This window comes from Centruroides vittatus, unplaced genomic scaffold, assembly GCF_030686945.1.
Source record: "Centruroides vittatus isolate TY-2023 unplaced genomic scaffold, ASM3068694v2 contig_549, whole genome shotgun sequence".
In the NCBI taxonomy this organism is placed as follows: Eukaryota; Metazoa; Arthropoda; class Arachnida; order Scorpiones; family Buthidae; genus Centruroides; species Centruroides vittatus.
In genome coordinates this window covers 4,728,821-4,997,695 of record NW_027122325.1, presented here as the reverse complement: position 1 = coordinate 4,997,695, position 268,875 = coordinate 4,728,821, and the positions used below count along the sequence as shown (strand labels likewise).

General features: G+C 31.5%; 5 protein-coding genes and 1 non-coding gene across 10 annotated transcripts; 4 read left to right on the top strand and 2 right to left on the bottom strand.

Annotated features, from left to right (window-relative positions):
• Positions 1-5,644: 5,644 nt before the first annotated feature.
• Positions 5,645-5,718, top strand: TRNAN-GUU (transfer RNA asparagine (anticodon GUU)). The gene has a single exon. It is a non-coding gene; the product is annotated as a tRNA-Asn (tRNA).
• Positions 5,719-30,059: 24,341 nt separating this feature from the next.
• On the top strand, positions 30,060-31,790 carry LOC136978614 (general transcription factor II-I repeat domain-containing protein 2A-like). Its single transcript, XM_067274354.1, has 2 exons — positions 30,060-30,455; positions 31,716-31,790. The coding sequence occupies exons 1-2, from the start codon at positions 30,060-30,062 to the stop codon at positions 31,788-31,790; spliced, it is 471 nt and encodes a 156-aa protein (XP_067130455.1).
• A 350-nt stretch (positions 31,791-32,140) lies between these two features.
• On the top strand, positions 32,141-33,750 carry LOC136978613 (craniofacial development protein 2-like). Its single transcript, XM_067274353.1, has 2 exons — positions 32,141-33,123; positions 33,165-33,750. Exons 1-2 carry the CDS (start codon positions 32,141-32,143, stop codon positions 33,748-33,750), a joined length of 1,569 nt encoding a protein of 522 aa, XP_067130454.1.
• Positions 33,751-55,043: 21,293 nt separating this feature from the next.
• On the bottom strand, positions 55,044-182,210 carry LOC136978733 (thrombospondin type-1 domain-containing protein 7A-like). Of its 3 annotated transcripts, XM_067274529.1 has the most exons (28): positions 182,031-182,210; positions 162,547-162,610; positions 139,318-139,454; positions 139,073-139,250; positions 138,424-138,975; positions 136,606-136,854; positions 114,469-114,587; positions 107,189-107,350; positions 101,743-101,948; positions 101,470-101,665; positions 101,161-101,353; positions 97,144-97,259; positions 95,304-95,525; positions 92,993-93,202; positions 92,666-92,896; positions 92,419-92,594; positions 91,641-91,759; positions 91,416-91,569; positions 91,064-91,324; positions 90,864-90,981; positions 86,278-86,423; positions 86,037-86,195; positions 85,865-85,964; positions 78,112-78,210; positions 59,120-59,200; positions 57,603-57,785; positions 55,521-55,611; positions 55,044-55,446 (listed from the first exon to the last, which is right to left on the bottom strand). In XM_067274529.1, the coding sequence occupies exons 3-28, from the start codon at positions 139,439-139,441 to the stop codon at positions 55,338-55,340; spliced, it is 4,554 nt and encodes a 1,517-aa protein (XP_067130630.1). In that variant the 5' UTR covers positions 139,442-139,454; positions 162,547-162,610; positions 182,031-182,210; the 3' UTR covers positions 55,044-55,337. The 3 variants fall into 3 exon arrangements, with proteins under 3 accessions (XP_067130630.1, XP_067130629.1, XP_067130628.1); XM_067274528.1 differs by lacking the exon at positions 162,547-162,610; XM_067274527.1 differs by lacking the exons at positions 162,547-162,610; positions 182,031-182,210 and adding an exon at positions 152,041-152,116.
• Positions 182,211-188,112: 5,902 nt separating this feature from the next.
• LOC136978730 (cyclin-dependent kinase 4-like) lies at positions 188,113-207,821 on the top strand. 3 transcript variants are annotated; one of them, XM_067274522.1, is made up of 8 exons: positions 188,113-188,497; positions 194,097-194,441; positions 204,706-204,847; positions 204,935-205,102; positions 205,170-205,279; positions 205,360-205,410; positions 205,522-205,657; positions 205,736-207,821. In XM_067274522.1, exons 2-8 carry the CDS (start codon positions 194,140-194,142, stop codon positions 205,904-205,906), a joined length of 1,080 nt encoding a protein of 359 aa, XP_067130623.1. In that variant the 5' UTR covers positions 188,113-188,497; positions 194,097-194,139; the 3' UTR covers positions 205,907-207,821. The 3 variants fall into 3 exon arrangements, with proteins under 3 accessions (XP_067130623.1, XP_067130624.1, XP_067130625.1); XM_067274523.1 differs by lacking the exon at positions 188,113-188,497 and adding an exon at positions 191,361-191,497; XM_067274524.1 differs by lacking the exon at positions 188,113-188,497 and adding an exon at positions 193,717-193,970.
• A 442-nt stretch (positions 207,822-208,263) lies between these two features.
• Positions 208,264-268,478, bottom strand: MetRS (methionyl-tRNA synthetase 1). The gene is made up of 22 exons (XM_067274503.1): positions 268,326-268,478; positions 264,292-264,382; positions 263,639-263,720; positions 260,025-260,159; positions 259,763-259,841; positions 258,157-258,272; positions 248,580-248,675; positions 246,112-246,206; positions 241,322-241,438; positions 241,023-241,226; positions 233,790-233,879; positions 226,270-226,456; positions 223,880-224,050; positions 223,541-223,754; positions 223,337-223,470; positions 221,323-221,402; positions 219,216-219,347; positions 209,730-209,834; positions 209,446-209,629; positions 209,274-209,363; positions 209,087-209,191; positions 208,264-208,498 (listed from the first exon to the last, which is right to left on the bottom strand). The coding sequence occupies exons 1-22, from the start codon at positions 268,435-268,437 to the stop codon at positions 208,334-208,336; spliced, it is 2,784 nt and encodes a 927-aa protein (XP_067130604.1). The 5' UTR covers positions 268,438-268,478; the 3' UTR covers positions 208,264-208,333.
• Between the last annotated feature and the right edge of the window lie 397 nt (positions 268,479-268,875).

Sequence of the window (268,875 nt, the reverse complement as noted above, 5' to 3'; positions counted from 1 at the left end):
CAAAGAAAACAATATTACAATATCTTAATAAAAAAGCAATATATAATAATAATAATAATAAATTTTATATTATAATTAGAAATTAGTAACAAACAAGCATAATTATTCACGAATGTAATATTTTAATTTATAAATCAACTTACACAATTTACGAAAAAAACGTGTAACATTTGTCAAGTTTGATCATTATGAAACCAATAGAAATAATTCACAGATAAATTTAAATTTTGATTTGCGTTCATTAACTTTTCCCACAAATCAGAATGATTCGGTTCATTTTACTTAATGATATTTAATACGCAAAGAAAATAATATACTTTTAATTTGAATAAATTAATTTTTATATAAGTTGCAGCCATTTTTTTCTGTTTAGCATTTGAATTGGATGTGCTGTTTTTCCAAAACAAACAACAGTTCTAACAAAATCGATAGAAAACGCAAATAGCACAAGAAAGATTTTTGGCCATCACGCATTGTTTGCATTCTATCTTTTAAATGATTTCGATTGAAACATCATTTTAAAACCGATCAACGGTAATTAAAGGATCTTATAAATCCTAGGCCACTTAATCGATTTCGTCGAGATAGCAATCTTTCAAAATTAAACATTTAGCGAACAATTATAGCTCATACATTTTACATAAATAATAAAATATATCGAAAAGCGCTTTTTATTTTATAATGGGTTCTAAAACATTTAAATATTTTATAAAACGCGAAAACAGTTAGTAGTTAATTGGATCATATTTTCGAAAATATAATCGATATTGATATTCGATATATGCTTTGTTTGTCGATATTATTGGACTATGATCAATACTCCTTCCTTAAATTTGATTTAATCGAGTTATTTTAACATATAAAAAATGATCATTCGAATTGTTTTGCAAGGAAATTGCCAAGTTTAAATTTTTAGAACTTTTTTAAAACAAACTAATTCGATAATTATAATTTTTAATAATAATAATAATTTGCCAAAACTGAATTTCTAATCATTTAATTATAAGAAAGTACTGTTTACTAGTCTTTATGTAATGAAAGAGTTATTCATCATTTTATTATAAAATTATAATTTTAATTCTGAATATATCCTTTTAAACTCAATTTTATTGTTTATTCAAAAACTTTTTTATATATAATTTTGAAGAATTTAATAATTTATTTTTATTTTTCTGAAATCTTTAAATATATTAAATACATTTTGAAGTATTTGGAAATTTTATATAAATTTCATTCGAATATTAGAAAATTTTGGTGCTCAATCAAATAAAATTTTTCAATTTTAGATAATTCTTAAAATTTCAAAACTTAAAAAAGAAAAAATAATAATAATTCTACGATTATATTTCTTTTCTTTTTAGTATCATAATTAAGTGAAGAGTCAAATTCTAGATATAAAAGCGTATCGATTTACATAATTTCAAGTATATAGTCTGATCTATATCGTATGATCCCCCCCTATAGAGTAATATAGGATAAAATAATATAAATATTATTTCGATTCGAATTTTAGAGTATAATTTATTAGAAAATACCTTTCTATTTGACTGCGATTTTCAAATTTTAGAATTTAGAAACAACTTTTTACGGTTTGAAAAAAAGAAAAGAAAAATAATAAAACTACATAGTTGAGTTTTTTACTTATTCCAGTATACAGTGAATTTTATTGTTCTTCATTTTTTGGAATGGAGCCATAAATAAAAATGCCATGTAATAAATTTGAATGGACGTATAAGGTGAATAGTTGTGTTCTCTTAAAATATTGAAATCAAGAGAAACTATTCTCACGAGAAATAGTTTCTTCTGATTTCAATAAATATAATAATTTAGTTTCCATGTAGTGACGCATTAATCTGTTATATATATATAAGAATACATATAACTTTTTAAAAATTATATGTATTCGATAATATTAAATAAATATATTTAAATAAAAATAAATATTAATAGTGAATTATTACGTATGTTTCCTGCATTTATTACTAATGAGGAAAATATAGTTTATCATTTTTAATATCTTATTATAGAAACTTTAATTACAATTTCGTATTTTCTATACGAAATAACGAATATTAATATATATTTGTTAATTGTATAATTTTCAGAGATTTTTAAAAGTTAATGTAAAATGATATTCGTTAAATTTAATTATTTTTAAAATATTATTTTCATTATTTTTATTAAAAATGATTATCTTATTGTAGAAATGAATCGTATTAAACAAATAATTATAATTACTTTAAATATGAAAGTAATTATATTTGAACTTTATTAATTATTAGTTGAATTAAAAATTTTAAATTAGAAAAATATATTTTTTGAAGAGTATTTTAAAAATATTTAGTAATGCATTAATAACAACCTCTCTCTTTCTCTCGCTCTTTTTTTTTGTGTGTGTGTTTTTTTTTTCCATTACTTTCTCAACTTTAATATTATTATTAAAATATTGAAATGTATTCAGTAAGAATTGTGATTAATCATAAATATTCGATTTTAAGCTATTATTCAACACGTAAATCGTAGGCAAAGTATTTAAAATAGTTTATAAATTCTCATTTTCGAGCCAACCGACTGGAGATAAGTACCATTTAGTTGAAATAATAAATCGTTTAAGAATTGTAATTCGTATATATTTAATTCTCTTCGAACTGATTTTTTAATACAGTAAGTCATAAATTAATAGTAGCCGCTTAACTTTTAACTGAAAGGTTAGCAATTCGTTTTTCCAAAAATCTGATAGAAATCGCAAAAAGAAAAAAAAAAAAATTTAATGAATTCAAGAAATTCGTTATTTAGAGGGAAAAAAATGTTTGCCGTGTCTAAAATAAATAATTCCTTTTCATCTTAATATATTAAATTCTTTCATCTAATAACTCATTTTATAAAATAGATTGTAGAAAATTCGAATATAAAATGACCAATAGAAATCGTCTCTCCGATTACGAAAATTATATTTGAAGAAGTAATTTTAACATTAAACATATCTTTATATTCAATTGTATATAAATTACATATATAAATTTTTAAATAGTTAAATCCTGTAATTTATAATTCTCATATTAGTTTATTGTTTGAAAACAAATACAATACATAATAATACAATATATATAAAAAGAACAAAGATTGTTCTTTTATAGATCTAATTATAGTATTGAATACATACTAAAAGAATTTTAATAGGGGAAAAAAATCTAGTTTTATCATTAAATCAATGAATTGATCACCTTCTAGCTTTAATGTAAAAAGTTCTGCTTTCGCAAAGAGTATTAGAAAGGTACGAAAACGAAAATAAAATTTAAAAGAATATTTTCGCTATCGTTTTATATTAATATTTCAAATGAATTTAAATCTGTTTAAACGAAGTAAATATATATTTTTTATAAATAATTTTTTTTTTTTACTTTAGAAAAGAAGAATTAAATATTTAAGTTTCAAAAAGCTGGTTACACTTTTAATAGAATATATACTAAAAAAATATTAAGTTTATTCAAACTGTACGTGTTTTAAGTTTAAACCATAAAAATACAAAAGCTATTTTAATTTCCTTCAAATTTACAGATCTTTAAGTTTGTCCTCTTGAACCCTTTTTTGTTCATAGTCTTCAAGCGGAAACAAAATGCTATTCTTTGCACAAATATTTCTAATTTAATTGATAAAGTTTCGAAACTATCTGTATACTTCTTGAGCTGTATTTAATATTTAATGTACGAGAAAACAATTGTATCTATGTACATAAAATTTCTTGATGAACACAACTTCCTACGGGAGTGGATATAGAGCTTAGAACGATCAGGAAAATTATCTGGATGAAACATTCTGTTGAAGTGACGACTCATTCACATATAGACCTAGTAGTCCACAAGGTATTATTCTAGAATCCAAATTTCCCAATTGTCTCTATTTAACACTATGGAGAAGTAGCCTAAATTAATTTCTGTTGTAAAATATTTCAAGATCTGTTTTAATTCTCTAAATTTTTACCATAGAAAAAATAATTTTCGTTTAATCGTTACATTTGTATTAAATCTGCAAAAATAATTATTAATTTTTGTATTAGTTCCATATTTGGTGATTACAAACGTATTTGAATTATTGGCTGTTTTAATAATACTTTTCAATGTGTTCAGACTAATTATTTTATCTCATTTTAAGAACTTTGTGTTTAAAGGACTTCTTACGCGTTATGACGGCATTTATTTACACATATATAAATAATACTGTAGTTTTACATTTTTTAAAAAACAAGTTTAGTAAATTTATATGCAAGCTAATATTAAATTGACTTGAAATAAAAATATTTCAAGTCTGTATAAGTAAAATATATAAATTACGAAATTTAAACGAGGAAAAGGAAATGATTTCAAGAAATCTTTTCTGAAGTCAAAATTAGATTTTTATCAGTTATAAATTACAGAAAAGATTAATAAATTTAACAAAACGAGTTTAAATATCGTTCAACTTTTTTGAAATATTTAATAAATACTTAGAAGTTTTCCTGTTAACTATGTTAAAAATTGCAATATAACAATAAATTTAAAAATTATTCCTATATAACCTAATTCAATTAAAGCTTCCTTACACAATATGAATATGAATTATTATAAATATTAAATTGATATAATACATATAAATTTGTATAAGTGATTTATTAGAATCGATTACATATTATTATTATTTACTTTATCTTTAAAAAATATAACGAAAAATGCTAAAACAGTTGAAACTATTTAATTGACTTCTACCTAATTTTTATCTTAAAGCGCCATTTCGTAACTTATAGGCTGTTTAATCAATAAGACGAAATCTTCAGTCTTAAAACATATCGGTTAATTATGAAATTTATACTCTCTTATTGTTGTTAATTTAGCATAAGTTTCATAATTGGGAGATAATTACTGATTTTATTATAAAAACGAAGAAAAGTGAATTTTTTATTTTTATTTTTTTTTTTAATTTTAGACAAGCTAAAAGTCATAGAAAAGTAGAATGATATACAACAACAGTTTAAAAATTATTAAGTGTTTTAGATTTTTAAACATGTAATTAAATTCAATAGTTTATATAACTGAAAAGTACAACACGTTTAGCAAATTAAATATCAAAAGACTGTGCTGCCATCTGTTATTTAAATGTAATAGAGCTAAAATGTTTTGCCGCCATCTGTTGTTCAAAAATGTAACTACTGACTTTCAAATCATAAAACTAGTTTGCTTATATATTTTAAAAGTGTAAGTTTTCGTTTTAAAACTTAAAGTCGAAGACTTTTGAATTTTAATATGATTTATATTATTTATAATTAAATTTAATAATTACAAAATGCATAAATTTTTAATACAAACACATTTTTAGCGTTTCGAATAATTTTAATTGACTTTTTTAATGTATTTTACATTTCTAATTTGTAAATATTTTTATACAAACTTTAATTTTAACATATAATAATTTTTTTTTACTGTTAAACGAAAATACAAAAGTGCGCTTGAAGTAAAAGAATACAGAAGTATAAGATACATTTAGACAATATGCAAATTAAGTATTATATATATATAGTTATCAGAATCAATGAAGGCGTTTACGAAACAATACTTTAAAAAAATGAATTATGTAATTTACATATATTTAACAAAGGATGTTTTGTGCATCTGCCTCCGTGGCGCAATCGGTTAGCGCGTTCGGCTGTTAACCGAAAGGTTGGTGGTTCGATCCCACCCGGGGACGAAGATTTTTTGTTGGTTTTAGGTAATTATTTTGACTTTTTGTGTTACACTTACCTTTATGAATGTCGTCGGAACCTTTTCAACATTTATTTTGCTGGTTTTATTGCTCCGTTGTCGATATTTCACCAACTTCTGATTTTGGTCGACCGTTACAACGACCTTGGACCGGCGCCATTTCACTACGAAACGACCGTTACAGCGACCTTTGGACCGGGACCTTTCGTTACTAAACACGAATATAGTCATTTTATTTCTGACTCTCTTCAGGTGAGCGATCTTTATTACTCTTGCAATGGATTCCCCGATGTCGTCCCCTACATCTACAAGGGAAAACCATGCTTTGGTCTACTCTACGGTTGACGACGAACCCCAATTAGCGACCGTTATAAATGGCACCCGCCATGTTGATCCGTCCGAAACGGGCATCGGAAGTGTCGTCTCGACCACCGATCTCACCTCAGCGACTACACGCCGTAGCTCAAGAAGGAAGAATTGCACATCTTCGAAGTCGGCAATGGGAAATAGAAATAAAACCACAGTCACGAACTCCCCCCTTCCCAACCGAGAGTGAATAAACGCAGACAGCGAGGAAGGCCGAAGAAATCTACACTTCCTACCTCCGAGATCGACGACACTATCATCCCAGTGGTCCCGATTCCAACGGATGCAGCCATCTCCGATCCCGTCCATGTTCCAGAAGCGCCGATCAGTAGCTCCGACATCCAGGACTCTTTTCACTCCGACCACCCCTCCGTCAACAAACACACCTTACAGTGTGCTTTCAACAGGAACTCCGCGGTTTTCCCTTGTCTCGCAGCCGGTTGCAATAAGCTATTTTTCGGTTTACACTCTCTTATGTCACATTCGGGCATGGTACACAACTTACTTCTCAACCCTATCTGGTCCTGCAACACGTGCCAACTGTCTTTTAAAACTCGTTTAAAACTTCTTGACCACGAATTCTCCGCGCACCAAGTCGATTTTCCTTTCGCGGCCAACCCATTAACTCCCGATGAGTTACCGTTGGGCTCTCGGGCGGTGGATTATTTCGTTAGGAAAGGTGTCACCAAATTCCCCTGTATCTTCGGTTGCGAGATCGTCACCGACAGGAAGGACTCCCTCATAGGGCACACGCTTACGGTCCACGAAACTCTCCTAAGAGTAATTACCAAGTGTGATGCTTGTTGCTTTAGCACCATCGACAGCAATGAGTTCTCCAGTCACAAAGCCAAACGCTGCCCTATTTCTATTTCCGGTCCGCCGATTTCGATTGTTTCGTCGGATCGTCTAAAAGATCACCTTAAAGACGCTGTCGGTCTCGTCGGTTGGAATCTGGTTAACGTCAGGCACTTCCTCGAGCTCCGCGACCTCTACTTGGTTCCTGAGGCCATTGACAACGGCCTGGAAAGTTTGAGAGAGACGCCCGGTGCTAAAATCCCTTTCAAAAGAAGCAACATGGCAAGATGTCAAAAATCAATCCAAGCAGCCAACCAACATCCGATCGGTAGCCAAATTCTGGTCTCCAATGTTACCAATGTGCACAGGAAGGAACCGTCACCTCTGATCTCGGTACTCCCCCGTTACCTGCACCGCCGGTACAGGATGCCGACTCCCGCAACATCTGTGATGTTCCTGCAGCATCCACGGTTTCTCAGCCCCACCGTTTTACGGCTCCTCCTATTCCCACTCCGTCCAATCTAGCCAACGCTGCCTCTTCCTGCCCCGATTTGGCTGCTCCCGTTTCTCCTACTGTGATCCCTCCTCCATCGTCACCTACCGTCCCCGTTTCTCCATCCTCCAGTTCCACCCACCACAGCTCTCCCTCGCCGCCTAGGCCTCCTAGCGCCTCGGTTGTTCGGTCTCCCAACAACCAAATTTTGGCTCCCGCCCCAGTCTCCACCATTTGGTCCCCCATCCGCCCCCAAAACCCGTCTTCCCTCCATGGCGCTCCGGATTCCCGCTGGCAACTCCGCAATCCGATCATCAAATCCGCCGAGGAATGGGAAAAGGCTTGTTTCGACATCACTGAATTAACTAACGCTCATTCGGTCTGCGAAGATGACTCCTGGGAAGAGGTGGAGCGTAAAGATCACGCTCTCAGAGACTCGCTCTACACCTACATTTGGTCTCTAACACATCCCTCCAGCCAAACCGTTAGTTCTGTCTCCCATCTCAATACTACTCGCTCGGGTTCTACCCCGCAGGTCAACTGTTCTAGGGAGGTGAATCCGGTTCAACAAGAAATCATGGACATCAATGCTCGCTTAAATGAACGGAACCTAACCTTTAGGCAAAGAGGCGACCTTCTGAGAAGACGCAGGAAACTCCTCTCGGACCGCTCGGCCTCCTTTTGGCGTCGTAAATTCAACTTTAGGCCGAAGCAGGTATTCGAGGAGCTGATCGCCGGGTCCACATCTCCTCGTTGTCTCCTATCTTTGTCCAACATAGAAGTGGCGTTCCGTGAAAGGTACTCCCGGGAAACCGGCGGTAACACGCAATCTGAGGAATCTATTAGTGATGGCCATGTTCAGTTACGTCCCCCTTCTCTCGAAGACATCGACCACGTACTTAAGAAAACTCATGGTAGTTCCAGCGCAGGTTACGACGGCATCCCTTATGCCATCTGGAAACGCTTCCCCGCACTTAAATCGTGGTTACTTAATCTTTTCGCAAGATGCTGGAGAGAGAAAAGGATTCCAGATGCCTGGAAAACCTCTAAAACTATTCTGTTATATAAAAAAGGGGACCTTAACTCTATTAACAACTGGAGACCCATTACCATTCAACTGACAATAGCCAAACTCTATTCTTCCTGCATTGCCCGCAGCATCAGGGAATGCTGTTTACAAAATAACATCATCTCCAGTAATCAGAAGGGGTTTATGCCGACTCCCGGCTGCATCCAACACGACTTCATGATCCACTCCGCCATCCGCAAAGCGAAAAGATGTAAATCATCCGTTTTCATTTGCTCTTATGACTTTCAGGATGCGTTCGGCTCCATCGACCACTCCTTGATCCGGAAGTCATTGAGCAATCTAGGCTTCGACCAGGACTCTACCGACATTATCATGAGCCTATATGGTGACATCAACTTCTGGGTAGAAACCCCTGTGGGTAAGACCCGTCTCATTTCTCAACATCGTGGAGTTAAGCAGGGTGATCCGTCCTCTCCACTCGTCTTTAATCTGGTGTTGGAGCACTTGTCGAGATCTCTAAACAAGCTACCGAAGACGAGCCAAGGGGTCAACCACCTTCTGTATGCCGACGACCTTACTATCATCTCGGAAACACCCCAACACTTTACGCAACTGCACGACTCGGTCATCAACTTCACCACCACTTCGGGTCTCTCCCTCAATAGCAACAAATGCAAGCTTCTCGCCTGTAAAGGCACAAAGAACTCTAACCAAGGTTGGCTTTCCAGTCGGGATCTTGACATCTCCCTGAAAGTCGGCCACCACACCATCAAACCGATCCCCTCCAAAGACTCTTTCCGTTATCTCGGCAATAAACTGGGTAAACTGAGGAACGGTATATGGTCCTCCTTTTGGGAGCTTCTTAACGATACTAAGGCTCTGCTAAGCAAAACTGCGTCCAGCCCTCTGCTGGTGCACCAAAAACATCACCTTTTGCGCACGTTCATCTGTCCTCGTTGGGAGTATTACATCCGGTTGAACGGTCTAGGCATCTCCTACGCCAAAAAACTCGGAGAAGCGCTTAGAGATGCCGTCCGGAAATACGTCGGCCTTCCCAAGCAGACCGCCCGTGCAGCCTTCCACTCCCTCCCAGTAGATGGTGGCCTCAACATCCCTGACCCCTGGACTTGGTGCTGTGCAACTCAGATTTCCCATATCACTGATCTACTTAATTGCGACGACGTGACAGTCCGCAACGCCATCCGTCAAGAAATTCTCCTTCTCATAAAAACTAGGTACCGTCCTTCTCCCGATGCCTCCATCGATGAAGATAGCTCGATACTCGACTATCTAAATAGTCGAATCGAGCATAGGAAGAGAGCAAACTTCATCGATTGCTCCGACCCGACCGCAATGATTCCGAGGTACATCCGGGATGCTAACGTGCGGATTAACATTCAGGATGGTCACTTCGTCATTACCCATTCTAGTGGCACGGTCCTCCGTAACCGTTACCGTAGCTCCATATCCAAACAAATTAAATCTTTATTGAAATCGCGTATGGCTGACGACTGGTGTAGCAGTGAGAAAGGCCAAGGGAAAGCTATGGCTACGTGTAGGAACAGCGTCTCGAACACATGGATCAACGCTCCCTCACTTTCGAAAGGCACTTACGCCTTCGCCATGAAAGCCCGTCTTGATCTTCTTCCCACCAAAACTAATTTATTTCGTTGGAGGAAATCTCCCACCAGCCTCTGCCCCCATTGTGGCGATCGCGAAACTATTCACCATATTCTCTCCAAGTGTCACCGCTATATGCCTCTCAGGCGCGAGCTACACGACAAAATTCTGGCTCGCATAAGCAAAACGGTACACTACAACAACAATGGCCCTGGCGTCACGGTTTCTATCGACAAGTCGATAGACGAGCTGGGTAACGATAACTTACGCCCCGATATTGTTATACGCGACGAGACGGAGAAAAAGATCACCATCATCGATCTGGCCATCACGAGCCAATACGGGAAAGAATGCCTCAACGCCTCCCGCCGGAATAAAATCGATAAATACCGTCACATAGGGGAATTCTTCGCCGCGAGAGGATACCGGGTTGTCAACGACGCAATTGTGTTTGGCTCTTTGGGAGGGACCGACTCCCGTAACACAGAGCTTTTTAAACTCTGTGGCTCCCCCGTTAAATATTCGGTGAAAATGCATAATTTCATTATAGCAGACATCATTAAATTCGCTCATAAAATATGGGGACAAAGATGCGGCCCTCGGCTTACCCCTGTCATCGGGTAACCTCTATCTGTAACTATCGGTGTCCGTATTCGTTTCTGTGTACTGGTGCTCTGTATTGTGGTAATAACAATTTCCTGTATTTTATTGCATCCGCATACGTTCCAGCTTTTGTCCCGCTGGTCCGACTGTCTTATCTTTTTGTATACTACCTTTGTACACATCTACGCTACCGTAACAATATGTAACCTACTTAATCTTAATCTGTTATTGTTACCCGCTCTACCTTGTATTGTCCCTGAGGCACCATCCTCTGGACAAGTTATATACATGCTGTCTTTGTACTAATTATCTATTATAACATATATGCATGGTTTTGTTATTTTGTACAGTTTAAATGAAAATAAATATGGTTCGAGCCCACCCGGGGGCGAAGATTTTTTTACTGTTTTTTGTTGGTTCTATTTATTCATTTTGATTTTTTGTGTTACACTTACCTTTATGAATGTCGTCGGAACTTTTTCAACATTTATTTTGCTGGTTATATTGCTCCGTTGTCGATATTTCACCAACTTCTTATTTTGGATGACTGTTACAACGACCTTAGACGCCATTTCTCTACGAAACGACCGTTACAGTGACCTTCGAACCGGCACCCTTTCACTACGGACCACGATTCCAGTCATTTTATCGCCTGACAAAATCAGAGATAAATCTATTACTCTTGCAATGGATTCCCCGGTGTCGTCTCCTACATCTATAAGGGAAAAGCATTCTTTGGTCTTCTCTACGGTTGGCGACGAACCCCAACCAGCGACCGTTATAAATGGCACACGCCACGTTGATCCGTCCGCAACGGGCCCCGTGAATGTCGTCTCAACCACAGATCTCACCTCAGCTCCTACACGCCGTAGTTCAAGAAGGACGAATTGCGCATCATCGAAGTCGGCAAAGGCAATTAGAAATAAAACTACAGTTACGAACTCTCTTCCCTCTCTACTGACCGTGAATAATCGTAGACAGCGAGGAAGGCCGAAGAAAACTGCACTCTCTACCTCCGAGATCGACGACTCTATCATCCCGGAAGTTCCGATTCCTACGGATGTAGTCACCTCCGATCCCGTTCGAGCCCCAGAAGCTCCGATCAGGAACTCCACCATCCAGGACTCTCTTCACACCGACCGCCCTTCCGTTAACAAACACACCTTAGAGTGTGCCTTCAACAGGAATTCTGCGGTATTCCTTTGTCTCGCAGCCGATTGTAATAAGGTATTTTTTGGCTTACTCTCTCTCATGTCGCATTCGGGCATGGTCCATAACTTAATTCTCAACCCTCTCTGGACTTGCAACACATGCCAAATCTCTTTTAAAACCCGTTTAAAACTTCTGGACTACGAATTTTCCGCGCACCAAATCGATTTTCCTTTACGGCAAACCCAATAACTCCCGATGAGTTACCGATGGGTTTTCGAGCGGTAGATTATTTCGTTAGAAATGGTGTCACCAAATTCCCGTCTCTTCGGTTGCGAAATCGTCACCGACAGGAAGGACTTCCTCATCGCTTACGGTTCACGAAACTCTTCTAAGAATAATTACTAAGTGTAATGCTTGTAGCTTTAACACCATCGACAGCAATGAATTCTCTAGCCATAAAGCCAAACGCTGTCCTATAGCTATCCCTGGTCCGCCAAATTCGGCCCTAACTTCGGATCGCCTAAAAGATCATCTTAAGGACGCAGTCGGTCTCGTCGGTTGGAATTTAATTAACGTCAGACACTTCCTCGAACTCAGCGATCTGCACTTGGTCCCCGAAGCCATTAACAACGGCCTGAAGTGCTTAAGAGAGACGTCTGGTGCAAACATCCCTTCCAAAAGAAGCAATATGGCAAGATGCCAAAAATCTATCCAAGCCGCCAACAACCATCCGATTGGCAGCCAGATCCTAATCTCCAATGCTACCAATGTGTTACATGGTGGATCCGTCACCACACAGCTCGATTCGGCTCCGATTCCTGCACCCCCGGTCCAGGATGCCGACTCGCGCCACGTTTGTGCTGTTGCTACAGCTACCACTGGGTCGCAGCTCCCACGCTTCACGGATTCTTCTCCAGCGTTGACTCCATACATACACATTCTTTATTTAGGTACAAAAGTACATTTCTCGGCCCCGCGTATGCATTACCGAGAGGTTTGTGAAATATTAAATAGAATAACAGTGGGTACATTGAATATATATATATACAATTAAAGTAAAAGAATAAATGTGTGTTAGTAGGATAAGTACATAAGTATATGTAAGAACAATATAGTATTTGTAATAATACAATTTATAGTGTTTAAATGAATAAATTAAACGAAAAAAAAGGCAGCCGAATTGCCACAGGTGTGGGCTCATGGAAGCAGCATAACATATGTGTGAAGGTTTCAAATAGCTGTATAACTTAGCCCAGGTAATTATAGTTGCTGAAAACTGTAGGAACATCCGTGGCAGTCATAGTTTTATTCAGCAATTAAAATGTCAAAATGTTTGTCTGTAGGAAAAAAGCAGATATCCAAAATGGAGAATGCCTGATGAGTGGTCTACAGGTGATCCAGTATGTCTTATGGTTTAAAACACTTTGCCTTTGACAAGGCACACTCTCAGACGATGTAGAGTTCACGCACTAAGGGACGACCTAAAAGCAGCACCTCTCAATGCACAACTGAAGCATACATAAACACATTGGTTTCCACGAAAAAACTGAAATTTCAAACTACAATTAGAAACACGTCGAATACATCAGGGCACGTTGATTACTTGAAACACGCTGAACACTAAAATATCGAGGCACACAGAAAACCCATTCCACAAATTTAGGAGCTTGCCGAAACATATTTGAAGCACACTTGACCCATTGAAAACACCACAATGATATGTTGAGACAGACTCAAGCACATTGAACTGATTTAAACACTGAAACACTAAGCACTAAGCCTATTAGGCACACTAATGCACACGAAGCACATTAAAACACTTATGAACATACTGAAGACACATTGGAGGACGTTGAGGCACTTAAGTGGTAAATTAATAAAACTAAAACTCTAGAATTCGTTGAAAGATATTATAGACACGTTGATCACACTAAACACGCCAAGCGCGTTGAAGGACATTGATGAACACTGTGAGGCACCACTGTAAAAAAGTAAAAAAAAAGGTCGGTTTGCTTCCGGGTTCTTTCATTTCCGGTTGTTTCCTGGTGGGCTCTAACCCAGAAAACAGCATAATTACAGTTAGATAAGCGTATTAATTGTCTAATCTCCTCAGCAATTGGGTGCAATTTAGTACTGTTTATAATATTAAGTGCTGACAGAGAATCCGTATATATATATGTATATAAGCATTGTCATATGAATCCTTAGTCCAGTTTATCGCCACTTTAATAGCAAGCATTTCTGCTTGAAAAACCGTGCAGCAAGTGTCTAATCTAAATTGTCTGATTATAAATTTCATCATTATTAATATGGTTGGATGCAGCTTTGTTGCATATATCATTTATTCTCGAACCATCGGTAAAAATTTGAATGTCGGTTTTTTGAACATTATTATCGTCACAATATACTAAGATATCTGGGTTGGTTGTATCGTAAAATGGAAATGCCCATTCGACTTCATCATATGTTATATTTCGGAAGTTTGTTTGAATCGTATTTCCCCATTTCACTTGCTGTAATTTACATCGCTGAATAACAAACATATCGATTGGTGGCCTTCTAGCTATCACTTGGAGGCTTTGGTTATTCGCAGTGCGGTAGGCTTTAGTAAGTAGGAGTAGGGCACGTCTCTGTGACGATATTAACTTTCGTTTTGTATGAACTTTACTAGTAGCCCATCCCCAAGTCCCACATGCATATGTGACGATGGGGATGTAAATAGCATCATAGATAATAGCCATTGCGTCGGTGGAAAAGCCCCAATTTTTCCTCGCTACCCGTGCGAAAGCTTGAAAAATAAGACCGGTGCGGTTTGTAATAAATTCGATGTGTTTGTCCCAGCTTAGTCGAAAATCTATAAATACTCCCAGATATTTCAATTTTTTTTCCACTTTGATGACATTTCCGTTCATTACGAGATGAGGTGGTCGCCGGTATAGTTTTTAACAAACCAAGAGGCAGTAATCTATTTCCTTTGTTTTGGTGGGGTTGAAATGGAGTTTATGCTCTATCCCTCCGTTGTATACATTTTGAAATCAAAAGATTGCCTTTGTTCTCTAAATCCGCTCTTGAGCGACCACCAATCAACATCATAACATCGTCCGCATAAGCAGTAGAGTGGTCCTGTCCAAAGTCTTCTCTAAGGAAGCAGTCAAAGGTTATGTTCCAAAGTAAGGGTCCGCATACTGACCCCTGAGGGCATCCTTTGGAAACTGATTTTCTTACATAATGCTGTCCATATTGTAGAACAGCCGCTCTATTTCGTAGGTAATTTTGAATAAGTTGGAAGATATTGCGTGGACATTTAAATCTTTCGCAGTTGGAGTTTGGTGAGCGGCCACCATGCGCTATCAAAAGCTTTGGTTATGTCTAAACTAATTCCAAGGACATATTTATTATTCTCAAGTAAACATTTTAATTTTTTAACCATATCCTCTACTGCGTCCTCCGCCGATCTTTGCGGAAAAAAACCAAATTGGATGTTACTGAGGCATTTATTTCTTTCAACAAACCAGGAAGGTCTATTTGTGATTAACCTTTCAAGTATTTTGCCAAGCATTGACAGCAATGAAATAGGCCTTGCTTCGTCAGGGGACCCCGACTTTGGTACCGGTACGACTCTCGCAATCTTCCAGGCAGATGGAAAGAAAGATTGCGTGTTGGATGCATGTATTGTAAAGTACTATTTTAATTTCCGACTATTATCGACTCTACCGTGTGCCGGAAACAACCGTTAACCTACCGGGTACTTTACTCGGATTCGCGTTAGCGTGCCAGGCCTGTACTTTAAGCGTGCACCGAATTAAATAATGACAAGATTTGTCAACAACAAAAGTAAAGATTTAATTAGTCGTCTAGTAATAACTATATACAATTATTTAGTAAAAAAAGCAAACAATAATTTATTCAATGAAATTCAACAAAATCAACCCGACAATACTCAATTCAAATCTATGTCTAACTTAACTCTATTCCCCTGGAAATCCGACAAAACCAAAAGTTTAACTTATAACAATAATTCTTATAAACTAGAAATCCTAATCGTCACCTCAATATACTCGGAACCTATTTCCTCAAACTTTCAAGACTTTCTCTGACTGTCGATCCACAATTCGAATCACTTAAAAATCACCTTGGAACTATTCGATCCTATCGGACACCGCTCTCGTTTACTGCTACGAAGCTCACCAAGCTCGTTGCTATCCGGAATTCCCCTCTCCGTCTTGACTTGAGATTCGGGATTTATAGTATGAGGTGACGTCACAAGTCTGAATGCGATCACTCCCCTCATTTACATACTTAATGCTAACAAGAACTTTTTTCGTTGTCTGGCAGCCTATTTTCCGACAATTACTCACTAACCTTTTACATTATTTATTTTTACAATTTTTCCGGGACGTTTTTATTACTTAAGGTCTAGCGAGTTTATCTCGTGCTTGTGGGGTCTCCCCCCCTCTTTCTCGGTGCGGACTTATTCTTTGCCGCTCGGGAAGCGCAAATGTGCGCGAGTCCTATGGCGCTTTTCTTTCGTCAGTGAGTTGGGTTTTATTTCTTCTCTTTTTAAATACTTAAGGTGATGGGTGAGGAAACCTTCGTCCTAACAAAACATAAGCCCCAAACCAAAAATAGAATAATAAGCAAAATAAAAGTAAAATAAAAATAACGCTCGGACTTGGTTCCTTACAGTATTATAGAGTCGAACAAAGTGCCGTGGTATAAGAAACCATAATTTTTTCGCAATATCAGCTGTGATGTTATCTAGGCCAGGGGCCTTACCCTTTTTTAAATTGCAAAAAGCTTGGCTTATTTCTTCCTATAGAAAACGGCGGCATATTTTCTGTGCCATCTATTAGATCCGCTTCTGTATGGATATGCCTTTGCAGGTTCGTATCATTCTCTGGATCATCCGGCAATACGTCTCCAACTGGGAGGTCAAGGTTTGAATTAATGTCTTTGGTTCATTTTCAGTGCCCGTGGGAGCTTTAATGATTTTAGTTTGCCTTAGTTTGTTTGTACACATTTTGGTTATGTAGCCCCACGGCTTTTTAGAAGTTTCTGTACAAAAATCTTTCCAGCTATTTATCTTTTCTTTCTTAATGGCCTGTTTGTACATCCATTGGTTTGTGAGATAATTATTTTTACGTATTCTGCGCATTTGATCGTCTCTGCACCTTTGGTACATTTTTCTGAGTCGTCGTCGTTGTTTTTCGAAGGTTTTCGAGTTCTGCAGTCCACCATGAAACTTGTCTTTTTTGGGGTATCTTTTTCGGGATATATAGGTCACAAGCATTTGTTATTGTATTAATGTTATTATCTATTTGTTGACAGGTTTCATTGCGATTTTCTGAATATTGACTTATCAGGTGTGTCTCCAAATAATCTTTCATCTCCAACCAATTCGCACGGTTAAGAGCGTATTTTAATGGTAGAACATACACTGGATCTTGAGCATCATCTGAGTTTGAGAAATCAAAAGTAATTAAAGCATGTTCCGTAAGGCTGTCGTCAGTCAGAACTCTCCAGTTAGAAATTTTAGTGTAAGTACTATTGCATCCCACAGCAACATCAATCCAACTCTCACCTCTATGTGAAGTGAATGTTGGCGGAGAGAGTGGATTGTTAATAATTAGAAGATCATTGTGTGTAAAAAACTCCTCCAGTAAGCTGCCACGACCATCAAAAACATCACCGCCCCAAGCCGGTGAGTGTGCATTCATATCACCAGCGATCAAGATGTGTGTACCCCTAAATGCATCAACAATTCTCTGAAGTCTATTAATAAAATCCGCAGAATCAGCGTGACCAGGGATATATACGTTCACCACAATAAGTCTAACCTCATTTATATTAATCTCAACAGTAATTATATACTGATTACTAAACTCAGTGTGGTGCATGATAGATATGTAGATATTTGGGACTAGAATTATAGCCCATGGGTACAAATCAGTCCCTCGAAGTATAGGACAGGTGGTAGGAAGGCACTTAGGTGTGTTCCTGAGACAATATGGTTCCTGGACCAACACTATATCATAATCACTTATATTTTTACTTAAAAGGGAAGTTGCAGCTATGCTTCTTCCTACGTTAATCTGCAGAAAACGCATTTTATAAAAGTTATTTCTTTCCATATTCTGTTCGTGAAATAATATACTTTTTAATACGTTGCTTTATGGGGCACGAACTATCCCGAGCATTGTGTTGGTGATTATGTAGATTGTCTCGTTTACAGTGATAGCATATAGGCTCTTTATTCCGGTTTGGGCAATCGTTGTAAAGATGGTTTTCCGTACAATGACTACAAATGATTTCAGAGTATGTACAATCACGTGCCGAATGATTATATCCACAACATTTAAAGCACTGCAGAATCTGATAAAAATCTACAACTCTGCAGCGCGACCATTCAACATTAATCTTCTCCATTACCAAGAGGAGCTTTCTAACGTATGGTGATGTTTCTGCTACCCAGTTTTTATAGGTGTAGGTCTTTTTCCCCAAAGCAAATTTGATTCTAAATTGGTTCATGAAGTCTTCCTCTGTGATGTTTTCGTAAATTGTATGGTTCTGTTGATATATTAACTTTGGGAGTTCTTCCTTCATTATATCAGTGTGAACTGAGTAGACAGCAACATGTGGCCATCTCTTTTTTGGACGACGTGTTACCAGCTCAGGTATCTGGTCTTCTATGGTTTTTTCTAAAATTGCTGCCTCCCTATTGGTTTCCAGTTCGATAGCTAGTCCCCCGCCTCTAATTTTCCTGATTTTGTCTATGCCGATGTGTATGTTGGAGGGCTTGATCTTAATATTCATAATTTTCCTGACGACTTCACTGTTATTATTGTCTTTTTCTCTACTATAAACAAGTATTACTTCTTTTGTAGAATTTATTCTAGAATTATTGCCAGTTCCCATGTTTCTACCGGTCTTCACAATTGAACTGTATAATGGTGATGAAGGAATGCATTCCAATGCTTTGTCTTCAATTTTGTTCAATGCTTCAAGAACAGCTTTTTGAATATCATTATAACCTTCAGTAGGGGTAAATTGGGCTGTTTTATTCTGAATTTCACCAAGTTTGTCAAGAGTAGTTTTCTGGGCCTCAGCAAAATCTTCAACAGTAACATAAGTTGTTGTTTTGTTTTCAATTTTATCTAATTTTTCCAAGATTACTTTCTGGGTTGTAAAAATCCCCTCAAAATTAAAGTTTTGCAGTAAATCCTCTTTCTTAGCTAGAGTGGTAAATTTGTTATCGAGTATTTCTGGTAGTTCGATATTGCGAAGACTAGTTTCAGCTAAAGCAATTACTTTAGTGAATTGATCAGTGATATAGGCCCTATTGTAAATGCGCAGCAGTAGGGGAGAGCGGGGCTAAAAGTTCCCGGGGTAAGTTGTTCCGATTGAAATAGCTCCACAAGGAAAAAAATATATATATAATTAGTAAATATGTCATGAAATCGAACGTTTCTGCGCACCGACGGCAGCTATCTTAATCAGGCCAGTGACGTCCGGTACATTGGAAAGAGAGCCTGTACGTCGCTGATCCACATAAGTAAATATTTTCGTGTTTGATATTTTTGGTATATCTGGCGAATTTAAATAATTAGCGATTAGTTGTTTGGTATTTTTATTCAAAAATATATCGAGTATCTTGATATACTACGCTAAAACTGTATATGTCTCGTAACCTAATCTAGTAGCTGCTGTTTTGAACCCATGTGCTATCGGGGCTAGATGTTCCCTTCTTTCGGGAAATGTTGTGACCTTGAAACAACTTGCACCAGTTCATCTGTACCGGTAATGCAGTAAAAATAATGTTTTTTTCCTTTTGCAGTATGAGGACTTATATTCGAAAAACAACACGGGGTTCTGTATCTCAGGAGTTGATGCAAAGAGCTGCAGATGCAGTTATTAAAGATGGTAAAAAAATAAAAACTGTTGCCAGAGAATTAGATATTTGTCATATGACGTTATATAGATTTGTAAAGAAGTTGAAATCTGGAGTAGAAAACGCTGCGATTGGCTACAAAAAAGTAAAATTGGTCTTTATTGAAGAACAGGAAAACAATTTAGCAGAGTATTTGTTAAATGTAAGCTTTACTGACGAAAGACAAATCTTGGATCAGCCAGGGTCATCAGGAGTTGTAAATTTGCCTGCAACTTCTGGTGTTATACAAGAACTTGGAAAGGATGTTCCTTTCTCCCCTTTTCTTTAAGTAAAAGTTATAAATGTTGAAACGTAAAAATGTTTTCTTTATAATAAATTTAAGAAAAACAACTAATTATTGATAAGATATTATTGATTAGTCTTTAAATACATACTTAGTTAAATAAATTATTGTTTTTTTTACATATTACACCTTCCATAGATCTTGTAACAACTTGCCCCACCCTGTTAACAACTAGCCCCGAACCGGGGTAAGTTGTTACTTTCCGACTTTAGGTATTGTATTATTAATTATAAAAAAACTTACAAAAAATCAACCCCAAAAACTGTATTTATAGGAAAGTTAGATATATTACTAAATTTTAATCTCTTAATACTTATGCTAAAATTATGTTTCCTTAACAAAATATAAGGTTGATTAAAAAACGGAACTTGTAGCCCCGCTCTCCCCTACCTAGCTTCCCGTTTGTATTGCGAGAGATATATCTTTTAATTTCTTCTAAAATATCGTGAGCGTTTTTATGAAAAGTTCCTAAAGTTGTATTTTCCATGGTTGATTCCTTGTTATCAAATTTCATGGGTATACAACAATAATACTCAAACACCTAATTACTTGCTGAGCTTACTGATATCTTTAATTTCTAACGTTTTCAACCTAATTTTTATAGGTCATCCTCAGGAAAAATTTATTCCATTTTCACATTCGAATATATAAGCCTTCGAATGCTCGCTGACATTTAAAACGTTTCGAATCTTTAAAAATTTTTAAAGATTCGAAACGTTTTAAATGTCGCGAGCATTCGAAGGCTATATATTCGAATGTGAAAATGGAATACAGTGGTGCCTCATATAACGTACTTAATCCGTTCCAGGTGCACGTCCGTTAAGTGAAACGTCCGTTATACGAAACGCATTTTCCCATAGAAATACATGTTATAACATCTAATTCGTTCCGCAGCATAAAATAACCGTACTGTATCCGAAGTGTCTTTACGAATTTTTTTCGAAAGGTAGCCGGCATTCTAATTTTTTTCGTGGCTATTTTGAATGCTCTTTCAACAAATAATCCATTTTATGGTTAAATTTTACAATTGGGACTCTTCTTTTGCCTTTAAAAGCTCATATTTTAGAATTATAGATTTCTCCATCACGATACTATCGATAGTGCGAGCGCTGCCATCTTTCTTTCACCGTCGTTCCTAAATGCCTACAAACAGCAGCGCACTCCCGTAGTAGCGGAGACGCAGAGCTCCGCTACTACGTCTCCGGTTACGTTTGTTTAGTATGTTAGGAAAACACTAACGCATCCATGGAGCAGTCGCCAATTATGCTGGAAAGTCCGTTGTTCGCAGCCAGTTCGTTGCTCGAGTCACGTAACGGCCAAACAGAAAGTCCGTTGTTCGCAGCGTCCGTTATTCGAGGCGTACGTTATACGAGGCACCATTGTAAATTTTTCCTGAGGATGACCTATAAAAGTTAGGTTGAAAACGTTAGAAATTAAAGATATCAGTAAGCTCAGCAAGTAATTAGGTGTTTGAGTATTATTGTTGGTAATTCTGCTGAGGAAGTAAGGATTGTTTCATAGGTATAAGCAAATCCTTCATATAATAATAAAATTAGCTTAATAGCAGATATATATAGATTCTATAGGAGAGGCCAAGTCCAAAAATATATGACAAAAATATATGACACTATATACTTATAGCTAAAATTCGGCCAGAAAAAGTCCTCATTCGGTTTACACATTTATCAAACTAAGGTAAGTGACCGTAGTCATGGCAACCTTATAGATGATGAAGACGTTGAAAATAGAATATAATATTAGAATGCCCATAATTTAAAAAGTAATCAACGGATTTTAACCAAATTTTAAACACAGGTTGCTTAAGGTGTGTACTTAAAGAGGTTATAATATCAAAGAAAAATCTTCGACCGGAAGTCCACAAAACGCGTTCGATGACCGCCCGGAAGTCAATCGAAAAAAAGAGTTTCTAAGTTAAATATTGACCCCACAATTTAAAAGTTTGGTAAATTTTTATCTGATAAGAGGCCGAAAGCTCTGCTGCACCTAAATCTGGTTTACCGGTTACAACTTTTCCGGATAAACGATCATAGCCGTTATTAACGTTATAATTCAAAAATGTCTGAAAAATTTGGGCTTACTTGATGCAATTCTATACACCTAATCTTCCGATTACTCTTTATACATAAAATAACACAATGGTTAATGTATTCCCGCACTTACAAACCAAAATCTATAAGCACAACTTATCCACATACGACACGCAACGCAACTCGTCCCGTCCAGCAGGAAGAGGAGCGCTGACTCCGTCAAACCTTGACAACGCTGCCTCTTCCTGCTCCGTTTTGGCTGCTCACGTATCGCCTACTGTGATCCCTCCACCACCGTCACCGGCCGTCCCCGTTTCTCCTCCCTCCAGTGCCACCCACCACAGCTCCCCCTCGTCACCTAGACCTCATAACGCCTCAGTTGTTCAGTCTCTCAACAATCATTATAGGGGCTCCGCCACTCGGTCCCCCATCCGCCCCAGGACCCGTCTTCCCTCAACGGTGCTCCTGACTCCCGCTGGCAACTTCGCAATCCGATCCTCAAATCCGCCGAAGAATGGGAGACGGCTTGCTCTGCCATCACTGAGTTAACCAACGCTCATTCGATCTGCGAGGAAGACTCCTGGGAAGAGGTGGAGCGGAAGGATCTTGTTCTCAGAGACGCACTTTACAGCTACATTTGGTCCTTAACACATCCCGCCAGCCAAACCGTTAGTTCCATCTCCCGGCAGAATGTTACTCACTCGAGTCCTACTCCGCCGCTCAACGGTTCTAGGGATGTCAGTCCGGTTCAGCAAGAAATCATGGGCTGATCAACGCTCGCTTAAATCAACGGAACCTGACCTTTCGGCAGAGAGGCGACCTGCTGAGAAGACGCAGGAAACTCCTCTCGGACCGCTCGGCCTCATTCTGGCGCCGTAAATTCAACTTCAGGCCGAAGCAGGTATTCGAAGAGTTGATCGCCGGGTCCACGTCTCCTCGTTGCCTCCTTCCTTTGTCCAACATAGAAGAGGCGTTCCGTGAAAGGTACTCCCGGGAAATCGGAGGTAACACACAATCTGCGGAGTATATTAGCGATGGCCATGTTCGGTTGCGTCCCATTTCTCTCGAAGACATCGATCACGTCCTGAAGAAGACCCATGGAAGTTTCAGCGCTGAATACGACGGTATCCCTTACTCCATCTGGAAACGCTTTCCCGCACTTAAATCGTGGCTACTTAACCTCTTTGCTAGATACTGGAAAGAGAAAAGAATTCCGGAGGCCTGGAAAATCTCTAAAACCATTCTGTTATACATAAAAAGAGACCTTAACTCTATTAACAACTGGAGACCCATTACCATTCAATTGACAATAGCCAAACTTTATTCTGCCTGCATCGCCCACAGCATCAGGGAATGCTGTATACAAAATGACATCATCTCCAGTAATCTAAAGGGGTTTATGCCGACCCCCGGCTGTAGCCAACACGACTTCCTGATCCACTCCGCCATCCGAAAAGCAAAAAGATGTAGGTCATCTGTATATACTGTGTTTGCTCTTATGACTTCCAAGATGCGTTCGGTTCCATCGACTACTCACTGATCCGTAAGTCGTTAAGCAATCTAGGCTTCGACCATGAATCGACTGATATCATCATGAGTCTCTACAGTAACATTAACTTCTGGGTAGAAACCCGCTCATCCCTCAGAATCGGGGAGTTAAACAGGGAGATCCATCTTCTCCACTAGTCTTTAATCTGGTGTTGGAAAAAAGGCGAGAGCTCTAAACAAGCTACCGAAAACCAGCCAGGGGATCAACCACCTTCTGTACGCCGACGACCTCACCATCATCTCGGAAACACCTCAACACTTTACTCAGCTACACGATTCTGTTATCAGCTTTACCATCAATTCCGGGTCTCTCCCTGAATGTTCAGAAATACAAACTTCTCACCTGTAAAGGCACAAAAAATTCTAATAAAGGCATGCTCTCTAGTCGGGACCTGTACATCTGTCTAAAAGTCGGCAACTTCACCATCAGGCCTATCCCCTCCAAACACTCCGTTATCTCGGCAATAGTCTCGGTAAGCTGAGAAACGGTATCTGGGCCTCCTTTTGGGAACTGCTGAACGACACAGTCTCTTCTAAACAAAACTGCCTCCAGTTCTCTGCTGGTGCATCAAAAACACCACCTTCTCCGCACCTTTATCTGCCCTTGATGGGAATATCACATCCGGTTGAATGGTCTAGGCATATCCTATGCCAAAATCTTGGAGAGGCACTAAGAGACGCCGTTCGCAAATACGTCGGTCTTCCTAAACAGACCGCACGTGCTGTCTTCCACTCCTTCACCGAAGATGATGGCCTCAACATCCCCGACCCCTGGACATGGTGCTGTGCCACACAGATCTCTCACATCATCGACCTATTAAACAGCGACGACGTGACAGTCCGCAACGCCATCCATCAAGAAATTCTCCTGCTTATTAAATCCAGGTACCGCCCTTCCCCCAACGCCTGCATCGATGAAGACAGCTCAATGCTCGATTATCTAAATAGTCGCCTTGAACATAGGAGGAGAGCAAAATTCATCGATTGCGCCGATCCGTCAGCCATGGTTCCTAGATACATCCGGGATACTAACGTGTGCATTAATATTCGGGAAGGGCACTTTTGCATCACCCAGCCAGATGGCTCGGGCTTCCGTAACCACTATCGTAACTCTATCTGTAAACAACTAAAAACCCTGCTAAAATCTCGCATTGCAGACGATTGGTGTAACAGTGAGAAGGGCCAAGGGAAGGCTATGGCTACCTGCAGGAACAAGGTCTCGAACACCTGGCTCAACTCGCCCTCTCTTTCAAAAGGCACCTACGTAAAAGCCCGACTTGATCTTCCAACCAAAACCAACTTATTTCGATGGAAGAAATCTCCCACCAACCTTTGTCTCCACTGTGGTGAACGTGAAACCATTCATCATATTCTCTCGAAGTGTCACCACTATATGCCTCTCAGACGCGAGCTTCACGACAAAATTTTGGCTCGGATAAGCAAAACGGTACATTACAACAACAACGGCCCTGGCGTCACGCTTTCTATCGACAAGTCGATTGTCGAGCTGGGCGATGATAACCTACGCCTCGATATTGTTATACGTGACGAGACGGAGAAAAAATCACTATCATCGATCTGACCATTACAAGCCAATACGGGAAAGAATGTCTCAATGCCTCCCGCCGGAATAAAATTGGCAAATATCGTCACATAGGGAACCATTTTGCCGCGAAAGGCTACCGGGTTGCCAACGACACAATTGTTTATGGCTCCCTGGGAAGGACAGATTCTCGTAACACAGAGCTTTTTAAACTCTGTAATTCACCCCTTAAATATTCGATCAAAATGCATAAATTCATTATAACAGACATTCTTAAATTCGCTCATAAAATATGGGGACAAAGATGTGGCCCTCGGCTTGCCCCAGTCGTCCAGTAATCTCCCTCTGTGTTTAGCGGCGTCCGATAACCGCTATTGTGTGCGGGTGCTATGTATAATTGTAATATCAATATTCGTTTATTATTGCATCTATGTTTTTGTCTTATCTCTATGTCCCGCTAGTCCGCCGGTTTTATCTTTTGATACGCTTCTTTTGTACACGGCTTTACTAATGCTACCTGTGTAACAAGTAACCCACTTATTCCTAATCTATTGTTGTTACCCTACCTACTATTGTCATGTCCCTGAGGCACCATCCTCTGGACAAGTTTCATACATGCTGTCTTTATTTGTATTATCTATAGGCATGGTATTATTATTTTATTATTTTGTACAGTTTAAAAGAAAATAAATATGGTTCGAGTCCACCCGGGGGCGAAGTATTTTTTGCTGTTTTTTTAAGTAGTTCTAGCCCTTCATTTTGTCTTTTTGTGTCACATTTACCTCTATGAATGTCGCCGGAGCCTTTTCTAGCCTTTTTTGCTGTTTATATTGGTCCGTTGTCGATATATCACCAACTTCTGATTTGGGACGACCGTTACAACGACCTTGGTCCGGCGCCATGAAACTACGAGAAGACCTTACAGCGACCTTTGAACCGATGCCTTTCACTACGAACACGAATCCTATATTTTTCAGTGGCGTGCCGTCATTGGAAGCGATGGAATCGGCGCTTCCACCTTCCAATGACCTTCCCTTGTATTTTATAAAATATAAATTTTCATATTTTAACGTACAGCATTAATTAAAATAAATTTTTTATTATAACTGCATTATGTATATTTTACAAATTTCTATACTACATGTGAAAAAAACGATAAGATTGCTATTGTATATTCGAATAATTCGGTGGCGGAAGGAATGTCGAAACCGGGTCAGTTTCTAATCAGCCAGATTATATAGGCATTAGCGATTAGCACATGCGGTTTACAGAGCACCAACCTCACCCGGTTTAGCTAGTAGAAGCGACACACGCGTACGGAGTCCAACTTTATAACCCGGACCGGTTCTGAGCTGTTAGCCGTCTGCCTGTCAACTTCCAAGCAGCCAGATTATAGGCATTGGCGCATGCGCTTTACAGAGCACCAACGTCACGGTTTAGCTGGTAGAAGCGACACACGCGTAAAGAGTACGCGACTTTATATCCCGGAGCGGTTGTGGGCTGTTAGCCGCCTGCTAGATATTCGGCCACCCTCGCCCGATTATGTGAATCATGAGCAGACTAGATCAACGGCGGGCAACCCGCGGGCCAGCTACGGCTGGCGAAAAGTTTCTATCCGGCCCACGAGATCTTTAATAGATTATTAAATTGGAAAAATAACTATTAATTAATTATTTTTCCAATTCTTTGTAATTTTCGAAAACGATAAGAGAAATAAATGTAGTAATTAACTTTTTATTTATTTATTTCATATTTGCAGACTAAAAAAATTACGAGTCACAAGAAGGCGTCAATTAACTACTACGGCGCGGAAAAAAACGTAAAATTTATTCTGGCCCATGTTATAAAAAGGGTTGCCCACCCTAGACTAGATTTATAACAACCCAACCGATAGGAGTTTACTGGCACGTTTTTATGATAGTTCTGTATAGTTGACAGCAGTTTAAAAAAACTCCATTAAAATATTTGATATATTTATTCTGCGTTTATTCCGCTCTCCCATCTTATATTACTTACGGATTTCAATGTTAAATCGGTGATATTACGATTTAGTATGTCCCATCTGTAAGGGGATGCAGAAAAAACGTGTACAATTCTAGTAGTGTTAAAAAATTAACTGTTACTTTGGCAGCATCATTTACAACCAAATTTAATGAATGAGACGTACAATGGTACAAAAAAAAGCTCTAGAATTTATTTTCTTTAAATTTACGATTTATGTATCGGTTGTCATAAAAATTTCTTTCCACTTCTTTCCCAAGACTACAGATATTCAGGTACAAACTAACCGGTTTCGACTTATTTTTACTTAAGAAGTAGTTAAATAATTAAACGATTAGGGAATTAAAAACATAAATAAAACCCCGATGAAAGAGCCGAAATTTTACTTAAACAGAAGTTTAACTGAACCACTCTCTTGCCGAGTACAGTGGGGTCTGATCTCTTCGTAATATTAGATGTAATAAAGACAGAAATTTTGCAGTTCAATGAGAGTGACCGAAAAGTTGTAAATTTTGGAAATTTCCGTGAACACTCGGTCCTAAAACGAATTAGTTAGAAAACGAACGATGGACAATCTGTTAAGTTTAACATATTTAGATTTTTACAGCTACGGTGAGAAACGTTTAAAATCTACAACAACCCCGTCGCGTCCTTTGCTATAGACTAGTGATGCGACAAAAGTGGCATTTGACATTGACCGGTATCGGCACCCTCGGGATTTGGCACGCACCCACCTACCTAGACCGTCTCTGATTCCATTCATTAGCCACTCGTAGGGAGCTATTTCACTAACTTGTAAGTGGATTGTTTTAAGATTTAAAAAGTAAAGAAAATTTTGTTATTTTTATGTACGTTTCTTCACAAAGTTGTATTTAATTATAAGTTTCTCTAAAAGTATATTCGTACAATTGAAGAATTTTTTGTACTAGGCATGTATATTCGTCACACATTTTGTTTTACCAAGTAAGTTTTTTTTTAATAATTTTAATTTTAGCCCTTACATCGTGGCTAGTGATTCAAAAATTTATTTTAAAAAAGTTTTGGCTCAAGACCATATAATGAAAAAGAAAACATTATTAAAAGAGAAAGACCAATGCCTAAATTAAATATAAATACGTCAACAAAAAAATTTCGACATTTTGACGATAAAATTTATGACGAATGACGATTCTTTCGTAAAATTTGGAAATCAAAATAGAATAGAATTTAACATTAGTAGACAATATAAAATAAATGTTGAAAATTATAACAAGATAATTACGATTAATAGATATATCTAAATTAATAGATGTTATGTGTTTTTTCTCAAAGCGAGAATTGGCATTTAGAGGGCGTAGGGAATTTATTGAATCTATTAACGGAGGTAATTATATTGAACTTTCTTATTTATTAAGTACGTCAGATAATCTATTAAAAATACATTTAAAGAAGTATACGGTTTTTACTGGCTTATCGAACAAACGAATACGAACGGGCCCTGACGCGCAATTAATTGATTGCCCCTGTAAGTCGGCTTCTTACAGAAACACAGCTTCCCTATCATCAAATGTCACGGCACGCCACTGATATTTTTATTTCTGATTTTGCTCAGGTGAGTGGACTTTATCCCTCTTACAATGGATTCCGTCGTGTCCCTTACCCCTTATAAAAGACAACCATTCTTTGGTCTACTCTACGGTTGACGACGAATCCCAACCAGCGACCGTTACAAATGGCGCCGCCATGTTGATCCGTCCGAAACGTGCATCGGAACTGTCGCCTCGACCACAGCTCCCATCTCAGCCCCTACACGCCGTAGTTCAAGAAGGAAGAATTGCACATCATCGAAGTCGGCAAGGGGAAATGGAATTAAAGCTACAGCTACGAACTCTCTCCCTTCCCTACCGAGCGTGAATAAACGTAGACAGCGAGGAAGGCCGAGGTAATCTGCACATCCTAACTCCAAAGTCGACGACTCCATCACCCCTGTGGTCCCGATTCCTACGAATGCAGCCACCTCCGATCCCATTCAAGCCCCAGAAGCTCCATTTAAAAACTCCGCCATCCAGGACTCTTCGCACACCGATCACCCACCCGTAAACAAACACGCCTTAGAGCACGGATGAGCAACACGCGGCCCGTTAAACATGTTTATGCGGCCCGCCAAGCATTTCTAAAATTGAATTTATTTTATCGACTTTCTCCCATCAATATATTGTTATAAAATTAATTATAATAAAATGGTAGTACATACTAAACCGAAACAATTTTTTGTGACGAGTTACTCACTTGTCGGCGACTTGTTTAAACATGCAATACGAACGCGCCGCGTTTGTGCTTGTTTGTGTTTGCTTCTGCCACACGATCAGTCAGACTGGTAAGCTGTTAACTAGCAATTTTAGCAATTCTTGTGTTTCTTGAAAGGCGTGAGTGCAATATTATTGTCAAAAAGGTAATATTAGAGTTGTTGTTATTCAAAATTAAGTTTCCCTACAAATTTTTTTAATTTTCAAATTTTTAATCCATAATAGCATGTCGGAAAAGCAAACATTTTTTGTTTGCTTTTCCGGCATTTCCAAGAAAAGTGTTGCGGATGAGCACAGGCATTTCCAAGAAAAGTGGAAATTTGATTATTTTTTCACTTTCGTCAAAGATAAAGCTGTATGCTTAATATGCTCAGAGACTGTGTCGACATTAAAAGAATATAACATAAAAAGGCATTACGATACAAAACATGAACAACAATATAAAAACTTAACAGGACAACTCCGGAGAGATAAGTTTAATCAAATGGAAAAAAACTTGGGAAATCAAAGGCTATTTTTAAAAATCAAGCTATTTTATCAAATACGGCAGTAAAGACTAGTTTTGTTGTCAGTCAAATACTGGCAAAAAAATGAAACCCTTTGTGGATGGAGATGATGATAAAAGAATGTCTGACTGCTGTTGCAGAAATAGCATTTCCTGATAAAATAAATATTATTTCAAACATTAGTTTATCAAGATTCACCGTTACAAGGAGAATTGAAGACTTGTCCGAGAACGTAGCAACAACGCTTCGTGAACGCATTGCAAAATTCGAATACTGTTCTTTGGCACTTGATGAGAGTTGCGATATTAGCGATACAGCACAACTGGCTATATTTATACATGGTATTGACACCAAATTTATTATTACCGAAGAATTGTGTTCACTAATTCCAATGCAAGGTACTACAACCGGCAAAGACCTGTACGATGAACTAAAGTCTGTGTTGGAAAATTTTTCAATTTCATTAGAAAATATTATTGGTATATCGACAGATGGAGCACGAGTAATGTCAAGCATGGAGGTAGGAATATCGGGAAGGCTATTTCAAGACATTAAGAAGGTCACAGGAAGGGAAATATTCGTTAACCACTGCATAATTCATCAGGAAAATTTGTGTGCGAAAAGATTGAGTTTGCCAAATGTCACAGTACCAATAATTAAACTAATCAATTTTATAAAGTCGCGCGCGTTAAATCACCGTGAATTTAAAGAATTCCCGAAAGATTTAGAAACTAAATATGGCGACGTGGTTTTTAATACCGAAGTACGTTGGCTTAGTAGAGGTGCAATGCTAAAAAGAGTATACAACTTAAAAAGCGAAATACAATTGTTCTTGGATATGAAGGGATATGACTTTCCTCATTTTGGTAATAAAGAACGGATGTGCGATTTTGGGTTTCTTATCGACATGACTCAGCATCTGAATGATCTTAATGTGGAACTTCAAGGCAAAGGACAGTTTATTCACAATTTGTATGATAAAATTCAGGGTTTTGAGCACAAATTAAAATTGTGGAAACAGCATCTTTTGCAGAATAATGTGTCTCACTTTCCACATTTGAAAAAAGAAAACGTTACTACTTCTCAAAAATACGCACAATATATAGACATTTTAATCAACGAATTTCAATTACGATTCCAAATGTTCAAAGCTGAGAAGACAGCAATTTACATGAAAATATTTTCCTCGCAATTTAATATCGATGTGGATACAGTTCCCGAAGACTTTCAAATGGAAGTGATTGACATGCAGAATAATACCGATTTAAAAAATGTATTTTTCTCAGTAAACATCAAAAATTTTTATAAATCTTATGCGAGCCCTGAGAAATTTCCTCTTTTGAAGAAAAATGCAAAGCAAATGATGTCTCTGTTCGGAAGTACGTATGTTTGCGAACAATTATTCTCAACCATGAAATTAATCAAAAATGACCACCGATCAAGACTGAGTGATGCACGATTAGAAAGCTGCGTACGTGTAGCTATCTCATCAATTCCGGCTGATATTGATCAGCTTGTATCGAAAAAACAGTGCCAAATTTCTCATTAAAAATTTCAAGTAAATTCGTTTTTCTGTTCTTTTATTGTTTGTTTTTATTTTGCATTAAAATTTGTATATGAAATCTTTACTTTTTTTTAAATTTTATATTTTTTTATTCTAATGTTTATTATAAATAAAGTTTTGTAAATTATTAATAAGTGTTACTTTATGTGCGGCCCGCCAAAAAATTTTAAAATTTAAATTGGCCCGTTGATTAAAAAGGTTGCTCACCCCTGCCTTAGAGTGTGCCTTCAACAGGAATTCCTCGGTATTCCCTTGTCTCGCAGCCGATTGTAATAAGGTATTTTTTGGTTTACACTCTCTTATGTCTCACACGGGCATGATCCATAACTTACATCTCAACCCACTCTGGTCTTGCAACACATGCCAACTCTCTTTTAAAACCCTTCTGGCTCTCTCGTGAGACGATGCCTTAACGTGGCGAGAGAGTTTGCGTACGTCTGGGAAACTGAAAGCTATGCCGTCGGGAGCTATACACTCCCAGAAGGTCACCCATGGCGGAAAGATTTCAGTGGAGACGTCAGACGAAACCCGTTTCAAAAGGTCCACACACGACCTTTTCAACTAAATTGTGATCCAAGAAAGCAACGGGAAACTACTTGGATTATTCTTCCCTTGAAAACTTGATGATAGCAAGCAAAATAAACCACGGTCCTGAGTCTCGGCGTCCCTTAAATGGGACAGGGGTGCTAAGAATCTCCGAGCTTGCGTCGAAGAATTCTCCAAAAATAGCTACATGGAACGTCAGAAGCCTACTAAAAGCAGGGAAACTAGCCAACGTTTTACAAGAAATAAAGCGCATCAACATACTCGGTCTAAGTGAAACCAAATGGCCTGGAACAAAGAAGTTTACATCAAAAGACCACCACGTCTTCTGTTCCGGAGGAGAAGAGAACACCAAGCAGATGTACGGTGTCGCTTTCGCTGTCCACAAACAACTGGCGAACAAAGTCACCAGTTTCACCCCAATATCGGAACTAATCGCATTACTACAGTTAGCAGGCAATAAGATCAACCTGAACTTGCTCCAGGTCTACGCACCAACAGCGGACAAAGACGATCAAGAAATTGAATTGTTCTATGACCAGCTAAGCAACACTTTAAAGCCGTTAAAGAAGCACGACATTACAGTCATCCTTGGTGACTTTAATGCCAAAGTCGACCAAGGAAAGCTACAAAACATAGTCGGAGAACATGGCTTGGGGACACGGAATGAACGGGGCGACAGACTAATCCAGTTTTGCCAAGAAGCAAAATGTAGCATTGCCAACACTTGGTTCAAACTACCACCTCGACGACTGTACACCTGGACCTCGCCACAAGACTCTGACAACAATATCGTCAGGAACCAAATTAACTACATCTTAATCAACACCAGATATAAGTCAAGTGTCCTCAAGGCAAAAACATACCCTGGAGCTGATATATCATCAGACCACAACCCAGTAACAGCAACACTACGCCTTAAACTACGATCAGCAAAACGCACAAGCACAACAAAAAGAATCGATCTGGAAAAGCTGAAGAACAACACCATCAGGCAACAATTACAGCTTCATCTCAACACTACAATCCAATCGATCGAAGCAGCAACAACAAACGTGCAAGCGTTTAGGCGTTCACTTAAACAGTGCATCAATGAAACAACAGAAACCCTGCTAGGACATCAGGCACCGAAAAAGAAACAACGATGGATGACCCAGCACATTCTAGATCTAATGGACGAGCGGAGAACATTCAAAAGCAACAACAACCAGGAAAAATACAAAGAAATACAACAAAAGATCAAACAAGAAAGGCGAAGGAAAAATGGATGGAAGAGCAGTGTGCAGAAATCGAAGACCTAATCAAGAAAAATGATAACTTTAACTTGCACAAGAAGCTCAAAGAAGTTAGAAGCTTCTACAAACTGGCTCCTATCCCAAGCTTATATACGGACAACAACCAACCTATATTAAGCAAACGAGATGAACTCGACACCTGGAAGAACTATATATGCAATCTGTTTGGCACCAACAGAAAACCAGCAGAAACGCAACAACAAGTGCAGGAAGACAATCTCCACATACTAACGTCTGAAGTGGAACATGCCATCCGAAGAGCAAAGTCAGGCAAGGCCTGTGGACCTGACCAGACTCACGTGGAACTGCTGAAGCAACTAGACTACATCATCATCCAGCAACTAACGAAATGGTTCAATCAAATCTACAACAACAACGTTATACCATCCGACTAGCTTCAATCAATCTTTGTGGCCCTACCAAAAAGAAGTGTACTTAAGTTTTATTGACTATGAGAAAGCCTTCGACTCAGTAGACCACGACATCCTAATTGACCAACTGAGAAAACTTGGGCTTGAAAACAACGATATCAACTCTATCGCAACTCTCTACTGGAATCAAGCAGCTTGGCTCCGCTATGATAACGACCTGATATCAATACAAGAAGGCGTCCGTCAAGGCTGCCCATTATCTCCCATTCTTTTCAACATCTATTCGGAAATGATTTTTGACCAAACACTGGCCGACAAGAACATTGGCATAAAAGTTAAACTTAAGATATGCCGACGACACAGCACTAATAACAGATTCCAAACAAGATTTACAGACCATCTTGAACGAAGTAGACACAGAAAGCCAAGCATGGGGGCTACGAATCAACAGAAAGAAAACAAAGGTGATGAAGGTCAGCAGGATTCCAAGCGAAATCACGATCAAATTAAAAAACGAAAAGTTGGAGCAAGTACACCGCTTCAAGTATCTCGGAGTACTCATCGATGACCAGCTGATGACCAGCATTGATGAGTACTCATTGATGACCAGCTTCAATTCTGCTTTTGTTTGCTCTGGCTTGTTCGATTCTTGCTCTTGATTTCGGCCACGAGGCCGAAATCAAGAGCAGAATCGAACAAGCCAGGCACACATTCACCAAATGGAAAACACTCCTTAACGACAGAAGCTTGAACATCATGCTCAAATTACGCATATTGAAATACTATATCTGGCCAATCCTGCTCTATGGTGTAGAAACATGGACTCTAACATCAGCCACTACAAAAAAGCTACAGGCCTTCGAAATGTGGCTCTACCGAAGAATGCTGAAAATCCCGTGGACGGCCAAAATAACCAACGCACAGGTCCTGCAGAACATGCACACGGACCGGGACTTGATCGGAACCATCATCAGCAGGAAATGCAAATACCTAGGCCACATCACTAGAAACCACCAAAAATACCATCTACTGCCACTCATCCTGAAGGGCAAGATTGAAGGCAAGAAACGACCAGGTAGACCGAAAATGGCCTGGCTAGACAACATCAACACCTGGCTTCACATGACAACAGCACAAATTCTACACACAGTGCAAGACAGAGAACTATATCAATATGAAGTCGCAAACGCCATTCGGCAGCATTAAAGAAGAAGAAAGCTTCTGGACCACGAATTCTCCGCGCACCAAATTGATTTCCCTTTTTCCGCTAACTCCCGATAACTCCCGAAGAGTTACCGATGGATTTTCGGGCGGTAGATTATTTCGTTAGGAAAGGTGTCACCAAATTCCCGTCTCTTCGGCTGCGAAATCGTCACCGACAGGAAGGACTCCCTCATCGGGCACACGCTTACGGTTCACGAAACTCTCCTAAGAATAATTACCAAGTGTGTTGCCTGTAGCTTTAACATCATCGACAGCAATGAATTCTCTAGCCATAAAGCCAAACGCTGTCCTATATCTATCCCCGGCCCGCCGAATTCGATCCTATCTTCGGATCGTCTAAAAGATTCGACTGAAAGATTGGAAAGTACGACTGTTCCAATCGCTAACTGAGACTGTATTCTAAGTTGTAGCATGTCTCACGATAAAAGGAAATGCACGTATTTTCTAGAGGACAAACAATAAAATATTAACGGTTCCCATATTGGACGGATGCATAGTTTCCTAAATTGGACTAACAGTGAATTTAGAGATGGGACGTTAAGGTACTTATCACTATAACTATTTGAATGCATCTGTATTCGCAGATATATATGAACCAAAGAAGTATAAAAAATAAGACGAATCCAAATATGGAAAGCAGTTTAATCCAACCTGGACCGAGTTGGCATATGTCAGTGAGCTGTACTGAAATTAATTTCAACCAACGCACGCAGCAACCTGCATCACCTAAAACATTTCATGTCTCTTCTTTCAAACTCCAACAGTTAACAAAAGCTTTGGAAATATTGTCTCTACCCATAAATGTGGAGCAAGAAAAGGTACTCAAACAACAAAGTTGTAAACGCGCAATTCTCACAAGCTCACCATACAAGACAAGTCTGGAAAAAGAAAGATTTCTCTCATAGGCCTAGGTCTACAGCAAAGAGTGGTTCTGCAATCTCAACATAAACGCACGAAAAGATAACTGAACAGGAAGGCCGGATGGCCTAGCAGTCAAAAGCTCATATAAACCTACCGCTCTGGGGATCCGGATTCAAATCCGGACGGGTTGATAAATCCCGGGGAATTTTCGGGAGGGGATGATTCGTCCGAATATGTCAGGCCCCGTCCCTCATCACCCGGTCGCCGCATTGTGGACCTGGCTAAACCCATAATGGGCTTGCTAAAAGAAGGTCCTTTTAGTGCCCACAGAATAGAGTTTAAAAAATGATGATCGTGATGTTAAATATAAAAATGAAATGTCTTGATTTGCAAATTATGCAAAAAAATGTTGGACCAAAAAGCATAATCCAATGTATGAAGTGCAAGGATTGGGTGCATAAAATATATCCGAAAATGAGACCAGAACAAAAATGTTTTACTGTGCTGAATGTAAACATGCTGCTAAAACGGCAAAGGAAAAAATTTTTAATATAAATATTAGTGTTTATAATTTTCATTCACTTACTCAGTGGTCCATATTATGATCAAGGTGGTTCATATTTTAATACAAATCTGTCCAATATAAGTAACTATCTTTTGAAAATGATTTTTTACTCAAAATATTTGTAACAAAAAAATCTGTATTCCACTTTTATTGTTAATAAAGATTCGCTTGTTAATATGGCAAAAAGACCGATTTCATAACCCAATTAGTCACGCCATAAATTGAACCCAAATTTAGGTGGTCCAATAGTAGCGAATTTCCCCTACATATCTCTCAGACGCGATCTTCACGACAAAATTCTGAATTGTAACATCAAGGCGATCCACTACAACAATAAAGACCTTGGTTTCTTGTGTCAGGTTCTTATATTTATTTCTCAGTGGAGAAATAAATATAAGAACTCTGAGATGACAATCTACATCCTGATATCGTAATACGAGATGAGACAGGGGAAAAGATATCAATCTTCGATCTGGCAATATGGATGGCGATTAAGAGCCAATATAGTAATGAATGTGTAAACAACGCATGAAAGTCTAAAATTGATAAATACCAGCGTAAATGGATCTTTTAGTATCGAGAGGCTACAGCGTAGTCAATGACGCAATAATATTCGGTTCCATGGGGAATGACACCCGGAATGCCAAGTTATTCCAAACTTTGTGGCTCTCCTAAATATTCGGAAAAGATGAATAAATTTATCACACCCGATATACTTAAATTCGTCGACAAAGTATGGGGACGAAAAGAAAGTTAATGATTTATAAAATATAAAAGGATTAATTAACATTTGAACATAAATTCGTTTATTTTTCCACTGAATGACTGAATCTGCGAGAGAGTCCAACGTTTACAAATTGTAGACTTAAGTACACGAGTAGGCTGGTTATTTTCCCGTCAGGCCAACCTAAATTGTACCCTAATTGAAAATGATCCATTGGTCAACATTTAGTACAAAAAATTTTGAAGTATTGCGATAAACATTGAGATATGCAAAAGTCCAACATAGACCCACCTGTGGGTGAAAGATATTCAAATTCCGCTGGAAAGTTACTCACGACCACCATTTGGTCTATATACAAATTCAGTTGATTTTCTGCCTGCACCATTTATCACGTGATATTTAGGATTTATAGATTGTACAACAACTGAGTTGTTAAATCTGGTCAGGAAATCAAGCACGAATTAAAGTCATCGTAATTAGTAATTCATTATATATGATCAAATAATACTCTAAAAGTTCTGAGAGCCTAACAAAAGTATAGGTTGTTTTATCTGCTGCGTTCATCTATATTAAGATCAGAAAAACATTTAAATTTCTAAAAATTTAGACCTACGTATTATAACTGAAATGAACTCTAGAAAACGATTAGTTTAAAACTGCAAAACTTCTCATTCGTGAATATCAATTCATGACCATGACCATGACCATGAATTAGTACGAATAGCATCTAAGGAATAGATGATCCAATTATTAAAAGTTGAATTTGTTAAATTTAGATTGTCATCTTGTTGACACTGAGTCTCAATACAACCAAATACAAGCAATCTCTGGTTATCAGGTAACCAGATCGAATACAACCATTTATCAGACAGACCGTAAACATTCTATGCCACAAACTTTTTACATGCATTCAAAACCCCATACGACTTACGTTTTTTCAGATAATTACGTGAAAAAGACAATCTCTCATCTAACTGTTCTGTAAAAAAATCTAGCAACGAGTTGCGTAACTTTCCGGCTTTTATAAGTTTTTATTTAAAATATAACATTTTTATTTGGGACAGCAAGAAAGTTGTCCAAATTTGGCACCGTAGTTTGTATATAAAGGGCATTGATGCTATTAAATTTTAGTTGTGAAAGGTCAAGGAGATAGATAGAGGGTGGTCACATGATATATCTCGGGAGAGGTCTTAATGAAGATTTTATTTGTCATTAGCATTTACAGTGTTTTATAAAATTTATCTCCGCCCTCAAAATTAAGACTTTATATATTTTTAATTATTATAAAATATATAAAGTTTTTATAACAAAACCTCATAACAGATGCCGCCACATACAATTTTAGTTAGTTATTTTGATTAATAATACAAATGTTATTTTTATAATAAAATCTCATAAAAGCCGGGAAAGTTACGCAGCTCGTTGCTAGATGTTTTGATTAAGAACAGAAAACGTAATTTTTTTAAAATTAATTATTGATAAAATATTATCTCAAAAATATTTTTTGCTTTCCGGTTTAACATTTTTAAATTAATTTAATAAATGCTTACGATGCAATCGAAAACCAGGAGCTAAATATATAGAAGGAATATGATTTCTCGGAAGAAAATGTGGTATTCTTTCTATTTTTCTAAAATTTACAAGAATTATATTTTGGCACCTAACATGAGACAGTTGTGTTACACAACATTATTATTCTTCTGTCTCCTTTCTACATTAATGGCGTCTTCTTCACTTAATTAGTCAGATTAAGATCCTTAATAAGCATTTGAACTTGGTATTTAATTTAGACGGAATTTATAGATTAAATATCATTAAGTTATTACATGTACTCCTCACTTTACGACTTATCTACTTAACGACCACTCGCACTTACGACCAATCGAGTTTCGATCTGCCATTCGGGGAATCCCTTTTCTCAGCTTGAGTGTCGATCAGTGGCGGATGGTGACATGCGCACTAAGCGTATTATAATTGTCTTATAATTACGGAAAAGTTGTGAATGTTTTTAGAATCTGTTTCCCGAATACTAATGTTAGAACAGGAACATATCGTGTGTCGATAATTACGAGACAACGGATCCCGAGTTATATCGAGATTTTCGGGAAAAGGGTACAAGTGTTGTATGTGGGTCCTAAGAATGTTTTCGGTGTGGCGATATCGACCATGAAATACGCGACTGTCCTATTAAATTGTGTCATCGATGTAAAAGTAGAAATCATTTAATTCGCGAATGTCCTGTCTGCTATAATTGTAAAAGAGAACATAGGAAAAATGAGAAATGCCCCCAACCTACATATTCGGATATTTTAAAGAGAGGACCTAGGAAAAGTAGTTTAGAACGAAAGAGAGAGAGAAGTATAGAAAGGCGAAGGAAGGAAAGAACAGAATCTATTAGTGAGAATAGAAATAGTGAGAATGAAGAGATAGACAGTATTAGGCAAGATGAAAATAAGATTGATAGTGTAAATGAGAATAGAGAGTGTGAAGAAGTGGAAATAGATAATGAAAAAATAGAATGTGTTGGAGTTCAGGGAAAGAAAAGGACTAAGGAAAGGAATAGAGACGAACAATACTACAAAGAAATAGGAGAAAAATTAGTTAAGCAGTTGAGATCAGGGACAGTGATAGAACAGGAGAAAGATCTTAAAGCGGAAAGAAAAGGGAAGCGTAAGAATAGTAGAGAAAGGGTTCAGCAGGAAACAACGAAAAAACATATTGTAGAGGGAACTTCGCAGTTAGGACCAGTTAAATACAGATTAGGTCATTGGAACAACAGGCAAATTTATCGACAAAGGGAATTTTGGCATTAAATAAAAGGCTCGCAGAATTTGCAGAACAATCGGGAATGCAGAGATCGCTATCAGCTGGAAACTTATATAATATAGATTATCGAATGACACAGATAAATAAAGATAATGGCTGAAAAACTATTACAGATTATATCCATTAATATTCGCGGCTTTAGAGATATTAAAAAGCAAATTTTTGTGCTCAATACAGTACTTACTCAGAATATAGATGTGCTAGCTGTACAAGACACAAATATACGTGATTTTTATGATTTGAGGGCGCTGAGAAAAGTTTTTGTAGAATTTAATATTTACGTATCTTTTGCCAATAGTCATAGTACTGGGGTACTGTTATTAATTAGAAAGTGGATTAAAATACAAGATTTTAGAACGGATACTGAAGGAAGGATAGTGGCAGTAGACTTTCAGATTGGTAATCGACCCTATCGTATTATTGCAATTTATGCATCGCCTCGCGTGTCCGAAAGGATCAAGAATTTTAGATTTTTGCGGATGCTTTTAGCTGTAATTAGGGATACCTTGGTTTTAGGGAATTTTAATAATGTTTAAATTTAGATAACAACTTTAGATAAAAATCGGATGTTACATCCGGATAGCTCGCGTCGAGTTTTAAATAGTGTTATACAAGATTTTAACTTAGTAGATATTTATCGAAATACAAACCCGTGCCATTCAGGATATACTTGGTCGGGGAATGGCGTGAAGAAAAGATTGGATCGCATTTATGACTCAGGGTCTAATGGGAGATAAATGCTATTTATAGTATGCAATTGATTAGCAATGGTATGTTGATTAGTAATCATTAGATGGTTATATTGGAAATAGTTTCAGAAAAAGGTATAAATAGGAAACGGAACATTAAAATAACAAGAGATATTTTAAGTGATGAATCTTTTCAACGTAATATTAATGAGTTATTAACTATCACGGATATTTTTTGGGATCAATGGTCTTTAATTAAAAAGGAAATTCATAGATAGGTAGAATTAACTTGGAAAAGATTAAACAAACATAATTTTAATAAGTTTAAAATGTTACAAAGACAACTAAGTAATGGTATTATAGAGAATAGATTAGATTATGTTAAACGGATAAAAGAGGAAATGAGTAATGAACTGGATCTTAGAAATAGAGAGAGTTATATTCGATATAAAATGAATAAATATAAAATTAAACGTGAAGCAGAGAAAACTATTTTTGAAAAGAAAGGGAGAGAAAAAGAAAAGTTAAAGATAGAAAATTGTAATAGATAACAGGGAAATTATTAGGGAAAGTGAAATTATTAATGAATTTACTAATTATTATACTCATCTGTATAAGGATCCTGGTACTAATGATGATTTTTGGGAAGATTTTGCATAATATATTGTTCTTGTAAAAGATAGTAATAGTAGTATACTAAATAAAGAAATAACGATTAAGAGTGCGATCCAGGAACTTCATTCACGTAAGGCCCCAGGTTTAGATTGTATTTCGGCTGAGTTTTATAAATTTTTTAATGAACGTCTTTCATTTATACTTTTTAAATTATATAAATATACAAATTTTAGTGACGACTTTTGTCGCGGTAAGATGTTTTTAATTAATAAGATGAAGGGTACGAGTTTTAGTATGGGAGATTTTAGACCATTAACTCTTTTAAAGGTTGATTATAAGGTATATAGCTATATTATTGCGCATAGATTAGAGGCGATGTTTAGAAACGTAATAACGAGCACTCAGAGCGCTGGTGTGAAACATAGATGTATTCAAGATAACATAATGTTTTTAAACTTTATACAAGATTTGTACATTGAGAGGAAGGTTCCACTCTCCATCCCCTCAATTGATGTTCGGAAAGCGTTCGATACCGTAAATCGTAATATCTTGTGGAAAACTTTAGATCGCTATGGCCTCACTGATGACGAAATTAATCGTATTAAGTTACTCTACTATAAGCCTTGTACTGAGATAAATATTAATGGGAAGTCCTCAGATTTGGTGAATTGCGAAGCGGGTGTGAGACAAGGCTGCCCGTCTTCGATGGTGTTGTTCACTATTTATATAGATTTGATGTTAAAACGTATACAGGAGGATAGTCTGATAACCCCGATCTATATTCCAGGTCTTAGAGAGAAAGTCTGTTATGTAGCCCACGCAGACGATGTGAATTTTTTCGTAGTAGACAAACCTGCCTTAAACAGGATTTTTGAAGTGATTAACAGTTTCAGTTATTTAACAGGAATGACTGTTAATAATTCTAAATGTAAATTACATAATGTTTATGGCAATCTTGCTAGTGATATTGGGCAGGTGCAGACGGTGGACAATATTAAAATACTAGGAGTATGGTACGGCAAAGACGGTCAAAAATATAATTTGGATTTAATAGTAGAGAAAATTAAAGAGGCCATCGCTGAGTAGAGTATAAATTGGTTCTATCTTCCCGAAAGGGTTTTAATTGTTAATAAAATCATTATCGCGAAAATTTTATATATTTTATATATTACTAATTTGAAATCAGAGGATATAAAGATTATTGAGTGCTTGGTTTTTAATTATATTTGGCATACTTATGAACCGGTTAAGAGAAAAATTATGAAGAATGATTTTAATTTGGGAGGATGGGGAGTGAAGGATATAAAAGGACTCGAGTACTCGTTACAATTAAGTAATATGGTTAATAATTTAAAGAAACGTAATCATCCACTTACTTTTGTGATTGAACATATATTGGGGTCGATTAGTTGGAAATTTTCACCGATAAGAGGGACTCGACCTATATTAATAAATAATAATAAAAGCTATAAAAATTGGAGAAGATATTTACACTTAGCATTAGACAATAATGATTATATGTTAACTACCGATGATAAAATTAAACCGGTTTACTTTTACAAAATTATATATAAACTAGATGTGAATATGTTACATAACACTTATGATTGGAATCAAATTTGGAATAATGTAAAGTCCCTTCCAGCGGAATGGCTAGAGGTCACTTGGCGCATTATTAAAGGAGTTGTAATGACTAAAGAATTTTTATATGTTTGTTGTCGTATCTGCGATGATCGGTGCTCTCGATGTCATTGTACAGAGAGTATAATTCACGTCTTTTATGTGTGTCCTATTGCTGTGCAGGTGTGGTCTTGGGTACAGAAAATCTGTAAAATGAGATTAAATTGGATAAATGTTGCTTACCATATCGACTTTGTAACTAGATATCGTACTCATTATATGGTAAATTGGTTGATTGGCCTGGTAAAAAAGATCCTGTGGAAAGCTCGATGTATGCTTACTTTCGAAGGGAAGAAGTGGAATGCTTCATTGATTGTTCAAAAGATAAAAGATGCAATTGTAAAAATTGGTATTGATAGGGAATGTATGTTGGAGAGAGAATTTAATAGAAATTATACGGGGACAATTGATGTAATATGGAAGGAGATTAACGGAATAATTGTTTTTTGTGATGATTGGTAATGTTTTATGTATTTGATAAATTTATATATATATATATATATTTTTTGATGTTTTTATAATGTTTTTTATAATGTAAATATCAATTTGCTCCTGTTGTCATTCCCTATTCTTTAAATTGGTTTTAATGGTTGCTATACGACAGAACAGTATTGTGGTTGTTTGATGTTGTACGATAAGTGCATGTAATTGTGATCAACAAATGTTATTGATGTTTGTTTATTAATTTTGCTAGAATTTCTTCAATTATCGGGTTCCGTTTTGTGTTTCCATCTTCGATGAATATGATGCGTTTATTTCTACGATAAGATGTTGTTTATTTAATTTAATAATTGTTTATTTTATTTACTTGTGTTGTAATCAGTTTATACTCAACTATGTATTAATGTATTTGGGTGTTTTTTGGTTTTAATATTTTGTATTGGTTTATTGTATTTTCAAACTTTAAAATAAAGCGTACTATAATTGTCTTATAGTTCTATAATAGGCTAACAGCGTACTATAATAGTCTTTTAATGAATAAATTTGAAGTTTGTTGCATAATTTGTATAATTTTACAACGATCTTTATATTCCCGGCGCAAGCTTCTCGCTTATCGACTAATTTGCTTAGCGACGTAGTCGTCGGAACGGAACTCGGTCGTAAAGTGAAGAGTACCTGTATTGATATTAATCCCGATGTTAGTAATTCTATCCAATAAGAAAGACCACAATACTTCATTACCTGAAAGACATGTATACAGCACTTTTCGAGTTAGAAAGTCAGGTCTTCACGTGCTTTCCTCTTCTAATTTTCCTGTTACAATAAGCCTAACCAGGCCAAACGGTTAGTAAGTTCTATTTTATCGGATAAATTTGATAAAGAGGTTTCTTAATGATGAAAAGTTATTATCGTTTCAATATCTTGCTCTTTCTGAAGCAAAAAATAAGATTCTAAACGTTTCATCAAGGTTACTGGGAAAGTCGCCATGTGATCACCTTTTCGTTTCGTTTCGTCCCACGTTTTCGTTTTAGACGACTTCACCGGATAAGGTGGCGCTCCGATCGTTCAACAGGCGAGGTTGGCGAGAGTCGCGTAACACGTGTTCATTTTTAAAAGTTTTTTTTTGTGGTTTTCATTCAGTTAATTCATTTTTATTTTTTGTGTTTTTTTTATAATATACGATTGTTGGATTCAGCTTTAGATCGTATATTTTTAAAGGCACGCGACGAAAATCGGATGGTTTTTACGAAGAAGAGGCAAGTGAACATGGAATCGGTAGATTTCTTGGATAGACCTTCATTATATCTGTAACATGCTTTGTTTCTGGTTGCAAAAGCGGTTATAAAAGCAACGAGAGCGAAGAGAAGAGACATTTTTTATCAGACGAAAAAATTCTGGGAGTTCTGGAAAAGAAAATTTTCTAGAAAAGATAGGGAATTAAGTTGGAATTCTAACATCTTTGATGTACATTTTGAGGAAATACTCAGTAAAACTTTTTAAACATCGTATAAAGGGAAAACTAATGGAAAAAGAACGAGATAAATGTGTACCTCAACATCCAATGCGTATCCAACAATATTTTCCAATATCTTTCGACGGGCAATTACTAATAAGTAGTGATGTAACGAATATTCGGTTACTACCCAGTATTCGGCCTATTCGGCCTTTTTTTCGCTATTCGGCCGAATACCGAATACCTAAAAACAGGAGTAAGAAATAACAAAAACACAGTAAATTAATCATTTTGGTAACTTTTATTAATGCTGAACATTAAATTATAATTATTAAAGTTAATAAGAAATAGCATCTAACGCTAGTATTAAATTATTTCGTAATTAAATAGTATTAAAGCCTTTATCTAGCCCGATATCTTACGGCATTGATGGCGTATAGGTTACAATGTATCTGGCATTAGTGTTATTGTTTAGTTAATTATGTTATATTCGTATTCGCGTATATTTTAATATTTTTTACGATATTTTAAAATGATTTACGAAACGTTTTATTGAAACTTATCGTATTTAATGAAATAATTATTTATCTATTTCTAGAAGATGAGTAACTAATATATACTTTATTTTATATATAAAGCAAAGAATGAGCATTTCTCATTATATGCAAAAGATAACATTTGAAATCATGGCAATTTTAAAAATATTGACAAAAACAATAGCAACAAAATATCACAAAACTTCACAAATAGAAACCCCCAATAATATATTTGAACTGTTCCACAACTGGGGAGTAACTATATGTCCCCACTAAAGTATATCCTTAGGGTACTATTCAGTCTACAAATACGTAGTAAAAACAAAATTTTAGTGCTTAATTAAAGAGTTAAAAAGATCGATTGCAAATAAAATAACTTACAAGTTATAACTTACATCTAAATACCAACAACTGCCGAATCATATCGGGCTATTTACTGCTATTACATAAATTATTAACAAATTTGGCACTAGAGGTAGACGTTAGGCTCCATCTCATATTAAGTTTAATAATTATAATTTAATAAATTAATTTAAATAATTTAGACCTACTGGAAGAAGAAATCGTAGTGACAGCGGGCCAATAGAGAGCAGGGTGCGCGATCCTTGCCATAATGCGGTTTGCGCGCCAGTTTTCGTACGTGCGTTAATCAAGCCGAATATTCGGCCATTCGGCCACGCTCCTGGCCGAATATCTGGTATTCGGCCTGAGGCCGAATATACTATTCGTTACATCACTACTAATAAGTAATCGCTGTTGGAAATTGTTATTAGGTTTACTATTTAGTTTAGAACACCGAATTCTTCATACTTATTCTCTGCGACCCTGAAGAAAATACAGTAGTGAACCGAAAATCGGAATCAATTGGGGACTGGGGTTGATTCAGATTAGGGATTTGTTCCGATTACGGTTTATGTACGAAAAAATATATTAACCTGTCCGATGTTCAAATATTTCTCCGTTGCGTGTCGCTTCGTGTTGAATTTTCGTCGATTTTTAGCCCAACGAAAATTTTTATAATAATAATCGAGGCTATCGTATCGTTAAAAATTATTTCTGCATTTTGTACAAACAAAATAAATATATTGAAGAATATAAAAACATGAAAATTATACTTTAGAAGTAAATTTAGTATCAAAAACGTTCGATTCAGCACGACACAGTCCGAGTGAAAATCGTGCCGATTACCGGCGATTCCTATTACCGGGGTTCCGATTTACGAGTCTCTACTGTATACATTTCCATGAAATCTGGACGTCCCATTCTTCTGATTCGATCTCCTTGATACTTCATGATAAACATAACAATGACAGGCTAAAATAATCAAATTTATAATATGGTTTTAATTTTAACATTTATCCTTCTTATTTTTTGTCTGCGTAATTCCGGGCATATCTGCTTGTTACTAATAAAAACAAGTAATTACGAACTCTAATAAAAATATAAATTTTAAAAATATCTTTATAAATTTAAAATACTCAAAATTAATTTGATTATTCCTAAAAATTCGCCGAACATTTTCATTTAGTTCAAATTCAAATCTAGATAAAGAGTTCATTGTTAAGTGAAAAGCCGTATTCATAAACGTATAAAATGAAGAAGGCATTAGTAGTTCCGACCGGAACTGTCTCAACACTCTGTGTGGAACTGATCCAAGTAGTTCCGAAAGGAACTACTCTCCTCTACTAAAGGTTAGGTGACGGCCGGATGGCCGAGCGGTCAAGGTGGCAGCCTACCGTTCTGGGGGACCCGGGATCGAATCCGAACGGGTCGAATAATCCCCAGGAATTTTTCGGGGGTGGTCCGTTCGGATATGTCGGGCCCCGTCCCTCACCACCCGGTTGCCCCATTGTGGGCCTGGCCGAACCCATAATGGGCCTACTAAAAGAGGCCCTCTTAGTGCCCACAGGGCGGAAAGAGTTAAAAAAAAAACTAAAGGTTAGGTTAGGTTTTAGTCAATAGTAAGGCTGTTTGAGATTATAAAGGCGCAGTTATCGCAGCTGATTTTACGAAGACACAAGAAACAACGCAAATCGTCAAACGAAATTGCTCGAACTATACCAATCATGACGTAAATATAAAAATAAAGAAGTACGGGCAATGGCGTAGCTAGCATGGGTGACACCCGGTGCGGATATCGTAGTGTCACCCTTTTTAACTCTTTTATAAAACACTGTTGAATTGTAATATCTTCGCACTCGAGCAACTTGAACGCTATATTGAATATGCGATATCGCGACGTATGAGTTTAGATTTATAGAATAAATCACAGTAAGATTTTCAGCTGGTGCGAGCTCTCCTGGCGTCTCCTCATAGCGTAAAAACTGTCATGGGAGGCGAGCCGTTAACTTTTTTTTTTTAGGTATAGGCCTACACGGGTGACACCCGGAGCGGGCCACCCCCACCGCCCCCTCTAGCTAAGCCTATGAGTACGGGACATTTGAATACTCTGACATTTTTGCCGTAACAAAATGTAGAAAAACGGAACGTCTGGTCACCCTACCAATAAGTTTGAAGATGTTATCATGGAATACTCGAGTCTTTAAGATCTCACTTAAATGACTGAATTCTTTAGATTGTTTTTTGTTTTTTCTTTTAACAAATTGTAGAATTTTCGGAAATGTGGTTTACATGGTCCATGAAATCTTTCTCTTCTACATTGGATTCTCAGGTTTGCGTTTTATTACTAAGCGAAAAAGTTAAACATTCCAGGTAGATGTTTTGGAGGTTTATTGTTGTTTTAAAAACAGGAAATTGGAAAATCTGAATTCCATGATTACTTTTTCTGAACAGGGAAGATGCATTGATCATTCTTTTATGATTTTGGTATTTCGCTATTTGAACATGCTACAAAAAAAAAAAAAAAAAAAAAAACGATGATAGACGATTTGGTGACGATAGTCTATCAAAAACAAGAGTTTTCAGTGGTACAAGAGGATCAAAGAAGGCTGAGGACGCTTTGAAATTGAACCACGCTTTGGTAGACCAACTACTTCAATTGATGAATAACACGTCGTCTCGAAAATGTTGAACTTTTTCCAAAACCAACAACGGGTTCGAAAGGCCGAGGAAACACTTTCTCAAGACGAATCGTTCTTAAAACGCATCATTACGGGTGATGGATGAAACATGGATCTACGCTTTTGACATCGATACAGTTCAACAATCAAATGAATGGCACTCGAAAGATGAAGCAAGATCGAAAACACAACGCCAAAGTCAGTCAAAAATCAAGGTGACATTGCATGTTTTCGTCGATTGTGATGTTACCAGGGCCAGATTTACATAAGGGCATTTGAGGCCTGTGCCCAGGGTCCCCACAAAATAGGGGCCCCCACAAAACTAAAAAAAATTATGTTTAAACATAATTTTTTTTCTATTACCGCGACAGCCTAGTGTGGCCTAATCATGAGGGCAACAGGCAGAGAAAACCAAACCCGGGAAAAAACCTATGAAACATCGGAAAATTTCGGGAAAAAATTTCACATAGGTATTTTTCAGTTAAATTAAAATAATTAGTTTTACACAATAAAATATATGTATGTTTACAATAACCTTATTTTTAAATGAAATTTACAACTTCATAGTTGAAATCTAGTTGAAGGTACAGTATTTTGTGTAAATTTTCTAAATCATCAAATTTGCCTACTCTTAAAGGGGGGACCCCCACCGAATTTGTGCCCAGGGCCCCTGGATTGGTAAATCCGGCCCTGGATGTTACTCATCACGAGTTCCTTCCGAATGGCCAAACTGTATATTATTTGAGATTTTTGTGTCATTTGTGTGAAGCAATTCGTAGAAAACGATATGATTTGTGGAGAGAAAACTCATCGATTTTGCACCTGCTCCAAAGCTTTGTTATTCGTGAATTTTTGGCAAAAAATTCACGAATAACACAGAAATTCAACAAATACGGTTTCGCCAGCTCCATATTCACTCGATATGGCATCATGTAACTTTTTCCTGTTTCCAGGACTAAAATTTCCGCTCCGTGGTCACCGTTTTGTGTCGACTGATTCCATTAGACAAATTCTCTGAGCGTCCTGAAGTGATTTAACGAGAACGACTTTAAAGCATGTTTCAAAAATTTGAAAAATTGTTGGCATAAATGCATTGCAGTGAGAGATTACATTAAATGGGACGAATAAATTTTGATGAATAAATTCAAATCTTGCATTTTATTGACCCATTCCCGATGTTTTTTGACCACGGTGCAGCAGAGGACTTTTTATTGATAAGAGATACTAATGACAGAATTAGGAATAAAATGGATACCGATACCATTTAGAATGGTTTAAATGACGATTTTTTAAAATTACCGGATATGAAATGATAGAGATAAGAAATATTTATATTTGGTTAAAACATATGGTTTAATTAATTATTTATAATAGACGCTTTATATGCGGTTCTCCTGCAATTTGTACCTTTATTTCCGCTATGGGCACTTCTCCGATAGATTTGTTGTATCTGTTGTATCAGATTTAATGTCAATTTGCTGGATAATCCATCTAATTTCCGTGTTATATATATCTTTAATTCAAATCATCTTCCAATCTCAATAGTCTTTCAGAGTAAATTCTGAGTTAAATCGAAGGAAAGTATTCCTAGATTTGAAAAGTTTATTTGAAATTCGGCCAAAAAGGAGAAATATTTATCCACTGTGATAATTTATACTCACAGTAAATAATTTATGAATATCTCAATTCCGACAAATAAACAATGTAGATCTTTACACAAAGCTAAGAAAAATTGTTTTTGAAAAGCATCAATAAGCAGTTGGATTCTATTAGAAATTCAAGAGATTTTTTAAAACTGGTTAATAAATTTAGAGGTGATTTTTAGAAGAAAACTATTAACGTGATTTTATCCATCAATGGCTAAATTATTTAAAATACTGTATATCTTATTGTTCTTGACAGTCGCATGATTTCAAAAACATCAAGCAAAAAAAGAAACAAAATTACGTTTGTGCCTGCTGGTCTGTATATTGCTTTGTATCTCAGGATTCCAGGATCAAAAATTTTTAACTTTGGCAGGGATACTTTTATATAAAGATATAGATTCTATTACATGTTGGATATTACAAATTAAAAGGAGGTAAAATAGAAGGAGAGTCAGACGTAATGAAAATTTTACTTGTTATTGACATTTAAATTTAAAGTGATTTATAGTCTTTTGCTTTTTATTGTGTGCATTATACATGCATAAATACTTACAAATTTATATAATTACAGATTTCAAAAAAGTAAAGTAAAACATAACCAAATAATCAAATAGAAATACAGTAGAACGTCGTATCCGAAAAATCGTTTAACTGAAATCGACTTCAGACTACTAATTTCAGAAATAATGAAATTTTTACGTATTAACGATTGTTGAAGATCTAAGGACCCTAAGCTTCTAAGTATTCAGCTAACTCGTTATTATTTATTTCACTATTACGTATTATTATTTTGAATTCAAAGTTTCATCAAAGTTGAATTCAAAAGGGAAGTATGCCTCCCGGGATGACATTTTATGGAGAAACTGGCTCCTATTTAGGTGTTACAAACGTGAATAAAACTCGAAAAACCCCATGCGATTAGCCGTGAAAACGACTGGTCGCGTAGCAAAGTGTGAACCAATGACCAAAGGTGGTTTTAGCCACTCTGCTACTGATGGGCTCTCGTTGTAGATTGCAACAAAGGACTAGTGCTTGTTGGCGGATAAACCAAAAAAATTCATCCGTTATTTATTTTTATACAATAATTTATTGTTGTTTGACAATAAACCTAAAAGTTTGAACAAACAAGGAAATATTTTCAAAACCACTTCAACTTAAATGGTTTTATGACCACAACCATACATAAAATATCAATTTTGAAGTTATTCAAAATAGAAAAGAGAAATCACTCATATACACACATTCTCTAATATAAATGACAATAATAATTATAAGAAAAAAAGTTGTTTAAAAGTTTTCAGTACTTAACAGATGCATCTATCTAGTTCTTAAAGAATATTTCAGTAATACAAGTTTACACGTATTTATGTGGAAGGTGGTATCATTTCGCTCATTTTTTATAGCCATAAAATATCTGAATAAAAAATGACGTAATTTATTTCAGCAATAATTGTTATATATTATTTTCAGTTAAAAAATAATGTTTGATATCTGCAGAAAATAGCTTTTGTTCCAAAATTTAAGAGAAAAATTGTAAAAAATTCAATATGCATTTTTTACAGATGCTGCATATCAATTTGTCATTAACTTATATAATGACAAATTGATATGCAGCATCTGCAAAAAATGTATATTTCCTTGTTAGAATCTAAATTACAAATCGTGTGCACAAACTAAGTGATTTATTTATTTTACTATTCGATTTTACTCTATTAAAGAACATTCTAATGTTTCGAAGATAAATTTAACAGCGAATAGAAAATAATTTCTAAATATAATATGAAATGGAATTAAATTCATAAAATATTAACGTAATTGTATTATGATAAATATACACACTTAATCATACTAGCTGATGAAAATTAATTTTCATTACAGAAAACTTCATTAATTATAGCTATTCAAAATTTAAAAGTTAAGCTTGCTTGGCAAATTTTTATTGACTACTTGTTTATGAATACGAGGAAAAATATGATACATTGTTAGACGCAATCTGCTGTAATGCATATTGTAAATATTGTATCACATTATATTAATGAATTCTTTATTTTTACGGATATCAAAGAATATTTGATATTTGAATACAGAATGATTTAGGTCGTAACAAAGATAATTTCTAAAGTATTATTCATTTATAATCATTAGAATAAATCGAACGATTCTATATGTATTGAGTTACTAACCGTCCTTCATTGAACTGTATTGTGCTCGTCCTCATTTCATCAATAATATCATCCTTTCGAGTACAATTTTAATTCTTTTGTTTAATTTTACTTTATCTCTGAAATATTACAAGCGGATGACGTTTCAATATTTGATGTTATTATTCTAAAGTAGTATCATCATTCACTAGAGTAACAGAAAGACACTACTATCAGAGCCGGACAACCAAATTACATTTAAGGACGTAGAGTGCATTGCGCAACAGTGATAATAATTCTAACATTGAGCTTAAAACCCTATTTATCGTCTACTTAATGTTTTACGATTCACAGTTAATCAATAAATATTTGTAGCAAACTACTTTGTTATAAATGTCCTCCGTTGTACAATGTTCATATGTATAGTGTATTGTCCTTTTTGTACAAGAAAGTTGGCAACTTTTATATTTATATACAGCTTTAACATGTTTGCGGAAATATGTCATTATTCATTTTCAGTATTACGCTAATTCAAAGTAATTCGAATAATTTAATCCAAAAATAATTTTTCTTCTTCAAATTGTAATTGAGATAAAAGATATAGTTAGTTATATATATGTACTGTACAGTACGTAAAATTGACAGGGAAAAAATTGAATTGTAGTATAATAAGATACAAGTAACAGTATGTCTTTTTTAATTTTGCTTACTTGAAGTAAACTTCTCATTTTTGCGGTTAAAAATTAAACTTGACACGAAATAATATATTTTGAGTTGTGAAGTGTAACATTTTGTCTTCTATAATTAAATTTGTTTTTTATGTATTGTTGAGACATAAAATGACACTAAATTGACAAGTACTTTCGTTACTAAATAAGACTTCCACACATATATTGTTGATAAAACAATCATTTTTACACCTTTAGATTATTTAAAATGCAAAACTACTAATTATGATTAAGAGTAAAAATATATATATTATCAGTATTTAACCATTAATTATGATTAAGGGCATCGCATTTTAAATACAGTAATTTAAAAGTGTATAAATTATTATTTTATCACAAATGTTTTCTTTCTGTTTGTGTAGCCAGGAATACATTCTTGAAATAATAAAGTGCCCATTTACCTCGTACCTTGCAGCATTGGCACATATAATTATACAACGCGACGATTTCAACTTCAGACTGACTTTTACGTTCTAGTGCAAATGCTGATTTCATATTTAAGATCCATATTTCAAAATACTTTGTAATTAACAGATCCAAGTTACTGACAAAATTGTACTGTATAAATCAGCCTTTAGTCTTTTATATTAAATTTTCCTAATTATTCAATAGAAAGTAAACAAGATTAGTGAATGATAAAATTTAAATAATTTTTAATAAATTATATATTTACAAAATTATTTCCAATTTAAGTGTATATATAGTCTAATAAATATTGATATGTTTTAAATACAGTAAGGAAATCAGAATAAATTATCTCGAATTTTCGACTAAATACAAATTTATAAATTATCGAAAAATCTCTTTTATCTGTTTGAGATTACGAGAAAGTTTGATAAATTTTGCTGCTTCCTGTGTATATTTCTAATAATAATCTATTTAAAGCTCATTTAACTTACAAGTTTCATATAGTACATATGACGGGTTTACAAATTCATGGATTATCAGGCGCCAATAGAAAATACTTTCATGTGTAAACATGTACTGGTGCATCAACTTTTTAGCACTCCAGAAATGACTCCACGCTGCTGCCAGTATGTTACGCATGCGAACATGAACTTTCATGCCAGTCCATTTAGACGTGAAGATTTTGTTGTTGAAAGTTGTTTATTATTACCAGGTACGTATTGTTATTAGCCTACTATATAAGAGAATACAACGTGGTTGATATTTAGACACAGATTCTTTTTAAGTTAAAATAAAAATAAAGACTTTAATAACTGGACTTCAGGAGAGGTCATGAAATTGTTAGAAGCACGAAAAACATCTGTTTATGAACTGTTATGTCTGATGTTTATAAAAGGCGAGAAATCCGTGAGAACGCATATGTATAGTAGAAATTCAACATGTACTACAGCTAAGTTCACGAGACATTTTGTAATTTTAACGACAAAATACGAACGTTCCGATGCACGAGCACTTGATAAATGAAACTGTTTACAATTGTGTGTAAATAGTAACTGCTGGCTAGAGAAATGTTGCTAGCAAATCCATGTACTGTACGTTAAACCGGCTTACAAATAGAATTCAACTGCTATTTGATTTGAATCGAAGTTCATAAGTTTAAATTTTGTCATCCAGATTTAATGAAAATTAAAGGTTTTAAAACTGTTAAGGTTAACCTATTTCAAATTAATGAGGATTAATTTATGACTGCAATAAATCTATTGAAAAATACCAGTTTAATGTGTAGTCCATATTTATTTGTGTTGTTCACGAAATTATTTTCTTAATAGATTTTAATACTGTATAATCTAACGGAGTTAATACTATTCGAAATTCACTACATTAGCAGTTATAACTTGTGATTAAGAATCGTCTCTGGGCAAATTATCTATCGCGCAATTATTCAAATCTGGTTTGTTTCGGCAATTTATCCTATTTAATTCGAAACCGATTCAATTTAAAATGTCTAACTTAAATCAGCAACAGACTTTTCTCAATCTACAAACGAAAAATCTCATTAAAGTGAGATTAGTAATCTGTAAAATGGGTCTGTTTCGTGCAACGTTCTTCTAAAGATTTTTATTCTTTGCATTTGCATATAAATTAGAAAATAAATGAACTTTAGCAAATCAGTAAAAAAAAAAAAGATAGGAGGGAGAAAAACATTCGCTAAGACAGCACTAAACTCTGTAATAGCATCCTTTATCGGGAAGAAATCATAATTATTTTTCAATTAATTTCTTTTAATTTATTGGTACGAACAACACTGTACATATTTCTGGCTACTTGGCCTGACACGGTTCATTTTCTTCGTCGAAAAAACAACAAATGAAAATAATAGGATGGAGTGTTAAAACAATTTTTGGAACATTGCAATATGTCCAAATATTTTGGCATTTAACGATATTCGTTAATAGATTTAAATAAAATCGTCAGCAACTTCCGAACTTGGTGCTGTGACCTGCAGCTTTCCTTTTTTTTTTTTTATAATGTAGTTGTCGCTGGCACGATGAAACTCAACCATCGTAAGTACATCTTTTCTCGATTTCGGGTGGGTTATGTACGCGCCTTCTTACACCAGCCTGTCTTCTAATGTCCATAAGGCGTTGACGCAACGAAGAATGACTGGAATAAATCCATATTTTAATATTTAATTGATATGAACATTTAAACAAAATCAAATTACTAAATTTACTTACCACATCAGGTACATAGTGATAAAAACAAATATGACGAAGGCGATCCCAACAGTAATCATTGCGTACATCCAGATACTCTTTTGGCTATCGTCTGAATCAAAACGTTTATAAATGATCAATATTTATAAATATTTCAACACTTTAAAACGTACTTTATATATTTTTTTAAATAAAATATTATAACAAAAATTTTTCGTATGGTAATTTGTTGATTATTTAATGTGATAATGACAGACGCCTACGTACAAAACTTATAGAATTTAATTTGATAAGTATTATTGATAGCTATAGTGATTGATTATTTATTATTAAAACTTTTTTAACGAGATATTGCAAAGACAAAATTAACTCCAAGTTAAAAAAAAGCATGTTCTGAACAAAGTATTAATCTCAAGCAATTAATTTACTAATTAACTGCTTGAAATTAAAATTGTTTAAAAACATTCCGAAAGTAATCTAAGTATGACGAAGATCAAATGATTTTAAAAATTTATTTATAAAGGCCTATTGAAGTTGTCTCTATTAAATATTAATTTTTATGCGACATCGAAATTTAAACAATCTCCGAGTGGAATAAATTATAAATAATTTTATTAAATATTTTCTCTTCGGATAAAATTAATCCGAAAACGTGCGATACATTAAAAATATTTTTATATAGCGTATTTTATGTATAATTCAAAAAGTAAATTTTTTGAAATATTTAATAAGAAAAATATCTTATTTGTGATTAATTCATAATATTCTAAAATCAGAACTCAAATATAGCTGAATATCCATCTGAAATTTAAAGTTTGTTGCATTATAGATATCAAATTAATGAAGAGAAATATTATACAGTATTTATTAAAGTAATTTCGAAAGGTATGGCATAATATTTGGTTACTAATATTATCCAATTTGCATTTTAAATGTAAATAAGATGAAAAGCCTCAGGCCTTTAGCAACGAAAACAACACTAATTCATTATCTATCGTTTTCGAGACAGGAACAACCTGTCGTATTACGAATTTGATAAAATATACTGGACACTTTTCCATCGATTATTAGGAAGTTGAATCAAATATAACTTCCAGAAATATTAGGAGAAATACAGAGCCGGATTTGAGGCGATTGGAGCGATATGTGCCAATCGGGCCCCGCAGCACATCAAAATTTACATATTTAAAAATAGTACATGTTACAAAAATAAATATCTAGGTGTATTATTATTAAAAATATAACAACATATTCCAATATGTAAATTAAGCTGTTAATTTTATTTAAAGTTTGAGGGGCCCCGGAAAAAAATAATAATAAAAAATAAATTCAATCGGGCCTCGCACCAATTGGATTCGGCGCTGAAATATCATGTGAAATGATAATGTCAATATTTGATGTTTTTAATTTCAATTAAATTCTTCACGAATTTAGAAGAGTTAAATTTATTCCATTTGAATAGTTTCTATACTAGATAAACTGAATATTAATTACTTTACCATTTACATCATTAGTTTGTTAATATAAAGCCAAATTTAGCGGTAAAGTATAACTACCCGAATATAATTATTTATTTAAGTGGAAAAAAACTTTTAAATCATGTAATTATACGAGTAAAAACGTAAAACTACACAGAAAAATACCGAAGATTTATAAAATTGACAGCAATTTTGAAATAGAACGTTTATCAACTGAAACATTATTATATTCTTTATCGGTGAACTACATCAATTTCAGAATTCGTTATTGACACGGAGTGGTGCGAAACTGTCAACGAGAATTGATAAATTGAAACACCATCAACCTAGAAATAAATGTTTCCTATCAAGAGCCACTTGGTAGATTCTAATATACAAAAGAATGGTATCGCTGCAGGGATGGTCTAGGAAATGACAAATTAATCAGAAAAAATATTATACACCTACCAAAGATTAGGGGTGAAATATTATAGCCATTGAAAAATAGATGACCATAAAATGTCGAATTACGGAAACCATGTCGTATGTCAATCTGATAACCACGAATGCTCGAAACACGCAACTATAAATATGCTCCATACATTTATTGGCGAAATGTATAATTACAGATTAAAATATAACTCACCTGGAAAATATTTGAGCAAAATTTCTTCCGAATTAGTTTCGTTAGGATTCATAATTACACATTTGGTTTTCTTATTGTTATTAATATTGTTTCCACATTGGCATACACCCAGAGTAGTGTTGCAAATCGTGCCCGGTTCCTTGCAAGGAGGATGACAAGGTTTGGCCACGTGACGACAACCTCCTGAAAAGAACGAAAATGACTGGCTATTTAGATGATACGCTTGCGTATTATCACTCTAAGATTCTAGCAGACGACAACTGTATCTACCGCCACAATCCGAATTAAAGATCGTTATTAGCAAACTTTGCCGTAATGGAAGTGATTTCCGGCTCGATATTTACTCTGAATGTAAATTAAGCGGAAACGCCGATATTGACAGGTAAGTGATCGATGTAGATATTAAATTAACAATTTTTAACACAATTTAAAATAATAATAATCACCAGAAATTAAGCCAATTGAAATAATAATACGAATTTGTTCGTTTTTAATTACAAAAATGAGATTATTCGATATTTTAAAAATTTTTTTCGCGTTTCTAAATATATAATATTAATATTTGACGATTTTAAATAGTAAACGAAAACAAAATAGCGCATTGTTTAATCATTTGACTAAATAATTGTCTTTGAAATAGAATACAGCTTCCTGGAGTCCTTTCAAAATGATGAACCATCTAAAATTACTTTAACGATTTAACAGAAAAATACAATAAGGATGACATAACTCATACTCTAATAAATATCCAAATATATAATTTCTTAAAATGTATTACAGACTTAAATTCTAAAGTTACCTGGGATCTAATTAGTTAATATCACTAATAATACTGAAATGAAGCTATTAATAGACAAACATTTACAAAGAAACAAAAAGAATATAATATTGATTGATTTTAAAAAGGCATTAAATTAGTTAATTTTGTGAAAATACTGTTTTATTTTTCACAAAATAGCTAACAATATTTTCACTAAATCTGATTTATACTATATAATTTAATAATGAAATTAAATTATCAAATATAAATTTAATTTATATTTTATATGTTTTGTATATAAAATTTTAATTTAAAATTACATGACTTTTAGAATTAAGATTTCTTATATCATCATTGCATATTTTTCAGAATTATATATTATAAAAAATATAATTTAGAATTTTATAAATTTATTATAATTTTGATTTCAAGTCACTAACTATATTCAATTTTAAGTTTAAATAACTTTATTAAAACATTACTTAATTTAATAAATTTTAAAATTACTGGACTTCAATAAACTTAATTTCATTTAGAATGTCATCCAAAATTGACAATTTTGTATATTGTATTAATTTCTTCATTTTATTGAATATTCAAATTCTGGAATATTCAATTATCCTTAAAAAAAAAAAAAAAAAAAAAAAAAAAAAAAAAAAAAAAAAAAAAAAAAAAGTTGGACAAATTGAAATTTAAAAATTTTTAATTTTTCATCTTTGAAAAACTTAAATTTCATTAAAATAAAGACTAAGCTTACCAATTACGGTCAATCCATCTGACCTAAGACATTTTAAATCATTTCCTATCATTTTCCAACTAAATGAATAACAAGGGCCACCTTAAGCAAGAGAAAAACATTAGTTAGAATATTAGATTTTCTTTTTGAATTATTTTCAAACAACAATAAAATTATATTTCATTAATCAACATTTATTTTAAGAAAAAGTTTCAATAGTAAACATAATTTACATTCCATTGTATTTTGGTCTAAAAAATTTACTTTTATTATAAAAAAAAATTCTTAATCCCAAATTTTCTCTGATAAAATTCTTTCTTTAAAATTTGATTATAAAAACATTAAAAACAAGTCAATTACATCTATAGAAATATAAGCAATATAGAAATATTGGTAGCAAAACAAAAAAGAAATAAACCAAACAAGATAGAACATTTCAAATTTCTTTGGGAGGAAAAAAGCTTAAAATTAACCTTAATTTTTTTCTATTCATCTTTATTTTTTTAAGATCATCAGGAAAACACAAAGTCTAAGGCAGAATAATACTAATACAAATACAGTAGTTAAAAAAAAATTGATAATTTCTACATAAAATGTTTATTCTGCAACGTTTTGTTGTATTGAGCCATTTGTATAAATGTTAATAGTACAGTATCTGATTTCAATTTTATATTTTACCGATGATAGATGTGAAAAATTACTTAAGATTAAAAAAGGGTTTTATTATTTTTTTACAATAATGAAATGCTATTTTAAGTAATTTTTTTTATGTTCTTGATTTTCTTTCCATATTTTACATTTAGCAGGACTCCTGTTAACTGAGTATCAGTCTGCATACGGAAGCACTATTGTAAGAACGGTTTATAAAGGTCTATTTTTAATCTTACTGTACGTTATCACCCACGGTACACGGTGACAGAGCTATCTACACTACAGGATTTGTTGAGATTTGTTAAAATATATTTTTGTTATCAGAAGAAAAGGAGAAGACGAAAATGAAGAAGTTGAACAAAACAAAACAAAAAAACTAAAATTATTCATGAATCAACAAAATCTGTTTCACTTAAGTATAGTGAGAAATATTTAGAAGAAAATTTTACTGGTTATGTTATATGTTTGTTGTGTCCGTAAAATAAACGATTACTTGTTAACGTATATACTGTAATTAACTTTATTATAATAGAAACGTAACTGTGTGATAATACAACGTAACGTTGTGCCTCCAGGTCTAAGTGCTACTACAGCTAACGCACGACTGACCGAAGACAAAGAAACACGACAAAGGTCAGAGGTGCGGGGTCGCCTAACTAGGTCAAGGGGCAATTCGGTGTGGGTTATCCCCTAGAGGTTTACATACATAACAATCCTCCCACGCCAGGGCCGGATTTACCAATCCAGGGGCCATGGGCACAAATTCGGTGGGGCCCCCTTTAAGGGTAGGCAAATTTGATGATTTAGAAAATTTACACAAAATACTGTACCTTCAACTAGATTTCAACTATGAAGTTGTAAATTTCATTTAAAAATAAGGTTATTGTAAACATACATATATTTTATGTGTAAACTAATTATTTTAATTTAATTGAAAAATACCTATTTAAAATTTTTTCCCGAAATTTTCCGATGTTTCATAGGTTTTTTTCCCGGGTTTGGTTTTCTTTGCCTGTGGCTCTCGTGATTAGGCCACACTAGGCTGTCGCAGTAATAAGAAAAAAAAATTATGTTTAAACATAGTTTTGTGGGGCCCTTGGGCACCCAAAATGTCCCTATGTAAATCCGGCCCTGTCCCACGCTTAATAAAATGTTGTTTAAAATTTGTTCGTTTAAAGATTTAGGCGTTGTACTGGCCTTCGTATTCGCGTTGATCGTCGATTTGAGTTTGTAATCGTTCGGCTAGACTCTCCCTCCTCCTCTAGGAACTGTTCGGAAGTTGTTTTCGTCATTGTCTCCTTTTTGTTGGAAAAAGTCGTTACAGTTCCTTCGTCGTAGCTAATTGTGGTTGGATGTGGACTAGCACTAGCTGGGGATGAGTCTCTATTGTTTACTATGTCGTTACACCTGTCAATTTTCTTTTTGTTGAAGTCGAATCCTATCTGAGTAGGATTTGCCTGTTTGTTAATTTCACACAGGCGTAGTTGATAGTAACGCCTTTTTATTACGTATCCATCGCCGAGTTCAATTAAATAATGTACACGACCTAGTCGTTCAGCAACAATACCATATTTCCAAGGACCGGAAGTTGTGTCATTTCGGGATTGTACACGATTTCCCACACGATAAAATTTGTAGAATTTCGGTTGTTTCTTTGGGAAGCTTGTGCCTGGGGTTTGAGCAAATCTAATTTTGTTCTTATTGTATGTCCTAATAAATTCTTATTGTATGTCCTGGACTTTTCACGTTAGATAAGGGAGTCGCTCTATACCGGAATAGTAGTTCATGGAGCTTCTGATGTAGAGTACTACTTTCATACTTCATACATTTGAGGTGTGTTTTTAAGGTGTGACAGTATCTTTCAACCTGGCCATTTGTGGCTGGGTGTCTCGGTGCTATTAAGTATTGACGGATTCAGTTTCTCGAATAAAACTCTTGAAATTCTTGTGACTTAAAAGTACTTGCATTATCACTTACTAAAATCTCAGGCAGACCAAATCGACCAAAGACTTCAAGTATAAAATGAATTGTGATGGATGTGTCTGGTGCTTTCTTTGTATAGAATATTTCTGGCCACTGTGATTTGCCATCAACAACAATAAAGAAATAATGATTCATAAATGGTCCTTCATAATCGATGTGTATACGTTGCCAGTTTCCCATTTACGTATTGGGGCTTTTGTTGGGTTTTTCTTAATTCACAGCACTCTTTGCAACTTTTAACAATATTCTCGATATCAGAGTCAATATTACCCCAGTAACAGTAATTTCGGGCTAGGGGCTTCATTCGAACGATTCCTATGTGTGTAGAGCAGCGGTTCCCAAGCAGTAGTCCGCAAGAGCTAAAATATGGTCCGCGAAAGATTTAAAACTTTTATTCATTTTAAATTAATTTTCTCACATTGATACAAACTGAATTTAATTTTTACTAAAAATGTTATGTTTTCTATTGTAATAGTACTGTTAAAGCATGCTACTCTTGAGTTTAACGATTACTTATGTTAAAAGTTTTGATTAAAGTTTATTTTTAGATTGACACAGTTTATTTTTCTTAAACCTTGTGGTCCCTGCTAACAACAATGAAATCAAAATGGTCCCTGGTCAAAAACAGGTTGGGAACCGCTGGTGTAGAGTGTAGCTCTTGCAGAACTGCTGGCTGTAAACTTCTTGGGACGATTACGCGGTGTCCTCTAAACAGAATGCCGTTGTGTGTGGATATTTCTAGGTCGTTCATGTGGCCATTGACAATGTCGTTTTTGATCTGTGATAGTTTCTTATCAATTGATGATTCTCTTCGAATTTCCTTGGCGGTGATAGTTCCAGTTAAGATATGTTTAACAACAGTATCATGATAGGGAAAACTTGCTTAATTAGTACTTGCGTCTAATTCGTACTTCGCTTATATCTCGACTCCGGTAATAGCTATTAGTGCCTTTAGTGACAAAAAAAGTAAATAACAGTCGGCCATATTACCATATGACAGACAACACGCTGTTACGCTGCTTCCAACAAAAATATTGAAAAGGTAAGTTTTTTCAACTTTTTCTGTAATATTTTTGCACATTTCCTAAGAATGTTCTTCAAATTGGATCATGTATAAGTTTTTTAACTATCTGTGATGTATTAATGCGTATTTTTGTGATTTCATCTGTTGTGATGATATATGAGTATTTGTTGTCAATTTTTTTGGAGGCAAATGTAAAACTTGTTCGACTCTTGCGCCTATTTTGTACTCCAGGCAAGTTCTTAAAACGTACTGGTACGATTTAGGAAAACCATTTTAGATGAACGTCACAATAAGCTATTACCGATTCGTAAACTGTTATTTTTTTACTAAGTTGCTGATTTCAAAAATAACCGCAAAAGTTCAAAACAAATTAAAACTAAATTGTCTTTAATTTTAGAACAACATGTCAAAAAGAAAATATAATTCTTGGAGTAAAGAAAATATGGAAGAAGAGATTAAAAAATATAATGATGGTTTATAAGCTTTTTAAAATTTTGGCTCAAAAAGGGAACCACCAGGTTTGAGCTGTCACTAGTAGCGAACGTGGTATCTGCTGTATGAACGCCACATGCATCTGCTGTATGAACGCTGCTGGAGAATTCGTGCCACCCATGCTCATATGTAAACGTAAAAGAATGACAGATGACTTAAAGCGTGGAGGGCCACCGAATACGTTGTACAGTTGTTCAGAAATCGGATGGATTCTGAGTACATTATTTGTCGAATGGCTTAAACATTTTATAAAGTGTCTGAGACTGCAAACATCGCAAGACAGTCAAGTTCTTCTCATCTTAGACGGTCATTCGACGCACACGAAGAACATTGATGCCATTTATCTTGCAAGGGACTATGGAATAATCATGCTCTCTCTGCCAGCAAATACCACACATAAGTTGCGTTCTTGTTCTTATAGAAAGTCCTTATAAAAAAGAGCTCGAGAATAAAATAGAAGAATTCAAGAACAAAAACGTATCAAAGAATCTTGGTGCAAAGAAAAGTAAAACTAATAAAATATCACAAAAGGAGAATAAAAAAAAATAAGAAAAAAAAATGAAAATAACAGTTGGTACTGTAAATTATGCCAAGAAGATGTAAAAGAAAGTATGATCAAATGCAGACGATGTGAGATATGGGTATATGAACTTTGCGCAGGAACCAATAAAAAGCAACGGATTACAACTGCGACTGCCAAGAATTGGCAGTCTGGAATTGGCAAGAAATGACTGCCAAGAATTGGCGAAGACCATCAGCCGAATCTACACACGTATTAATACATTATTGATTAAGATTTTGATTCTTAAGATGCAAACCAATGATAGGATTTCAAAATACGATTTAAGAATATATCAGTACGATTTAAGATGAATGGTCCTAAATCGTACTTTTTTAGTGTTTTTTTAAATTGTTTATTTCTCAGAAGTTTATAAGATTTATGCTAAATTTGATTATGGTAGTAATAAAATATTTCTCAAATAAAAGTTACTTAAAATGAAAAATAATTTGTGTTTATTAATTTCGATAATATGATGGTTTTTCCTTAAGGGGTACGAATTAGGCAAGTTTCCCCTAAGTATCATCGTGGTCTTCTGTCAAGGGCTTCTTTCCTTGTTAAGGGTATAGGGTTCCATGACAGGTAATCGCATTTGTATGTTCAATCGACTTCCTATGTTTGATGGTATAATCGAAGTAGGAAAGGAAGTGCGCATAGATTAGCATTCTTGTAGCTGTCAAAACAGGTAGCTTCTTATCAGGATGTAGTATCGTCATCATGGGTTTATTGTCGACTATAAGAATAAATTTCTTTCCATAGATATAATCAAAAAATTTCTAACCTGCCCAGTACACAGCAGTAGCCTCTTTATCCAGCTGGCTATAGTTTCGTTTGGCAAGTGTGAGAGATCTGGAGGCAAATACTGTAGGCCGTTCTGTTCCATTTGGCATTTGGTGTGACAATGTTCCAGAGTCCAAATGGGCTGGCATCTGTTGCTAATGTTATTAGTAGTTTAGAGTTGAACGGAATTAGTACCCTAGCCCTGATAATCTCAGATTTTGCACGAATGAAAGCTGTTTCCTCCTCTGCTGTCCAACGGAATTGAGCGGTTTTCTTTAAGTGTTGATTCAATGGATATAAAATATCTGATGCATTCTTTATGAATCTGGAATTAACAAGTCTTAGAAATTGGTGTAATTCTTCCACATTTCTCGGGCAAGGCACATTCTGGATGGCTTTTATTTTGTCTGGAGACTTTTGGAGTCCTTCTGCACTAATTATATGTCCTAAATATTGTACTTTATCCCATCCTCGTCACCAGATTATAACACATTTTACAAGATTGAGATGACTGAAAAGAAAGCTGCAGAAGTTTGAATGGCCAAGCAGTTAAGATAACCTATTGCTCTGAGAACCAGGAAGAAATCTAAATGGGTCGAAAAACTCCAAAGAAATTTTTTGGGGTGGACCATCCCAAATATGTCAGGCTCCATCCCTCATCATCCAGCTACTTCATTGTGGGCCTGTGTGAACTCATGATTATTTGAGCTATTAACTGTTATTTGAGATCTTGTATCTGACTCTTGTCATGTGATCTTCATTTCTCTGACAAGGATCAAAATCATTCTTAAAATACAGTTTATGTTCCACAATGACTTAAACTAGAAAGCAATTTTACCCTGACTTGTGAGTCTACTAGTGGAAACTTAATTTTATGTTTTTTCTAGGCTTTAATCTTTATACCTGAAAACTTTTTCTGCTTCCTTGTACAAAAGATACAAAGAAGCAGCTTATAGTAAGATTTAGTAGGTTTTTTGATATATTTTAATTTATATGTTATACATACAGTTAAAGTTATATGAAATTATACTGCTAACATAATAAGTTGTATTATATATATTTACAGAAAATCACCTTTGGTAAAAACAAATCAAAATAAAAGCTCTAATGAAGGATTGCAGATTCAAAGCAGCAGAAAGGCAAAAAATGATTGTAATGATAGCACTCAAGGAGATAACTCAGAAATGACTACAAGACAGTTTTAATTAATGGTATAAATGTTGACAGAAGGTGTTTATTTTGCAGCTAGTCTTCTATAAATACTTTTAACATACTGTTAACATAATAAAAGTTATAAGTTTTATTTATTTGTGACTGTACCACATAAAAAGTACTAAAAATAATATATAGGGGAAAATAGGGTTATGCTGTGCACCTAAGAGAAAACTAAAATATTGATAACACACTCAAATTTATATAAATGTAAAAACTATTAATAAAATAAAAGTTTGAAGTGTTCTTTATAATTTGGTTTTATTTACTTTACATACAAATTATTTTAAAAACTTTTATTAATCAATTTCCAATGCTATCCATAGAGAGAAAATGCCTGACCATGTTGGGTATTACCATTCAATGGTTAGGCTTTGGCCCTTTAAATTTCACTTTAAAATTTACATATGACAATAGTCACATTTATAATTATGGTGTTTCTACATCTCTGCAAGTCTTTGTGTGACAATTTTTGCATTTTTGTCTGGTCTTACATTTTTGCTTTCTAACACATCTACTTCGTGATTTTCTGGAGTAGTTATTAAATTTGTGAATGTTTTATTGTCTACTCAATTTTTGCCATTTAGTATTGTTTGAAATATAAGAAATGGGTAAATATCACAAGCACTGGTTATTGGACTAGCTTATGTGAGCCTGATTACACTTCACCATTCTGATGCTTTCTTGTTGGCCTAACAGCATATTATAAATTAAACAAAAAGCAGAAATGGGAAGCTAAATATATATAGTTTATACATATAATGATTAAATCTAACAATTTAAAATAAAGTTATACATATCCTCAGTTGAAATTTTCAAAATTTTCTAAGTGATCACCTCAAAAACCACACACAAATGAAAGAAAGAAATTCTGCCGATGATGACCACCACATGACTATAGACTTATGATGACATTTGCTACCTGACCAACAATCAACATTCACAATTCCATTCCGTTTCGAGAAACCTAAGTGAGCAGGATTGCACTCTAAGCATCATTTCCAAACTTCCCCTAATATAGAATTGTCAATTAAGCCTTACAACAGAATTTTCTCAGATAATACAATTTTATTAAACAAATCGATTATATGTTAAATCATTCTGTGTTAGTCCCCCTTTTTCTCTTTTAATTTTTTACCAATTCCTTGGAAGTTGCCTTACTCTGTCTGCAGAATTACTTTTCAGGATATTGTTTTATCTATTTAAAAGCATAAATGATCTCATTTCTGACAGGGAACTATTTTCTATGTAGGGGTTCTTTGATCTTTGCAAGTGAATTAAAATTTCATGAGATCATATCAAGCACATAGGATATTTTTTTTGAATGTCCCTAACTTTGGTGAAAATATGACATCAAGCATTATTTGTCAGAATGATTGATTGATTGTGCAGCAGCTTAGGTTGCTTATGTCCTATAGCTGAATGAAGGCAATGTTCTAAATAATTTCCCATAATAATTAATATTACCTGCTTGCCCATTTAGTATACTACACGATATTATCATATGTCCATACCAGTAAAATCCAACAATCATCATAACTGATATTTCCAAATTCTAATCATCAGTGTCTCTTTCAGGAAACATTAATACTCTCCCAGAGGGTATTTTTCTTATCTGAGGAGGATGAAAAAATGCAATTGGATTGTCAATTTACATACATAAACATAAACAGAAACAATAATTCTTTGTGCTTTTATAAAATTTGTTTTAAGGTTATATGAGGGGATATTTTGCAATCTCTAGGGGAGAGTTACTACTCTTCTGGAGTCCCATGAAAGAAATCTAGCTATTGGAACTTCTTGGACAATACAAATCAAAATGTCTTCAATTGTTTGTTATTTAAGTTTTACTCCTTAAGAGTGGGTTCCAGTTTCATCTACAGTAAAAATTTGCTTAAGAAAAACATGTTATTTTTTCCAAATTATATATATTATATTATTATTATATATATATATATTATATATATTATATTATATTATATAGTATATATTCCAAATTAACAGAATAACATCTTTAAGCAGCAACATTTTCATGGTGTTTACTTAGTTGTACTTTGTCACATGCGAGTGTCCGTTAGACACCTGGTCTGGCTGCCGATAGATGGCGCTGAGCCTAGTCTACGGCACGTGGTAGCTTTCCTTTGTCTAGTTAGTTTGTGTTAGACCTCGTGCTAGAGCACATGTTATCTAAGTGTCTCTTTGTGATTCTCAATAAAGTTTAAGTATTCTGAGTAGTTTGACTGGACTTCTTTAAAGTGTTCAACGTAACCAAACGTTACATGGTGTCAGAATAAAACATTTTTGTGTTGATTGATCCGTCCGCAAGTTCTACTGCCCGATATCGAATCGTACGCCACCTTCTAATATGGATAGAGCACCACTAAAAGCCCCAGCAGAGTTAGTTGTGACCGATGGCAACATGTCTACCACGTGGAAACTGTGGAAACAGCGTTATGAATGGTTTGCGACGACCACACAGCTATCGTCGAAACCGCCGAATGTACAAGCAGCGGTCCACATGGCGGTCATTGGACAAGACGCAACGGTCATATTCAATACCTTTTCGCTTACGGAGGAAGAGAAAACGGATCCACTAGTAATCCTTCAAAAGTTTGATGCATATTTCGCTCCACAAGCAAATGAAACGTATACCCGCTGGTTGTTCAACAGGCACGTGCAGTCGGAAGGTGAGTCGTTCGACAAATTCTTGACCGACCTTAGAACCAAAATTCGGGAATGTAATTTCGGTATACAAGAGGACAGCCTCTTAAGAGACAAAATAGTGCAGGGCATACGCTCCGATACGATTAGAGAACAATTGCTCAGAGAACCTACTCTGACGCTGGATCGTGCTATTCAGATCTGTAGAGCCAGCGAATCAGCGTCCATTCAACTGAGGGAGATGCAACCGAGAATGGAATTCGTGAACAGTGACGTGAATTCGCTAAAATTCTCGAAAACGATCTCAGCAACTCCGGCAAATAATGCTGCAGAGCGTTTGTGTTGGTGATGCAGCATGTCGCATGAATATCAAAAGTGTCCAGCATTTAAGGTCCACTGCCGCCAGTGTTCAAAAAAGGGTCATTATGCTAGAAATTGTCAGTCTAGACGGCAAAAGTCGCAGAAGGCTTGTGAAGTGCAGCTCCCCAACGAGGCGGGCAGAGAACCCGAGTATGACTGTTTGTCTGTGTCCAAGTTGCTCCAAGACCAACCTACATGTCCGAGTGCTTCCCAATCATGGCGTGTTCCTGTCAGATTTTCTGGTGGAATTTCCGCGGTGTTCAAGTTGGACACTGGAGCAGATGGTGACGTCGTCCCATCTTCCTTAGTGCAATGCCTTAAGCTAAAAGTAATCCCTAGTGTCATATGTCGCATTCGTTCATTCAACCACACCTATACTCCTGTGCTAGGTGAATGTGTTGCTAGTTGTGTTGTGGAAGGTCATAGTGCGAGAATAAAGTTTATTGTTGTTGAAGGCGAATATTCTCCGTTGCTAGGCAAAGATACTTGTGAAAAGCTCAATCTCGTCCGCCGAATAGAAATAGTTGAACCGGAAGTTGCAGTGCCAGATAACATATTTAGAGGTATTGGCTGTATCACAGATTTCGTGTATGACATAGAATTAATAGACAATACCAGTTCTTCGGGTGCATCCGCCAAGAAATATTCCTTATGCAATTCGTGCTGAAGTCAAGAAGGAGCTGGACAATATGGTCAAGCTAAAAGTGCTCAAACCGGTCACCCACCCGACACTGGCAGTGAGTCCATTGGTGGTCGTACACAAAGAGGGCAGAATCCGCTTGTGCATGGATCCCTCAGATATTAATAAAGCCATCAAGAGGCACCATTTTCCACTCAAAACAGTGGAAGACATAGCTGCGCGCATAACGAATGCACACTACTTTACCCTGTTAGATGCCCGAAAGGGTTTTTGGCAACTGCCCGTTACCCCACGTACTGCTGACTTGCTAACAGTGAATACTCCATGGGGCCGCTACTCTTTTCAATGTGTGCCATTCGGCCTGGCATCGGCACCAGAGATTTTTCAGCAGGTAATGCAGAACATCATAAAGGGCTGCCAAAATACGGAGTGTTCTATGGAGGACATTTTGATCTGGGCAGACAATATACCAGATTTACGTAAATTCACTAACGAAGTACTATCCCGCCTGTACAAGCGGGGTGTCAGATTGAACCAAGAAAAATGTGCATTTGAGCAAACTTCAGTAAACTTTCTAGGTCATGTCTTCAGTGCTCAAGGTGTCCAGATCGACCCCAAAAAGGTTGAAGCTATCAACTGTTTGAAAGCCCCTACTAACATAACTGAGTTACAACGTTTTCTAGGAATGACTAATTATGTTTCTAAATTCATTCCAAACTATTCTTCGTTGACTGAACCCCTTCGTTCGCTACTTCAAAAAGGCGTAACCTGGACCTGGGACCATCAGCAACAGAATGCTCTTAACAGCTTGAAAACAGCATTGAAAAAAGCCCCACTGCTGGCATTCTATGATGTCAACAAAGCCGTAACGCTATCAGTGGATGCTAGCTCATATGCTGTGGGAGCAGTGCTGTTGCAGGAGGGACGCCCTATAGCTTATTCCACAAAGGCACTAACTGATGCTCAACAGAGATACCCACAGATCGAGAAGGAAGCATTCGCAATGAGGCACGGGTGTATAAAGTTCCATGACTACATCTATGGGAAGCAGTTAACGATTGAAACTGATCATAAGCCGTTAGAAAGCATTGCAAAAAAGTCCCTGAACACAGCACCACCTCGATTACAACGTCTGTTATTCAACGTTCTCCAATATGCACCTACAGTGGTATACAAGTGTGGCAGAGACATCCCCGTGGCCGATGCTCTAAGCTGGAACTGTGCAACAGTAATTTCCTGTGACCCGCTAATGATTTTATTGTTGCTGTGGATGTTCCACTGGTGGAATGTAAAATAGCTGACGTACGTCAAGCTATGGAGGTGGATACGAAACTACAGCAACTTATTACGATCATACAAGTCGGCTGGCCAGACTCGATCGATCAAATTCCAGTTGCCATCTGTGAATTTTGGACGTACAGAGACGAACTGTCAGTGTATGAAGGACTCATCTTCAAAGGAAAAAGACTCCTAGTGCCCTTAAAACTCCGTCCCGCTTATCTCCGGAAGTTGCACCTGGGCCACCCCGGGATTCAATTAATGCTCAATCGAGCTAGACAAATCATTTTTTGGCCTGGGATGACCCACGATATAGAGAACATTACTGCAGCTTGTCACATTTGCCAGGCCATGGCTCGTGCTCCTGATCGGGAATCTCTCCTCATGAAGCCCGTGCCACGGTATCCTTGGCAGCGTCTTGCCAGTAATTTGTTTGAGGTGGCAGGTGACACCTATGTACTAGTTGCCGACAGTTACTCGAGTTTCTTCGAATACGAAAAACTAAACCATCCCACCACATTAGCAGTTATAAACTTTTTAAAGCGTGTCTTTGCAGTGCATGGAATCCCGGACACCCTGGAATCTGACAATGGGCCTCAATACTCTTCACATCAGTTCCATCAATTCTGTTCACAATGGAAGATCATTCACGTGACGGCCTCTCCCAAATATCCTCAGTCCAACGGGCTGGCTGAGAGGTACGTACAAACTGCCAAATCCATCATCAAAAGATGTCATGCTGATGGAACAGATGAATCCCTAGCACTACTAAATTGGCGGAATCTACCACGCAGTGGTCTCGGTTCTCCTGCTCAGCGTTTGTTTGGGAGGCAGACGGCAACGTTATTCCCAATTCACCCGTCTGCAAGGTCAGTAGCTTTCAAAAATGTGTTCCCCAAACTACAATCCAATCGCACCTCGCAAGCACGACATCGTCGGCCTGTTGAACGTCCTTCATTGCCTGAGAAGTCATCAGTGAGAATCAAAACTGCTCATAGGCAATGGTCACCAGCAATAGTGGAAAAGCAACTTCCACAACCTCGTTCCTACTTAGTGCGTACAGCAGATAGTTCGTTGCTACGCCGTAATTCTTCAATGATAATGCCAACCAAGGCCCAGTTTCCACAGCACTTCCTGCACAGGGCTCTACTGCACGACCACCTGAAAGTGATACTCAGCTGGCCGACAGTGAATCCAAGAACAGCCAAGGCGTGGTTACGACGACTCGCTCCGGCAGAATTGTATGTCCTCCAAATAGGCTAAATTTGTAAACGAATTTGTTCAGTGTATTCGCGACCTAGCAAGGTCTAATGAAAAAAAAAAAAAAAAAAGGAAGATGTCACATGCGAGTGTCCGTTAGACACCTGGTCTGGCTGCCAATAGATGGCGCCGAGCCTAGTCTATGGCACGTGGTAGCTTTCCTTTGTCTAGTTAGTTCGTGTTAGACCTCGTGCTAGAGCACATGTTATCTAAGTGTCTCTTTGTGATTCTCAATAAAGTTTAAGTATTCCGAGTAGTTCGACTGGACTTCTTTAAAGTGTTCAACGTAACCAAACGTTACATACTTAATATAGCAGTTCAGTATAATTCAATGCTCCAAATGAATTTGGATGGAAGCATATTGTTACCATTGCATTTCAATTAAATGATGTGGAACCCAGCAAGATCCAATATTCCATATTTTCAAGTTATTTTCAATAATTGTGTAAGTTTTTTGTGATAATATCTTATTTATATAGAAAATTATTGCAGGATTCATCTATTAGTAACAATGATTCCAAAGGAGCAATTTAGGATTTTCTATTCACCATCGATTTCCAGACTTTGGCTGATCAAATATGTTGTAACTGTTTCTGAACTGTTTCACCCATTTTGCAACTGTTCTGTAAGGCAGTGCTTGATTTTCACATGCTTCCTGCAGTTCCTTAAAACAATCTTTGGCATTTTGAGTATGAGAAACGTAGATTTTTGATTTATTTATTACAATGTAGTATTCCTTACTCTATGCAATGTTTACAAGTTTGTTTTTGTTGTTGCTATGAAAACGTGTGTGTGTGTGTGTGTATCTCTGTGTAGGCTATGTTAGAACAAAACAAGTGAAATATAGGATGGAAAATTTCTTGTTACAAAATTCTGAGCAAGGATTATTAGCTTTTGACAGAGTCTGACTACAGTTGCAACCTGCATTTTCACAGTCAGTGTCATCGATGTATCGTTGCATCATAGATGATCAAGATAAGCGAAAACAACAGGAGAAGGCAAGATGACGGGTTCTGGAGCCTTATACACGCATCCAGGAAATGTTTAAGGCAACAAAACAATGTTATCCTCAGAGCTGACAAAAGCAAGTCCCTGGTACTAATGAAGAGATGCACATACGAGACTATGATGCAACGATATATCGATGACACTGACTGTGAAAACGCGAATGATGGATACCTCCAAAGGCTGCAGGCAAGGGTGAAGCGCTTTACAGTTGCAACCTTTGGAAACTGGCTTTACTGGCCAGCATGATGACATGGAGATAAATGAAAAGATGCACTTCTTTTTTCATGTTTTTGTAGAAAAGCATAAAAAAAAACATTGGCATGCTTTATAAATGCTTTAATTCTATTGTATTTAATACTAAACAGTATTCAGTAAATGATAAAATGAGCTGAACAAATATCAGCAACATCACAAGTTAAGCAATCTTTGAATTCATTTACTTGAAGCCTGGTTTTCCTTAACTGCACAATTATGTGAATATTTTCTTCAAAGAATCAGACAAATATCTAGATTGGCTCATCTTGAAAAAATCAATTGTTAACTCATATTGGCAACTGACTTAGCACAATCAAGTATTTTTACTTAGAATCATGAAAACTGTGTTTGAAAATTTAATGTACAACATTACCATCTGTAATTCTATCAAAGCCGAGCGACTCTCAGGGTCTTGTTATTTCATATACTCGGCTAACAAAAGTAATTTTATTATAGACTGCTATCCTCTGTCCAGTGTCATCCCATTTTTCACAAATGTCTATCATCCTGTGGTGTGGCAGTTATATTTGGAGAAATTGTTCCTGATGAACTCAATATACAGAACCTATCAGGCATTTCTGAGAGTTTTGCCTTGAACTAAATACATATCAGCAAATTCTTTCTACATACCTTACTTATGCTGAACATCAATCAACACTATATACAAACAAACAAAACTCCAAAATATATTATATACAGTGAAATGCTTCAATGGAAAAACACACAATTAAACTAAGGACATATATGGAACCAATAACTGGTGCGAACAATAAAAATAAACAATAAATAAACATTTTCTAACTCCTTCTGAGTTCTTTCTCAGGTTTGTATTTGTACTTGTTCTTCGAATGGTTATTACTTATATTCCAAAAAGCTTTTGGATGTTTCATAATTTGAACATGGATTCGAAGAACAAGTACAAATTCAAAAAATATAAAAGTTGTGTATGTGTATTTTCGTGTTTAAACGAGATTCAACTAAAGGTTAAACTGTGTTGTCAAGGAGAACCTGCCAGACCATCGACAAAGCCATTTCCTCCTTGAAATTAATGCATGATAAAGTGAAATTAGTTTTAAGTATCTCCATTTCCTCTGATCATTTGAGGCACACCATGTGGGGTATAGTAAAGATGAGTCTGGCCCAAGAGAAGTCTGCTATAATTTCAGGATCTGTGGTGTAAGTAGAAAGGACTATGTTAGTTCTAGCATGTTGGATGTCAGACCAATGCTCCTGCATCCTTGTTCCAAGGAGTGCTTAGTCAACCCAATGTACACAAGGTGACAAGGTCCCTCCCTATTGGAATGAACACGACCCTCTCTACTTACACCATAGATCCTGAAATTATAGCAGACTTCTCTTGGGCCAGACTCATCCTTACTATGCCCCACATGGTGTGCCTCAAATGATCAGAGGAAATGGAGATACTTAAAACTAATTTCACTTTATCATGCATTAATTTCAAGGAGGAAATGGCTTTGTCAATGGTCTGCCAGGTTCTCCTTGACAACACAGTTTAACCTTTAGTTGAATCTCGTTTAAACACGAAAATACACATACACAACTTTTATATTTTTTGAATTTGTACTTGTTCTTCGAATCCATATTCAAATGTTGGAACATCCAGAAGCTGTTTAGAATATATCTAATAACCATTGGAAAACCTGAGAAAGAACTCATAAGGAGTTAGAAAATGTTTATTTATTGTTTATTTTTATTTTTCGCACCAGTTATTGGTTCCATGTATGTTATTAACTTTATCCCAGTATGGTGTATTGTTATAAACTAAGAATATTGATAAGTACTTTTGAGATAACAATCATCTTCAGATTGAATTTTTGTTATTCTATTCTTCCAAAAACTAATCAACAAAACACAGCCTTTAACTGAAATGCATAACTTCTTTTAATATCTTTTTGCACTAATAATGTTTGCCATAATAGATTATTTAAAGCATAAAAACTATCCTAATCTATACAGTGATATTAAATAGTCTACTGCTATATCAACACTTTTTATTGATACAGCAGTATTAACATTTATTAAATCAACAGTCATGCTGCATAGAGTCAAAATTACCATTTGGCAATATATCTATAAAAATGATGATAAAAATCTTAGTCTGCTTATTTTGACATTCAGCATGAAATTGAATCACAAAATACACTTCAGAAAAAGCAGCAGAATGTCAAGCTCCTGTGGTATGGGAGTTCTGTGCACCACACATCTAGCAATTTCATGATGTCATGACAAGTTCAAGTGGGAAAGAAGAAATTCACATTGAGAACTGAAGGAAGTTTTTTGCATTTACAGATTGGGTATTTTTTCATCAATCAACAGAAAATTTGGGGAATATTTTGAGAAACATTTCTTTTCACTTTGATCTTTTTTCAGTAGACTAAAACATAAAAATTTTGACATGACAAAACATGTGAAATACAAGTATCCCTCGTACACACAGTTTCACTCTAACACAGTTTGAAAATTGGGGATATCCCCCCCATACAACACAACTTCCATTTTCTCTCTGACACAGTTTGGGAAATTGTAAGTTTGCCAATTTCTAGGGGGGGAATCATTAATCTTGTGATAAGATGGTCTAGGGTCGTTCGTGTGTGGGTGTGGCGGAGGAAACAAGGATGACAAGTGTCTCACAAAAAACCCGTTTATTTTATTTAAACACAAAACAACTCACACTATGCACAGTTCTTTACCAAGTGAACGTTCGAATGTTTTAGTGTCGATGACGTTTCCTATTGTTGCTCGAAAGTAGGCCCTGGGGCTGCAGCAGGTGAAGCAACTTGTCAGTTGGTGTTGGCGGACTTCACGATGAACACCTTGGCATACACGTTTTGTTTCTCTTGAAGCCTCTCAAAAAGTCCCCTCCCGTGTCCTTCAAAATTGACTTTCTCAATCTCCCTTTTTTCTATCTGATTGGTTTTACATCCCTCTTTCCCGCTTTCCGATTGGTCCCTCGTCTGTTCCTAAGTGAAAAACAACCTCTGTTCGAGTCACGAGAAAGATCCGCTTCAAACAATCTATTTGACACTATCCGTTTTCTCTGGATGGAAAGTGTTGACGGAACTTTGAAACTTGTGCTCATATTTTTCCCCATTGTTGTCTAGTCTGTGATGTTTTATAATTTTTAATGACCTGATGCGATGTTCCTTTTTCTCATTAGAAATTTTGAAAAGGGGAAAGGTCATGTTCTAATTATTTGTATACAAGCACCTTGTCAAAAATCCATCTCTACTGGAGGACACTCATTTACAATTTTTGCATTCTGTTTTACATAAATAACATTTTTTTTTGTTGCGGTTTCACATGACTAATCCGATCTTTGATTGGTTTTTAACAATGGAGGGTTTTTTTTTTCTAGTTTCGTTTTAACAATTTTCTAATATAAATGTTTAATGTCAACTCATTTTTGGGACCTCACAAAATCCTCCAAACAAAATTTCATAATTTTTAAGTGTAAACTCTGTTATTTGATTTTTTTTATTTAAGCAAGCATGTGTGATATCTCAAATTTGCCCATAGATTTTAAAATATTAAAATTTTCGATTTGTTTTATGCCTTTCATCAAGTTTCATCAAGTTAACAGTACTATCAGTTTTTATTAATTCTTTTTACTTCTGCATCCTTACGTTTTACATTTCTGTGTATATATTGTCTACTTGGGCCTTGTTTATTAAGAGGATTTATTATACTGGTAAAGTTTCTGATTAGCAAAGAAAGGAGATCTTAGTCAAAAGTCTATTTTGACTTTTGACTAAGATCTCCTTTCTTTGCTAATCAGAAACTTTACCAGTATAATAAATCCTCTTAATAAACAAGGCCCAAGTAGACAATATACACACAGAAATGATAGGAGAAGGAAGAAAAAAATTGTACTAACTTTCCTATCAACCAGGTGTCATTGTCATTGCTTTCAGATTTTAGCCTTTAAGACCCATTGTGTTTTGTTTTTATAGATAAACTTTACTAAATATGAAGATTAATTTAAACATTTTTAGATATGTGCTATTGAACTTTTTGTAGCAATCATAAAATGTGAACAAAATGTAGTATCTCAGTTCTCAAACAATTTGGTATTTGAACTGAATTTCTGGATCGAGTTGCATTTGTTCAGTCGAGTACCAAAAGTATTTTGGTACTCGACTGAACAAATGCAACTCGCTAGAACAAATTTTTGATAAATAATGTATTTTTATTTCATCATCCATAAAAATTGTTTATGATAAAAATATAAAATATGAAGACACTGATATTTCTGATCAAGATCAACAAAAAAGCCGAGATGACAACAATACTTTGTAAAAAGAAAATGCCCTAATTTAACTAAAATTAATATTAACGAATAATATAGTACCTTTAATTGTGATTGTTAACTAATTATTGATTGTTTTAATCAACATATTTCTCTTAGTAACAAAAAAGAATAGTATTCTTTTGCTAACTTCTGGAATGTAACCCTGTTTTGTATTAGTTCATTGTTTTGTATAGCACAGATTCACATAATACAGCACTTTTTTGGAATGTAACTATCATGTTATACAAGGGATACCTGTACTGTTTAAGTATTGTGATCAAATGTGTTACTCAGAATTATTCATTAAAAAATTATTCTATTTCAAAGTGACAACTTAACGTGTTGCTTTCCAGACTCCAAATTCATTCCAGGCTACCAACACCTGCATTAATTAGTAAGTAAAATTGGTGGTGATAAATAATTTGAAGTGGTAAAAAAAATTTAAACTGGCAAAATATTTGGCAATTTTTTAAAAAATTATCCAGAACAACCCATTAAATATATATAATACATAGTATATTGTATAAGTTTATTCAGTTACCCCAGCAAGGTCTTGATTCCCAAAATGTATCAGAACACTGTTCACTTTTATGATTTGATGGAAATAACTGGATTATTCTTGATCTTGTTTGATATCCCACTGAAAACAAAAAACTTATCAGATAAGCCTCAAAAATGTTACTAAAATAAATATATTAAAAATATTGTAAAATATTTTTCATCAAGAACATTTAAAGTATTATAAATTACAGCTACAATTATAACATTTTAGCTGTATTCTAAAATGTCATTTTTTATATGATAATATAACAAATGGTAAGATTGATATGGAAACAAGAAAATAAGCAAAAAGTTATTTTAAATCAAAAACAACAAAATTTTTAAATACATATACAAAACAAAATGAAATTATTATTGAATTAAGTAAAAGCAATTAAATATTAAATTTAAAAATATTAAATTTAAAAAAATTATTGAATCAATGAAAATAAATAAAATAAAACAAACAGTAATTATTATTAGAATTAAAAACAACAAACTTTTTAAAATATATTTAAACTAAAATAATTTATTTTCTATATCTAGTGGAAATTTTATTTTATTTAACTTTTATACACTTCAAGAATTTTCATTTCTGATTAATAATAATTCTTTTCAAAACAATTATTTAAAGCAATGGAATCAGATTATTTATCCAATTCTTACTTAATTATATTGTAGAAAAATACACAAAAAAAATCAATTTTTCTTTCTGTTCTGACTTACGGAGGGTAGGTAACTCCAAATTTCTAAAACATTATATCAATAATGAAATAAAAATTAAAGTTAAAAATAGTAAAAGCACCCCAATTGCAGAGAAACACTTTATTACACTTGTAGACTCCCTAAATGCATTTTTGCCATGAAAATTAGGCCTCCTCAGTAGGGTTACCAACATACAGTTCAAATTCAGACAATATTCCATTACAAATTTCCATCTATATATCTGACAAAAGTCTCCCAGCATTCAGCTGTCAACACACCCATATTCAAATTGTGGCACCCGTCGGCAAGGTGCCGATTCAAACCGATAGAGGGCGCATAGGCTGTATGAAGTCGGCTGGTAGACGTAGAGTCGTTCTGTATACCATTTCTGAGCAAGTGCTCCCGACATCTGGTTTAAACGTGGAGTGGAGCCCAAGCAGGACTGTAGGGAGGCTTTCTGTCCAACGGTTGTGATCACTGCATCGTAGGGCTTGTTTAAGTGTACGATAAAATCGCTCTACCAGCCCGTTTGATGATGGGTGATAGGGGGTAGTGCGGATTTGTTTAATTCCGAGGTGGGCAGTGAGTGACATGAAAAGCTGGGACTGAAACTGTCGCCCCTGGTCGGTTGTTATGATGGAAGGGACTCCAAAACGAGCTACCCATGTTGATATGAACGCCTTTGCCACAGTTTCTGCTGTTATGTCCGGGATTGGTGTGGCCTCCGGCTAACGTGTGAATCGGTCGACACATGTAAGGAGGTACACAAATCCTTCTGATGGGGGAGTGGTCCCACGATGTCCATGTGTACATGGTCAAATCGTTGTTTGGGTAGGTCGAACAGTTGCAATGGGCTTCGAATGTGGCGGTTGATTTTATTCCGCTGACAAGTGATACATGTTCTGCACCACTGATTGGTATCCTTGAGCATGGCTGGCCATACAAAGCGTTCCTGAATTAGTTTCCGGGTTGCACGAGTGCCTGGATGAGAGAGTTTGTGGACGGAGTCGAAGACTTCACGGCGAATGTTAATCGGGATGTATGGCCGTATTCTATTATTTGACGTGTCACACATGATTTGTAGTTCGGAATTGAGAGTGAGAGGTTGTAGCTGTAAGGAAGATTGTTGGGTAGATAGTAGTTTTTTAAGTTCTTCGTCGTTGTTTTGTTCCTGTGCTATTGCGGTGAAGTCTAAGGAGGAAGGTAACTGTATGTTGTTGATTCAAGAGAGAGTGTCAGCTACAGTGTTGTGAGCTCCATGGATATGTCTGATGTCGGTGCTGAATTGAGCGATGAAGTCAAGTTGTCGGAGTTGTCGAGGGGAACAGGATGTAGATTTCTTATTGAGGGCGAAGGTCAGTGGTCGATGGTCAGTCAGAATAGTGAATTGTCTTCCTTCGAGGTGATGCCGAAAGTGTTTGATGGATGAATATATGCCAAGGAGCTCTCTGTCATAAGTGCTGTATTTTCGTTCTGTGTCGGATAGCTTGCGAGAGAAGAAGGCAAGCGGTCGTGGGCCTTGGTCGGTATGGCATTGCAGGACGGATCCAATGGCAAGGTCCGATGCGTCGACCATTAAGGAAAGTTTGCTGTCACTCGGTTGGAATGCAAGCGTGGCCGCTTTTTCCAAGTCGGATTTGCACTTGTTGAATGCGGTTGTCATCCCTTCGGTCCACTGGATAGTGCGTTTGTCATTTTTTCTGCCGCTCTTCAAAACATCGTATAGGGGTGCTTGGATAGCTGCAGCATTTGGAAGAAAGCGACGGTAAAAATTTAACATTGCCACGAAACGTTGTAGTTCAGCAATTGTTCGTGGTCGTGGGAAATTTTTAATGGTCTGGACTTTCTCAGGTGAAGGTTGTATGCCAGCAGGGGTGATTAGGCATCCGAGAAAAGATACAGAAGTTTGGCCAAAGGTACATTTTGATGGGTTCAGGGTAAGCCCGTGTTCTTGCAGTCGTGTGAAAACTTGACGGAGATGTTGCAGATGTTCGTCCTTGTCTACAGATGCAACTAGGACGTCGTCAAAATATGGGACACAGAAGTTAAGTCCGCGTAGCACCTGGTGGATAAATTGTTGAAAGGTATGTCCCGCGTTTTGCAGTCCAAACGGCATGAATAGGTACTCGTATAATCCGAACGGCGTAGTTATGGCAGTCTTAGGTACGTCCGCTGGATTGACTGGTATCTGGTGGTATGCTCTTGCCAGATCTAGGGTGGAAAATATCTTCTTACCATGCAATAATTGCATACAGTCTTGTATGTGTGGCACAGGGTATCTATCAGGGTGTGTAGCTGCGTTGAGGCGGCGATAGTCCCCGCATGGCCGCCAGTCTCCATTTGGTTTTCTTACCATATGTAAGGGACTGGCCCATGCACTCTTTGATGGTTGGATGATCCCCTGTGCCATCATAAATTCGAACTCTTTGCGAGCAGCGAGGAGAGTGTCTGGAGATAGACGGCGTGGTTTGCTAAACACAGGTGGGCCCTGTGTTTCTATGTGATGGTAAACTTGAGCTCTTTGTTTTGGTTTGTCCAAACATGACAGGTTGGTGATATGAGGAAACTGGGCCAGTAGTTTGTGATACGGTGAGTCGCCGGACACAACTGTGATGTTGGTGAAGGTTGGTAGTTTTTTTGTTGTCATCTCTTTTGATGTAAGTTTGGTTGTGGCATCGATCAAACAATTATGTTTTACATCGACGAAGAGGTTATAGTGTTTCAAGAAATCGACGCCCAAGATGGGTTGCGCAACGTCGGCAATGATGAAGGGCCAGCAAAAGGCTCGGCGAAGGTTTAAGTTTATCGTGAGTAACTTGGTTCCGTAAGTTGCAATTTGGGTGCCGTTTGCTGCGTAGAGGGTGAGTTTTCCTGGTTGTACAGAATGGTTTGTGAATTTTTTTGGTATGACTGATATGTCCGCTCCTGTGTCGATCAGAAAGCGAAGTTGAGACAAAGGGTCGGCCATAAAGATTCTAACAACCTGGCATCTGCTCTCTGTGGCAAAGTTGGTGTGATAGAAGCATAAGCCACCTTCTGGTTCCCTGTAACGGCATCGCTCACGAGATGGGCTTCGTCTGTGTGAGCCTTGAGGGTTTCGGGAATTGTACCGCGGTTGATGTTGGTAGCGTGGTGCTCGCATCAGGGCAAAGAGTTCATTCACTTGCGATGCCAAGTCCTGTAGCTGTTTCTCGATCGGGTTGTCGATACAGAATTGCTCCCGTTGACTGGTTGGTGTGTGTCTGATGGTGTTAACTTCCTGTATTTTGTCAGCCATTGTGGCGAGTTGTTGTAGATTTTCAGTCGAGGCCGCCAGAATAGCCTGGATATTCTCCGGAAGTCTTTGGAGCCACAGCGATTTAAGTATATCTTCACTGAAGTGTCCGCTTGCAAGGTCACGCATCTTAGTTAGTAAGTGTGACGGGCGCTGGTCGCCCAATTCAAGTCCTTGTAATAGTGTTTGTAGTTTAGATGTTTGACTCTCTGCATATATGTTGATCAGTCTATTTTTTATGGTGTCGTACTTGTTACTTTCGGGAGGTTTGGTTACCAGGTCGTGCACCGATTCTAAAATATCCGACTCTAGTGTTGAGATTACGTAATAGTATTTGGTTGTATCGGCGGATATGTTAGCAATGGCAAACTGAGCTTCAAGTTGAGTGAACCAGAGAGAGGGTTTGCCCTTCCAAAATGAAGGTGGTTTGACTGCCACTCGAGAAATTTGCAAAACGCCGGCTGACTCCATTATATCGGTTAACGAAATTTTTCGAAAATAAAGGTATAGAATTGTCACTGACCTTATTGAATTACAAAAAATAGTTAAGTTTCGTTCTTCTACTCTTGTGGTTGTACGATGGAAATAGATTATCCTTGTGAGGCACGTGTCTTCTTTGTTCAGGTCACCAGTTATGGAGTTTAGTCACCGATGAAATTCGTTCGATGCGGATGAAGAAAATCCAGCCGGAATATCAATATCCTTTCCTTTATTTATGAATATGTACAGTAACGTATAATACAGTATAATTACAGTTTGGCGTCGACCGAGGTTGGAGTTGTTCGTGTCAATCGCCTGTTCAAGATGTCCGCTTTCGGTAGTCGCTGGTCAGGAAGTGCGTGACCAGTTCAAAGTTCACCTTTTCCTCTTTTTTCTGCGCCCTCTATCGGTTCGAATTGGCACCTTGCCAATGGGCGCCACAAAATTAACCATGTTATTTTGCATAATTATGGCAAAATGTTCTTTAACTTTTTCTTTTTACATTCTTTTCTTCCTTATAAACAATTTTTACATTATTAATGTTAATTTCACAATTATTAATACTACAATGATGAAAGATAGGAGAATTATTAGTTTTTAATCTTTCAGCTGCTAAATGTTCTGACAATCTGGTCTTCAGTTTTCTCTTAGTATCACCAATATAGAAACTTGGGATATTACATGTGCATTCGAGTCTGTAGACCACATCATCTTTTTGTAATGGGTCCTTTTTAATACCTCTTATAACTATCAGATTGGACAACCTATATAATAAAATTCTTCATCAAAATTTAATTAAAAACTGGCTCCAACTCAAAATAATAGGTCCAAAGTGAGTGAGTGGATAAACAACCTAGACAAGTTAGAACAAGCACAGCAAGTCTCAACTTGCTACTGGTATTAGACTTGCTGTGAGTGCCTGCTGCAAATGGATATGTTGTTAGCACGTGTTGGAAAAATGGCCAGCTTGAAACAGGAGCTGCATATCAACTCTGAAGTTTTTAATGAAATTGAAAAAACCTGCCACTGAATCTTTGCACCTGCTACATGAAGCATATGGAGGCGTATGCTTTTGCCATGCACGAGTTTGAATGGCACAGAAAATTTTCTGAGGGCTGAGAAAATGCGAACATTCTGGACAGCCCAGCAAGTCAAAAACCAAGGAAAATGTATGAGAAGTGGAACAAATTGTAAACCAATACTACTGCAAAGAAGTTCTGGAATCTTTGCAAGAAAGGGTCAGAAGAAAGCGACAATGCTTGTGGCAAAATGGTTTCATCCTCCATCAGGACAATGCACCAGCCCATTTTGTTCTGTCAGTGGAGCAGTTTTTGGCCAAGAAAGCAGTCACAATACTTGAACACCCACTGTACTTGCCTGACCTACCTCTGTGTGACTTTTACCTTTTCCCTAAAGTCAAGTCTGCTCTGAAAGAACACCATTTTGATTCGGTTTCTGCTGTCAAGAAAAAAACGACATAGCTTCTTCATAGCCTTACAGATAATGACCTGCAGCACTGTTATGATCAGTGGAAGTTGCGAATGCAGCACCATGTGGAAGCAGAAGGATCATACATTAAAAGGAAACACAACTAAAGTGAGTATACTACTCCAAGATTTGAAGTTCCAGCTACAGTCTCGTTATTTTCTAACCACTCCTCATAGATTCAAATAGTCTTTTTATTTTTATAGTATATTTGTAAAAATTGTGAGTTTTGTCTTGGTAAATTTAACTTCTTTATTATAAAAATTTTTTTAAATTAACAGTAGTTTATTTTAAATTTTAAACATTTTTATTAAAAATTATAGTGTGTTGTAGTAATCTTATTAAATTCAAAGAGTGTTGCCAATCCAAAAAGGTTGGGAAACACTACTCATAATAGTAACATTTAGGATTATAATTATTATTTACTTTTTTAGTTTATTTTTTTCACTAAAGAAATGATATTCTATTGACTGATGAAAATTAAAAAAATAGAAATTATGAATGTTATAGCAACAAGACTAAACTTAACAGTTATATCAGTAATATCACATATTTAATTAGGATATTTTAAAATCAAAATAATATAAAAAAGTACTTTGTTATATAATGTTGATCAAATTAAAAACCATTAAATATACACAGTGTGCCAAATAAGTAATGAGGCTGATTTTTTTTTCCATGAATACTTTCAAGAAATGCACCAAATGTGGTTATTATTTCACCAGCTAGATTGTGCTGAACACGCAGACGCTTCGATCATGTCGATGACTCAGCCAGTGCTTGCACAGCAGCCGTGAAAGTAACATTGTGCAAGTAGCAGCAGTCAAACATAGCATCATGGATCAAAGAGCTGCGATAAAATTTTAATGTAAATTAGGAAAAACAGCATCAGAACTTTACAAAGACATGCTACTTGTTTATGGGGATGATTGTCTAAGTCGTGCACAATTGTTCCACTGGTTTTCAGCATTTAACAATGGAAGAGAATCCTTAGAAGATGAACAAAAGAAAACAATTTATTTTTATAAGACAATAATATAGGCCGACAATATATAAGGACAACACAGTGTACATCAGTACTGACAGTGACCAGACAGTACTACTTAGGAGTCATACAATGTCTCTTTGCTCGCATGCATCGTGTCGGAACGCATCTGTTCCAAAGCAACAATTGGGTTTTTCTGCATGACAATGCACCGGCTCTCTGCACTACCCGTGAAACAATTTTTAGCATCAAAACAGATCTGTGTGCTCAAACACCCACCCTATTCGCCTGATTTGGCACCTGAAGACTTTTTTCTATTTCCAAAAATTAAATGTGCTTTAAAAGGAGAATGTTTCAGTGACATTGAGGACATCAAACGTACTGTGACCAACAGACTGAAGGAGGTACACAATCAGGACTTCCAGTGTTCTTTCAACAACTTGTGTGATCAATGTAAATGTTGTGTGGAAGGGCAAGGGAATTATTTTGAATCCATGTAACTGCAAAATTGAAATAAAGTTCTTAGTTTGGATGTAATGCTAGTTGTCTCATTACTTATTTGGCACAGTGTATACATTTTATTTTCAAACATTAAATTATATAATATTTATCTTATTACGGTGATTTGTAAAATTTCTTACATTTATTGAGTTTAATTTTATTATGAGTAGTATTTTGTTATATCTTTTGACTTTTTAATAAAATAATGTTATCTTTAAAAATACCTTTTAACAATTAAGAATTGAACATAAAGTACTAATCTCTTAATTAACTTTAAATCTATATAATCGTAAATTCAAATAATATATTAAAAAATTTGATTACCTATTTCAGCCGATGAACAATCTCTGTGACAATGACTCCAGAGACTCCAATCTGACATCTGACAATCTCCAGGACATGGAATATAACATTCTTCTGTCTCCTTAAATAATTTTCATTTTTCAATATTTTTTATCATTAACAAAATTACTTTATTTTTTCATATGTACAGTACCTTATGATCAAAACTTAAAGCCAACCAATTTAAGTCCACTTTTTTTGTTAATGGACTTGTCCAATTCACTAGAAAACAATATCTGTTTGAAACGGTCACATCATCTTGTCTTTTACATTGTACAGTTCGTGTCCTGATGCCATATCCACAGTCTGCACCCTATTAATATATTTTTATTTTAAAAATTTACTAAAATTCTAATTATTCATAAAACGATTCATAAAAATAATAGATAAAATACCTTTAATATACAGTCTGACCAGTTACTACTACTCCAATAATAACATGGATTAAATGGACATGGTTTATGTTGGATTAAAGGCTGCAAGCATGGTTGTCCTCTCTCACTTGGAGGTTGAATTACATGACGTGATCTTATCATTTGCTCTAATAAAAAAAAATAGCATTATTTTATTTTTTAAATTCTAATATAATTCATAAATTAGTTATTTTTAAATAAATATTTTTGCAATTAGTATATTAAATTATTATTTAATTCTTTAATAAAAATTCAAATCAATTGCAGACTTTAATTAAGATTTCATTAATGAAATAAGAAGCACACTATATTCGGAGCATTCTTATTTCATTTACAATCTCCAGTTTCTGTGATTCTTACATTGTATGATTTCATTTAAATATTAACTAGCTGCATGTATCCAGCAATGCTCAAGCTTTTGATAGGATGGGGATTGGTGAGGTTAAGTTGAGAGAGGGTGATAACAACAATGGTGTTAGTAACTGAAATATGCATTTATTGACCTCAGTATTTACAATAATGAAAGTGCAAAACACAAAAAAATTATTAGAGAAAGATAACATACACCACTGTCTATCAGCATTACATAAAATTATTTATTTTGCAAGTACTTTCAACAGTATATAACTGTCCTCTTCAGACAGAATCATTCATAGAAAACAAAACATTTGGATTCAAAAATAGAACTCAAATAGGAACGTACAAAAGCAGGAAGTACCTATGAATTTGCCTCTTTCAGCCATTTTAGCAGAGCTAGTCATAAGTGTTAAGGAATGTGAATTTTGTACTGTTATTCTCAAGTGCCAGGGGACGTCACATTGTCCTGCACTTTTTTTTGTACTGATTCTCTCCATGTTACAAACTAGCACAGAAGGCTTGTGCTGGTTGACTGTACTTTGTATTTGTTTGTTTAATTAAACATAGTTTATAGTCAAACAGTGTATCATTACACAATCTCTTCACTTTTAACAATGAGAAACCATAGAATTCAAAATTTTTAATTCCCTCTTACCATACATTATCCTGTTCTATATTTGAAATATATTCATGATATTCTACTAGCTAGAGAAGGCTCTGATAAAGAGTTACTAAATTTTATACAATCAGTGTTGGCTATTTTTCCCAAATATTTCATTTACTAAACAGGAAAAAAAAGATGCAAAGATCTCTTTTTGAATCTGCTCATACATAGATTGTCCAACGATATCTTATTTTCTGTATCATAAATTTGATGAACCTCCTTTCATCATTCCTTCTACAGCTTTTCAACCCTCCAAGTACAAAAATTCAGCTATTATAGTACTGATACACAGGGTAGCCATATAACAAACACGATGAAAGTTAAGTTAAAATTTGAGTATGTTTTTAACGTTTTTTGTAATTCATGGTATTCTTATATCCTTCCACTCAATCACCTGAAGATGATGAGCTTTCCCTTTTTAAATCGGCAGTTTGCAGTACTGGATATTCTTTGGCCACCTAGGCAATCAGGTCAAAAACATCCACTTTGTATCTTAAGGAATTGGTTTTTATAACACGCCATTCTGTATCTGGGTCTCCTATCGTTACATATTTGTTGAGTTTTCAAAAAATTTGGCTATATTTTGCCACTAGCACCCCAGCCCACATTGCATAGGATACTTTGTTATATTAGAGATGAAGTTACACTCTATGAAAAATCAAGGGTATATGCTAAACCCTTACAAAATCTACTAACTGGATCAAAACCAGTTAGTAGATTTTGTAAGGGAACTAATAGGGCTTAAGCTCTGGGTCCCCAAGTGTCAAGGGCCCATGAAAATTGAATTATCATCATAAATTTTTAATACTTGTTCATTTCATCGTAGAGTAAAAAATAGTTCATATTAATAATATGTATAATATTAATAATAATAATTAATAATGTATAATAATAATGATAATTTATAGTATTATTTGTTTTATTGTAATCAATGTAATGTAATTGGTCAGTTGGTCAGTAATTAAGCAATGTAAATATTTTTTTATTTCTTATGTCTTTTTATATAAGATATAAAATTTGTCATTCAACACCATTTCATAAATAAATAAATTTCAACTCTGATTTTGATGTTATTAAAAAATGAATTTTAAACCCCAATTTAAAGATTCTTAATCTAACAAAAAATGGGGACCCATTGAACTTCAATAAGACCTAAGCCCCAAAAAACCTAGATCTGCCCCTGGTCAAAACTATTATATATTGAAGCCACTACTAGAATGCTCTGCCTCTATCTTGCAGAACACCATGATAATGTTGTACATAACATATACAACACAGTTAGCTAAAAAAAAAAAAAAAAAGTGAGAGAGAGTAACTTTAAGCCGCTTTGGTCGCAAACTTCCTTTCTAAAATGCTATGATGATCAAAAAACATTATTCATATGGAAATCTCTTTACATTTCAATAATGTCACTGTGTAATTTGCCTGCGCTAGATATACCAGAACTGTGGACAGCGCTATTTAACTTCAAAAAGTTGTAAATCACATGGTTCATAATAAAACAAACACCTCACAGTGTCACCAGCACTGCTATAAATTTATTTTTAATTTTCTATTGGCTATTAATATGCCTCAAAACCAAATTTATCATAAGAAACACCACAAATGACTGTTTTAGCATTCACCTTAAAGTTATTTGTAGTCATTATGATAAGTTTGGTTTTGAGGCATATTAATGGCCAAAAGAAAATTAACATAGTTATCCAAACAAGAAATAATTTATACTTTAACAACTTTATACTTTTTACAAGAAGCAATTTAACATTTATTTTTGTTTATTTACTGTTTATTTTATTATTCATTATTTTAAATGGTTTTATTTTTAATGTCTTTTACATATAATTGTAGTTTCATAATATTGTATAATTTTGTAAATTGTATATATGTAATTTTAAATACCATGCATATGCAGGACAAATGATTTGTAAAAACATTAGTTCCTATCCAAGTTATATTTTTGAATTCAAGTGTTTTGTTCTCTATGAATGATTCTGTCTGAAGAGAACAATTATATACTGTCAAAAGTTCTTGCAAAATAAATAATTTTATGTAACACTTACATACAGTGGTGACATTTCTCTAATAGTGAAAACTGACATGTACAACTATTTAAGTTACAAAAAAATTGCTTGGGCTAAAGTTAACAAAGAATGGAAACCTGACATGTTTGTGACATGACATAGATATAACATGGTACTTTACTCAAATTGCTCTTCAGTGGCATCATCTACATCTGTGTTTTTCAATCACTGGTCTTTGGACCAGTGCCAGTCTGCAAAAAACTTTCACCAGTCCACAGAAAAATGTTTGATTGTACTGACATTGGTACAGTTAATTACAGGTGACATTTAAATAGTGATCTAGAATTATTGCATATACTTTGTTATATACAATAACTCTACATAAGCATAAATAAGAATAATTTACAGTCGCATACAATTACCAGTCCATGATTAGAAAAAAGTTAAAAAAAAAAAAATTGATCTACAGGATAAGAGCATTAATTTTAATACCTGAACTGTATTTTTAGTCCTAGCCATTTACTTGAACTAAGTTGGATGAACTGAAACCTTCTTTCAATTAATATATAATATAAAATAATTTTTATATACACACCTATCCCTCGTTTTACACGGTACTTTTTTTACACGTTTTCGCTTTTACACGGTTTAAAAAATAAATGTAGAAAATAAACTGGCTATGATCAAAAGGAACAATTTTTAACTGTAATCTACATCTATATTCCAATCCACCTTAATTATATGTTATAGTTGATATTTAGGATACTAGGTGACAGTTTTATTTCAATCCGTCAAATAGTAACCGATAAACCGAGATATAGGGTACTCCCCCATACGCACGAAGTTGCATTTATTGCACATAGTTTTAAACCAGAAAATTTTAATTTTTCATATTCATAAGTAACAAACGATTACATTATTTTTAATTACATTTTTTACATTACATTACATTACACAATTACATTACATTTTTATGAATCTTTCAGATTTTATTTGTTGTTCCTTTGTACTTTGTATTTAATTAATAAAAGAATATATTTTTTTGCCTTTCAATATTTTTGTTTGATTTATGTACCTTTAAAAAATTGAAAAAAATTCATAATTAATAAACAACGAAATTATGCGTTTTTTGCATACTTTTCGATTTACACGGTTTTACATTCAAAAAGATACAAATTCGATTTACACGTTTTTTTCAGGAACCTATCTACCGTGTAAATCGAGGGATAGGTGTATTTTTATTCTACATAAAACAAACAAATATGTATTTTAATGAAATGTACTTTCTATAATTGAAAATAATGCAACATTACAAAATATAAAAAAATTATTCATAATTATTTTCAATATTTTATAAAATGCTCTATAACATCTGTAAAGTATATTAATTTTAAATAATATCATATTTTTAAATTTCAGGACAAATTTACATTCAAATTTCAAGCTTTCTAAAAAAAAGTCTATTACTATAAAGATTTATTATGATTTTAACAAAATTCTGCATTTTAAAAGTTTTGACATCTTACTTTTTAAACCACATTGTTGACAGTCACGCTTATCCCATTCAGACCACTCTGATACTTCACAATCAATAGGACAATCTATATAACATGATTTTTCTATATTATCTGGTAGTTGAGCATTCTACAAGTATAAAGTATAAAATTGATAATTGATTTTTAAAACAATTTCTTATATATTTATATTTCAAAACATTTTATCTTACCTTAAAGCACTTTGAAATACTGGTAAAATGTCCATCATTCCGAACACATTGTATTGCTCTTCTTTGTTTTCCTTCACCACAGAATGCTCCTTCTGGTAAAACACATGAACTCCAATTCCCAACCTTCCATATATAATAAAAACAGTTTGTACCTAATAAACAATTTTCAGAATCTACTAAAGATGGACATGGTTTACCACTTTCAGAATTGTATCTTAATATTATTCTTTTCCTTGTGCGATTATATAAATTATTACATGTCTAAAATATTAAAAAAATATATATCTATATAAATATAAAAAACTTTCATAAAAGAGAAAAGTTCATTAATTTTTAAAATTAAATTTGTCACCTTATCACATTCAGACCATTCTGACCATTCAGATACAACACAATCTTTTGGACATGGTAAATAACACTCTCTTGAAACAGGTGGTTTAGGCACAGAATTACAGTTATTGATATCTACTTTTATGGGATTTGTTTCATCAATTGTTCTAACACAGCTAAAAAAAATTTACATAAATTTATTACATGATATTAGCTTTTTTATATTTGTTTTAATTAATATTCTCACTTAATTTCTCTCTTCTGTGTACCATTGCCACAAATTCCTGAAGTTGTACATTGCATCCAATTTCCAGCCAACCATGAATATGCAACACAAGAAACATTTTCTACTTTGGTTTCATTTTCCTAAAATTTTAAAACAAGTTGATAAATTTATTTGATGAAGGTTTAATACATAATGAATAGTTTTAAAATAATTTTAAAAAATCAAATATTTTTCAGAACATATTTAATTTGGAAGATTGATATTTATATATTACATAGCTTTTTAACTCTAAGCTCTGAAAACTCACCCCATCTCTGGTGCTAATGACTAAATTGTTTTATCCCTCAGGCTACAAGGGGAACTTGTGCGGCAAAACTAGTCTAACATTTTTTCAATTAGCCAACTTCGTTTTTAACAAACAAGATCGATTTCATGTATAGAGTTAAACATGAATGTGAGTGAATATTCTATTTTATTTAGTCATTGAAAATGATTATTGACTTAAAATTACTGTATTTTTTAAAACACAGATAACCCATGGATTATCTGTGTTTTAAAAAAAAATTGAAAGGGATACGGATTAAGCAATGGATGGGTTTTATGCTAATTTTGAAGTACAATTACAAATTAACATGTACGGAGGAATGACTGCTTCATAGGCACCATAGGTTATATGGTGAAGTGAAGTATATGATTTAATTTTTGTTCCAACAATTTTCTGCAGGTTATATGCATGAAAATATGGTATACAGTTTTATTAAAATTAATTTTTAAAAATATTAAATACTCAAATACTTACAATACCATTTTGTATGTTAATACATGGACGACCGAATTTATTAGCAGTATGAATAACTTTACGATGCCTATGCCTATATACACTTCCACAACTGGCATTGTTAACTGACCATGAAGACCAAGCTGTAACTTTGCAATCTCTAGGACATTCAACAACACACATATCTACTTCATATCCTAAATATAATTTAAAGCATTTGTGAATTTTCTCAAAATAATCAAATATATTCTAAATTATAATATCATACCCATTTGATGACAGTTTTTCATGTCAAATCCATCTGTTTGTCTGAACTTCTGTCCTGTACCACATTTACCAATAATTGATCTCCCATTTACTGTGATATTAGAATCATTTTCATCCACAATACATTCTTGCCAATGACTACTTACAGATGATAAATCCATTGGATATGGACAAGATTTTTCCTCTACGGTCGGAAACTGATTTTTACAATTTTCTATTGTATCATAGTCATCTATATATATTTATTTCAAAATGACATTTTTAGTATATAAATATATTATAATAAAAAATAATAATTAAAAAATGCACTATGAAATTTGTCATTTACCGGTTAAAAGTTGTCTAGTCCTATTTGTTTTAGATATACAAGCATTTTCGCAAAGTGACCATTCTGACCATTCAGATACAGCACAATTTTTATCACATGATACAAAACATCTTCGTGATCTTGAAGGTATTTGATCATCAAGAAAAAAATTAGAATTTATGCACATATCGGGTTCAACCCCTCTATTGTCTTCATGAATACATGTAACATCTGTTATTAAAAATAATTTTAAAAACTGATTTTTTCATATACAGTAATATTTATAAAATACACTTTTCATAATAAAATAGAAAATATTACAATGTTTATATATACAGAAGTGTTTCACTTGTAGCATTATCTCAATTTTATTGAAATTATTGGTTTAACATTAAAATCTATCAAAAAGTCAAATTTTCAAATCTTAAAATTATTACTATGACATCTACTAGCAAACTTCACTAAATACTTTCTGTAAGCTTGTTTTTTTTTGACAATGTTAATAAATATTCCTACTAAATATTTTTTCATTTTGACAGAACAATTTAATAGACTGCATCAAATGTTTTATTTTATTAAAAAGATAATATTTTTATTATCTTTTTTAATAGTTGTTTAAATCCTTAATTTGCATTAAAGTTTAAAGTACAGGTAGGCCTCCTACAACGCGGTACCTTTACAACGCAGTTTCGCTCAAATGCGATTGGAAAAACGCAGAAATTTTCTTACAATGCAGTACTTTTACAACGTGGTTTAGGGTATTTAGAAACAAATCATCTTTCACATAACAGAAAAATCGCAATGGATCACATAAGTGCAGTGGAACTTGATGAAACAAGTTCAGATCTTGAAATAAGGTCAGTCAAACATTCTCAAACAACTATAATAAGTGACGATGAGGACTGAATTTGTGAGCATAACATTATGTTTCTTTTTGATTTTGACTTGAAATCATAATCTTTTTAGTTTTTATATGATGTTGAATTTTATTTAAGCTTTTTATGTACATAAATTTAAAAAACGATGAAAATGTTACATTATAAAAGGCACTTTTTCTCTTTTTAGAACTGAATCCAGGTTTTTGTATTAAGTTGATGTCTCCTATAACACGATTTCCCACAATGCGTATTTTCAAAGAACGTATCTACCGCATTGTAGGAGGCCTACCTGTATGTTCTTTAGCAAAATTATCTCTACATGAAGACACAATTAAATTATTGATATAATTATACATACTGAGTTGTTATAGTTATTTTAATATAAGTAAATGAAAAAAATGTTCTTTATTTTTAAAAATTTGTTATTTATAAATTAACATCATTCATAATATTTACAAAATCTAGAATCATGACAGTCTTTATTTATGGAGTCAATTTAACTCTGGATTTTAGTTAAATGGAATCACAGATTGTCCAATGCAGTTTATTTTTTAAAATATTTTTATAGAATTTATTTGTAAAAGAATATAAAATACTTAATTTTTTCATATTATTTATGAGGAAAATACACTAAAATTAAAAATGTATTACACAAAAGTGAAATAATGTAAGAGAGTGAAATAATGTAATAATGTAAAAATAATCTCTCTTACATTATTTCACTTTCATTATAACAGAACAGCATAAATAGCATGATTAAAAATAACTGAAAAAATATCCTATTAAAAAATAACCAATAGGAACCAGTAAAATGCAACACAAAATGCAAATGATGTGCTTTTTAATTATAAGGCTTTTTGGATAAAAAGTTTTAATATCAAATATAAGAATAGTTACAGCAAAAGCATTCAATTACAGAAAAATCAACTTATATGTTCTATTAACTAATCACAGATATGTTCAAAAATTGTTATCAATTTTTTAATGTAATCTGAATTAACATGTACTAAAATATATAATTAATGTTATTTAACTTAAATTTTCAAAATATACATTTTTTTAAACTGTATTAACATGTTCTTTTAATATCAGAGCAATAAAACCAGAATTTCACTACTTATAACCATATTATTCTGTTTAATGTTATCATTTAATTATTATTATCAATATAAATAAGTCCTAAAGTGATTAAAATAAATGAATTCTATTTATTTATTTTATGGAAACAATTATTTTAATTTTTTTATTGAAGTAAAAGCAATAAAATTAAAAAATTAAAAAGATTAATTTGTTAGAAAAATTTCTTCAGAAACTACATGAAGTGAGAATTCTACCAGTAAATTATACTAAACTCTTCATTCTATCATTTCTTTGATTTATATTAGTATATAAAATCAATATTTCTGTTAAATACTATTGAATATTTTTATAAAAAAAGTATGAAAATTAATTACTTCTAATCTGGAAGCCTTTTCCACAATTTTTAACTTGAGGTAGTATGCATGAACTCCACTGTCCTATATCCCATTTATATGTTTTAGAAGAAAGTGACTTTTTACGGCATTGTATGCCATTCTTCTTCAAACAAGATCTTTCCTCTTTCATTACTGTTGAACAAAGTTTTCCACCAAATTTTGGTAATTCTAAAATATACCTTTGCCGATATTGGAATAAATCTGGAAAAAAGAAAATGTTTTTAATAAATTTTGCATCATTTAAATTTATATGTAAAAATGACAAAAAAATCTAGAAAGCTTAAACAAAGTTTAATGTTTTGAAATTAATTTTCTATGTCATACATACATAACATCTGTAAAAAATTTTTCTACACAAAACTACCACCATGATAATCATCAACTGAAATTCTATAAATTAAATATATCCATTTTTTCCTAAAAAGCAAGTAAGCCAGATCAAAAGTTCACCAGCAAAAGAAATTAGTGAGGCTTAAGGATTTTGAAACAAACCAGTAAGGATTAAGTACCTAAAAACAAAGTTAAAATGAAATAATATACAGTATAACGTATTAATTGTAATTTGGTAAGAAAACAAAACACACTTTAGTAAAGATGTTTTGGGAACAATAAAGAATACGAAACAAATATATTTATATTTTTATAAAATATATATTAATTAGCCTGTAATAAATTTTTGCCTGTCATAATTCAAATCTATAGAAAAGTAAGATGGAAGAGGCTTATATCATTTGTATCAATGGAGATAATGAATAAATCAATTTTTTGATGTTATTAATAACACTAGAAATTGATTTCTTCATTACATTCTATATATTAAAAATATTTTTATATTTATAAAATATTGACTGTTTTATAAATACTGATATTTTTATTCATGAATTTTAATGGAGAATAATGTGCATGTAAAATATTCGTAAAATTAAATTTACATATTTGTGAGTCCAAAAATACAAAATATGGCTATTAAATACAGGGACAAACGTAGGACAACAAGATCAACTTCTCCAGTAAGATTTTTTATGCTAAACAAAAGTTTTATTTTTTGAAAATAACGGAAAGTAATTATAAAAATATAAACAAGTTTTTTAAAATTTTACATTGTTTATATAGTTTGTTAAGTTATTAAAGCGATTCAACTTTTATACATTTATATTTATTGTATAATTTCATTATACAAATTTCAAACCATCCTAGAAATTTTTCCTTTAATTAAATAACAGGATTGATACAATTGCCTCATAATACTGATTTAAAAAATATAATATTTCAATTTTTATCCCTTCTGTCTTTATCTAAACATTGTTGCTTTCTCATCTGCCATTGTATGAAATAATGTTATAGCTTCTCTCTTTTGTCAAGACAGTAGAGCTGCCATTTTTTTTATGTCTATTAATGTGTAATTATATATTATAAATTTTACAAATACTTACATTATTAATTATATTAATTTTTTTGGAAAAATAATTTAAAATGATCAATTATATATTAAATTAATAGTTAGTGAAACAGTTAAAACTTTTATCTTTATTTTAATAAGCAGTTAAATTTTGTAAGAGTAGACAAAAATTTTAATTTTTATCATGAAATAAACATTAAGTTAACAAAACATGAGTAGTTAAATACATTAATTATAGAAATTCAATTAGCCAAAAAATTAAATATCTTTAATTCTATAAAATTTTTCAACTATATAAAAATATAAAAAATATAACTGTTTTTCTTTTATTTTAGATAATATAAGACAAAATATATTTTATATTATTATTATATTTAATGATTATTTTACATTTTAACATTTATTATAAATGTTACATACCTGTTTCACAATCATCGGAACATGTACTCCATTCAGAAAACTTAGTGACTGAACAATCAATTGGGCATGGTATTGTACATGCTCTTTTAACAGCAGGTTTAGAAATACCACTACATCTATAAATTATTTGAAATTATAAAGTTATTATTATTGAAAGCTTTTCTCTAATATGCTTTGATAATGATAAATATGTAGTGCATACATACACAATCACACACACACAGTTAATAAATTATCACCAACTATATACAGTATAGCATCAACTCTAAAACCCAATTTATTAGTTAACAACAATTTATTTCTGGATTAAACTGGGCTACTTTATGATATTTTCTAATCCTCTTCATTTAGTAAATAGATTCAATGTTTTCTTATGTTGTCCTTGACATTCAGAATTCTCTGTCCACACATAGATTCAATCCTTTTGAATTTATTCATCAGCAAACAAATTTCATTGAAGAATTGCATTTATAAAATTTTTTCTTTAATATTATTAAATTTCATTCCTTTAATGAAAAATATTACTTAGAAAATTTGCATTCATTCATCTTTTGGAATACTTATACTATTAACATATACTAAAGTTTTAATATAACATTTATTAATTTTGATTCTACTACTCACAGAAAACATATATTTCTTTAGACTATATATACAAACATGAGTCAAAGTCCATTAAGTCCTTTCACACGCTGTTTGAGGTAATAACAATTCCATCGGCAGAGTCAATCTTTTATTGTAGGCTACTCGTCCACCGTAAAATGTAAAAAAGTTAAAATAGTCCTCTAGCAATGGCACAACAGTAAAATTAATAATTACATTAAATAAAATTGCCAGGACGAATATGGATTCACAGAAAAAATATATTTCCTGGTAATTTTCTTGAATGTAATTATTAATTTTATTGTTGTGCCATTGCTAGAGGACTATTTTAACTTTTTTACATTTTACGGTGGACGAGTAGCCTACAATAAAAGATCAACTCTGCCGATGGAATTGTTATTACCTCAAACAGCGTGTGAAAGGACTGAATGGACTTTGACTCATGTTTGTATGTATAGTCTAAAGAAATATATTTTTTCTGTGAATCCATATTCATCCTGGCAATTTTATTTAATTGATTCTACTATGTTTAATGAATGAAATATTATTTAAACTATAAAATACAAATAAATTAGCATTTTCTTTGGGGGGCAATTTGTCAATTTCACACACATGCACAACTAGTTTAAATTGGACCAGACTCTAAACTTAGTTTCTATTAGTGTTGCTGCCACCTTTTCAAAATTGCTGACCTGGATGACAGGTCAGGTTTGTTCTAACGGAAGTCCCTGATGCATGCGCAATGTTATTTTACCATGCAAAGAATAATGTGCATGCCAGTTCTAAACCAGTTAGGGACTTGTGTAGGAGCAAATTAAATTAAAAGAAATGAAATAAGTTAGCTTTAAAGAACTAAGAAGCAAAAGAAAAAAAGTCAACAAGTTGCAACATACGTCAGCATAAGATGACAAATTAACTTTCGGTGAGAGTGTGCAGGCTTTCACTGTTAAAAGTAAAGATAAATTTATAAAAATATTTACTAGTACTTTGTTTCATCATAATTTCACAATTTCTACTACATCTGGGACAAAATTAATTGTTAACCCATACAATGAATTAAAAACCGGACTGACCAGATGAAAACCGGACGGGTGGCAGCACTAATCATAAATAATAGGAATCTGAGAAATTATAAAAATAATTGCAAGACAACTTAAATACTTATAATTATGTCATTAAGACATTGTTTGGAATTGACCTTATTTCACTAATATATTCTATAATAGTCACTAATATGCAGTGACTTTTGGAGACATCCTGTAAAACAGTCAATTTGAAAATGTTAATCTATGAAAACAAACAAACATAGATTTTCCTTAACCATCCCACACAAAATATTATTTTTAAATTTATTTTATTCTGTCATACTGGCATCATTGTTCTTTCTTGACTTTTCTTATATAGCAGCAATAAAGAAGCTGCAATTGTTACATGCACATGGAGTAGTTTCATTTAGTGATTTGAACTTGTTTTTAATATATTTTTTAAATTTTAATTTTTTTCAATTAGTAAATAACAATAAATAAGTGGATTTTTATTAATAATGATAAAGATTAATCAAATGAATAGCATTGACAGATCGACAAAAATGATCCTATCCTCTTAATAGATGAGGAAAATAATTAATCTATGTCCTGTGACAAAGATCATAAAACAAAAACTGTATGTATGAAATGCAAGCATAATATCTGTAATGAGCAAAGCATTATTATATGTAAATCTTTCTATAAAGATTAAAAGATTTTAAGCAAACTATAACATTCAAAAAATGCTATTTTATTTTTTTCCTTTTTTAGACATAAATACATTTTCATTCTTTGTTATTTGATTTTTGTGGGACAATTAATTGAATGAATGCTTTTTACTTGTTTTATATTAAATAGATTTTAAAAAATATTGCTAAAATTCTACAAATGGAAGAGTTAATTTTAAAAATTATTCAAGGAAATAAATGTGAAAGTTTTAAAAACTTTTTTATTTTGATAACTTAAAAATCATCATAAATAGAGAAACAGACAATATAATTGTCCTTCTCAGCTGCATCATTATTGCATTTGGACCACTGAAAATATGCATGTTTTTCAGTGGTCCAAACATTAGTGGATTGTAACATTAGGCAAGTGAGGATTTGACAGTAGAACTGGTGTGCACATTATTCTTTGCATGGTAAAATAACATTGTGCATGCATCAGGGACTTCCATTCGAACAAACCTGACCTGCCATCCGGGTCAGCAATTTTGAAAAGGTGGCAATACTAATAGAAACTAAGTTTAGAGTCTGGTCCAATTTAAACTAGTTGTGCATGTGTGTAAAATTGACAAACTGCCCCCCCAAAAAATGCTAATTTATTTGTATTTTATAGTTTAAATAATATTTCATTCACTAAACATAGTAGAATCAAAATTAATAAATGTTATATTAAAACTTTAGTATATGTTAATAGTATAAGTATTCCAAAAGACCATCTTTAGTTTTTTCTGTACTTAAACATTTCTATTTGTGGCCATATCACTTATCAAGCCAGTCCTATAAAACATTTTTTATCATTGCAACTTCAACCTTCAATGTTTATTCCTGGTTAATGAATATCTGTGAAAAAAAAGAATATAACAGTGATTCCTCAACCTCTTTACCCTGTGGTGTTGTTCCTAAAGACTACCTATTCTCTAAAATGAAAAAAATTGAAGGGTTGCAAGTTTCATCAGCAGAAGCAAGCCTATAAAAACATCATAAAAAAATAGCTTCTAGGACTGCTTTGTTATGTGTTATAGATTTGAAGTATGTAGCTAAAATAGGAGCATATCTTAAATGTGGTATGATGTAAGAATTTCCATATACTGTGTAACAAAACTTGCATCAAAATTCAGTTTATTTTTTACTTTACTACATATAAATTTTGGCCAGTCTTGTGTAGTGATAATTTTAACTAATTCTTTATTTCCATAAAAAGTGTCATTTCTAATGATCATTACATCGTTGTAATGCATTTTAACATTTATTACTAATGCAACAAAATCATAAAATTTTTATGTAAGTAAGAAATATTTTCATAGTACTGTCCTTTCAATAACTAAAACTCATTCTTCACCTTACTGGATGTTGCAATAGTAGCTTTCATAAAAATACAAATCAGATTTAATAAATCCATAAAAGTAATTTTTTTTCTACTTATATTTTTTTAATTTCTTAATATAAAATTTTTATAGTGAATTAGATGATTAAATTTATAATAATGAATATAAAACATTTCATATGAAGATTAAAAAAATTTTAATAATGAAAAATTCAAAATGTATAAAATTTAACATCTTAATATTTAACAATTTAATAATTCAGAGAATTTTTGCATAATTTTTTTGGAAAAATACAAACAAAAAATTAATCATGTTTAAATTATTAAAAAAAATCATTACTTTTTAATAGCTACATATATATCTTCTTTATCATATATGCATAAGACTTTCCGAACTTGTATGCCTTCACCACATGTTGCATTTCCAGTTATTCTGCATTCATTCCACGGAAGTGTTTTCCATTTAAACCCCTTACAGCTATCTTGATTACAAATATCCGTGTTGGAAAGAAATTGAGGACAGCGTTTGCCTCCTGTTATAAAAATTTTCAATTATTGTTACACTTCATTTCTAATAAATTTTTCAATATGCTAAATTAGAATATATTTTAAAATGTATTGTTTTGTCAGAACTAACATAGAAACTCACCAATTCCAGCATGAGCTAATATTGTTCTATTTTGGAAATATTCTCCACCAGCATGATTATCTGAACAAGAAACAGAACATTTTGACCATGGTGACCATTCAGATATAACACAATCTTCAGGACATGGCACATAACAAGTAGCAGTATCATGTGGAGGCAGAAGATGTAAAATACACATTGCTTCAACAGCTGATGACTGAAATAGATAAGTTTTAATAACATTTGAATTTAGAAATTTTATAAAAATAAAATATTTAATTTAATCATACTTACCCCATTTACTTTAATACATTGTCTTTCTCTTGTTTGAATACCTTCTCCACATGTTTGCTGTGAATGAAGTCTGCATGATCCCCATTCACCATATTTCCACATAACTAATTGTGATTTCTCACAGAGATCAACTTCATGTAAATGTGGACATTCTTTTCCATTTGATGTTGGTTCAACTAATATCTTTCTACTTCTCAATTTATATCCTATAAAACAAAATACATTAATTAGAAAGCTTAATTTATAAAGATTAGAATCATTGACAATTATTTCTTCTCTTTATTAAAATATATTGCTATTCTTCTAAGTATTAAAATATAAAATAGAATCAAAATCTGCTTTACTTAAAGTAAAAAATTTAATCATAAATATGAAACATAGAATTGGTTAAGAATATTATAATCATATAAAAAATAAGCAACAGATCCAGCCTAACTTGGCTACTTTTGGCTATACAGTTAATTATGTAAATTCAGATCGTCATAACCAGCAGAATATGCAAATGGTCAACAAACAACTGCGTAATAATGAGCCAGTACTAGACGAAAAGTGAGTTTTTTAGTTAACACCAGGTCCAAACGTTTATTGCTTTATGTCAAGATAAAACAACAATGAAGAAAAGAAAAAAGTTAGTAAAAAGAAGATTAAAGATCTATTGCGTTCGATTTTAAAAAAGTAAGATACCGAATATGTTTAATATACCGATATGTATAAAATAAGCCTGTATGTTTATATATTTTAAAAGAAATTTTACAATTTAATTAGCCGTACGTAGAACATTTACATTTGTTGCTGTAACTTTGAGGTCCAAATTGTGCTATGCACGCGCACCCTTGAGTTCGAGGAACTAACGGTACGTTTTAAATTAATTTTTGTGGTATCTGTTAGTGTGTGTTATATTACTTGAAATGTTGTATATTGTTTTATTAGTTGACTGAAGAGGGGCGAAATGCCCGAAACGAGTGAAATAAAATCTCGTCTCAACTAATAGAAGTGGACATTCTTTTCCATTTGATGTTGGTTCAACTAATATCTTTCTACTTCTCAATTTATATCCTATAAAACAAAATACATTAATTAGAAAGCTTAATTTATAAAGATTAGAATCATTGACAATTATTTCTTCTCTTTATTAAAATATATTGCTATTCTTCTAAGTATTAAAATATAAAATAGAATCAAAATCTGCTTTACTTAAAGTAAAAAATTTAATTAAATTGTAACATATCTTCTGACCACTGCTATGATCTAATGAAAGACAATATAATGAATTCTTTTTCAAAATAAAACAAAATATTTTTATTAACTAAATTAAAATTCAATCTCATTTCAACAAAAGAAAAAACCAATACTTATTTACATCTCAAGAATTCAACGAGCTTCAAGTAACAAATTATTATTTACAAGAAATCAAAAATGTTGAATATGGTTGTGAAACAGACTACTTACTGATAATATTTGATTTGTTTTGTGCACAATAAAAACATCTTAACACCCTAAACAAATATTTTTATTGTAAATATTATGAAAAAGTTTAAACACTTGAAATTTATTTTTATCTGAATTATTACTTCTGCTGCTCAAGTTCTCTAAATTCTATTCTTAGTGGAAAAAAATTTTGAACTTATTCACAATTCAGAAAATAGGTTAAGAAAATGAAATTATAAATATTTTCATAATCATAAATTATTCACTATATTATATTGTGGAAGTAGTATTCACAGTCTGATTAAAAAAGAAATATAGTATGCCAACAATATTTAGATCAGTTGTTCAATAGATTTATGCTTAACATATAGTTTATTATCCAAGGGCTGTTTTTTTTTCAACCTCCAATGGTCCATAAAACACCGACAAATGTAAATAACAAAATGAATTTATTACCAAAAGTTAGATACAAACATGGTTACTTTTTATAATCACCATGTGAAGATTCAGGCATTTGTTTATCTGTGGATGAGCTTTGAAATTTCCTCTTCATAGAATGTTGCCACCAATGCCTTAAGATAGCCTTAACGATGTTGTTTTGAAGATCATCATTAGTCTCAAATCTCTGCTTTTCTAGTCATGTTTTCAGTTCAGGAAAGAGGTGACTAAATTGCAGGGCTATATGCTGGGTGTTTAAAGGTGGTGAAGACTTCCACCTTTCAGACTTTCACCCAGCTTGAAACTTTTTAATGTGTGAAGACTTCCATCTCTTTCCTGAACTAAAAATGTGACTAGAAAGGCAGAGGTTTAAGACTAATGACCATCTTCAAAACAATGTCATTAAGCACATCTCAAGTCACTAGCAGCAACATTCTATTTAGAGAAGATTTCAAAACTTGTCCACAGATAAACAAATGATGCCGCAATCTTCATGGTGATTATGTCGAAAAGTAACTATGTTTGTACTTAACTTTTGGTAATAAATTCATTTTGTTATTTACATTTGTCTGTGTTTTATGGACCATCGGAGGTTGAAAAAAAAAAACAGTCCTTGTATTAAACATAAATCTAGATTAAACTAGACACAGTTTACATAAACTATGAGTATTTGTAAATAAGATAAATTGAACTGAACTTGAATGAAACAAAGCATATTAATGGAAAGCTTTTATCAAATATATGATTTTACATAACATCATTCTATAAAAACAATATATTTTTCAGAAAAGAAAATTCATTTATGTGCACAGCCAAAGATGCACTTGGATTGGAACTACACATTTTCCAACAAGATTTGGCACTATGTGACACATGTAGACATGCAGTGATGATATTCAGCGGGTTTGCACAGGTTCTGCCGAACCCGTTGGTAAAATTTTCAGTTTCTCGAACCTTGTTAAACACACGGAACATTTCTCAGTGGTTTTGTTTCTTTTAAAAAATATATTAAAATATACATATTATGTACTGTAACACTACTAAACTAGAGCCTTATACCCCGTTCACACCGAGCATTTCAATCTAGATTGTGAGCAAGGTCAGGGACTATGCCTTGGTGCAATCTCTCTCGACCGAAACGAGGTTTAATCACAATCGATTCAAGAGAGTTCTTGAAACTAGATCCAGTCATAAGAGAGATCCCACAATCTCACGCGCGCGAGATAATACAAGATGAATGTGGAACATGTGTCGGGCTATGGACAGTGAAATAAAAAGGATATTGTATATCAAGAGAAAGAATAATATCTGTCTATTATCAGCAGTGCCATTTGGGGTGAAAAATTTCTTTGCAAAAAAAAAAAATTAATATACTATTGTTACCTGGTCTTCGCCCAGGGCTCATTACATTCCAAATACGCCACTGATTATTAGATATATTGCAAGAAAAGGTATTGTATTTATTTCTAGCCAAAACTTCCATTTTGTTTGTCGGTGATTGTTAGGAAAAAATTTTCTGCTAGCAAACCCCTTTGTTAAATATTTCGAATATCACCACTGTAGACAGGTAAGTGTACATTACTGATGTAATGGTGTTCAATATCTTTAAAATATTGAACAATTATACACCTTTGCAAAGGATGTTCTTAAAACTGGAAATATAAGTGCTGCATTAAACAGGAAATTCACCAGATCTCAACCTAATTGAAAATATGGCATTTCATAGCTTTTGAAGTTCAAAAAGCATGGCTTTCAACAGAATGAGAGCTGAAAAAATTATTGTTCTTATATGGCACCATAACATTAGTTGTGATGTTATTTGAAGCCTGACTGACAGCATTCCAGGAAAAATTTGGGCAGCTGTTGGAACCAAAGCTGATGTCACAAATACTAATGAATATAATGGCTGTATTCAGCAGACTCAACAGTTGTAACCGAGCAGATCGGTAGCTGTTACATAGCAACCTGGATCTGCTGAACGATGAGTGATGTTGCATTGGAACAAAAAGCCTCATTGGTCAGTTTCAGGTAGCAATAGGTAGTGTAAATGAAAGACACTACCAAATGTGACATCAAAACACCAGACACGTTTCGAAAGAGTGCTACTGTAAAGGGTGTTCAGCAGAAAAATACTCAACAGTTCTGGAATGCAGCCAATATTCTGTTAATGTATTTGTATCCATTTTCATGAATATTTTGTCTAAATTTTTTTTGTTTATTAACTCTTCTTCAGGCATATTCTCAAAACAAATTTTCAAACATTGCATTATGCATATGAATAAACTGCAGTAAACCAAACTTTGCAAGTCTTATTTTTTTATTTATTATTACCTATCATTAATACATTATCTATATCATAGGTTACACCTACATTATTAATATTTTGCTGACTTTTATAAACTCAGCTGGCATGCAATACTTTAAAACATCAGTGTATATTCAGAACTATTTTTTAGCAGAATGTGTTGGTATGTCATACCACCAGAAAACATAAAACAATATCAATAGTAACAGCAGTTTCTCCGTAAGAAAAATTTTATATTTTCATGCAAGAAGTCTGCTGGTGATTGGCATGATAAAAATAAATAAATGAACTGAAATTACATGACTTCCAGCCCAGATTGGAAGTTTGTATATAGGGTCAGATGTAACAGGCATGTCAGCTCCTAAGCTTTCTATATCTAGTCTTGATTTTCATCTATCTAACTCCATACTCAAGATTAACAAATAATGAATAGACAGACAACACCGTAAATAAATGTACAGGTCTGCAATTTAAAAATTGCAGATGGGTCATATAAGAACAATAATTTTTTAAATGCTGTCTGTACATTCTTTTAAGATTCAGAATTACAATATTACCAAAAAAATTATTTAATTGCTAATGTTGGTTCACTTTATGCCATTCTCAAGCCTGCAAAAATAGAACAGAATAATATTTGATTCAAATATCAAATAAAAATTTTTTCAAAGGTTTTTTTTATGGTTATATTTTCACTTCTTGTCTATGTATTTGATGTGCATTATGTGGTTTTTCATGAGACAGGAAATTCAGACTGCCCCAGACAGCATAAAACCTAACTATACTACTAAATAATCCTCTTTAGTTTTAACAATCTAGAATCCACAATCCTCATTCTGTGTATATTAAAATTTGTTTATAATTTAATACATAGCTTATTCAAAATATTTAGTAAAAATTCTATCTCTTATTAAGCAATCAACTTAATAATTAATTTAATTATCGAATGAACAGCTAATTCTTTATCAGACTATTTAATAATTTAGTAGCCTGATAATGAATCTGCCTGTTCATTTGATATTTAAATTATTATGTTTATATTGAACAAATAGAATATACTTCTATATATTATACAAACTTATAGAAAAACTTATGCTATAAAATGAATAATTAATTTATTATATGTCTAAATTAAACAAATTATTCCTTTTTTAAATTGTACCAGTTATTTTTGTATTAAGCATATAATAAAATCAAAATAGTTAATAATAATTTAAAGATTATAAGCAAATTTAAAAATCATATTTAGATACCAGTATAAAATAAAGCATTTATTACCTTCCCCAGATATCTGAAAAAAATCTGTTTTATTATATGGTATGCAAGGACTCCATTGAGTCCACTGAGAAACTTCACAATCTTGTGGACATGGGATATGACATCTCTGAATTGTAGCAGGTTTAGATTCTTTACAAAACAGTGTTGAAACTGGTACATGATCTAAATGAAAAAATATCCATAATGAAAGAAAGCTTGTTTTATTATTGGTTATTTACATTCATAGCATTATTAGTTTATTATTACTATTATTTTGCAAATGTCAACTGATACTGGTTCCAAGTGCCAAACTGAAGTCAAGGTGTAGCAACCCAAGCAAGTGTTACATTAAGCTTCTGTGTTATTGGTAAATGTGTCAACATCTAGAAACTTCCTAGTAATGTGACATGTGTTCAATATTGCAGCTTTCTGTAATGTGATGTATATATTTTTATTAAGGTTTAATGTTTCTAGACTTTTGTGCAGTGTATTTGGTATAATATCAGTAGAAGAGAGGACAACAGGTACAATATGTACATATAAAACACATCTCAAAGCCCGATGAGTTAATGTAATAATCCAACAATCGCCTAAATATTTAGGCTGTAATATGGCTATAATCAAATAATTAAATACAAATTTGGTACTAGAGGTAAGAGATGGCACCTAACGCTTATCTCTAGTACCAAATTTATTTATATTTAATTATTTGATTATAGCCATATTACAGCCCAAATATTTAGGCAATCGTTGGATTATTATACAATATATACCTTATCCATCCTCCACATCTGTCTTATTTCTTGAGCAAGTGGAGTGTACTTGTTGATTTTTTCATTTTTTATGTTATGAGTGTTTGAAACAGAGATGTCTATTATATAAGCAATCATACTGCATTTGTCAATGAGAGTGATGGACTAAAGTTAAGATATAACTACAGTAAGCAAATGTTTTGTCTATGTGCTGTTTGGATCTTTATCTTTAAAAGTTTCCTGACTACTTAACATATATTTAGTACAGCAGCCTTCTGAAGTGTGATGTACAGTACATGCTATTGTGAAGTCCTAATATTTTGAGATTTTTGTGTTAAGTGGTGTGACACACGAGAAAAAAAGGATTACAGGGACAATATGTATCTCATCCATTCTCCATAGTCACTTTAATTCATCCTTGGGCAAGGTTCCAAGTATTTACTAATTTTTTCAGTGTATTTATTTTGAATGTTATGGATGTTTGGTACAGCTATATCTATGATATATATGATTTTATTTTGTTTTTCAATGAATGTGATGTCTGGTCTGTTGTGATGGACTACTTTGTGATTACAGGTTGGAATGTTGTTTTCTATGACCATCTGAGATGTATATTTGTAGCCTAGTTCCTGGGTATGTAATAGTATGTAATAGTTTTAATAGTTTGTATTTGTGTGCAAGCTTTTGATGTATTATTATTATTATTATTATATATGTTGCAAATGTCATGCTTTGCTAAGGTGATCAGACTTTAACATTGGTGAAGCAGGATAAAATTGGTGGAGGGGAGTGGTTGTCTTGTTGAAAAAAATTGTTCTAGAGTAACAAAATTTTATCATTGAAAAACACAAAAATTGTATTGTATTATATGTTTTTTAAATTTTGATATATGTAAAATTTACAAATATAATAAATATATATACTATTATAAATCTTTAAAAACCATTTATTCTTTAGCATATTTCTCAATTGAATAAATTTTTTTAGTAGATTGCTGTCGTTTAAAATGCCATGAAATTTTTTGCAAGAATTTGTTAAATTATATTTCACATATAATATGGCTTTCAAAGTCTAAACACTTAATTGTGATTTGTCAGATGTCCACACTTTATTTATGGTAAAAAAATGCATTCAGTTGCAGCAGTAGTTCCTGGTAAGTGCATATTCCACAATTTTTAATGCATTATTGTATGGAACATAGTTTGTTTCAAAATGATGAAATATTTCTAATCATTTGTTCTCTGTTGAGATTTTTGCTACCTATGACAAGTACCTATAACAGACTATATTTTAACAATTATTTTAATCCTTCTGTATTTCTTTCTAAATAATAATATTACTAACTTGTATTACTTTTCCTCTGAATTTGACTTGAGTGTCACTTTATTATTGTAATTTTTTTATTATATAATACTATCGTAACCAAAATGAACCCCAGCCCCACTGCTAGGAATAGAATGATACAAACCGATGTGCTTACTCTTGCTAGTCACTAGCTTTCTAAGGCAGCAACAGACAACAGTTCTGCGCCATATAACATGCAATAAACATTTTGTTCGTTGCATGTTACATGGCACAGAGCTGTTGTCTATTACATGTTACATGTTCGTTTGGATAGCCTGTGAACATGCACTGCTCCGTTGCTGTAGCTGCATTTTCTGTCAGTCTTCGCCACAAACACAAAGGGTTTTGTTGGCACAACATTTTTTATTTCTGATGTTCACACACACCTTGGTACTCATAAGTGTGATATAAAGTTATCTTTACAAATCTTAAACATAAGGCATAAGTTTATAACACATAATTGACAAAAACTTAATCTTTCCAAAACTCAGGACTTTTTTAAAACACTGTGGGACGCAAGACAAATTGTTAAAAATTGGGACTGTCCTGCCAAAAGTGGGATGTCTGGTCACCTTAGCTCAGCTGATACTGGGGCCAAATGCTATGCTGGACTGAAGTCAAGGCATTAGTTACCCAAACAACTGTAACATTAAGCTTTTGTGTTACTGGTGTATGTGTCCATGTTTAGAAACTTCCTAACAATGTGATGTGTATGTTTTTATTAAGTTTTTAGGTTTCTAGACTTTTGCATAGAGTATGTGGTATGACATTGGTGGAAGAGAGAACCATAGGCATAATAAAATTTGTATATTACTACATTATTCTCCACAGTTTCCTTAATTCTTAGGCAGGTGGAGTGTACTTGTTAATTTTTTAGATTGAGCATTTTTCATGTTATGAGAGTTAGTTTAGTTTCATTTTTCATGTTTGGAATAAAGATGTCTATTATATGAGCAATTACTTATTGTGACATTGTCCCAATGCCAAGTTGCAATTTTAATCATATTTTTAATGTATTTAATTTAAAATATATGCTCTCCATCTCAACTTATTAGCAATATCTTGCCCCTGTACATCATACTTTTCCTTTAACAATAGAGTTGTGCTGATCTCTATTAACTGCTTTCAGGTGAAAGTTTTGAATTGAAATAACATTCTGGTTTGCATCATAAGTTCACATAGAGTTAATCAGTACCTCCTGCCCCAAAGATCTGGTCTCTGATTTCATCTATCTAACTATTCTCAAGATTAAGGAAAGACAGACAGATGACAGTGGGGATTTATAGGTCTACAATTTTTTTCAAATTGCAGCCTAATAAGTGATATCTGGTTGCATTTGTCAATAAAAGTGACATCAGATCTGTTGTAATGAATTGTTTTATCTGTGATTATGACTATCATAGTATATTTTGTGTGTCATTATTTAATACTGACTGTGGAGTATATTTGTAGTATGGTACCTGAGTACACCGAATATAATACACCAAGAGCTTGCACACAAACAGTGTGCAAGCTCTTGATGTATTATATTTGCTGCTTGATTATGCCTACGTAAATAGTATGTTTGTACTAAGAGCTTGCAACCCTTGCAACTTATATGTTGTATTGTTTCTGACAGAATGTGGCATTTTATGCATGAGTCATTTGTGAATGATGTATCTTTCAAAATGTGTTTTCTGTAGTTTTAGTGTTTATTATTATTATTATTACATTTAGTATACAGGGTGGTCCATTTTAATCAATCCACTAGAATAACTAAAAATATGCATCTTACAAAAAGTCATTGAACCAAACATGTTAGACTTCAAGGGCAAGATACAGCTATTGATATTCATTGATGGTACTAATGTTGATGAAAATGGAAACTTCATTTTCTTAAATTTAACCTCCATTTTTTATTGCATATTATGCAAATAGTAGTGAGGTATGAACACCATTTAGAAGCAATTTATAAACAGATAGATAGACACAAAGACATGTGCATAACATACAAACCCAACCAAATGAACAATACTTAGAAATGGGATAAACCTTCTAAACACCAAGAGAGCCAAGGAATATAACAAAACTCATGCCACAATTGAAAAAATTTATATACTCACATAAAACACCAAATATAGGTTATGGAGGAAGTATACTATATTTTTGGTGTTAAATTTATTTACTTTGATCAACTGAATACATGCTAATACTTTCAACATTCCAAAAGGTCTTCCTGAGGCAAACAAAGAGTATACAAAGTTCAAATAGCAATTTAAAAAAATTTTTTTTATGTTGACAAAATACAATAACATGTTCAAAAAAGTTTTGATTAAAAATTAAAGCAAATATGGAAGATATTCACAACATGTATAAAATGTGGTTAAATAAAATAAATAAAATACAGTAAAGGATTAAGTAAAATAACATAAATGCAAAATAAGGGTAAAATAAAAATAAAAATCTAGATATCAAAATTTAATAACATAAAATTAAGGTTTTAAGTTAAGTGTTATCGATACATCAGGAAGTTTGAGTGGAAGACTGACAGGGTTTTAACCAGGGCTGTAAAATCAGAGTCAGAGTCATGGAGTTGGAGTCGGGAGGAATTTCTGGCCAGAGGAGTCGGAGTTGGAAAAGTGTGTCGACTCTGATTCCAGGATTTTAAATTTAATTTAGTTTTTTTTTATTTAAATGAAAGAAAATTTATTTTACATTTATTAACATTTTTGTATTTTGTTATAATTCACTTATTTTAAATACAAAATGCAGCAATTTAATTTAAATATGTAGTTTTCTTTGTAGTATTTGTGTTTAGTAGTAAAAATATTTTTAATTTTATAAAAAGAGAGAATCCCAAAAAGAACATCTAACCATAGACAATATGACATTTAGTTGACGGCCTAGCAGTTAAGGTGGCAGCCTGCCACTCTGGGGACCCAAGATTGATCTGGATGGGTTGAAAATTCCTAGAAATTTTTCAGGGGTGAATCGACTGGATATGTCGGCCTCCGTCTCTCACAACCTAGCTGCCCCATTGTGGGCCTGGCCGAACCCATAATGGGCTTGCTAAAAGAGGCCCTCTTAGTACCCACAGGATTGAAAAACGTTTAAAAAAATATGACATTTAGCACTACAGAATCCTTCAAATACTTAGGGACTGACAAAAACAGAAACAATGACATCAAGAAGGAGATAGGTACTCGCTTGCTATAGCGAAACAATATCTGCTTCAGGCTCACAAACATGGTAAAAAGCAGACTCCTTAGTAAAAGGACGAAGCTAACTTTATATAAGTTGCTGATTAGACCTGTGATTCTGTATGGAAGTGAAACATGCCCAATGATAAAGCAGAATGAACTAAAACTACAGAGATTTGAAAACAAAATACAAAAATTTTCAGACCTGTGAAAGACTATGACGATAATGGTGTCGTGGTCAATCGAGAACCGATATGGAGGAGAACAAACCAGGAACTGCAGACAACCTATGACAAGCCCATGATCACACATATGATTAAGGCCAGCAGATTACAGTGGTTGGGCCATGTCGTAAGGCTTCCTATAATGGCAACAGCTTTGCAAAGACTCCACTATGGAAGGAAAGGGATGAGACCAAGAGGCCATCCCAGAAAAAAATGGATAGATGAGGTCACTGAAAAACCTCAAGAACATCTTGTTTGGTCTATAGCCTGCCTTTGCCAATTTTCAATTGGCAAAGGCAGGCTATAGACCAAACAAGATGGAGAAGAATTCTGACTGTGGATAAGGACCTCCAAGGCCCATAATGCCAGATGAAGTAGAAGTTAAATTATTTTGATCCAATAAAATTTGAATCATTCTTTTATTATCCCTGCTGTAAGTACTCCATTTTTCTGAATGAGCCTGATTAATTGATCAGAGTATATATTTTTCTTTTCTGAACAAGTGGATGAAATAGCTAGATCACACACTTTGTAGTTGGACTAACTTTTCTGAAAGAGTGAAATTGAACTGCAAATGCTGTAGAATAAAGATATGTAGATGTAGGATTTTATCACCCCTTTCTCCTCTGATTAAATATTTGTTAAAAATTAATTTTTTATACAAATAAATATTAATGTAAAGTTAGATATTAAAAGTATTTGGGTAAATGCCCCAGGCTCCTTTCAGTGTTCAAAGTAGAGTACCCTCTATGAATGCCTCTGCCCCCATAAAATGACTTGGTATTTAATTTTGCTGGAGTCGTGTGTTTTTTACTGACTCCACCCTGGTTTTAACAAAGATATATATAGTTGTATAAAATTATTTTCAAATATGCTTTTTGTAAGGTCAGTAAATAGTTACTACTTACTATACATTTAGGTTTAAAATGCATTCTCATATTCAGTCAATGTAAATAATTTTTAAAAATCACTATTGAAATTTAATATATTCTTTGTTCACCTGAGGATGACATTTTAAATGTCAAAAGACAGTATATTTCCTCAATAGCCATAGCCAGAAGTCATCTCAAATTTACTCAATACATTTTTTATTTTTAATTAAACTTTTAGTGAAATGCTTAATCAATGTGACTGCCTGTCAGTTTTTTCCTATGGTAAATGATGTTCAAAGACATCTCCAGTTTGCAGAATGCATAATTCAATTCTCTGTCAGAAATGTCTCATAGTTTTTGATAAAACATTTTGTGGCATGTTTGCACAAGCTTTTTGAATTCTCCCTATCATATCTTCACATTTCCAAGGAAAAAATATGGACCTATTAGGTATTGGTTAGGTAACCAACCCATTGATAATGTTTTTGTATCATCAATTTCATTATTTGAAGAAAATGAATGATTCACTAAATAATAACAGAAAAACTGCTAAAAAATTATGAAGCTTCTTTTTTTCAAAGAACTTTACTGATATCTACAAATGCACATATGTAGTGTGGTGGCTGTGTGAAAGTTGAGATCAGCTTCTGATAAATGCATCTTTCAAAATAAGATGTTTTAGATAAAAGTTTAATTGTTTTTGACATAGAATCATAATATGCAATAAAAAGTGGGGGTTTCCATTTAAGAAAATGAAGTTGATTCCACTTTCACCAGCTGTACCTATGATGAAACTAATAGCCCCAACTTGAAACCTAATGTGTTTGATTCAATGATTTTTTTGTAGGATGTGGATTGATTAAAATGGACTACTCTGTATAGTGTCTAAAAGCATCTATAAACATTTTTTATTGTATAAACATTATTTACCAGAGGAACGAAGACAAGTTAAATTACGAAGTTGTAAACCACCTCCACATAAAGGTTTGAATATTTTTTGTTGATAAATAACAACACAATCACTCCATTCTGATGCTACCCATATATACCTAAATTAAAATAAACAACAGCTTTATATTTTATTAATCAATTAGTTAATTTCAACAATATTTATATTTTTATCTATCAATTTTAACATTTTCACATTTTTTTAATTTAGATTAAAAGGATTTAACCAAATTTAGTTTACCAGCATCTCAGCTTAAACACACACATATATAACTTTTATGGTATATATCTGTTAATTTTTAAAATACATTAAGAAAATAAAATAAATGTTTATGTGACTTTAGAAATAAATATATAAAATATTGAGAAATTTGTTCACCATGTTTTCAAGAGGAATGAATAATGTAAGAGAAAAATTTATAGAGCTTAAATACTTTACATAATATTCTGAAATAATAGTATATTTTAATGATGATAAACTAATAAAAAAAATACATAAAATAAAAACATATGTAGACACATAAAATAATAAAATGCATATATATTTCAAGTTCATTAGCATTTATATACACTTGAATGTACAGTACATTAAACTCTACAACAGACAACATACATATATGCAAATTTACTGCTCCAGGTTAAAATATTAACAATAATTTGTTCAGAAGTCAAAATTTCAATTCATATTTTTACAATTATAATCATGACTATATCCCTTGTTTTCAATTGTATGCATCTGATTTTCTAAATAATTCTTCCCATTTATGTAAATAGTCGGAATAGTCTGACACTTTCTCTAAAGAATATAGTGTCAGAATTGAGAGTTTTTTTGTTACTAAAGGGCATAAGTTTATCATTAAAGTTAACATAAGTTTCAATTTAATCAACATTAATGATAAGTTAGAAAAAAAAATGGAATTTTCATAATTACAGTGTATTATAAAAACTGAAAGGATAAACAAACATATATTTACTTCACAAACTTTTATCTAAAACTTTGCATAAATTAATGATGAATGGAATTCTGATATAATTTTGAATAAAATATATATCATTTTGCTTTCTGTAAACAGCAAAAAATAATTTCTAAATTTTTTTTATACAGAGTTTTGTCATCCATTTTTCATGTTTTGCTAATTGCCTTAATTTAAAATGAAATCAATACTGAACTATAAATACAATATTGTGGTCTGAAGACCACGTGTTCTGTTACCTAACCGGCTCGTAACCAACCCCTTGGGTGGTTCACGGTGTTAAGGAGGAACAGGCCCTCATAGCATAAAAGCTTCCTGTTGTAAAAGTTAATGGGAGGAGGGGAGATATGTGGTCCAAAGATCACGTGTTCTATTGCGTGATCCTTGGGTGGGCCACAGGGTAAAGAAAGGATGGGTCATGTTTTCGGAAGAAAAAAAAAAGAGAGAGAGAGGGAGATCGCGCATGCTCAACGAAAGAAGAAGGACTTTTTAGGGAAGAAAGAATGGAGAGAGGACGTGTAGACGATAGAGTCGCGAGACTGTTTTTTTGTGTGTGTTGTTTCTTTTGTAATAGTGTCTGTTATAGCAAAGGGACAGAGTAGTGATTGGAAGGACTAAAATAAACTTTAAGTTCCTTGCATTGGAGTCATAGAGTGTGTGATTTATTTCTTTGAAGTTTCTTTTTGTTTTGTTCCTGCACGGGGAATACTCTAAAGATCGAGTACTTCCCCACATAATTGGCGTCCGCAACAGGATTTGCTCTAAAGACTCCATTTTCACACCAAGTTATAGTAGTTCAGGTTGTGAAAACACAATCAACGAAAATGGAATTCAAAACCCAGGTTAGTTCAGCAGAACAGTCGGCGATGTGTCCACCGTTAATTGCCAGATACCTTGGAATGGTCCCCACATTCACAGGGACACCATCAGACATGATTTCGATTAGAGAATTTTTCTTACAATTTGAAAACATTGCTCAGCTAGCCACATAGAGAAAGTCGGATTACCTTACAATAGCCAGCGCTAGGTTAAAAGGGAAACCTCTAACTTTTCTTAATGAGGCCTGGGCTATGTAAGGAGAAGACTATGATAAAATAAGGGAAAGAATTATTAGAAAATTTCAACAATACGTGAAGAACAGCGGAGAGGCTTTAAGACTATATACAGGTATTAGACAACGGAGAGAAGAAGATCTATGGGAGTTCCGTGTTCGCCTATGCGAAGTGGTTGACCAAGTGATCGAGGCTAATCCACATCTTAAACCTAACAAAGGACAACTACTTTTGGATCAATTTATTAGGGGCTTAGATATTCGTTTACGTCGTGAAGTACTGAACCATCAACCCGTATCGTTTGATAAAGCAGCCGAACTGGCAGAGAAGGCTAATGAGATCGAGCAAAGGTTTTTTTGTAAAGAGAGCACGTGTTATGTTAATATGGCAGAAACCACCACAAAAACTGAGGAGGATGTCACCAACAATAAGGGAGTAGGTGAACACAAGGAAGGCAATTTGAGAGAAACTGTAGAGAAGCTTGTAAGACAGGTGGAAGAACTTTCAGAGAACATGAGTTGAATGACAACCATTAACAGAAAAGACCAGATCCGAGAAGCAGCAGACTATGTGTGTTACGCTTGTGGTTACCCGGGACATATTGCACGTAACTGCCTGACAAAAACAAAACAACAGTTAAACTAACAAGGGCTTGCAATAGTGGCCAGGATTGCAGGCTCAGCCATGTTTGTAAGCTGGCCCTGAACATAAGACAAAACACTAATGGTTTACTGGTATGCGGAAGAGCAATTGGGACAACGAGGGTCCAATTTCTCATCGATACAGGGTCGGAAAGGTCGTTAATGAATCTTGACACAGTAAAGATGCTACTAGACGGAGATAATTGCGAGATAGTCAACGAAACCCTATCGGTGAAGGGAATAAGTGGACCATCTGTAACTTGTGAACCAGTAATTTGTATGAAACTCTCATGTGGTGGCAAGATCATAAAACAGAAGTTTGGGAGCGTCAAAGCAAATATGTTTATTGATTATGACGCCATTCTTGGAATCGACTTCCTGCGAAAGTGCGAAGTGATATGCAAATTGTTATATAAAATCAGCACATGGACACAGGAAGACAAAAGTAACGAGTGTACGCTCACAGTGATGAGTCATGCCACAAGTACAGTTTCAAAGGGCATAAAGGTGGATCATATCCCTCCTCCCCACCAAAGTAAAATGTTAACTTGATACATACCTTCTCTTCTTGCTTCTCCTCAAAGCTTGAGAACCTAACAGGAACATCAAAATTTTGCCATGATATCGAGCTATCTGAGTCTAGACTGATAAACACTCAGCAATATAGAATACCCCACATTATGCTTCCCAAGTTTAAAGAGAAAATAAACTCCTACCTGGAGGCTGGAATCATAGAAGAGAGTAATTCTCCTTGGAACTCTCCCATACACATTGTAAACAAAGACGATGGAGACATTAGATTTACGTTGGACTTATGATGGATAAATGACGTAACCATTAGTCAGGACTTCCCTATGATGAGGGTTGATGATATTCTGACACAATTCAGAGGAAGTAAGGTGTTTTCAGTCCTTGATTTGAGCTTGGGGTACTTTCAGATCCCCATCAAGAAGGAGAAAAGGGAAGTTTTTGCTTTCTCCACGCCCTGGGGGAAATATCAACTGTGTCGCATGCCCAAGGGTGGAAAAAACAGTGGTCGCTACTTCCAGAGTGTGATGAATTGCGTCTTGGCTCGTTTCATAGGACATTCGTGCTTTGTATTCCAAGACGACATTGTCCTATTCTCTAGCAACTTAGACGAACATATATCACTCATCCATAATGTTATGGAGGCCATAGATAAGGCAGAACTAAAATTAAATCCAGAGAAGTGTAAATTTTGTGTCCCTGAGATAAGATACTTAGGCCACATCATAAATGGAAAGGGAATCAAACCTGACCCTGAGAACGTCAAAGCGATAACGGACTTACCGACGCCATCTCGCACAAAGGACGTTAGAGCATTCCTCGGAATGGTCAATTATTACCAACCATTTATTCAAAATCTTGCCCATATAGTACAGCCCTTAACCGATTTAACTAAAAAGGGAGCAAAATTCGATTGGAATTATAAATGTGAAAAGAGTTTTAAGAGAATTAAAGAAATGTTAGTTAACACCCAAACGGGACATCCTGATTTTGGGAGCAAATTCCTTTTGAGTACTGATGCCAGCGAGGGATGCATAGGGGCAGTGTTGAACCAGAGGGTGGGGGCCAGTGTTATAATTGTCACAAAGGAAAAGCCCCCATCCAGGATTTCAAAACAGCGTCACGCCCCATGGTCAAAGTCTCTATTGATCTTATAGGACCACTCCCAGTAACAGAACAATCAAACCGCTATATACTTGTATTCATTGATTTATTCTCAAGATATGCTGAAGCTGTGGCCATCCCCTCCCAAGATGCAAACACAATCGCCGAGGCATTCTTTTGCAATTTCATCTGCCGATTCGGGTGCCCGATCATACTAATATCGGATCGAGGACCGAATTTGACATCTAGTACGATGGAGGAAGTGTGCCGAATGTTAGAGGTCAAACAAAGAGTGACAACCACATACTGTCCCACGTCTAATGGCCTCATCGAACAGTTTAATAAAACAATTGTTGAAATTATCGCACGCATATCAGATGGGGATAATTGTAATTGGGATACCCACCTCCCAGCAGCCATGTTCGCGAATAGAAACGCTGTAAATTCAGCCACAGGTGAGACGCCCAATTTTTTAATTTACAATTTTGACCCCCGCTTCCCTAATGGTGACAAGATAGACAGAGTCGAGTGGAACCAGAACATAGAAAGTTACCACTCAGATCTCATGGAGAGACTCGAGACTGCGCATAAAATAGCGTGTGCTCTGAGTGACGAGAGCAAAAGAATGAGTTGGGAATATTGGAATAGACACCGCTCTCTCCGAAAATTTGAAGTAGGAGAATTAGTATGGCTAGCACGACCTCTTCATGATCCTACAAAATGGAAATTCTCTGCAAAGTATTTGGGGCCTTTCCACATAGTTGATAGGATAAATGAAGTGAACGTAAGAATAAGGGGATGTAAGGATGGGGATGACCAAACAGTCCACATTGACCGGCTCAAGAGGTATGTTGGTCCCGAGAGCAAGTTGGCTAATCTTAGAAAAAAGAGAGGCCGTACGCCCCGAAAATTACCAGTCAGAGCTGACGAGATACAAGATAACGAAGAGGAGGAACAAATCGAACATAGGGCATATAGACAAAGGGAAACTGTTCTACCAGAAAATGATGAGAATTATAAGGATCAAGGTGAGAGAATACCTCAAACTGAAGATAGTTTGAGTAGTGGGTACAACTTGAGAAGGCGTCAAATTGACTTCCGTGCATTGAGTCATGGAAACTACAATTAGATATTAAACTTTGTAGATACAAAATGTAGCATATTGGCAAGCCCAACATTACTTATAGTGTAAAAAAAAAAAAAATTTCTGTTTGTTGTTGTTGTAAAGGTTAATGGGAGGGGGGAGATATGTGGTCCAAAGATCACGTGTTCTATTGCGTGATCCTTGGGTGGGCTGCAGGGTAAAGAAAGGATGGGCCGCGTTTTCGGAAGAAAAACAGAGAGGGGGAGGGAGATCGCGCATGCTCAACAGAAGAAGAGGAACTTTTTCGGAAGAAAGAAGAGAGAGTAGACGTGAAGACGATAGAGTCGCGAGACTGTTTTTTTGTGTGTGTTGTTTCTCTTGTTTTAGTGTATGTTATAGCGAAGGGACAAAGTAGTGATTGGAAGGACTAAAATAAACTTTAAGTTCCTTGCATTGGAGTCATAGAGTGTGTGATTTATTTCATTAAAGTTTCTTTTTGTTTTGTTCCTGCACGGGGAATACTCTAAAGATCGAGTACTTCCCCACAATATATTCTTCAGTATTGTAAAAATGAATATAGTGGATTTAAAATATTGTGTACATAAACAGTCCTTCAGAAAAATTGCAGTAGAAAAACCATAAAGGCTTTGATATAGTCAAAAATATCCAGTGAAATTCAATAAGCCAGTGAGGATAATTTTTATAACTCTAAACCCTTTAATCTTTACGGTGGAGCACTAACAGAATTTTTTAATGCCCATCATAGATTCTCCAGGAGCGAACTCAATGGTTGCCATTGTGGAAGGTTAAAGCTAGACATTTCTGATTAAATCATCTATGAGTTTTTACTGAGGTTCTGATCTGGAATTAAATCCAGCTTCCTGAGGATGGCAAGTTGATTCCTTTCCCTCCTGGGCCATACAGTAACAGTACTAGTAATGACACAATGCCAACAGTGCACCGAAAGATCTTTCAGTATATTGAATATTTTTTTATTGCAAATGCTTTGAAAGATAATTTTTTACAAAATACTGTATATAAACATTGTAGTTTTATAGTAATGTAAAACAGTAGCACACTCAAAATTTAATCTTGAGGAGCCAAGTTGAACGGGTAAAAAACTTTTTAATGAAAACTCAATAAAATTCCTACTTTATGTGACCACAAATTTATAAGTAATAGAAGACATGACATAATATAAATAAAAAATAAATTTTGATAAGAAAAAATTTGTTGAGAATTTACTAGTGTTGTTTTCCTTTTATTTCGGAGTGTGCCAGAGCCCCTCGGTCCCCTCTGGGTGCACTACTGATGTGAAAATCCTCGAATTTATCTAATTACTAAAATTTATAGAAAATTTTTATTCTGGTCTAACTAGTTCTGGATTTTACTTTATAAATAATAGTTCAAAAATAATAAGATAAATTCTGTGGCAAATCATTCTGTATAAAATAATGAACATAAAGCATTATTTCATTTAAGCCTTATTGAGATATTGAAAGTTTTGTGACAATCACTATACATAAAACCAATATCCACCAAGTAATTACAAAAATCTACAAAAGCAAACATTTTCAGCATGATGATAACTGTTCAACATGGATGAAAACATTTGCTTTTGTAGACTTTTGTAGTTAATTGCTGGATATTGGTTTATGTGTAGTGATTATTTACATATACCCAGTTGGAGTTGTTGAATTGAGAGTTTTGTGATGTCATAACAGTCAGTTTTGTACATTTCTTCTTATACATGAAGTATTGAACATTAACATGTATTAAGCAAAGACAAAATGTTCTACTTTATATTTTAAGTGAGATAAAATTATTTGATGCATATGTTCTTACATATCTGCAGCTTGCATTTCATGATGTACTAAAGTGAGAAAAAAAAGTAAGAGTAAACTGCAAATATAGTATAGGAAAAAGTTGGATAATGATGCTCAGCAGGCAATCCTACTCAGGTATCTTGAAACAGAATGGAATTATGAATGTGTGATTAATGTAGCCAGCTAGCAAATGTCATCATAAGTCTACAGTCATGTAATAGTCACCATCAGAAGTAAAGTTTCTTTTGCTCATGTGTTGTTTTTGAGGTGATCTCTTAGAAAATTTTGAAAGTTTCAGCTGAGGATAAATACATCTTTATTTTAAATTGTTAGTTTTAATCATTATATGTATAAACTACATATGTTTAGCTTCCCATTTCTGCTTATTGTTTAATTTATAATATGCTGTTAGACCAACCAAAAAGTATCAGAATCCAATATGGTGATGAAGGGTAATGACACTCACATAAGCTAAGTATAACAATCAGTGCCTCTAAGTGATATTTCAACTGTTTCTTGTATTTCAAATAATACTGTGACAAAAATTGAGTAGACATAATAAAAATATTCACAAATTTTAACAGTTACTCCAGAAAATCACAAACTAGAGGCATCAGAAAGCAAAAATCTAAGAAGACCCAGATAAAAATACAAAAATTACTGCAGAAGTGTAGAAACCCAAAATAATTATAAATTTGACTATCGTAGTACATAAATCTTCAAGTGAAGCTATGAGTACCAAAGCAAAACCATTTGAGTGGTAATACCTGACCATGTTGAGTATTCCCACTTGATAGATAGCATTGGAAATTGATAAATAAAAATTTTAATAACTTTTATATAGCCTATAGTAAATAAATCCAATTGTAAAGTATACTTTCAAGTTATATTTTTATTAATAAAGTTTTGATGTTTATATAAATTTGAGTGTGTTATTTTAGTTTTCTCTTAAGTGCACAACATTACCCATTTTCTCCTACAGCAAATTAAATTTTTTTCTGTTTCAATCATAGATTAATAAAAATAATGCTCACTAAATGATCATTATTTTTCAAAAATTGTAATAGTTTCTTTTAATAGTAAAAATAAACAAAAAAAGAAAAGAACTTCATATAATCCTCAGGTAGTTTAATAAAAGAGATTGGGGTTAGCTATAACATGTATATTTCAGCCTCTCCTGCTTTGGAACAATCAACATTAAACATTAAAAATATTGATGTGAAGGAACTAGAATGGAAAATTGGAAATTAAATGCTTAAACAACTAAAATATTTTAAAATTTTCCCAAAATTCTTTGTAGTTCTATCTGAGTCATCTATATTTTGGCATAGGTATGACACATTAACTGCACCAATCTGTTTCTGCTCCTTTGTAGCAATAACCTTACTTGGTGTCTGAACTGTTAGACAAGCCTTATCAACATTGTAAACATTGTGTGGTTCAAACTTGTGCTTTTCCATCATTTCAGGAAGGTTATCAAAAGAATTTCTTGCATTCAGTGTATTCATTAGGTGAAATTTGTGGCTATTGCAAGGCTAGTCAACTCAGGTTTTTTAATGGATAGTTGGATGCTTTGCTTTAAAAAGTCATTTGGCCAGTCAACTCCAGCCATTTCATTTTCATTCCACTTTTCTGGAGTCTAAGTTGAAGGTGAAAATTAACATCCAGGCGTTAAGTGTGTACTAATATCGCTATAATTACTAGCGCTTTCTACGAAACTATTTTCGTCTTTGTCAGGTAGATAAAAACGGTTAAAATCCTTTTTCGAACCAAAAATCTTTTTTCGAAATGAAAAAACCGCTTTAGAACTTTGGAACAAAAACAATGATGGAACTGAGCGAGAAGAAATTTAAACATGCGCGCGTGGTGGCGTAGTGCATGCGCTATAAATTATCGAGATGTGGAGCTAGAGGTGTTGTCTTAATCTGTTATATAAGTTGACCCACATAAGAGGCAAATCAAGCGTGGGAGTGTTGCACAGATTTAGTGCAGCTGTAAGAAAGGCATCCCAAATAAACACGATGCTCCTGTTATTACAATGCCTGAGCATCACCACCTGGTTTCATAGCGGGGTGTATAGGTGCTGTAACACCATTCTTGCTAGTTCGGTATCCCCTTTGCCTGCCCTGATGGAAAGTTGGTGTTCGGAAATACGACAAGCCAACATTCTAGTTGTCGCACCAAAGTAGTGGGTGCGAATACCGGATGCAGTATTTTCCAATGGAATAGAGTAAACTCCGGACCTCTCTAGTACGGAGGTAGCATCCCTGTCATTGCACAGTAGCCTCCTAAGATTTGGCCGTGGGGAGACTGGTAGAAAGAGCACGTGTTGCCTAAAAACACGGCAAATACGTATGGTGACTCGGCCACAGAATGGTAATGCGGGAAGGACTACCGTGCATTCGTTTGGAACATGTAACGCTGTGGGAGGAAAGAGCGATCTTTTGACCTTGTTTAGGACGTACCTGTACTTGGCATTAGTGTACCCCGCTGCATTTACTGCTGAGCGAATGGCATTAAGTTCAATGTCGACAGCAGTTTGATTGGTAGATAACAAAAAAGCCCTTCTAATTAATGGGGCAATAGCTGCATTAACATAATGCTGTGGCTGGAAAGCTGTAGCAGGGATTAAAGGTGGTAAGCAGCTGAATTTATGGAACACGGAGTACGATAAAGCTCCCTGGGATTTGGAGATGTTTAGATCTAAAAACGCAATAGCCCCTTCGTTTTCTTTTTCCCAGGTAAAACCAGATAAAACCAGGTTCCCAGGTACTTTCAAGATTTTTTCTAAAAACAGTTGATCCTTGAATCATGCCTGACAAAAACCACAACAGGTAGATGCACTAATTTACTCTCTTGTGGTGATTTTAGTAGCGAGTATCATAAGATAAAATGGTTGCGTTACAATTGTTTCCAGTCTTCGCTACTCAAAACATAAATAAACTTATTCTCTTTACTGGTACTGTTATAATAAAAATAAATGGTAATAGTCATAAATAATAATCTGATAAACAAAATAAATGGTAAAGAATTTTAAGATAACTAGTAAATAACAACTATGTATACATTATCACACACAACTCCATTTCCACACAACACACAATCACATGCAACATCATTAACACACAATGACTCCATATCTATATTAGCAAATGTAACAGGGCTAAAAATTTATATTTGTAGCTGTTGCCTTGTGATGCATTGTATGATTCTGCTGAAGATGTGAGGAATATCTCCTTAAAATATTTTGTGTAAGTAAAACTGCGGAAGTAAAATTTTTGTGGACTCGCTTATTCAATGTGTCCACAGGTGAATAAGGTGTGTATGTAAAAGAATTTGTATTGCTTCTACATCATATTTACATATAATTTAAATGAGATGTTCATTATGATACTTAATATAGAAATTTAGAGTTAGCAAAATTTCAGTTGTTATTACTGGCTCAACAAGTGGCAAGTCAATTAAATCACTGAACACTAGTAGTTGGTCTGGCACCAACAGAAGCCCATGGAGTTTTCTGAGCTTTTTTCTCATGTATAACACCCAAATAGAAAGAGCCAGCTTCCCATAGATATTCCTTCTGGGGGGACATCTCTTGACAGAATCCCTCTTGCATTACTTTAACCCATCAATTGCTATTATCTAAATTAGAAAATCATTTCAAGAATAATCTAATTTTTAAATAAAATTTTAAAATTTTTGGCAAAGACTGCAATTAATGATGAAAACTTATAATTCTTTCTAACTTATAAAAACAATAATATTTAAATTTTTTAATATGGACTGAAATTTTATACTTCAAATATAAAATCGAAAAGGTTTACCAAGAATAGTGTAACTTTATGCTAATTATACATAAAACAAATCTGGTTAAAAATTTTTCTTCAAAACTTTTAAGTATTTTAAAAGTAATAATTATTTTCCTTCACTGTCTAGATTTTGGAGACATTAATAACAATTACGTTACTTCATTATTATTTTTGTAATTTATTAATTAGTGTTTAAGAGAGAAATTATTTTAAATTTAATTTTCTAAAATTAATAACAATTATTGATTTACATCACGCAGCAGCTATAAAAATATGAAAAGACATATTAGATCATTTTAAGACTGAAAGCAGATTTTACTACACGTGAGTTTAATAAATGACTGTTTTAGAGCAACGGTTCCCAACATTTACCAGTCCATGTACCTCTTTTGTCGGAAATTTCATATACGGTATCCTTAAATTAAGCCAACCATATCATTGACAATTCAGAATAAGTGAAAATTGAGTCTAAAACTGATTGAACTTTCGGTTATTTTTTAAAATTTATTTATTTTTTGATCTATAAATAAAAGCAAGCAAAATGGGAAACTCTGGATACAGTACCTAAACAGTGCAGCATGAGTTTATATACTTGATGACGGACTGGAAAGTTTGTTGCACTAATTATTAAATCACCATTGCAAATAAAACTTTTGAACTTACTGATTTTTAATTATTAATTTGAAATTTAAAGTAAGTCTATTGCAGTACTTACTGCATTTTAGCAAATTATGCATGAAGTTCACCAATAAAAAGAAGTCAAAATAACTGAATAGGTCTTCAGAAATATATAAAATACCAAATAGTTACAGATATAATTCACATTATATAATTCTTATTTAGAACTATATCACATTATATTACACATCTTGCCACTAAATATAAAGATTACATTAAAAAAAATGATCGAGAAACAAATGAGTTAGGTCGCATGTTTTGTTAAGAATTGTGTGTATACGTATGTGTGTTTTTAAATTTATAAAAATTTTTTTTTCTTCGTTATACTGAATGACTGTAATTTATAAGTACTGTATTGTACATATTCAAATTTTTGTTTACTTAATCTAGTTTATTATTTGATGCAATAAAAGTACATAGCTACTAATTCAATTAAGTGTATTATTTATGAATTTTTCTTATGGATTATATTTAATTGTTCATAAATGTCATAAATAATTTTGTTATATTTTTAATGAGATCTTATCTAATATTGTTCCTTTGCTTGCATGGGCAGTATTGAATCCAAAAGTCTCCCAAATAAAAATGTCTGAAGTCAATACTGTACATGGGGCCCCTAATTCAAATTTGACTGGGTCACATGAAGTTATAACGGACTACTGTTAAAATCGGTCTCTTGTTAAAAAAAAGGTAGTCAAATAGATGAATAGATCTTCTACGATAATTATCTTGATTCTAAAAATAAATCAAATGTAATTAAAATTTAAAGTCTATTCGATATTTTAATTTTTTAAAAACCAATTTAATGTAGATTTTAATATCCGATTTAACATTTAGAATATTCATTGTTTCAATAATAAATCGTAATTCTAAAACTATCGACTTTATTTAACATTTATATAACATTTGCTTAATAGAGTATTTTATTGTAAGAGCATCCATTTTCAGAGAAACGTTAAAAAGATGTTAAGTTTTCAGTATTAAATCTTATATATATAATTCTCCTGTCACAATTTTTGTTACCGTACTCCTCCGAAACGGTTTTACCGATTTTTACCAAATTTTGTATGCATACTCAGTAGGTCTGAGAATCGGCTACTATCTATTTTTCATACCCCTACACCATTTCCCCCTTTCAAAAATATATTTATACATGGATTACGCCTTTTACGTTCAACAGATGGCGCTACCTTCCGACGACCTAAGTTTGCTTTTCTGTGAGGCATTCTGCTTTTCTGTGAGAATGGACTGAAGCAGATCATTTTCTATCTATCTATATAAATAAAATATAACGTTCGTTTGTTCCTACCGTTGCATTCGAATACGCACGTGTTTTTATATAATATACATGTCGAAATTCCCCTCACTGGGGGGAGATGGACGGGATTAAGGCTTACCGTGAAGAACTCGGCTTCTATTATACTATTTTACATGCGGTTTTTTGCGTTTTTAATTGCGTTTTAATAGGTTACGTCAACAGAATATACACTAAAAAGAGATTTTTCGATATTCCCCAGCGGGAAAAGTGACGGGATTAAGGCTTACTGTGAAGAACTCGGCTTTTATTATACTATTTTAGATGAGTTTTTGATTGCGTTTTATAGGGTACGTCAAGAGAATGTACACTAAGAAGGGATTTTTTGAAATTCCCCCCACGGGGGAAGTGTTATACATTTATAATAGATACATTTTGAGCCACAACAACGCGTGGCCGGGTCAGCTAGTTACTTCATATTTTCTTTACGTTGTGCAGATTCCATTAACTTTTCTCCAGAAATTCTGAACATCCTAACATTCCTAAATAGCGCCAACTTCGTAGAGTGTCAATGAATACAGTAATACCTCAATTTTCGTTGACTTCGGTTATCGTCGGCGTGCTCAAGTGACCCGCTGCTAGTTTTGCGAAAACAAAGAGCGACCCAAGCGTTTTCCGGCGCAGTGTGGCATTATTTCTCGTTGTGTGAACATTACCCCGCGACGACCCACCAATGGTCAACGGTTCCGTTTCCTAAACACTGGGAGTTCAATCGTGAATTCGCGCTTCACCACAGCGGGCTGGCCAAGTTTTCCGGGTTTTCTCCACGTTTGTAACGCCTGAATAGGGGCCAGTTACCTTTAAACGGATTTCCCGGAAGGCATTATTCCCCTCGATACGACCACCATAAACGCATACAACTACTATTACATGACAATTACGTCACACTTTACCACGGGGCGATATAGGCTAGAAGCTTATGTCCAATCAGCTTCTACAAGACAAGATATTACCCCGCGCGTCTAGCCAAACAATTCCATTGCTTTCATCTTAATGCTAATTATCTTATCTTTAATCTTAATGCTTCTATCTTTATGCTAATTAGTTTTTTATGTTAATTTTTTATTGCTTTTAGTATTTAACGCTATATTAATTCTCTATAAAATGTGTTTTTGGTATGTATTTTGGAGTGTCTAGAACGAATTAATTGGATATACATTGATTCATATGGAAATAATTGCCTCGGTTTTCGCCGATTGTTTTCGGACGGATTATCGACGAAAACCTAGGTATCACTGTACTTAAAAACGGATTTACTCAAATATTAAATACAGAACCTCTTTCAGCATCTATGAATTGTTAAATGTACGACATTACAAATATACACGAGGGTTATGTCATAATTATTGATCTCTAATGAATAAAAATGCATGAAGTGGGTTGTACTAGTACTTACCAGAGCTATTTTCAGAGAACATGGACCGCTCTATTGCAGCTAGAATGGCATTTATTGATGAGAATCGATCTCGTAGGGTACAAGAAATTCCTTGAACATACGATTTGCATTTTGCCACGATAGACCTGCACGCGTGCAGGTCTATCGTGCTGTCAAAATCGGCTGTTCTTCCTATGATTTTTCCTTGTTCCAAAAGCTAAAGAAGCCTTTTCGAGATCAATGATTCTCATCCACAAATATCATTCTTGAGCAATCCAGGAATTCTATTCGTGAAAACGGCTCTGCCGATGGAGTATGGCGCCTGCCAGACATTTGGCAGCAGGTGCTACACATCGCCAGACTAATAAATATGACAAAATCCTCGCATATACACAGTCGGACTTCCATATTATGAAATTCTTCATAACATATTTTATTGAAAATTTTTGTGGAATGCGGTACCGATGCTTTTTACATTTAACGAATTTTCTATAATGAATTCTCCATGTTTCCCAGAGACAAATTACTATTCAGAAGTTTCAGTGTATATCACATATTACATGTAAAACTACGAATATGAATACAGGTACCCCTCGTACAATACGGCATTAATACAAAACAGTTTCACTCTAACAGGATTCGAGAAATGGAGACATCCACGTACAAAATGTCACAATTTTTAAGTGCAAACACCGTTATTCGATATATATATATATATATATTGTTATTGTTATATTGTTATTCGAAATATATATTGTTCAAGCAAGTATAGGTGTTGGCTTATACGTATTTGCCCATGGATTTTAGAATATTGACATTTTCAATGTTGTTTCACTCAGTTCTTTAACAAGAACTGAGCGAAACAACATTGAAAATGTCAATATTCTAAACAATTTTTATGAAACAATTTTTCATCTTTCTTGTCCTAGATTCCTATTCTAGTTTTCCGATAAATCAGGTATCCGTCGTTGATAATGGTACCCTAAAACAACCCGAAAGATTGTCGCTATGTTTTATTTTTATAGATTAAATTAAAAGTTATTACATAAAAAGGTTAAATTTTTAAAGATCTCTTAGGCAAATACAAACAAATAAAAATATCAAATATCATTTTTTATGAAAAAGTAGAGAAAAGTCAAGATGTTGCTAATACTCAGTGGTGATATTCGAACAAAGGGTTCGCTAGCAGAAAATTTTTCCCTGACAATCACCGACAAACGAAATGGAAGTTTTGGCTAGAAATAAATACAACACCTTTTCTTCCGATATATCTAATAATCAGTGGCGTATTTGGAACGTAACGAGCCCTGGGCGAAGACCAGGTAACAATTGTATATTGGTGCTGTCGACCTTTTTTTTCTGTTTTTAGGCAGAGAAATTTTTCACCCCGAATGGCACTACTCATAGTAGACAGATGTCATCATCTCTCAAAATACAATATCCTTTTTATTTCGCTGTTCATAGCCCGACACGTGTTCCACAGCCATTTTGTATTATCTCGCGCGCGTGAGATTGTGGGATCTCTCTTATGACTGGATCTAGTTTCAAGAACTCTCTTGAATCGATCGCGATTAAACCTCGTTACGGTCGAGAGAGATCGCACCAAGGCATAGTCCCCGACCTTGCTCACAATCTAGATTGAAATGCTCAGTGCGAACGGGGTATAAGGCTCTAGTTTAGTAGTATTACAGAGTATAATACGTATATTTTAATATATTTAAAAAAAAAAAAAAAACAAAACCACTGAGAAATGTTCCGTGTGTTTAACAAGGTTCGGAAAACTAAAAATTTTAACAACGGGTTCGGCCGAACCTGTGCGAACCCGCTGAATATCACCACTGCTAATACTTCAGATTAAAGTTAGCAGGAAAGCTGAGATGACGACAATATTTTGTCTAAAAGAAAACGTCCTCATGTAAGTGTTTATCAGTGAAGAAAAAATTAATATTAACATGCAATACTTTTGATTGTGATTGTTAGTTAATTATTGAATGCTTTAATAAACATATTTCACTTAATTACAAAAAAATAATAATAATATACTTTTGCTAACTTTTGGAACATAACCCTATGGTTTGTACTTTGTTTCGACATTGTTATAGCACGGATTCGCATAACACGAACCTAACTACCATATTATACGGGCGGATATTCATATATAGGCCTGTAAGATTTCAGATGTTTATAACAAAAATTTATATTCATTTAAAATTTCGTTAAAGTATTAACATAAACATTGTTGAAATGACATATCATAGAGAGCTTCTAGCCTGGAAAATCGTTGAAAGTAATACAAGTATTTCGAAAATTACAATTGTAGAGATAATAGAGACTTGTTACTCTGCTACTGGAAACATTAAAACGACATTTGAATCAAAATGCAACTTTATTACTGGTATGCATTTCAGTACAAAAGTATTTTTGAGATATTACTTTCAATCAATTATTGAAATGAATTTTAATATTCATTATAGGCCTATACATCAGTAATCTTCATATAAATATTTTAATTATCCAATTCATTTGAACTGTGAATTGTAATTATTTGTTATTTTACTGTTTCTTTAATTTTTTTGTTTTATAACTAATCTTTGATAAAAGTATTCAATTTAAACTTTCTCTACTATTTAAAGTGATATTATTGTATGTAATATTTACAATACTATTACTTAAAAATTAAGCAAAATAGTAAAAATTTTGAAATATTAATTAATAATGGTCAGAACTTATACACATATCATTTATTGATTCATCAACAAATTTATTTTTCTTTCTTGAATGTAATCAAGAAAGAACTACCAATATAATAAACTAACAATTAAGAAATTCGAAGATTAAATACGTTATAAGTAATAATTTATAAGAATATAGATCTAAATATTAATTTACAACTTTCAATGTTTTCATCAAATAATGGTAGGGTAAGCTAATCTCCCTTTATTAGGAAATAAAGAAATTGTTTTTATCAACTGCTTCCTTTTTTGAGATCCAAACACATAATTATAAAAAGAATTTTAAAATATTTAGAAGTTTTATGAAACTTATTAGTTACTACAAATTATTGGTTTCGAGTTAAATTTATTTATTTTTTTATGAAAAACTTAAGAACTGAATTAATGGGGCGAACTAACGTTCTTTTTTTTGTAGAAACTGAAGTAATTGAAAAAAATTAATTTTAAATATGATTAAAATTTGTTTCTATACTTTATTATAAAAAACCGAAAGAGGAACTTGTTTTACATTCATATATTCAACGAAAGATGATTGATTTACTTTTTAATTGAGTATCTAAGAATACAGTATTTTGATATTCTTAATACAAAGTCACAGAAAAATTTGAGATATAAACCCATTTCTGCAATAAATTGAATAATTTTTCATTTTCTATCAAAAAAAAATTCTTAATCCACGTTTTTATTGGTAAATATTGATATCCAGTTTAAGCAAATATTTTTCTGTTCAAGAAATGGTTTTCATTGCTGTAAAAACCGCATTTGTGATAAAGCTTTATTCCAAGAAAAACACAAATTTACTTTAGTTTATTCGCTATTCGTAATCGCGCTTTCATTGTCGCTTCGACACTTTTATAACTCCAAAAACATTAATTTTATGGCTTTCAAATCTATCAAAATCGGGAAAGTATTTTATTTTTAAATGGCTAGTGCTCACAAGCCATTAAGAACACTAGACAAGAAGCCTATCGTAGTAATCTTTTTTTTTAAACAAAATTCTTTAATAACAGATTCCGTACATTTCTGGTCATTTTATTTCGCAACATAATATATTTATAAACTATATTATATAACATTATATATTATACACTATAAAAAATAATATCCTTACTCTGCTATGATAAATCATATTAAATTTAATGTTTTCATTTCATGATACCATACTAATATAAACTTCTATAAATGATTTTTATCCTTTCAGAATTACAAATACAGTTTTCTAGATTGGGGATCTATTGTATCTGATCATTCATGCTCTAGGATAGTTAAACAATTAACATGAATAAGATTTTGAGATATTTGCTATTTAAAAATTCTATTACTTTTATCTTTAATCGTTTTCGAATTCCTATTATTGAGAATTACATCTTATACTTCTTTTAATTTTATCATTATAATTCATTTTTAACAAAAAGATAGTCATAGATATAAGCGATCCATTTCTATTCCTCGTTTGTTTAGTCATTTTTCATCTTTTGTGTTTTCTTTTCCCTTCTTTCTTTCTAAGTTAAATCACATTTGATAAGAATTAAAATCAAAATTATATATAAAATTTTCTTATTTTTGTACGTGATTTGTAAATACTATACACGATATTAATATTGTATTCCTTCTTTAAATATTACTAAATATATATAGGCCTATATATTTTTAATATTTTGACTTTACAGATTGTAACGTCTGTCTGTGGAAATGATTTTTCGTATCTTTTATTCTTTGTCGTTTAAAACAGGAGTCAAATATCAAATATAAAAATCCTTAAGATAATTCATTGACACGAGTCGCTCACTATTTTACAAGTAAACAAATTGCGTGAAGCTAATTATAGTTATACATTGCTAATAAAACGTCTACCCACTTTACAAGAAATCATATAAAAATTTTAAACACGTAAAAATCCTTTGATAAATTAGCATGTAAAAAAATATCGAAAATCTTGTAATAAAAAATAAATAATGTAATCTCCAATGAATAATACGAATAGATTAATTTGAAATATATCTACCTCATTTTATAAAGTGAAACAAATGAAACAGACGAAATAAAAATGTAAAGAAAAAATCATTAAGTATAACAAATGTTAGTACGGAAAAAAAGATAGTTTCATCAAAAATACAGTAATATTACACGCAAATTCACAATAGCGTAAATAAAAAGCACTGATACGTTGATAAAAAGTAAACTGCTTTTTAATGTTAAAAATACAGCAATTAAACACATATAGAATTGAATTCGTGTGTAATCAAAATTTCTTGTTTTCGAAGCTTTTAAAATCTTTATTTTAATGAGCATTTCGATTAGAAAAAAATTTTCTTAAAACACATTCTTGTATTGTCTATAATTACAAAATGTAATAACATAGTGCTCAATGATATAAAATTAGGCTATTGATGTTAATTTTCTATCGCTAGACTGAGTCAACAACTACATTATTACTATTGAATATACTGTACTTACTACTAAATTAGTTAAAATACTCTGCATAAATAGTGTAAATTGTTGCAGTTGATAAAAATTATTGTTTTATAAAACTTTTGATTTATAATTTATTTCATAAATAATTTTGAGCGTGAGATAAATAGCATACCGGGCGGCAAGGGGACACTAACGCGCTTCCGTCCCGCACTCTGCCGGTCCCCACTGTCGCCCCATACGAGTTTAAAAGTAAACAGCGTAAAAAAATGTCACAAGCAGTTGACCACTGGATGAAACAGAAAACAGGCATATCAGATCCAAATACTAGGTTACATGAACAGCCTCGAGGTAAAGAAGAGTAAAATTTAATGCATGTTCTTGTTCAGGCTTTCCTTCTTTTTATTGAGCTTTGTTACGTAGCTTATAGGTTTGCGTATAATATGCAAGAAGATGTAATACCGATATGGCAGTTCCTTGCACAATAATGTGTTGCTAGTGATGTTGGGCTATTGCTTTTTTACGTCAGCTTACCTACCTACCTACGTTAAGTCTATGCAAACAATCAGCAATGCGGGAAACCCACCTTAGAAATTTTCGATTACATTCTTGGTTATAATTTCTTAAATTAAGTTTAAAATCTTCAACGTATTTAAAAAGGTTAAAATTAAATAAGAATAAAATTTTTATGAAAATATTTCAGAATATGAACACTTGTAATTCCAATTTTTAAGCTTTCCAATACTTACCCTAAAAGACGAAACTGAGTTTATGATGAATATAAAAAGATTATGATGATCTGAAAGAACTGCTAATTTTAAATTTATACATGCAAGTTAGTTTCTTGCATGTATAAATTTAAAATTAGCAATTCTTTATTCTCAAATAATATACAGTATATGTTACGGCTACAGAATTTAGATGAAGCTAAGATTAACCGGCACCCACGAATTCGATGAAGCTAGGATTAACCGGCTAACCTTAACTTTATCCAACTTAATAGATTGTTACTTGCTTTATCCAAGTTTGTCGTATAAAGCAAGTAACAATCTATTAGGTTTGAACTTTATCCGTGTAAAACGCGCTTAATCCAAGTCACAAGTAGATACAGTAGCTGACTATCGAAAACGAATGGATGAAGCAAAACAAAACTTAAAATTCGGGCATTGTCCACTCATTTTAGATAAAACAAAAGAAAAATTGAGTTTTATTTTAGCCGGATAATCTACAATGACATATTTCCAATCCAGATTGGATGGGTAAAGAAGGATATTTTTAAATCAGCTAGAATTTATTGCATAGAAAAGGAGTTAAACGAAAATAAATGTTGCTAGTTATTTCACCAAAATATCATCGGATTTAGCTAAAAATATCATAGTTTAAAAGCTACAAATATTGTAGATTTAGCTTTGAAGTAACAAAAATAAGTACTTTGATTTATAGAGTACCGATCTGTACATACGTCTTAAATGGAGTATACCAGGGATTAATCATAGTAATAAATATAATTGGAAAAAAAAAATGAAGCTTTTAACGTCTTTGCCATTTTCGAGGTACTTGGCCTCAAATAAAAGTAGTGTTACAGTATGTTTTCACATAATTGTGTGTGCATTCGAAAATACGCCTATTTTTGTGTTTATCTTTAATTATGTTTATTAATGTGGTTCTGGAATTTACAAATGACTTCAAGTTTATCACAGACGTGAAAAAATATCAGATTGAAAAAATCTCGCAATAAATTGCTAGACACTGGTAACATATACCGTCCTGGTAACACCGTGCTAAGATTCTGGTAAATCCGTTCTATTCCCATGATAGTGGGAATAAGGCGGTGGCTAAAAAACAAAATGCTCATGCCAATGAAAATGCAACATTTACACTCACAAGTCAGAAACATCTAAACAATGATGGATAGACTCCATATTATATGAACAAAGCCCAAGTTTTTATTTCTTGCTTCATCCATCCATTTTTTGGATAATAGTTTTGTTTGCTAGTGACTTGAATAAGGCGCATTTTAGAAGTTTAACTGTTGCCACGAGTCATGTGCTGGTTCTGTCTTCTTTAGAATAAGTCAAAATATATTGTTGTTTTAATCAAAGGATTGGATAAAGTTAGCAATAGCCCATTAATACTAGCTTTATCCGCTTCACGGACTTTAGCATAACATGTGCAGTATAAACTATCAAAAGATTTAATTTATAAAATAAATATAAATTAGAAAAATGTATAAACGTAGAAAATATGTGAATATTTATTTAAATATTATTTAACTACAGGGAAAAAATATATCAGTTTGAGAAGTTGTCATCAATCAAACATGTTTATAAAACGGTCTATTTTAAATTACTATTAAAAAATTTTTATAACACTCATACTCGTTTAATAGTCTAGTAAAATAATTTAAAATAAAATAATAAAAGGAATGGTAACTATTTTCGTGTAAATCGAAAATGTTATCTACTGATCCGTTATCAAATGCACTGTCACAAATTAATAAATATAAAATTTAAACTTGACAGCAAATATTTTGTTTATAAATAGGATATACCGTATATGAATTGACTAAAGATTTTTAAAAAATCTTACTTATCACAAGGTGGAAGGCCGGAGGTAATAATTCTTTCATCATATAGAGGAGAACATGGAAAACCATCTCCTTCTGGAAGCTTCAAAAGCCGCCTAGATCTAGTTCTAATTTCTGGCACAATTCGTCCTTCAGAAGTAATACAACCTTCTTCTTGAATACTCCATTCACTCCACGGACTTAAAACGCAATTTACCCGTACTATGCAATTCTGTACAGTCTCGATTGTTTTATAATTATGTTGACAAAAGCTAAAAATATATATAATTACAATTTTAATTTATATTTTCCTTATATATATATAATACATTAACAGTTATTCATTTAACATTAAAGTATCGGATTTATTCATTTTCAATATTATTTTATGATAAATTCATCAATTTTCGTAATTTTCAAAATAATATTTAGTTAAAATATTCATATTAAAAATATGCGAAAAAAAATTTAATAAATCGCATCTACTGAATACGATGGATGCTTTTTCAATTGAATCCAATTTATAAAACTTAGCTCAAAATTAATGAAGACTAAATTTTACTTGTAATTTATTATATTTGTTGCGGCAGAGCAATTGACCTTAATTACAATATTCGATAATCGCAAAATCCATTGAGCTGAACAAGCAGCAGTTTTCGAACGGTTCAACTCTTTGGTCTCCAAATCGATTCTTGCCAAAAACAGACGAAAACGATGGTTAAGTACCGACAGGAAAGAAGATTGCTTTTCCAATTTCCTTTCCACTTTAACTACGTTCAATTATACGGTCATGAAACATCTTTTTAATTATCAGGTAAGGAGTATGGAAAAGTCTTTTGTTGTTTCTATTGTCTGGTGGCAGACCGTTGAGTGAAAAGTGTCTGGAAGCCAACTCTGCACAAACTGTCGCGTTCAGACTCTATTCACTATTCTGAATGACGAGTTGTGAAGTTGAGAGATACAAGGAGACAATAGTCTGGAAGGTCTTCATCTTCGCATCTGACGATAATTACAGCGACATTAAAGAATCGAGAATTCTCTTTATCGTAATGATTCTTTTCAATTCGAAAATAATCAACCGCGCTACTTTTATCCTGTTAACTATTAATAACTTAAATAACGGCTTCCTTTTATTCTAAATAATACCTTCCGCATTTTTTAAACTATTTAGATATTCATTAATTCAAGCACAATTACATCTGTTTTCGTAAACAACTTTGTAAGTTAACGTCCAAATTCTTACATAATTAAACTGTTACCAGTTAATTTCCTTACGTAAAGTTATATTTTCAAATTAGTTTAATTTCCATCAAATCATTTCCATTCAAAATTTCTCTGTAATTAATTTTAAAGATACATGATAATAAATCTTAAGTGAACATCATAACAATAAAAATAATTATAATTTAAAATTAAATGCAAAGCTTATGTCTATTTAATAATCTTTAATTAAGTAGAAATTATAGATGCAGAGTGTCGATTATTAGCTGTTATCAGGAATGTTTTAATTAAAATTAAATCGTAATCAAGTAAATAATCGCAACTCTTTTGTACTATAAATTTCATTTTTCTATTAATATGTATAAATATTAATCTAATATAATTGATATAATTCATATAAAAATCGTACAGTACATATTAAGCAGAAAGAAGGGCAGAAACATCTAAAAATAGAATTGAATTTCTATGTTTTCATTATTGTAAAATCAACAAAATCATTTCTGTAGTTCAGTTAAATAGTCATATATAATAATAATAATAATAATAATAATAATATACTTCATACAGTATTACACGATTAATTGATCTCCATGTAATAACGAAAAAAGTAATTGCAATACCTGAGATCGACGATATCACCTAAATCGGTCAGACAGGTGATATTTCTCACACGCTGACCAATCTCGGGACGATGCTGATAATTCGTTTTTATACTGTCTGGTTTCAAATGTGGAGAACTAATGCACGGACTCCATCGCCCAATTTTTAATAAATAACGTGGTTTCTGTAATGGACGCTGAAGACAAGCAGCCATATTTGAACACGGCTCCATAATACTTAGAGGCGGACAAGTCCGACCTTCCTTATTGGGTGCAACTAAAACAATTCTGGATTTTGTGCGATTTACAGCTTCGCATCCATTACAGGATGTCCACGGTTGAAAATCTGTTACGATGCAATCCTGAGGACAATCTTTGCTGCATGGCAGAGTGTCATCTGGCTTTTTATCGAAACGAGCACACGCAGCTCCTTCCACTTTTTCACTGATACCCTCAGGAGATGTATAGATGCAGGTAACAGTCCTAACCGCACGACCAGTTGTTTCCCTGCAAACGTTCGATGTTTCGCTAACTTCCACGGATAAACAAGGCCCCCATTCTCCCACTCTCCACCTGAAAACAAGAATTAATGGAGTAAGATACAACACAATGCAAATGTTAATAAGAACTTTTACTTATATTGTACATTTTAAGAATTTTTAAAAATTACCTTAATTGATTTCGATGTTCGTCACATACTCGAAAGCAAGTAGTTACCGTTGGTGGCTTTGTGTTAATATCGCAATTTGTTTCCAATGTCCGGAAACCTTCAGAATCGGAACAAGATACGTGTCTTTCTTTTTCGCCTTTTCCACATTTATCGTAGCTATAACATACTCCCCAGCGTCCTAAATCAATGGTAATTATAATTAATTTTAATTGAATAACATTATTTAGTGACAAATTATTCATTACCTGTCGTCCATGTAAAAGTCGTATTTCTTCGAACAGGCAATTTAATAGATTGAACAGGATGAATTAATAAAATGCAGCATCCAATAACAGCAATTGTACTTAATTGCGTCACCCTTCTCCCCATGGAATTAATATCCCTAGATATTAAAAAGGAAAAACTGAGAAAACGTTTAAAAAGAAAACATTTCACTTATTTGCTAGTATAGTGGTTGTATGAAAGGATTCAATAAAACGTGAATAAACGACCGGAAACATTATCAAATGTAAATTGCTGAATTTTATGATCGCTCAGGGGATAGAATACTCTTTAGTCTAATTGAAAGATCATAACATTCGAGTGGAAGTCTCGAAGGCATTGATAGCTGGAAGAGTTTCAGGATAAAGATACTTGCCGGATGTTGTTATGACGACAAATTCCGATATGTCATAAAGATATTTCCGAGCGTCAAATCGCCCGAAGAAAATGTAATGGTAAATCGGTTCGGGAGTTCTTGTTATATTTCATATGTTAATGTTATATATGTACATATACATATATATATATATATATATATATATAATATATATATATATAATTTTTTAAATGAAATGTCTATTAATCGCATATAAATCATTTATAACTTTTACAAATATTTAAAATGCTAAATAACAAAAAGTTCTTATTTCTGTAATAAATGTTAATGAAACTTAACTAATAAATTTTAAACAATCGCCAAGTAAATTTATATATTAGTTAATTTGCACTTTATAAAAACGTTAATTAATTAAAACTGATTAAAAAGAATACTTCGATTAATTATCATCTTAAATTCAATCGAGAATTCGACGAAAACCTTTTACACTATTAACAACATTGGTAAAGAAATGATTCTGGAGATTCAAGTACTGTACTTTATAAAATATTAATATTTCCTTATTAATATATTTAGGAATAAGCTTATTAATGAATAATATTTATACGATGATAACTCATGCAGAAATTTATGTAAGCGCAACTGTTTTACAGAGCTAAAGTGTAGAAATAAATTACTATTAAAAAAAACCATTACGCAAAATATAATCGTATACATCAACAAGAAAAAATATTTGAACGAACGAGAACTGACGCATAAAAATTCATAAAGCTTCCTATAGACAAAAATGTTTATGCATTCAGTAACTGTAATCTAATTATTAGCAATATAAACAACCAAAATATCTTTTTACTGTACGTTCTATAATACTGGCGTAAACAGCATTTATATTGTACAATGCAGAAAAATCAATTTTCCATAAGCTTACTTTATAAACTTGTAGATCATATATTAAAGAAAGAATACTATGGTATTTTATGGCATATATGTCGCTCAAAAAATCTTATAAAGGTTCAAAAAATCGCCACGTGTCTTATATCTGAGGTTGATTTTTCCACAAGCTAATGAATTCTCCGAACGGCCTCAATACGATGTACCCTCTACCTATTTATCCCAACTCTTGAATAAAAATGTCATTGTTTAATTAAAGATATTTTTATAGCTAAGTAGTTTTTGCATGTATTCACGGTGAATAATTTAATGGTAAATAACTTCTTTTAAACTGTTTTTCCCCCCTGATAAAGTGTGTATTCTAATTTTATTTATTTAAAAACTAGAATACAATAAAAATTCAGTCATTCCGCGCCTTTGATACTCGAGCCTAAACACACTAAACACTTTTTCCTAAATATTCTTTATTCTGTGCTGAAGTGGGAGTACCTTATATGCCGCTTCGATTTTTCAGATCCGTTTTAGTTCTAAATAATTTTTTCGCATACTAAGAGATTGATGTTAATGAAAAAATGATTCGCGAAAAAATAACCCATTAAAAATTGCAACGTCTATATATTATATATACGGTAAAACCTGTCTGAAACGGAACCTTAATAAGACGGAAACCTGTCAAATTATCTTTTCTTGTTTTGAAATACGGTAACACAGAGATTGTCGGATAGCATTAAAAAAGATGCTCTTATTGCCCGTACGACGAGAAAATTGAAAAAAAAATCACCATTACGATTAGAAACAAGAAATGAGTTGTAAAGCATTTGTTTTGTGCGATATCAACGTTCATATAATGATGATACTCATGTATTACAATTAAAGTATATGCCTAATGCATTAAGAGATTCAATCTCGAGTCCAAGTGACATCTTCAGAAATTTTCATGATCCCAACAGCTATTCAACCCGAATATATATTGGTCCTCATCCTTCACTATCCGGTCGTCCCATTGCGGAGAATCAGGCAAAAGCCGTGATGGATCTGTTAAAGATATTCATAATGCCTGAAGAAAAAGAATCGTCATCTTTAAAAGGGACTTAAAAGACTTTTTAATATACAGATATAAAATATATTCACTATAATTTTTTATATTTTCATTATAATCATCATTAATAATTATAAATTTTTGTCGTCCTAATCATCATTACGTAATTATTAGTTTTAAATTTTCACTACTATTTAAGCCCACCAGCGCCGAGTAACCCTGAGTAGACAACATCACCAAACATTGGTAGTTGATCATGGGTTAGCACCCCTCCAACGGGCTGGCCACAGAATTTTCCGGGTTTTCTTCACGTTTGTAGACCTAAACAGTGGCCAGTTTCCCACAGAACCTTTTCCTAAAGGCATTCCCTCTCGGCAGATTGCCCACGTGTCACTTTGCTGCAAACAACCAAACACAACTGTTTAGAAGCCTATTTCACTGTTTTTATCGATATAACAGAAAAACAAAAATTATAACAAAACGTAAAATCGTATTCGAAGTAAATTAAATCAATAATACAAAATGTATGCGGTTAAATTAATATCTAATTTGACCGTTCAGAATAAATATAAGAAAAACTTTATAATTTACTAAAGCCTATGTCTATACTTTATTAATTAAACACATTCTGATAATTAAAAAAAAGTAATTTCAATAACTTAAAAATATATATTAAGTTTATTTAGTTAATACATTTCTTTAAATGTTTTTGGATTGTTAGAGCATTTATAATCGTATGGATAATTAATTTCCTTTATTGAAAAAAAAACTAGTTCTATCATGTATCGAATATTTGAAAATATAGCTTTAAAATTTTATGAAATGACAATTAAACTAAATTTTCTTTTCATTAATATTTAATTTGAAATAACGTATCAACTGAGAATAAACTTTTGTTAGTTATATTTTGAGACTAATGAAGTCTTCCGGGAATTTCTTCCATTTATCAAAAATTAAAGTTCACAATATCATGATATATTTTCTTGGGAATACCATTAAATATGAAATCCAATTTTATTATTTTAAATGACTTCTTGCGTTGCTATGAGAACAGACATTAGGTTGTTAACTGAAAATTCCCATAGTCCCAATGACGTTTGCATATCTGTGTGAAAGATATTTTAAAATAAATTTATAATATTTGGTAAAGCAGGCATTTTATACTCGATAGTAATAAATAATTTTCTTTGTGGAAGGAATTGTAATTAATGAAATTAAAGTGAACTGAAAAAGGCAATAATAATGCAATTAGTTACAACATTAATAAATATTTAATTTGTTTATTGTGTTAAACATTGAAATTAATAACTAGATTCTAGTGTAAAGAGTTTTTGATGGAATTCCTTTATTATCGCTCCTCACTAGATTTTTTTTTTTTTAATTTTGAAAATGAGAAGAAATGAACAACTTTCTTCTTTAAATTTTCCAGAAGAAATTTTTTATTCAATTTTCAATAAAATTATAAACTTTTTATACTTCTCTACTGTGATGTTCGATAGCGTTTAATTTCAATAAATTGTTTTGGAATATAAGTTTCGCCTACTAATTTCATAAACATTACAGCTGTTTGATAGTTATTGCTAAAAAAAAACGGCTTAAGACACTAAATATTGAAATGTTAATTATCATGATTTGATTATAAACAAATATTAAAAGAAAACATTTTAATTTTATAATTAAATAATAACACATATGGCATTATTTGATTGTTTAAGAATATTTGATTTAAATGTTACTACATATCTTAAAACACTTAATAGAACTGTAATATTACTTTTATCTGGATTAATAGGATAGAAGACTTGAGAAGACTAGCTAGAAAACTAGTTCACACATTTTTAATTAATACATATCAAATCTAAACTTTTCAAATACGTTAAATAATATGAATACATACTAAATCAGTTAATTCGTACACTTTTTGCTTCAGTTGGTATCAAAATTTCTCAGTCTGTCTCAATTGCGGAACGTTGGCTTCACGGAAGTGATATCGAATTCCGTAATGGTCAAATTTGGCAATTGTGTCATGAGCATAATGGACAATGGTCATGTCTGGCTAGAAGACATATCCTCTATCAGATCACTATTCTATTAGGAAAGAACTACTCCTCCCTAAATGCATTCGTTAATACACATTTCTTTGGTAGTGGGAAGCTGTCGCGAATATTTGTAGTGAAAGTTTCGTGGAATTTTTGTCACCCTACCCTTACTAAAAGTAGGTCAACTCTAGTCAGGTGTCCAACGGGTGGCGTGATCCACAACATATGTAAGTAAAGGTTAATTATTATTGCCTTACTGTCCTTTAGTTTCTTATTATATATTTTCTTTAAGTTTTCTTTAAGAACTTTTTCCTCGGTTCTTGCGTAAAAGCTTAAAACCAGTATAATTGTCCTATTAATAATTAATGTCCACGTTGACAAAATATATAATAAGTAAGTAAAGCTTGTTCACTTGTACTTCTGCTCTTCGATGTTTAACGAGTAAGACATGAAATAAAGTCTTGTTGTTAGTGTTATCATTGCATCGAGTCAATTATTCTTAGAGTCTTGTCCCTGTGCTATCTTTCTCTCCCAACAGAAGCCATGACTGTGAACGTCCCTTTGAACTGATTTCCAGCCAAACCAGAAACTTCGGCGAAAACTTAGCGTGCAGTTTTAATTTGACTTCAGCATCTACATCTAGCTCTTCTTTGGTGAAACAGTGATTGTTACCAGCATATTCACTTCCGCCAAAAGTATAATAAGACTCCGTAAAAACCTCAAGATTGTACGATGCATTCAAGACTCCATCATGTAGTTCCCACCTAAGGGTTTTTTGAGTAGCAAGTTGCTTCGTCATGTAGTTTGGAGCAGACTTTCGCTTCTTGAGAGTCACTTGAAGTTCCTTCAGAATCCGGCGAACATGTTCGTTTATATTTTATTTCGCTACACTAGAAACCTAATATGCCTTCTAGTGCAATAAAATACAAGTATAAAGTGATTTAATGTTGTAATAGTTTTTACACATAATTTATCCGAAAAACAGAGAAAAACAAAAAATATAGGGAGAAGTCTACATTGAAAAAGAACAAATCTAAACACAACATATAAACATACACATTTTTGTGTATGTAAACTGAATACTTTTCGCTTAAATTTTTAACAAACATTATCAATTGAAAGCTATAAATTTAAAAGGAATATTCGAAAATAGGATAAAGTTGCCGATCACAATTTCTAAATTTTAAAATTTCTTAAGTCAACAAAATAGTATTTTTTCAATTAGAAAAGTATCCCTGCCAATTTGTTTGATATAAAAACAAAACAACCCTATTAAAAATTACATCGTAATGGAACTGCAGACAACTTATAAATCATTCCTTAGTATATAATCGGCTTGCTGTATGGTATCACAATGTGAATCCGTCTCTGTAAAATCCGTCATTCCTGTTTGAAATTAACGCTAAAACAGAAGAACCGACTTGGAAAGTTGCTTTTCATGAATTAATAAAAACTTTCCTTCTTGTAATTAATTGCAGTTCGTTTCCGGGAAACTTAACACAATTTTACCAATTCTTAAACGAAACGAGATCGATGATTCTAATATACGAATATTGTGTCTATATTAAGCACAGTAACGAAAAATAAAATTATCTATCAGCCTTTATGGTAAGTTATCCAACATTTTATATTTACATTGCAGATCATTAGTAAGCAGAACTGATATAATACGTTTTTTAGTTTAATTCCGTCATGATACATTTCTCATTGTTTTTTGTAAAACTTTGTAAATAATCTTCGATTCAGAAGAAGAAAAAAAATCAGCTTTTAATATCTTATCCATGTTCATTTAGATTTTTTATCGCTATACTATATTCTAAATCTACCGCATTCAAACGAAGTTTTTATATAATAAATTATCGAGAAATCAACGCAATATCATCGATTATAACATATATCGTCTCCCCCCCTCAATAAATCAAGAAAACTGAATTAAAATTATACAAAATTGCAGCGTTTTTTTCAATTAAATGTGATTCATAACTGTTTATTTCTTACATATGCGATAGGATGCCACGAAGAAAAACGAATATCTTCCTCTAAATCCTTACAAAAACTTCATGGTGTTGACGATCTCTTTTGATTTTGATTTGAACCTTTGATGATTATATAAACCACTAACTCAAACTCAGCTTTCTTACTAAATATACTAGTTACATCTAATACACCTTATTGCTGAGAACATACATTTATTACGTATAACTAACGTTTTCGGCCCACTTTATGGGCCATCCTCAGGTTACAGTTGTTCGACTCTAATACAAAATCGAACACGTTCAAAATTAAACTAAATTAGAACATACATTTTAAATTTAAACAAATAGAACAAGTATAACACCAAATAATAAATAAGAAAATCCAAATAAAACACAAATGTAAATGAAAATAAAATACGTGTTATACTTGTTCTATTTGTTTAAATTTAAAATGTATGTTCTAATTTAGTTTAATTTTGAACGTGTTCGATTTTGTATTAGAGTCGAACAACTGTAACCTGAGGATGGCCCATAAAGTGGGCCGAAAACGTTAGTTATACGTAATAAATGTATGTTCTCAGCAATAAGGTGTATTAGATGTAACTAGTATATTTAGTAAGAAGGCTGAGTTTGAGTTAGTGATTAATTATGGCGTCACCGGCCTGTCTATATAGGAATTATAGAAAACTGGCTGTAAAGATTGTGAAGATTGACTCCAGATTAAAATTTTTGAAAGAGTGTCGGGTAAGAAGAGTCTATCCAATGTCCATTTTTAGAATTAAGTTGCCAGAAGAATGTATGTCCATGCGAGAAAGAGTAAGAAAGCTATGCTTAAATAGTTCAATTAAACGTGTAAAGAATATGAAGTACAGAACCATTAAAGAAATAGTGGAACTTGAAGAGAATATATTTGAAAAGAACCCAGATATGTTAGCGAGTATCAATTTAAGAGTGGTTGGCTTAACTGACAGGATAACCATTAGTTTAAGGAAGAAATACAGAAATAAACTGCTGTGGATTACAAAAAAGCAACCGTCCAAGACTACGAGCACTTTGAAGCCAACCCCGTATATATTATGGGATCAGATTCAACTCCCGCAATGTGTGGAACGAATCCTGGAAAAAGGTCCTAATTATGTTCCGGACAGCAATAAGAACTGGAGAGGTGTGGTAGCCGAAATTGAAAGAGGAATTGTAGGTATGTGTGAAGTTGATAAAGACTATTACAGATGGAAGACGGTATTCAAAACTGAAAAATGCTGTAGAAGGCAGGGTAAAGAGTTGTGCATTAACCAAGCTAAAAAATGGTTGAATGCTAATGATATAGTGGTCACTAGGGCTGATAAGAGTAAGCATTTAGTCTTAATGAAGAAACAAAGGTACAATGAAGCCCTAGATGAATATATAAGGAAAACTGAGTGTGAAGAGGTGGACCGAACTGTTGTTGAAAGAATTGACAGAAAATTAAGAAGATTAGAAAAATCGCCCATAGCATCGTTGTTCCCTTTCCTAAAAGGGGCCCACATCACCTGCCCAGGCGTACCTAGGTTGTTTGGGTTCGCAAAGATACATAAAAGCGGTAAAGAGGTCAGACCGGTAGTAGAGAAATGTAAAGGACCAACCTACATTCTGGAGAAACGTATGCATAGGCATTTAACACCATTAATTGAAGACTACCAATTCGTCACAAAAGACGCTTTTAGTTTAGTTAAAAACCTGCATGATATATCGTTAATGGACAAAGAAATTGGGACTGTTATGGATTTCGAGAGTATGTTTCCATCAATAAATCTTACCTCATGTTTTGAAGAGTTAATGAACCTGTTATGTGAGTTGCACCCAAAAGCATACGAACACAAAAAAGATTTAGAGACAATGGTCGATCTGATATGCTTTCAGTCATTTTTCAGTTTCCAAGGTAAAGTTTACAAGCAGTTAAGAGGGGTCCCTATGGGCAGCCCGATGTCTGGCCTGCTCTGTGAGTTGGTGGTAAGAAGAATGGAACGCATGACGATTTTCAACTATAATGAATACATAATCATGTACAAAAGATATGTAGACGACGTTCTAATTATTTGGAATAATGATGCAATGATTCAACGATTCTTAGACCAAATGAACTCTAACCAGCATGGCTTAAAACTTAACCTTGAGCAAATAAGTAGCAAGCAACTACACTTCTTGGATGTTGGCATTGAGTTTAGGAATGGAACTTTGTACACGAAGGTGTACATCAAACCCACACATGATCCGATGTATATTCCGGCAAATTCTAATGACCCAACCGTTTATAAATTATCCGCATTTAGGGCCCTAATCAGAAGAGCATTTTTGTATTGCTCGAATATAATGGACACGATGGATGAGCTGGGTAGAATAAAAATGGTGGCAAAGGAGTTAGGGTTTGAAACAAGGTCTATAGAGCGTTTAATAACAGCATACGTAAAGCCTAAGAGCAACTCTAAGAAGAAACCTGAAGCTGGGGGTAACTTCACAAAGTTTACCTATAATAAATGTCTCTTCCCTATTATGAAGCAAATATCGAGACACAAAAACGCCAGTATATTATGTAAAAGGGCCCCCACAGTATATAGGTTGATTAGAAATGACAAAGAAAGAATTGGCGATAGAGAGCAGGCAGGAGTTTATGCGATTCCATACAAAAATGAGCAATTGGGAATTGATAAGGACTACGTAGGGGTCACCAATAGAAATCTTAGAGTGAGGATTAAAGAGCACCAGTATGATGTCGCAAAAAACAAGTGTTCAACAGCGTTATCCAGGATTGCGCAAGCCGATGGTTCTGTTGTGCAATGGGAGGATGCCAAAATTCTTGCAAAAGTACACTCGCCAACGTTGTCATCCATAACGGAGAAATGCGAAATTTACAGAGCGGGTTTGTCTGGCAGATGTTTAAATTATAAAGATGCGACGGGGTTACCGTCATCATGGAAGTACATGGTAAAAAGTAACACACATAATAATGCTTATACAGAGGCTCAATAGATATATGCGTTAAAGGATAAAGAATTTTTCCTTAATGTTTACGGCCAGTCACCGTATTTTATTTTCATTTACATTTGTGTTTTATTTGGATTTTCTTATTTATTATTTGGTGTTATACTTGTTCTATTTGTTTAAATTTAAAATGTATGTTCTAATTTAGTTTAATTTTGAACGTGTTCGATTTTGTATTAGAGTCGAACAACTGTAACCTGAGGATGGCCCATAAAGTGGGCCGAAAACGTTAGTTATACGTAATAAATGTATGTTCTCAGCAATAAGGTGTATTAGATGTAACTAGATTATATAAACATTTATTATTTTCTTCTTCTACAGTCGAAGTGGCTTTTAGCATCAAAAGATCGATTTATTGATATCAAATTTCTTTAATTATTTATTAGAAAAGAATCATAAAATACATCTGAATTCATTTAAAAACCAAAACTATGAAATCGACTGTGTTATCAAATCATTTCATTCAAAAGAAAAATGTCATTTCTATTAAATATAATACAGGATGAAACGACAATATAAATGCATTATATTCACTATTTCATATTTATAGCTTAAAATAAAAGAACATTTTTTTTTAATATGAAAAGATATGTTTTGGAATAAATCATAAAATGATAAAATAATGTTCTGTCATTGTTTATAAAATGCAATCTCTTTGCTGTATAAGTTTCATAAAAAGTTATTCAAAAATGCCGTAAGTGATAACTTTTTAGATATTTTAGAGCCCAAAAATATGTTCTACAACGAAAAATGTAAAATTTAAAAACTAACATTATGGAATGAAATCCATTCATTCCATAATGTTTTCATTTTGCCATAATGTTTTTATGAGCAAATTACAATACATTGTAAATAAGACACGAGTATAATTAATATCGATAAAATATGAAGTGTATATTATTATTATATAAAATCAACACGGAAAAAACATTTACTTGTTTTATGAAAATGCTGTTATATTTATCTTAATTTATAACTCATGCATTTATGTAGTATAATTGCTTTAAGTAATATAGAACAACAGTTTCCTTTAGAAATCTAGGACACAGTATACGAAAGCGACATTAAAAACAAATACAATTACAAAACAGATCACAAATTGGGAATTTAAAGTTTAACATCTTCCAATTTGAAAAGCAAAAATCTGTTTGACAAAAGATATCGTACAGTTTGATACCAAGATCGAATCCCGACAGGATACTTCTCTGTTTTCCTAGCGTGACGTAAGTTCCCTCCTACTGTCAAATGCGTATCTAGCAGGTTACTAGAGATATAAGGCGGCTAGACGATAGAACCGGCCCCCTACTATCGATTAAGCTGTGGGCTCAAGGTGGGGAACTGAGCCTAGCCCTCTTTTCTAATGGTTCCTTCGGGCAAAATTCCAAAGCAGGATAATAAATTCATAACGGGCCGAAAACACTATGCTATGCGGTACATAAGTCAACCGATAATTCTTGGCAACAATTAATATCAAAAGCTACAATTAAAAAAAAGTACATTAATAACTAAAAGTAATTTATAGTTAAGAGTAAATGCAATTTTTTGATGTTAATAGAAGAATAAGTTAACAGTTCGAAATATACTTAACAGCTTTGCGATTCTTGTTTTTAGCGTATTATTTATATTGTATATTACGCAAGATTTTAATTTGCATAAGCAAATGCTTCTTTTGTCTTTGTGATATTTATTTTTGTTATGTTCTGGTCCTTATAAATAATATTTCTTTCTAACTCAGAAGTCAGTTTAGAACTTATAATACCAATAATTTAGCAAAATACAGATATATTGATTCGAGTAGGTAATTTTTATCTAACTTAATTAAATCGAATAGGGCTATTCGATTTAATTAAGTTAAGTTTAAGTTTTAAGTTTGAAAACATTCGATTTAATTAAGTTTTCATTTATAAAATCTCAAATTTACTTGAAATTAAGAGAGTGATATTTTTCTGTAAATCGTTGACAAAAGGAATGAATGAATAAATTTGTTTCTCAATACATTCTTTATTTTGCAAATGGTTTTACATAGTTAAAGATTTGCATTGCTTGGAACAATTTCCTTAACACATTAACTCATTTAATAAGTAATTTTAAAATTTCTCATGAGTAAAATAGATTTAGCCAACACGAAATTTCAATCTTTCAACTTTTTTCAAATAAATACGAAAAGATTTTCAAGTAAATCTAATTAGCAAGTTCCGGAAGATTAGTTAGTACCGGTAGAATAATTGTATAGCTTTCACATCAAGAACTTTTCTTTTTACTTTTCACAATTATACTGTAAATAATTTTTTAATCATCTAATCGAAATTTAGAATTTTATTTAAGAAGAATGGATTGAACCTCTTAGCACAAAGAAAACTCTTTCATGGATTGAACCTCTTAGCACAAAGAATTTGGGGTCAGCACGGTTAAGATAAGCTTCTATGAAATCTGTCGAGAACATGCTGTGCCTTCAAGTTTAAAAGAATAGACCGATGTCGTTACTTGGGACTTAGATACATCCTTGATTAGACTTTTGTCTACAGTTAATTGGATGAAGAGTTTAACTTTACGGATATTCTTTATAATTATATTGCAGTTCTGGGTTGAAAACGATGTTTTAAAACAATTTAATCTTATTGATTTTACAATTTTCAATATTACTTACTAAATTAAGAAAAAGATCTTATATTCACTTTTGAAAACTTTTTAAATGTAGAAAAAGAAATTTCCATTTCTATATTTGACTTTCTTAAATAATCTCACGAATCCAAAAATAATGTTCTTTTTTATATAAAAATGAGATTTGCATCAACAGAACAGCTAATAACTTTACGATGTAGAGTTAAAATATGAGTTTATTCAATAGAAAACAGAATATATTATATAAAAGTTTATCTATATGAAAATTTTAACGATTAATACTAGATAATACTTTTCTATAATCGCGTATCATTTATCTCGAATGAAATTAGTTGGCTTCGATGGAACAAGTGAATCGTGCTCCTTACCAATAGAGTTCTGGTTAGAACTCCTGGTGAATTCCATTCTTTCTAGAATCCTTTCTTGGTATTTGAGAGAAAGGAAGGTTTCTAATCAAAAATCTAAATTACATTCATGTATTCATACAGCGATCTAATTAACATCGCTTGTCGGAAATGAAGATGGCATTTCAATTTCAGAACTTCGAAATTCATCAGTTAAAAAAGTAAATAACTGTTGTCTTTTCCAGTCTTTATATACACGTGCTATATTTTAATTTCAATTTTTAATCGGGTCCGTTTATCATATGGAGGCTAATTTTACCCATTGGCATCACCTTATTAATTACGTAATAAAGTAAATTTAATTTTCTCGTTATATTCATAAAGATATTATTATATTAAGCATTTAATTTCACAGCTAAGATCAAAAAGAATTAAACTTACATTTATCAGTCCTAAATCTAGCAAATTCCACAATTTCCCACATTTAACGAGGGAAAAAAATATTTTACTACGCCCTCTAAGAATTTTAATTAATGTAAATTAAATTGTTATTATTCCTTTTTAATTTTTTTCTCTATTATATAATTAACATTAAATTAATTTCAGAAAATGTTAAGGTTAAAAAAGTATTAGATGTTGCATACATTTAGAAGGAAAGTTTTAGTTCGAGTCGAGTTGTCTCGTATTTCTGAGGAACAGATCCTTGTTTTTCGCAAGAAAAATACATTTCTGACATTTCAAATTCGAATACACTATATTTTTTGGATTTAGTTTGCTAAATCCGTTATTAAAAACCATTTTTATCCTATTCAAAACTTTACAATTCAACGATTGTTGTAAAAACCTATTTATATCTCGAAGTGTCTTACAATCCAATCATCTTTCACACTTTAGTTTTCCGAGTCAAATAGTTCAAAATCCCAAAGATTACACGCTTTGAGATAGATTCCGACCAACAGAGATTTTCTTTTAATCTATAGAATTATTTTTTAATTAAAAAACGACAAATTATATCCTTGTTCGAGTATCGCGTTAACGTCATTCGACTGAAATCGGAGAAATCACTTATTATATTGGCTTCCTAATTATATTTAATTGTAATTTCGCCATCGTAACAGTGCTCAAATGGTCAATAGTTCAATACATATAAATTCATTCTTCGTAAAATTTCTATTAACTTAAAATATGTTTTTTTATTTCTATTAAACTGTAATGAAAATATCTTATTATAGAAATTTTCTTTTAACTTTAAAAGATTTCATGAGAGAGGGAGAAAAATCTATACAACCGTTGCAATTTATTAATGGAAACGTTGTTCTACTATACGTAAAGTTAAATATATTCATAGGAAAGTCAATAATGCTTCACATAGTTTCTTACAGTTATTAAAAATTCGAATACAAGTTACGTTTTTTGGTTAAGGAACCGTTATTTAAGTTCTTTACCCAGATCGTAATTTATTTTGAAAGGTTTTTATATAGCCTAAATTTAAATATCATTGTAAATTTTTACAGTGGCAAGTGAATAAATATTCATCTTCAAATGGCGAAGCTTCAAATAATTTATTATACACAGTTAAGATTGAAGTTACGCTTCACCAATCTTGCTTCATTTATGACTAAGATATTAAGATCATAAAGAACAATATGTTACATTTGGAATTCTTTAACTCGCACTCGAGAGTCGTTCGACAAAAAGAAGGTACTACGAAGACAGTCAAATACATTTAACTCGATGATCCTTTCGTTTCAGGATGAGAATAAAGGTTAGTTGTTGGAATTCAGCGATCAAGCTAATGTTGTTGATTTAATGTGTGCAGTGCCTCGTCTAAAATTTATTCAATTACTACCTTGATAAAAGAAAAAATCCAATAAAGAGTCAAGTGGGATTATTAACAATGACATTAAATAACAAAGAACTTAAATCATGATTTGAAGCAAAAAAAGAAAGCAAAAATAGAATAACTGAAATTGCGAATTCTTTTCGTTCAATAAACTTTTTCTACTTCTTTCCATGAAAATAAATTATGATTGAAAATATAAAACGGCAGGGAAACTGTCAGGCAACGGTGTTTCATATAAAGGTATCTGTGTTGTGCCACTGCGCTAAAATTTATAAACCCTCTTAATAATAATAACAATAAATTACATACGAACACTAATATTTAAATGTTCTCTGTCTCTAAACGGATTTAAGAAAAAAAAACTATTTCCAGATATAATAAATTTTATCTTTAAATTAATTTTGACTTTATTAATAAAATCTAATTAAAAATTTTATAATTATAAAATGCTTTATTACTATTCCTCTCAAATGAAACATCTAAACTTTTTCAAACCTTTTAATAATTAATGGAAATTTAAATTTAATTTTAATCTTACACGATAATGCAAACACAGATTTATTTAATAACAAAAACTTAAAATTCCGAACTTCAGATTTAAATTGTGAAAAACTGCTCTTTCAAACAGGAACATTATTTACTTAAATTTTCAGTTAATATCTGAGCAACATCAAATATTTAAATTATAACGCCTGAAAGAAATTTTATTTTATCCTACAGATATTGATATATTTTCTAAATAAATCACATTGAATAGGTAAGAATTCTAAGCTATAAAAAAGAATAAAATAAAACTAATAACAATTTCTAATCATCATTCAAAGCTTAAAATTGTTCAGGAAAAGCAGTGTTACTCTACTATAACTTCGTTACGATAACAACGTACGTTTTATTACAGGAACAATAAGTTTCTATGACTGAACGGAATCTCATCGTAAACCGATATATGGAATATAGTAATAGAATATCATGCAGAGTCGATTTAGCATTGTTAGGAATGAACACATAACAAGCATTCGGATGTTGTTGTAAATAATGATACTATATATGCATGTTAATCTCAGAAATTGGCAGCTTAATTAGTCAACAGCAAATCAGTATAATTACTGAATAGAAACCAGACTTAATGCTCAACTTGAATTTAAATTAGCCCGTGTGAATAATTAAAGTATCATTATTCAAAAATAAATGACTTCATATATATCATATAAACCATCCAAATATAATTAGCAAAATCTATTGTTCAGTATATGATTTGTTTCATAATTACTCCGCCATTTCTTAACGATAATAAGGAGGAGGAGGAGGATCATCTCCGATGCATTAACGAACATTACAAGTCATCATCAACCATCCTTAAAAATAATTTATTTGCACATTTTTTAATTAAATACCTATTTAACGGGATAATACTTTGGAAAGGTTTTAAAATGTAGGCTATCTAATAAATATGCTAGTTATTAATTTTATTCAATTTCACATTAAAAGTTAAAAGAACAAACTTAAAAAATAGCGGAATAAAGCACTATTTTTTTATTTAATATACAGAATTTAGAAAAAAATATTAATTGAATACTGTATAAAATACAATAACGACTCCTTAAAAGAAATAACTTCCGTGAAAATGATCCTCCATCAGCGAAACTTTAACTGAAGTAGTAGGTAGGGTCAAGGACTCCTTACTGAAACCAGTCGAAATGAATTCAGCATATATCGGAAGAAAAATAAAAATTACTATTACGAAGATGTGAAAAAAAAATTAAAACGAGTTATAATAAATTCCATTATGAATTTTTTTCTCGTCATAATCCAAATTTACCATAAATCGATGTATCAGTGTAATTCTTGTAAGTAGTTTTTTAATATATTTTTTTTGTTTTTTAAATAAGGTTATGTTAAAGTTTAATCTGTAATTGACTAACTTGAATATTTTATTCAGTCAAAATCATTTAATATTTAAAATAATACTATTATTATAAAATACTTCTTGTTTTCGATAACAGATGGCGCAAAAAGCAACTAATGTGACAAAATCGCTGAAAGTTTTTTTATCATTAAAGACGGACATGATAATGTTTGGGTACAGATCGATTTGAAAGGACGTTCAGAAGAGGAAAGAAATGGAAATGGAAAGGATTACAGATTCCACGATGTGATATTGCTTTATTCAATACAATCTGCTATATTTTTGCCTGCAAACCGAGTTTCGATCAGTTTTATTATTTATTTATTTATAATTTTTTTTGTAAGATTTGTCTAGTTTACGTTTAAATTTTAATTATCATAAAAAATCGCTACGTACAAAAATCTAATTATTGGAAAACGCAGTATAAAAAGTCACGCACGAATCTCTCGATATTTTAAAATAAAAATTTTAATGATTATCTTCAAAAATACGTAAAAAAACAATAATTGATTTTTTTATTTTCATTTTAAAATATTAATGAGAAAAATTCTGTTTTACCCGAAACAAGAATATTTATATTTCGAGGGAGAGAAGTTATAACAACTAAAATATCACCGTATTAATATTAATAATATTCTAATTGAAATTAAAAGCTGGCTTTTATTTGTCTTCAATTAAACGTTAAAATATGGCAATTTTAAAATTCGTAACTCAAATATTTCAAGTATGAAGGAAATTCAAGTATTATATTTAAAAAAAACTAACAAATTAGCATAATCCATATCCTGGAAAACATTCCAAATGCCAGTTTTGCAGAGAGCAAATCCCATATATCATTATGAATTAAATCATAGGCTACAAACGACATTTTAATACCTTAGTAAAAAATTTTATCGTGACAGCCCAGAAAGAAAACAAAAAGAAATATATGTATATTTCGATCTATGTATTCGAAAATCTCTTCTTGAGTAAAGAGATAGAAAATCCTTGCAAAAACGATCTAGACAAGACAAATTAGCAGAATTTTGCAACCGTCACTAATGGCAGAAAAAGAGATCTCGTCTATCTCAAGCGATTTCCTTTCAACCGATGTTATTTATAACTTTGGTAGCCATGACAGTTTCCAGTAATTTATTCCTAAAGGTAATTCTCTTCTCACGACTAGTTCTGTGACTGATCTTCTTTCTGTCTTAGAGCTTAGTTCGAAGTTTCGTTTCTGGTCTAATGGGTGGTAAATCTTCGATAATACCGAGAATAACAATCCTGTCTAATTCTATATTCTCTTAGGCTGAAATCGGATTAATAACAAATAGTTATGTTCGTGTGGGAATAGAAGCAATTGCGATCACTAGAGACAAGTGTTGCTTCTATTTCAATCAAATCTAATCTGAACGCAATTGGTCGAATTGTGTACGTTAAACACGACGATTTTTCATTATCTGAAACACTTTGTCGTAAATCTTACATCTCCTTTCTTTTTTTATTTAAAGAAGTAAAGCAAAATAAAACCTGCCACTAGTTGATCCAGATATTTATAAATTTAATGCTATTATATTTCATCTTGCAATTTTATTTGAATAAATTCTGAAAAAAAATATATGTATCAGAATTTTCAAAACTGAAAGATGATCCATCAATCTCACCTATTAAATTCTATTTTGCAATTTTATTTGAATAAATTATAACAAAAATGCGTAAGATTATCAAAATTGAAAAATGATCCATCAATCATTATGCCCACTTGAAAAGAAATAAATACAATAAAACTCATATTTGATACACTTTTTCATTCTTTTAAAACTATTATTATTTGTAACCTCAAAGTTTTGAGGTTTCAAGTAAAAGTATTATTTTAAAATATGCTATGTAACATTACTCTGGTAATCTCACAGACCATTTTAACTTACTTTCATCATGAAATTTAACACCAAATTTTCCATTATTTGATAAAATTCATAAAAAAGATCTTTATGATCGTGAGTATTTGTGACATTCATAAATCAAAAACCATAATAGACAAATAAAAAACATCCAAAATTCCAGTTTTTAATGTTAAATTCGAAATCAAATATCAAAATTTAATAATTATTTAGCATCTCTCATAATAAACAAAGCTAAATAATTAGATAAAATTCTACTTTTTTTAATCTAAAATATTCTAAAAATTTATTTTAACAATCTGAAAATCTATTTTTAGAAGATATCTTATTTTTGTAAAAGGAGAAAAAATTCAATATCTTGCATTCAATTTTTCATTTATTTCTTTTTAAATAATTACAGGGTGAGTTCGACAGATATTTATTATCCCTATAACAAAAAGTAGCTATATATATACAGTATATAATCTAAAGCAAATAAATAAAATATACTAAACATGATTTAAAAAGTAACAATACAAACTTTTTATATTTATTTTTGATAAGTATAAAAATCGTTAAATACAAAAGAAATGATAAATGATAAATGACTATCGAGAAATTTTTTTATTAAATAAATCACAAAATCCTGATATTTTTCCCTATAAGCTTATCATCATTAAATTAATATCAACGAAGATTTTTACCATAGAAACAGAATTTTTAAAACTTATTTAAACGCATAAAATATATTTATCTTGGTTATAATTCTTGCAAATAATTAAAATAATAAATAACTTTCTTCGTTTTAAAGAAGCAATTTCTTTTTCTCCATCCTTTATAAATTAAAAATGAAAAGAAAATTAATTATTATTTTTTTTAATTTGTAGCTTTATATAAATTCTTTCAATTCTTAGAAATTGTTTATTTTAAATTTTACATTAAATTATTTAAAAAGTTCGTTTAATGGGTTTCAACAGTGGGTTATTAATAATACTACTACAGAATATTCTCTTCTAAATTTATGAACTTAAATTTCTGGAAAAATTTTGTATTGAAAAATACGAGCATATTAAATAATTAAACCGTAAAAATTTTTAAAATGCTTTATATATATATATTTAAAATTTATGTATTTACATTGCGAGATAAGAAATGAAAGGAATGGAAATATAAGTATCAGTAATCTCATTAATTTATTAATAGAGCAGAACTAAAAGCATTTAGTAGCAGAATGCAGAAACGCCATCAATGATGGAGCAACAAATTAACAAGCTAGAATAGTGGTGGAGATGATCATTCTACCGTTAATACAGTTGTTCCTGCAATTAATTGAACTGCCGTAATTACTAGACAATTAACCATGTAATTGGTAGATACACTGTCTCAGAAAACACAAAATCTAGATTTATCGAAAATAGTTATGAAAAAAAAAACTTAAGTAAGATTTGCGACAGTCATTCTGAAATTTAAATTTTAAAAAATGTGAAATAAAAAATTTTTTAAATATTCATACGATACGCCAATAAATATATATGTATCTTTGCTGATCATATTATTTGAAATAAATATTACAGTTTCATGTATTAATATTACAGGCAATATTAATGTGCAGTATATTAATAATACCTATATTGGGTACGCAGAGACACAAAGAGAAAAATTAACGTTTACATTAAAATCTAGAAATTATTTTGAAAAATATTATTCTAAATTCATAATTTCAGAATATTTTTACCAACAAAATATAAGAAATTGAGTCGTGGATTTTATAACAACAAATTAAAACTTGAAAGACTTAAATTTTCTTAATTATGAAATGGACTGTAATAAAAACGATGGAGTATGCCATTAAAAAAATACAAGTTCATCGGTTCAAATGTAACGAAAAACATTTATATTGCTGAGAGCAAGATAGTGATAGCTGAAGGGTTTTGTCATGACTTGTTGAAACGTAATGGATAGCATCCGGGATCTGTCCGCTGGTATCAAAGAATTCACCAAAGGACGTAATCGGCAGTATAAACAAGTTTTGTGGCCAAGCAACTTACTTCTCGAGAATTTGCTTATGTCTAATAAAACCGGTAGAATTTCGATATTTTTATATTTTTATTTACTTTTTTTTTAAAAAAAAAGCTTAGTTGAAGAATTCAACTTTTAGTTAAAGATGTACGTATAGAAGTAACAAGTAGGAATTTAAAAAAATCAAAACGAAATACTATAATTACTTCGATGCGAACGTGATGCGATTGAAAACTCGAGAGAATAATGCAGGAGAATGTAAGTTCAGCTAATTCCAGAAATAGTTTACTACTGGACTTATATTTACAAGAAAACTTCGATTGAAAAAGAGGAGGTCGGCACGAAATAGAATTCTGTCTAAATCCATCAATTAACTAGGACTAACGCCTTTCATCCACTAGATGCCTGCGAGGAGTTTGTCGTAATAAGGATAGGCTACTAGTTCACGATTTACGGGAAATTGCCAAAAATGATAAATTGTCCCAAATAATATAAAAATGCCATGCCTCTTCTAGATACCCTATAAAATTGTCGTAGTCATTATTCATCCAGATATAAGAAGTAACATTAATCTGGACTGTTTAAATTTCATTATGTTAATGGATTTTATAATAATATTGCTTCTAGTTCACATAACTATCTGGAAAACAATGTTAAATTCGCGAATGCATAACTCTTAAAAACCAATCTTTCCATTCATTGAACAACAAAGAAACGAACTTGAGGAGAATACAAACTCAGACAGGAAGAGAATGCATAGAATTCTGTACAGGTCAAAAAACTCTTGCAACTATATTGATATATTCATATTATAAATATTCTAATAATTTCTACTTTTAAAATAAAACAGCGAAACGTTTACACTAGACTATTACTAGTTAAGTAAATAGAATTTTGAAGGTAAGAAATTATAGAAAAGATATATTTTTATCGTCATCAATTCGATTAAAAAAATAAGATAAATCAATAAATCTTTAAAGTGCAATGATATTTGAGCTAGCGAAGTTAGTAAAGTAGTCAGTTGATGAAAATATTAATCTTAATTTTTATAATTAATCACAGAAAAACGCGAAAATGCTTACAGAATTAGAATTCAAAGTGTTCTAACGTAGATACGTAAAGATTTTTCGCGAAATTCCTCGCATATTTCTCAAACAATACCTTATTAGCATCTAGAATTTTATCACCATTCATCGTAGCATTTTACATCTATTCATTATGCAGAGAGATGTATGAGAGATCAACCTAGAATGTAACCTCATTCCTTAAAAAGTGCACTGTTTCTAGATAATATACTATTTATCGTGCTTAATGGTAAAACACATCTTCCATGTTCGTGTAATCTATAGAGATTTTGTTGAATATTTCATGCGAATGGTGGCACTTCTTTATTCAGAACACACAATATCAAGTAAGTAAGCTATAAACAAGTGCTAATTATTTATATTCTGTTAAAAGATTTCAATAATCCAAGTTCCTTCTTTTTTCTATAAATTTTTCTAAAACAATATTTTAAAAAAAACTAATTTTAGTCGATTTTTTTCGAAATTGCATAGATTTTTCCACATCTTAAATATAATTAATGAAAATTTAATAACTATGTTTTCGTCAAGTGTTATAAATAAAACAAGAATTCAAGCAGTTGTCATACAGAAAAAGAAAAATAAAAAATACTTTTTTTTTAATAAAGCGAGAAAAACTAAAATTTCTGCTCAATAAAATTGCTTGATAAATACATTTTGAGATACAAAATCAATTTTTCGTATAGATTTTATATAAAATCTGTTCAAAATTTACCGATATACAGAGTTAAATTGAAGTAAGTTTTGTTAATGAAATTGATTGTTAGATTTAAAATTAATATTAAAAATATTTTTTTCATATTCAGCCTTAAAATATTTAATAAATGATAAGAAAATTTTGATTTTTCTCGCCGAGTTTTATAATTTATCAAAAAACTTAAAATACACATATGTATATACATTTGTTGTTAAGGAAAATTTTCTTTCAAGAAGAAATATATAAAAACTGTCGTTTTGGTATAGAATAATTAATTCAGAAAAATTATTGATGCCGTCCAAGTGAAGGGGATCGATAACCAGATGTTTTTTCCGTAAAAAAGAAAAGAAAATCATACTTTAAACTAAGAAAAATCCAACGATTTTTACACCCGGAAGTCAAAACTCGATTGGAAAGGAAATTACACGTTTAAGACAAAGTATTTAAAATAACAGCCCCTAAACAACGATTTTATGGAGGGAAAAAAAATCAATTGAAAGTATGTTAGTGCGCATGAGTAAATACAGCTTATGCAGCATCCGAAAATGCAGGTGCCACATCATCCGTTGTCATTTCCTGTAACGCTCAGCGAGCGGTAGTGAAGAAAAATGAGGGAGACATTTGGAAGCGATTTATGAGGACAACTTTATGAGGCTGCTGTCACTCGTCTGAGATAGAAGGGCGGCCTAAAGGTGTCGAAAGACATGTTTGTAGTCGAAACGGCTGATATCACTTAGACACGTATTCTATCATCTATTTATTTCAATGATTTTTTTTTTTTTTTTTTGCAAAGTTCTGTGTTGTCGGCGTTTTCGAGACGGTCTGATTAACTCGGCCAGTTTCTAATCTCCAAGCAATCACAGTTATCAATTGAGTTTCTGTTAGATTGACTGCCGTCGTTTCGATCAAATACGGGATTTACTTCTCTTCGACTAACCGCAATTTGGATAAGTCGAGAAGTTCGACTAACTGAAAGAAAGTTATGGTTGTAACACTGCACTAAATCTGCTTCGTTAGAAACACGCATTTTACGAGAGGAAAAATCGATGGGACGTAATAATTCTGTGACACATGGAATTTAGGGAAAAAATGAAAGGACAGGAAAAAAATCTAAAAACTGTTCGTTTCGAGTTTTTATTTTTAGTTTTCTCCTTTTTTCTTGTTTTTAAATTCCAAGAAAGTTTCCGAAATGAAAATTTAATTATATTTCTTCTCAATTTTACTTCGGTTATTCATCTTTATAGTTTATAAAAAAATAAAATTTTACATAAATTTTTGTTATCGACGAATTGAAATGAGAATATTTTTTTCAGCTGGAGATGTTTTATAATTGTTTTCAAAGTATGACTTCTGTTTTAACGTCCAATTTAAAATAATACAAGATTAAAATATTTTACTTCTACGAAAAATAATACCATTCGTTTAATTTAAAAGAGCGTATTACAATCGAAAAAGACCTATATCTAATCTACATGAAGAGAAAGAAAGAGAAAAACAATTTTATTTAGAGTAAACAGAAATTAAATCCTGAGAATACGTACGAATTCGTTTTCAAAATGTATATAATTTTATCTCTTCAAAGTTACATTTAGAAGGAAAGAGAACCTAAAAATTAAGAAGAGAAAAATAATCAGATTCGATTAACCACTTTTATAAATATAATAATTTTAAAAAAGACAAAAATATATACATATAAATTGATTGATTCTCATTTTCAGGATCGAGAAATCGTGAGAAGTATGCAGGTGGACTCCAGTCGAAACTCGCAGTCGGATGATGATGAGAGGAGACAAAAAAAAAAAAAGCTAAGTCTATTTCGTTTGAAATTTTTTCCGCCAAAGAGTAACCAGAACGAAATCCGATAACGCAAAATTACGTCGTGTGAAAATGTTCGAGTTGTGATTTAACTGGTATTGATCAACCATTTCCGTTTTGGCAGGAATTGCCATCCAACTATTTCTCAAACAGCTCGGTTGAAGAGAGAAAAACGAGGGCCGCACACTGAAGGGCAATAACACCGACAAAAATCCATTTAATGTGGAGGAAATTGAAAACGAAGAGGTTTTATCTTCTCCACCTTTGTCGAATAGAAATTCCTACAGATTTTTTCAATTGGGTTAGAACTATTTCCGTCAATTTCAACATTATAATACATTTCCGTTTGATTAATTAACTTCTTATCTTTTTCTTTCGTCATCCTTCAAATTTCACAGCTTTTATAATTTATTACTTTAACTATATCTAAATTTAACAGAAATTAAAAAGGAAAAAAAAATGTAATATACGATATATTCCGGCCATTATTTTGCTGGAAAATGATTCAGAAATTACTATTTAAAAATACATTATTGAAGAATTTATCCAGAACTCACTGTATTATAAGTGCAATTTTTAAGAAGGTGGGCCACAGGAGAATTGCTTGCAACATCACCATCCCATGTACTACTAGTAGTTCGCTAATCAGATAATGGGAGAGATGGTAAAATAAAAAAAAAATATCCCTTCGGGTCATCCATTAAAATACCATTAACAATTGGAGATAACAGAAGTGTTCAGGTATCTAGAGATTTGAAGAAATCTTGCGAAGAAAACAGGTTTTTATTCAAAAAAACCCCACCGTGATTGATCGGAAGATGGAATATCCGGGATCAACTGATAAATAAATGCGATTGTCAACTTAGATCATTAACGAAAGAGAAAAAGTAGACCACAAAAAAATCTTATTAATCGGAACTGTTTTATATCACAAAAATAAAGAAAAGAAAGGAAATAAATCATTCCAAATCCCCGATTACAGAATCTTAAATTCGTTTTTGATTATTAAAAAAATATCAAATTTTCTGATATCCACTTTACAAAAATTTCAGTTAAAAAATTATTACTATTATATGAAGCAATTTTTAAATATTACAGAAGAGTAATCTTTCATTGAAAATAAAAATCTCGTGAATTCAGAATTTTACAATATATTAATAAAAATCTGAGTAGTTTCGTATGTTGGAAAGCCCAAAGTAAATATTAAATTATTCAGTTACTACTAGACATAAAAGAGCATTGCGTCTTCTCTAATTTCATTCCTTTCTATTATTCGCAGAATTAATGTTGACAAGAGCCAAGTTTAAAGTTTCGCAAGGGAAATTTAAAAGAATCAATTTATCTAAATTTAATGAAAGTGCGGAGATGACCGTTATCTGTACAAAGTTCAGACATAAACCGACATCATTTACTTAACTATATACTTTGAAGAGACTGGGAAGATAGCTAAAAATGCTAAGAATTATGCTGCCATTCAAAACACAAAGGGAATCAAATGTCGCCATTTGAATCATCCAAATATTACACTATAGACATATAATGTAGTAACCACAATCAATGCATGTTTATGTTGTCGCAGCAGGTCGTGTGAATGAAATAACTCATTGAATGAAGGGTATTTTTTTGTATTCCCGTCCTCACCCACTCAGCGTATCTTTCCAGGTGGGAAGTATACCCATTGTCCATACCCCCAGCTGTGCTCTAAGAACTTCCGGTGTTCTTCGTGACTCCGGTGAACTAGATATACAAAGACCCCAAGGGATTAAGATAGAAACAGGGAAAAAAAACTGGAGTAGGAGATAGTCTTCTCTCGACTGCATCCAATCAAAAAACTTTCTGCTACGACAATTTTATATAAAATATAACAAGATTTCTGAACCGCTCAAAATTACGGTAATTTGTTCGTGCAGGAATGAATAGAACTCAAGTCTCTATTCTGTTATAAACATATAATTCATTTCTTATTTTCTGCGACTCGATTAATTTTCTCTTAAAATTTATAACAAATATTTAAGTTTGAAGATGGCAAAAGGCCAAATTCAACACAATAAATAGCAGCCAAGTAGAAGAGGAGAATGTGCTTCTCATACATCCTGTAGAGAATTCTCAGTAGGGAATTGCTAAAATTTTAAACAATAAAAATTCTCAAACTATTTCAAACCTGCCCGATATTTTTTTTTTTTTTTATTAATTATTTTCAAATTTTTAACCCGAATAATTAATTATACAAAAGTTAAAAATTATTTCAGAAATGAAAATATTTCAAATCATTAATTATTAATCCTTGAAAAGTTATTGCGTTAAATATATGTGTTTCTTCCTTCAAAATGTTTAACTTTAATGGTAATATATATATGACAAAAATATCCAATTTACTGAAATAGCTATTTATTTATATTGGAAAAGAAAAATTTTAAGAAAACAGCAGCAAAAAATTCGTATTGAGTAGCTTTAGAAGTTATGTGGTGAAGTATTATCGATATTGAACAAGTTGACTTTTCAAACACGTTTCGAGTCAAGAACTGAAAATGGGAAAGAATGAAAAAAAAACTATATAAGAAAAAAAAAACAGTAAGTTGTTGGCACAGTCCCCGAAGGCCAGTCCAAAGATGGTTGTTAACTGACAATGCACCCAAAAACTGACTTAGTAAGTAAATCGATCAATAAAAGTCTAAAAGAAACTTTACACTTGTCTGTAAAACAATATAGAAAAATAGAATTTTGTAGGATCAACAATATCTCAAGAATTTTAAGCTCCATTTGGTCGGGAGCAGAAGTCTACTACAATATCTTGTGCCTACTGGCAAAATATCGAATTACATTTACATTTTAAAATTAAAACTGCTTATTTGAAATTATGTTTTAAAAATCGTCTCTCGAAACCACTCGATTAAAACATTCTGAATTTTTTTAAAAAATATATATTTATAAATAAAAACAGAATGGAAAAGTTTCGGAATGGAATTTTGGAGGAAAAAAAGTATCTAAAAGTTCCGAAACTTGATGCTTTTACCAAAAAAGAAAAGCAACTTCTACTTTTAAAGAGAAATTCTGAATTCAATCCCGTGATATTTTTGGATACAATATTTCTTATGAATTCATTAGATATATTTTCTTCACTTCCCCCAAAAAAGTGAAATAAAGTTTTACAAAAAAAAAACGAAATTATTAAATAAATAATTTAAAATATTTAACTTACAACTCTTTAGTTTAAAAAGGAGCAAAGTTTTTGTGTTGTGTATTTATTTTGAAAAAAACAAATTGATTCGAAGGAAACTGAAGGAAAGAGAAAATCGGTTTTGCTTCCTATAATGAAGTAATTTTGAATAAAAGATTAAAAAAAATGATATATTATGAAAAATTTTCAATCAGAATCCACATGAATATCATTAATATATATAATAACATATTAAACGCGTTGCTAAATTTATTATTTAAAATTCGTATGCTCGATACTTGATATTATATTACGTAGCTTATATAAATATGAAGGACTGAATACAGAAAATATGTAGAAAAAATTATAAAAATAAACTAATTATGTGTAAAATATAATAAATTCGTTGATTACGATAATGTGATATTAACGAGTATGGTTCGTAAATATACGCTAGAAATATATCAATTAAAATTTATTAAATTTAGTTTTCATTACTAAAAAATACATTATTTGATTTTTAAACTAGCATATTTCAATACTAATAACGTGCGTTGAAAGTTTTCTGTTATGCAGTTCACAAAACTAATATCGACTGGTAAAATGTAAAAGTAATTGAAAGCCATCATCACACTATTACATAGAAAAAAGAACATTCCTATGTAATAGTGTGATGTAGAAAACAGTATTTTCCGTCAATACTAGAAAACAATATATATATATTTTTTCTTATATTAAAAAAATTATTTCTTATATAGAGTATATTGAAATTTATTTTCTTATACTTGTATATTAAAAAGTTGCTTATCTAAAATATTGCTTGATGTAGTCCATTTTCGAATCAGAACACCAAAATTATGTATTTTATAGATGCGATTAAATAATTATTACTGTATTATCGTCGAATTATAATCGATAAATTAAATGTATCGTCATCATGCAATCAGCATTCAAATTTAGTAATAGTTACATTTTGAATAATTTACGTTAACCTTCGTAAGAATTTAACATTGTCCTGAAAGTTATCAACTTCTCGCTGTTATTTTATGATCCCTCTTTTAAAAAAAGACAATAAGAGACGGTCTGTACGCAACCAATTTCTTCTATGATTATACTGTAATAAACTACAAAGTAAGCTCTATTATTTAAGAATAAATTATATTTTCTTTTGGCTTATAAAAAACAATGAATCTTTGAATTTAATCTGAAAGACCGAAGAAGAAAAAAAAACATGAAACAATAGCACAGTCTATAAAGAAGCTGAATAAAACATTATACTTTTATTTAGTTGGGTAGTATCAACAAACTTGCTAATTTTCTTCCTACCGAACAAATAAGATATTAGAAATTTAATTTCTATTTAGAACATGATCGCTAGTAAATTACAAAGTAGGCTGTAGGCTATATGTTATTTAATTTCCGTTAATCATCATATTTACGTTACTTTTAATATAATTGCAAATAATTATAGGTTAACATGTTGCTATTTAATATATTTATTTTAGACATATATATTTAAGCTAATTTCGAAAAGTCATGTAATAGAATACTATTATATTTAATATTATTTAGGCTTATATGTGTGTAATATAATGTGTGTGCACATTATATTACACACTTTCACTACACATACAAGACATAAGGAAGAATTTTTATATAGCCTATACAATATAAACGCAATAATTCAAAATTATTGTAACATATATATATAGATTATTATATATTATTATAGAAATAATATAAAAGAAGATATTATATATTAAAATAATTTTGAACTAAAATCTATTAACGTTTTAAAAATAACATTTAATAATATCGTTTTAATAACAAACCGCATTTTTTAAATAAATAAAAAATTGTTTCTTATCTCACTGTTTACTGTAAAAACAATAACGAAATAGTCGAAAGTAAGTGCTTTAATGTTGATTTTACAAGTATTTTTACAGACCTCCTGCATTGTGACACCGTTAAGTTGGCTTCACATTAAAGCATTTAAATATCAAATGCCTGCCTATACGAACAGTTTTGATCAAAACAAGTCTATAAAATAAACAATATCTAAACGCGCCGAAAATAACTTTTCTATTTCATTTTTTTATGAAAATTCATTCGATTGAAACATTAGTCAATTTTATTTTAAAATTATATCATTAAAATATACCAAGGATAAAAGCAGAACCAATTTGTTTGAAATATTCTATATTTATTGTATTTGATTTTATTTGTATTAAATAAATACGGAAATAAGAAGCGACCGTGTTCTTTTTATTTTATTTCTTTCTTTCTTCCCTTCCCAATGAATGTTAACGAAAAAGATTGAGAAACATAATACCGAATATCATATATTTGATATTAAATTTCTAAACAGTGCAACTCATTCATATATATATAATATATATGAGAGAGAAATTGAGAGATTCTTATAATCGTATCTGTGTAAAGATACGAATCTATAAGATAAGATCTTTCATAAGATTAAAGAAAATTATCAATTTTTGAAACGAAATAATCTAGCCTTTGGATTTAAACTGAAAATATTTAACATATGATATAAACATTATTATTTTATTATTATTATTATAAAATCATAATCTCTTAAAATTTTCAAAATATCTAAAGACTAAAAATATTAAAAAGAAGAAGAAATGCATATTGTTGATTTAAAAATAAATAAATAAACCAGCACCGAGTTGCTCAACTTTCCCGGCAACATTTAAAATTTTGGCGGCGCCATTTGTTTCATATTTTATTTAGCCATTTTTTTTTGCCATTTTACAATAGTTAAAAATATATTATAAAGCTTGATTTTGAGCATAGGGATGGGTTTTATTAAAACAAAAAATTATAAATGCTAATAACGATTAAAATCGTCATTAAGTCCGACTCTACTGGAGATACACACGATCCCAATTATCTCCTCACTCTCCGATCTTTAACCACCAAAATTTAATAGCATCAATTCCCCTAACAAACAAACCTTCCTGAAAAATTTCAGAAATTTTCGACAAAAAGCATAGGAGTTATTAAGCTTTAAACAGGATGCCACATACATTTACATCCATACATACAAAATTACCCTGAATTTTTTTGCATTTCTCGACGTTTCAAGGTGTCCTAAGTCCAAAAATGTAAAAATCTGGGGGATCATTATTTGTCGGATCGCCATACTTTCTCTCTGTATAACAGTCGAGAAAATAAAAATAATTGGAATTTGCGAATTACTGTATTATTTATTATTATATATATCGCAAAAAGTATCCTAAGACCATATTTTCAAGTTTTCATTACAATCGGTTCATACGTAGATAACAGTTTGAAGTTATCATATACCTACTCTGTATATTATTAAAATAGCTGCTTATATCTAAATGTTAATTATAAGCATAATTATCATTGATATATTTTAGGTTCGCCAATGGCAAATATCGTAGGATCGTTATTATAAATTCAATAAACTTGGAAATTCGGTATATGTTATAATAATTATCGTAATATTTATTCTGTAGCCATATATAAATTATACGATGACTGTTAAAGATAATTAACTTATATCTATGAAAAACTATAATATTTTTAATGCTTATTTCTTTTTATCCATACATTACAACAAATAAACGTATACAGGAATAAATATTTCATTCAATGTTATAACAGTTTTAAAATATTTTACAATATTTTAAGCTTAATTTGATTAGGCTATACAGAATTAAAATAGCAGATAAAATAATAAATCAGCGAACTTTTTAATTTACAAACAGAGAAAACGACACACATTGTCATTCATTATAAATTTCCGCATTTCTTTGTTGATAACCATTCCAAAATGCGAAAATGTCGTAATATCGATTTATAAATTGATTTTATTTGCGAACCAAAATACATTTAGTTGACAAGTTATGGGGTAGATAATTTGTTGTTTTATTGTACAGTATGTAGCACAGTCCAGCTGGAGGGTGGCCAAATTTCGGCGCTACAATGGAACGGCAAAAGACTTAGATGTTCAACTTTTACTTGATACCTTTTCTAATCAATATTAAATCAAAATACATTTATGTAGATCGATTTGCAAAATGCCACAACGAAATTAAATAAATTTATTCCTACTTGATTCACATATTTATTATATCGCAATTTATGAAAGAAAAGTAATACATTTTTCGAGCGTTTTACATAGAAAATTTACGGAAAATTTACAATTTAAAATAATCTTTTATATATCTGTTTAATTTATAAATTAATGCACCATATTAATTATGCATTAATTAATTTATTTTTTTTCAAAATATTCAAAATATTAATACAAATGATGATTTTAAATAATCAAAAATCTTAATACATATAGGACCATTCGAAATACTAAATTAGTTTTGTTTACGTTGAATACTGAGTTCTCTCTTCTTACCATACACTTTTCATTAAACATTTAAATATAAGCAAAAAATCATTAAAATTTCAGCCGACTTCAATAATCTTTAATTTCTAAACGAGCAATTCTCCATTGTGACATCGTCACAATGCCAGGCAGCAATTTTTGATCATATTTTTAATACTTTTTCAATTTAAAATATATGCTCTCCACCTCAAATTAGTACTGGATTTCCCCTGTACATCATACTTTTCCGTCAGCAATAGAATCGTGCAGGTCATCTATGTAACTCCTTTCAGGGGAAAATTTTTAAATTAAAATAACATGACTTATATAGTTAATCGGGGCCTTCTACCCCTAGTCTTTCCACATTTCCGCTCGGATTTCATATATCTAACTCCCTTCTCGAGATTAAGGAACGATAGACAGACGGGCGGACGAACGGACTAACCACAGTAGGAAATTATAGATCTACAATTTTTTCAAATTGCAGCCCAATAACTTACAACAAAATTCATCGCGCAAATCATCAGTTTTCGTGATGATTAGATGTTAATTGAAGTTTAATCATTTTTGTTTCTTGCAAATTACTGTTTTTAAATTATTATATTATTATATTTAAATAATATTTAACATAATATTTCTCTATATTAATATAGCATTTAAAAAAATAATGTTTCAATTAAATACTCGATAAATTAGATTTTTTTCTTTTATTTCTAAGATTTCTTATAGAAATTACACAAAAATACACACCACAACGTACTATACAATCTGTAAAATTATCAATTTCCTACATGTAAACTCGGTAATCAGTTACAGAATCTAATTTTGATTTTGCTAGTAATTTAACTGTTTTTTTTTAAACTTTAATTACATATAAATCTAAAATACGTTGTAAACATATCTTTTCGAAAGACGCTGGAACATTAGAAAAATGAAAAGACAAAATATTGCAGACAACAGTAACAGACAATAAGAGCTGCCGTTTTACTATAGCTGCTATATAAAAAGAAGATCTACACCATTCTACCAATAAATGCAATTAATTAGTCACGAGTAGATGAAACTACTCGTAATCAGTGTAACTATTTTAAATTTATTTGCCCAATATAAAGCTCGATGATTAATTTTGAAAACGGAATAAATCATTTTAAATTTTTTTCAAATTTCTTGTAAAAACGTCTGGGCCTCTTCATTTAATCCTTACCAAATTTGGTGCAAGAATGTTGAGCCCCTAAAATTATCCTGAAAATTCGAAGTATTCGTCTGAAACGATTTGCGAGTTATTCATCAAACAGAAGCGGGCAGTTGCTGGATAATTAAGTATTTTAAAAATATCATTAAATAAATAAATGTTTAATAATGAAGATTCAAAATTTTAAACTGGCAGCATTATACATACAATACATAACTATCTCAAGAAAAAATTGTCTTCAAAAATGTGTAAATAACTACAAAAGTTTAACAATTTTATACTATGGTATATTATATATATATAATTTGTGGTATTATGAAATATTCCAGCTAAAAATGATCTCATTTAATTACTTTGGTAGTCTAAACTCCGTTGATTATAACAGGCTATATACTAGTATATAGGGCATTTAGTCTAAGAAATCGCTGTATTGAGTTTTATAAAAATCATACAAGTTGATGACAAATGCATTTCAAAGGAATTCATGAAATGTAATCATCTCATAAAAATTTCTAAAAAATTTTAGAATGTTAATATTTCATTTAAGAAAACTCTCTAATACTGGCTTCAGTTTCCTCTTAATGTATAACTATGGACTATATAAACATTGTATCTTATCCTCACTAATTATACGTAAATATTAATGAAATAGTTTTCAATTATTACAATTTTAAATAATATATATATATATTTTTAAATATAATTGCATTGTGTTATTGTGAACAGAAATAAATATCTAAAATAATGTTTCTTAAATAGAATAATAATGATCTATTGCAAAACTTATTTCATAAAACTGAACTTATAAACTTTTTAATGAAAAAAATTTTACACTTTTATACAGATTAAAGAATATTAAAAAAAGATTCTGTTTAATATTTTTTTATTATAAAGAAGAATATTCTTTAATATAAAGAATCGATTTTTTCAAACTTAAAAATATATAAAATATTCGAAATATAAAAATGCAAATTTAGCATTTCCTTACTTCAAATTTCGTGGCTTTTGATAATTCAATGTAAAAGAAAATTTTAAAATGTTAAATATTCTGTCAACTCAATTTTTCAGAATGTATTCGTTAATTTCTATATTATACAGATTAATCACGAGTATATAGCTAAAGTGGATAGACTATAGACATGGAAACATGTATTAAAATACTGCTTTCTACAGTTGGCACTGAAATATACATATAAATGATTTATTATAGGATCCAATCAAGTATTTCGAGTATTTAACCAAATTTCCTCTCAAATTCCTATTTGATGTGGACGTTTGTATTCGGTGAATTTTAATAAGGATCTTATATCAGAAGTTCTTAGATCGATATTGCCAATTAAACTAAGTATTATTAAAAATTTTAATGAATGATATTGTTTTATTAAAATTGATTTTTAGAGAAACGAATCGAAACATTCTGATTGATCCAAACAGAAATAGCTCCTAGTACTCAGGAATTTTTATGAAAACGTTTTAAATAAATCAAGATATACGATTTATATGTTTGTATGATTATTAGATCTGATATGCAAAAATATATACGAGACGTTCTAAATTTTGTATATTTTTATTTATTTCAAAACGAAGATTTCAGTTGTAATTGAATCAAAAATATTTACGAAAATTCATTGTAATTTTTAGTAAATTACTTTCATTTGTGCTAGACATTTATTAGTGAAATTCATTTGATGATTTATTCATTTTATTTGTAAAATTGCTTCGTCAAGTTATTTCGAATAATCTAAGTAGTTAATTTTTATTTTGATTAAATATAATCTCTGTAGTATCGGAGGAAAAGCAGTAGCCAACACCTACATATAAACAGGGTGAAAAAGAAAAAGGATGAAAATCTAAGATTTTCCCATATTTTATAATTTATTTATGTAACAAACATTATAAAGCCGATTATTAAAGCGTACAAGATAATGCTTCTCAATCGCTTCTAATTTATGGTCCTTCTCGTCCTACAGATAGAGCGACATTCAAGAGATCACGAACCACGTGTTAAAAGCAACAATATGCAAATACATAGGTCTACCGTATTAAGAAATGAACGCTAAGAAAAAAAAAATTATTTTTATGTTTTTGTGTTAATTGATAAATCTATAGATTTTCCGTAAAGAACTTAAAAACAATTTGATTTTGTAATACAACGAGTAAGATGGATTTCATATCCTAAAAAATGGTCTGTTATTTCATAAAGAATCTGTATGTATACATTATATTCCTTTGCTCAAAAAAGTCTGGCCTTATTATATCAAATTCTCTTAAAGAAAATCAAGGCAAAATGTCTATTTTATATACACTGATCTATTTTATGGGAAACATTATATACTCCATTTCGCATACATAAGTTCGCATTGTGTAAAATGGCGTTCCTATCAAAACTTCACCGTAAAACTCTTTTATATTCAAAGAATTTCTACGAAACTTTAAACATAAATTTTACAAAAGTTTTTTAAAAATGTACAAAATGACCTCTTTATATTCTTGCGCTATCCTAATTGTCGTCACTTGGAAGAACTTTGGGTTTCCACTTAACATTGATTGCAATAAAAATGTATTTTCTTACGTACATTATGCTTATTGGATGTATCACCCAGAAATTCATGATGCAATAGTGTCAGACACATATTTCTTATACATAGAGCGTAAATAGAAAATTACAAAATTTCCACTTTGAGAGATATTAGTTAAATAATATAACAGTTTGTTTATTAAAAACTTAATGGTTTGAAGGAAATTCCTCCATTTACATAAATCTTCCATTTTTTACACATTATACTAAGGTAAATTATACTTTTTAAACTCAAACGAACAAAATGAAAAATTTTTAAATAGAAACGAATAATTGCATACAAATGAAATAAAATGGACCACAAAATATTAAACGAATAGCAAACGTAGTTTTCCCTCATTAACGCATCACATTACTAAAATGTCACGCAAAACCAGAATAATAAATTTGCTTAAATCCTGCCGGATGCATATCGTAGATTTATCAAAAGACAAACAAACATCAGTTTGCTTAACTTGCATTGGATTAATGCAACGTTACTCCTCTTTTCGCCGTTCTTTGTGTTTGTTTTAAGAGTTTTCATTCGTTTTTGTATTAGTTAAAAATGTAAGATATAATCCAAACATTAACTTCAAGTTTAAACAACAATGAATAAAGGAAAAATATTATTTAGAACAAACTTTAGCTAGACAATATTGCGAAGAACGAAATAACACATTAGTCGAATTGTTTCTGCATTCTGCAAACGCCCTAGAAGCCAGCGGCATGTCCAGATCAGCACTGCAGGTGTAGAGGCCCATCAGAAAATGTTTATCAGATCTCACTCGGTATCTTCGTGGTGAAATCTATGGAAAAGAAAGCTGCAAAAAGCTATTTCCAAACATACGATATTGGTAGATTAGAAATGTTGAACATAAATGAATAAAAATTTCAAAAGGAGAAAGATTTCTAGATACACGCTATTTTATTAATAAAGTTGTCAATTTATTTGTATTATTAAAAATACTTTAGAATTTGTTGAGAAAAAATGTTGAAAATATCGAGCAATTTTTAGAAAACTTCCTCGTAGGAAGACATCAGCACTATTTTACTTTTCAAGCCTCGGGCAGAAGTATTCTCAAACCGCCAACACATAAAGCAGGGTAGAAACTAACTAAGCACGCACTAGCCCCAGGTAAACATTCCTCACTCATAATAAATTTACGCCGGCAACGGTAAGAGTCAAAGGTGACTTTACACTCGAGTCTGAGCTAACTAATGAGAGACTTTCGGTAGAACGGGTCCAGCAGAAATTGACGGTTCAATGTCATCCCGGCGCCAACACTTTTGCACGGACGGGTCCAGGTGTGAGATTCCTCTCCCAGGTGGTGGAGTGGGGATGGGTTTCATTCTCCACACCTTGTCGTTAAAATATAGACAGTTGGTGGACAGCAGTTACAACTCGTAATTATCTCTATAAAATGCTCTTTTTTTGTTCTGTTCTGGCCATTTTCCTGTGTGATATGCCGAAAAAATTTCAGATTAGTACTAAAAACACCTTTTTCAAACTTTAATGTTTCACAGACTAAATTTTAGTGACAACGAAATAAATCTCTTTCCATCTTTTCAGAACACTAAACTCTTAAAATTAACGATGTCTCGAAATTTTTTTGTACTTTTTAGTATTACAGACAGATTTATTTATTGTTGATAGAATTTAAGGACCACAAACAATTCAAATCCCGAGAGATGAGGCCACCTGTCCAAAGAGATCACTAACAATACCTCCAATGTGATGTTGCAGGTGTCATAAAAGCGACTTAGCTGTCACAGATGGGAATTAGTCAAGGGATCGATACGGACCAGATATCCGGAGCAACCTCGGTTTCGTCGACAACTTGATCTGGTTGGGACAACAGAGATTGGCTGCATCCGGTAAATCCAAGATTACAAACTGAAGCACGTTAAGATCGAATTTCGGTACAGGTGCTCGGATGAGATGAAGGATTATTCAACTTAGAGTTTTTACCGCCCCTTTTTTTCTTCGCTCCATGATGTTAACGGAATCAGTCAAGATAAAATCAATTAACTAAAGCAAAGCGTATCTAAGTAAGCAGATGCAATGACACGAGCTCATTCACCATGTCAGTTTGAAACAATATAAATTAATGAGCGAAATCAAAACTTGACATCAGCGAAATCAACATGAAAGCGATGGTTTGTTATCAAATCATTAATCTTCCATTCAGTTAGGATATTCAACACTCGTTCACCATCCAGAGAATTTTAAGTAGCCTCGTCTAAAAAAATTATCATAATAATCATCACAAACATCTTTCTCATTTCAAAAATAAGGCAGGCAATAACATCAAAAGAAAAAGCATTCCAGCAATAAAACTAGCCGTATTTTCAGTTTAAATATCGTAAACGAAAACGTATCTATAATACATACTTTCAAAACATTTATTTTATCAGAGAATGTAAGACTAGATAAAGTTTAAAGAACTTTTTCAAGTGTTGTTACTCCATCAACCTCCTAACCCACACAGAAGGCAGAACAGACATCTGTGCAAGACAAACCACTTCAGAGCTGAATGTTGAGAGGAAACTCGAGTTCGTTTTCTATTTCTTATCATAACGTATTTTTCTTTTCTTATCCCACTTGGCATTTCATAAACCTATTACGAAAGCGGCGTTCAGAAATTATTTTCTTCGAGCGATCGCGATCTTCTTCGATTGAGATATAAACTGGTTTTACAAACCAAAATCGATAGCGACAAAAATTTCTTAAATTATTAAAAAGCAATCAAGATTAAAATTTTAAATATTACATTAATAACGTTTTATATTATGAAAAAATGTTCGAGAGAGAGGAGGAGAAAGGAAAAAAAACTTGTAAACGGAAATTAATTGAATGTAAGACATTGCAAAAACTTCCACTAATTAAATTTCAAATTGAATAACGTAAAAATTGTTTAAAATGAAATGAAAAGGTTATTAATCGATACAAAAAAATACTACTTACACACATTTTTCAATAGAAAATTATTTCAATTAAAATATTTTATTATTTTAATATTGTGTACATAATTGAAAAATACAGAAATATATTCTCTGGAGTTTAAATTTAAATTAAATAATAAAATAAGATGGAAAATACTAAATTACTGTACATTAAACTATATTAATGGGCATTTTTGTTAAACAGTATTTTAAATTTATGTATATAGATATATAGTTAATGGCGCTAATAAAATGTATTAAAAAGTGAAGTTTTAAATACGAATAATAGGTGTCATTAATTTAAATACTTGCCGTGGCTATAATAAATATATTTTAATGTTTATCATCAAATACTTCTATAAACAGCAATAAAGATATCTTGTAATTAGCTTAATATATAAAAGTTTTAAAAAGAAATTTATTAATCTTCATAAAGGCTATAAATTGACACGTTTTATATAAAGACAGAAGGAAATCTGTTTCTCGAAAATTTTATATATTTGATCATCGCAATAGAACATAATGACAATTGTTCATTTTACAAATTAAATACAATGAATTTTATTCTTAACTAAATAAAATTATGTTAATTTTTAAAATAATTTACCAAATGAAGACAAGGAGATAATTTAATTAAATTGTTTAAATCTTTTTAAATATTTTCATCTTTTGCAAAAAGACGAATTAAAGATGCTGATTATATTTGATAAACTTTCCACGGAGGGTTTTTATTTATTGTTTTATCATTGAATTTAAAGTCTTGAGAAATTGTTCTAATAAACTGTTTATTAAATTTCGTAATCATTCAACTAAATAATTAACTTATCTGTAAATGCCGTGAATGTGATAAATATTTTTCATTTAATTCTTAATATTTAAAACATTTCTTTAATAATGTCGTCTTTTAAAAATTAATCTTTAAAAACGAACATTAAAAGTCGTGCGTACAATAAAAGTAATTCGTTTTTCTCAAACAATTTTTATTCTTTACTTATTTATGGAATACATTAAGTACATTAAACATTGTTATATTTTTTACATCTACCTTCATTAATTCATTAATGCAATTAAGGCATTCAAATATTATTAAAATCTTATTTAAAATATTTTGTATTTTACATAAAAACTTTCTCAATATTGATATTTTTCTACATTTTATTTTAAATATTTAAGAAAAAAAAACTATATGTAGCCTATATCGAAAATTTTCTAGAAAGTAAATCTATGCAGATCAGTACATGTAAGATTTGTGAAGTAATTTATGCTGAAAAAATTTTATGAATACTTTTACATAGTTTTCAAGCTAAATTTAACTCCGCATGGAAGTTATCAATTGTTATCCTCCGGAAAGGAAAAATTTCTATAATAATCCTTTTGCATATTTTATATGTATATATCGATTATATTTATTTTACATCTTACTTTTACTATCAGAAACAATAGATACGAGAAAAACAGAGTAAAAATATCAAAGATGAACACAGATACCTGCTAAATTTACATTTATTTCGCATTAATTCATTCCATTTATCACGATATCGATGATATAATTGTTGATTTTAGTAGAAATCTTCCTGTAATGAATACGACCTAAATGTTAATTATATTAAATCTCTTTTAATGTAATGCTAACGCTATTAACGACACCGAAAATTGATTTATTAAGCAAGCATTGTTTAAAATTTCTCTTACAGTTACTAAGGATTTGTTTTTTTCTTTTATGATTATCGACTTTGTCAACCGAGAGTGGATGTATCTGTGAGTGTAAATGTATAAAATTGCACGAATTTTTGAGGGATAGTGTCGTAGTTATTCAATAAAAAAGCCAGTATATGGAAAATAGAAAGCATATTTCGTAGTCTTTCAATAATACTTTACGTAAACAAAAAATTTCAATATTTAATAGGGAAAAAAATTCGCTACTATAATGTATTAATTTTCTCACAATTTCTTAAATATATAATGAACGCGGAATGATAAAAGAACGTTCGGATTTTAATTTTCTAAACGTTTTAATAACTCAACTAAATTAATAAATTTTTAAAAAATTAATTAAGTTTCAAGTAATTAATCATGATACACCAAAAATTAACATACGCAAACTTTGAAGAATTATATATACAGAAGAAACCGAATTAATTTTTATCCGACAATTAATAAAGAAAGAAAGAAAAGAAAATTATTAATTTCCTTGTCGTATTAAGATTTAATCAGTCTTATAAAAAAGGCAAGACACGGATAATATACGAACGAACGAAGAAAGAAATTTAAATATAAACTTGAAAATGCATTCTGCCATTGCAAATTCTTTCTGATAACTTACTTTGGTATTCTTTCTCTTAGCAATAATTCTTCCTATTTTAATAAACGTCCAATTTCTCGGAAAATTTACGAGTAATTTCCATTTGTATTAGAAATTTATCTTCTGCGAATCAATCATAAAATTATGAAAAATGTCATTAATGATTCATGGTTATCAGTTTTCCCTTTATTCGCCTTTTCAATTCAAATTACTATAAAAGTATAAATCTAAAAAGCTATAATCTCCCTTAAGACAAAAAGATAAACTAAAAATAATCAAAAGAAATGACATCATATAAATGCATATTCGTATATTATTTTTCTAATGCTAAAACAGTGCGAAAGAAAGAAGAATTAAAAATTCAGTCACCGCATGCATCCATTCAGGAAATATTAAACATTAAAAATGATTTATTGAGAATTTACCTGAAAATTGGGAAGAAATATCATCAAAATGAGTTATATCGCATCCGATACTGAGCAACAACTCGGTTCGATCAAGGATGTAAGATAGTAATCGACTGGAAAAGCCGCATACCACAAACATCCAATTCTTGTCTGAAGTTTCGGACAGATCATTATTAATTATGGCCATTATGATCTAAATTCCTTTCTGGTACGTAATTTCGGAATTGGTCCATTAAATGATGATGTGAAAAATTTATATTAAAATCCGAATAAGACAACACACTGTTTGTCCTCTATTGCATATTAACAGATGACAAAGAGGGGATAGCCTAGGCGCTCGGTAACAAGATGGTAATGAAATGAAAACAAAGTATTAATAGGTGTCTATCTGAGCTTATGATTGAATAACAAATTTTGTTATAACTAAGTTGCCTCGAGCCTAACTTCATTAATTAAAGACTGCAATATAATGAGGGAAAGCAACTTTGAAAATGTTATCATCGATCGAAACCGACCACTTTACAATAGATAATTTGATGAGTTTCTATGGTGTGAACTTAATTAAATATTATAATTACTCTTTCCTTACTTTTAAATAAGTTTTCCGTCTTTTAACAACCAAATTTTATACTTTTTTCCCCTTAATTTATTTATTATAACGGCCTATAAATTATACGTGGCGACATCTATTGTTTAAAATATCAATAATTACATAAAGTTTTCTTTATATCAAGCGCAGGATACCGAAAACCACTCACGACACGATTCCTATGCAAAGTTTATAAAATTCTTAGCTTATTCAAAGTTAATTGATTCCATAATAAGGCGCCATAGAGTCTCGACGGCTTCCCACATTCTTTTAAATATTTAGACACCCACACAAAGATAAAATCCTGTAAAAGAATGACAGAAAAGACCGCCGATATAGATTTCGATAAGAAAAATATATTAAATTTCTTACTAATTGCGAAATCTCACGCTACAACAAATTTGATACCGAGCAGAACAAAGACCCTTTTCAAATTAACAAACTTTATTGATCAGCTTAATAAATGCAAAAGTAACAAAGTTAAATATAGTCCCTAATACGAATTTTCTCAAGTATAAATTTTCTCTCCTTTCTATCTAGGAATTAAGCTTAGAGCTTAATTACATCTCGACCATTGATTGATTTCTTATAGCAAACGTTAACTGTTGGAGTAGAGTAGTCTCTTTGATGGGCTGCACGAACATTGGCTTTAGAAACTGAATTAATGGAAGTTGAAGGTTTAGATTTAGAAATAAAAAAAAAGTAAATAAATAAATAAGCACTGTACATAAATAACAGTAAACTATCGCACTCATTGTACATTTCCTTATTGAAGTAAACTGGTCTTGGTATCTCAGATAAATGAGGCTATTATACATTTATTTTTGCTCTAAATTATTTTAGACCGCTAAACAAATTGTATACAAAGTAAAACGGAATTTTCTAAGTTAGTAGCTTTCAATTCCGAACCGTTGGATACATTTTTTAAAATATATATATAATAAGGAACTTGAAAACAATGAGAAATATCAGCATATTTTTTTCTTTTCTTTTCTTTCGTTCGTCGATTTCATGCAAGCAGAAATAAATTATTTCGAAAGGAAAAAAAAATGAGTAAAATTATCAGAAAAACGCGATTATCGGAGGAAAATTCTATCTAATGTAATTTGTGGCTACAATTTATGAGTAGCTGTCAAGTTAGTAAATATGACAAGCGAAAAAAATCAACTTTTTCTAATTACGATTGAACATGGTGAAAGAGTTTCAAAAAGTTTTTAAGAACATTTAGTTGTTGATATAATTTTAATTAATTACGAAACAACTTTTTCCACTTTTTTCAATTTTGATTTGACACCTGTAGATGATCGCCTCACCTTTTTGTATCCATTAAAATCGAATATTTAATGAGAAAAAAACAGATGCATTTTGTAAAATGTTTAAGAAATTTTCCGATATATACATGCTAATACTTAACAATCATCTTATTAAGAAGCGGTTATTTACAACTAAGTACACCACGTCGTAAAAGATAAGTCTTATTTACGATAAGTATTTTGCTCTTATCTTTGCACGACAGTCTCGTTCTTAGTTAATATTTTACTGATTAACAAAAACGTAAAACTTTTTTATTATATATATATTTAAAAAAAAAAGAATTTTGGAAAGCATGCACGATATATAGAATATATACCAGAAAACACCTGTCAAAGATTTTAAGAGGGGGGACAGTTTGATCGATGGACAGAACTTACCTGAAAACTCGAAAATTTAGAACATCTCAAGTTGTTAAGTGCAGGTTAACGAAAGACTTGCAAGCTAACAACATCGAACGAACCGCCAGGACTTTGCAGGGGCAGAAGGTGTCAGCGAGACAGGCGCCCTCTGTATACGAATATGGTCAACCGTAGACCAGACTACATACAGCAGCTTCTCAGGTATCAACCAATCACATTGCAGCATTATCTGTTTCCCGAAAACATACCACTTCGTTCGACTGCTCTCCTCACTTTTTATTTCTATTATATTCACCTAAAATGTAGCTAGAGGCAAGAATGCCTGTATACAAGTTAGGATGGGTCGATTGTTTGCTGGGGTAGAAACCAGCGCACAGGTGAGTCGGGCAGGTTATACAAATTTCCTTTTGCCCCCGGGCTAAGTGGATAAGTGTATTTCTCTTACTAATCACCAGAGGGCACTTAAATACCACTAGTCGATAAATATTAAATAAATAGCCTGGGGTTTACATTAAACTGTACTTAATGACCCATTTATAGTGTAAAGGATGAATAAAATGGAATTAGAAATGGTTGCGATTATTTTTTGAATGATAGAAAAAGTTCCATTCAGTATTTAATGAATTTTTTCCAACTCTTTCTTCTTTTTACCTTTCAATTGCGTTTCGAAAACATATTGATTTGACTTGATTTTTTTCCTCTATAAAACAATTTTTTCCTTTCATATTCCAGAAATGAATATTCTTGATGTTATAATAATTGCAGGCAATTGAAAGAAAAAACAATAATTGAATGAAAAGAATATAATTACCTTTCTTAACTTCTTTTTAACAAAAAAGCGGAAAGCGGAACTTTAACTAGCGTTTAGCTTTTATTTATTTTTTATTTTAAATTTTGCTTTAGAATATAAAACATCGTCAAATGTGAATTTTAGCTGCTCGAGAAGCTTTGAATTACGTTGATATTATTATATAAATGAAAAATTTAGCTTTCGGTAGAGAAAGAAATGCAACATTAAATAATAGAAATAGTGGACAGGTGCCATCTAACAAATAATATTTCATCAAGATGACTGGATCTGGATGGCGAAGCGAAAGATACAGAAACTTCATAACAGAAAGGTGATGAGAGTCACGTGCGAATGTCATTGTGTCTACTCAGAGAAGTTCGGCCAAAAGATGATGTTCCCATTATCTCTCGATAACGTCTACTAATAATTTGTCACGTGGTCCCATTCACTACGAAAGACCCCCCTAGACATTAGTTAATCTGCTAAGACGATCGCTAGGAACGGGGAATTCAATGGATCTCACCATGATTAAATTGTTTATCTGCCAGTTATTATTATTATTTTTTCTTTCGGACTTCTTCTAGTCTTATGAACTATTTATAAACTACGAAACTTATCGTTGCTAAGCATCATTTGTTACCAGAAATAAAATAGAAGCAATATTCTTAAAATTCATTATTCGAGCATATAAGTTTATATGAAAAAAGAATCTGTTTTATTAAATTATTTAAAAGTGGAATATCATTATACATCTTATTATATTATGTTTTATCCATTATCTTGAAATGCAGACTTTTATATTGGATGATTTTAAATAAATAGTTGGGAGCAATAATAAATTCTCCTTTGTACTTTGTAAATTGAAAGAATAATTTAGCTTTCTTGGTTTAATGGAACTTTTTTGAGTGGATCCGTTTCATTTGTAATTTGTTTAGAATTTTTTTAAGGCAATAATTATCGGCGAGAACATAAATGTCACAATCCATTAGCCAATTAAAAAGTCAAAAGTTTCGAGTTTCTGCAAGATTACTTATTCAATTGATTCTCCATTATTACCCATAAGATTAATTTCAATAAATCGATATTCTTTCTTCAATTACCATACAGATATAATTTGTTGGATCAACTTTTGAATTTTTCACAATTTTCTACTTAACAATACTTAAATTAAAGTTTTAAAATAGAAAAAAAAGAGCCTTTTTTTAGCATCAAATTGAAAAATTTATTAATTATCAATAACGAAATTTTTATTGTCCGAAAGCTATCGATATGAAAATGAGTGGCTCCATCTATTGGATGTATATTGTTAATCTTTAAAAAATTGTATGGCCCACCATCTCTTAAACCAGCTTGTTTCGGTCATAAATTTATTATAACTTTCTAGTCTCTTGCTCTTCTCCAATTTTCTCTCTTTTTTTTTCTTTCCAGCTACTGGTTAAGACAAAGATATAAGAAATACCCAGTTGTTCGGTTAAAGTAACCAAGATTTAAAATGAAATTTTCATGGACTTTCTGTTTTGTTTCCTTAAAGTTTACTGCTATTTTAATATTTAATATGTAGGATAGAATAGTAAAGCATTTAACTACAAAAAGAAGAAGAAAAAAAAAAGCGTTTAGTATTTTCTAAAATATTTGAAACATTCATTATATTTTAAAATGGCAAAGTGATTACTTTATATAAAAAAAAAACATAATAATAGCAATGTATCGAATAAAATAATAAAATTCAATATAATAGAATATTTTATTTATGGTATTTTATACTTGAGGCTATTTATAAAACTCGTAAAATTTAATTTGAAATTATTCCAAAGTGTATGTCGGATCAACAATAACAAAATGTTGCAATTTCTTTACGTGATCTGCGAAAGAATTTGTTCTAAATTTTTATTTTTATTTACTGTATCCATTTTTTACAGAAATGATTTTTTGCAAATAGCCTGATTTTTTAAAATTAAAACTGTAATTTTATTATCCGAATCATCTAGAGTTCAGCATTCTAATAACGTTACACACATTTTTTAAAATATGTTTTTCTGTATACTAAAATCTATGTAATGTACTCATCTTAAAATAGTATATATATATATATATATATATATATATATATATATTCGATATACTGTACCTATTCTAAAATAAATCATGTTATTATAGACTCGTATTTTCGAGTATCGATCATTGCTATGGATTTCTATTGCACACCTCCTTGGAATATTTATTATACGATATTCTTAATGTATTAAACATTCTATAGATACAGTATAAATATATAACTATAACAAAAATTACTTCAAACTCTAAGAAGTAAGAAAGCTTTAAGAATTATATCATTAACTTCTATTTAAATTGGATAACATGTTTATAATTCACCATTTATTATAAATATCGTAAAAATTCGAATAAGAAAGTTGTTCGGATACTTTATTTTAAGAAATATTAGTTGCGTATAGTGTTTAAAAATACAGTATATTTTCTTTGGTCTATTTACTGTTATATATTTGTATAACTCATACCGTTATATAGTTTGTCAGATTTGAAATAAATATATTTCATAATTTAGCTACAGTTTCTTCTTTATTTCATATTTTAACTCGTAAAGATGTGGCTCTGTTCAAAGACGAAGTATTTCATCACAGAATTGCTCGATAAATGTTATAAGACCCTTGTCTTTTTATTTATTTTAAATAAAACTATTAGAATAATTTGTACCTGTAAATGGGTAAAAGCAAAATTCAGCGTGAAATCTCTAAACTGATAACAATTTTCTAAATTGTTTATCAAGCCATTAAATTAATGTATAATATTTTAACATGACCTCAATCCAATCCTCAAATGTTATATTTTCTACGTTGTACGTCTGGAATAAATCCATAATATATAAATCAATTTTTTAAATGTATTCTGTATATGAAAATATAACTGCAAATTACTTCTTCATAAATATATCACCTTTGCTTTTCAAAAAAAATGAAAATGATACCATATTGTTTTAGAAATGAGAAAAAAAACACTTTCACTATTCTAATTCTTATTGCAGTGCACTCGAAATAAAGATAGATGTTTGCTTTCCTCTCCCGAGAAACCATCTATTGTGCCTTACAATGACTATCCCAAAAGCTAAACCATTTCAAAAAATTTTCCTAACAATGATTGATAGATAAGCCACGCAAATAGAATAAAATTTATATTGCCGAAATTTGATTATTAAATTTCGTATAGATATAAAAATTTCTTTGGCGTTGGATATCTTGTGTTAAGTATTTAAATAAGGAATAAGATATGCACGGTTAAATAGCAAAAAGGGAATAAAGTTTAAGAGATAAAAACGTGGAATATTTCTCTTATAAAAATATCTAAAAAGATTTACTAGAAATTTTTCTTCGATAGAAACGAACGGTAACTATATTCGAAAATTGCAATTTTGTCAGACCGAATCGTTCAAAAAACACCGCCGATGTCTTGTTCTGGGATAAAGACTTGGGATTCCCCCCTTCCTTTCGCTTCAAACGCTTTCTTTTCGTCTCCATAATTCTTCCTTTCTTGATTGTTGCAAACGTTTTTACACATTGGAAATGTTCGATGCTGTCAAAGTCTTTGTTCGAACAAATTGCAAAAAATTCCTTACAAAGCACAACAATAAATAACAAAAGAAAAAATATGAATCGAATCGAATTAAAGCGAAAAAGTTTATTTCCTTCTTTTTTACTTGTAACTGTAATTAAATTAATACTACATTAAGAACAAGTTTAATTCTTTATTTTTTCTAAACGTAAATCTATAACAAAACTTGCAAAAATTACTTTAAAATATGCATTTTCACTACGTATAATTACAAACTTTTGTATTACGATTTGATTTTTAATAAATTCAATTTTAAAATATTTTAATTGTCCGATGATAATATTAAAGCTGAAAAATTGAAGCAATTATTTAAAAAATAAATTTATTCGTCGTTCCTAATTGAAAATAATTATGTGAATTGTTCGCTTTGTAATATCCTGTATACCAGATCTAAATACTGCATATTTTAATGAAATTATGTGGCTGGAAGATAAACCGAAACATTTTATTAATAAATTATATTTTGACCTTCTAAATAGAAAAGGAATTTTATCGATAAAAACAAAAATTTTTTTATTAATGTGAAATTTTTCAAAAGTGATTTTTTATGTGATTATCGATTATAGCAATTGAATAATAATAGAGATTTTAAAATAAACACATCCCAGACATACCTTTTCTTTGATTTCGATGAATTAGTGATCTGAAAATCAAAAACAATTAGTAATTATTATTTTACACGATGTTTTATTTGAATAAAATATATTTATAACACAATAAAACGTTCGCTTTCAAAACATATTTTCAGAGATACTTAATATACATTTTACTGAGCGTAATATGTAAATAGTAAGTTATATTTAAATATTCGAGCGACAGTATGGAAGTTCTTAAGGCATTTTTAACAGTTATAAAACTTTTACACGTTAATTAAAAGATTTAAATCAGAAAAGAAATAATTCCTCAATCAAACACGAGATGGCGATATCATTCACTTTTTTTTCTGTAGGAAGATTGAAATTCCTTCGTATAAAAAACGCATTAATATAAATTTTACATATTTCGTATATAACAGCGACCTCAATCTCTGTAAAGTTGCGAAATGTAAGATATAAATTGAAATATTTAAAGACTTAATATAAATATTTGAGATCAGTAAAAGCCATTTATATAATAAAGGAGTAAGTGGAATTGACAATTATTAATTTTTGTTTAATTCACCAATTAGTTCTATTTCACTTAACTAATTCTGATTGGAATATATTTAATTAGTCAATTACTTTCGTGCGGCAAAAGAGAAGATAAGAAAAGTAGTCATTAAGATAAGTAAAGCGAGCAAAAGAGCGCGAGAATAAAAACAAACCGAAAGAAATGTTTAAAAAAGAATATTGAATGAACGGAATGGAGCGGCAATGCTAATTTTTGAAGAATCAACACATGAATAGTTTTACGGCGCTTGTTATTCACAGGCAATCCATTCTTTCCCACATACTTCATGCTTGGATGTATCACAGATCGGCAGAAACCTGGACGATTTCACTCACTACTCGAGCGTCGGGGATAGTTATTTAGTGGCGTGACGTCACACAGTTTGTCCCAAACCGCCCACAAAATTCAAACCACGCCTCCTACAACAATCCACAGGATAGCGGTTGGATAATAACGCCATCTATGGAGCGTCAGAGGCGGCATAAAGTTTCCCACGGTGTAAAATTTCCATCACCTGGAGAAGCGGGCAAGACGTCTGCTTGGTAGGGATAACCAGACGCGAGGGGATAGACTCTGGCCCACGAATCAACCAATCACAGCTCATCGCCGATAGACCACGTGGCCTCATTTCTAGCCCAAAAATCACATAGTGTCAGAATGATCTTTAACACCAGAATGAATAGATTATTAGAAGTGTGCCGGAATTGCATCGATTGTCGTTGAGATTTAAACATTGCGTGTCGATTAAATACATGGAGTTGTGTTAAGCCAGATCAAATGCCGGATGACGTTGTCTGTGCCGGAAGTCGGCAGCACGTTTGTTGGTATTTCATTCATTGCCAGGCCTGTATGCTGGCAACAGTTGTTTGGGGAAGTTAGTTGTGTCTGTGTTAACGAGGAATCGACTGTGGGGGACCAGAAGGTAAATACTATTTTTTCGATTCATTTTTATAATCATTTATACGAATCGAAAAAAATTGAAAAAATCGAAAAAGAAACGAAAGGAAACTATTTTTTTCTCGTGTGTGTGTGTATATATATATGTATATATATTTTTATTATTATTTCTTCCCCATTCAGTCATTGACAGTAAAAAGAATATCATTTGATTATAAAAAATGTTTCGATGACAATTATGTAGCTTTTAAGAATTATACCACCAATCCTTTACATAGAATAGAAATTATTAATCGGTGGCAAAATAATTATATTTTATTTCAATTTCATATAATTACGAGAATTATTAGAAAACGAAAGTTAAAGTTTCGATTTAATCTTTAAACTATAGCAAAAACGATTTCTTTCTCCAATTTATTGATCTTAAATATTTAGTAATTTAACAAAGCATTCGAACTCGTAGTCAATGTTCAAAGCCACTTCATTACTAAGAAATCGTAAAAATTCAGTTTAAAGAACTTAGATATACATTTATTATTTTAATTAATTTGATAATTAAAATTAATAATAAATAATTAAAATTATTATATGATATATATATATATAAAGCATTTTAGTAATTGAACATGGCTGTTGCTTCGATCGTGTGAATGAGTTTTTCATAAAAGATTATCTGAATTTAGGCCTATTTACAATGCACTCGTTTGTTAAATTCTGTCGAAAATATTTATCTTTAAAGCCTTATATCTGCTAAAAAATAACGTACAGAATTTATATAAGCTAAATTATAAAATTATTAACTTTATTAAGTGTTAAAGCGATCACATTCAAGTATTAATGATGTTGCATTCGAATTAATGTGTCGCTTTCAGTTTTAACCTTAAATAAATTTATAAAGTTGATTAAAATATTTTAGTAATATCTATATATTTATTAAATTTTATATTTTTAATTAATTATAAGCATTTTAATTAACTTTCCGACATTAAAAACTTAAGTTTCGTTTTAAATTTAAAAAGAAAGCAGTTTCTTATTATTCTTATTTATTTTATTTAAAACTATAATACTTATAATTAAAATATAAAATTTTACATAATTTTATACCTATTAATATAAAAAATTTTATTTAAATTAAGTAAATGTTTAAGAATATTAAGCTTTAAATAACCATATCCTGCACTTTAGCAATGCAATGCATACTGTAACATTAAAGCATGTAATTTGAACAATTTTAATTAAATTGTTTAAATTATATTATTTATTTTATATATAATCGTTAGAAGATTTTAAATAATTAATAAATAAATCATTATATAAATGTATAAGCCTTTTTAAATAACTATAAAAGAGTATTTTCAATCTATCGTGGTTTTTGATTGATTATTCGTCATAATTAGAATTAAACAAATAATTTATTAATTAAAACGTTTTATATACATCTGGATATAATTTTATTATCTATTTAATATAAAAAGTTTAAATAATTTTTAAAATTTTAAAGAGTTTTCTGTTTGTGATCATCTAAGTTCTGTAACTAACTCTGCCATAGTGATTTGAAGTTTCCTTAAAATTTCTTGAATAATCTTTTATAAGGATGATAAAATTATGTTAAATTAAAACTATAAGGTCTCTATAAGGATTTAAAATTGAATTTGTTTAAATAAATTTATAAATATTTAAGAAATTAGCATTAAACTTATGGCTAATATAGTATCAAAGTTGATTCTTTCATTCTGCTAGAGCTCCGCAAACTTATATGTCGGCTTTTTTATATATTAATAGGAGGTTTATTAAAAGTATATAAGAAGTTAGCCAATAGTGTATAGATAGTTATAAACATAAACATTCTTTTATTTATGTAAAACAAGTTTTAAATAATAAACTAAATAAGCAAACTACTTGAAAAAAACAAATAGTGTCGGCATTCATCTTTTAATAATTGAGTACACAACCAGATAAACGTTTAAAACGTATATAGTGATACATGACGATTAAGTTGGAACATAATTACACAATTATGCCAAATATAATCTTTAAGAACAATAAATAAAGGGAGGTTTTATAGATACAGTTGCGTTAGGCCAATTTTCAATATGGCCGGCTTATAACTTCGTGATATTAAATTTTAACGATATTACTTGTGAGTTTGTATATATTTCAGGATTATAACTTAATTATATTGTTAGTATAGACGATGTCTTATTTGGAGCACGCAAAGACTCACATCAATGATTCCCCCTTTCCTAACGTTGTCTATTGTCACTGGACCATTTATGCTCTGATGTTATCTATTGTAAATAGGAACATGGCTCGTTCTATCGACAATTCGACACAAATGAGTGCTCCTAACATTGCATGGATGAAGCATGTTATAATACCAGACAACCCTTTTATATACACACACACTTATTGCTGATCAAAATTGATATACACTGCCATTAACTGGTTGTTAGCTTTTTCAATATATATTTTTAAAATTTTTCTCGTGTTGACGTTTTTCTCTAACTGTTTGATAACTCAAATTAAAAAGAAAGTAATATATTTTGATACAAAAGAAAGTTAATGCTACTTTGCTATGTTATTTCCAAATTAACTCTATTTAAAGGCGATTAAAGTTAATTTGCTGTTGTTTAGATAATCCTATTATATGGGAATGTAGGAAATTGTCGTATATACTTTACGAATGATAAATTCAATGAAATTAAGTGATATTTCGTTAATTATAAAGTTAGTTTTCATTTTACAACTTTTAACAATTAAAATCTAATTTAAGTAATTGAAACAGAATGAAATTGTATTTGAAATTTGTTCATTCTTATTAACGCTAATTACCCGTTTCATTCCGTTGATCAGCTGTTTTTTTTCAAATCATTCAAAAAAGAAATCAATCAGAACGTATGTGACATCAGAATCATAACCGTTTTTAAACAGGAGCAGCTGATAATTTTTATTGATTTGGGATAAATGAGCAGATGATATTTTGTTTCCGTTGTATTTTATAAAAGCAGATGTTCTCGTTCGAAAGGTGTTTAGATTTAATGCTCTTATCCGGTTTATTCCTTATCTTTTAACGTTATTTTAACCCCATTGTTTTACCTGTAATGATGGGTTTCTGTTAATATCCCGACTCGTTTTGAAAAATATTTAACCTTCTTTATCCAAACTTATTCTGTTTAATTCTACACTTAATTAAAAAATTAATTTATAATGGAAGTTCATTGAATGATTTGGTTTACTAGCATATATTAATATGTAAAGGCTGCACGAATTGGCTATATTATAACGAATTCGAGTAATAAGCAATTACATAATAATACAGACTAATAATGATACGTTTCTTTGACTCGCTTCTTTTAATGCGAGTACTTATGACTATTATTAAGTTTATTAATAAATATAATTTAGAATAGCTGACTGCTCCTTATGTCTTTTATGTTTAACGGAAAGCCGAACATGCAGGGTTGCGAAACTTTGTAGTTTCCCTGCAAGGCTCGATTTGCTAGGTGGGTGTTTCGATAAGCTCACTTCAGGGGTCAGGTTTTTATTTCTTGAGATAGATGATAGATAATAGTTGTAATATTCGAAATATCAGCTTCGTCGCATTGTTCTGTAGCTGTTAATTTTTATCTTTATGCCGCCCGAATTTAACGGGTAATAACTTTATAAAGGAATTAAATTCGATAAACTTAATATATTGTATGCATAAGCAACAATTTAGTTGAATTATGTGAACCAAAAACAGTCTTAAATGATGTTTATATAGTGATAAATAAGTAAGTGTTGTATTAGGGATGACTTAATTAACGTATCAAGGCTTAATAACTGTGTAATTTTAATACCTGATGCGTTTGAGTTAAGTGAGTGGAGCCACCAAACCGTAATCACTATAAGGGTTAGAGGTGGGGTGCAGAGAGTCGTGTCCATCTTGATGGGTTGAAGAGAAAAATGTCCTTCTTCCTGGAAAAAGGGAGCATGTTGTTTGGTGGGCTGTGCCCCCGTGCCTGTCCAGGGGGCCCTAACTGGGCTATACTGTAAAGGAACCGCATCATCCAATGCCCGAAGCACACATAACTAATCCCAAGACAAGAAAGAGAGTGTTTATCGCGTATATTTTAATATTTTATTTTCTGGTGTATTTAAGCTAGTCGAAGATGTTGTTAAGGCAGTATATCTTGAACCTTAGAGTGGGATTTTCCTTTTAGGATTAACAAACGGGTGAAATGTAATCGATTTTGACACCCTTTAGAATGTTTACCTGTCAATATAAGTGTAACAGACGCCGTCTGGTCTCAGTTTGTGAATGACTGACATTTCTGATCCGCTTCTTTGTTAATATTGGATATCATTGTGTCATCTTGATCGATCTATCGTATTATTTGGTTTTTTCGGTTTCGAATTTGTTTCGATCTGTACTGTGATCAGACTGATAGATGCATGCTCCTCTTGACGACCAGACGACGCCATCTTGGTCGTGACCGGTTAAAAGATCACTGTACAAAAACATACCACAAAAACATACCCTACCGGAAATAATAACAATTAAATTGCATTTTTTCTCGTTTGCAGTGGTTTTAAACATGAAAGAAGTGGCATTTTTTATAAAGAAACTAATGTCGATATTTTAAATCAAATATTTGGTTTTTGCCCATTTGGGCTCTAATAAAAGCGAAATTAATTGTTTAGCTTAATGAGGTGGAAAAATATAATAATAATTTCGAAATTAAGGAAGTGACAGGCATAGTTAATTTTTTTTTGTAACAGCCGATGGCTAAAACCTTGTTTAAAACAACTCTTTATTTTGATGGTGACATTCAAAATTGCGTAGAACAAATTCCAAAAGTTTTCTTTCGTGGTTTCGTTCGAACTTATTTTACATTTTTCCGACGTCAAAGTACTTTAAAGAGGATGTGAAAATTATAACGACACAGGTGAACAGTATGATATTGTTATTTCAACCTACAAAGTATCTCGATTTTGCAAGTCAAATTCATCATATGAACTTTACGACTTCAAATTGTTGTCTTAACTGTATTTGCATTCAGCCTTTTTAAATCGTAATTTAAATCCTTTGTCATTTAACTACAAAATTTTCTGACTTCGTAGAAATGATAAATCAGAAATTTTTTCTACAGGTATTTCTTTAAAAATCTTAGAAAATTAGTCAGTCGTTGTGATAAGTTATAAAAAATAGATCCGTGGGCCTATTATAAGTATATTCCGGCGACGAATGGCATAAGGTCAATCACCTATAAGAAATATAGGCTTGGCTTTGAGACCATTAACTAACTGATCGGTGTGTTTACAACTAACTGTGTCAAAGTGCGCAGTTTGCACAGAGACGCTCGGTATGGGCGGAATGCAGGCATATCAGCTGGTTAAACGGCTGGCTGGCCTGTTACCGGGCCTGCAGGCCAATGATGTCGTTGTGGCGTTTTCACCCACGCTCCCGCCAGCGCATCAACTGCTATAAATCCGTATTTATTCTACTTGATATTATGGTTAATGCTTATTTAATTACTCTTATTGGTTTTAATAAAGAAGATTTAAACTTACACCTGTCTTGATTTTTGATCCGTTATTTACAGTAATATTGGAATTATATATGTTAAATTTGTCTTTTTCAGCTCCATGGCGATTATCACCAACACCCTCTAGTGCCGTTCCATCATGCCCAGAAAGCGTGCTGTGACGTCACAGAGAGAGGGTGAAGGACCAGACCCCGAATCGGAATTGCAACGAGATCCTTTTGCTTTAGAAGATACAACGAGTAATTATGAAGAAATCTGTGTTATTGGCACAGGTGCCTATGGCACCGTCTACAAAGCCAGGGACCTAGCGAACAAAGGGCAACTAGTGGCATTGAAGAAAGTCCGGGTACCACTTACAGAGGAAGGTGTTCCGATGGGTACTCTGCGTGAAATAGCGTTCCTGAAACAACTCGAAGGGTTCGAGCATCCTAATATAGTGAGGTAATACTTTTATTTTTTATTTAGAGAAATATATCTAAATAATCGACATTGGCACTTAAGTTTCGCTATTATAAAAAGAAAAAAACAGCTATTCATTGTAATACCTTTATTATCAATCTAGGAAATTCCCGCTAATGCTTTTCTCGTTCATTCAAGGTAGGCCCGTGAATTAGGTCAACCGTTTTTATATTATTAATCTTCATCTCGGTTTTGTAAATAGTTAACGATCTCATCTCCTACAATCAATTAGGGAAAAAAACCTGCGGTCCGTAAGTTGATCGTCCTTCGAGACCACCCACAATTAAACTTAGTCAGAATATTGTTACGCTCGGAACTCGATTAAAACGTTACGCATGCGGGGGTGATGTTCAGTTTAGAAGCATGCGTCATCGTAAGTGGTCAATCCTTGAAGTTTTCACCACTTCCTCTTGCAACCGGAAGCATTCCATATCGTATTTGATTCAGTTACCGGGTAGGCCAGAGAGATGTGCGCTAGTAGGACTACCTGTCCTTGAGAATTGGCTTTTACGTGGGTAGCGATTAATCTAGACAAAATAAGGATTATTTTTCTTCGGCGGCGAACTACAGTCGGAAGTGCGTGAGTCATGCGTCCATCTGACTCAGGATGTACTCATTCTAGGGATATCAGCGCTGTGACATCTAGTCTGACTCATTCTATTTTCACTAGACAGACTAATACTGAATTCGATTTAGAAGATATTCTTCTCGGCCGTTACTTCCGTGCCATTTGTCGAAGCGGAAGTAAAAAAATATCCGGAGAGACCGAGTTCCCACGCGCTAGTTTATAGCAACTCCGCCAAGAAGTCGTGGGAAAGTACAGATTTGCACATGTCCTACATACCGACTTATAAAAGCCTAATTTTGAAGGTGCAGGGATTTTTCTTTTCAAAGCGAGGTTACTTCCGCTGCGTCATTTCTTATCGGTGGTATTTAATAAAGGAAGCTGACAATCTCCTTCCCTATTGGTCAGTGTCTTCATCGGCAACCAATAACGGCGTAAAGAGCTCTGTTGCTATGGTAACATGAGTATCTGTTTGTTGTCTGTTTAGTTAGCGACAACACCACCTCGCGGTGCGAAATCGCTTGACTTTTTTTTATTAAGAAAATTTAAAAGGGAAATCTTCGGATAATTTGATGCCTATGATATCATGTCTGTAAGCGATATTTTACTTTAACAAAATTGTTCAGCTTCATTACGAAGAAAAAAATTTATTTTAGTTTATAAATAAATCTTAGTAATATAAATGAAAAAATTAAATATATCAATTTAAAAATGACATCAGATAATTTACATTCCTTCGAGACAAATAAACGAGTTTTCATTCATAGCGATATATTTCTGTGTCGAATGTCATCTTATATCTCTCAGCAGAAATTTTAATCACAGGATATGTCGTGAAGGCTCAGTAGTATTAAGGGTGAACTGGGAAGTGTATATCCGCTAGCTGTTATACTCACTAGACATCAAAGCGGAAACCTTTAGCTATGGCAATCACCATTGGCGCTATAACTTCCTTTCTTTATCTAAAAAGATTCTAGTTGTTACTTTATGGAAGACAAACAGGTTATTTAAGATTTTTACCATTTAATTCGAATTGATTATTGGAGAATTTTTAAAATATTGGAAAATGTGACGTAAAATCATAAAGAGAAAATTGTCGGCCGTGTTTAAATGGATTTTGACCGTTCATTTAGTTAAGACACAGCTGATCGGTACAGCTGGCCCAACTCCAGGAAGGTACTGTAGTAAGTTTGCGAATCAGCTGATGCATTTGTTTACTGTTGATAAGGGTAGTTTCCTGGCCGTGTCACGTGATTTGAGATCTGTGAGAAAATGTTCTCCGCTATGTTTTTCTTGTTGGCTGTCTGTGCTGTTTTTTCCTCTTTCTCATCCTTCTTGCGTGGCGTGTGCAATGAGGTCTAATTGACAATGGAACTTTTGTTACCGGTCGTTTGGGGAGATTCGTACCGGTGAAAGATATATAGAAATGAGCTGATTTTCCGGAATATTGTTATAGTTAAACCGACTCTTAAAATAAACTTTTTAGACAGATATATACGCATATATACATGTATAGCCCATGGCGTTCTCTCTCTCTCCCGATCACCGGCTGAGCTTTTTTATGCTAGTAATTTAATATAAGCGGTTTCGTTTTTGATCTGAATTCCGTATGATTGTATGGCGCCCCATCTCCTGCTGAGGAGAAAAACTAGTTTATTCTTGTGGGTGGTACTCTTAACAGTGAGTGGAACAAATTGTTCATTTGTCGTTTGTCATCAGTAAATACAGTGTTGATTATTGCTTGTTTACGATGTTTCGGTGCACCCATGTTCATGGAGAACGTTTACTGATTGTCACACTAGATAGAAGCGATTATATGATATAATTCTGTTTAATAGCTTCCTACATGTTAAAATCATATTAAAGTTACCGAAAAAAGAAAAAATCTCCCGACATGAGAGTAGGATTAAGTATTTCGTTCGAATGCATTCAGAAAATCTTCTAGGCATATGACTTATTTCCGGATGACGAATGCATTTAATATTTGACAAATTTTACTATGATTAAATAGTTGACTTGCCCAACTGCATACTTCTCGAATTATATTCCAAAATTATTCGCATTTATTTATATAACTCAAAACAATTGCGGCCTCAATAATGCGATTTACATAAATAGAATAAGGCCAAGATTTAATCATATAAAGTAAACATTCCAAAATTGTTACTGAGTTAATGCTGACGTCATAAAACCAAATTCATCAAGGATATTTTAATTCTCACTAATTAATTTTTCTAATTCGCTACTACAAAGTTCGTCAAGAGAAATAAATTTAAAATGTGCAGATAATTATCTAATGATTTATAGATATATTTTGATGTTTCGGTTGTCACATTTATCTTCCAAAGTTATAGAAAAGAATTTATTATCGATATCTGACTAATTCCTGTTTGTTGGAGACTATCCAATTTCATACTCTTTGATACAAAGTATTAAGCCCACAGCATTTGTTATAACTAATGTGGATTATAAGCATTCTAAATTCGTTTAACATTTTTATAAATTGTCGTCATGAGGTTTATTAAGAGCTAATTAATACAGCATATTTCAAAGTAGCATAGGAATGAATGATCGTTTATTCCGAATGAGTTATTATGTTATGCTAATTAATATACTGTGCGTTAAATTTAGTCGCATTAATTTATTCTATTTACAGTTATTTGTTTCTAATGTTTCTCTGAGTTGAAACTATTTCGGCGTATTAATAGCCAAATTTGTTTCATTTCAATGTGATAGATATATTAATTGAAAAGTTATTAAAAATAAAAGAGTTATGTTTATTTCTTCCATTGTGGAATAAAAAAGTGGAATAAAAAAGTGGAAAAATGTATAATTATTCTGTCAATTTTCTTTTAATATGTAGAAAAATGAAAAACTAATTATTGCGATATTAAACATTTACTACAAAATTTTAACGGAGACTATTTTAAAATTCTATTGCTTAAACTTGTATTTTTATAACTGGAATAAACAGCTGAAAATAGTTATTTTTAAAATGGTTCTTATAATAATAATTATTATTTTGTTACTTCTTTTATTAACTTTTATTAACTTTTATTTGTTAACTTACTTCTTTTATTTAATCACGCATGTATTGTGATTCATAATTATTGCAGTCTTTTCTCTTGAAATCTATTGAATTATTTTTTGAAACTTTCGGCATAAATTTATTTTAAAATGGAAAAGTCGTGCAAACATTTTATACACGGATATGTGAACTTAGGAGCTTAAAACATTGTTTTCAATAAACAAATTGTTGCAATAGGTAAATGCAATCATTATGTTTCTGTATTTCTAGAGATAATACTAATAGTTACTCCGAAAAAAAGCACATATTTGTGGTAATTTCCGTTAAGAAACGACAATAGAAAATTCTAGAATAACTGTTCTGTATTCATAAGTTCGTATGTACTGTTTAGTAAACTATAATAGCATTGTTTCGATTATTTTTGGTGTTTAGAAAAACAAATAATGCATTTACTGAACTCTCTTTAATAAATATTTAATTTTATTGAAATAATATTCAAACTAAAAGTAGCGATTTATCTAACATATATTAGCCAAAAATGTATAATAAATAAATATAAATGCATTTAAATATTTCCTTTTCAGCCATATTCTTATAATTAACAAAATTTAACTTAATGAAGTTTAATTTTCAAAATTGATTAGGTTTTTCACACCGTTGTTTTGAGTCTAATTTCATCCTCGATAAAATAATTGAATGCAAAAGTAATTTGAAGATTGATCTACGTAATGGTAATGAATGGAAATGTTTAATATTTGTAAAATATTTTGAACGTATTGATAAATCAGAATTGCACAATCGTAAGTTTATTATATATTGACTTTTAGACAAACAATTTGGGCTTACAATTAACAGTAAAGCGTTAATTTGTACGATTTGATTCTGTAATACGCGTTGAATATTGTTTAACTTTTACATTAAATTTTAAAATATATAACTTGTATTTCTTGTAATATATATTTTTGAGAGTTGTATGTAAAAAATTTTGTTTTTTAAAGGCAATTTGATTAATTAAGAGCCAGACCAATTAAAAAATATAACTTCGAAGATTAGATTTTTTTATTGTATTTAAGTTAATAAAACAAATATAAAAATTAAATATTGATTATCTGCCAGTGGAATTCTGTAATTCTTTTTAATATTAAAAAGAATTACAGAATTTTACTTTTCGAATATTTGGAATATTCACAAAAAAAAGGAAAGAATTTTGGTTTTTTTTCCAGATTTTTAAAAAAAGCATCAAAAGTCAAATAAAGAAAAATGGCCAACTGCGAGAGCGCCCCTGGCGGTAAGACTTCGACATCCAGATGGTTGCACGTGCTACGCGCGTCGCTTGGCAACAGCACGACACCACCTGTCGGCGAGCGGAGCAGGTCATTCCCCCGACTCGGTGTCAGATAAATGGGCTGTGTGCCAAAATGAATGAACACATTCATTCATTGTAAATCCCTAGACATTAGTATTATAGGTAGCGATATTTTGTCGCCAGTTTGACATGGTCAGAGTCTAGAGAAAGTGCGACACTGTGTAAATAAACAATCACACTATACGTCCCGATCGACTAATTCGAAATCAACTAGTGAGAACGTACCGACTGCGTAACGATGGCGAAATGCAAAATTTCATTCAAATATTCCAGAGTAATATATCTAAACCTTACTGTATAGGTCTTGTGGCCAGATAAAAAGATGACCGATGATGACTCTGCCTAGAAATCCCACGCGATTACCCTTAATCTGGCTGAGGAAGAAATAAATTATGAAAACTTGGGACCTCGTACAGATCATAAAGATAAATTCCGATAATTAATTGATAGTTCTATTTCGATTGTCAAAGATTTGAAAATTTTGAAATAAATAAATAAAAACGGATAAAAACAATAGAAAGTTTTTAGTCAATCGGGAATTCTTTTTTGTCAATTCTGCCATTAGAATTCCAATAATGTTTGTGCTTTAATCGTTATCAAAGAGATCACAGATTTTTAAGACGACTTTTTTGAGACTCAAAGGAATGTGCGCTTTTTTTTCTTCTTTTTATTAAACTTTAAATCTCGATAGTCTGGTATTTTGTCGGGTCGATTGGAACGAGATTCCTCCAGATCTGATGGATAACACATAAACACACGAATGTCTTCATTTGATTCTAAATTACGACTATCCCGTGCCATTCTTTATAGTTTTGATTGTGTGATGACTTCAAACATTCTTTGACACCGAAGGTTTACTTAACTCTTCACATATTTCTACCATAGGAATTTTGTAAATTTAACCCGATTTTAATATTGAATCAGTTATTTGTTTAATGCTTATAATTTCAGTCAATCAACGACGGTAACTACTAAGAAACCGGAGACGTTTAAATTCCAAGATTTATTTTTAATATAAAAATCATTCGTATTTGCCATATTAATATTTATGTATTTTTACAGTTTTAAGATACAAGTTTTGTAAGTTTTTATACGGGACAAGGACTCATCACGAAATTTGTTAAACCAAACCGGAACCGAAGAGAATCACAATCAATTAACCACGCGATTATTGTTCTTATTCTCATAGAATCTGTATTAGGTTCTAAACGAAGTGTTTCTAATCGAATCTTAACTCTTCTTTTCCCCCTTCTTCGCCACTTAACCCGTTCGAGAAATATTCAAGTTTAATGCTGTAGATGCTAAGACGGTCGAATGCATTTTTTAAGTGTGTTTATTTAAAATATCTTAAATTAATTACACGGTAGACGAACCAAACAAAAAAATAGTACGAAAAAAGTCCTCCGACTACCGAAAGACTATTATTTAGGTCGATAATGTTGCCCCTAACGGTGAAAATGAAAGTGATAAAGTCTTCTTTATGATGGGTGGGCTCGGCCATCGACAGTTAGCTCGCCGATTCGATTATAATAATTAAAACAAACTCATCATTAGCAATTATTTTTACTCTAAATAAGATTTGTCATCTTCGATTAGTTCCGTGCACTCTATTTAATTTTCCCTTCGACCGTCGTTGCACCACACGACAAATATTCATCGATTACGCGGATTTCTTGCAAACGAAAATATATTATTACTTTCAACGAGATATAAATTAAAATCTTTTGATCTGTAGTTCTCGGTTCTGTATAAAAAGATAGCTCGATTTAAAAAAAAAAATGCGAATTGTCGTCGGTGGTGGCGCTCACGTGATTTTAATTGATCGCCAGCGATTAAGGCAGGAAATTGCTCGGTGTAAATTGACCTTTACTTCGATTGTTACGCCGATGCGTTTTGCATGCGAGCGATTCGGTGTTTTGCAAATAAAAAGTATCTCCATTGAAGAATCAAAAATAACGTGGAATGTGCCGTTGCCAGGCCGACTTTGCGTGCTCGGTTACGATAAAGTGAACGGCGGGAAACGCAAATGAGCCATTTTGAAAGGATAAAAATTCGGAACTTAAACACTCAGTTACTGTGTAATACTGTGTATATAATTAGCTGGTTCTTTAACTCCATACACCGACCAAGATATTCTCGTCACGGTCATCAGCCCGAGGCTAGTTCCGGTTGCTAGTCGAGGTATCTGGCCTTGTCCGATCAAATCGCCCTTCTAAGAATGGTCATTCCACTGTCGGATGTCACGTGGGCATTGACGTCATGGTGGAGGGAAAGCCCAATACTCCTTCCGCAAACACCGCCGCGGAACATGCCACCCCCGCCGCGGCAAAATATTGACACGGAATTCTTAAACTGGGCGGTGGTGCCGATCGCCCGTTCTACTACTTGGACGGGGGTGTCTCTGGCAGAGGGATGGACGATCCTCCTCGTTTTACTTTTTTTGTTTGTTTTTAGTTATGGCCATCCCCGACAGTTCTGGTCATAAAGGAGTACTATGGAAGCAGTAAGACTATATGGTATTAAGTGGAACAAGGAAAGGGTTGTTAAAATGTGCGGTGTCGAGTCGATTGCGGATTTGAAATCTGGAGGCGGCGGACACGAATCTGCTTCCGCGTTAAAGTCTGGAAAACGAAATAGAAACCAGATTTAAATAGTTGTATAGTCACGTGAACATTACGTCAAATAGGGGACATTCCAGAACGTGGCAGGTGTCGCTGGCACTTTTATATTCGGGGTCGCTAGTTTTCCGAATGGACGAGTTTCTCTTTCTCGTCGTCGGCTCGGACACTTAACATGTTTGGCATACCGTGGAGGCCACTACCACCAAATGCATCCCGTTGGCCATGTTTGGTCGTCTTTTATCACTTCCCTAACAGGATCTAAACTGGTCTATCCGGCGAGGTTCGAAATGAAATGGGGAATAGACATTTGCATAATAGGGAGAATTTTTATGCGGCAAGTGGGAGGCGAGTAATTAACACCATTAAAATCTCTTTCGTGTGAACAGCAGTCAAGCGATACATTCCAGTCATTCATTATATCAACTAGCACTTAAGTGATAGGTTTGCCAACGCGTACATTGTCATTAAACGTTTAACTGTAAAAATGACAACCGTTTTCCGGTTACGTTAGACTTAATCTGGAGGCAGTGAAGCGATCAGGACGTCCCTCTTCGCAAGCTATTGTCTTTTCCAGCACAGCGTCGTCATTAGGGACATCGGGTCGGGAGGAAGAAGAGCAGCAGGCAGAAAAAAAAGGCCGATGTCCGTAGCCGGCGGCTAAGGAAACGCATACCTGACAGGTAAATCGGTGAGGTATGTGCGGAGCGACCGAAGGTGGCTGGGTGCGTCACCTGGAAACCGGTTAGCGGAAGATGAGACCGGACCGGATATTGAAATGCAGAAAAAGTCTTTTGTTGCACATGGCAGGAAATACTTGGACTTCCGACGTTGGTACCTTCCACCGCGGTCGTTTCGGAGGCAGTGGCCAACCGACGCTTAATGCCGTTAAGATGATGAATGGGGCGATAGATGGTCGGTGAGCGACATTGTGTTGCCAGACAATGGAGCCTTACCGCGTCCGCAGAAATAATGACCAGCGATCGGAAAAGGAATGCGGGAATTAATTATGTACGTCAGCCACCAATTTGGCCGGCGGCCGCCGCTACAAGTATGTCGGTCGGCGCGAAAATGGTTGTATAATTGAGCGACGAAAACTCGTCCGATCGGAATTCCTGCGGCACAAACACATCAATTTCCCGGCATTCCGAGTTCTTTTGTGTTGGCACTACTAATCTGCCCGCCCGTGCGCTACCGACTGCCATCTCGGAAACTGTCCGCTTCCTGACTACCGTTCTCGGAATTGTCGACCGCTCTCTTTCCTAGTATTGCTCTTTATCTTCCACTTTCCCAATCACCAGCGTCAGGTGGCGTTCACGTCTCGGCTGGCACCGCGATAAAATAATATCTGCTTTCTGCTAATTGCGTCAATTTCGCTTTCCGTGCCCGCGCGCATCTGCCGGATAATTAACGCGCTGCATACAGGTTCCACTAATCAACTGCCCAATACTTCCGGTCTTTCTCCCCCGGGAGATGCCAGCGCTTTTTTGCGTTTCCTTTCGTCGTCGACCGTCACCTGCTCCGTCACGACAGACGCACTTTGGGCTTAGAAACGGGAAATTCCCACTGGGATGTTTTTTCTTGCCAGGCGGAAGGACCGTCTCGCTCAACCCACCTACTGGGTGGTCTGCTGGTAACATATCGGTGGCGACATCTGGTGACGTCTTTTCGTTGTTCTAACCATTTCTTTTCCAATGGAAAACGACCACGTCGTCGTCCGTCTTTTCCAGTTATTAAATCGTGTTATTTGTTATGGCCAAACTTTTATTCCTTTTTTTACGACCGAAAAAAAGCGTTTGTAGAAGCGTGAAGGTTGACACTGTCGACACCTGTTGTCTATCGTAAACGGTCCATTCACGAACCGTGATCGTCTCATCGTGAGGAGCCGAAAAATCCAATTTACTTGACTCGGGGAGACACGAAGCGGCCGATCACAAGAAGTAGGCCTCGAGTTGAACAATCGTTCCCACGTTCCCCCAGCTTGTCGTGAATGGGCGGCAGGTCAACATTCTTGCATTTTCTCTCCTTACATTCCAGGCATGTCTCCACCTCACACGGTATTGGGCCCTACGGCTGCCATACTTTTCCTTCACCCCAGACCTCTGCCCCTACTCACTCGGATGACCGCTAAGTTGACTGCAAGCCCATTTTCTATCTCCTTTTTCAATACCTCTTTTTCTCTCTTCGCACCTGTTACTAATTGGACTTAATTAAAACAGCTGGATCTAGCCTCTATTTATTTGGCTAATTCTGACGTAAAAAACTTCTCTCTTATGGTTCCTAAAAATCTCTTCCGTTTGAAACATGGTTTATTTTTTAACATTCAAATAAAAGTTATCAATTTTAGATAAGCATTGATAGTATCTGCATAGACTAATTCTTCCATCTTAAAATAGTTATTCCATAATTTAGCAATGTAATTATCATTGTAGAAATTAAGCATTTAATTCTTTTCACTGTCAAGAAATAATTTTGATATCTGAAAGTGAGAAAAGTTTCTTGCACAGTTTAAAAATTTGATTTTATCAGCATGCAACAGTTAATTAATTATTTAGAAATGTAAAATAGAAATACAAATATAGTATTAATATTTTAAATGATATTTATGCATAAATTATTTTTTTCTAATTCTAATTTAAGTAGACTATGCTTCATTACTGGACTTTCAGGTTACTTGATGTTTGCCATGGGCATCGTCTAGTCCAAGAACGCCAGCTTGTTCTCTACCTTGTGTTTGAACATGTCGAACAAGATCTGGCACACTATCTCGATAACTGTCCCGAACCTGGATTGGGTCCCGAGAAAATCAGGGTAAACGTATTAAAAAAAAATCTAGAGATTGTGATCGAGATAATATCGGATATTTGGAATCTAATTATTAATTATTCCTAATTTTAGCATATCATGTTTCAAATGGCGTGTGGTGTAGATTTTCTTCATTCGAATCGCATAGTCCATAGAGATCTGAAACCTCAGAATGTTCTCATTACTAACTCTGGCGAAGTGAAGTTAGCGGATTTTGGTTTGGCTCGGATTTACGAACAGCACACCGCGCTGACCTCGGTGGTAAGAGTTTGTAGTTTATTGTGATTTTAACTGTTAGAGCTTGATGGCAAGTGAAGTTTCTTGTTAGGTTGTGACACTGTGGTACCGTTCTCCGGAAGTCCTACTTCAGTCAAGTTACGCTACGTCTGTCGATATTTGGAGCTGCGGTTGTATATTTGCAGAACTTTTCCGGAGAAGGTAAGATTTAACACAATTAGAATAACGAACAATGTTTTTTTTGGTTTGTAATAAATTTTAATTGAAATTATTTTGTTTAGACCTTTGTTTTGTGGTCAGTCAGAAGCAAATCAATTGGGTAAAATTTTTGAGTGAGTTTCATTTCTATCTTTGTTTTTACTTTTCTTATTGATTACTTATGAACCAGACAATTTATTTTGTATCAAATATAGTCATACATCTTAATTTATAAATTTAAACAGAATTATAGGTACACCTCCCGAATCAGAATGGCCGAGAGATATATCCATACCTTGGACAGCCTTTAGACACTGTACAACAGTCCCTTTAGAAACAGTTGTTCCTGCTATTTGTCCCGAAGGAAAAGATCTATTGCAGGTTTGTTAGTGTGTAACAAATATTCCTTATTTACTTTTGATTAAAACTTTTTCATTGATTTAATTTGTATTATTGTAGAAAATGCTCATCTTTGATCCAAACAAACGGATAAGTGCCAAACAAGCTCTAAAACACAAGTACTTTAACGGTTTGGAACCTTATGTGCCACCAGTACCACCTCGTAAAACTCGATCCAGAGTATCCGTAGGAACTACACCTGGAACAAGCAGCTCCAAAACTTCTGATTAAGTCAGGAACAAAGAAAAAAAAATTTGTACATTGCAATAATCTATAACTGAACAATTTTATATTATACACATATGAAGTATTTATGTATATGTGTAGATAAATAATTTATATATCCATTCACACATATACAGTATCATCAGAATTGTGAAGAAACGTTTAAAAAAATGCAATGCAAACTCCTATGCAATGCAATGCCAATTTGAGGATCACAATATAATTGGTGTAGCCTCAAACAGTATGTAAATACTTGGTCAGCAATACTAGAGTGAAGTTTTGTTAAGGTATAAGTGATGTGCAAAATCTGTACACTGTAAATTACAAGATAACATTTATTTATATGAAATGAATCGTAAAGAGAACTACACATTTAGTTTATTACAATTTTATGGAATATAGATCTTAAATACACTTGCCATTCTAAACATGTGGGAAGTCAAAGTTATATATATGTGTATACATACACACAAACAAGTTTTAAGAATTCTTAACAATTTGTACAAATTTTATATCATACATAATATATTTTTCTATATTTAGTACATCTTTACATTCCAGATAAATAGTACAAACTACTTTTTCCAAAACTGTGAAACTATAGACAAAGTTAAAAAAATCAAATGCCAAATAAATTTGACAGGCTGACATTTATTTATATATATAAATATAAAACAGTATTATTAATTTTAGCTTTTTTTTTATAAATTAAATATTCTTTGACTTCCAACATGTAATTACTGTTATGAAATATTTTGGTATTGTACAACTACTTAGAATTTGTAGATTATGTTTAAACTTTTCTAATATAAATTGATAACAATTCTCCTCTGATTAATTTTTCAACAACAAAATGTGTTTGTATTGAAAACTTTTAAGTGGCTTGAAGAATATGTTTTTTAAGTATTGGATATCATGAGTTATCATGATGGATTGTGGTAGAGTGTATCACTCATGTTAGAGAAATAGAGGGACCAACACAGCATTAGTTTCAAAATAGATTTGGCAATATGAAAAAATGGATTAGTTTTAAAATTTTATAGGAATTTTTTGTAATTTTGAGCTTAAATTCACCACCAAATGTATTTGTATTAACTGCTAAACTACTTTACTACTTGATATTTGGGTATGAAATAATTCTCAGGCAATATTTACATATCAAATAGAACTTTTCTATTTGATGAACTTAATGTTAAAATTAGATTTTTGTTTTAAAGATAAAGCAATTCTCTCAGGGATTATTCTAACAGAAAATAAGAACGTATAATCTACTTACTGTGTGGCCTTCTTTTTTAATCATGCCTTACCAAAGAGCTATGCACAAGGTATGAAAATTACAATAAATATTATAGAAATGATTTACATTTTTAGAACTATTGTTAATGATTAATGTCAACATTTAAATGATAACTATTTTATGGACTCACTTTTTGGAGACCAGTTCTCATCTAATGCAACTGGTAAATTCAAACTGAAATGTGTAGTAATGGAGGTTGTCAGGGAATTCTACCTGGTGCTAAACTATTACACATAATAAAATAATTCCAATAAATCGATATATATATATACATATTTTTATAACTGGGACCAATGTATCATAAGGGATTATATCAAAGTATACATTTATGTAATCATTCAAGGGTGTTTTTGTGTGTCGATGCCAAGGTGATGTAATCACTGAATTTATGAATTTTACCCGAGATATGGATTGTGATATTTCAACATGTGACATGTATGCATGTAAATTGTGTTTCTGTAATAATACTGTGATGATTACTTTTGATATGGAACACTTGTAAGTAAAAGGTAATAATGCTACCTCTGATAGATAATTTGCAAAGCTGACCAATGCCGAAATAATGAGTCATTTGTACTTTTGTTGGCCTTTATTATGTTGTAATAAACTTCTACATTAGGGAAAGATGTCTTTTTAAATTTTATTTTTATCTAAAAAAAATTATTTTAATAAATCCAAAAATATTTATAATAAAAAAAAATGAAAACTGAATTTTACAAACACATTCCAGTTAATGTAAATTTTCATGGAACATCAATTTTACTGTCTCACTAATCTGGTTATGATCATTTAAATAATAAAATAAGACTATAATTTCAGTAAATTATAAATATTTTAATTTGATTTGCATTTAGATGGATGTTATTTTTCAAAGCAAATTCTAATATATGTATGAAAACATTTTTCTCATCTGGATATTCCAAATATTTATTCACTGCATTATGTTAAGTGAAATTTGGTTTTCTTATGTAATTATTAAATTTTATATGATGCACTCAAAACAAATTATGCAATTAAGAATTTCATATGAAGATAGCAAACTGTAGAAAAGGAATTAGAAAAAAAGAACAGTTTCAGAACTGAAATTTATTTAATTTAATTTCAATATAAATATTTCACTCACTAATTTTACACAATCATTTTCCTTTTTTCTTGTTCTTCTGATTGACTGTTCCAATATTTAATGAATCTTGTTTGCTAATAATCGATAACTGTTTTTTAAGTTCTAGAAGTAATGCTATCTCTTTATCAATTAGGTCTTTTTCTGCTTTTTGAAGTTTTAATTGTCTGACTTTATCACCCTAAAAAATAACAATTATAATTTCTTTTAATATGTAATTTAGTTAAAAATTTTACAAACTCTCATTATTTTACAAGCAAAACAGATTTTATATGTAAAATAAGATTAAAAATTTGTCATTTTTATTAAATATTAAATAACTAAGACAATTTACTTTGAATCATTAGTATTTTTTGTATTTTTCGTTTATAAAATTTCATTATTAAATTACAATGTAATTTTCAGAATTAAATAGTTTTCAAAACAAAATTAAGAAGAAGACATTTTTTTAAGGTCATATCCATTGAGTTTAATTCAATGTTATTTATTTTTTAAACATGTAAAAAAAATTTTGCATTATAAATTCAGTCTAACTTCTTCAATGAAAAGTCTAGACAAACACTTTCTCATTTCTTTTGTTCAAAGGCATTTGACCTAGATGCTTCAAATATTATGTTTTTCAAGTATCTCACATTTCATTGATCTTAATAGTAAATTTTCTCAAATATGAAGAATTTTTAATTGAAAACTAAGATTTTTAAAACAATTTTTGTATATGTAATAGTAACAAGCCAATTATTTTTTTTTTTTATAAATGAAGTTATTTTACCTGTTGAGCTACTAAATTTGTATATCTTGCAATTTCTTGAGGATCTCCTATTTTATCAGTGTTTTCCATATTTGAAATATTAATATTATCCTTACTTATGGTAATCTAAAAGAATTTATATAATTTAATTTATAATTATGAAATGATCGACTATTGTTTAAAAAATAAAAAAATTTGTTTATATCACCTTTCGCTCTGGGGTTGTTTGTTTACCAGAATATTTCTTTTTCAGCTCTTCTATTTGGCTCTGTTCTATTTTTTTGAACAGTGGAAAGTTCTAAAAATATACATATATTTTTATGACTGCACAAAGATATATAAATTTTACATAAAATAATATTTGTAATTTAATATCTTACTGTTCCCAACTTGTGTCCTGGTGGAAGAAAGCACGTAAAAAAAGAACTTAGTACCGCACAATTTGAAGGCATATTCAATTGTTTACGCAAAATATCACTAGTATCTGGCATGTACGGTTGCAACATATTGGCAAGAAGACAAGCAATATTTGCTGATAAACCCATAATAGTTCCTGCTCTCTTTCTGAAATAAAAATATACTGTAGTTTATGTGACTCATACATTTGAGTTATATTGATTGACTCAAATTCGAATTAAATTATTTTTAGATGTTTTGTATTTACTTTTGTTCTTCTGTTCCTTTAATTAATTCCCATGGTTTGTTTGCTTGAATATTTTGATTGCCAAGACGACTGATTGTCAAAATTGGACGAATGGCATCACGAAGTCTACAAAAAATTTAAAAAAAATTAGAAAATATTAAAATTTTGACTTATCTAATACATATACATTCAATTTAATAAAATTAATTTAACTTTTTAAAACAAGAAAGTTGAAATTATATTATTGAAGTTTTTCTTCAATCTACACTCAAACTAATATGTTATAAACAAGTTACTTTACACACAAATTATGTTATAAACTTTCCTATAGATGTTATTAATTTTTTCCTTCTAAACTTTGGCTTAATATTGTTTTATACTATGCTACTTAAGTTTTATTATAGTGTTATTTTATTCATTTTTACATTAATTTTAATTTGACATTTAAATTATAAATTATATTAATGTCAATTTGATTATTAAACAGTTGAAAATGTTCACACAAAGTTTATATTAATTTTTATATTAAGATTGTTTATACTTCTAATATAAAGTACATTTTGTAATTAATTTACCATGCTGAATATTTTTTACAATACTTATACAGTGGACCTTCATTATAGCGCTGCTCACTATACCGCGCACTCGGTTATAGCACGGGCGATGTTCACGACGCAATAAGCTCAAACACGTTTATACAGGTCCATGCGGCATTAGTGAGTAGCGCATTTTATTGTTACTGCGTATTGAGTAATTGTGTATGTATTGAGTTCCTGAATGTATTTTGAATAGTGTTTAATTATTGTATGCATGATGAGTAAAAGAAAAGCTTACAGTGTGAAAGAAAAGCTCGACATTATCGCTAAAGTAAAGAGGTGAACCGCGTTACACCAGTATAATGTAGTTCACCTTATAACGAGAGTGGTGTTTTCCGCCCGACATGCGCGTTATATCGGGGGATCTACTGTATATACATGCAAGGCTGAAGAAGCTATAAATCAATAAAAAATTAAAAAGTAAAATTTATTAAGAAATTATTAAGTCGCACTGCATATTGCTATTTTTTTTTAAAAAACAGAATAATCTTTAAATTTTACATTTCTTATTGAGCAGAGCTCTGCATAAAGTGAGAAAGTGTTTTGTCTGTGATTAACTTTAAATCAACCATACAATGACTATAATTATATGATTACAGTGAATACAACCACACTGAACATGATCATGATTTTTGGAAATTTGTACAACTGGCAAAGCCAATGTTATGAAGCCAGAATTTTGGAATTGATCTACAGGCTAAGATGTTTGAAGTCAAAGTTTGCCATGTAAAGTCTATGGGCCAATTGCAAGCTGGTTGCACTCTATATGTCGATAGAGTTTCTGATTGCTGTCGTTTACATTGGTCTCTACGACAATTTTTTATTTTAGATTTACATCAGTTTTAGTTTTAAACCCCTTCTTTTTGCATAGTTTTAGGTTTTAGCTGTCTAAGTCACAGAACTCAGTTTTATTTTCCTAAAAAATACCTAGTATATATGTAGAAATGTAAAGCTTAAAGATATCCTTAAAGATATTTTATTATATATTTTTAAAAATTATATATAATAAATATATATAAAATTTAGTTTAAATTTAAATTATATTTTGAGCATCACAATGAAAACAATTTTACCATAAAATTCATGATGTTCTTAAATTTTTTAAAAAACAATTTATTGAAAAAGTTTACTGGAAAAAATACTTTGGAGGAATTTTTGCAGAAAATTTTTGGAAAATAATATAAACTCTACTTTTTCTCGCAGAGTAGTAAACAGATTATAAGAAATGTACACTTATGCTGTTTTATTTATTTATTTATTTACAATGACTTACTGCAATGTTGTAATTACAATAATGGCTGACCCCGAATAATAAATATATAACAATCCAAAAGAGTAAAATTACACCGATGTTACAAAAACAAGTTTAAACAACAGTTCTGTAACATTGACTCAAGTGTGCATTTCTTATAAATTTATTTACTGCTTCCAGTATGTGCCTGTCTGCTATTATCAGAGAGTTTAATATTTAAGAAATTTTTTGGGATGAAAAATAATTAAAACTCAATATTTTGTCATCAAAGTATATTCCTAGAAAGTGATGAAATTTAATTAATATTAATTGATGATAGAATTAGCTAGTCAGAAATGATAATAGTGTAAATTGGCTTTGTATTAATGAAAGACATTTTAGTTGAAATTGCTTATTATTATTGATGACAGTAAAAATTATATACTAAATCAATTTTCTATATATAGTAATGTTAAAAAATCTTAAGACTACCAAAAAAATAATCTGCATTTCTTTAAACTCTTTCTTGTCCATCTAAAACAGTTTGTTAAAAATTACATATTCCATTCTCAGAATTTATAATTTTATCTTTAACAAAATAAATGGATGGACACGACGTTAATTTGTAAATTAGTGTTTCTCACAATTAAGAATTTGGTTTACTGTATGCAAAAAACGAAATTAAATCTTTCTCATTAATTTATTGTTGAATATTCACACGAATACTTACAATTATTTTTATCATACATTAATATTTATAAATGTTTGCATATATATGATTCATATAAATTCCTGTAATCAAATTTTTATGCAATCACATGCCAATGTTATCAAAGTTCTACTTCTGTAGATTATATTTACAAGCTAGTATTTATGAATTAAAAAGATATATGAGAGAGAGCTATTAAAGACAATGTATTTCTTAATCGAGTAAAAAATTTAGCAACATTTTATGTACTTTTGAAAAAGTATTTGATATAGCTTAGTTTAAGTCTGTTGCCAGATTTTTTCAAGAAAATTATCTGAAAAAAAAAACATACCAAGCAATTTGTTCCAAAAACTATAATTAGATACATTTTGCTAAACGTGAAAAATATATTGATTAACTTTCTTAAAAAATTAACATTCATATATTAATTTGGTCAATCTATCAATTAATTAAAACTAATATATTAATTAAACTTTGTACTTTTTATTGTTTTATGTGATAACTTCAATATTAATCAACTATATAATGTAACAATATTAAGTTAAATATGTTATATAATTTGAATATAAAAAAAATTAATGACTATAACATGATAATTGATAACATGTATTTCATGAACTTTTTACATATCTACATTATGTAAATGTATGGATTTCGACTATTATCAAGGGAACAAGCAAATTACAATTTCTGTATAGTTTCAAACTAGTTAATCATCTTTATTTATAATAGATAAAATCAAAACAAAAAATAATGACTAGATGTATAATGAAAAAGTGTTTTTATGTATGCATTTTAAGCTGTTAAAATAAATTTTAAGCTTATTTATTATATATATATATGTTACAGTAAAAATGCGTTTTAACTAGTTGAAACTAGTTTTTACTGGATGTCATTGTTAAAACTCGTTTTGTCTAGTTAAAACTAGAATTTACTGTTGTACATGTTTTGATTTTAGATAAAAATAGTTTTAACTTTTAACATTAGTTAAAACTAATTTTAGCTACATAAATATGTTTGGGGGAAATAAATAAAGTGAGGATTGGGATTAAAACATTTGTATTATTTAATACAATATTTATTGAAAATATTGGTCACACATCTGTGTTATTAACATTAATTAACCCTTTGTCCCTGAAGGCATCGATCGATCGGTACCCTGGCTTTTTAAGCAAAACTTCGAGGGTACCGATTCATCGTTACTTTGGTAAATATCGATTTTTGTAAAATTTATTAACAACAGATATAATCTCGTTCGATATGAAGTGAATAAAGTATAATAATTCATTATATTAGTTGATAGCAGTATAAAATTTTGATTTCAAACAAATGTTTGATATAATGTGCAATAATTTCACAACCAGTAAACATACATGCATAAGTGTTATATCGAATTGTACAAAACAATATTCTAGTCTTTCTGGCTCAGTGCCAGCAAACAACTATGTAACTAGACAATGTTAATTTTCACAAAATGTTACAAATTATCAAGTTTATGTGTCAGTTCTGATATATATTATTTTTTTTCTTATAAATTTTTCTAATAAAATGTATTGAAAAATATCGTATTTAAAACTAAAGATATTAATAAATGTAAGTGATTTTTTTCATATAGATATAATGATAATTTGATTTTTGGTGAACTTTTAAAATAATATCACCTGACTGACCTATATTGCCTTAGGAGGGATCACAAAATAAATGTAAACAAGATGTCCGGGGAAAAGGGTTAAAGCGATACGAAATTCATCATACACTATAGGAACATGTAAGCTGAATGATCTTGGTCGAAACAGTTTTTACTAAGCCATTTTGTTAAAACCCGTTTTGTCTAGTTAAAACTAGTTTTAACTCAAATTCATTTTTGACTAGCAGTAAATTCTAGTTATAACAATGGCATCCAGTAAAAACTAGTTTCAACTAGTTAAAACACATTTTAACTAAAAACGGGTTTTTACTGTAACATATATATATATATTTAATTCTAAAATATTGATTCTGAGCACTGTCTTGTTATTCAATATAAACTTTTTAAAGAGAAAGAATTTACATCAAATCAAAATTCCAATCAATATTAAGCATCCTTGAATGCTAGTTTAGATTTCTAATAATAAAAAAAAATTACAAATACATATTATTTGATGTAATGTTTAATGTATAATGACATAATATTCTCTAAGAATTATATATTGGGGATCTCTTCCTATAACAATATATACAGTAATGCTTATATAAATAATCAAGTTATGTTCAAAGGTTGATCTTTGTATATAGAAAATTATTTTTATCCAAATGAATTGCACTTTAAAAATTTTTGTTAAAAATTTAAAATCCAGTAGTATTTATTGTTAATTTTCCAACAGCTAATACATTATAATTATTAAAATATGTGAAAGTTCACGTTTCAATATTTTCAGTATTGTGTAAATTTAACTTGCAATCAAAATTCAATATTTATTATTACAATTTTAACAATTTATAAAATAAATTGATTCTGAATAGAAAAGATTAAATCAATAAATATAAATCAAAATTTAAATATAAAATTTTCTAATATTAAAATTACACAATTAAGTTTAGAATTTTCTTAAGTAAAAAGCAGATATGAATAATATTTTTTAATCAAAAAATTATGTCAGATATATAAGATATGCTGTCAATGCTATCAAATAATTATTTGGAGATAACATTGGCTTTTATATAATGTAATCAAAGCCTGAATTATATAATCAAGTTAATGTTGTTTTCAGGATATAAGATTAAATTAATGATTTTGGATTAAAGGTATGTGGGTCAGATTGCCATCTTGTATCATTATTAATAATTAAAAATTAAAAGTAATTAAATAATTCAGAAAATGCACAATCAAGGTATAAAGAGTACATACCAATTTACATTTCCCCTTTTGCCATAGATAATTTAGTACTCTTGACACCATCAAACTATTATTTACCAGTACGTGGAAAGTAACTTCACTTTTCACTTAATTATACACATAACGTACTAATAAAATAATAAAATTATTAAAAGAATTGATTTTAACAGATTTAAAAGGACAAAATAGGAAAAAAAACACTAAGTCACATATTCACATGTGAAAAGATAAAAAACAAGAAATGAATTGAAGATTGAAACGTGTATGTACAAAAATAGAACAAAGAAATAAAGAGAAGTGAGTATGCACACATATTCTTCTCTTCTTAAAACATTATAGATAGGCCTTCTTTCAAATTTCAGCATGAAAGAGAAGTATATCTTATCTCCATCTTCTATGCCAAAAGTACTGTTCTGTGATTTGTTTTAAACTCTTCAACTAATCATAAAACACATATTAAATGCTTAACAGTAAATACATCTTGGTGGATATTGTAAATGTGAATAAATATTTATCTAATGAGAAAGAATTTTCTCTAAAAATCACAAAAGACAGTCAGATAACTAAAACATAACATAAATTGCTTAGAAAATATTTACAAAAGATAATTTACAATAATAAAGATTCATTTCAAAATAAATATATTAAAAAAACAGAACAAAGATTATTATTATTATTAGGAAAAACAATAAATTGAATGTTTTAAATAACTCAGTATTATGATAATATAGTAAAATATGTTGTTAATATGTGAAAACCACCTTATGGTCTTAAAGAAAATTATTACTGTGAGACTCTATAAAGAGCTATTATATTTACTTTCTCTTTCCAATTTACAAGATGAAATATTTGACATGAGTGCCAACCAATATTTAAGAGAACAAAATATAAGAACAAGATTGAAATTCTTATACACTACAATTATGAGTTCTAGTCACTATTTTGTTTCTTTCACATTTCATTCATTTGTTAATACCATTTGTTCTAATATGATTATGCAATTTAGTAAACTTTATGACTTGTGAGCACTAATATTGGCCTTACTTCACTGCTAGATTACACCACCACAGGACATCAAATTAGTCTAGTCTAAGTCTAACAGTAACATAAGGCCAATCTTAGTACTCACAAGTCATTAAGAAGACTAGACAAGAAGCGTATCATAGTATTCATTAGTAAACTTTATTGCTACAATATAATTCTTTTACTGATGATTACAATTTTATTAATTTAAACAAATTTAATTTTATTTGCTTTCCTGCTTAGTTATCATTTTAACTAACTTTTGCTTTATTACCATTAAGTAAAGAAATGTCTGAAAACATATATGTGATTCTCTCATGTTATATTTGCTTCTGTCATTTTATATATGTTCCTTTATATCAGTGAATAACCTAATTAACTTGTTCATTTTATTTCATTTAGAATCCTTGGTTCATAGGTAAATACATGTTTTGCAACCTTAATGTCATTTGGAGAACACAACAGGATGACTTAATTTATGCCAAAATACTGCAAGATACAAATTCTGACCATAAAAAATAATGGATAAGATCATCCCTATTTACAGGTTATCGGATAATCCAGAGTTACACTATGTTTAAAATGACGTTCTCAAATAAATAAATAAATAAATAAACATATTTAAATATATTTTTTAATACATATATTTGATAGCCTGAACACTACAGAATAAAATATCATTTATAGTTTTTAAAATTTCTTTTAAATATTGCTAATACATATTTGCTAGCATTTGTTTAATTTTAAATAAAAACACAAAAACATTTCTTATGTAAAATTTGTACTTTTTCTGGGATATATGGCATATTTTTCCAAAAAGAAATCAATTGAATTTTGGCATAAATATTTATTAATAATATAACTTTCCTGTTTCAGTTCTTTTTCATTCTGAATTATTTGTGCATTTATTTCTATCATTAATGTGTGTTGTTACAAATTGTAGGTTATTGTTTATATCAACACAAATGCTTATTTTTCTGATGGTAAAATCTTATAATTAATTATTTCTATTAAAAGCATTTAGGCTTTATTTCATGTTTTACAGAAATTCAAAAGGAATAAAAAATTCAATAATGTCATGTAAACTTAACAGGTTTATTTTAATAAACCATTTTGCATTCAAAGATTTCAAAGTGCATGTTTCATGCAGAATAACTTGCAAGTTCATTTAACATATCTTTTTTTTTTTTATCAATTTCCTAAAATATATGTTTAACTTCAAACACAGCTGAAGATTTAAAAATTTTTCAAAAATATTTAAAATTAATAAGATTTGCCATTAAAAACTAACTAATTATATCTATTTCTATCCTAACTAACTCTGAAATCTCTCATAAATGCAATCTATGAAAAAAAATTAAAGTTAAATGTCATGCCAAATATACAAAAGATAAATTAGATATTTGTAAAAAAAAAAAAAAAGTACCTGACTCATTCTTCAAACATGTTAGCAAAACACTTTTTGTATATAAACATAGTGCAAAAAGTAAATAATTAATTGAACAATGAAAATAGGATCTTGAGTTAAATACACATAAATTATTCATTGTAATAGTATTATTAAAAGCAGCATAATAAATGTATGAGCAAAATATTTTTCTCAAGTTATTGTATTCATACTTTAGTTTAGTATTATTAATTTAAATAATTTTTTAAATGAAAAATTTTGTTTTGTGATAGAAGTGTGAATTAAGTCCCAAGCTTGTACAGTACTTCTTATACTTGATTTAGTTTTACATTTTTTAACATCATAATTATGATAAAGAAATGAATTAATTAATCAATCTTATAATCATTTTATTTTTACGTTGAAAACATACTATATAAATTAAACTTACATTAATTAAACATACTATATAAATTAAATACTATTTTTTATTTGTTATGTTAAAATTAAGAGGTGCTAAAATTGAAATCAACCTGACAAGCTGTACTTGAACTAAAAACAATCAAGTATATTGGAAAATTATTCCTAAGACATATTCTAATATTTTTTGATTATTTTTTACACACAGATAAATGTTTGGAAGTTACTTCTGTTTTTTTATCATTGCCGAAATAAAGTAATATAAGTTATAAATTGATTACTACTTTAAACATATTATATTGATTATTATTTTAAATGATCAGTTTTTTAGCCAAACTTTTTAGTACACAGGCTAAAACATGTCATTGAAAGCCTGATGCTGGCCACTGAAAGAGCCCAAAAACATTTGCTTATTGTAACAAATTGCTGGAAATGTGCTAAAGGTCAGTGCAATATTTGTTTAAAGAAGTTCCAGCTGTAGAGAATATATTTCATGATTACTATTTTGAAAATAGAATAATTTGAATAAAATATAAATAGAGACAATACAAATTGCAATGTATTTTTGTTCTAAATATAATATATAGTAAACAAAACTGTAAAAAAATACATAAAAAGATATAATTTAATCATTATTATAACAAATTCAAAGAGTATTTTAAAATAAGGAGATAAAAAAGTTACTATTTTATACATTTAACAATTCCTTTATTTTAATAGCTAAAAATTTGAAAAACATATATATCAGAATATTTTTTAGTATATTTAGTTTTACATCAAAATATGTTATTGTAAAAATAAAATATAATATTTTTATTCATAATTTATCATGCTATCTAAATGTTCACTTATTATACAGCAGTATATTAAATTTAAATCTTAAACAATACTATTTAAGATTTAAATTCTTCAAAAATGATTAGGCTAGTCAATTATTAATAAGAAATTATTATTAAAAAGTAGATTTTATCCATTAAAAATTTCTACAAGTGCTACTTGCACTTGTCTGAAAATAGCCTTTAGTTAATGACTGTATCTTTTAACTTTTATTATATTTAACATTAGAAATGAATTTTAATGAATAAAAACAAGTTTATAAATATGTGAATAAAAGTTTATCCTTATACATTCAAAGCATTTAAGTTTAACCTGTATGAAATAATAACTTTTAATTCATACAGAAAAAAGTTATTCAATTTTACAAGTCACCTTTTATTTTTTGTAATCATCTTTAATTTAATAAACAATTATGTAAAAAATACTTACTTAATTTTTTCCATTAGATTAATGTATTGATGTAATTCTTTGTTTATTTCTGCTATAAGTATTTTATCTTGTTCTACAAGATTCATATCAGGAATAGAATTGTCAAAATTTTTTGTGAGAAATGTCAGTGCTCTAGAAAAAAAAAAAAAAACATTATTTTAAATATATAAAAATATTATTATTATTATTTAAATTTTATTCATAACAGATTCCAAGTAGGCCTATTTATTTTAATTACTATTTTAAAAAATTTTTGCATTATAATAAAATGTAAAAACAATATAATATGGCTAAAACAAAAAGTGCTCAATTTAAAAAGATGCCAAAGACAGCTTATTCAAGAATAAATGTTTTTAGAATTGATTAGTTCAATCAATATTTCCTAATAGGAAATTAATTACACGATAAAAATGATGAAATAAAATAAATAGGTTAAAATTTAAATATTTCAATGATTATTGGCAAGTATAGTTTAACATTCTTGTGCATTGAATCTGAAATGATAAGAATGCTGATAGAACTCTAAAATTTATGATTTTAGTTTAAATCAATAAGCAATTACATATATATATATATATATATATATATATATAAGCCTGATGTATTGATACTGAACCAAATAATAGCCATAATTAATTGAACTATTATTATACTATAATTAATAATAGCATAATAATAACTCGATTAATTGTGGCAATTGTTTGGTTTAGTACCTATAAATATGTGTAGACATTTAAATTTTGTACTTAATTATTCTATTTCATTGTTATTATGAGATTGATTTTACTGAGAATTTCATAACAGAACAGACCAGTTTCAAAATTCTTACTCCTCAAATAAAACTGCTCTGGCTTTTTTAAATCTTAAGTATTTTTGCATTGTTATATCTTTAATATGCATTAATGCATGCAGAATTTTATTTTCATACTATGCAAAAAGTATTCCTCTTTGATTAATTTTTGCAAAAATAAATTCACTTATTAGGAAGATTTTGTTTTTATTTGAGAAAAATAAACTAAAATATATTTATGTACAGAGCATGAATCATCCACATCCTTGGCATTACTGCATTCAGGATTCAATCATCTGCTCTATCCAGAAACTGTATAGATGAGCCAAAATACAACATACTCAATTCCCAATTTAATTAATTTTTAGGTTAACAATGCAAAGCAGAAGTTTTCAAAAAAAAAAAAAAAAATTGAAGCAGAAATTAACTTAAGAAATTTGTAGACTTATTGTGACTAGTGGCAGTATGATCATTCGGCTAACATTCTATTTTCAGTGTGTCAAAAATCAAGTAAAAATAAAAATTTTTTGCTTAATTTTTGTAAAAATAAACTAACTTAATAATTTTATAATTTTTTCAAACTGAATAGATTGATAGTAATAGATAGGAATCCTTTTTATTCCTTCAGTTTTCTGGAAAATGGAAGATAATTTTGATTGGGACAACTACCTTATAGAGCCGCACAGAAATACAATTTATAAATATTTATATTAACAATTGAATAACTCTTCATTAAAAATACTCAACAATTCAATAAAGTATGCAAATAATGGTAAAATCGATTTTAAACATTTTTCAAAAATCTTAATATTAAATCAAAATTTACATGAAAATCAATTAATGTTTTGACTGTGATCTTTGTCATGAATATTTCTGCTAATCAAAGGTTCATCTCATTAAATAATATCACCAATCAATATGATATTAAAATTACATTGTCATATTTTCACTAATATTAATCAGTCTTTTTTTATTATTTGTTAATAAATATAACGAAAGTAGTGACTAATAGAATTATAAAAATTTAGTTTATATATAAAATGTTCTGCACTATCGTTTTAATAGAATAACTGAGAATTTTAAATGTTTCTTATTTTATTTTCTAAATTTTATCACTATTTGTAATCATAAAGGATCAAAATAATCTATTTTTAAATTTTGTTGCAGAAATTAGGATTACACAAGTCTTCAATTCTACAACAGTTAATTTATTTATTATAATTATTTTTATTGTGATATAATATACAATTAAAGGTCATTTAATAAAAAACTTTATTAACAATAATTAAAAATTTTATAAAATAAATTTATTATTACCTATTAATAAAATTTCCCAAATTATTAAGAAGTTCAGAATTGTTTTTGGTCATCAGATCTACCCAATTAAATGATGTGTCCTGAAAAATAATTAAATAATTTTAATTAATTATTCAAAATTCTTTTATAATAATATTCATGGCCATTAAATATTAATTTGATTTTATAATAATATTAATCAATTTTTTTTATTACTATTTATTTAACAGTAAATGCGTGAATAAAACAAAAATCCACAAAAACTTATTCATCAGGTAGTCTATAAATAAAATATTTTTTTGAATAATAATTTAAATAACAATTTTATTTAGTTTCTAGCACATTAATACATTATTCTTATTCATCTTAAAAATAAACAAAAGTTAATTCATTTCTTCAATGATTAATATCCTACACAGTAAAGTATATATTAAAATTAAAATATATAAGAAATTTGAAATAATAATTTATGTAAATGTTATACTATATGTCATGAAAACACCTCTAGAATCCAATTTTTATTAAAGCAATTTCATAAATAGAAACGTGATTGGACCCTAAATTTATGATGCAGAATCTGATAATGATTGTCCCAATGATTTTTTCACAATTAAAATTGCTTTTTTCTTTGAATTTCTTTATTCATATATTTTATTTTTTGTCAGAATTTTTTATTTTACATGATTTACTTGATCAGTCAGTTTTTCTCTCTGATGGGCCTTTATCAGCTATTTCTGCAATTGATTTTTTTGCAATGTCTAGAATGTCTATGGCATTTTTCAAAATTATATTTGATGCTTCTGTTTTAGTTAGATCTGTTTCTCTAAAAGCTTCTGGAAGCATTTACATCTTTTCTTTTATTAAATTTTGCCCTCTTAACTTCTGGACTTGGAGGTCAGAGATATCTGGATTTTTTTAGATGGTGATGCTTCTAACAAGGCTTCTTTATCCTCTTTTTGTTTCTTTGCTTCCTTTCACTTAGTGATTCTTTCCTTATATTGTTTATAAGGTAAGAATCACTAAGTGTAAATTTTTGGCTGACTGCAAATCTAACTATTGGAAACTTCTCCAGGTTCCATTGAATCTATACATGAAGGATAAAGTGATTTTCAATCCATTAATGCTTTCTATACTGAGACTTGTTCTGTCTGTGCAAAGTATCCTTTTGGTTTTGTTATCTTCTTTTGTTAGACTTCAATGTCTGAATCATCACTAATATTGCTATGTGTGTAACAGTCATGGTATAGTGGCTTATTTCAAATTTTAATTCAGCAGCTATAGTGCATTTAGTATTGCATCAATATTAAGCGCACAATAGTTGCCAAACTGGTATATGAGTATTACAGAAAAACTGTGACATACTGCAAAATAGTGCACAATCCATATGTGACATTCCAATTTTCAATGCTGACTAAATGCTGATCTCAACATTCGTTAAAAGTCATTCTTTTTTTCAACATTGAAGTGGCGCTGACTCAACATACTCAGCATTCAACAAATACGTTGACTGCTACTTTCCAATGAATTATGGGTAATTGGTGTAACAGTTGAGTGAAGTCTATCTTGCTGAAAATGGAATTATGGGAACTAAGCACTTTGTACTCGAAGTTGGAATGTTGTTGATGACGTCAAATTGACGTTTAACACTCAACATTCGTGTTGAATATTAAATGTCTTGATAGTATATCAAGCAATAACCAATATGTTGCATGATCTGTAGTACAACAGCAAAGTACATGCAAGAATGGTATTTTATTACATAGAATTATGAATAGTTAGTACCATAATAAATCAATATTGACTATAAGTCTATATTTTCAATATTCAATCCAACTTAAATATCTGAATATCTGCTTCAGTTTTCACATTTTCAAACCTACTAACAATACTGAGATATATATATAGTAAAAAGATATTATTCAAAATATATTATTTTAGAGGCATAATAAATTATTTTAATAATAGTTACTAATATTTTCTTATTATTCTAATAAATTAGATTATAATTTTTATAATTTATTTATAGTTGCATTACCTGCCCTTCTGGTCTAATGTAAAGTAAATAAAATCTCCAAATATCTGGTGGAATATTTGTTTCTTTTGCATCATTTCCAAAAACACCAATTCCTCGGCTTTTAGAAAACTTTGTATCTTCATAATTCAAATATTCTAACAGAAATTATATTAGAATTTTTAATTATTTAAATTTATTGAAATTAAACAGAATTAACTTTCTTACCAACAGCAGCTAAATGATTAACTTTAGTATATGGATCACCAGTTCCTAGCAGACATGATGGAAAAATTATGCCATGAAATGGAACATTATCTTTTGCCATAAACTGATATAACTGAACATCATTTGGTTGTTTCCACCATTCTTCCCATTTTTCTGTGTAGTTTGCTGTGATTGATGGATAACCAATAGGAGCATCATACCAAACATAAAATACCTATAACAGAACGAATGTTTTAATTTCTTTATAATGTACAGGGTGATCATAATTTAAGTATCATTTGTATTTTAAATATTTTTATTATTTCAATTTAAAACATATATTTTATCACAAAATTTTACTTTGCTTTTATATTCTTCTAATGGTACTGGTGTTCCCCATTTTAAATCTCGAGTAATACATCTTGGTTTAAGCCCATCTTTAAGCCAAGAATTGCATATAACTTTTGCTGTTTGACTCCACTCTCCACATTTTGTGGAATTATCCAACCAATCTTTAAGAAGTGGTTCTAACTGAAATTGGAATAAAATAATAAATAATTAATGCAGCAAAAAATATATTTAAAAATCATAATATATTAATTTATAACATTTATTATCATTACAACTATTTATCATCATATGCATATGAATTTTAATATAACAGAAACTCTAACTATATATCTCATATAGATATTTTGATATACTATTCACATCTCAAATTTTACATAAGAATAATTTTATCACCTTATAAACCTGTTAAATATGAAAAGTGATTAAATGAATTTTTAAAAATTATAAATCCACAATTCTTAACTTTTTTATTCCAACAATAACTAAATCTCAATTTCTCTAACAACAATCTTATATTGTCTAATTAAAATTGTTGTTCTTTTTACAAAGCTTAATCCTGGTTATTTATTTAAACTGAAGGTATTATTACATACTGAGAAAAATAATTTGTCAGAACAGGTCTCAAAATCTTAGTTTGTATTACACAACAGCTCTTCACTTTTTAAATTATGCTCCATTCAAAAAATAATGATATTACGTCCTGTTGTTAATATCTCTGCAAAAAACAATATAGTTACTTAACTATATTCAAATACTGTATTATGCTTTCTAAAGTATTGATCACAAATGTAACAAAACTAATCAATATCTGTTTTAAATATTTGTAATCACCTATTGTATTACACTCAAACCTGTTTTTGTGCAGTCTTTTTTTGTGCGATTTTTTATATGTGCAATGTGTTTTGTGCAATTATTTTTGTGCAGTATACCAATTTGATTGAAATTTATATACCGCACACAAAAAATCACACAAAACAAATCGCACAAAAAAAGACTGCACAAAAACAGGTTTGAGTGTATATATTTTTGTGATATTCAATGAAATAAAACAAAGAATGAATAATTAACCAAATAATAATTTAAGAGACATCATAAACTTGCTAACAACTCATTTCAATAAATTATTAAATTATGTTCAAATCTACAAAACAGATTTTGGTCATAAAATGGAATTTATGTTAATTATTGTATTTATTCTTAACTCATAATTTAAAACTTGCATTTTAGATTCATTGGAAAATAAATTTACACATGATATTACCATATGCAAATCTTAATGCAGATTTGATAAATATAAAATAATTTCTCTCAAATAAAGTGTGTCAAATACTGTTTTTTTTTTTTACCAATTTGTTAAAAAGAATCAAATAGTACCAATATTAATTTTGTAGGAATGTTCAATTTTAAGACAATAAAAAATTTTGGAAAACAGCAAAATTTTGTTAATTATGCTTGAATTTAGACATGATTTCTTTCTTAATAATTATTTTTAATGATGGCCAGTTGCTTGTCATTATTTAAATCATATGTTCTAAATAATTAAATTCTTTTATTAATTTTCTATTTCCAAAATAAAAGTAATTGAATATGAAATTAAATGTTAATTAATCCAGAAATACATCAAATTTAGAAAACTAAAAAAAGTATTATTCGTATCCCAATGATTAGCCTGGATATTAAGTCTATGTGCCCAACAATAAAATGGGGATTAATTGAAGATTTCTAAATATAAAATAATATAGAAAGTTGGATTACTGACTTAATCATATTGGAATTCAAAAAATACATTTTTTAGTTTTCTAAATGTATGATGTATTTCTGGATTTATTAATGTTATAACTCAATCCATAATAGTGAGATTTGGAATTAAATGTGTTGTGTCTTTGAAGGTGGTTTAGTCTGCAGACAATGATGTCACACATTCATTTGATAAAATAAACTTTCATGGTCATTTGAAAAAAAAAAATATGTGGTCTTTTGCAAATTTTTAAATTAAAATATAATCAAATTATTTGTAGGAAAGTGCATAAATAAAAAAAAGATAAATTTTCCAAAAAGTTTGAGAGAAAAGAAGACAAAATTTATTCACATGCCAATCCAAACACAAACTTTTCTACAAAGGCTTCACACAGATAGAATGCTGCCAAAAATAAACAATCAAACATACAAAATTTCTCTTTTATTTATTATATGCAAAAACGTTTTGCATAAACATATTTATATGTTTATTTGGAATTCTAAAAACTCATGATAATTTTTAGAATAAATTTTCTATATAATGTACATATTTTTTAATATCAGATGAATCATGCTAAAATTATTGAAAATATCAATAATTTTTACATCCTAAATATTTAATATCAAATTTATAAACAATAAAGACATTTAAATGTTTTTACCTTAGGCAAATTGAGAAACAAATGATTTGAAGTTCTCATAGTTGGAGTTGCTTTACACACTTTACATTGAGGACTCTTCAATTCTGCAGCATTAATTAATTTACTGCATTTATCACATTGGTCACCTCTAGCATCTTCATATGAACAAAAAGGGCAAATGCCTTCTACAAATCTATCAGCTAAAAACCTGAGTTAAAAAAAATTATATAAAACAAAATTTAAAAATAATTAATTATATGACTTCTTTAATATCGAGTAATAGCACATCAATTTAAAAAAAAAAAAATTCTCTTATATATTCCCATTTTAGAATTTTAACTGTAGAAGTAACCAAAATTAAAATTCAAAAATCATGTTTTGAAAATTAAATAAAATATACTTGACAGAATTTGGTAATCTGTTTTTCATGTCAAACATAACAATTTATGAGTTTGGTGATTACAAGGCATTTGTTGATCAAATTTCAATCAACAAATTCCTTTCCTTGATAATGGTATTAGTTTTCTCACAAACTTGTAGAAGAGATTGATGATATATCACTCATCTACTTCAGAATATTCCTGAATGCTCTTTAGATTCAAATTTAAAGAACTGATAAGTCAATGTCAATCAACCATGAAATATCTTCACTTTCAAAGAAATTAAATAACAAGCTGAATACATACAGATGAGTGCTTATTATCCATAAAAAAGAGAAGAAAAAGCCAACAGTAGACTAGAAAAGCTTACACTTCAAAATCTTCTTCTCTCTGAAGTTGTAAGTAAGTCTCTACAAAGTGACATCTGTCTCTTCACCTTTATGCTATCCCAGACTATTACATTATTACTACCAAAATTATTTCATTCCCTGATGATAAAATAATAATTAAAACATATTGAGAATTAGTCTGTAAACTGAATAGCAACTCATCTATAAAAAAAAATACTGATCTACCAAGTGACTATAATTAAAGTACTTCTATTCTGCCTAGAGGGATATTTAGCAGTCTAAATGAAACCAAATCTGGTTTAGTGACATTTCCATTAAAATGAAAAATAATTAGTACCAAAACTCACTTCTGGTGCTTTGGAATTTCAATCAGTGTGATTTTTAAAAGTATGATTTATTGAGGACATGTTTCAAATCTGACAATATTGAAAGACAGTATCACGCTGTAAGTGAGAAACATCACAGAGAATCAAGAATCATAGACAATTCAACAGATTGTTCCTTCAGATTTTAAATATTCAGAATAGGAACCAAATTGAGCAATATCTCCTGCATTGTTAAGGTCTCTACAGCATGAATGTCTAGTATAAATAAAATGTTTCTTGCTTGCAGTGCCAAAAGTGCCACAGTGGTGAGTTTCAGTATTAATTTTTTTCTTTACAGAAATGTCTTCCTTATGTCCTGAAATGTCATCATACCAGACTTTATTGCATTTGACTGCTAAATACTTCTTTAGATAGCATTAAATAGAAGTATTTTAAGTATAATCACCTGGTATTTGATCTTGGATCTAAGAATATTTGTCTGCACCAATTCAAATGAGCTTTTCTTGTGAGAAAGTTGGAAAATATATGAACTATTTATTCTTGTGTAAAGACCATTGTAATAAATTCATATAATTTGCCTTGATATAATAGTTCTACAGTTGAAAGGAATACTAAAAACAGTTATCTGAATAAGTCTCCATCTGACTATTAGGACAGATAAGCTGTAATGATCCTTTGATAAACTTGCATAGGCTTGTTGCACTTTACCAATTTTTAACATTGTTGCTCTAAGTCTTGAAATTGTCTTGGATATATGTTTAAATCTTTTGACAGGATCTCAAGCTTGATCTTTTTCAATCTTATTATGGCTCTCTATCTTATTAAATCAGATAACTATGTATGAAATGGTATTAATATGATTCATAATTATTTTTCTATGGAAAGCTATGATATCAGGAATGTCAAGTAATCAACTGTGTAAAACGTGTTCCAATGTTGAATGCTGTAATTGAGGCATCAAGAATTATTTCATTGTATACAGTTTAGTATTGTGTCCAATGTCATTTTTAAAAATATTTAAGTTTCCAAACACACACTTGGCAGTGCATTCTTTACAGATTTATTTCATTACTAATTATTTGGAAGTTTATTTCATTACATACAGTTTGAAGGAATTATTATCACATTATATACACTTTAAAGCAACAGTGAAAGAAATTGCAATTTGTAAAGAAGATTAGAGTTTGTAATTATTTGTTTTAATTTAGTAACTAGCAGATATGTCCAGCATTGCCTGGCCAAACAGTAAGATAGCTAAACACTAAAATAAAAACCATATTAGAAGTTTGATTATTTTGGTCTACCGTTGTTCAGATATGCCTCATAGTGCCAAAATAGCCATTTGGAAATATTTTTATTAAAGGTGGTGATAAAAAGATAATACTGGCAATAAAACTCTAATCCACTTGTTTCAACATTCAGCATGAAATTGAATCACAAATAACACTTCGGGAAAAACAGCAGAATGTCTAGATTCCATGCAATGGGGAGTCCTGTGCACCACAAACCTAATAATTTCATGATGTCACACAGCAAGTTCAGACAGAAAAGTAGGAAATGAAGTTGAGAACTGAAGGCAGTTTGTGCAATGCCGTCAGGTGTTTCAAGGTTGACAAGATTGGAGATGTTTTTTATTGAGTGACAGAAAATTTGGGGAATTTTTTGGGTGACTTTTTTCAATTTGATCTTTTTCCAATAGACTAAAACAAAAATTTTGACATGACAGAACCTGTGAAATACTGTTTAAACATTGTGATCAAATGTGTTATTTGGAATTACAGGTATCTTTTGCATAATGCTGTTTTGCTTAACACAGAATTTGATCAACATCTGAAATTAATTGTAGCAATCCTTTATATATATAGCAGAAGTTTTAAGTTATGCTGCTTTACTAGCTGTGTTTACTTAACATAGATACTATATTTTGATTAACAGAATTTTGATACATACGGTAGGATCGAGAGATTAATTAACTGCGTTAATCAAGGGATATCTGTATTCAGTAAAAAATTATTCAAAAATGATTCCTATTGTTAACAAGGAGAGAGCCAGACATTCAGGTTTTCAATTCAAACAAAACTTGGTGAGCAGCACATAGCCTTAAACAGAACAGTTCATTGTCCAAATAATAGGATCCACTTCTCAAGTGTTTCTCAAAAATGGACCTCTGAAAATTTAGTGTTTAGCTTATATATCTTTGAAAGTTCCATGATACCAAGCAAAAATAATTGAATGGATATGATGCTAGACACTGGAGTTATAAGATGTAGGTTTGACCTTTAGAATTATTTTTAGTTTTTTTTATGTGTAACATTATTATTTTACATCGTTAGCATTATTATTATTATTATTATGTTGGGTTAAGTGAGATATACTCGGTTAACACCGGTGGCTGTGTACTATGCCGGACCAAAGTCAAGGCATAGTAACCAAAACAGAAATTAAAGAAGTGTATCAGTGTGTGTGTCTGTATTCAGGAATTTTCTCACAATATGACATGTATTCAATATAGTGGCCTTCTGTAATGTGATGTATGTGTTTCTATTCAATTCTAATGTACCCAGGCTTTTGTGTAGTGTGTGTGGTATGACACCTGTAGAGGAGAGAACAACAGGTACAATAAGCACCCTATCCATCCTCCACAGATGCCTTATTTCCCGGGCGAGTTCTGTGTACTTGCTAATTTTTTCAGTGCATGCGTTTTGTATATTGTGAGTGTTTGGAATGGATATGTCTATAATGTATGTGATTTTATTGTGTTTGTCAATGAGTGTGATGTCTGGTCTGTTGTGGTAAATTGTTTTATCTGTGATTATGGCTCTGTCGTAGTACATTTTGTGTGTGTTGTTTTCCAATACTGTCTGTGGAATGTATTTGTAGTATGGTTCGTGGATGTCTACTAATTTGTGTTTCTTTGCAAGCTCTTGGTGTATTATATTTGCTACTTGATTATGTCTGTGTAAATAATCTGTCTGTGCCAAGAGCTTGCAACCAGAGGTGATGTGTTGTATAGTTTCTGGCATGATGTGACATTTTCTGCATGTGTCATTTGTGAGTGTTGCATCTGTGAGTATGTGTTTTCTGTAGTTTTTAGTATTTATGACCTGATCCTGTATGGCAATCATGAATCCTTCCGTCTCCCCAAAGAGGAATCCCCGAGCTAACCAGCTGTTTGACGCAGTTTTGTCAACAAAATCCTGGGCCAGGTTGTAAGGATGCCTGCCATGGAGTGCCTTTCGAGCCCACGATTGCTTAATGGTGTCTATGCCTTTTATATGTTGTGTTGTGTCCATATGATGTGAGTGTAAGTTTAATGGTGTGTTATTTGAATCTGCTAGAGTTACTGCTTTATGTAATTGTGATGTTTCTGGTTTCTTGTAGAAAAACTCTCGCAGTGACTGTATTTGTTTGTAGTGGAGGTTAACTATGTCAATCAGGCCACGTCCACCATCTTTACGTGGAAGGGTTTTATTATTATTATTATTATTATTATTATTATTATTATTATACCTCATGTTTAAAGCTTATAAAACAAGAAATTAAAAATTGTGACGTCATTTCCTATTTAGCAAAAACAAATCTCTCTAGATTAACTCTTTTACATTGTTAAATAAAATTTTTATTTCTTCATATTTATTTTAACATATGTTGTATTGTGATATTTGAAGTGTAACAAACATGAGTGCATAAAAAAATTGTCCATAATATTAACAATTAAAAACATAAAATGCAACAACTATGCTACACAATTTTCATTTTCATATCACTTGTCTCTCTCATCCATGTGCAGTAACATGTGAAACTTATTTGCTTGTGAAGACCTAGTATGTAAAATATGTGAAAATCAGAGACCCAAACATCTGATCTTCTCCTTGTAAGTGACAGATTAACATGTTACTTTTGCTTTCCAGATAATAAGGCTACCAGCACCTGCATTCAGTAGTAAGTAAAACTGGTGGGATAAGTAATTTGAAGTGGTGAAAAAATTTAAAACTGGCAAATGGTTGGCAATATTTTTAATTTTTTCCTGATTGTTATGTTTATCATGAAATGTCAATGAGAGGAAATTGGGAAAAGAATGGGGCATTAAGATTTTATAGAGATCTATATTTTCCTCAGAGTACCAGAGAATAAGCATAAAAAATTTGGTGCAGATCAAGTAAAGGGTTTAGGAGTTAATAAAGGGGAATAAAACAAGGGGAGAAGTGAGGTATCCAGGTTTCATGATAGTATATTTTTCTCAGGGTCCAAGAATATTTATAAAGAAATTCATGCAGATTGTGCAAACAATTTAGGAGTTATTAAGGAAAAATTAAATCAGGGAAAGGGTGGGGTGTTTAGGTTTAATGTTAGTCTATATTTCCTTCAGAGTATTGAGAATAAGCAAGAAAAATTTGGAGAAGATTAGCCAAAGACCTAAGAATGGAGAGAGAGAGAGAGAAAAAGAGAGAGAGAGACAAACATTTTGTTTTATATATATATCAGGTCAGTCCATAAGTTCATGCATATTTTTATCTACAAAAAAAGCAGCAAAAAATTTTAATTAAATTTTATTTCAATCTATAATGTATTCACCATTATTTTGTACAATTTTTTGCCATCTTGATGGTAGCTTTTTAATCCCGTCTTCGTAAAATGATTTAGATTTTGAATCAAAATATTCAGAAATAGCCTTTTTTACATTGCCTTTCTCATCCTCAAAAGTTTTCCCTTTTAAAAAATTCTGCAAACTGTGAAAAAGATGATAATCACTGGGAGCAATATCTGGCGAATATGGTGAATGAGGTAAAATTTCCCAGTTGTAGCTTTCAAGTTTCTGTACAGTTATTTTTGCAGCGTGTGGTCTGGCATTGTTATGCTGCAAGAGAACCTGCTTTCTGTTCACTAACGACAGTCGATTTTTTTTCAATTTTACATTTAAATGCTCTAATTCCTCACAATACATTTGAGCTGTAATTGTTTGATTAGGTTCTAACAGCTCAAAGTGAATTACACCTGACATATCCCACCAAACAGACAAAAGAATTTTTTTGGATGCAACCCACCTTTTGCAGTCGGTTTTGGCTGCTTGTTGCGATCCATCCATTGTCTTTTTCTCATCACATTGTTATAGAGGATCCATTTTTCATCTCCAGTAATCAGTCTACTAAGAAAAGGTTCTAAAGCAATATGGGATAAAAGAGACATGCAAATGTTTACACGTTGTTGTCGGTTAGCTATTGACAGTTCATGTGGTATCCAATTTCCTAGCTTTGAAACTTTTCCGATTTGTTGTAGGTGTCTATGAACAGTTCCATGGGATGAATTTAAACATTCCACAATTTCATCAACTGTTAAAGATGGTTCTGCTTCAACTAGTGCAGAGAGAGCATCATCATCAAAGTCAACGGGTCTTCCAGTACGAGCCTTATCCTCCACACTAAAATCATTGTTTCTAAATCTTTCAAACCACTTCTGCACAGTCCTTGCACTAATCACAATTTGATTACGTACCGTATTTATTTTTTTGGCTGCATTTGTAGCATTCTCACCACTTAAAAATAAAAAGTATAAAACATGTCTTTTATATTCATCGGTTACTTCCATTTTAACGAAAATAAACAACTGAAATGTTCACAATTCTGAACAGTATTATATGAATGAGATCCAATTTAACACTTCAGTGTAAAAATTATCACATTAGACTGACATTTTTAACAGCAAAACAAGATTTTTCTCAAGGTCATAAAAATGCCCATGGACTTATGGACTGACCTGATATATATTTCTATAAACTAATGGAAAACTTTTGAGTCCAATAGCAATTCTGACAGAACATAATGGTTCCATGGAACTGTCTAGTCCAACAGACTAGCAGTTCCAAGAAACAATTCTGCACTCGAATGAATTGCAACAGTTGAACTGGATTTCCCACCTATATTCTAGAATTTAAATATTATATTAATATAAATTAATAGAATTTAAATAAGTTCAATATTATCTTATTTTAAAAATTAAAATTTAAATGATGTACAGTACATGATAATAAGTGTATGTAGCAGGCATTTTGCAAACCAACTTTTTTGGCTGAAGGAAAAAAAAAAATTTTAAGTAAAATGAAAAATATCAATTAAAATCGATATCTTGGGAACAAATGGACAGAACATGATGAAATTTAATATGTAGGTCAGAAAAAAAAATAGCAGGACACGATGATACTCATATTTTGTTTGGATGATGAATACATCTTTAGTTTTTTTAATAAAATGTGAATGAAGATAGACAGAAAGTGTTCTCATTCCAGTATAGTAAGGTTTACTTTGTTAAGCCATTCATTCACTTGCTTATTTGATGACTTACTTCTACCAAGCCTTATGATAAAAAGAGAAAAATTCAAGTATTTCACGTCGAATCACTTTATTTGTTATAAAAATCTTGATGTTGAATTATTAGGCATCTATACAACTTTAACACCAATTCTTCAAACCATAGTATTAATTTCTTACCTTTGACATTGTTGACAAAATAACTGTTCCATTTTATCATCTATGAGATATTCTTTTTCATGCAGTTTCCAAAATATTTCTTGAGCAATCCTAAATAAAATTTTGAATAAAAAAATGAAAGATCATAATATGAAATATTAAAATTAAATATAAAATATTATATAAATATAAGATAAGGTATTTATTAAATGTTTCTAATAACCTAACCAGTTATTTACATTTTAGGGCTTATCACACCAGTCAATATGAACATAATTTCTTAAATTTATTTTATATTTAAATTTACAAAAAGGTAAAGAAATTTTACAATAATTAAATCTAATATATATATATACATAATACACCCAATATATACACTGGACGACAAAAAAAAATAACGCACCATGAAGGACTTGTTGGATTTGAATAAAAATTGGTATGTTGCATCATCATAGTTAGATATGTAAATGATTAGCTTTTGGGATCAGTTTCTTGTGTTGTATCGCCACCAAAGGGTAGAAAAGTGCTTCCTCTGTCTGGTATAAAGGTGCACGCTGTGACGACTTGTGCATATGTCCTGCGCTTGTGTTGATGGTTGTGACTTTGTTGAGTGACAGACATGCCTCTATGACACATTCGACAGCCTTACACTCAGTTAAGTGAGTTTGAGAGAGGTCGCATCGTTGGATTGAGAGGAGGAGAATGGTCATATCGCTGGATTGGCTGCCATCTGAACCATTCTGATGGAACTGTTAGGATGTGTTATGAGCAGTGGGGATGTAGGGGAACGCATGAATGGCAAACAGGCTCCAGACGCTATCGACAGACCACCAGGTGGGAGGATCATCTCATTGTACATCAAGCACGGATAGCACCTACAGCTTCGTCGTCTACCATTCATGCAGCAGCATGAATGGTAGACGACGAAGCTGCATGCGTTACAAAACCATGTATCCAGCATGCAGCATGCGTTACAAAACCATGTATCCAGCTGCACCATTTCCAGGCGCTTAGTAGAAGGCAGATTGGTCTCCCGACGGCCAGTATGTGTTCTACCATTAACAGCCACCCACCAACACCTCCATCTGCAGTGCTGTCTTGCACTGACAATCATGGACAGCTACTGACTGGCAGCATATTGTCTTCAGCGACGAATCCCGCTTTTGTTTGGGGGCTATATCAACCCAGCCTATACTGTGGAGCGGCACACGGGCCCAACCCCTGGTGTTATGGTGTGAGGAGCCATAACATACGACAGTAGGACACCTCTAGTTATCATGCATACTACCCTCACAGCCCAACAATATGTGCAATACAACCTCCGGCCACATGTGTTGCCCCTCATGGCAGGGCTTCCGACAGGCATATTCCAGCAGAATAATGCCCAGCCACACACTACAGCGGTCTCCCAAGCATGCCTACATAACATTGCCACACTTCCTTGGCCTGCACGGTCTCCAGATTTATCATTAATCGAACATGTGTGAGACTACCTGGGACGCCAGCTGTGACAGCTGCGGGATCTGACGCATCTTGAGTCCCAGTTGCATCACGTGTGGACAGATATGCCACAGAACATTATATGGAACCTTTATGCCTCCATGCCGAGGCATATCACAGCTTATATCCGCACTAGAGGCGGCCCAACGGGATATTAGTGCCTGCACTGTATTGAACATTACTGCACAATAAAGTATGTTTTTGCTTTATGGTTGCAATCATATACCTGTCTAGCTATGACAATGTCACATACCAATTTTTGTTCAAATCCAACAAGTCCTTCCTGGTGCGTTATTTTTTTTGTCGTCCAGTGTATATACACAATACACCCAAAATGTATTTTGGATTCAGAAAAAGTCTCTCTTCAGTTGGTGTTTCAATACAGATGACAAAATAAACATTCATAAAAGTTATGTTAGAAGTTTTAAATAACCATAAAGACATCACAAGTAAAGAAACTGATGTTATCTCACAAGTGCTGTACAATAAATTCCATCTTTTTCATGTTTATTTTGGATTTATTGTTTTTGGGTTACCCAAACAGTGGAAATGATTAAAATATTTATTAATTTCCAAAATGTATATTATATGTGCCACTATTTACTTTCCTTCTTTATTATTTACACTTTATACTGACTAAAACTAACTCTTTCCTTTTCCCTGGGAGAGTTGAATTTCCAAAAATCCCTTCTTAATGTGCATTTTCATGGCATACCATATTAAAACGCAGTAAAAAGCGCATCTAAAGTAGTTCAATAGAAGCCGAGTTCTTCAAGGTAATCCTTAACCCTCTACCTCTTCTCCACGGGGATTTACAAAAATTTTTTATTAGGGTGCATTCTCACAGTGTACCCTCTAAAGTGCAGTTAAAAATAAAAAATTGCATCTAAAATAGTACAGAAGAACCTGTTTCTTAGGATAAGCATTAATCCTCTCCCTCCCCGTGGAAGGAATTTCGAAAAATCCCTTCTTAGTGTAGGTTCTCATGACGTACCCTAACTGTGTACCAAATTTCAACTTTCAACTCCTAACCATTTGGGCTCTGTGCTTATTATTATTATTATTATTATTATTATCATCATCATCAACCCATCTCAATTATAAGATAAGCAAATATATTATCATCATTTAGCATTGATTTTTATTTAAATTTATTGCACAAAAAGTTTTTTGTTTGGGCTCTTTTCACCCTATATGGACACTAAGATAGCTTTCCTTCATGCACATCATGGATTTGACTATGCCACAATGAGACACAACCAGATGGTGAGGGCCAATAACTGAAATATCTGGAAAGACCACTTCCAAAAAATTCCAGGGTTATTTAACCTGCTAGGATTTGATCTGAGGTCTCCAGAGAGGTTAGGCTAATGATGTAACTGCCTTGGCCACACACATTTGTTTACAATTACAGTAGCAACATTTAACCTGTTTAGATTTCAAAGAAAATTTAAATTTTAAAATTAAATTTTTAATCAATCTTGTCAAACTTGAAAAGCTATTTGTATTAGTAGGAAATACTTGTTTTTCAAACTAAATGTAGCATTTCATATTTTTGAAAAGAATGCTCTTTTAAACTAGAAACAGAATAAAATAAAAATAAAGTTCAACTTCAGAAGTTTAGCAATACATGAAATATCATATAACAGGAAATGTTATGTAAATAAAATTTAAAATAGATTACTTTCATTTTATTTACATACATACATAAGTTTACTTTAAATTACCTATACTTGTAAATGAAATGAAAGAAATCTATTTTAAATTTTATTCACATAATATTTCCTGCTATTTAAGATCTCATGTAATGCTAAACTTTTATTAAACTTCGTTTTATTTCTGTTTTTAATTTCTTTTTAAAATTAATTTCCTATTTTATATTCAAAATTCTTAAGAAAATACTAACACTGTATGTTGGTGTTATTATTTTACTTGAAATATCACTACAAGTACTTTTGAGAAATTTCAAATTCTCTTCTTCAGTTATAGAATAATGGAAATTTATAATTTAAAATATATGTTAATGTGTTTCAAACAACAAATTTAAAACTTATTCCATAGGATGCATCAATACATTGAAAAAACTATAATAATAATAAATAAATAAAGCAGAAATAAATTAGTGCAGAAAATGTATAATTTAGAATTAACTTGAACAAAAATTATCATGCTAACTTCCTATATAATATGTGCCATATTACTGGAAAGTCAAACAAAGGTTCGTTACACAAACTAAGTGTTATTATGTAAAGTGACTCCCATATGAAAACAACCCCACAATCTGAACACCATTGAAGTAGGATGGTATTGACCCATAATACACCATAACCATTTTCTAAAGCACTTCTAGCAAGTTCGGTAGTGGTTCTGCAATTTTTTATATCATCTTGATGTTCTTGAAAGTGGCAAGCCAATTTTCTAGTTGTGGCCCCAATATAAAATATTTTTGCTCCTGTTTGTGTCTGCTGTAAAAGAACCATGTAGAACCTTGACTTCTCAAATAGATAAAACTATCCCTAGCATTACATAATAATCTGCACAGGGAAATCTGTGGTTTTATAAGAAGTACAATGCCATGTCTTTTGAAAACATGTACAATACAGATCACGAGGCAGAACCTCTTCATTCACCAACAAATGTATCTTGCCCATGGCTCTTCTTTGAGGGAAAAACTCATAACCCTGGATGGCCTCTACATCCGTTGGTCAACAAACATACTCACCCAACATACCATTTAGAGAAGGCCTTAGCTACATTGCTCACTACAATTGTTCCGACTCCAATTTTGTGGTCTCTTCAACAAGCTGAAAGCTGCAAAGCTTGCAAAGCTGAAACGATACTTGTTTCAGCTTTGCAAGCTGAAACAAGTATCGTTAACAGATTGGGTTCAATCCCAACGGAGACTTTTTGGTTTTACAAAATTGATGTAAATTTGTTCTATCCATCCATACTGAATTTTGAGGCTGTAATTCTTACTAACACCCTTTTGCTAGAAAAAGCTTTCACAGTTCAACAAATACTTGGCTCTCCTTCTGGTCACTCAACACAATTATTTCCAATTTAATAGCCAGTATTTTTTACAAAAACAAGGTGGCCCTATGGGCTCTTCTCTCTCAGTTGTTTTGGCTGAGTTAATTATGAGAAATTAGAGTATAAAGTTTATTATAAATTGTCTACTTGGACTTAACGTATTAATAGGACTTTATACCAGTGTATTGGTTATCAACACAAGGAGGAGTTCATAATCAGAAAAATCAAAAATCTTTATTTTATCATCTGTAGTGCAGGTACAGGTGATAAAATAAAGATTTTTGATTTTTCTGATTATGAACTCCTCCTTGTGTTGATAACCAATACACTGGTATAAAGTCTTATTAATACGTTAGGTCCAAGTAGACAATTTATAATAAAGTACAATTAAGAATTGTAAGGCAACTAAATTTAGAGTATAAAGTGTTTTACCATTAAGAGACATTACCCCTTACTATATATTAGGTATGTAGAATATATCTTAATTGCTTGGGATGGTACCACTGAGGAATTGTTAACTTTCATTCAATCTGTAGCCAGAGTTTACCCCCCCCATTTCTTTCTCTATGGAAGAAAAAGGAAAGAACAATTACCTTCCTAGATTTGTCTATACATGGAATTTCTACACAACCTGGATTCTCAGCGCACCACAAATTCAAACTATCCTCTTACATCATACCAGCCAACTCTTTTCAGCCTCCCAGATATGTATAAATGTGCCATTGCTGTTCTTATCCGCAGGGTATATTTATATATACACTTTGTCATCGTCACTTGTACACAAAGAATTGAGTCAGGTTGTTACAGTAGTACACAATGCTGGTTATACAACATCCAAGTTCAAGTATGTCGATAATCTTGTCCACAGCTCTATTTTCCCACCAACTGCTTTGAGATCTGATGACAAAAAGAAGAGTTGGGTGTTTGTTCAAACGTCCATTCCATATTTGGGGCCGTTATGCATTGTATGGTATTATGACCAATGAATCAAATTTCACAGAAAATGGACCAAATATTTAAATCTGGCACCCTCAAAAACCACTTGCATCATATTTTGTATTCACCAGTAACCTTGTATTAAGTAATTTTCTTATTCGAATGTCACGATACTGGTGGGTCCAACAGGAAGAAGGGACTGTTGCAGAAGGAGGTTGAAGTTAATTTGACTAAAAGTAGTAGTTGACCATCTCCTGGGAGAGAGATGATCAACAACTAATTAATACTGGTCTACTATTAGTATTAGAAAAGTGATCCATTTTAGATAGGTTGTGAAGGCCCTGCATGTGATCAAAGTTGCTAACCTTATCATCTGAAAGACTTCATGTAAGACTTGTTTAAATAAAACAATATTGTAAAAATGTGAGAATAATTGCTTTTATATGATCCCATAAAAAAACTGGTGAAACCAAGTTGAAAAAGTAAAGCTCAGAAAAAACATCTAAGTAAAGAAAACTTTTGAAAGTTGTGGCATAAGAATACTGAAAGCAGATTTGACAGTAAGATTCAACATGTGTATAAAGTGCACATTACACAGACTACAACTACAAGAAATTTACAAAGAAGCAATGTCACCATGATAATAAATAGGAAAAATCAATGTCAGCACAAAAAAGACTTCAAGCTCTACTTTGCCTTAAAATTGTAGCATGTACATTAATTTGGCTGAATGTTAAAATATCTTCAAGCAGTATCAGTGAAGGAAGTATGGGGCAATGGGTTTATGAGTTAATAAGGGAAGATGAAATCAGAGGAGAAGTGTGGTGTCAAGGTTTTGTGGTAGTTAAGTACGTCCTCGTAAATATCACATTTATAGAAAAATTATTAAAATTGGTTTGGTTTATTTGGTTATGGCAGCACATGTGAGCAATCTGTCAAAGAGAATGCATCCTGGAAAGACTTATGTAAAGCTAGCCCCTATTTTGGTGTTACTAACATGAAGAAAACCCAGAAAACTCCACATGGCCAGTCCATTAATGATACATAAACCCACAACCAACTATTGGTGTTCAGTGGTTTTATCCATTCAGTCACTGGAGGATACTTATTGGGCTGCAATTTGAAAAAAACTGTAGATCTATGAATTCCCACTGTTATCTGTCTAATGTCTGTCCTTCCCTAATCTCGAGAACAAAGTTAGATAGATAAAAGTTGAGACTAGATATGGAAAGCTTACAAATAGGAGGCCCAGATTAACTGTATACAAACTTCCAATACAAACTGCAAGTCATGTTTTTTTAATTCAAAAATTTTCAACTGAACAGAGTTAGACACATAACTGGCATGACTCTATTGCTAACAGGAAAAGTATGATATACAGGGCAAACACTATTTCACTCCTTGCAGGCAACTGCTATGTGCTACCTGTCAGAGTACTGGAGTAATGGCATGTCTATTTCCCACTGTTGTTGCCGTAATTAAGTGAATATAATATATATATTTAAATTTATATCCTTTTTTGTAAAAGTATACTTAGTTTATTATTTTCTTAATTTTTTTTTCAAATAGATGACACTACATGTAAAGCCAGCAAATCAAATGTAGACAGAAATCCAATACAATTTGGAGTTGGATGTAGGACATTACCTAAGTAACGAGTATGTGAACATAGCTGCCAAGTTTCGTAGCAATTGGCCATGCGTAGCAAACAAACAAACATCCTTATTTATATATACAGTATATATAATTAATTAACAAGTATTTAATAAATAAAAATCTAGGACTAACTTTGTTTGCCATTCTGTTGTTGTTCTCCCAAAGTAATTAAAGGAAATATTAAACCAACTATAAATCTCTGAATGTAATCTAAAATATTTATCGCAGATTTCTCTTGGTGTTACACCTTCTTCTAAAGCTTTAGTTTCTGTAGCGGTGCCATATTCATCAGTACCACAAATATATAAAGTATTATATTGTTGTAATCGACAATACCTAATAAAAATAAATATAGTATATATATAACAGTTAATTTAGTAAAATTTATTTAAACTTTCATCTTTAAAGTTTTAAATAAAATAAATACTTGCCTAGCAAATACATCTGCACTCAATACTGCACCAATAATATTACCAAGATGAGGAACATTATTGACATAAGGGAGAGCACTTGTAACAAGAATATTTTTTTCTCCTTTTACAGGCAAACTAAAAAATAAATAAAATCATTGTTGTTATTATTTTCTATGAAATAAAATTTAGTTTAATTTTACTTGTTAGAAGAAAAGTTTAATTGTATTATTATACAATTAAACTCTTCACTCTTACTTCCATTTCCAAAGAAAAAACAAAAGCATTGACTTTGCTTTTCTTTATTGTCTCTTACCAATATTAACTATTTACTATTAAAAAAAACTATTGGTTTGCATAAATAGTTGAGATTCTGTTGATTTTGTTTTTATATTACATACAAAGTAAAATAATACAATATATATTTGATAAATGTAAGAATAAAATAAAAAATTAGATAAAAAGAGAAAAAATAATTTATATACTGTATCAACTTCAAAGACACAGTTTCAATAAATGAAATGTTTATAACACAAATAATCATTTGTCTCATTGTACTTTTCTTTATTTCATATTCATATTATACAAAGTTATAATAAATGAGAGAAATGCAACTGTTAACACTTCCTCTACTAAGTGGAATATATTGAAGCTTTTATTGTGGACAGACTAACAGTCACATCTAGATGCTAAAATTGTACCATGAAAACCCAGATGAGGGGAGTCAGTAAGTAACCCCAACTTAAATAAAATGTATGCATTGTGGATGAGGGGGGTTAGAAGTTGACACCAAGCTGATATATTTCTTTATTGATATGTTTGAGTCTATAATTTTTGATTTTTAAAATAACACAACTTTTAGAACTAAAAACAATTTTTATTATTCTTCCCTCCACGAAAAACCTTTATAATCCAGTGATAGGTGTTTCTACAACAGCTAACGTTTTCAACCCAGTTGAAAACGTTAGCTGTTGTAGAAACACCTATCACTGGATTATAAAGGTTTTTCGTGGAGAGAAGAATAATAATTCATCCAGTATATAGTAAGAAGTACAATTTTTATTGTTGAAAATAATTATTATAAATTTAAATTAATTACACTCAGTACATGTTCTAACAATACAGCATTCCTCTTTCAATGTATGTCTAGGAAAAATGTATTTCACGCACTTTGTACAAGATTTCATATATTTTCTGTCTTCTGATCTTGGAAATAGAAAGCATCTCCCTTTATTAGGAATACTTTTAGTAAAATTCCTTGTTGCTCTTCCTTTTGGTTCCGTTTGAACTGTCCCTCTTGAAATTACTCCCCCTTGGTTGCATTCAAAGCCAAATACTTTTAGTTTTGATACTGAACTGCTATGTAAACCTTGGGAATGTTCAGTTCTGTATTTAATGTTGATCTGGCATAATAATTTGCCTAGACTCTTCAAAAAACTTTTTGATCTCATTCACATTTTAGATATTTTTTGGCCCAAGTTTTATTTGCTTTGCAATAAAACACACATGAATTATAAGCAACTACATCAATCAAATTAAAAAACACAGCCATTGGCCATCTGCCAACAGCTATATGTTCTAATACATTTGTCAAGTGTATCAACACCTGTTTTGATTGAATTATAATAATGAATAATCTCTGGCTTCTCAATAAATACACTAAATACACTTTATAGTTACTACTATAATCAGAATTACAATTCCTTTAATCAAAATAATATAATACAGTAAAACCTGTCTATGGCAAACCACACACAGTTCCTTTCAAAAAGTGGTCTTTTAAACAGGTGGTCGTCCAATACAGGTGGTTCTGTAATACTGTATTTCCATATGTATTTTGTGCACTTTTTAGCCATTTCTAATAAGCAAAGCTCAAGGTGAGCAAAAATAAACAAATTTTTTCAATGACAGAGCTATATTAGTATTGTATTTTATTTTTATCGGATAACTCAATTAACATCATGATTTTATAAAACAGATTCAATACTAATATTTTAAAGATTAGTACAGTATTCGCATTTTCTCAATTATAATGCACACTTTCTTTTTTCCGACTTAATTAATTCAACTAGGTTCTCTTCATTTGCTCCTCAGTTACGTGTATTACGTCATCGATATAGAAGCACAATATATCTCTCCACTACTTTGGTTTTGGTTTTCGTTAGTTTAATCTTATTTTAACTAAAAAAATACTGTATTTTTTTAAATATTTAATATTTTCTTAAGTACAATGAGAAAAATTATTAATTAATAATAAAATGATTTTATTATTTCTTCTCATAATACAATTTCATTACATCAATGACAATTGTGGAGTCAAAAAAGGAAGGCTGCCTGTAAAACCGATTTTTGCATTAATGTGTTTATAGTTTTTTGGATATTTTGTGTGCAAAAATTACTTGAATATTATTTTTCTAGAAATATTGTGAAAATAAGGTAGGTTGATACAGAAACTGTTTATCACACACGTACTGTATATGAGCTTCAAAAACAGTAAATAAAATAAATTATATTAAATGATGAGATCAGCTGATTGATTGTATTGTGTACAATATTTTATACCCCTAAGAAAAATACTGTAGGTCTACAGTACAATAAATTGCATTTTCCCACAGTTAAACTTTGCCACTAATTGCCATTGTGATAAACCATTTTCACTTTCTCTGATAACTTTAACACAATCTTCTAATGATAGAACTTCGCATTTCTTTCATTTTTCTGATATTTTCAAACAAACTGACATGAATTTCCTTTGTAACTGGACTAATCCATTAACACCCAATTTCAAGAGTGGGAAAAGTGCCCAAGGTGGGTACAAGAGTTTAAACTAATTCATTATACTAGGAGGGGAAAATGTTTTTGAGATGGGTTCGAAGAATAGTTTATACCAGATATATTTGCGGAAGTGGTCGTTTATTACAGTTGTTGTATGTTGTTTCCGACCAAAAATTGATGCCTGTGGTCACGTTACACAGGTGGTCATTTAATACAAGTAACTTATACGAAAACTCTATGTATAAACTATTCCGTGCCAGAAATTGTTTACCCATTTTGACAGGTGCTCGTTGAATGCAGGTGGTTGCCTAAGTAGTTTTTACTGTATTCACACAGGAGCAACAATCCATTGTAAAGCATCAGATAATTTTTTTATAGGAACCACTATAATTACTGAATTTTTGTCAAATATACTCCAAAGTATTTACAAACCATAGGGGATGAAAGTAAAAAACTTCAAATTCCAAAATTAATATTTGTCTATAATATAAACAAAAATATGAGCTAGTGTCACAAGGTGACCCCTCTCATCTGCATGGGACTGTTAAAAATTTCAATTACGTTTAATCTTGATGAAACAGCACAAAATATTTTTGAGTTAAAAATATTTTACATTAAAACTAAACTGATCAGCATTATAACTATTATAATTCTGAAATATTTCTAAAATTGAAAAAGTTTCTATATAATGAAAGACTATGTTTTACATACATACAATAAAATCTCTGGATCTCAAATCCCTTCTTAAGTCAAACTAGATTATTGGTCTTGGTGAATACCCTACTATAATATATTTTTCTACTCCTAAAGTTGAACAAAATTTCAGGTACCTAAACATTGTCTATTTTAATTTGAGTAATTGAACTCGGCAATTGCCAGCCAAGCTGTTAAGTTCTGTGAATCCTTTCAACACATAGCATGGTAAAATAGTTTTAATGCAGTTGGATAAGCGAGCCAATGACCGTCTGCTTTATTTGAAATAGACTGCCATTGGGTTGCTTATACAGATATATTACAGTCACTTTAGTGGAAAATCCACCAGATCTAATGAGAATATTGAAATTTGATGTATTATGTATTATGAAAAGTTTGATTTTTGACTAGAGAAGTAATTTTGTGATATGTCTAAATTCATTATATTTATTTGAACTGTTATTACAGCCTCATACGTTGTTCTAATAATGATTCAAATAAATATGATACATCACAAAATTATTGTATTCCTTCTACTGCTTTTTATTTTGCATTTGAATATAAATTTTTTCTATTTTCACACACCTCCATACTGGCCATTTTTTGGTCCCTTCAAATTTGAAATTTAAAGCTTTACTGTATTATTAATCTGATGTAAAGTTTTCTCATAATGTATATATTAACAGTGATAGCAAATTTGTTAAACTTTAAAATTCTAATATACAGTAAAGCGTTGTTTATCCAAATCAATTGGGGACTGGGGTTGTTCGGATAACTTATTTTTCGGATAACCGATCATGTATGAAAAAATATATTAACCTATCCCATGTTGAAATTTTTCTCCATTTCGTGTCGCTTCGCATTGAATTTTCGTCAATTTTAAGCCTAACGATAATTTTTATAATAATAATCATGGCTATTATATCATTAAAAATTATTTCTTTATTTTGCACAAAAAAAATAAATATACTGAAAAGTATAAAAACAAAAAAATTATATTTTGGAAGTTAATCTAGTAACAAAAACGTTCGATTCAGCAGGACACAGTCCGACTGGAATGCTTTCAGTTAACCGATGTTTCGGTTGATCAGCTTTCGGATAAATGACGCTCTACTGTATAATGCAACCAATACATTATATAATTTTTATTGAGATTGTTCAATAGAATACTATTTGTTATGTCAAAATATAAGAAAATTTCTCAAAATTTGCCATCTTGATAATTTTAACTATTTTAATACTTTAATGTAAGATTTAAAATAATTTTAAGTTTAAAAACAAGCTTATAAATTAAGGTTAATTGATAAAATTGATTTTTATTATTTAATTACATTTTAACTTACATTGGATCAATAAGTGGTTTTACAGCAGGAATACATTTAACACCTTCTAGCCAATAGTTATATGCCTTTTCCTTTTCTTCCTCAGTTATTTTAACCTGTTAAATTGAAATAATTTTTAAAATAGGAAATAAAATTCTAATTATGTATTCATGTTTCATTTTTTGCAATTTAAATAATTGAAGACTAATTTCCAGAAAGAAATTTTGGTTAATGTAACCCTTGGTGCCAAGATGGCGGCTCGTCTCTGATTCCAGCAAGGAAACAGTGGGACACACGTTCTAACCTAACCTAACCTATTCTAATAAATTACCATAATTATTAGCAACCAAATTATTAGAATAGGTTAGGTTAGGTTAGAACGTGTGTCCCACTGTTTCCTTGCTGGAATCAGAGACGAGCCGCAATCTTGGCACCAAGGGTTACATTAACCAAAATTTTAAAAGTAACTAAAACACTATTCTTGATTAAACATTTAGGTTATATATTTAATGTATCTTGTAATTAGTATTTCAAAATTTAAACTTTACAAATCAGAATTGCATCCAATGTCTATATAGTTGTATACTGTATGTATACAGTACTTGCTGACACTTAAAATAAAGTAAGATATTTATTTCTCACATTTCTTTAGAATGTAACCTAGATGGTTTCACGTAATCTGCATATAAACAAAATACATATTTTTCTCTATTTCTTTTGTATTTTAACTTCAACAGAATACCAAAAAACCCAATCAATTTTTTTTATTATGAAAAATCTTATGAATGTATTGACAAAAATTTTGTATACACACACATTTACTTCTCTGTAATTACAGTGAAATTACAAAATTGATAAAAAACTGTATAAAGTTTTTTGTTACATTCAATCAGCTATCAGCAAAATAATGATTTTGTTTTCTATTTAGACTAGATTCAACAATTTAATCTCTGCATAAGTATATGAATTCTAAAGAAAAGAAGACAGTAAGAAGAGTGTTTAATACAATTAAAATAAAAATAAGAATATTGATAATAAGCTATTGGTTAATATAATCCTGAGATTATTTATTTAATATGAAATTAAAATATAATGGAACCCCATTTACCCAGCTCAAAATGAAAATTTATTAACATATTGACTGCCATAAGAAGCACAGCATTTTTATTCAACAGAAAAGTAGCAATTTTTATAATAGAAAGTCTTAAAAGATTAGAAAAGATTCAACAAGATGTTAAGTAAATTCAAAGAACACTCTCATAGAACACAACAATAAACATCATACACCATTTCACAGAAAACAAGTCTATTCTTGCAGGCTGCAATGTTACACTTCAATAGAACAAAAACTGTTCACATCGGATTGTTTTTCATTGATATTCTAAAATTTAAATAGATTGAATATATTATAAAATTTTGGAGCATTAATGTCCTAAATATTGTAAAATATTAAATAATTTTGATGTTACAAATGACAAAATATTAACATTGCATTGATTATTACCATTTCAAAAAGGCCTGTAAAAGAATACTATACAATTCTTACTTTTCTTTTCTTTTTCATAATTTTATATTATATACTTGTTGTTTATTGCTTTGTTATATTTTAATCATTGTATTTATGTATTTTAATCAGGGTTTTACTGTTAATTATGGGGAGGAAATTTATTATTGCAAGACTATTCCTATTGTAATTGAAAATAAATACTGTTTGGTATGCAGTTTATGGAATAAAATACAATATGTATTTTGAATAAATAGTTGTTGAAAAATATAACTGTTTTGTTGTATATAACATGAAGTTTACAATATTAAATTTTCAATTATAAATATTACATTAATAAAATAAGTTTAGATAATACAGAAGATTAGAGAAGATTTCAAATTAGCTATTTTATAATTCTTAAAAATCTATATTTTTACAAATAAATATTATTTTGAGAAATGCATTACACTCATAATGTGAAGTAATATCAATATAAATAGCTATATTTTATGAATAATTTATTTTAAAAATAAATCCTATTAATCTTCTATAGAATAAAATATCTTAAAGAGCATTCAATATGTGATTTTTCCTTGTCTTCTATAACTACTTAAACTTTTGTCAATGATTATAAAGAAAACTATAATTAAAACAAAGATGAAATTTAATACTATAATATATAAATTATAATTAATAGCGAGATTGAGGCCGAAGTTTTAAACACAAAAATGTGTACGTCGGACGTTCAGCGCCGCCATCCTGTAAGCCTAGAAGTTTGACAATGGCATTTGAAATGTCAAGCATGATTCCACTGACTTTTCAAACACCATTGTCAAACTTCTAGGCTTACAGGATGGCAGTGCTGAACTTCAGACATACATGTTTTCGTGTTTAAAACTTCAGCCTCAACCTTGCTAATAACAAGAGCTGAATTGACTCAGTTATTACTTCATAAATTATATAAGAATATTTTTAAAAATCAGAATTAAAACAGAAGAAATACCTTTACTTCGTCCTGATTTGAAACTGAAATAACTTCATTATCGCATAAATACTTTGTTTGGAAATGCAGATGTTTAGAACTTGTTAGCAAAGATTCCTTTGAAAATACAAAATTTATATTTACTTGAATTTAGCAAATATGGTACATATAAAATATAATAATAATTTTGTATTTATTCAATTTTATGGCAATTTTTAAAATATAAACTATATAGTTTGTAGGCCTATATAAATTAATGTAAATACAATATTCATACTAATAAAACTTTTTAATATTTGACAAATTTTTTGTATTGTTTTAATTTTAACAGAAATGCCTTTATTTTTACTTTGTTGCAGAGACTACTGCACATTCATGTCACATTACCATAAATATCATCATTATAAAAAAAATATTTCCCTTTTTTTAGTAATAAAGATGATATTCATCATAGCTGGAAGAAATTTCATTATATTCTTTCTTACTTTATATTAAACCGTGGGTGATCAGTTAATGAACAGTTTGGATAGCAAACAAATCGGATAACGAACACTTTTGCGAGAGATTTTTATGTTCAGATAACGAACATTTCACAGAACAAACATAAATAAGAAGCAATGGAAAATAACGAATACTGATTGATTTTCCCTTGTCTTCAGGTAACAATTCGAAAACTTTCAGAGCATGGGAGACATGAACATTGACACTCAACCCAATACCAATCGAATAGTATTTCCCCAAACTTTGAAACTCTCCATTGTAATTCCAGCTTTTTGTTTACTTTTCCGACAAATAATTTTTTAGTCTTTGTGAAACTGTCAGGCAAAGATGTACCATCCATGAAAAAATGGAGAGATTGCTTTTAATTTGGATAAAAGAAAAAGAAATGAAAAAAGATGTAACTAGTATGACTATCGTTCAATAGAAAGCTAGAGAAATTTTTGAAGAACTGAAGAAACAAACTTCAAAATCGTCACGAGGAGATAGATTTCAAGGCTACCACTGGATGATTTGCAAATTTTAGAAGGAGACCTGGCATTAAACATGTGGTAATTCACGGCGAGTCTGTTAATGCAGATAAAGAAGAAGCTGAGAAGTTCTGTCTCAAATTTGAAGAATTCGTTAAAAAAGAAAGATATTGTCCACAACAAATTTTCTAAAAATTGAAAAGCAACTAAAGTATCTAGGTATAACCCTAGACAATAGACTGACATGGCTCCCACATGTGGTAACAACTAGAGACAAGTGCACGCATATGTTTAATGCCCTGGCAAGAGTAGCTAAGGCTACTTGGGGCCTAGGACACGAGGCCATTGACGTTATCTATAGGGGGGCCTTCATCCCACGTATATCATATGGGGCAATCGCCTGGTATCAGGCAGTCAATAAAGAAAGTACAGTCAAACCTGTTTTTATGCGAGGGATAGGGACCGCATTAAAAAAAACGCATTAAAAAAAATCTCACGAAACTTCACGAATGGCTGTAAATAATAGTTTTCGCAACACAATTAAAAAATAATTTTTTTATGCGGTCAACAGGGACCGCATAAAAAAAGTCTCACATAGAAAATAACTCAAAACCGTACAAAATAGAATTTATTGACAACAGATGTCAGCACTTGACTGCATCGTCTGGTCTATCGTCTGTTTTACATATTTTTGTCCAGGTGGTGTTTTGTTGACTTAAAAAGTAAATTATTTCATTTTTTGCATATTCATGCAATAATATTACTATAATAAGTGCATTTATGCTATAATAAGTTTATTTAGCTATAATAAGTCAACGTGAGACATGACGAATCGCACGAGACTAGTCGCCAACTATACCGCACAAATTAAAAATTCGCATTAAAAAAATCGCACATAAAAAGAGCGCATAAAAACAGGTTTGACTGTATAAGAAAGAAACTATATAGCGCACAAAGATGTGCCTTATTAAGACTCACTAAAGCTTACTGTACAACCTCCACGGAGGCACTACAATTGGTGGCAGGAACCCCACCAATAGACTTAATAGTCAAAGAGAAAGCCACTCTCTACCAGTGCAGAAGGGGGAAAAACATAACAGTTAACGGAATGGAGTTATCACAGGCAGAAATAGATCTAAAGCCTACAGCAGTACTGTTGCCAAAGCCATACAAACGGCAAACGATATGAATAGCCAATGATAATGAAAGTGGCGATATCGAGCTATTTACGGACGGCTCGAAGATAGACGAGGGCATAGGTGCAGCCTTTGTAGTGACAAGAGACAACATACAAATATGTGAAGGAAAATATAGACTTGGAAATCAGTGTTCAGTCTACCAAGCTGAATTGCTAGCGATAGATAAAGCAGTGGAATGGGCAACTACAACCTACCACACCGGCTGTATTATTATAAATTCCAACAGCAGATCGGCCATAGCTACACTTAAACAGTTTACTGTTAAAAATGGAATGGCACTTAAGATCAAAACAGCTATTAGCAAGAGCAGTCTGGATATCAAATTTCGCTGGATAAGAGCCCATACGGGTGTTATGGGTAATGAGAAAGCAGACTTATTAGCTAAGGAAGCAACCTGCTTATCTGAAATAAACTTTGATAAAATCGCTATATCAGGGGTTAAGAACATGATAAGAAACGATACTCTAATGGAATGGCAAGAACGCCGGACCGACTCGAATAAGGGTAGACACACGTTTTGGCTATTGCCAAGTGTGGAAGAACAAATTAAAGATCTTCGTTGGCTTCCAGTTGGCCATCTTACAAGTCAATTATATACAGGCCATTGCAATTGCTACAAATACCTTCAAAGAATAGGAAAACGTAGAACCGCAACCTGTTCATGTGGAGAAGATAATCAAGACCTTGAACACTTACTCCTTAAATGCGGCAAGTACGAGAAAGAACGTATTGAGATCTCGACTTTACATCAACAATGTAATGACGACTCTAATCTTGACATGTACCTAATGATACGTGATAAAAAACTTCTACCTGACCTATTGACCTTCGCAAGAAGAATCTTGATGTAAAGGAGGGGAGGAAGTTACCTCCTTAGCCTATAACCCAGCAAGTAGCTGGACCTCTGTAAGACAGACAAGAACGCTTTCAGTGTTTTTATGTATTATTTTATACTATCCTGTTTGTACGAATACATGTTTAATTGATAGATAAAGATAGAAAAAAATTAAAGAAACGTCATCCTTGTAATGCGAAAGTGAAACAAGGTGATTCTGATCCCCAAAAGGGAAAATGATGAAAAATTAACGAAAAAAAAAAAACAAAACAAATTTTCAATTGTCATGAAACTGGTTTATTTTGGAAGCTCTTGCCAAACTGTACCTACATCATGAAAGATAAAGATAATATTCCTGGGCATAAACCCATGAAAGACCAATTGATGTTATTTTTGGGAGCTAATGCTAATGGTGATATGAAGCTTATCCCACTTCTTGTCTATCACTCTGCAAACCCTAAAGCATTCAAAAAATTCCATAATTAAAGAAAGACTGCTAGTGATGTGGAGATTGAATAAAAGGGCATGGGTCATACAGGCTCTTTTCAAAGAATGGCTGTTTAAAGTTTGTGCTCTAAGCATCAAAGATTACCTTCACACCAATGAATTGCCATTAAAAGCACTGTTGCTATTGAACAATGCACCAGGGACATCAAAAAGACCTTGAAGATAATTTGCTGGAAGACTTTCCCTGGCTGACATTTCAGTTTCTGCCTCCAAATACCACTTTGTTGATTCAACCATTAGATCAAGAGGTTTCAAGAAATTGTACATTCAAGCACTGTTTCATCAATATTTTGAAGCATGCCAGTTCGCCTCAATGATGACATTAAAAATGTTTTGGGAAGAAAAATTTGATATTTTTGAAGCTATCAGGCTCATTCAAAAGACAAGGTCAGAAGTCACTCAATAACAGTTGAATTCTGTTTGGCAAAAGCTGTGTCCCTCCTGCATTCAGGGAGACAGAGATGATGTCCCTGAAATCATGGATGAAATTGTGACAACTGCTAGATATCTGAAATTGGAAGTGAATAAAGATGACATTGAAAAGCTCATAATAGAATCTGAAACTGATCTGACGACAGAAGAACTCTAAGAACTCTTGAATGAAGAACACCAAGAAACTCAGCGAGATGTGTTTTCTTCTGAAAAAGAGGATCAATGCTGACATCTGCTATTAAAGATCTTTTGAAGAAGTGGGATGACATCAGAACAATGGTCTTAAAATGGCATCCAAACCAGGTTGATGTTAATAGGCTTAGGGATCTCTACAACAAAAATGCCATTAATTACTTCCAAAAAACCCTGAGAAGAGAGAAAAGCAATCGACATTAAACAGATTCTTTAATGACCCACAAACAGAAAAAAAACATGACTGTATATATGTATTTTTATTATTACATATAAATAAACATAGTAAGAAAGTATAACTTTTTATGTTTTGGGATCTCCAGAACGAATTAATCAAATTTCCATAGAAATCTATGGTAAATTGATAATTGGTTAACGAACATTTTGGATAGCAAACACAGTCTTGGAATGAATTATGTTCATTAACCGATCACTGTATTTCTAATTATTTTTAGATTTACAAGGTCCATACAGGTAATTCTATCTGTGATTCCCTGACTTTCCCTAACCAATTATGACATTATTCCCTGACCTATTAAGGTCTCTGCATTTCCCCTTTCCATCATGTAATATTTTGCCAAGTTTATTTAAGCTCTTTTTGTACACAATTATATAAATTTTTTTATTAAAAAACACTTTATTCATTTACAAAAAATGAAAAACTTTGTGTAAAATCAATTACATAATTAGATATGTCATTTCTTTGCCATATAAGAAAATTTAATGATTTTATTTAAATTAATCCATAAATTTTATTTAAATAAGAAAAAGACTTGTCACATCATAAAATTGAATTTTTTTAAAGTGAGGTGTAAAATTCAATATAATTTAAACAGAATAAATCGTGCACTTTATGAGATGGAGAAAAATTGCTTATCTTGTGCTGTTTTTGGCATAGTATAAGTATATCTAGAGCAGAGGTGGCTAACAAGTTGATTGCAAAGCCAATTTTGGTCACTCGCTCTCAAACTTTTTGACATTCTCTTTCATGCACATCCACACGAGCTTGTGTCAGTTTTGGACATAGCTTTATTTCCCCATTATCCAAGGATAATATTTTCAGAAAATTATCTATATTTACATGTTTTCCTCCTGGTAAGATAATGCCTTCATCTAATGCATGATTCCTTAAAGGTTTAATCAAATGTGGCACATCTGAATAGACCAATATCAGTGAGGTCCAAAAACTTTGTCCATCTCATGGTCATAACAGTCTGGAGTCGACATTCATTTCATCAAAGCTCAGAATGTAGAGAGATTCTATTACTGTGAGACTTTCAGATTTCATCTTCATATTTGCAAAACATCATACAGTACTTCTGAATAGCAATGAAAAGACGAAGAAATCCATCTCCTTAAAGTAGAAAGTGCAGGTAAAGGGATTCAAAGGCTTTTTCTCGCATACACATAACACTTCCTAGACAAAGAACGCAGGGTCAGTGCTTTTTCTATATCTTCTTTTGTCCAACGTGGCTTCCTTTTTTGTGTTATAAGATAATCTATTTGTGCTTTGGTAAATATTTTTTTCTAAATATTTATTTTCTCATTTACTTCTTCATGTTTTTTACTTTCTAATAATTTTAATTTTTGGTTTTTCTCAGTAAAAGCCAACTGTAATAATTTATTTTTTCTTTTCAGGATAAATATTTCCCTTTTCAAGTGATCAGTTTTATCATTTGCTAAATACAGTTTTTTTTTGCTAATTTCACTTCCAGAGAAAGCTCATTTATAGGTTCAGTTTCAGTACCTTTGTCAATTTTATTCTTTTTTGGTGAAAGATGGGACAGTCTGTTCAGTGCACGTTTCTGATTCTCTCGCTGTGTATATCTTGTTGTTCTATCATGCATTTGCTCTACTATCTCTGATGTACTGTATATTGGACATCCGAAGATCTAACAGGAGCTAGATTTAAAGGTGGCACAGCATCAGGCTTTAAGCATCTCCTGGAAGGTATATTTAAGAGTTCTGCTTTTAGATCTCTCTCATAGTCATCTTTAAGAAAGTGTGCACTGCAAACTGTTGCATTTTCAACGTTGACATTGTCCTCTCATTTGCAGGTATGAATCCACTTACTTCTAAGAGTAGGATGCTTAGGGAAAGAATGATAAATTACATTACTTCCTTTAGTCTTTTGATTGTAATTTTCAGACACTGCCATGCAAATTTGACATCATTCAACTTGATCAGTGAATACTAACTAAAAAATTCACACGTCAACACACTACTATTTAACAGATACTTTGAAAATATTAAATCCCCCCTTATACTTGTATTCCAAAAGAACACTCATCAAAACTTAATTGCAAATGTAAACGAACAAAGATCATCACGGTATCACGTGTTTCTCAATGGTGACGTCATGTGCACAACGATTAAAAGAGAAACCTACTGCACATGCAAAATGAGCACCCCTGATCTCGACTAATGATGGGATTGGAATATCGATATATCAGTGAAATCTGTGAATTGACTGGGGAAGGAACAAAGAAAAGCAGCGTTCAGCATTGTCTTTGTGCTGTGCTGTTTGTAGTGTTATCATCCGGCCGGTTTTTAAATTCATGGTCTGGATTAATTATTAATTTGTCCAGTTTTCGTAGAAATTGTGAAATTATGATGAAACAAAATACTGTTACTTTTATGTATTATTTTTGCAATTAATATAGACATCGGACTGTTATTAATTATTTTTGGATATTCCACATTATTATTATATTACTTTAATAATATATCATGTACATGTTTACCTTTTAATAAAAAAAATATTTATTTTCTACTCAATAAAAAAATCTAATTGTTTTATTTCTGAGTTTAAGATCCTAATTTTAAAATGTCCAGGTCAGCAATTTTGAAAAGGTGGCTACATCGGCTGTTTGTTTGTGGTGCCATTTTGTGAACTGCCAAACTGTGCAACTTGTGTGGTTTGCAAGTGATTTAAAGTTTTAAACTAAGCGTCAAAAATGCTGAGAGTACTGCAAGCATAGCAGACTTAGCAGACTCTAGACCAAGGACTATATACTACAAGGATAGCCAGATCCCGAATATTTGTTAGCGTGACTTTGGATCTGTGACGTCACAGCAAGCCCTCTACTTCTACATGACAGATGCTTTCAAATAACAAAATACAATAAAATACTAAATCATTTCTTAATTAATTAATAAATTACTACTAACTACTATAGAATTTTCAGATTTAATAAGTGTACGTAAATAAACTTACAAGTCTTTTGTCTAATATGTATTTAACAAATTAATGAGCTGTATTTTTTATTACGTGGTTAACTTTTAAATTAAAAATTTTTTTTTCAACAATCACCATTTTCAGAAGGCATTCTTTTCAATGTTTTACATTTTTCTTGTTTAAGATTTCTATAATTAATTCTTATTATAGTTCTTAATTTACAAAATCTTTTATTAAAGAAAAAGGTAAAACTCTTTCTTGTTTTGATATTTCCACTGACAAATTCTGTACAACTCTGGGGCCTTTTTTATACGATTCACCATGATATATTTCGAAATATTTATTCCATTCTATAATTTTTGCTAGCCATTCATCAGTAGGTTTAATAAGCTCTCCATAAGATAAATGCTGCACCCATGATGGAATGCAATAGTTGTGATAATTTTTAATTTTGCTAGTGAAATTACCCAAGTTTGGGAGTTTTTCTTTATATTTATAGGCAAGATATCCTGCTATATACTCGAGAGCATCATGAGAAGTTTCTTCAGAGATTGTGTTAAAATCTGGATTGCATGTAGAGTTTCCTGAAGATATATTTGAAGAAAAAGTAGTTTTACATTCAGTATATTGGTCTGTATTTTCACTTGATACTTCTACATGTGCTTTCTCTAAAACTTTAGGTATAATATATTCCTCTTGTGTTTGATCTGTAGTATTTACTTTTGACTCTAAAATACCAGGATTCTTACCTAAAATAATCAATCTAATCCTATATATAGCATTCAATGGGTTTGGATGTTCATTACGACCCTGGCTTCTAATTTGAAAAAGAGTTTTCTAGACAATCTTGATTTAACTTGTGAGTGCAGATGTATTTTATATCAAATGTCAATTTCATATCTTGAAAAAGATCAATTAGTGATTTCATTGAGATTATCATTCCTTTCTGGAAAATTTGGAGGGCATTTTTTCCACTTGCTCTCATTGTTGAGATCATTTTTACCATTTTATTTAAATGTTCTTTTTGTAATTCCAAGTCTACACCATATCCATTTTTGCTTGGAACAGAACCTTTTGGTGCATAACTATTAAAAATGTCGAACCACATATTTACATCTCTAATAAATCTCTCTGTCATTTTCTTGTCTGTACGGGAAGGTAGTGTAAAAGAGCTGTAGCCACGGTATTTGATAAAATTTGAGCTGCCAATTTAACATTTTGGTGCTGGCTTTTTTGACAGTTTAAATGTTTTTCATTAATTTTCCAACACAAATTCACTTCAGTATCGGTGATAGAAATTAGGGCTTGCAATGAAGTTTTATTTATTCCAGAACCATCTTCAAACTTAAAACCTACATCAATGAGCCAGTTTTGCAATAATTTCAGTAAATGAGGAGCACCTGCAAATATATATACATGATTTTTTGTATTTGGATGAAGGAAAAACGTTTTCATTGATATTCACATTTAATTCTTTCCATAAACTTATGTTACTGCAACTGCAGTCACTGATGCAAGCTACTACATTTAGTTGACAGTAAATTTATGCAGGCTTCAACTTCCGAGCATTCAAAAATCAAAAAACACCTCTGACCTCACAGTTGGTAGGACTTCGTATCACACAGTTCATTGTTGACAATCACAGAATGCACAATAACAACTTGCTTCAACTAGTACTCACACAACACTGAGAAAAGATGTCAAGGAAACTATTCGACCTTGGATAGTAGACCGAGATCAAACTGCACAACCAGAATGCGCAATAGGTCGTTACTTCCTGGATGACCCTTGTATTTATCAAAAGTAATTAAATTGTTAAGAATTAATAATAATTTGTAGTCATGTGATTTTCTAAAAAAATTTTTTTTAATTTTAAATTACTTTTGTAACAATCATTATTATATTTTATATCATAAGCAATACTGTTATTTTTTCATTTAGGCATTATTAAACTTATTCTCTAATACCATTTTCTTGTTATCACCATTATTCTTCATTAATCTTTAGGAAGTCCTCTGAGTAATAGTTATTACATTTTCAATAATTAATGATTGTTATCATTTGATTTGTAAACTTAAATTGAAGTTATCAAAACAGTTATTATTTGAAATTATTAATTAAATTTAGAAATGGAAGATTATTATTTATATTTTACAGAAAATTAATAAATCTAAAGTAACAAAAAAAGTTTTATGGACATCTTTTTTCTATTTGAAACAACAACAAAAAGACTTATCCTAATTTTGGTTAGGAATTATAAAATATTGAAGTACCTTAATGTTTTTACCTTAAAAACATTAGCATTGGTGTCATTTGTTACAGTTTTAACAGCTTTTGAAAAAGAATCCAAAAGATTGAGATGATCAAACCATTTTGTAATATTCTTAAATTCATGAAGATATTCTGAAATAAAAATAATTTTATTGTAAACAATCAAAATAAATTATGCTAAAATTATTTACTTTTAATATCTAATAAAATAAAGCTACATTCGTCTCACTGATAAACTGACTCATTCATTCACTAACATGAAATGTTTGAGTAGAAACAGACATCAAATGTTATCGAAAATTCCAAAATCTCAAAAATGTAAAATATTTTAGGCTATATACTGCATTCGTACAATATCCACGATTCACTTATATCTCAATTGTAACTGTCGCCAGTCGAACTTAGAGCTGTTCGCACAGGAGGTCCACTTGAGAAGAACCCAGCTATTGCAGGCAATGATAAAACTGACATAACTATTCGATAAGTCACAAACACCAACAAACAAAATGGTACAGAAGTTTTGATTAGAAATAAATACTTTTTTCTTGCCGTATATCTAATAATAGCCAGATCTCATCGTCTCTCCAAATATCTGTTTTATTTCTCTGTTGATAGCCCGACACGTGTTCCACAGCCATTTTGTTTTTTCTCGCGTATGTGGGATTGTGGATACTATCTTACAACTGGATCTAGTTTCAAGAACTTTCTTGAGTCGATCGTGATTGAACATTTCAGTTGAGAATGAGATGGTCAAGAGAGGTCACACCACAGTACAGTCACCAACCTTGGTCACAATCTAGATTAAAATGCTCAGTGTGAAGTGGGTATTACAAGATATTATAATTAGACCCTTGACATCTCATAGAATGCACATAAATAGTCAGATTAATTCTTTATTTTTAAAAAATATTTGTTTTGATTAATTTAATCCAAATATTTTAAAAATTGCAACAATTTTTTAAAATATGAAATTAAAAAATATTACAAAGAATCAAAATTCTATAGTTCATCATTAAGCACATTTAACTCTTTAAACAGGAAATCAGCCAAAATTGGTTTAGTCTATTTGAGATGAAATTGATGAAGGAAAAGTTGTTTGACTGGTTTTGCTATAAAATCCTCTTGTAGTCAAAGAGATAAAAACAATTTTGTCTCCAGGTACACAGAAAGAAAAATTTTCAGAGCTTAAAGAATTAAGACTGTGCTGTACAATACTTGAATAAACCTTACTGCAAATAACTTGCATTCACTGTTTATATACCCTGTATTATTCAGTGCAATTGCTAATGCAATGTCTTGCATGAAAGTATGAATACTGTATATTGCAAAGAATGTACAGTTTTATGCAAATTTATTATCATTATTCTTATTTATTTTTATAATATGTATTAAACTTTAGTAGAAGTCAGTTCAGTATTCTAATTACAGTTCAAAATGTAATTTTTTTATAACCCCTCATAAGTGACTACTTCACTTATTTGGCAGGAAATTGTATATCCTGAATTCAGCCACATAAGTAAAGTTTTACTGTAATTAACTGTTACAGAAATATTGTTTTAGTAAAGAGTTCTTTAGATATAACATTTTCTTATCATAATCCTATCAATTATGAAATCTGTTACCTGATGACAACTTTTTATCTGCAGCCAATGGATATATCGTTGACCAAATGACCAAGTCTGCTAAACTTGGAATGTTTACCTAAATATATAGTAACATTTTAATTATTAGTAAAAACTCCATAATAATATTAACATTTATGATATTAATTTTAAAAATTTTAAATTTTATTACTTAATTTAAAAATCAAAAATTAAATAAAAATAATTTATTAAACATTATTATTTAATAAATTACAACAGAATCTACACATTTAAAATTTACCTTGTTTGACAAAAGTGGTTCAGATTTATCCAATGCAGAATCCAAGTATTTTAGGCATAAAATAAAGCTTTTCTTAAGTTGTTCATCAGACTTTGAATTATTGTAGCCATCAATTAATATTGATATTACTAATGGCTAAAATAAATTTTTAAAAATATGCTTTTTAAATCTAAAAGACACTAATGAAAACAATATATTATATTACATCAAATTAGATTTATGGATTAATAATTTATAAATAACATAAAATATACTTTTTATCCTCTTTATTCAGAAATAATATGCAGTGAACAAAATATCATTTTTAGTTTTTATTTTTAAACTTCCTGATAATACTAAACTATAAAATTTCTTGACTAGAATAAAGTGTAGATTTTTACTGAGATAAAATGCTTGCATTACATTAGGTATCTAACAATTTATTTTCTACATACAGATCAGTTTTAATTGATAGAATTTAGCAAGTAAAATTTTTCAAAAAACTTGGAAAGTTTATTTCACAAGTTTTTTACAAACAGAAATGCAATCTTAATTGAAATGAATATTTTGTACACAAGTATATTCAAAAAGTTCCAGGAATAGATCAAAAACTTAAAATATATTATAATAAATAAATTTATTTACTATTTTTCAAAATAAATTACACTGAAATTTAATACATTTTCTCCTGGGATTTCTCTAATTCAGTAAACCTTTTGAAAAATCAGTTTCTTTCAGAGATTGCAAAATTTTCTTTTATTTAATTAAAATTATATTAAAAATATATAAAATCTGATAAAACTCTGATAAAATCTTAGCTATTTCTTTTGCTAGCCTGACTCTTCATCCAAGGTAAAAAGTTAAAAACAATAAACTGGTATTAAAAAATACTTTAAAACCATTACTGTTGGTTATTTTCTTTATTTTTCTTATATATGCATTTCAATCTTTTGATCCTCATCAGCACATTCACAGGACTAAGTTTAACAATTACTGTTTTATAACATATTTTTTCCATTACAATCAATTTCTTGTTTTTGTAATATCTACAATCATACAGCACTCTGGTGACACATTTATACCTGTATTTAAATTTAGTCAATTTACATTTTTGTTTTTTAATTTTTTACAATAGCAAAATGCCCCCTTATTTTTCTCTTTTTTACTATTTTTTTCAAACAATACTATGTTAATATTATCTTGGTCTATTATACTCATACAGGACAAATAAAATAAATCTATTAAAAAAGGATAAGAGCAATTACTCTTAATTCTTTTTATAAATTTCAACATTTTTTATTTTAAAGTTGAAAATACTATTCTGTTGCAAACATTTTATCCTCTGATTTACTTCCTAATGGCTTTTACTTTATCCAAAGTTGAAAAAATGACTTTAAAAGAAAACTAGTTTGAGTCAGTAGACAAGAAAAATTGAACAAAGTTTGCAATTCTCAAAAGAAGTAAATTTTTCTAAATGTTTTCTGACTTGGAGAAAATGTATTAAAGTTCAGAGTGAGGTATTTTAAAAAATATTAAATAAAGTTTTTGATATCCTAACAAGTTTTATTTTATTCTGTACCCAAGTTTTTTGAACATATCTTGTAATTATCATATAAAATTTGATGCCTAAAGTAACTATGTAGCTTTTCATTTTAATACAAATTAATATATGACACTATAATTCTGTATTTATATAAATTAGAATATGTAATCCATATTTATCATTTCATATACTGTATATTACTCATATTACTCATATACTGTATATAATTGTTGTCATCTCTTGTTAAATAATTCTTACTCATCCAATTTAAATCATTGCAATAACTACAGTCAATGTTAGTTTTTAATGAATTTCTTTGAAAATGATATTTACATAATATTTCCTTAGCACAAAAATGTGAAAATTATAAATTAAGAAATCTTTTCTTATTCCTTACGACAGGATACTAAAACATAGAATTTATTCCATTAATATTAAAATATATATCTTATCCAGAAGTTAATACATTAATTTATCAATGTATACTAAACTTACTGATGGATTCCATAAATTCTTTAATATAAATATCAAAATCATATTATGAATTTAAGACTATGATATTTACAAAGCTGCATTATATTTGAGCTATAATTAAATTAATTAATGATAAAATAATCAAATTACAGTGAAACCTCACTTAACGATCACCTTGCACAACGAGTATTTCGCATAATGAGCAAAACAAAATGTAAAAATTTGCCTCGCTTAACGAGCGATATTTCGCATAACGAGTGATGAGGAGGGAGGAAGTCCCGAATTGTGCGCATGCGGCATGCTCCATCAGTCTGTGTTTAGCACTCATTCTGCTAGCATCTTAGTGTCGCTTATGATCATATATTTTTCCAAACTTGTGTTCACACATATTACTTATAAATATCAACAACCAAAGCTTGTTATATAATAAACACGCCAAACAATATGCCAAATTCTTGGGTCATTAAATTTAATGACCGATTCCAAATTAAATTTTAGAAATGTCTGAATTAAAAATTAACTATTTATAATTATTAAATTTAATACGAGATAAAAACATTACTGCCTACCTCTAGTCAAATTAATTAATTTCTAATATTTAATTATAGCCTTTACATAACCCAAGAATTTGGCATATCATTTGGAGTGTTTATCAAACATATTAGTTGTAATTTTTATTTTGTTTCTGCAAATCAAATTCTCATTCCAGGATGGTTCATTCCACACTAGAAGAAAAGATGATGATGATTCATGCTTCTTAACAGTGTATATTGTACAATTTTTTTTGAATAAACATTATACTTAAAACATTTGAGCATTTTTTTTGGCGTGGAATGCATTTTCATATTTTACATTAATTTCTATGGGAAAAACTGTTTCGCTTAACGAGTGTTTCGCATTACGAGTAAGACTCTGGAACGAATTATGCTCATTAAGTGAGGTTCCACTGTACATAATTTGGCTTTAAGATATGCAGCTAAGCTACATTCTTGTAATTCAGTTCATAGATGTTGGCTATTAGAAAATCTGACTTTGATTGTTTGTTTATATCTAAATTAACAAAAAATGCCCAGCATTGCCTGGGAATTCGGGGAGAGAATTGAATTGTCCTCATAATAATGGTGCAAAAGAAATGCTGTGGTAAAAACATCATTTGCATGCATTTTCCTTTCTTAATATGAAAATAATATATAGCCTATGTCCATCTGGAAGAAATAATCTTTCCAATAAAGAATTTTAAAAATTGATTTTGTAGATTCTGAGATTACCTCTAGCAAACAAATAAACATTCTCACTTTATATATCTGTATAGCTATAGATACAGATTTGCTACAATATTCTAGTTTGTAATTTTCATCACACTATAATGAATAATATATAAACAAGTGATAAATAAAGAAATTTATTGTCTTGAAGACATGAAATTTTCTTTAGAATCAATAATCAATCAGTGTTTGAATTCTATTGATAAATAAGATTTTGGTTTTAAAAACTTGAATTTTAAATATGCTTTCATAATTGATAAGCAATGATATAATCATAGCTGATTTTCAGAATAAAATATTTGAAAAATAAATTATAAATATATTCAACTAATAATAATTATGAGTTTATTTACTTGAAAGTGACTACTTTCCCATTCAAGCCATTCTTCTACTTTTTCTGTAATATTTTCATTCTTAGCTTTTGCTAAAAGATATCTGTAAATAAAATGTTTCAAATTACCATCTCATAGTGTTATGCATAAATATTTCTATTAACAAATTATATCTATATATCATATAAATATTTTTATAGTTTGTTATATGAAATTTGTTGTAAATATATCTATATATGTACAGTTTTTTATATACAGTAGTAGTAGTTTGTTGTTACTCAGCATCCTGATATTAGACAGTAAAGAGTTGTCATTACTATTATAAAAATACACTTGTAAAAATGTTCAACACAATAAATATCAACTCACGAATCTAACCAGACAAAAAACTGTCTTATCACATATTTGGTACGTTACAGGGATGATTTTTAAAATGAAATTTTCAAATAAGATGGATTATTAGCTCAACATTAGCTATCTCTAAAGATAAGGAATCAATTTGTAGTTTAAAATTAATTATCAATATGTTAATAACTTAAAATTCAATTTCATTCAAGTTGCATCAATAAAATTTGTGTAAATTAACAAAAAAAAAAAAAAACTATAAAAATTTAATAAAAATATAACAGATTCTTAAAAGTATTTCTGGAAATATATTAATATTTTTATTTTACCTGCATATTGCATTAGACTTAAACAAGTATTCTCCATTATCAAGTTCCAAAATAGGGTGGCAAGATGGTTTCACTTGAAAAATTTTTCTTTCTGAAAATTTCATTTTAAAAATTTTATTAATTTTCTAGTTTTTAAAAATTATATAATATTATGAATAATAACTTAATTATTAAATAAATTATAAATTATGAATAAAAAATTTATTTATTTCTTCTTATTCTTTATATTAGGTAATGGAAACATTTATACAATTTCATTATAACTCATTTCTATTATTTTGTAATATATATATATTTTAAGAAGCTTAATTGCTTAATATTTTATATCAATATATTTATATTATGTACCAAAGAATTTTGAGTTTGTAAACACCTTTTATTTACGATTAAACTATTTTAAAAATGTAAAAAATTTTTAAGAAACCCAAGAAAACACTTTACAAATTTACAAAAAAATTTGATGTCAAACAAAATATAATACTTTCCTTCATACTTTTGAACTGATAAAAATCCATTTTCAGGGATATTCACAAGATTCTTGTGAATTTATAAAAAAAAATTCTGCATTTTGAAAACATTTTTTTAAGTTAATGCTTTAAGTAAATGAAACTTTAGTATGAAATAAAAAAATTAAGAATCACAATTTAAAAAAATCCACATTTGAGTAATCTTTATCATCAAGTTTTGCAAAAGTTGAGTTAGTGAAAAGAATTCCATAGAGATAAGCATTCTCTATTACTTAATATAAAACATAATCATTTAAAGACTACTACTTTAATAAAATATTATACAAGTATTTTTGTCTAAAAATATTAAAGAAAACTTTACTACACTTTACATTTTAAATGACATTATACAGGGTGGGGCAGAAAGGATAGACGTCTTTGAAATGGCTAGACCTCACCACCAGTTAGAGTGGCAGAGTTGTGGCAGGTAGCGTGAAAGTAGTGAGGTCTTTGTCTTTTCAGTTGAAAACATGGAGCCATGGACGATAGAACACTGTGTGTTTGCGTACGACTGAGGAAACAGTCATACACAAAGGGGATCACATTCAGTCATACACATCTGATGGGAATACGTTTCCGCATCTTTGCATACAATGGAAACATATTCCCATCAGACCCATGTGGTTTCAACAGGATGGGGCGATGGCCCACACAGCTTGAACATCAACTGACTTTATTTATTGTCTCTTCCCTGGTTGCCTCATTTCCAGGTTCAGTGACATTCATTAGTGAGGTTGCGGCCAAAGTTTTCAACACGAAAATGTTTACGTTGGAAGTTCAGTGCTGCCATCCTGTAAGCCTAGATATTTGACAATGGCATTTGGAACATCAGTGGAATCATGCTCAACATTCCAATTGCCATTGTCAAACTTCTAGGTTTACAGGATGGCAACACTGAATGTCAGACGTACACGTTTTTGTGTTGAAAACTTTGGCCACAACCTCGCCTGACCTATCCATGTGCAATTATTTCTTGTAGGGACACCTCAAGGCACATGTATATGAGCATAAGCCTGTTCTTTGCAAGAATTGAAGGAAGCCATTCGCGTTGCCAAAATCACCTCCAGAAATGCATCACTGATAACAGACACCACATATATTGTTTTCTACATTTGATTCTGTAAAATGCTATTTCAATATGAACTCATATCTTTCAACAAATATCTTTTGTAGTAACAATTACAGATGTGATTTTTTAAAAAAGTCCGTCCTTTCTGCCCCACCTGTATGAGCCATTGATTTTGAAAGTGGAGCAAGTCCACTCTAAAGAAAAATATGAAGATATGATGGATTTATTACCTTATGTACCACCCATTTATCATGAATACTTTAAAAATCTGCACCATCTAAATTAAGAAATATAATTATATGCATGCAACTTATTACTAAATAATTTTTATTATTTTCTCCACTTTTTCCTATAAAATTAAATTTGTTTTTTATTTCAATGTAGCTTTTCAAAAAAAGTATGAAATGTTGAAATAAAATAAATAAGTAAATAAATAAAATATTCAATTTTTTGTTATTTTAATTATATTCAATTCAAAGAAAAGCAATGTTTTCAACAAATCATTGCTTTTGAAAGTAAGGAAAGTCCATTGGCACATACCAAAACCATGATTTTTTTCACCTAACACAGATAACCATTATTGCATATTAAATTTACATGAAATAAGACCAAAAAAATATAAAATAAGTCTACAACTGATTACAAATATTTTTAAACTCATTCAAATGCAAACCATTAAATATCCAGCAATAACATAAAATAGACTTGCCCCACTTTCAAAATCAATGGCTCATATAAAGAATAATTTATCTTTAAGTATTAATTAATAAATATAGTAATAAAATAAGTAATTTTATTAGTTACATCATATACTTATGTCAAATTTTAAATGTGATAACTTTATTAGTTTATTTATTAATATAACTGTTTTTCATTTTTTTGGATTTTTTATATATATTTACAGTATATACAAAATTTATAAAAGTGGATGTTTACAAGTTTCAATTATATAAAATTTATTGCAAAATGTATTTAAAGTATAACAAAATGTATTTAAAGTATAAATGTAATGCAATATGTATTGCATTACATTACACTTACATTTCTTTCAAAATTTTTAAAACAAATATAATGTATTGTAAAATGTGTTTTAATAGTATATTATGCAATTAGTTTATAATACAGGCAGGGGCAAATCCTAACCAAAATTTTCAGGTATGCCGAAAGTTATAAGAATAACAGGCCTATCTCTAGCACTAAACAATAAGCAGAAATGTTATTTGATGTAAATAAAAACATATGGACTATTATAAAGCCCATTATATCTACATATGAAACATATTACAATGAAAAAGTATTAAAAATTTATGATGACAATTCAATTTTTGTGGGCCCTTGACACTGGGGACCCAGGGCTTAAGCCTATTACTCCCTAGTAGATCCGTTCCTGTACACAATGCATGTATGCTGACTGGGTACCGCACAATCTGGCCGAGTTAAATGCTTCAAATGACATCACGTGCATACACTTGTTTTTGTGGTAAACCTCCACACGAGCAAGCGATTGACTTCCCGTAATCATCGTACTGACTTAAAACAGCTAGCCGCTAGCTGCCAGAGTAAAAGGAAACACAAATGATAAAAGAGCTTACACATTAGAATAAATTATTATTGGCATATTTGTTCTCATATAAAAAGTATATTGACAGTTCAAACTTTTTCTTAAGCATGCGGTGCATGCTAAGCAAGCCCAGAGAATTCATCCCCGAATATAGGTATGAATGGAAGTTTTGGCCCACTTGCTCCACTCATGTACCAATTTCCACAAATGCCGGAATCATTAATTATAAATGAATTGTCATATAGTATTTTGAGGTTAAACTATACTTATGGAAATCAAAATTATATAAATAGTGTTTGCGTCAACTGTGCCATAAACACTGTGTTTATACATGATTTTGAGTTTCATAAGCATAGTGTTATAGGTGTAGTCAACTACAAAATACATTGAGAATATTTTAAAAATTCTCAAATAAAATGTAATTATTATATATTTTATTTTTATAGCCTTTCCAATTTGAGCCTTTTTTTTAGCAAGCCCATTATGGGTTAGGACAAGCCCTTAATGGGAAGGCTAGGTAGTGAAGGAGGGAACCAACATATCTGGAACAGATCGCCCAGGAAAAATTACAGGGTTTCCTGGTCGGATCGATCCCTGTTCCCCAGAGAGGTAGGCCGAAACTTAACCGCCTCTGTCATCCGGCCGTCCATTTTTATTTATATTACGAAATTTTATCGATTTCTGTAATAATAAAGAAGAGATTTCGTAATAAAACGGTTACATAAAATATTGCGATTACTTGTAAATTTTAAATATTAATGATCTGTAAATTAACTAGATATTTGATAATAGTTTCCAATATGTTTAACCGTAATCTATGAATACACGTGCTATGTAAATTATGAATTATTATATATATATATAAAAAACATTTACATTGATGATGAAATTTACTTACGATTTTCCTTATCAATAACTACGATAGGTATGTCAAAAGAACTTAGTTGGATTCCAAGTGAGATCTTTAATAAGAAATAATTGTTTACTTTCGATGTGGTGATTATCCTCATTTTAAACGTGCTTCCACTCCGCTGACTCGTGTATTAGATGACGGATTCTCAAGATAAAAATGAAAAATATTAGCCAAAATTAATTATCATAAAAAAATTAAAAGAAATTTAACTAAATATTTTATATTCTTAATACATTTTTTGTAGTAATTTCTTAATTATACTAAAGATTAAAAATCATTTATTTATTTATTTTGCTTAACTCTTAATATTTGGTCATTAAGACTTAATTAACTTTTTCTTGTCTTTCGGGCACTAAGAAGACCTTTTAACAAGACCATTGTGGATTTGGAAAGGCCCAATGGGCGGCTGGAAGTAAAGAACGGGACTCAATAGCAGTGGCGTGCCGTGACATTTGATGACAGGGAAGCTGGTTTCTGTAAAAAGCCAACTTTCAGGAGCAATCAGTTAATTGCGCGTCAGTGATGGCCTAGGGTC

Coding starts and splice junctions, on each gene's coding strand:
- LOC136978614 (XM_067274354.1), top strand. CDS start 30,060: ATGATGATAAAAGAATGTCTGACTGCTGTTGCAGAAATAGCATTTCCT. Junction 30,456..31,715: donor TATCGACAGATGGAGCACGA/GTAATGTCAAGC, acceptor TTGATTAAAAAG/GTTGCTCACCCCTGCCTTAG.
- LOC136978733 (XM_067274527.1), bottom strand. Junction 101,666..101,742: donor AATGTATTAAAGTAAATGGG/GTAAGTATGATT, acceptor TATCTATTTCAG/TCATCAGCTGTTGAAGCAAT. Junction 55,447..55,520: donor ATCACTATGTACCTGATGTG/GTAAGTAAATTT, acceptor GATTTATTCCAG/TCATTCTTCGTTGCGTCAAC.
- LOC136978613 (XM_067274353.1), top strand. CDS start 32,141: ATGATAGCAAGCAAAATAAACCACGGTCCTGAGTCTCGGCGTCCCTTA. Junction 33,124..33,164: donor GCAACAACAAACGTGCAAGC/GTTTAGGCGTTC, acceptor ATGAAACAACAG/AAACCCTGCTAGGACATCAG.
- MetRS (XM_067274503.1), bottom strand. CDS start 268,437: ATGAGGATAATCACCACATCGAAAGTAAACAATTATTTCTTATTAAAG. Junction 224,051..226,269: donor TGTTTCTCAATTTGCCTAAG/GTAAAAACATTT, acceptor TTCCAATTTCAG/TTAGAACCACTTCTTAAAGA. Junction 209,630..209,729: donor AAAGGAACAGAAGAACAAAA/GTAAATACAAAA, acceptor TTTTTATTTCAG/AAAGAGAGCAGGAACTATTA.
- LOC136978730 (XM_067274522.1), top strand. CDS start 194,140: ATGCCCAGAAAGCGTGCTGTGACGTCACAGAGAGAGGGTGAAGGACCA. Junction 194,442..204,705: donor GAGCATCCTAATATAGTGAG/GTAATACTTTTA, acceptor CTGGACTTTCAG/GTTACTTGATGTTTGCCATG. Junction 205,103..205,169: donor ACACCGCGCTGACCTCGGTG/GTAAGAGTTTGT, acceptor GTTTCTTGTTAG/GTTGTGACACTGTGGTACCG.